This window comes from Megalobrama amblycephala, linkage group LG17 (genome assembly GCF_018812025.1).
Source record: "Megalobrama amblycephala isolate DHTTF-2021 linkage group LG17, ASM1881202v1, whole genome shotgun sequence".
NCBI classification, from domain to species: domain Eukaryota; kingdom Metazoa; phylum Chordata; class Actinopteri; order Cypriniformes; family Xenocyprididae; genus Megalobrama; species Megalobrama amblycephala.
The window spans coordinates 15,532,102-15,820,459 of record NC_063060.1 but is presented as its reverse complement, the minus strand read 5'-3'; the positions used below and the strand labels follow the sequence as shown (position 1 = coordinate 15,820,459).

General features: G+C 39.6%; 5 protein-coding genes, 3 long non-coding RNA genes and 1 pseudogene across 11 annotated transcripts; 5 read left to right on the top strand and 4 right to left on the bottom strand.

Annotated features, from left to right (window-relative positions):
• Positions 1-2,267: 2,267 nt before the first annotated feature.
• Positions 2,268-3,345, bottom strand: LOC125251148. Its single transcript, XR_007180928.1, has 2 exons — positions 3,214-3,345; positions 2,268-3,106 (listed from the first exon to the last, which is right to left on the bottom strand). It is a non-coding gene; the product is annotated as an uncharacterized LOC125251148 (long non-coding RNA).
• An 11,304-nt stretch (positions 3,346-14,649) lies between these two features.
• LOC125251504 (ATP-dependent DNA helicase PIF1-like) lies at positions 14,650-26,402 on the top strand. Of its 3 annotated transcripts, none has more exons than XM_048164531.1 (13): positions 14,650-24,069; positions 24,267-24,388; positions 24,512-24,671; positions 24,743-24,780; positions 24,872-24,970; positions 25,058-25,141; positions 25,250-25,346; positions 25,433-25,518; positions 25,620-25,700; positions 25,788-25,845; positions 25,938-26,034; positions 26,121-26,173; positions 26,311-26,402. In XM_048164531.1, exon 1 carries the CDS (start codon positions 21,657-21,659, stop codon positions 23,586-23,588), a length of 1,932 nt encoding a protein of 643 aa, XP_048020488.1. In that variant the 5' UTR covers positions 14,650-21,656; the 3' UTR covers positions 23,589-24,069; positions 24,267-24,388; positions 24,512-24,671; positions 24,743-24,780; positions 24,872-24,970; positions 25,058-25,141; positions 25,250-25,346; positions 25,433-25,518; positions 25,620-25,700; positions 25,788-25,845; positions 25,938-26,034; positions 26,121-26,173; positions 26,311-26,402. All 3 variants share the same exon structure in this region, with proteins under 3 accessions (XP_048020488.1, XP_048020489.1, XP_048020490.1).
• Positions 26,403-57,374: 30,972 nt separating this feature from the next.
• On the bottom strand, positions 57,375-58,984 carry LOC125251462. Its single transcript, XR_007181009.1, has 3 exons — positions 58,816-58,984; positions 57,853-57,994; positions 57,375-57,503 (listed from the first exon to the last, which is right to left on the bottom strand). It is a non-coding gene; the product is annotated as an uncharacterized LOC125251462 (long non-coding RNA).
• Positions 58,985-85,755: 26,771 nt separating this feature from the next.
• Positions 85,756-89,105, top strand: LOC125251032. Its single transcript, XR_007180911.1, has 4 exons — positions 85,756-86,044; positions 86,888-86,974; positions 87,136-87,261; positions 88,886-89,105. It is a non-coding gene; the product is annotated as an uncharacterized LOC125251032 (long non-coding RNA).
• A 22,416-nt stretch (positions 89,106-111,521) lies between these two features.
• On the top strand, positions 111,522-122,612 carry LOC125251313. The gene is made up of 9 exons (XM_048164301.1): positions 111,522-112,913; positions 113,189-113,265; positions 113,429-113,497; positions 114,140-114,202; positions 114,457-114,556; positions 114,812-114,936; positions 115,790-115,959; positions 116,188-116,281; positions 122,437-122,612. Coding segments are annotated over exons 1-8 (915 nt in total). The 5' UTR covers positions 111,522-112,603; the 3' UTR covers positions 116,189-116,281; positions 122,437-122,612.
• A 2,054-nt stretch (positions 122,613-124,666) lies between these two features.
• LOC125251881 lies at positions 124,667-127,468 on the top strand. Its single transcript, XM_048164980.1, has one exon. It carries the CDS (start codon positions 124,682-124,684, stop codon positions 127,466-127,468), a length of 2,787 nt encoding a protein of 928 aa, XP_048020937.1. The 5' UTR covers positions 124,667-124,681.
• Positions 127,469-140,203: 12,735 nt separating this feature from the next.
• Positions 140,204-264,114, bottom strand: gjc2 (gap junction protein gamma 2). Of its 2 annotated transcripts, none has more exons than XM_048162293.1 (2): positions 263,820-264,114; positions 140,204-142,231 (listed from the first exon to the last, which is right to left on the bottom strand). In XM_048162293.1, the coding sequence occupies exon 2, from the start codon at positions 142,200-142,202 to the stop codon at positions 140,943-140,945; it is 1,260 nt and encodes a 419-aa protein (XP_048018250.1). In that variant the 5' UTR covers positions 142,203-142,231; positions 263,820-264,114; the 3' UTR covers positions 140,204-140,942. The 2 variants fall into 2 exon arrangements, with proteins under 2 accessions (XP_048018250.1, XP_048018251.1); XM_048162294.1 differs by lacking the exon at positions 263,820-264,114 and adding an exon at positions 217,917-218,033.
• LOC125251880 (zinc finger BED domain-containing protein 4-like) lies at positions 198,219-200,259 on the top strand. Its single transcript, XM_048164979.1, has 2 exons — positions 198,219-199,947; positions 200,042-200,259. The coding sequence occupies exons 1-2, from the start codon at positions 198,258-198,260 to the stop codon at positions 200,257-200,259; spliced, it is 1,908 nt and encodes a 635-aa protein (XP_048020936.1). The 5' UTR covers positions 198,219-198,257.
• On the bottom strand, positions 241,765-248,436 carry LOC125251879 (annotated as a pseudogene).
• Positions 264,115-288,358: the final 24,244 nt, after the last annotated feature.

Below are 288,358 nucleotides of genomic sequence, written 5' to 3'. Positions count from 1 at the left end.
TTTGTGAAGATATGTCAAATTGTTTAAAAGATATTGCAATTTATGACAAAATTCAAAATGGCGGACACGTGATTCATCCAATATTGACAGAATCGGTATCCTCAGTTTCTGACAAACTGTTCAAAAGTTATTGGCCAAAATATCAATTTTTCAGATCTCATGAACTGTAGGTGGCGCTGTTCCCAAATTTGGCATTTAACCTCAGATCATGGTCTTGATCAAGTGTACCAATTTTTGTTTTGATTGCTCAAAGATTAGCCGAGATACAGCCTCTTCAAACCCACAGCCTCTGGGTGTTACTCAAGTGTAGAATCATGCAACTGCCAAGGTTCAATAGTTCATGTAAAAATGAACTCAAAATGAATTAATATAAATATGCACTGCATGTTATATTTAATAACTTTACTTTAGATCATTCTGCATCATGCTGTCATCATGCTCTAGCTCAATATGGAACAGGAAAAGCAGAAACTGCAAAAACTGAACGAACATGAAAAACAGCCGTTTCAGAATTATGGGTGAGAATGAACTCAATGTACAGAAGCTTAGATAAAAATGAACAGCATGAATAATAAATATTTCTAACCCCAGAGGCAATAAAGGAATCAAAACACACAATTTCATTAAATCACACCAACCTGGATTCAAACCCACAATTGTAAGGTGCTTTTCAAACATTTGGCTTTATACATTGAGCTACTTGAGGATGCACATCTACCAAGCTACTGAAGAGAAGTTTTAGTGTGAGAAAGAATATACAAAAAATCATTTAGCATGTTAACCAGATTAGCATGCTAAGCTAACTTCATGCTAATGAAGTTAATATGCTAAGCTAACTCACATAAGACAAACCCAAGCAAGGTCACATTAGGAGAGTAATATCTTGGGAATATCAACGAAAATCAAAAATCTGTTCAATCATTTCTGTGCAGGTCAGAGGAGTATAGTAAAAAACTGAAAATTGTACTTTACAAAATGGCAACTACTGTAATGGAGTCTTAATGTAAAATGTTGAATGCAATCAGCACAAAAGGAAGAATCAGGTGAATTCAGTTACATGTTACAGAAAAGGGTTCTAAAGTTATCTTTGGAAAAGTGAATATTTTAACTGGTGGTAGCTTTACTCAGTTACCAACTTGGAATCCACATTGAGAAAGATGTTAAGGGCATCTTTCAGTATCATGTGCAAAAAAAAAAAAAAAAAAAGTTTGAGTGTGACAAGTTCAATATTAACATTGCTTATGGCCAACCTGATAACTGAATAACTACTTTAGACATGCCAGTTGTAAAATGCTTGTAAAAATCTGGTTAGCACATTAGTATAAATACAGGAAAGCTATGCCTGTGACATTTGAGAACTAGTGAATTACAAATCTGTTCAGTCTTTTTTTTTTTTTTGTCAAGTCTAATTGCTTTTGTAAAATTAGTGCCAATTGGAACTTGGATAAACCATGGCTGCGTCCGAAACCGCCTACTCAATGAGTAGGTACTTAATTTCAATAAGTACTTACTTAACGAGCGCTAAAAGAGTAGGTACTTAACAGCCAAATCTCGTTGAGTATGAATGAGATCCGAGAATAATCTGCCATGTTGATGTTATCATGTGACCTACGACGTTATAGCAAGCGCAACAACTGAAAAGATATGAGTGACTAATGTGATTTATTTTTTGTTACAAAAACCCAAATTCACGTGAATATATTGTTAATTTCTTTATTTTATATGCAAAAACGTCCATCCACAAGCAAAGGTGGCATAAATCTCATTTGTTTTCCTCTTTTTCTTGTTGAATTAGCTTAGTTTCATCCCTCAGGCTTATAAATTAAAAATAAATAACTTTTATGCATTATGATGTATTCAAAATATTTAATCTTGTCATCATGCTTTATGTCTGTGTATATAATCTCAAACTACGATGTATACAAACCCATATTTGTTTGTTTTTTTGTCATTGTTAAATATAAAACTATGGTATTTTCCCTGATCTTGTATGTAATTATAGGTCCTGCAATAAAAATAAAGATATGAGTGACAGGTGCACTAACACCTCACAGCACCAGTAACTCATCAACCCTACCTAGAGCGGTTTTCCTCAGTGTTAGCGATGTCTGAAGCCAAAGAAGACATCAGGCAGCTGCTCGAAGATCTCGCCTTTGGAGAAGACTGATTTTATACTCAAAGTAGTAAAAAGTACTTAAAATTAAGATTACACCAGAATGAACTGCTTTTCTAACACACCCCAACACTTACACACAATAATGATGATAAATGCTGACCAAAACTTAATTATATTACTTTTCATTTTACTTCTTTAATAAAACAAGCAAAATGTAATGTTTAGTTATATGACAGCTGTGCATGAACACACACTAGACAAATACAGCTGATGTGAATACATCTCCATTTACAGTCAATTCATGCATTAATTCATTGCTTATTAAAATATATACATTTACTTATAATAGCATAATTAATAAGTAAAGAATTAATAAAAGTAATAATGACAAATAAATGCATATACAAGTCAACAACACACGAAACAAAGCTTTATTCAAATGTATTGATCTAACAATCAGGTATTTACAGTCCTGTTGTCATCTCAACACAGCTGTGCCAATTCTGCAGCTTTATTCTGATCAAGCAGCTGATGAACACCTTCATCATCATGTTCCTCACTGCTGAAGATGATGATGATGATGATGATGATGATGGACCCCTGAACCCCTCAACCTTGGAGCAGGAGTGGGAGAAGATGTGCGGGACAATCTGCTGCTGCAAACATTCATGTGCTCTCCATCAGCAGATTAAAACATTTTACAATTAATTCATGTCAGCATTCTGTTTCTTGCATATTTCATTTCATATTTTTCAATTGCTAATTCTTGTCATGGCTTCATTAGTTTTGTGGTGTGGTGGTCTAAACCACTGAGCTGGTCAGCAGAAGGTTGCTGGTTCGATCTCTGCAGCGTCTCCTCCAGTGTGTCCTTGATCGAGTCACTTGGAAGGAGGAATGATGAAGGATCTCGTCCATGACACTGAACCATTCCCAGGATCTGCTGTGTCTCTCCATCCTCAGTGCTCTCACCAGTCTGAGGACATTCACATCCTACAATAATGCACAAATATAATACAAAAGCAGTCATTTTAACAGCACAGAGTCATTTCATTTCTGTATTAGAAATAACAAAATGATCTTACTTTATATTTTGTTACTTTATATATATTTTTATTTTGTTTCAGGTTTTCCTCTTTTTTTTTTCTAACAAATACTGTCGTCACCTTTTCTTGCAGATCCTGCTCCACCAAAGCTCTGAAGCAAATGCACAGACATCAAGAATCAGAAAAGTGCTGTAATAAGTCTTTTTAAATTCCAATAATTAAAATAAACTAGACTTTAGATTTAAATAGACTCTATATTCATTTCTGTAGTATCCTCACTCAAAGCCTTTGATGGCATCATTCCTCTACCGGATAAACACGGGTGTGCTCATCTGTCCCTGTAACATCAGACAAGATTCACGTTTCCTCTGAGATTTATGTGCTCAAATCTACATTCACATGTTGATGATGTGTTCAACTTGGGTAAAGTTGGTTTTATATTCGCACATTCGGACTTCTGATAAATTCAGACTTTCCAATAAATGTGCAATAAATTAATGTTTGCGAATTTTAAGCAGCGACATGATATTGACAACCAGCGATTGTCAACTTACATTTTTCACAGCCGATCAAAATAGGCAAGTATTGTTTTAATGGCATATTTACTTGTGAATGTCCACTGAATGTCCAATGTAGTGTGATTGACAAGGCTATTGAATACGGCTGTCCGAATGTGCGAATATAAAACCAACTTTACCGAAGTATGTGTTAACTCACTTCTTATCCAATACAAATGTTCCTTAATTTATTAACAATACTAATGGACAAATAAAATAGATTAAACTTGTGTAGTTACTGTAGATTTGTTTATTTACATTATTTTCATTCATGTAGGCTAATGTAAACAGTGTTGACAACAGTGAATAATAGCACACACACATCACTCATAATACATAATCCATCACTCATAAGTCATAATACTTGAAGATGTTCGTGTCAGATGTTAAATAAACATTTAGTAAGCATCTTTAAGATGTATATGGTTTAGAATATGTAAATCCACTTTGGAGAATTAAGGTGTGTTTATCCCATTATCTATACATAATAAATCGTGTTTTTACTGCAAAATCACAACAATAGTGTCTAGCATCTTTACACATTCAGCAGTTTACTCTACAGTAGTTCAGCAAATGTGTTTTTGGTTTTAAATACTCACATTTGACAGCATCCGCGCCGCTTTTCTCCTCCGTGTTCGATTATGACGTATCCTCTCCCGTAGCCTCCTGGGATAGAAAAGTATCCAGCAAGGAATACTTTAGAATCTGGGCGGAAGCAGTAGGCCATCCGGGAACTCCTCGACTACCATTTTATGATTACTTAGGTTTCTGACATACTTAATGGCTCGCCTACTGCTTTTCCCCCATTATAAAGTAGGTGAGTAGGCGGTTTCGGACGCACTTTAAGTAGGCGCACGTCCGAATCTCGTGAGAATTAGTACGTCATGCAGGTAATTTTCGCCTACTCTTTTTGCTTCAGACATACTTATTCGCTCACCTACTGCTTTTCCCCTACTAAATAGTAGAGAAGTAGGCGGTTTCGGACGCAGCCCATGTCTATTTAAAAAAAAAAGAAAAAAAAAGAAAAAAAAAAAAAAAGTCAAAGCTTTCCAAATATCGTTTGCAATTGTAGAATGTTGTGCCCCTTTAAGAATCAACATTCTTGATAAGTTCAATGAAATTGGAGTGGACTTATGAACAAGTTGGTTTTGGTGTAATCATTACCACACTTTAAGCAGCATACATTTTAGATGGTTTTTTGCCATGTACATGCATTTACAAATACCTAAAATTCATCTAGCAAATTAGAGCAACAGTCCTGAAAGATATAGCAATTGTGAATACAAAAATTTAAGTTGAGTACTTTAGTGAACCACAGGTACAAGTAGAAACAAGGGACATGAGTGATGATATTCTCTTTATTTAATTCAGCAAGCAAAATAGCTGGAGCAAGGCTAAATATTCAGTCATTTATAAAATAAATTAGACAAAAAAAAAAAAAAAAAAAAAAAAAAAAAAACCCACATTCAATAATTTCACTTTTGCCATTATGCTCCAGCAACCCCTTCCCCCATGTGGATGCAGATGCATCAGAAAAGTCCTCCAACATAAATTGGTCCAATTCAAGGTCAGTAGGGAACAGTGTGGTGGAGGATTGTGTGGCAGGTGGTGATGGTGCAAGTGTTTTTGAAATGTGTGTGACTCTGCCATTGTGTATGGTCATATTGACTGGGGGTAGTGCTAAAAGTAAATCAATTATGGTGTCTACAGTTGGGTGTTCTGGAAGATTAATTATAGAATTTATGGAGGTGGTTCTCAATTGTTGCTGTTTGAATGTTACTTGCCGTTTTAAATGTAATGTTTCCATATGAGTACATGGTGATGCAGGTGAATTTGTAGTGTATTACATTTGGGGCAGTGAACACGTGACATGGACATGGGCATATTGGTGATTTTGTGTTGTCGTGGGCAGATATGGTGAACATTGATTGTTGCTCTGATGATTTCTGTGGTGATGTTTGTGGAGGTGTGCTGTGCAGTGCAAGTCATGTTAGGCTAAGGGTCTTCTTTTAAAGTGCTGTCTCTGGTACTGGTGATTAGCGGTTTACCTTTAAAATGTCGCACTGACACATTGCTTATGCTATACCAAGAGCCAAATGGTCAAGGTCTTCTCACCCCAATTAGTAAAGTCAATGTGACCAGTGTGGTCAGCAACTCGGTATGTTGCGTTGGGAAGGAGACGTCCATCTTGAATAAAGTTGTATCCTTGACTTTCAATATTGATAATCTGCACCTTTACATTCACCTACAATTGGGAAGTTAAAAAAAAAAAAAAAAAAAAAAAATTTAGTACAGCAGCTGCAAATAGTGGACCTTTGAGGCATCTTGGAAAGTAGATTAAAAAGAATGCAAGTACTTACTCTTTGAAAGTCTTTCAATTTTTAGGACATCACAGAGTGGAAGCACTTTGGGACTTTCTGTGACAGTCAATGTTGTGTTGTAGCTGTAGTCCAGCTCCTTGACAGGTCATTCTTGATCTGAAACTGAAGAGGACTTCTTGAGCTTGATCGGTTCTTGACTGTTGCACAGTGAAGTCATGCAAGTGCACTGGGGTCCTGTTTTTAAAGGTAAGGGGGACAACGATAAAGTTAGTCTCAAGTGCATTAACACAAATTTTAGTAAAAATCAATCTTACTTTTGTGCATTGACGGATTTGAATTCAGAATGCAGCTCTGGTTTAAACACAACCACTCTTCTTATTTTGTGTTTCTCCTGGATTTCTGCCTCAAAATAAGGACGCTTTGCACCCTGTTTCAGGCTTGAAACATTGTGTATATATCCTCTTACAGATTTTTTTTTTTTTGTCATCCATGTCTGTAAAGGAGAATCAAAGTGTTAAAGAGATGAATTTCTCAAGTTTAAAAGTTAAGCATTGGAACCATAAAGACACTGCCTTGCATATACACGTGAGGCTTAAGCTGTGGTTATTGCACCATTAAAAAAAAAAAAAAAAAAAAAAAAGATATCACAACTTTCTATTTTAAGGCAACCAAGTTATACCAGTAACCATTTACAGTGTTTGTATTACCTTTAATTGAAGTTTGGCCATATACCGGGCAAGACCTTGAGTCACTAGGATCTAGAATTTGTGGATTTAGTGATTTAGAAAACAAGACAAATAACACAAAGACTCTTAATATTTTTAGAGTTGAAAATTGAGTGTTACCTTAGCACTGTCTGTAACTCTGGAAGATTTGCCTGGTTTATGAGGCCTCCTTTTTCTGTTAGAGATGTTAAGAGATACATTAAACAAAGGACTGAAAACTAATTTAACATCCACTATTTAAGACTAGATTAACATTTTGAACCTCAGCAATTTGAATAGTCACCTTAAACTTTAGTATTGATTTGGGGCTGGTTTGGATGGTGTAAAATTGGGATAACTTTCTCTGGTGAAGTTGGGTCAAGTTACTGAAGAACAATATAGAAGATAAAGGTGGATATTTAATAAAAACAATACTCGCGTCAAAAAAAAAACGCATGACCTTTCTTAGTCAAGACATGCTTAAGGTTAAACAACATCAAGTTATTGTTTAGAAATACTTTTACTAAATTAATTGAAAGCTAGGTTTGAATATTTTTTTTTTTTTTTTTGCATTTTATGACAAAAAAAGCAAGTACCTGAATATTATAACAATGCAAATTACCTTTCTTCTTCAGTTTTTCAAAAGTACCACAAAACTATGACATGGTATCTAGTTGCGTTTATGTGTACTATTTATATGATATTTAATTTGTTTCACCTGCTTTAATTAAAGTAGGCGAGCGAATAAGTATGTCTGAAGCAAAAAGAGTAGGCGAAAATTACCTGCGTGACGTACTAATTCTCGCGAGATTCGGACGTGCGCCTACTTAAAGTGCGTCCGAAACCGCCTACTTACCTAATATATAATAGGGGAAAGCAATAGGCGAGCAATTAAGTATGTCAGAAACCTCAGTAATCATAAAATAGTAGTCGAGGAGTTCCCGGATGGCCTACTGCTTCCGCCCAGATTCTGAAGTATTCCTTGCTGGATACTTTTCTATCCCAGCAGGCCACGGGAGAGGATACATCATAATCGAACACGGAGGAGAAAAGCGACGCGGATGCTGTCAAATGTGAGTATTGAAAACCAAAAACACATTTGCTGAACTACTGTAGAGTAAACTGCTGAATGTGTAAAGATGCTAGACACTATTGTTGTGATTTTGCAGTAAAAACACGATTTATTATGTATAGATAACGGGATAAACACACCTTAATTCTCCAAAGTGGATTTACATATTCTAAACCATATACATCTTAAAGATGCTTACTAAATGTCTATTTAACATCTGACAGGAACATCTTCTTTAAGTATTATGACTTATGAGTGCTGGATTATGTATTATGAGTGATGTGTGTGTGCTATTATTCACTGTTGTCAACACTGTTTACATTACATGAATGAAAATAATGTAAATAAACAAATCTACAGTAACTACACATAAGTTTAATCTATTTTATTTGTCCATTAGTATTGTTAATAAATTAAGGAACATTTGTATTGGATAAGAAGTGAGTTAACACATCATCAACATGTGAATGTAGATTTGAGCACATAAATCTCAGAGGAAACTTGAATCTTGTCTGATGTCTGGGGAATGATGCCATCAAAGGCTTTGAGTGAGGATACTACAGAAATGAATACAAAGTCTATTTAAATCTAAAGTCTAGTTTATTTTAATTATTGGAATTTAAACAGACTTATTACAGCACTTTTCTGATTCTTGATGTCTGTGCATTTGCTTCAGAGCTTTGGTGGAGCAGGACCTGAAAGAAAAGCTGACGACAGTATTTGTTAGAAAAAAAAGAGGAAAACCTGAAACAAAATAAAAATATATATAAAGTAAGTAACAAAATATAAAGTAAGATCATTTTGTTATTTCTAATACAGAAATGAAATGACACTGTGCTGTTAAAATGACTGCTTTTGTATTATATTTGTGCATTATTGTAGGATGTGAATGTCCTCAGACTGGTGTGAGCAGTGAGGATGGAGAGACACAGCAGATCCTGGAAATGGTTCAGTGCCATGGATGAGATCCTCCATCACTCCTCCTTCCAAGTGACTCGATCAAGGACACACTGGAGGAGACGCTGCAGAGATCGAACCAGCAACCTTCTGCTGACCAGCTCAGTGGTTTAGACCACCACACCACAAAACTAATGAAGCCATGACAAGAATTAGCAATTGAAAAATATGAAATGAAATATGCAAGAAACAGAATGCTGACATGAATTAATTGTAAAATGTTCTAATCTGCTGATGGAGAGCACATGAATGTTTGCAGCAGCCAGATTGTCCTGCACATCTTCTCCCACTACTGCTGCAAGGTTGAGGGGTTCAGGGGTCCATCATCATCATCATCATCATTATCATCATCATCATCATCATCTTCAGCAGTGAGGAACATGATTATGAAGGTGTTCATCAGCTGCTTGATCAGAATAAAGCTACAGAATGGGCACAGCTGTGTTGAGATAACAACAGGACTGTAAATACCTGATTGTTAGATCAATACATTTGAATAAAGCTTTGCTTCATGTGTTGTTGACTTTTATATGCATTTATTTGTCATTATTACTTTTATTAATTCTTTACTTATTAATTATGCTATTATCAGTAAATGTATATATTTTAATAAGCAATGAATTAATGCACGAATTGACTGTAAATGGAGATGTATTCACATCAGCTGTATTTGTCTAGTGTGTGTTCATGCACAGCTGTCATATAACTAAACATTACATTTTGCTTGTTTTATTAAAGAAGTAAAATGAAAAGTAATATAATTAAGTTTTGGTCAGCATTTATCATCATTATTGTATGTAAGTGTTGGGGTGTGTTAGAAAAGCAGTTCATTCTGGTGTAATCTTAATTTTAAGTACTTTTTACTACTTTGAGTATAAAATCAGTCTTCTCCAAAGGCGAGATCTTCGAGCAGCTGCCTGATGTCTTCTTTGGCTTCAGACATTGCTAACACTGAGGAAAACCGCACTAGGTAGGGTTCAGTTACTGGTGCTGTGAGGTGTTGGTGCACCTGTTGCTCATATCTTTATTTTTATTGCAGGATCTACAATTTACATACAAGATCATGGAAAATACCATAGTGTATCTTTAACAATGAACAATAATAATGACAAAAAAACAAAACAAATATGGGTTTGTATACATCATAGTTTGCGATTATATAGGCTACACAGACATAAAGCATGATGACAAGATTAAATATTTTGAATACATTATAATGCATAAAAGTTATTTATTTTTAATTTATAAGCCTGAGGGATGAAACTAAGCTAATTCAACAAGAAAAAGAGGAAAACAAATGAGATTTATGCCACCTTTGCTTGTGGATGGACATTTTTGCATATAAAATAAAGAAATTAACAATATATTCACGCGAATTTGGGTTTTTGTAACAAAAAATAAATCACATTAGTCACTCATATCTTTTCAGTTGTTGCGCTTGCGATAACGTCAACATGGCGGATTATTCTCGGATCTCATTCATACTCAACGAGATTTGGCTGTTAAGTACCTACTCTTTTAGCGCTCGTTAAGTAAGTACTTATTGAAATTAAGTACCTACTCATTGAGTAGGCGGTTTTGGACGCAGCCAGTGTGAGAGAGAGAGAGAGAGAGAGAGAGAGAGAGAGATTTAATTGTAGAATTAACCAGGTGAAAATAATAGAATGTATTTAAGTCATTTAAAAAAAAAAATGTAAAGTTATTTGCAATATATTTTAAAATATTAAATTGGTTCCACGTTAAATATATTTACTACAATTTAAGTGTATTACTTTACAATTACTTTAAAAAAATATATACTTTTTATTACAGTTAGAATATTTGAACATTTCAATAGCATTTAAGCTTATTATTGTTACGTGTAGCTGGTCAAGAGATGAGGCAGATGCGGATTTCCACAATAATATAACACTTTAATCAAACAAGGGCAAGGAACGCTAACATACACATTAAACAACATTCAGAACGGACAAGGAGTGAAGGGAGTGAGTGCCATATAAAGGGAGTGAAGACAATGGAGTCCAGGTGCAGGTGATGAGTGGTGATGAGGAGCTGACGAGGGAAGTGAGTGCAGGTGTAGAAACAGGAGGATCATGGGAAGTGGAGTCCAGGGAAACAAGGGATCTGTAACAGTACTCACTCCCGGGCGCCCTGGAGACCTCATGCAGGTGCAGGGAGAGGAGCGGACAGGAACGGAGGTCTCCAGGGTGGATCCATGAACCATGGCGGGTCTGGAGCCGTGGGCAGCCATGGCGGGTCTGGAGCCGTGGGCAGCCATGGCGGGTCTGGAGCCGTGGGCAGCCATGGAGGGTCAGGTGCAGCGGGCTGCCATGGAGGGTCAGGTGCAGCGGGCTGCCATGGAGGGTCAGGAGCCCTGGTGGGCTCTGGCGCTTCCGAAACCCCGCCCAGGAGTTCCCCACCCACAGGTACCGGAACGGGTACTAGGCCCCCCCCCAAAAAAATACATGGGGAATTTAAGGAAAGTCTTTAAAAGTCTGAGGAAGGGATAGTTTCTGTGGGCAGGAGTGGGCTTTAGGGCGGTGGAGCATGGAGCCGAGGGCTCGGCGGCGGCTGGAGCTGAGACTGGAGATGCTGGCTCGGCGGCTGAGACTGGAGATGCTGGCTCGGCGGCTGAGACTGGAGATGCTGGCTCGGCGGCTGAGACTGGAGAACTTGGCTCGGCGGAGATTGGAGAACTTGGCTCGGCGGAGAAGTCTATCAGCCAGGCCGCATCACTGGGCGGCTTGTGTGAGGCTGGCAGAGGTTTGTAATCCATTCCCTCATACACAATTAGAATCCCCGTAGGGGGAGCGGGCTCTGGAGAGACGGGAGCGGGCTCCGGAGAGACGGGAGCGGGCTCCGGAGACACTGGAGCGGGCTCCGGAGACACTGGAGACACTACAAATGATTTACTTTTAGCACTACCACCAGTCAACATGACTATACACAATGGCAGAGTCGCACACAAACTTACACCATCACCACCTGCCACACTGTTCCCTACTGACCTTGACTTGGACCAATTTATGTTAGACTTTTCTGATGCTTCTGCATCCTCATCCATCCCTCCACCATGCCATACACATCTCAACCTTCCATACCACCCACATCCACCTCTCCACCTACCATGCCATACACATCTAAACCTTCCATACCACCCACATCCACCTCTCCACCTACCATGCCACGCACAAAATTCCAAAAATTCACTGAAAAGACTTGGCTGTCTGCTGAGAGGTGGTGTATGCATGTTCATTTATTGTAAAACTACATGTGCTGTATGCACGTCTGTGTTTAATCGAAGTATGTATATCTATATCATGTTTCAGGGTGTTTAGTTGAAGTGCTGGAGTGTATCTTATGTAAAGGCAAGAGTGTAATATTCTGTGTATGTGTATAAACATATAATTTTTTTATTATTTTTTTTTTTTTTCTAAAATGATTATTGAATATTTGAGTCTTGCTCAAGCTACTTTTTTGTTTCATTAAAGAGATCTGCTTTCTGCTTTTATGTCCCTTATTTCTCTATAACCTTGATCACAACACATTTTAAATCTTATACTGGTAATTATTCCAGTGTTCTTGTTGCTGTTGTCGTCACATTTCCTTGTATCGTTAAAAAAAATGTGAAGACGTGTTAAAATATAGGGAATTTTAATATTATAAAATTGTATACTTTATAAAAATCCTAGAGTACATTAAAGTAAAGCTCTATAAGGAATGTTAACTTCTCGGTTTATTTCAAAGCTTTGACTATCAGTGTCCATTTTTTATCCTCTTGTCTGACACTATACAGTGCTCAGTTTCACAGATAGGACTCTGCATAATGCTAAATCATTGCTTAATCAATTAGGATGTTTAAACAACTTTTTAGAGGTAATGAAAAAAAAAAAACTTTTTCTCTATGCACTGACTTGATTTGTATCATAGTATTAATAGGTTTTGATTTGTCACTTTTTTTACTTAAAATGATGAAGTAATTCCATCTAGGTTAGTATTTGTCAACTTGTCTGTGCATTTAAAACTTCTGCTTCAGGTTGATTGCAACACTTTATATTAAGGTTTAATATATTAGCATTTGCTAAAGCAGTAATAAAAAAACCATGGGTCTCATTCACGCAAGGCATGTATGCAGAAATTTGAATGATTTTAAAGACAAATGATTCATTAATTTTGTAATTAAATATATTCTAAATGAACAAAGAAATATAAGACACATATAACCAATTGTATGCAAAAATCACTGTATGGCCTTATGTTAAGATACATTTCATCCTTACACAACTAATATGTAGCATTAAATGTAATGACCTATAATCCATATATAAAATTATACACCAAATATTAAATATAATTTAATGTAGTCTTGAATACATTTCTTCATATACAGTTAAAAAGTAAGAAAAGCTGCGTCATGTTCAGCTGTGAGGTTTCTCTGAAACAGCTTAAATATATAACCATGTTTAATTTCAGCCCATTAAAATGCAAGCCCCAAAAATACAAGCATGGTTAATGCAATGCACATTTTTTGTACAATTCAACATGCTTTTTGTTTCAAAAACATATGGCATTATATTATGTCCATAAAAATAAAAAGGAAAAAATGTCAATGGTGTAGATGATTATAGTACTCAATGTCTGCATATAGTCTGAAATCTATAAACCATTCTTGTAATAAATATTTCAAATTTGAATTATTTTAATCAAATTAAACACAAAACAGATAAGGATACATCTAACAATAACTCAATAAAGGTGAATGGTAACAAACAGATAAGATTAAACAAAGTACAACAAGTGGCTCTGTAATAGGCTCATTCAATGGCTTTCAATGCGATGCTCTTAAAGCCCTGACTTATCAAGCACTTTGTTTGATGAATGCAATATTTACAGATTCTTGAAATGCAATGAAGTCATTACTTCCTCCATATACCCATCATGAGATTGCTCCACAAACTCTTATAAAGAAATGTAAGACTGATTAAGGTAATGTACATTAAATGTATTCTAAGTTGTTACTGAAAACATTTTCTAATTTTGTGATTTGATAATTTCATTTTACTGCTTTCCCCCCTTCTACTAACAGATAACTGCAACCTTGTCACTACTTTTTTTTTTTTTTTTTTTTTTTGTACCTAGGATGTGCCACACTGGATTCTAACCCATGACCTGAAAAGTCCAGGGTTTGTTTTTCACCACACTACACCACTTACAAGACCTCAGATCAAAGGTGAGAATGTTCACACACAAGGATTAGTTCATATGCTTGCCAATTAATAATAATCAATCAGCACCTGATCTCAATTAGCAGGAACTAAGGGAGAGGAAAGGGTATTGTGTTACTTTTGTCTTCCTACAGCAGGTAAGATTGTGTCAGAACTTGTTTTTAAATTCACTTTATTTATTTGTTTTTCTTAAAATCATTTAATATATAAAACAGTGCTTCAAAATAAAGCAGTTGTATTACAAAAGAGTTTAAAACATCTACATTTTGAGCATTGTTTGCAATGAACATTTAGTGACAATGGCTGCTTTGAAATGTTTGTGTTTTAAACTAATTGAAAGTTTCGTTATGCTCATGTATACTTTGTACCAATTCTGCTATTTTTTTGATAACTAAATGTGTATAGTAAATCCATGTAGTTTAGCATTTGTTAATCTTGTTGGTAAATCACTTTTTTTTTTTCAATGATTGATTCAAATTGATTGTATGTTGTGACAGGAACTGTTCACAAGGTTTAGATTAACATTAATTGATAATGTTTATGTAATGTTAGATAATGTTGATGTTTATTGTGCTTCTTTACAGTTTTACGTTTTGAAAAATATTTAATGCATGTTGAGATTAACATTAGCTAAGTTTAAAAAAAGCTGTAGAGCTATTGTTCATTGTTAGTTCATATTAACTAATTTAATTAACAAATTAAACTTTATTGGGTTAAAGGGTTACCATTAGAACTCTGGATTTTTTTTTTTTTTTTAAATATAAGGCTGACTAGTATGAACATTGTATATGAGTCAAATATGAATAAGGGCTTTCAAGCATCAAAACAATAAGTGTACTACTATTTTGAGTTGTTGTTGTTTTAAATGCATCTGAATTGGTCATGTTTAATGAGTTTGTTTCTTAGCAAAAATTAAATCATACATGTTTACCACGATTTACATAAGGCACCCACTAAAATGTCATTCAATGTAACAATATTTTCAGGGATGTTTAGAACAACAACAACAAAAAGATTTATGCCATATTAAAGACTAATTACATTAACCCCCAAATGCTAATTACTTAATACATAAAGGTTAAAATAGATGTTTCAGTTTGTACATTTTATTCTTCCAGAACATATTTTAAATATTAAAGTAGATGTTTTACTTGCATTTACTGTGCTTTATATGTATATAAAATCACTTTTGTATATTTCTATTAATGTGGCCATCTGAATGTCTTTGACCCATATATAAAATGGTACTGTTCAGTTATATGAAAATGGAAATGGTAATGCATACCTGACTAACTTTTTTTTGAATTATTTCTCCATGTGATGGTGGATTTGGAAGAGTTCAAGTTGAGGCAAGTTAAAATTTTACTTTTACTAAAGCTGAGGGTATACAGACCACATACTTGCAGTCTCATAAGTTAATTTTCAACACCTTTGTCTTGTCAATTACGTAAGTATTTGTTTACATTGCTGCTGGTGAAGTACTGAAATTTAGGCTTCAGAAAGTATATATATATATATTATACTAAATGAAAAGTTAGTGCATATCTAACTATGCTTTATTTCTTTGTGGTGTGGTGTATTGGTAAAAGACTGCAAGTTGAGGTAAGTGAGAAATTTAAGGTTTTTCTTATTAAAAAGTTTTACCATGCATGGCTAACAAGACTTCTGTTTCATGTGTGCTGGTGCATTGGTTAAAAGACTGCACATTGAGGCAAGTAATTTTTATGTATTATTAAAAAGTAGTAAATTAATGTAAAAATTGAGGTTGACAGTCCTATAATTCAGTTATTTCTTGATGTCAGACTTTTATTAAAAAAAAATATATATATATTTGTAGTGTTTGAATGGCAAGCATTACCCACTTGTGTTGTCTTATCTCATATTTATATGTAATTTTTTTGGTTTGTTTTTTACAGATGCCACGGCCAAAGAAGAGGTCTGCAATAGCCAAGAGGCTATATGCAGAACGACGTGTGACAGAGGCTGCACGCTTCCTCTTAAAACAAGTCAAGCAGAGGCTGCACCGCTTCCTCTTAAAAGAAATCAAGCAGAGGCTGCACAGCTCCCTCTTAAAATAAGTAGAGCCGAGGTATCGCCACTTCCTCGTAAAACTAAGGTAGACTTGTCAGGAATTGCTGGCAAGTGCCATTGTGCAAAACCCAAGCAGGTTCCACTCCGTCCTGCATTAAAACGGGTAGAGGCTGCACCGCTCCCTCTTAAAACAAGTGAAGCCGAGGTTTCGCCGCTTCCTCGTAAAAAAATGGTAGGCTTGCCTGATGCAGGCAAGCTGTGGAAAACTGTGAAAAACCAATCGAATACCAAATCAATAACCCAATCAATAACCCATCCAAACCCAATGAACATATATATGAACTCTGAACCAAACTGTGAAATTTCTAGAAATGTACATGAAAATGCTTTGAATACTTTTCCTACATGTGTTGAATATCCACAGAAACCAGTGCTAAAAGGTTCATTCCATCAAGGTGATGTCCGCTTTGGAGATTTCCGCAACAGACAGTGTGGTGCCATCAGTCTGACTGCAGTGTTGACAAGCAAGATGAAGAATGTGCTGACCTGGACAACACAAGATCTTGATAGTGTTTTGGTGGCAGGAACAAACCTTTATAAGTCTCTGAGAAACCAGGGTAACATAAATGACCAGGAAGTCATGGGTAGGCATTACATTGCAGTCCATGAATTACCAACGAGACATGTGCTGGGTAATACTGTATTTTCCATAGAGTATGCAGAGTCTCTCACTGGATTTGTTAATGTTGATGACTATGATGAAACCTTAATCAATGTGGCCATGCCACTTGATGTAGCTCTTCAGCAAGCTCTACTGAGTGCCGATGCTTTCCTTTTAACTATTTGTGCCAACACGTGCAGTTATTAAGGAGGGCTCATGGTATGCCTTTGTTGATTCTCATGCTAACAAAACAGAGACAAGTTGTGTTGCTTATCACAGCACCATAGAATCTTTGTACAACTACATTAATGAGATTGCACAGTTATTTTGGGTACATGGGCCACGATTTGAGATAACTGGAGTTTTGGTTCATACAGATGCTGAAGTTTCTCACTTCCTGGAGGCAGACCGCAGCATTTTTCCATGCTCTTCTGGTAAAGCGCTTTACAGTGAAGTCCTTAAAGGCACTCACAAGGTATGTGACTCTGTAACGACTCTGGTGAGGTCATCAGAATTTGAAGTACCTGAAGCTGCAAATGCAAGCACTAACCTTCCAATGCCACAGCCAGTGTGTAATGTGTCGTCAAGTAAAGGAAAAATGGGGAGAAGAAAAAAGCAGGATGGAGTTTTGGTTCATGCAGGTGATGAAGATTCACACTTGCTGGAAGCAGATGGCAGCAGTTTTCCATGCTCTTCTGGTAAAGCACTTTACAGCGAAGTCTTAAAAAGCACACATAAGGTTTGTAAATCTGTGACAACTGAGGTAAGGTCATCTGAATTTGAAGTACCTGAAGCTGCAAGTGCAAGCACAGACTTTTCGATGCCACAGCCAGTGTGTAATGTGTTGCCTAGTAAAGGAAAAATGGGGAGAAGAGAAAAGCAGGATGGACAGGTCACTGAGAAATGGGTTGAAAATGTTGTAGCAGACGACATAATTATTGACGTTTCTATTCCAGAAGTATATTTTTCTCCTTTAACCCATAAAGATCAGCAAGCTTTATGTGAACTTGTGCTTCTGACAAATGATGGTAACAGTGACTGCGATGGCATAACACACTTTGGTCCCATTGCAGGTCCATGTCAGACAAAGAGTATCAAACCAGATGGCAACTGCTTTTTCAGATCACTGGCATATGCAATATGTGGAAGTGAAGACAAGCATTTGAAGATTCGCCGTGCAGTGGTCAAACACCTGAAAATGAACACTTCAATATTTCAGAGGTATGTGAGAAGTGAGTATACTTCAGTAGAGGACTACTTGACACAATCGAGAATCTTTTATTCTGGGTCATGGGCAACTGAAATTGATATCTTTGCTGCTTCTAATCTGTTTAATACAACCATAATGACTTTTAATGATGACCGATGGAATGCACACAAACCTACTGAAGAGGTAATTACAAATAAAGTAATATATCTGAAACACTGTAATGGTAATCATTATGAAGTTGTGACGTGTGTTAAGCACAGAGATCAAGACGTTTGCGCAGGAACATGTGGGAATGTCACTTTAAATGAGGTGAGAAAGCCATGTCTGCGTAAAAGGAAGGTATGTGATGCTGCAGAATCTTCCACAACTAAGAGTGACCGGGACAGATACTTCAATGACAGTGAGTACAGACAGAAAAAACTGAAGTACTTTAAATCAAAATACGGCATTGATACTGATTACAGGGGGAAAAAACTTAAGAAGCTTTATGAAAAATATCACAGAAGTGGTGAGGTTAAGGTGTCCAAATGTGAAAGTTCTAAGAATAAGTATTCAAGCAACATTGAATTTCAGAAACGTGTTTGCCAGTATTCTCAAATGAAATATAAAAATAATGTCTCATTTCAGGGAAGTGTATGGGAATATTCGAAGAAGAAATATCTTCAAAACCTGGCCTTTAAAAAGAGACTGTGTGAGTATACCAAGATGAAATATCTTCATGACCCAGCCTTTAAAGCAAAGAAGTGAGTATTCTAAGAAGAAATACCATGAAAATTAGGACTTTCGTTTAAGTAAAATACAAAAGGGTTCTGAAATGTATGCAAGAAAGAAAGAACAGAAAGACATTGATGTTACTATTGCCAGATTTCGTAAAGAAGTGAGTAGAGGTCCAGTGTTTGTTTGCTGTGTTTGTCACCGTTTACTTTTCAGAAAGCAGGTTAGACCATGCAGAACAAAATGCTATGAAGACAAAGGAGAACCCATTGCTGCTTTGGTGAGAAGATGCATCACACTGAGGTATGTGCATGTTTGTGGTGGAAAATGTGCTAATTCTTCTTGTTGTTCTCCAGATTGCAAATTGTGGATCGAAAATGTGTCATCGAAAAGTCCTTTGTGGAAAGTTGCCTGAAGAGAGTGTTGCCAACAATATGCATGTGGTGGACATTCCAAATCAACTGAAGTGTCTTAACTCCTTGGAACAACATCTTGTTGCACGCAACATTGCTTTTATGAAGTTACTCTGTCTTCCACGTGGAAAACAAAATGGCTGCCATGGACCTGTAGTATGTGTTCCTGTAAATACAGCAGATGTGTCTAATATTCTTCCACGGAATGAATGTGATGACAATATGATCCGGATCAAACTGAAGAGCAAGTTAACCTACAAAGGGCATTATGAGTACAAGTATGTACACACTGATCATGTTAGAAATGCTCTGAAATGTTTGATCAGATGCAATAAGTGGTACAAAGATGTGGTGATTAATGAACAGTGGATCAACTCTTTGAATGAACTGGAAGAGAATGTTGCTGATGAAATGGAAGAACAAGATGTAGTTGAAAAGAGTAAAGAGGAAAATGACCCTGAAGAACAGCAAGAGGAAGACTTGACTTACATCAAAGAGCAAAGTGGTCTTTTGTCAGACTCATGTTTACAACCTGTGTATCTTGGTTCAGAAATAATTGATCAGCATTTTGAAGATGTGTTTAATGTGGCACCAGCTGAAGGTAACAGTCCAGTTAAATTACTATCTGATAAAAGCAATGAAGCAAAATGTTTCCCTGTTCTCTTCCCAACTGGTGGTCCAACATTCCACGATGAGAGGGAGGAAAAAATTACACTGTCACGTTACCTCAATGCACGGATCCTCAACGCAGATGGACGTTTTGCAAGGAGCACAGACTTCTATGCACAATATATGTCGGAGTTGGATCAAATTGTATCTAATGTTTCCATTGCTTTGCGAAAAGGGTCAGACAAGAGGTTGTTAAAAGAAGTAACATCCGACATGCTCACAAACCCAGAGTCATTGGCTAAAATGTTGAATTATGATGAAGGATACAAGTTTTTGAGACCAGTCCGTGGAACGCCCCCCTATTGGCAAACCACTCAAAAAGACCTTTTTGCACTCATAAGACAACTAGGTATTCCGACTTTCTTTGCATCCTTTAGCTCTGCAGATCTCCGATGGCCTGAAATGATCAACACCATCCTGAAGCAAGAAGGGAAAAATTTCAATGTTGATGAGCTTGACTGGTCTGAGAAATATGGACTGATTAGATGAAATCCAGTCACTGCAGCAAGGATGTTTGATTATAGATGGCATTGTTTTTTGAAAGATGTCATTATGTCGCCCGCTCAACCTATTGGAAAGATAAAATACTACTTTTATTGTGTAGAATTTCAACAGCGTGGCTCTCCTCATGTTCATTGTCTGTTTTGGATTGAAAATGCTCCAAAGTTAAATGAAGACAATGATTCTTTGGTTGCTGCTTTCATAGATTAATACATCACTTGTGAGACACCAAGTGAAGATGACACTGAACTGTATGAGACTGTAAACAGTGTTCAGAAGCACAGCAGCAGACATTCTAAGACCTGCAGGAAGAAAAAAACAGTTTGTAGGTTTAATTTTCCACGACCACCATCTAGCCGTACCTTTGTAACAAGGGCTATTCGAGATGATTTGAAAGGCAATGATGGAAATGAGACTGCAAGTGCAATTTTGAAGAAAATCAAAACTGCGTTGACGGATTCTGAAGTCAATTTTGATTCAACAGATGCATTTTTTCAATCCATTGGAATTAATCAAGCTGTGTTTGAATAAGCATACAAGAAATGTTCCAAGAAGAAAAGTATCGTCTTGAAACGAAATCCAAAAGATGTTTGGGTAAACCAATATAACAAACATTTATTGCGTGCATGGCAGGGCAACATGGATATCCAGTATGTCACAGATGCTTACTCAGTAGTGGTTTATATTATTAGTTACATCACAAAAGCGGAACAAGAAATGGGATTGTTGTTGCAACGTGCACAAAATGAAGGTATGAATGGAAATCTTGAAGCAAGATCAGCATTAAAAATGTTGGGAAGTGTATATCTACACAACAGAGAAATTTCTGCACAAGAGGCAGTGTATCGACTAACGGATATGCACTTGAAAGTATGCTCTCGCAAAATCCAGTTTATTCCAATTGGAATGGACCCTGTAAAGATGAGTTTGCCTTTACGTGTTCTCCAAAACAAAGATGACCAGTCTGGTGAAGAGAGTTGTTTTTGGATGAATAGTCTGGTTGATCGGTACAAGAATAGACCAAAAACGCAACAGTTTGAGATTCTGTGTCTCGCCAGCTTTTGTTCAGAATACAGGATATTGTCAAAATCTGAGCTTACTTCACAAAACAAATCCTCCAAAGAAAAAGTGAACAAGCTTAACAACAACTGTGGTTATATGATACGAAGAACTCGAACCGATCCTGCAGTGGTAAGGTATCCAAGATTTTCATCGTCAAAAGATCCAGAGAAGTACCATCATTCAATGTTACAACTTTTTTTACCACATTACGAAGATTGTCAGCTGAAGCCTGAGAATTTCCACACTTATGAAGATTTCTACAACAATGGTGCTGTGAAATGTGGTAGTAATGTGACAAAAGTAAAATGCATTGTTGATTCTAATCGAGCAATGTTTGAAAAGGAAAGTGACAAAATAGACAGAGCTCAACAGCTCTTGGAACAGGGTGTTGATTTGGAAGATGCTTGGGCCGCATTGTGTCCTGAAACAGCGTCATGAATGTATCGAACTAATGAAGAATAACATCCTTCCTGATGAAGATGAGTCTGACACGCTTATTCCAGATCTTGTAGCAAACCCTCGAACAGCATTCACAATTGAGACCAGCAATGCTACAATGTCTAGAGATGAAGCATTGTGTTTACTAAGATCATTAAACACTAAACAATCTGCAATATTTTACAAAGTTCGCAAATGGTGTCTACAAAAACTGCTTGGAGAAAACCCTGAACCATTTCGCTTGTTTGTTACTGGTGGAGCAGGCACAGGAAAAAGCCATTTAATCAAAGCAATCTACTATGAATCTTCTAGGCTCTTATCCAAGCTGTCTGAAAAGCTTGATGATAGGAGTGTAATTTTTTTTTTTTTATGTGCATCAACTGGAGTAGCAGCATTCAACATTGGCGCTGCCACCATCCACAACACTTTTTCAATTGGTGCTAATGTCAAACTGCCGTACCAACCGCTAAGTGATGACAAAATCAATTCTCTTCGATCCAAAATGGGATGTTTGCAGATTTTGATTATGGATGAAGTATCCATGGTTGACCATCACTTTTTGTCATATGTTCATGGGAGATTGAGACAAATCAAACAAACTGGTGACTACTCCCTCTTTGGTAAAGTAAGTCTCATAGCTGTTGGAGATTTTTATCAGCTGCCACCTGTTAAGGGAACTCCACTCTATGCTGATACAAAAGGAGTGAACCTTTGGGACAATAACTTTGAAATTGCTGAATTAACTCAAGTTGTTAGACAACAAGATGTATCTTTTGCTGAAACCTTAAATCGTCTGAGAGTTCGTAAAAAAAATGAACCTCTAAGCTCAAGTGACATCAACATGTTGAAGCAACGTGAAACAGGAGAAGAATGCAGTGATGTTCATATATTTCCTACAAATGAAGAGGTTGATAAATACAATATTCAGAGACTAAATGAGGTTTGTCCTGACGCAATCAGTATTCAAGCTCAAGATTTTGTGAGAAATCCAAAAACTGGAAGGATTGAAGAAAAAGCTGGATTTCATACAAGAGTTTTCAACTCCTGTTTGGATAAATGTGTTTCCTTGGGTGTTGGAGCAAGAGTTATGTTAAAGAAAAACATTGATGTTTCTGATGGACTTGTCAATGGAGCCTTTGGTACAGTTGTCCACATCAGCAGAAGTCAAAAACAGCCAGATGAGGATGATGATTTTCCATCAGCTATTCATGTGGAATTTGATGATCCAAATGTGGGTAAAATTCAGAGATCCAAACAACGACACACATTTTCCCAAAATTCTACAGTTATTGAAGTGCAAGAAGATCAAGTCACAAATGACGGTGGTTTAAGACGTCAATTTCCACTTAGATTGGCATGGGCATGTAATGTTCACAAAGTGCAAGGACTCACAGTAGATAAAGCTGTCGTATCGCTTGAGAAGATCTTTACTTCAGGACAAGCATATGTTGCATTGAGTCGTGTGAGAACTCTCAATGGACTAATAATTCAAAACTTCAAGGAGTCTGCCATATACTGTAATGATAAAATTGAGTTGGCAATGAAATGTATGCCAAAATTTCCTTTGGAAAATTACAGTTTCACAAAGACACCTGGTATATTTACAATTGCTCTTCATAATGTACAAAGTCTTCAAGCTCATGTTCAAGATATTCAAGCTCACAGACAACTTATGAATGCAGATTGTATTTGTTTAACTGAAACGTGGCTAAAAGTTGAAGACGAAGTGCAGATACCGGGATTTATCTTCAAGCATAATCCAAGAGCTAGGTGCTATGACAACAGCACTCCACTTTTCACTCATTTAAAACAACAGCGAGGAGGTGGAGTTGCACTTTACTCTTGTGAGAACCTGCTTTCTCAAGTCGTCATTCCAGAACCTTGCAATTTGTAATGTCTATACTTCTCAGTTCCACATATCAGTTTGAATGTTGCTCTGCTGTACAGGCCTAATTCATATCAAATTGACATGTTTCGACAAAATATGTTACATGTCATTGCTGAGCTGGAAAAACATCCAGGAAAGAAGGTAATTATGGGAGACTTCAATGAGGACATCTTAACATCATCTTCAATTGCGACGTTAATGGAACTCCATGGATACAGTCAACATGTGCAATATCCTACAACTGAAAAAGGTACGTTAATAGACCATGTCTACATTAAAGATGCAGAGCATGTTACAATTGAAATTGTTTCAACCTATTATAGTTATCATGAAGCAGTACTAGTTTCAGTAAGGTAATATATTGATGTTTCTGATGCATATTGAAGACCATTTAACTGCATTCTTTTCTTTTCTCTGCCCCTACTGTGCTACACTCACTCTGAGATTGAGATCCCCAAAGTCCTGTACAAGTTTGCAAATAGAAAAGGTACGTTATTAGACTATCAAACTGTTCTTTTTTTTTTTTTTTTGAAAATGCAGCTGTTTAATTTCTGAAAGTGTACTAGTGTTACAAAGCTCAAGTAAGGTACTATATCTGAATTATGCAACACACTGAACTGAGAAGTTTGTATCACTACATTGTCTGTTCTCTTTTTGTCCATACCATGTCACACCCATCTCGAGATTCTAAGTTCCACGGAGTCCTGGCCATTCCATACCAAGTTCTATTCAATGATCATCGTGCACGATCCTACATCTCCCATAATTGCTCTTCTTTCTGGAGCTCCAAAGCTCATCCAGCCAAGGTTTGTTAGATTCAATTTATGCTTTCCCCCTTTTTTTTTTTCTTTTTTTTTTCTTTTTTTTTTTTTTATTAGACCGGTTTTCAATTTTTAGCTGAAAGATTTTCAATCTAATTTCTTCTATAGCCAAAGCCATCCAAACAACACTGGATGCTTCCAAACAGCATAGGAAGCATCCACAAAGACTGCCTGCATTCCTCTAGTTGTTTCATAACAACGCAATGAAGTTACTACGACTACATGAAAACAAACATGTAGAAACAAGTAGAAAAGCCCACATAAAAGGGTAAGTTGACATGCTTGTCCTTGTGTACATTAAAAAAAATATATTTTAATCAACTAAAAATATATTTTCAGATTCACTGCATAAGCTTATACATATCCACTGACAAACGGTAAGCTAACACACTCTACATTAGTAGCAAAATGTTGTGTAAACCATTCACTTATGAAACAGTTCATATTCAATGAATGTAATACTTTCAGAGTTCTAAAAGGCACTGAAGTTATAACTTACTCCATATACCCTTCACAAGATTCCCTGTCCCATTAACTCATATAAAGTAGCACACAACTGATAAAAAGGTAAGTTCAATTGTGTAATGTCTGCAATACTTGAAAATTTTCTATTTCAGTTCTGATTAACCTACCAACTGAATAATCTACTAACAGTACACTTTCAGATTTGCACTGCATCAAAATTACTGTTATTGTGATGACAACACCCCTATACAAATCTCCACTACTGGCAAAAAGGTAAGTTAACAGACATTACTGTGTAAGTTTAACTGCAGAAAATGTCTTTGTGTAAACTCTGCACTTTTTAATCAAGCAGTTCATGTTCAGTGAACGTTATCTTTGCAGATTTCTGAAAAGCACTGAAGCTATAACTTCCTCTGTATATCCATGATATTGTTCTCCATAAATTGGTTTTATAAAGCACTGCACAACTGATAAAAAGGTACATTTAATTGTATAATGTCTACAAAACTTGAACTGACACTTTCCTTCAAGCACTGATTAATCTACTAAGGATACACTTTTCAGATTTGTGCAACTCGATAACAAATGATAATATTCTGAGGTCCACAAACACTTTCCACTACTGACAAATTTCCACTACTGACAAAAAGGTAAGTGTCTACATTACTTCCAAAAATGTATCTTTGTTTAAATCCTTTACCTTTACCAAGCATTCCATGTTCAATGAATGCTATTTATTTATTTTTTTCAGATTTCTGAACTGAAGCCATATTTTCCATGAGATTGTTCTCCATGAATTGTTTTTATAAAGCTGCACACAACTGATAAAAAGGTACATTTTAATTTTGTAATGTCTTCAAAATTTAAACTGACACTTTCCTTCAAGCACTGATTAACCTACTGACAATACACTTTTCAGATTTGTGCAACTCGATAACAACTGATGATATTCTGAGGTCTCTACTACTGGCAAAAAGGTAAGCTAACACTGTCTACATTACTTTCAAAGTGTTTTGTATAAACCCTATACCTTCAAGCAGTTCATGTTCAATTAATGTAATCTCTGCAGATTTCTGAAATGCTCTGAAGCCATAACTTCCTCTATATATCCATGTGATTGTTCTCCATGAATTGTTTTTATAAAGCAGTGCACAACTGATAAAAAGGTAACTTTAATTGTATAATGTCTACAAATCTTAAACTGATACTTTACTTTGAACACTGATTAACCTACCAACAATACATTTTTCAGATTTGTTTCTTCTCCATGAACTCCTATAAAGAAGTGTACAACTGATTAAAAAGGTATTGTACATTTAATATATTCCAAGTTGTTACTGAAAACATATATATATTATGTGATAACTCTTTATTTATTGCTTCCCCCTTTTTACAATCAACAACAACCTTGTCAACTTTCAATTCACAAAATGTCCTGAAAGAACTCTACACTGATGCAGGCAGTCAACAGTCAGTGAAGTTATTTCAAAAAATGAATACATAATAGGGCTGCACGATATATCGCATGAGATTGTCATGCGCATTTCGTCAGTAAAGCCGGTTCCCTGATTACTGCTAAATCACCATCACCTGCTTTCAAATGGAGCGGCATTTAATAGACCGAACCGTAGTTCACTGAAAAGCCACGCAATATCGCGTTCATTATCGAAGGCGATTCATCTGCGATATGAACGCAATACATCTGCGATATGAACGCAATACATCTGCGATATGAACGCAATACTGCGTGGCTTTTCAGTGATCTACGGTTCTGTCTATTAAATGCCGCTCCATTTGAAAGCAGGTGATGGAGATTTAGCAGTAATCAGGGAACCGGCTTTACTGACGAAATGCGCGTGACAATCTCATGCGATATATCGTGCAGCCCTAATACATAATCTCCACATTAACAATGTTTAATGGCTAGCATGTACTATATTTGGCCTATGTATACTTGCTGAAATATGTGCCAGCCAAAGGAGGATGGCCTGCCCCTGCTGAGTCTGGTTCCTCCCAAGGTTTCTTCCATTACCACTCTGCTGATTATTCTCCACAACTATGTCCATGATATCTCATTATTTTGCCCATGATGTTCCACCTTACTATCTATGGGAGTTTTTCCTTGCCACTGTCGCCTTTTGGCTTGCTCACTGGGGTTTAAGGCACAATATTTTCAAAGAAAATTGAATAAAGAATGTAAATGTATAAAGAATGTAATAAAAAGATTCAACTTTGTTTCTAGTTATATACTTCTATTTACTCTATCAATTTTCTCTCTGTTGAATGGATATAGACGCTACTTGGTGTATTAATTGCCATTCCAACACATTAACTTGGTGTCTTTAATAAAAAAGTATGTCATAAAAGTGGTCCTTAGTGGGCAGAGCATTTGAATAATTTTCATTTAATTTGTAGTAGGCGATTATTAATTTGTTTTAAAATACTAAAATGAGTAAGTGAATGTCTTTAGTACAGCAGTTAAAATATTGACCCACCTGAATGTATTTCTTGTATGGAATTGAAAGTATACTTTACATTTTGGAATAAAATGTGTAATTGTGTTTAGTCAGTGATGCTGTCCTTGGAACAAAAATTATGTACTTTGCCAAAATGCCCATTGGCAGTGGTTGATCCTTTGAATACACATTGGTATTCTATTTAAAGCTTTATTTAACATGGCATATACAAAATAAAGGGGAACTAACAAAATTGATTTACTTAGTCATATGCCAAAAAGACATATGAAGATAAGAATTAACACACTGAAGAATTAACACAAAGAAGAATATATAACTATATGAACTTAACCTATTTATTTCAAATATGACTTTTATTCTGTTTGCAATGTAAGCATAGACTATTAAAAAATGACCAGAAGCTGAGATGAAAATGAACACAGCTTGAACAAAAATATTTCTAATCAAAAGAAAGACTAGTACAATACTTACTGGGATAATAAAGGAATTGAAATGACATGATACAAACAATTTTAATAGATTCCCTACAACAGACTCAAACTCACAGTCTATGGATCTGGTGACTGACACTCAAGTCATTGCACCACTGAGCAGACACTTACATACACCTGCCAAACTTCAGTAGTCTATGTAAGAATGAACTCAAAATGAAGATTTAAAAAAAAAAAACGCATGTTATACTTTAATTTAGATCATTCTGCAGTTCAACATGCTGTAGCTGCGGAGCAGGAAAAGCAAAAACAGCAGAAATGAAAATAACATGAAAAACAGCTGGTTCAGAATTACAGGTGAGAATAAACTCAGAATGTAGAGAAGTTTAAATAAAAATGAACACAGCGTAAATGGAAAAGAAACATTTCTAATCCAAGAGGAATTAAGATCAATACAATGGTGACCAAGATAAAGGAATCAAAACACAATTTCATGAAACTGCTCCACCATGGATTCAAACCCACAACCTTTCAGTAAGGCTCTCATCAGGCATCTGGCTTTACAAGTTGAGCTACTAGAGGACACACATTCAACAGGCTGTTGAAGAGAACTTTTAGTGTGAGAAAAAAATACAAAAAAGTATTACTTGGCATGATAACCAGATTAGCATGCTAAGCTAACTTCAAGCTAATGAAGCTTATGGTTAACATGATAGATGAAGAGCCATATTACAAAGAATGACAACTGGTTAGCATGCTAACAAATTAGCATGCTAAGCCATTTAATATAAGACAACAAATACAAGCAAGGACACATTCAGAGACAAATATCCTGGGAACGGTAACAAATATCATCTGTTAAGTAATTTCTGTGCAGTTCAGTCCAAAGATCACCTCAGCTGATTTTGGACAAAATTGGACAAAATTTGTGGGAAGAGTAGCGAAAAAATGGAATACTGTACTTTTCAAAATGACCAATACTGTACTGGGTGGAGTCTTAATCTAAGATGTTTAATATGATCAGTATGAAGAGATCAATCAGTTGTACTAAGATTCACTTTTCTAGAACAAGGAGTTCAAAAGTTATAACCTTTACAAAAGTGAACTGATGAACTGGTGGTGGCACTATAGAGTTGGTCCTAGATACTCCAAAGTTGATAAAATTACTTTTAATTACCATCACTAGAAGTGTGCCAAATTTGATAATTTTCCTACTTATGGTTCATTGACTACCATTTGGGGTGAAGAAGAATAACTACGAATTTGGACATAAATGAATTGCATGTGATTGCTTCAGATTACACCAGTTTTAGGCACAATGCCTAGAACAGACACAGAGCATTCAGGATCCGTGGCATAACACATTGAGCTAATCAGCCATGCATGTTCATCAATCTTCTAAGCAGAGGTTTCAGTGTGAGAAAGAGTTCACAAAAAAAAAAAAAAAAAAACACTTCATAGCATCTTAACCATATTAGTATGCACAGTTACTTAATGCCAACTAAGTTTTGGTTAACCTGATGACTGAAGACCACATTAGAAATAATAGCAATAGTTTAACATGCTGATCAATTACTGTGCTAAGCTAACTAGCATAAGACATCAAACACAAGCAAGGTCCCATTCAGAGATGAATATCTTGGGAACGGGAGCGAATATTAAAAATCTGTTCACTCATTTCTATGTGCTCAGTCAAAAGATCATCTGAGCTGCTTAAATTCAAACCAATGACACAGAATTCATACCCATGACCTCCGGGTCCAGAGTCCATTTCTAATCTCATTGCACCACTGTGGAGGTGAATGTTTGCACAACTGCCGAAGTTCAGTAGTTCATGTGAAAATGAACTCAAAATGAAGAATTTTAATAAAACTGCACTGAATGTTATATTTAATAACTTTACTTTAGATCATTCTGCAGCTCATCATGCTGTAGCGCAATACGGAGCAGTAAGAGGAAAAACAGCAGAAAATGAACAAACATGAAACAGCTGGTTCAAAATTATGGGCGAGAATGAACTCAGAATGTACAGAATCTTAGATGAAAATGAACACAGCATGAAACAAAAAGCCTTTATTTCTAATCCAAGAGGCAATAAATGAATCAAAACACACAATTTCATAAAACCGCTCCACCTGGGATTCAAACCCACTATCTTGGGGTACTATGCTCTTCAGGTATCTGGCTTTACACATTCAGCTACTTAAAGATGCACATTCAACAGGCTGTGGAAGAGAACTTTTAGTGTAAGATAGAATTTACAAAAAAAAGCATTACTTAGCATGCTAACCATATTAGCATGCTAAGCTAACTTAATGCTAATGAAGCTCATGGCTAACTTGATAGCTGAAGAGCCACATTAAAAAGAATGACAACTGGTTAGCATGCTAAGCAATTAGCATGCTAAGCTAACTTGCATAAGACAACAAACACAAGCAAGGTCACATTCAGAGATGAATATCTCGGGAACGGTAGCGAATATATTAAAAATCTGTTCAGTCATTTCTATGCGGCTCGGTCCAAAGATCATCTGAGCTGATTTTGAACAAAATTGGACAAAATTTGTGGGAGGAGTAGCGAAAAAAACTGTTTTTCATTTATTTCAATATGGCGGACAGGTACATTTTAGGAAAATGACAAATGACACATCGTTGGAATTAGCACTCGCCAGGGAATAAAATGACATAAAGCATACACATTTTGGAAAATGTTTTCAAAAGTTATAAGCGTTTTTGCAAAAAACATTATATCTGTGGAACAGTAGGTGGCGCTGTGTTGAAACTTCTCAGGTACCTTCAGGACCTTCTGATGGTCATACATACCAATATTTGCGAAGATATGTCAAATTGTTTAAAAGATATTGCAATTTATGACAAAATCCAAAATGGCGGACACATAGTTCATCCGATGTTGACAAATTCAATATCCACGAATTTGGCATGGCCCAAGGAATCCATAGACACTATTTTCTGACAAAGTGTTCAAAAGTTATTGGCCAATATAGCAATTTTCCAGATCTCATGACCTGTAGGTGGCGCTGTTCCCAAATTTGGCATGGAACCTCAGATCATGGTCTTGATCAAGTCTACCAATTTTTGTTTCGATTGCTCAAAGATTAGCCGAGATACAGCCTCTATAGCAATTTCGGGTCCACCTCGTTAACTTCATGACATCATAACTTTTTTTTTTAACAGTAGGTAAAAAATTCTGTTCAGTCATTTCTGTGCAGCTCAGTTCAAAGATCATCTGATCAAAGTTTGGACAAAATTGGACACATTTTGAAGGAGGAGTAGCGAAAAAACGGAATACTGTACTTTTCAAAATGGCTGCTACTGTAATGGGCGGAGACTTAATGTAAAATGTTGAATAGCATCAGCATGACGAGTCAAATCAGATGTACTAAATTACTTTTTTCTAGAGGAAATGGTTCAAATGTTATAACCTTTAGAATAGTGAATTTTTGAACTGGTGGTGGCGCTATAGAGTTTGGTTCTACATACTCCAAATTTGGTCCAATCACTTTTCATGAGCATCTCTACAAGTGTGCCAAATTTCATCATTTTCTCATGTTCTGTTGATAGGGTTGCCATAGACTCCCATTGGGGAAGAATAATAATAATGAATCTAACAGATACAATAGGGGCTAAAGCACCTTCGGTGCTTGGCCCCTAATAAAACTAAGAGATACAATAGGGGCTACAGCACCTTCGGTGCTTGGCCCCTAATAATAAAACTAACAATTACAATAGGGGCTACAGCACCTTCGGTGCTTGGCCCCTAATAATAATAAAACTAACAGATACAATAGGGGCTACAGCACCTTCGGTGCTTGGCCCCTAATAATAATAAAACTAACAGATACAATAGGGGCTACAGCACCTTCGGTGCTTGGCCCCTAATTAAGAATACTAAGAGATACAATAGGGGCTACAGCATCTTCGGTGCTTGGCCCCTAATAATAAAACTAACGGATACAATAGGGGCTACAGCACCTTCAGTGCTTGGCCCCTAATAATAATAAAACTAACAATTACAATAGGGGCTACAGCACCTTCGGTGCTTGGCCCCTAAAAACTAACGGATACAAGAGGGGCTACAGCACCTTCGGTGCTTGTGTAGTGAATTCCAGGGCCCAGTTTACGGCCGGGCCCCTCTCTGTCCATAACAGTGGACAAAGGTTTGCTACATTTTGATTGGATCTTGGTGGACTAACACAAACAAACTGTCCAACGCCATCAGATAAAGATGTAAGGACAACATCCAGACCTCTCTTAGAGGGTAAGAAGAAGACCTCTTGTACCAAGCCTGGGAAGGACAAGACTTCTCATTGGTCCACAGGCAGTTACTGCCCTTCACCCATCTAGATACTACTTCCTAAGGTTGGCCAGAGACTGCCATAAAAATTCCTCGGGACCTTAGCAGCAATGGGTGAAACAAAGAGAGATCACAAAGATCCATCCGAATCCATTCAAAACTATGTTTGAAAACCTTAGAACTGATGCAAACTACACATCCATTTGATACTTATTCACAGAAATAAGTATTCTAAGTGACAGCTATTTGTAGTGCAACATCTGATACAAATCCAGCTGTTAATGTACAATTGAATGACAGTTCAATCTTTTTCCATCATGTTTAGTCTCTATTTGTTTAGAATATTGCCAAAGGTATTCTGGTGGTGGTTTGGAAAGTGAGAAATGCATTGGTAAACTTTAAAGACACTGTAAAGACTTCCAACTTTGTGCTTTATGCAAATGAGTTCCACAGGAGAAAGAAGGGTGGGCCACACTCTGTGTGTCCCCTCTGATGCCAGCAGCCAATCACAGCACTCGAATGGAGAAGCGCCAAAATGCAATCTCCTCCTCATCGGAAAGGGATAAAGGTACCCTTTCAACAGACACTCCTTGTTCTGAGTCTGCCAGTCAAAGGGGAAAGACACAACAGATACACCGTTCTGGTTCCCAACTCTGTAAGGAGTGAGACATTAACAGATATTGTTCTGAGTCTCCCATTGGGTGAGACATAACAGATATACCGTTCTGAGTTCCGGCTTGTGAAGCTGAGACACAACAGATACATCGTTCTGAGTCTGCCCTGCGAAGGGAGAAGACATAACAGATATACCGTTCTGAGCCTCTGGTCCATCCAGAAGAGACAACAACAGATCCCGTGATCTGAGCCTACAGATTGTGAGGCAGCAACAGAGACGACCACGTTCTGAGCCTCTAGCTTGTGAGGAAAGAGACATCAACAAACACTACGTTCAGAGTTTCCGTCCAGCGAGACAGTAACGACATCTGCAACAAGGTTAATGTCAGGAGAGCAAACTTTCACTTCAAGGTACCTTCGTCTGCGTGTTCCAAATTGTTAAGGACCTTCTGCACCTACACCAGGGCCTCATCTGCGTGTTCCAGATTTTAGGACCCTTTGGTGCTCCAGGAGATCAGCATCCCACAGAGCTTCGTGTTCAAGACTGTTGAAACAGATTCTGGCTCCTCTCCCCACTGCACTGTCGCCCAGCACAACCAGTGGAAGACGTCACCATCATCGGACTCGACCAAGTGGAACGTAAATATCACTTAACCAAACCTCTTTCCAGAGACCTTGGCATTGTTGTATATTATCAGTATATCATTTCCTAATTTCCATTAGATGTAATATAGCTGATGTTAGTTAATAACAAATAATCTTTCATTTATTTGTTTGGTGCATAATAAGGTTCTCCACCTTATTATTTTCAGAGAAACAGTTTATCTTTCCATAAGATAACGTAACTCTTCCATCGCCACACCCAACTTAATCACTTGTATTCTATGTAGCTTATGCACTTTATTCCTTTATCATTCATAGTATTCATTTAGTAGTTGTGTTAGTTATTCTTGTTTATCTTTTTGTTAATAAAATTTATTTTATTACACTTGTGTCTTCCTTGTGCTGATAATACAGAAGAGGTTCTACAAGTTAGCAATATCACCAATCTTTCAGATAAATCAGCTGACCACTTTACATTAATTCTAAATGAATGAAAGCCCCTGTTGGGAGTGTTCTCATACTGCAAAGGTAGAAGACCTTGACTGGTACCCTGAACTAGGGAAAAAGGGGGAAGTGGTCATCTGATGTACTCATAATCACACCTTAAGTGACGAGTGATCCTAAAATCACAACGTCAGCGGTGACGTGAGTACCAATCCCTACTTTACTTTGTGTCCTTGGATGGACAAAGTAAAAATCACTACACTTGGCCCCTAATAAAACTAACGGATACAATAGGGGCTACAGCACCTTCGGTGCTTGGCCCCTAATAATAAAACTAACAGATACAATAGGGGCTACAGCACCTTCGGTGCTTGGCCCCTAATAAAACTCACAATTACAATAGGGGCTACAGCACCTTCGGTGCTTGGCCCCTAATAAAACTAACAATTACAATAGGGTCTACAGCACCTTCGGTGCTTGGCCCCTGAATATAGCTGCAAGCAGCAATGCGGGGCCAAGCACCGAAGGCACCATAAACAGAGCAACACAGCAAGCAGAGCAGCACACCAAACAGAGCAGCACACCAAGCAGAGCAGAACATCAAACAGAGCAGCACTGTAAGCAGAACAGCACAGCAAACAGAGCAGCACACCAAGCAGAGCAGAACATCAAACAGAGCAGCACAGCATGCTGAGCAACACTGCAGGCAGAACAGCACAGCAAAAAGAGCAGCTTTTAAAGCAGAGCAACACGGCAAGCATTTCAAGCACTCAAATGTCTGAGTTGTAGCGCAATGCAGAGCAAGAAGAGCAGAAACAGCAGAAATTGAATGTGCACAAAAAACAGCTGGTTCAGAAGTAGAGGTAAGAATGAGCTCAAAATGACCAGAAGCTGAGATAAAAATGAACACAGAATTAACAAAATAGATTTATTTCTAATTAAAAGAAGAAAGACTAGTACAAAACGTATAATTGGGATAATAAAGGAATTGAAATGACAGCATTACAAACAATTTTATAAAGCTGCCCCACATGGGACTCGAACCCACAGTCCCTGAATCACGTGACTGTCACTCGACTATGCGCCACTGGCAGACAGTGTCACGCAGCTGTTGGAGTTCAGTAGTTCATGAGAATAAACTCGCAATGAAGATTTTTTTTATAAAAATGCACCGCATGTTATATTTATTAATTTTAGTTTAGATCATTCTCAGAAACATTCAATATCTTGAACAGAAGCAATTTGTAAAAACTAACCCCTAACCTATAACCGAACAAACACAGGCAAAGTAACATTCAGAGACAAATATCTCGGGAATGGTACCGAATATCAAAAATCCGTTCAGTCATTTCTGTGCGGTTCAGTCCAAAGATCACCTCAACTGATTTTTGACAAAATTGGACAACATTTGTAGGATGAGTAGTAAAAAAATGGAATACTGTACTTTTCAAAATGGCCACTACTGTACTGGGTGGAGTCTTAATGTAATGATGTTGAATGTGATCAGTATGAAGAGAGGAATCAGTTGTTCTAAGATTCATTTTTCTGGAACAAAGTGTTCAAAAGTTATAACCTTTACAAAAGTAAATTGTTGAACTGGTGGTGGCGCTATAGAGTTGGTCCTAGATAATCCAAAGTAGGTCAAATTACTTTTAATTACCTTCACTACAAGTGTGCCAAATTTGATAATTTTCCTATTTATGGTTAATTGACTACCATTCAGGGGGAAGAAGAATAACTATGAATTTGGACATAAATTAATTGCATGTGATAGCTTCAGATTAGACCAGTTTTAGGCACAATGCCTAGAACAGATACAAGTTCTGCATCTTTTCCTGCCACAGTACCTCATACAGTCTGGGCATGTGTCACACTGAGTTTCTGAGCAGGTACTGCCTTTACTGTGATCACTGCAGAGAATGCTTCAAAATTAGACTTGTCATCACAACTTACAAATTGATAATAGTCTCATAGCAGTTCTTTATTTTGTTAACCTACTACACTTTTCTGTTAATAAGCACCAGTCCAACCCTTTATGAAACGGAAGTTAAGTGTTGGCTTGACTCACGTTCAGTTAAACTGGGTTTGGACTTAGTTAGAGAATGTTGTGCAACGAAAAGAGTTTAGACTCGACTCTCAGGACAGACATGTGTGTGTTACATAGTTCTCTTAAATAGAATATGGATGGTAGAGATATGATATTAGTCACTCCATCTTGGCTAATAGATATTTATTCTTTATTATTAAAAAAAATAAATAAACCTGTAAAATCAATATATATATATCACAAATGCTGTCATCAGAGATTATGATTATGGTTAACCATGGATCCAAAATTATGAGATCTCCAGTTTTTATTATTATTAGAACAGCTCATGAGCAACTGTAGAAAGGATACTTTTTTTTCATAGATGAATACTAAAATATATTTAAGAAATTAATTTTCTTAATCGTGGCATGCCTAGGCTTAAAATAATATTTCTTTAAAACTGGTGTTTGTTTTTGCTGTGTTAAAATCAATTCTATTGTGACAAACGTCGTCTGACTAAATAATTTCAATTAAAAAAAAAGAAACCTAGACACTGTTGCACGGGGAATGCCACAGTGCCTATGTTTCATCATTTCCAACATCGTCGAAAGAGTTTTATTCGATTGGACTCGGTGGTATTCCACCCTTAACAATATCTATTCCCCATTCAGTTCACTGTTTGCATATGCAGTGACAAAAACAAAAAAATTATACTCTGGCCAGAGACATAAAAGTGTGAAAGTGTGTGTGTGTGTGTGTGTGTGTGTGTGTGAGTGATGGTGCACTATGGCAAAGAAAAATGCCATAAACAGCTGTATTCAAATTTTCTTCAAATGGGCACATTATATGAATTATGCCTAATGACGTAATGGTCATGGATGAATTTGGCTGATAATCCTGACCTGGGTTATTGTGGCAGAATGAAACAATGCCACACCTGCGCAGGGGAGGAAAATTTCTTGGGAAAGCAGAACAAGCAATCTTGTCCTGTTTACCCCACATCTGACTTTCCTTTTCTTTCCAGCATGTCATGATGAGTTCCACTGAATGAACTGATTCTGTTCTGAATGTATAATGTATTGCTTTGTGATTGTTAACATGTTGAAGTGTTGAGTGTTATCCAGGTAGAGGAATTTATATTACTGGGTAAAAATAAGAAATTATTTACTTATTTAATCAACAAAGGAAAGGAAATAATATAACAATTAAATTAAATTATGTATGATATTGCCAGATAGAGGAATATCATGCCCTGAACAGCCCTGGATAACCCTCACACCAAATGAATTTTCACAGGTTTTGTTACCCCAAGGAGGACTGGACGGGGTGATGTGTAAACATATGTTGTCTCTAACAAAAACATTTCAGGGTCTTCATTCACAGGTCAAAGCCGTGCTGTTGATTGGTGAAATTCATCCTACTAATCCGAGTACTAATGTACTGTTAATCATGTGAAAAACGGCAATGTTGTCTTTTGTTTTGTTCGTTTTTTTTTGTGTGCGTTATATCTTCTCCATGTCTAGGTTCAGTACGAGTAGATGTAATCAGGAGATTATATGTGGTTGTGGTATATTCATCGAACCAGTTCGTTTTCCTGTGTGTGTGACGCCTTATTGTGACCACTGGAAAGGAAGTGTCCATTGTCCCTTAGGAGGGTCAACGAAGAGAATGAGTAAACTCAACTGGTGGCTTAAAAGCCCAATGTTTGCTCCAACTGATCAAGAGTGTCCCAGAACCAAGTAAGGATCGAAGGATCGACGAGCACCTCAGTGCTTAGCAACGCAAGGGGAAGTCCACGGAAAGACTGAAACTGATTACATCATCCTACTGCTGCAGCGAGAGATTGAGACTTTGAAGGATTGTGTTGTTTAGAGTTGTCAAATGATATATATTATTTTTCTTAGTTTTTATTTGGGTCTAGTTGATATTGAATTCACAATTTATTATAGCTAACAATTTAAGACTAATGGAAGAAATTTTATCCGCCTGATAGTTGCGGCAAGTCCTCAACCCAGCAAAAGTCCAGGGGACGTTCGGGGTCGGGTTTTTCTAGTAGCCCTCGTCGGACCAGCCTGGTGAACGCTTCCAGTCAATATTTTATGCAGTTAGCTGGGGTTAGAGAGGTACCCGCAGCTTCATTTAGATGTGATGCTTTTATATTTAATTTATTCGATATCCATTTCGTATCTTTTGACAATTTTGTAATGAGTCTCTCAAGACTCAAGTGGGGGACTGATGGATCCGAAATGGTCAATATTCATATTCATGCACTTTTATTAATATTCATTTCTAATCAGTTATGGCTTATGATTTATCAGTTTTACTTTTGCTTTCATTTATTTATGTACTCATACTTTATAGATTAATTCTTATCATATTTTCAAGTATTTACTTGTTATTGTACCCTTATGGTTATTTTTATTTTATATCTAAGAGTATGTATGTATGTTCAGTTGTGTCACGCTGACACGTTCGTGGTTAGACATTGGAGGCCTGCAGAATTAACCATTTGAATTCTGATCAAAATATGTCTGTTATTTTTCCTGATGACATTTAAAAGGGTAAGATTTGCAAAATTCCCAAAGGGGGTCAAAACAACTTTTATATCTATTTTTGACACTGGGTAAAACCATTTAACCTTTTCTTTTAACAAAAACATCAATTTGAGTGGGATGTAAATTTCCCTATATGCTCATGGTATAAAGCTGACCAAGTCATTGATAATTCAGCTTTTTCCTCCTTTGCTCTCCTTTGCTCCTACTTCTTGTCTCTTATCTGCAAATGTCATAAGTATTGCTATTTTTGATCTTCATCTATTAGATACAATACTCTGGATTATACAATACTCTAAATTTTACAATACTCTAAATTTTACTATTAACTATTGACTAATACTTTATGATGGTTATTTTACCTTTTAGTGTTATTAAGTATTTTCATTATCGATTAAAGTTTGCGTGTGAGGCTAAATTTAATTGTAATGAATAAATAATTTTTCATCAACTTTATCATCTGCCTGGATCTCATTTTCCCAAGTTTTTGCATCAGTTTCGAACCCACGACACAGAGCATTCAGGATCTGTGGTGTAACTCATTGAGCTAATCAGCCATGCATGTTCATGTCTGCTGAGCAGAGGTTTCAATGTAAGAAATTGTTCACAAAAAAAAAAAAAAATCTTCCTAGCATGTTGCCCAAATTACTATGCAAACTTACTCAATTCCAACTAAGTTTTGGTTAACCTGATGACTGAAGGCCACATTAGAAAGAATAGCAATTGTTTAGCATGCTAAGCAATTGCTGTGCTAAGCTAACTAGCATAAGACAACAAACACAAGCAAGGTCATATTCAGAGATGAATATCTTGGACAAGGGAACCGGCCGTTCGTGTCCCGCGTCGCCCATAGTCTTTGATGGCCACAGGACGACTAGGAAGTCGGAGGGAGCGACGCTCGCAGTGGACGCCCGGTCCCCCATCTTCTAGCGCTCGGCGGGGAGGTTTGGTCCGCGGGGCCTCCGCCGAATAGGCCGCGGCTGGGAGGCCGCTTCCCTTACCCGACGGCCTCCCTCCCGCCGCCCCTTCCACGAGGCGGGTCAGGTGGGAGACGGTTAGGGTTAGGGGCAGAGGGGCTGAGGCGGTTAGGGTTAGGGGCAGGGGGGCTGAGACAGTTAGGGTTAGGGGCAGGGGCAGGGGGGCTGAGACGGTTAGGGTTAGGGGCAGGTTAGGTTTAGGGACAGGTCAAGTGGATGGCCTGTACACAAGTTGCATACAGGGGACCCGTGTTCGTGATGTTGGTTTTATGCTTTGAAAAAGGGGTGTGCACTGGTGGCTTACTGGGTCCCTGTCAGATAGACTGCAGCTGGGAGGCCGCTTCCCTTACCCACAAACCTCCCAGTTTACACCTATTCGACACAGACTATTTAGGATGTTTGGGGATGTCGCTCATTTCACAACCACAATGTGTTTTTAATTTTTGGGTTTTATGATTTGAAAAACTTGAAATTATGCATTTATGACTACACAGTTGACTTCCCTTACCTGCAAACTTCCCAGTTTACACCTATTCTACACAGATTATTTAGGATGTTTGGGGATGCCGCTCATTTCACAACCACAATGTGTTTTTAATTTTGGGGTTTTATGATTTGAAAAACTTGAAATTATGCATATTTTTGTACACAGGTGGCTTATTGACTTCCCTTACCTGCAAGTCTACCACTTTATATCTATTCTACACAGACTGTTTAGGCTGTTTGGGGTTTCTGCTCATTTGACAGTGATGGTGAGTTTCATTTTATGGGATTTTTGACTTGAAAAAAATTGAAATTATGCATATTTTTGTACACAGGTGGCTTATTGACTTCCCTTACCTGCAAGTCTACCACTTTATATCTATTCTACACAGACTGTTTAGGCTGTTTGGGGATTCTGCTCATTTGACAGTGAAGGTGAGTTTCATTTTATGGGATTTTTGACTTGAAAAAAATTGAAATTACGCATATTTTTGTACACAGGTGGCTTATTGACTTCCCTTACCTGCAGGTCTACCACTTTATATCTAATTAATGGTATGTTAGAGGAAATCCAACCGCTGTTGGAATTCATGAACCAGCTCATCAATTGGGTGCAACCATACTCACTGTCAGATCTGGATGTCCCCTCATTAGGTGCAGGTCAAGTGGGAGATGGTTAGGGTTAGGTGCAGGGGGGCTGAGACGGTTAGGTTTGGGCACAGGTCAAGTGGATGGCCTGTACACAGATTGCATACAGGGGACCCGTCGGATAAGTTACAGTTGTGATGACCCGCCAAATAGGCTGGAAGGGGACCGAAGCGCATTCCGTGGACAACCACTGGTCACCCTCCCACTCTTAACTTATCCAACAGGGCCCCCCTAGGCCGTCTGTGGATAGTCCGTGGCCCACGGGCCATGGTTTTGCCCCTTTTGCTTTCTACACATCCCACTCCCTGCCTATTCTACATAGGCTGTCAGTGTACAGCCAGGGGCCCAAACTTCACGTGGGGCCCCAGGGACAGCTTGTTGAGAGGAAGGGTCTCCCGCATGCAGGGACCCATTTTTAGGTCACTTTGTTACAATCTCTCTCTCGGGCCTCTTGCTGTCATAGGCAGAAAGACTCTTTTGAATGGGAACCGAAAAGGGAGAAGAATTTTGCACCGCGAAAAAACATGCTTGGGACCCATCCAGAACCCCGTAATCCAGGACCTGGATCCGAGGGCCCCTGGACTACCACGATGTCAAGTTTGGAGTCCCTGCGACCTTTTGACCCCTGGCTTTCCGCGCATCCCACTCCCCGCTTATTCTACGTAGGCTGTTGGTGTACATAAAGGCCCCTGGGGTGCCCGAACTTCGCGGTTCTGCTAGTCCAAGCGGCCCCTGGACCAAGTTTGGGGTCCCTGGGACTTTCTGACCCCTTGCTTGTTCTATCACACAGGCCAAATACAGGGAAACTTGAATATATTTGTACACAGATGGCTTACCGGGTCCCTGTCAAATTGGGCGCAGCTGGGAGGCGGCTTCCCTTACCCGCCAGCCTCCCACCAGCTATCTATCCGACGAGGACCCCGTAGGATGTTTGGGGATGCTGCTTGTGACTTGAAAAATGTGATTATATGCATGTGTTTGTACACCGATGGCAGCTTCCCTTACCCTGCAGCCTCCCACCTGCTATCTATTCTAGGATTTCTGGGGATGCTGCTCCTTTCCCAGCGACAGTGGGTTTTTCATTTATGGGTTTTATGACTTGAAAAACCTATACATATATTGGTATGTACAAGTTTGGAGTCCCTGAGACCTTCTGACTCCTTGCTTTGTTCTTTCACACAGGCCTCTTCCTCCAGATACACTTTCCAGTAAGTCGCGGCCAAATCACTTACTCCTCTTCCACCTAAACCTAACCGTCTCCCACTGGACCTGCACCCTAAACCTAACCATCTCAGCCCGCCTGCACCTAAACCTAACCATCTTCCACTGGTCCTGCACCCTAAACCTAACCATCTCAGCCCGCCTGCACCTAAACCTAACCGTCTCCCACTGGACCTGAACCCTAAACCTAACCGTCTCAGCCCGCCTGCACCTAAACCTAACCATCTCCCACTGGACCTGCACCCTAAACCTAACCGTCTCACCCATCAGGTTTTGACCAGTCCCTGAGACCTTCTGACTTACACTTTCCAGTAAGTCGCAGGCAAAATTACTAGCAAATGGACCGGGACCATCCGGCTGCAATTTCAAGGAACCGTGCTGGAAGCGCATGCGTTCTTACTCGGAAATGCACCGGGGGCGGTGCTGGTGCATTTACCAGTAAGCCTGGTTTCTTCGCCCGCCCGGTGCACAGACTTACTCCGAAATGGACCCCCTCCTTCTTCCCCCCGCCTGCACTTTCCAGTAAGAGCGCAAAATTACTCGGAATTGGCCCGCGCGTACACGTTCAGCCTATCTGGCCAGGATCCGTAGGATGTTCGGGGATGCACGCCAGGCAGGACCCCCGCCCCAGTCCGCCCGCGCCCCAGTCCGCCCGACCGGGGCCGCCCCGGGCACCCCCAGGACCCCCGCCAACCCGGGCCGTTTCCCACCATTTAGGTCGGAAGGGGACAAATATGCCTTCCCTGGACACCCCGACTCAACAACGCCCCCGCTGGTGTACACGCACTGACTATCGCCCCAAAAATTCCTCACACATCCTATTGGTACAGTGGCCACTTAAACCTATGGTGAAATTTACACCAACTGACTAATGTCCCTAACCCTATTTAGGGCATTCCCTTACATCCAGGAACGGCCTATTGCAAAACGCGTTTCCCTTACCGCCCAGGTGCCACCTGCAACCTATTCGACGGGGCCCCGTAGCCCGTCCGTGGACAACGGCCCCACGGCCCGTCCCCAGTGCCAGACGGGCGCCCGAGGCGTCTCCGGAAACGAGCGGGTTCGGGGCTCCGTACACCCGTGGCGGGGGCCCCTCGGCCCGCCCCTCCCGCGCCCCGGGTCCCGAGCTCCGAGTCGGCTCGGTTCCCGAGATATGGCCACTTCCTGTCCGGATTCGGGTGGCCATATCTCGGGAACCGAGCCGAGTTGGGGCTCCGTACGCCCGGTGCTGTGGGGTCTCAGGGGGACCCCTCGACGCCCCGAGTCCCGGGCTCCCAGTCAGCTCGGTTCCCGAGATACGGCCGCCCGAAGCTGGACAGGAAGTGGCCATATCTCGGGAACCGAGCCGAGTTGGGGCTCCGTACACCTGGTGCTGGGGGGTCTCGGGGGGACCCCTCGGAGCCCCAAGTCCTGGGCTCCCACTTGCCTCGGTTCCCGGGCGGTTTAGTGCAAGGTTCTTTGAGACAAAAGCCCCCGTATCTCGGGAACGGAAGGCCCCAGCGGCTCGTCCTTCGGGGTGGTGAGGTGTCCCTAGGGGGGCTCTCCCCAGCCGCGGTCCCGGGCCCCGGGGAGGCTCGGTTCCGAAGCGCCCCCTTATCTTTGGAGGCCTCTAGTTCTGCCCCAGGGGGCGCTAGAACCTCAGGACCGGGCGCGTTGGAAGGGGCCCCTCGAGATCTTACTCCGACCCGAATTTGGCGTCTCGGAGAAAAGCCGTACGCGGACAACCACTGGTCACCCTCCCACCTGTAACTTATTCTACAGGGCCCCTGTACTCAGTCCGTGGACGCGCCCTCGATTCCGAGCCCAAGTGGCGCGGCGCATGCCGCTTTACGCGTCGCGGCCGTTCGGCAAGTCTTCCGTGGGTCTGTCCACGGACTGAGTACAGGGGTCGCGTCGGATAAGTCACAGGTGGGAGGCTGCGGAACAGGCCGAAAGGGGACGGAAAAGCCGCACGCGGACCTCCCACCCGTAACTTATTCGACAGGCCCCCTGTACGCATTCTGTGGACACCCCGTTTTCATCGTGCCCAGGTGGCGCGGCGCACGTCGCTTTATGCGTCGCGGCCGTTCGGCAAGTCTTCCGTGGGTCTGTCCACGGACTGAGTACAGGGGTCGTGTCGGATAAGTCACAGGTGGGAGGTTGCAGAACAGGCCGAAAGGGGACAGGTAGGACGTTCCTGTACGGGGTCGGACCGCTAGGGGGCGATGCGGAGTGTCCATGAACGGCTGTCCACGGGCTGCAAAACAGGCCCCTCCAACACCCGTAAGGGCAGAGAAAGGGCAGCGCCCGTCTCTAACCCCTCTGTCAGATCCATTTGTGAACCCCACGAAAGGAGCCGTCGCTCTGCCTCAGCACAAGCGGGATGCAATCCGCGGGGAACACTGGAACACAGTATTCTGAGAGCGAGTTTTTTTACAGTGCACAGTTTTTTTTACAGTGCACACAGACAGCTCCCTCGAGAGCTGCCTGGGCTTACTCAACTCCCATTCAACTGCTGTTTCTCGCCATAATACGTGTCTTTTTTATATATAAATATATGGATTGGTGTGAGATACTCTTGTCCTCAGACAAAGAGTTCGTGACTTAAAGTTAAAGTTACCATCGTTTCTTACTGTATTCACGGAGATGAGAGTCGTTGCCATTTTCATTTTTAAACACTTGCAGTCTGTATAATTCATAAACACAACTTCATTCTTTATAAATCTCTCCAACAGTGTGTAATGTTAGCTTTAGCCACAGAGCATAGCCTCAAACTCACACAGAATCAAATGTAACCATCTAAATAAATACTTTACTCACATAATTCGAAGCATGCATACAGCATGCATGACGAACATCTTGTAAAGATCCATTTCAGGGTTATATTAGCTGTGTGAACTTTGTAAATGCACTGTATTATAGTCGAGAGTTCGTGGGGCAGAGGAAGCGCATCTCTTAAAGGGGCCGTGCTGAAAAAATCAGTGCATAGTTAATGATGCCCCAAAATAGGCAGTTAAAAAAATTTATTTAAAAAAATCTATGGGGTATTTTGTGCTGAAACTTCACAGACACATTCAGGGGACATCTAGGACTTATATTACATCTTGTAAAAAAACAATCTAGGGCACCTTTAAATCTTTTTTGGCTTTATGAAAAATTTATTAGGGTCCGAGCACCAAAGTGCGAGGATCCTATTGGATTTCCTCCGTTTATTATTATTATTAGGGCCCGAGCACCGATGGTGTGAGGACCCTATTGGAATTGCTCCATTTATTAGGGGCCAAGCACCGAAGGTGCGTAGGCAACTATTGTATCTGTTGGCGTTCTTTTTTTTTTTTTTTTTTCTTCCGCTCGAGTCTATGGCAGCCCATAGAACCGTATGGTAAAAAGTTGTGAAATTTGGCACACAGTTAGAGGACAGTATGATCTATGTCCATAGCAAATTTGGAGTCTCTATCTCAATCTCTCTAGCACCACCAGCTGTCCAAAGTTGAGCTCATGTTTATGTTAATAACTTTTGAACCGTAAGGGCTAGAAACAAAATTATTTTTTTTGTCAAGACGAATTGCACCCTATGACGTCATTTTCCGTCATTAAAATTTTTCCGCCATTTTGAATTTTCTGAAAAAAATACTTTTTCGAACTCCTCCTAGGCTGTTGAAAAAATTGAACCAGATCATCTTCAGATGATGCTGACAAAAAATTATGAAATTCACATTGATTCCTCAAACCGTTTTCGTAAAACACGCGAACGAATTGTACGTAGTGCTTGCGAAAATAGACGCAAGGCTGTATCTCCGCAACACTTTATCGTATTCTGACCAAACTTGGTACATATCATCACAAGCAGCATGCAGTGTTTCGGCGCAGCGCCACCTACTGGTGCGGAGATATGAAAAATGGCTATTTTTGCTTATAACTTCTGATGGGTTTGTCCAAAAATCATAATTTTTTTTGACCGTTTTGAATTTTGTGCTGTATTTTACGAACGCATTAGCGTATCGTTACGAAACTTGGTATGGGTCTTTGACACCATCCCCTGACAATACTCAAAAGTTTTGGTGCAGCGCCACCTTGTGGTCAAAAGTTATAACAAAATTTACAAAAATGCTAATAACTTTTGACTATATTAACCAATTGTAGTGGAACTGATCTCCGTAGATTCCTTGGGTCATGCTGAGAACATAGATATCAAATTTGCTATAGTCCGCTGAACTTCCTGTCCGCCATATTGTTTTTCTTTAAAAACCTACTTTTTCGAACTCCTCCTAGACCGTTGCTCCAATTTTCACCAAAACTGAAACGTATCATCTTCAGACCATGCCGACAAAAAGTTATGGATTTCAAGTCGATACTTCAAACCGTTTTCATATACCGGAGCAACAAATTTGAGGCATGACGCAAAAGCGACTCTTGAAGCTGTATCTCTGCAATGCTTTGACATATTGACACCAAACTTTGCAAATGTCATTGTCACCTCACTCTGACCTACCACATTAATTTGGTCACAGCACCACCTATTGGTCGAAAGTGATAAACCAGTAAATCCTCATTTTTTATCATTTTTTAGTTCTTTTGCCTAAAATGATCTTAATAGGTCTTTAATTGCTCACAGTTGCAGTTGGTCTGATGCTCCCAGCCATGTTGGCTGGCTTCTTGTGCCGTTTTTGTGCTTGGCCCCGTAAATGCTGCATGCAGCTGTATTTAGGGGCCAAGCACCGAAGGTGCGTTGGCACCTATTGTAATCATTGGCGTTCCGTTTACTTATTAGGGGCCAAGCACCAAAGGTGCGTAGGCACGTATTGTAATCGTTGGCGCTCCGTTTACTTATTATTGTTAGGGGCCAAGCACCGAAGGTGCGTAGGCACCTAGTGTAATCATTGGCGTTCCGTTTACTTATTAGGGGCCAAGCACTGAAGGTGTGTAGGCACCTAGTGTAATCATTGGCGTTCCGTTTACTTATTATTAGGGGCCAAGCACCGAAGGTGCATAGGCACCTGTTGTAATCGTTGGCGTTCCATATACTTCTTCTTCTTCTTCTTCTTCTTCTTCCGCTCTTGAAGTCTATGGCAGCCCATAGAACCGCTTGTGGGAAAGTTGTGAAATTTGGCACACAGTTAGAGGACAGTCTGACCTTTGTCCATAGCAAATTTGGAGTCTCTAACTCAATCCCTCTAGCGCCACCAGCTGTCCAAATTTGCACTTATGTTTATGTTAATAACTTTTGAACCCTAGGGGCTAGAAACAAAATTTCCTCTGATTCCTTGGGTCAAGATGAGTCGATCGTGAAAATTTTTCCGCCATTTTGAATTTTCTGAAAAACGTACTTTTTTGAACTCCTCCTAGGCCGTTACTCTGATTTTCACAAAAATTGAACCAGATCATCTTCAGACCATGCCGACAAAAATATTTGGAAGTCAAGTTGATTCGTCAAACCGTTTTCGAAAAACCTGCGAATGAATTTTATGTCGTTCTTACGAAAATAGACGTAAGGCTGTATCTCCGTAACGCTTTATCGTATTCAGACCAAACTTGGTACATGTCATCACAAGCATTGATATTTTTGCTTATAACTTTTTATAGGTTTGTTTAAAAATCACAATTTCATCTATTTTGGACGTCAGCCATTTTGAATTTTGTGCTAAAATGCTGTATTTTATGAACGCATTAGCGTATCATTACGAAACTCGGTATGGGTCATCAGCACAATGCCCTGAAGGAGCCTGAGAAGTTTCGGACCAGCACCACCTAGTGGAGAATTCTTTTTTCATATGCTTATAACTTTTATGTGGTTGGCTTATTTGCATGGGAGTCACATTTTTAGACTCCTGAATCCTTGTCGAGTCCAACGATACCAAACATGTTAGGTTTTGACTTTTTTGTGCGGCGTGTTGATTTAGCGCTTAAAAAACAATTGTGAATATCTTTGAAACCGTTAGTCCAATCAAGACAAAACCAGCATAGTAGGAAACACGTAACCTAAGCTGGTTAACTATATGACTCTGCCCAAATGTCAAAATTTTCATAGGAAGTGGCAAACAAATCAAAACAAAGTCGTTGAGGGGTCGTTTTTTATGATCTCTAACATGTGAATGTCTATAACTCCAAAACGAAATGAGATATTTGCACCAAATTTGATACACACATATATGGGGACACCATGAGGACACATAAAAAAAATGGTTTAATTGTGCCTCTTGATGGCGCTATAATTGAACAAAACATGAAATTTCCATTAATACAATACAGTATTATGATAAAAAAGGCTATATTAATTGAATGTATTGATGTACCATTACAAATCTCTGTGGTCCTTTTCTAATGAGACTGGTCTTAATATATTCCATAGGTTACAATGAGAACAAAGATAACAAATTTGCTATGGTCAGCTGAACTTCCTGTCCTGTCCATTCCATTTCCCTGAAAAACCTACTTTTTTTAAAACTCCTCATAGACCGTTGCTCTGATTTTCTTTCAAATTGAATTGTATCATCTTCAGACCATGCTGACAAAAAGTTATGGATTTCAAGTTGATTTTTTCAACCATTATTTTGTATACCGCAGCAACAATGTAGAGTCTTGATGCCAAAATGTCTCTTGAGGCTGTATCTAAGCAGTGTTTTGACATATTGACTCCAAACTTTGCGAGTGTCATTGTCATCTCACTCTGAACACACCTTATTGATTTGGTTACAGCGCCACTTAAGCATAAAATAGGCTAGGCTATTCCCAGCAAAGGTGAGCCTGACTTTACTATGTAGAATGTGCCCACTGCAGTACTGCCATCATGGAAGACATCTGTAGAGAAACAGCCCAGCAATGGAATAGTCTCTTTGTACTAAGAAACTACTTTTACTTTAGCTGGATTGAGGGTGCATGAAGAAAAATGTTTACAGTAAATGCTCACGGGCAGTATGGATACTGATGAGCCCATGTCAACAATTAACTCTACTAGCTGACAATGTCCATCATTAACGTAGGCTATTTAATGTCAAATAAAAATAACTATTTTAAAAAAAAGCCTTGAACAAGTGAAACGTGTGTTTCTCTGTATAAAAACAAATAGGATATTTAAAAAACATTTCTAAAATAATAGGTTTAAATTATAAGCCCATATCATGGCATTTCTGCAGAAAAGTCTTTTCATCCCTGAAAACGAAATGAATAAGTTTTATTAATTAATATTTATTTAACACGATAAATATCTTTGACAAATACAAAAAAATAAATAAAAATAAAATAAAATAAAATCTTTAATGATAAAATGTGAAAGACATGAACAGATTCAATAGCCTATAGCAGATAAACACTTAATATAAATATATAAAGATAAATTTGTTCACCACATCATGACAGAAATATCATACACTCGCCATATACACCTTCTGTTGTTAAATGTCTCATTGGCTTAAATGCATGTTTCACTTGTTCAAGGATTTGCAATGATTAAATACATGTAGGCCTATATTTTGACATTAATGCCCATACCTCCGTGTATTTATACCATTTGTCACAAGTTCACAACATGATATAGAAATAATATCACATACAGTCAAGGGAGACTTTTACTATATATGGTTACACATTTATTAATATATTTTCAAAATTATATGGTTAAAAGTATTTGTTCACAGTTTATATAAATTAGTTCATGCCTTATGGACTAACAAATCATTTGTATTATCCATTAACATGGTAATTAAAAATCCTCATTGTACATCACGATGTCTTACACATATGAACAGAAAAGTGACTTTATTTAAAAGTATTGTTATTAAATATTGTAGACATCGATCCGATCAAAATCCATGTAAAAACAACTTATATTTAGCAAAAGAAAATGACATGTATGGGTAGCGCAAATATGACTAAACCCCTAACTTCCGTTCTGTGGCTGCGGTCTGAAACTGCTGGTGCTGCGGGTCTGCAGCTGGATATGTCTCTCAGACTTCACGCCTCTGTTTTCAGCTCCTCACCGCCTGCACGCTACTCTCGCGATCTTTGGTCTCATGAATCTATAATTTGTTCCGTGGCAAATCGTTTTGGCTGAGGGCAAAGTGACGTTTCATAACTTTATATATTTAGGCTATTTAACTTTACTGATGTAGCCTACTAAAGCGCTGATTCTGTACGCTTGACTGAATTGTTTGATTTATTTCTTATTGTATATCCCTACACCTTTTTATAATGGCTATTACTGATCATTAAAACTGACATTTAACAAAAAGAGACAGGGTTGTGTTTTGTTATTTTACATTTTATTACAGTGAAGATAAGAGTAGCCTATGCACATTTGTTTAATATTTTTGAAATGTAAACAAAAAGAGGCAGGGTTTAATATTTCGTTTTGTTATAAATAATAGGCTATATGCAGACATTGAAGATAATCAATGATGCCTGAACCATATTTGTGAGGCTATTATGTTTTTGTTTATTTGTTTTTTAAATAAAACGAAAAGACGCAGTGGCGTTTTATGACACATTTCGTTTTATTGTTGCCTAAAATATACACAGATAACCGGAGAAGCCAGAGCGAGCTGAGTGACGTTATCGAGTACGGTGCTGTGCCATTTGCAGAATCGCAAGTCCGAGCTTAGCGAACTAGAAACGCCTCCTGTTTTCCCCATTCGGTTTGATTAGTCATTTCTTTTACCTGTCCCCTGTTAATTACCCGATTTACTCCCTTGTTTGCTTAATGTATTTAGTCCCTGTATTTTCCCCTCAGTCTTCGTCCGTTCTCGTGGTTGTGTTCTCCCTATTATGGATTTTATTAAATGCTTTTTCTTGGATTCCTGTTGTGCGATTCATTCAACACTCACGTTCCGTGACAATAGTTTAAATTTATCATATTTTTTTTTAAATAATGAAAGTACATATTACAATAGTTATGTCTTATTGTTTAATATTTATATTTAGCAATAAAGATGATTGTCAAATTAATATATTAGCACACAATTTTGGGCCAAATTGTGCAGCCCTACAAACAAGCAAAACAAACCTAGTATTGTTTGTCATTTTTTCTTTACATTTGTTTTATAAATTGCATTTGCATTTTAAATCGCAATTAATATATATATATATATATATATATATATTTTTTTTTTTTTTTTCCCCAAATCATGCAGCCCTACTGTGGATTCCTTAGAACAGTGGTTCTCAACCTTTTTTGGGCCAACGCCCCCCTATCCATTATCCAGGTCCTTTACCGCCCCCCAATCACCATTAGCCTACATCATGAATCCATTTTCCAAACCGTGTTTTTGTCTTATCCTGAATCCCTATGACACACCTATAATAAGAGTTTATATTAGGGCTGGGCGATATATCGCATGCGATTGTCACGCGCATTTCGTCAGTAAAGCCGGTTCCCTGATTGCCGCTAAATCGCCATCGAAGGCGATTCATCTGCGATAATGAACGCGATATTGCGTAGCTTATCAGTGAACTACGGCTCTGTCTATTAAATGCCACTCCATTTGAAAGCAGGTGATGGCGATTTAGCGGTAATCAGGGAACCGGCTTTACTGACGAAATGCGCGTGACAATTGCATGCGATATATCGCCCAGCCCTAGTTTATATTTTATATTTATATTGGGACTATTAGACTGGTTCGAGTCGGCACCGCTGCGGAGTACAGTACCTGCAGTACCAAGACGCCTGCAATTTTGGTTATTTACCGCTAGATCTCCAAAAGTTACAGACTGCAGCTTTCATAATTAAAAAGCATGTCATTGAAAGCCAAATAACAGATTTGATTTGACTGAACAGTGGCAGTCAGCCGGGACAAGCTGGAACCGGAACCTCCGAAATCTGATCCGGCACCTCATTTGGGGGATCCCCCTCTCATATAACATCAAAAGTGGTCCATGCCAGGTTTTGTGTTTTCCAACACATAAGCAACATATAAAGCAGTGGCTGTCAAACATTTTTTTTAAAGAACAACCTTTTTTTTTTTAAATTGACGCGACCAAACCAAGTCAAGTCAAGCATAAGAATACTAAAATATATAATATACATATACAGAACAAGAATAAAAATTGTAAGTAGCTATAAACAAGCCCAAACGAAATAATTTGAAGCGAAACTGAAAGTAAAAAACGGTGTTCTCAAGCAGCCTCTCGTTCGGCGCGAATTCAAATGTTTCCATATCAGCAATGTATTTGGATGCTGAACTTTTATTTATTGTGTCAAATAGGATTTGTACTTCACTCCCGTTTCAATATCAACGAAGAAAATCATCCTCTTCAAATCAGAAAAAATGTGTTTGGCAGGACCAGTTTCAGCGGTGGTCACGCTGAACGTCACAGATAGGATACTACAGAGTATGTAAAATGAGCAGTGTAATTTTTTATATGTTTGGCTGACGGTATTTTATTTTGATAATGAACAGGCTGCGATGTCAAGTTTGCAATGAATATGTTGAGTGCGCACGCGAGGCGCCGGCGCGATCACTTCGACTGTTTCCTTATACCAGCAGAAACAACTTAAATACTCCGTAATTTACAGATATGAGTAAGACATTATTCGATACTGCGAAGTTTACTTTTATACACTCACACTAAAAACAGAACATTGTGCTTTTGCAAAATAAAGAAAACAGGATGCGCTTTTTGCCATCTCGGTTTCCTTTCCTTGAACTTGTTTGTGGAGCGCCGCGCCTCACAAAAATGAATCAAACTCAGCAGTATATAGGCTACTATTGGGCACAGTTTTTTCTTTCGCTTTGTTAATCAATTAAGTCAAATTTATTTTGTTTATTTATTCATTTTAGACTATGTTTTTTTTGAAAATGCCAACCCATTTTTTAAGTCTCGTGACACAGGGTTTGAAAACCTGTGATATAAAGAATACAATTATATAACTACATAAATTATAGACATTTAAACTTCGATGACGATGTTTTCTGAAACTTAAGCGTGCAAGTCGCATGTTTTGCATTATGAAGGGAACATGTGACTACAGAGAGAGCTATTTGTGTTGTTGGATATCGTTTTATTGAAATGCTGTGAGGAGACGCAGAAGAACTGATGAAATAGGCTACTGGTTAAACAAGTGTGTGCCCATACACTGGCAGTCTCCACATAAACGCGCTCGCGCACAAAATAACTACGCGTTTAAACATCTGATTTCTATGTCGAGGGCTGTTTGTCAGGCCTAATACATAATGCCATGGTGTTTTACACACAAATGGTCACTACACACCATGAGTATGCCAATGGTTTCCATCACCTTAACACGCATTTGAACTAACGCAAAACTCAAGATAATCTGCGTCTGCCTATTGAATTTCTTTGATAATTCTGGGCAGTAAAAACGACCATAGACTGCTATACGGTCATTTCAGCGCTAATGTGTGCACTTAGGATTTATTACGCATTTAGGAGAGTATTGCAAGAAGCTGCTTACATTATTCTTACTTTGGAAAAAAATAAAATAAATACAATCATGATTTTTCATAAAAAAAATATGTTATAATTATAGGCTTAAATACCTTGGTATCAGCTTAATGTTATCAATTAATTCAATTCAAATTTATTTGGTTTGTCATGATTAATTTGTGTCCATAATAAGTAAAAAATAAATAAATAAATAAAATAAATCTTCTAACAAGAATAAACACATAGGCTATGAACAATTATTAAATTATGAATGTATTATTAATTATTTTTAACTAGCCTATCTTGAAATTATCCAAGCAGCGTTTTGCGCTCAGATGTGACGGCGAAATGACCTAAATGTGATTACAGAATATATTTAAATTAATTATCCATCAAAGTGTCATTTTCTCTTTACAGTCTTGCGAGTTAACAATAATGCCCAGTAAATTACTTTGTGAACAAAGAAAACATTTTGGCATTAGGCATTAAAAATGTAAAAGTTTTACCGTACAAATAGAATTGTTTCATTCATTTTAAAAATTTCGTCACCAGAGTGAATGGGAACATGATTTATTGAAAATATTTGAAAATATAAGTGGTTCTTAAGTCAATACTTTTTTAATGGCTTGTCAACTTTCCATTCCTCTGCTGCGTGGTTCTAGTCAGCGCTGGATTCTAGCCACCACCGGATTGTTGTCAGCGCGAAACACATTTTTGTGCACGTGAATTCATGTCAGCGCTTGAGTGCTGGTCTATGACTGGAAAAATAATCTTTGCAAAAGAAACGATACATAGCCTAGCTTACATGTTGCGTTAAACTGGCAGATTTTAGAATGTTGTAGGCAATTCTTTTGCAAGTAATTACACGTTTAATCTTGTCTTGCCTGGATCTCTGCCCCCCAAGAACACCTGAACGCCCCCCTTTTAAAAATTTTGCTTCCAACGCCCCCCGTTGTTCTCTGAACGCCCCCGTTGAGAAACACTACCTTAGAAGTTTGCTGGGGCCCCCTAGTGGACCTTGTCCCTTGGTTGAGAAGCACTCATTTAAAGGGATAGTTCACCCAAAAATGAAAATTTGATGTTTATCTGCTTACCCCCAGCGCATCCAAGATGTAGGTGTCTTTGTTTCTTCAGTAGAACACAAATGATGATTTTTAACTCCAACCGCTGCCGTCTGTCAGTGGTATAATGCAAGTCAGCGGGAACTTGGACTATAAGAGTAAATAAATACGACAGACAAATCCAAATTAAACCCTGCGGCTCGTGACGACACATTGATGTCTTAAGACACGAAACTGAACAGTATTTATATAATTTTTTACCTCTAATACACCACTATGTCCAACGGCATTCATCACTCGATTCGTTTGGTCTGATCGCGCTCTGACAACGGCAGTGATGTCTCGCGCATATACTTCAATGAGAGCGAGACATCACTGCCGTTGTCAGAGCGCGATCAGACCAAACGAATCGAGTGATGAATGCCGTTGGACATAGTGGTGTATTAGAGGTAAAAAATTATATAAATACTGTTCGGTTTCTCACACAAACCGATCGTTTCTTGTCTTAGGACATCAATGTGTCGTCACGAGCTGCAGAGTTTAATTTGGACTTGTCTATGCAAGTTTTATTTACTCTTATAGTAGAAGTTCCCATCCACTAGCATTATTTGACTGACAGACGGCAGCGGTTGCAGTTAAAAATCATCATTTGTGTTCTACTGAAGAAACAAAGACACCTACATCTTGGATGCTCTGGGGGTAAGCAGATAAACATCACATTTTCATTTTTGGGTGAACTATCCCTTTAAAGGCTTAGTTCAAACAAACATGACCCAAAATAGTGTTGACAAAATTGTCTTTTCTGTCATCATCACCCTCATGTCATTCCTCATATGGTTTCCTTTCTTCTATAAAGCACAAAAGGATTTTTTGCAGAATGGTTCTCTTTTCAATAAAATGAACAGAACATATTTTGTGTTTAACATCAGACAGAAAATTTTACAAGTTTAGGACAATATGAGGGTGAGGAAATAATTTATATACTTTTTATGTAGATAAAAGTGTCAGATGACTACTTGCTAATATACTGTACACATATTCAGTTCTGTTAGAGGGCTTTCGAGTCAAAAAAGTTGAAAACCACTACATCAGATCATGAAATTCCTGTAGATCACATTAAACCTTTTGGTCCAGTTTCACAGACAGGGCTTATCCTAAACAAGGATTAGGCCTTAGTTCAATTAGGACATACATGTAGCTTTTATAAACGTTCACTAGAAAAAAAACATTACTGGTGTACATCTTGAGACAATGGTACTGACATATTTTAAGACATGTCAGTGTGAGTTACATTCAGTTAAAAAAGCTCAAACATGCATTTTAGTCTAGGACTAGCTTAAGCCTTGTCTGTGAAACCAGGGACTAGTGTTAATGTATTTGATTGTGAGACATGAAACCAACACAGTACGGCAATTTACACAGTATTTAAAGACTTAAAATCACTTACATTTATTTTCACAAATAGTTCTATATGTGCAGTAACAGTAGGTGCCACCCATATGAAAAAAACCTGTATGTTTCATATACAGCAACCATATTCTTTACTCAAATCAACCAGAATTTCCTTATGTGTTTCATATAAGTCCAATACATGTCATATACAAAATCAGACCGATTATGGCCACTTTCATACTAAAAAGCACACATAAAACTTATATGGGATTTTTAGGTCATATATGAATACTGCAAAATTCTTATATGAGTTTTACATGACAACAGTATGTAATAGTATATGATATTAGTAGAAAATGTGTATGAATATCAGTAAATTTCCTATACAAATAATTTAAAATTCTTGATTTAATCATATGCAAGTCATATATAGGATTCATTTAAATTTTGCATTATTTGCTCATATGAATTTTATACAGATTATATGCTTTTAATAGGTAAATTGTGTGTCTGTTCTTCAAACTTTATATGTTTCCACCTAATTCCTCATATCTCTACATATAATTATCTTACATGATTTCTGTAAATATTACAATAACTCTGCATATACAAATCATATATGATTTCAGTCAATTACTTGCACAAATTTACATTAGAAATGCTTTTATTTCAACACAATCAACAAGACAATCAAATTATACTCCACAAGAGTAATTTAAAATTTCAACTTGATATCAAACTAAACTTTGCGAAGGCAAAACACACACACACACACACACACACACACACACACACACACACACACACACACACACACACACACACACACACACACACACACCCCACTGCACCCACTTTCTGCAATGTTGCTCCTGTGAGACAAACAAATAAAAGGCAAAACATTGCTGTTGTTAGGAAACAAAGTGGCCCACAGTTCATGACTACATATCAATTTAGACAAATCAGCAACAGCATGTTTGGGGATCTGGACTTCCAAATGGAACCAGAAAGTTGTGAGTTTGACAGGAATTGCTATTGTGGCACGGAGCAAGAAACTTAGAAGGATTATTTCACTTTGAAATGAAAATTATCCCAAGCTTTACTCACCCTCAAGCCATCCTAGGTGTATATGACTTTCTTCTTTCTGATTAACACAATTGGAGAAATATTAATAAATATCCTGACGCATCCAAGCTTTATAATGGCATGGCAGTGATAGTGATCAATGAGTATAAGGCTGAAGAAAGTGCCTCCATCCACATCCATCTATTATAAAAATACTCCACACAGCTCTGGGGGCCTAATAAAGGCCTTCTGAAGCGAAGCAATGCGTTTGTGTAAAAAATATTCATATTTAAACAAGTTATGAAGTAAAATATCTAGCTTCCACCAGACCGCCATCCATATTCAAGTTATGAAGAAAGTGTAAAACTCTTGCAGTTCACAAAGCTTACACTATGTCCTACACCTTCCCTAATAAACTTACGGAAAAAAATGTAACTGACGTGATGCCAATTTACACTTTCTTCGTAACTTGAATATGGATTGTGGTCTGGCGGAAGCTAAATATTTTACTGCATAACTTGTTAAATATGGATTTTTTTTTTTTAACACAAATGCATTGCTTCGATTCAGAAGGCCTTTATTAAGCTCCCTGGAGCCGTGTGGAGTACGTTTATGATGGATAGAGGCACTTTCTTCAACCTTATACTCATTGATCCCGTTCACTGCCATTATAAAGCTTGGATGCATCAGAATATTTATTAATATTTCTCAGATTGTGTTCATCAGAAAAAAGAAAGTCATATACACCTAAACTTACTCCCACTGGATCACATTGAATATAGTAATAACAACAACAGGGTTTCAGTACTTCATTGACTAGATAAACTAGTACACTACCTGTTGTGTTGGAAGGGCTCTGTAATTACTCTGTGGCAAATCCTGTCCCATCTTCCAAGTTATGTGACTGATGCTGACAAACAGAGACTTCAGGGCCATCTTCACTTCATTTAACAGATTTGGTAGCTCTAGCAACAAAAATATAGCAAAATAAAATATGATAAAGCAATCTCTTACACCTATTTACTATGTGTACATATGGTCATCTAAGCATGCCAGATGTTAGAGGTTGGAAAACTTTCAGGTTTCTTGTCATATACTTGATAATGCAATTAATTACCAATAATTATTAAATTCTTTGTCTTAACTTTACATAGCAAGTTGAATAATAATATTGAAACAATAGCAGTTCTACAAAAAATGTGAAAGTTTGAAGTGCAAAGACAGTAAATACATGATGTAATCCACCAAACAGTTTGATAGCTGGCTGCTGATTCAACACAACAGTAAAATAACTATTATGTGCATTTTTCTTACTTTTTTGTCGTCATTTCTCAATTTTTCGTTTTCCTCCATTTTTTTCAGCCTCTTCTGAGTCTCTGTTGAGGTTGTGCTTGATACTCATCAACAGTCATTAATTACTCTGTGGTTTGGGAATCACTGTCCTTTTCCTTTGGGTCTGTCAAGGAACAAGAAACAAGAGATGGAAATGATACGCATTCATTTTCTTAGATATTTGTCTTCTTACCTCAATAAATGTAAACAGATGAACATAAATGACTGTACCTGAAGGGGAGGGAGGCAGATCTCAAAGGAGATGTGTTAATACTTTATTTTAAGGGTCCACAATTATGCATGTTATGCACATACACACTAGTAATTAATGATCAACTTAAATAGGCTAGTAAGGGCATATTAGCCATTATTTAAACCATATTTTTTGTGTAGTAAGGTACTTCAATTAAATAAACTGAACAATAAGAAGCTAATAACTATGTTTAATCAGTGATGGTTTAGTTATAAATTGCTAAAAGTGTGTAACAAAATTTGACCCCCGTTGTAAAGTGAAAGTTATATTTCGGTTTATTGACCAGAATAAACTATAATTATCACGTTCACACCCATGGAAAGAAAGACAGGCCTTGCAAAACACAACAATTAACTTTTGATTAAGACATTTCCATAAATCATATGAATATCTCAAATTGACACAATCAAATTAAACATTAATAGGCAGTTATTAAACACACCGACACTAATATATAACTCTTTATCTCATTTCATGACACAATTATCATGTTTACTCGTGTTAGCTTTAGCCCATGTGCTAATCAGTTCAGCTCGCGCTGTGTGCACGCGGCCTACTCAAAACGGCTCAGAAATTAATCATTTTAGAAACTTCAACATGCCATTTACATTATATTCTTATTAATATCTGGAATTTCACTCACTAAAGCAGAATAAAATCATATCTTTATTCACACAAGGAAGATTACTCACAGTGCTTCAACACTCTGGGATCCGCTCCGTCTCTCTTCTCTGTCTCCGACGACATCACTTCAGACTGACGCGTCGACTTCAAAAGCTCCACTTTCAGTGCACTCATTCACATTTCCAGTTAGATCAATGTAGGGCTGGGCGATATATCGCATGCAATTGTCACGCGCATTTCGTCAGTAAAGCCGGTTCCCTGATTACCGCTAAATCGCCATCACCTGCTTTCAAATGGAGTGGCATTTAATAGACAGAGCCGTAGATCACTGACAAGCCACGCAATATCGCGTTCATTATCGCAGATGAATCGCCTTCGATAATGAACTCGATATTGCGTAGCTTGTCAGTGAACTACGGCTCTGTCTATTAAATGCCGCTCCATTTGAAAGCAGGTGATGGCGATTTAGCGGTAATCAGGGAACCGGCTTTACTGACGAAATGCGCGTGACAATTGCATGCGATATATCGCCCAGCCCTAGATCAATGGTTTTTCTGGAGAAACTGTCTGGTCCATCTGTGCTGATCTGCTCTGACTCGCTCTCATCTGCTCACGCTGAAAGCAGCGCCGGCGCGACCAGTGGGCGGGACTTGTGAATGCGCAGCTACTATTGGCTCTTAGGGGTGTCTCTCACTGCAGCACGAAACAGTGATTGGATGAATCTCTTTTTCTTCTAGAATTTGTTTTCCTTTTTTCTTAGGTTACCCGGGGTTACACATCAATTAATCTGGGCCAGGGCCGGGTCTGGGGGGGGGGCTATGAGGGGCAATGCCCCCCCAGATTTCTCTTGTGCCCCTCCAACATCCCCAGGATACTAATTTTTTTGTGATAGCACACAAAATGTAAAAATTATATAAACACTAAATTAGTTATATACGCGAATTACTAGAAACATTGTGCGGTTGTATTTTTCTCGTGTGCCTTGCGGCGCGTATCCTTTTACAGTTCTCCCTCATAAACATGCGCTCAGCACTTCAGGTGCTCACACCATGCTAGAATTGCCAATAATTACAAGATTTCAACTTGCAAAAAGCATTCATGTCCTCATCCACATCCTTTTTCTAAGCAGTTTTCCAAGACTTTTGCACACCTTATCTGATCACTTCTCAAGACGGCCATTGACGATCACATGAGCAGATGACATGCAGCTCCTTCAAATGCGCTCTAGTCTCTATTTAAACATGCACACACCGTTACTACATTGCTACACGATCATGGAACACTTGGAAATTTAGCTTGGAATTTTAAAAATGTGATTTCCAAGTCATGAAAAATCTTGAAAATGAATAAATTAAAAACTAAAAATTTTTTTAGATGTAACTATTCTAGTAAAATATAAAATAGTTTTGCTCAGTTATGTTCAGCTCTAAAATATTCTATCAGCATATTGCGCTATTTGTTGAATAGTAGCCTATTATTTGATGTGATAACACCTTTCAGAATCTGCAAAATATCAATAATTTAAAAAATAAATAAGTGAGATCAATTTTTTTTTTTTTTTTTGGCACTGCAACAAAAATGTATTATTATGTGATGTTTACATATAGCCCACAATATATAATTGTCACGATCACCTGTGAGAGTGCCTTCAGCCTCTAGAGGGCACTCCTTCCCGGACTCATTGTTTCACTCATTTCATGAACTACATTTCCCATATACACTCCCTGGACTAATTACCATTCATCATTGCACCCAGCTGTTTTGTGTTTGTTAATTAGTGTTTGTCTATTTAATCTCAGTTGTGTCTGTCCCTGGTTGTGGTTCGTTGTATTTGTTACGTGCACTGTTTATATCTCTGGCTTGTTGTTTTGTGGACTGATTACCTGGATTTTGACCTCTTGCCTGCCTTGGATTACGTTTCTGGACTCCCCAATAAATACTTATGCTGCACTTGGATCTGTTACATCTTGTTCTTGTGCACCCGTGACAGAACGAACCAACACTATGCAAGGATCCAGCAGCAGGAGACTCCGGTCATCAGTGGGGGCTGAGGAGGCTCAGGCCCTTTTGGCGACTCTCCGCCAGAGGAGAATGGGAGTGCGGGCATTCGTCCAGAAGTTCTGGTCACGGGCGGAGGGGTATGGTCTCTCTGATACGGTCCTCAAAGACACTATTAATAACTGTCTGGATAGACCTCTGCCGCAGTGGGAGATGGAGCTGGTAAGGGGGTTAAACTTTTGGAATTTCTCCAATTACCTGCATCTGCGTGGGAATGGGCCGCTTCGACTACCTCCAGCACCCGCTCCAGCCCGTGTGCCCGCTCCAGCCCGTGTGTCCTTTCCAAGGCCTGCTCCAGTCCATGAGTGCGTCCCAGCCCGTGAATCCGCTTCAGAGGCCTCAGAGGAGGTTGGCACTGAGTCTCCGCTTCCCACATCTAAAAGGAGGAAGAGGAGGAGGAAGGCTTCCATTCCCCAAAACCCGGAGGCCTTTCCAGAGCCCGCTCCAGCCAGTGAGTCCACTCCAGAGCCCGCTCCAGCCAGTGAGTCCACTCCAGAGCCCGCTCCAGCCAGTGAGTCCACTCCAGAGCCCGCTCCAGCCAGTGAGTCCACTCCAGAGCCCGCTCCAGCCAGTGAGTCCACTCCAGAGCCCGCTCCAGCCAGTGAGTCCACTCCAGAGCCCGCTCCAGCCAGTGAGTCCACTCCAGAGCCCGCTCCAGCCAGTGAGTCCACTCCAGAGCCCGCTCCAGCCAGTGAGTCCACTCCAGAGCCCGCTCCAGCCAGTGAGTCCACTCCAGAGCCCGCTCCAGCCAGTGAGTCCACTCCAGAGCCCGCTCCAGCCAGTGAGTCCACTCCAGAGCCCGCTCCAGCCAGTGAGTCCACTCCAGTCTCGCATGCTCTCCCTGTCAGTCCCGTGATGGCCAGGAGGGCTGTCTTCACTTTTTATATTTTGGCTGTCTTGCGTGCCTGGAGGATGCACTCAGAACAGCCCGAGCCCGCTTCAGCCAGTGAGTCCACTCCAGCCAGTGAGTCCACTCCAGCCAGTGAGTCCACTCCAGCCAGTGAGTCCACTCCAGCCAGTGAGTCCACTCCAGCCAGTGAGTCCACTCCAGCCAGTGAGTCCACTCCAGCCAGTGAGTCCACTCCAGCCAGTGAGTCCACTCCAGCCAGTGAGTCCACTCCAGCCAGTGAGTCCACTCCAGCCAGTGAGTCCACTCCAGCCAGTGAGTCCACTCCAGCCAGTGAGTCCACTCCAGCCAGTGAGTCCACTCCAGAGCCCGCTTCAGTCAGTGAGTCCATTCCAGAGCCCGCTTCAGTCAGTGAGTCCGCTCCAGCCAGTGAGTCCGCTCCAGCCAGTGAGTCCGCTCCAGCCAGTGGCTCTACTACTGAGCCCGCTCCAGCCAGTGGCTCTACTACTGAGCCCGCTCCAGCCAGTGGCTCTACTACTGAGCCCGCTCCAGCCAGTGGCTCTACTACTGAGCCCGCTCCAGCCAGTGAGTCCACTACAGAGCCCGCTCCAGCCAGTGAGTCCACTCCAGAGCCCGCTCCAGCCAGTGAGTCTACTACAGAGCCCGCTCCAGCCAGTGAGTCTACTACAGAGCCCGCTCCAGCCAGTGAGTCTACTACAGAGCCCGCTCCAGCCAGTGAGTCTACTACAGAGCACGCTGCCGTCCCAGAGCAGCCCCAGCCTGGGCACGCTGCCGTCCCAGAGCAGCCCCAGTCTGAGCCCGCTGCCGTCCCTGAGTCCTCCGCTCTCCCTGATACGGCCACGGAGACCGTTACCGAGCTGTCCGCTCCCCTTGATACGGCCACGGAGGCCGTCACCGAGCTGTCCGCTCTCTCTGATACGGCCACGGAGGCCGTCACCGAGCTGTCGCTCTCTCTGATATGGCCATGAAGCACCCTTGGCCTACTGCCCTGCCGCCGTCCAAGCCTTCTGCTCTGCCGCCACCGCCCAGATCTTCTGTCCTGCCGCCGTCAACCAAGCCGTCTGTCCTGCCACCGTCGTCCAGGCTTCCTGCCCTGCTGCCACTGCCCCGGCCGTTGGAACCGTTGGAACCCGCCTGGTCAGTTCCGCCAGCACCGCCCTGGCACTCAGCCAGGATTCCAGAGGCGCTGGCACCAGCCTGGTCAGTTCCTCCAGCACCACCCTGGCACCCAGCCAGGACTCTAGAACCGCTGGAACCAGCCTGGTCAGTTCCTCCAGCACCACCCTGGCTATCAGTTGGGGACCCTGGATCTGGCCCACCATCCCTCCCCCTGATCCTCCTCCTGTCCACCTCCCTCCTGAGTTTTTTTTTTTTGTGTTTTTGTTTTTTGTCTGGTGGAGCGTCTGGTAGCCGCTCCTTTGAGGGGGGGTAATGTCACGATCACCTGTGAGAGTGCCTTCAGCCTCTAGAGGGCACTCCTTCCCGGACTCATTGTTTCACTCATTTCATGAACTACATTTCCCATATACACTCCCTGGACTAATTACCATTCATCATTGCACCCAGCTGTTTTGTGTTTGTTAATTAGTGTTTGTCTATTTAATCTCAGTTGTGTCTGTCCCTGGTTGTGGTTCGTTGTATTTGTTACGTGCACTGTTTATATCTCTGGCTTGTTGTTTTGTGGACTGATTACCTGGATTTTGACCTCTTGCCTGCCTTGGATTACGTTTCTGGACTCCCCAATAAATACTTATGCTGCACTTGGATCTGTTACATCTTGTTCTTGTGCACCCGTGACAATAATATCTGCCTTTACACAAATTAAGCAGTTCAAAAGTTTACATACACTTAATTTATTCTCAGTACTGTGTGTCATTCATTTACAACTATTTTTATGATTTTCTTTATGATAATTCCCATGTTTGGGACTCTTCTCATACCCAACTGTTATAAATGGTGAAAACATTTACTGATACTCCAGAAGGAAACAATGCATTAAAATTCAGGGGGTATAAACATTTGCACAGGATAGTTAGGGGGTAAATTGTTTTTGTTTTATCTTCTGGAAAGTGTTTTATGAAGCTTTTGTAGGACAGAACTAAAAAAAAGTAGATCTTTAAATAAAATAAGAACTTCCAGTATTATTCTAGTCAGAATTTCCAGTCTTCCTGTTCATAGGTTTACAACCCACTGGCTCTCTAGTGACAACAACACACACTATTAAGAATCAAGCATATAAACTTTTGAACTGGATCTTTTGTGTAAATTCAGTTATTATTATGTCTTGTGGATTTTATTTGTATATAGCCAAAATAACTGAGCACAACTCTATAGAAAGAATCATGCAACCAGGTCTTCTAATGGTTTAAATTTCTTCAGTGAACCAAGTTGTCTTCTTCCACTTTTAAATTTTACCATTCTTAAAGATTTTCAGTAAATCCAAAATTCTTTCTGCAAAACAGAAAACAATGGCTTTGTTTTAAGGAACTTACAGTAAAATATAACATGAATATAACATTTTCCCAAAATGAAAATATTGTTCAGTAGAAATTGAATGCGTACATCTTCCATTATTATACCAAAAGTTATGTAATATTTAGAAAATGAAGTAATCAAATTAATTGTAATTTTAAGCCATTCGTATGTTAGACCAAAAGTCTCTAAACAGTCTAATTAAACAGTTGTACTAAACATTCAAAAAACAAATGTACTGTTGTTTCAATTTCAGAATCACAGAAAGTACTTTTGTGATTAATATTAAATTTGAAGCTGTTATTAATCGGAAAAAATCTGAAAAATGGAGGAAACTGTTTTGTAGTTAAAAGGGGGTAGGGGGATCATAAACCTATGAATCATAAATCATATTATGCTGCCCCACCAAGTTTTCGAAATGCCCCCCCAGTAATACATAAATATTATGCAATTTGTATATGCAGTTTTTGCAGCATATATGTCCCTTATAATATTCTGTTGGAACATATAAGAATCACATATGTTTTTAACAAAACTTTTCCATATGGGCAGTGTGGTTGGCATTACATGTAATAAGCAAAAACATGATTTATGTCATACCTTTATGATGAGTTTGACTTTCAAGTGACAGCTACAGTAGGTTGTGATGTAAATCAATCAATAAGATAAACAATATCCCTTCACATCGTAAAGCGATGATTTAATGTTTTCTGCAGGTTCCCTGCCTCGTTGAAGCTTTATATATCTAAACTAATGCTGAACGCAGCTGAAATTATTTGGTGCGCTCATGTTTACACTCCGACGTGCAAAATGATGATTAAAGATTCCGCGCGTATGGCGATGGAGCATCATATATGTCTAGTTAAGAAAATCAACATTTAGTTAGTTAGCGATAATTAACTGATATTTAATTAACTTTTTATTTTGTTACACAGCCCATTCTTTACAAGACTGAGCTTCTCTCTGACATGTCATGGATAGGGAAACCTTTCATAACTGCTGCAGTTTGACCAAAATGCCCAGGCAGATCCATCAACAGCACTGCTCCTCTCACTTCATTGAGTACATAGAGAGAGAAATACCTTACTCTAAATTCTTCAAGAACTACCTGATTACAAATCAACCATGCATGTTTTCCAAAAGATTCACAGAAGATTGGAACTGCAGAAAAAACTGGGTCACGATTGATTGAAAACCAAATTTACAAAGACTTCTGCATGAGTTTGGTGAGTAACGAATGCTTTTTTTTTTTTTTTTATTATATTTTATTATACTTGCATTAACGTCATACATTATAGGTTTGTAATTATAAATAGGCCCTGCTACAGCTCTAAAATGTAAGATAGGCCAATGGACAAGCTTATGATTACAGTAACTGGGCATAATATTATTATTATTATTTATTTATTATTATTATTATTTTTTTTTTTTTTTGCTTCAGTAATTTTAATGTAACATTTTCCTAAGGGTGATTTGAAACATGTATTTTGCATTGCTGTTGAATTAATTGATTATTAAATTGACTTAATGAAAAGACTGTAAGATCATTTTGTTGTATATTAGTGAATAGCATTTTTTGAGCAAATTTATATCCTATGTATTACTATGTCCTGAATATGTTATATCCTTAAATAGCCTCATTTTATTATGCAGATGAGACTCCTGTTCCTGTTGCAAACTGCAGTGCAAAAGAATACAATTCCAACCCGAAGCAGATCATGCCTTTTAAGGAGTTTATCCAGTACTGGAGGGAGTACATACAGAATGGGCATTCTTCACCCAAAGGATGTCTTTACTTAAAGGACTGGCATATGCAGAGGTACAGCTATTTAAAGAATATAACCTAGGTTATTGCACAATACGTGCTAGTTTCGAATGTGATGAATAAGATTAGTTTGGAAATGTTGTAGTAAAATCAAAGAAGTTTATACTTTCCATAATGTCACATATGTTTATGTTAATTCAATGTAAGAATTTGAAATTTCTTACATTTGATAAATTAAAATAGCATAGGGCTGTTACCAAATTAAATAATTTACACTGAAAAAGTAGGCTACAACTGCATTCAATAATGTTATGAGATTCTTTAAATATTTTTGATTATACAAATAAGAAATGTTGGTGAGAAATTTATACTTTTAAACATGAAATTAAACCGCCAGTAGATGGTGGCAAGTGACCGTCTTAATGAGTGAGCCACTGAGTCATTTATCCAAACGATTCATTCAAAACACTGAATCATTCAAAACAGCTGAGCATAGCTGCGAGATGCACTGTTTCTGCTTTGTTTGGAACTATTTTCGCTGCTACAATAGAACAAAAAAGGCAATATTGGACCTAAAACGTAAGTGATTAATATTAACTACTTGTTTATTGAACTGTTGTATGAAATTGGTGTCAATTTCAATCAAGGCGATATAAAGGAATTCAGCAATGACGGTCGTGTGATGCTTAACTTTATCACATGTCGAAAAAATCTAGCTATAAAAAACCCACATATTGAATTTTTATTGCAACATGATAACTGAGTTTCTTTGTGTGAGCAGAGCTCATTTGTTTTTAATTCTCCTCAATAGGTTACGTGCGCCTCAAGAGCGCAATAGGCTATCATCATCGCCGATATATTAGGCTACATTACTATCCACTATCACTATCGCCTCTTAAGCTAAATGAATCATTCTCGCGTGACATTTTAATCAAGCTATTTATCTGGTCAGGCAAGTAAAACTCTTTCACTTCAAAAAATCCACTTGTCCCGTATTCCTGGACAAGCGTCTGTCGAGCCTATGTGCCGGGGCTCAGCCCTGGACGGCCCCGGCCCAATTTAACCCCTGCTCATACTTCAAGACAAAGGTCTGTATGCACAGTTTGAAGAGGCCTGTCAGCCTTTAGAGATCTGGCAGGATTGGCATCATCAAGTTTACAATTTGGTAAGTAATAATGGTTTAATGGTGTCCAAATATAAGATGTACTAGAACAGGGGTGTCCAATCCTGGTCCAGGAGGGTTAGTGCCCTGTACTGTACTCAGAGGTACGTGATTGCTTAGTACGTTGCACAAGGAAGGAGAAATACAAAAACACAACAAAATGATCATAAAAATAATACATTTTATTTGTAATCCAAATCTTCAGAACCCATATTATTGTGAGGAACACACCCAAATTCAAGCCTTTAACCCCTGATCTTCATCTCCATCCTCAGCAGTGACTGGAAACATCAAATCCCACACTTATGTCAAGAAGCAAAACAAATGTTTGCATCAGCAATATCAAATGCTTATTGGCTTATTGGATAAGATTTTCAGTGCTTATCAGCTTAAATTCTGCTCTGCACTTCACACAAAAATATTATAAACAGACTGTGAATGCAACACATCATCATTTGAACATTTTTGCAAGTCATTCCATGTCAAATCAACCAAATTTCAGATACTTCACCAGCTCAAATGTTTGATTGTTAATATTTTTTTTCTTAAGAAAGACAAAGATAAATAGTTATGAAAGCCAAAATATTAAATGTCATGGATGTACATTTACTGAGTAATCCACTATTTTGTAGAGGGGTTCAAAATGACAATTTTCACCTGAGATTTGGAACCAAATTACAGGGGGATAAAAAAGTCTTAAGAAAAAATGATGGCAGCATCATTATTTTATTTTTACGCAGAGATTTGTAGGTCTGTTAGTTAAATCTGTTTACTTTAGCAATCTTTGTTTCATTATTTGCCAACGGTGTGTTTTTACCCCAAGTTTGCATACCTGTTACTCAAGAAGTATTAAAGATACCTTAATGTCCTTTTATATTTTTGTTTTTAATTTTGGTATCTTAATTTTAAAGGCCCCCATATGGTACAGCTGGTGTGTGGTGCCGTTGTACTGTGACTGCCGTTGCATCATCCAAGTGGATGCTGCACACTCGTGGTGGATGAGGAGAGACCCCTGATATGATTGTAAAGTGCTCTGGGTGTACAGTAGTACATATGAAGAGCTATATAAATGCCTCATTCATTCATGGAGCCTCATTAAGATACCCATATCTATGGGATTGAACCATACAGACCTTAAAAATGAAGATTCCAAAAGAAAAGTTTATTAAGAATTGGAATATAGAAAGATGTTAAGATATCCTTAATACTTTTTGTTACAGTCATGCAAACTTTGGAAAAATATTTATGGCACTCAGACAAGGTATGCAATTGAGTTGATAGAAAAAATGAGATACATTTCTAGTTTCAGGGATTTGGTCAAGAGATTTGGTTTTCGACCACTAAAATTGTGTACAACTGACCAATTTACTCATGGAGCCGCATTAAGATCTCCATATCTCTGGAATAGTAACATATGGGGCCTTTAAAATGAAGATACCAAAAGAAAAGTTTGATAAGAACCAGAATCTAAAAGGATATCTATTAAGATATCTTTAATACTTCTTAAAGCTGCTGTCCGTACCTTTTTTTGTGTTCAAAATTTACAAAAATTTTATAATGAGAATGTACAACATGAATCTTTTTTCCAAACCGTGTTTTTGTCTTACCCTGAATCATTATGGTACACTTATAATAAGTGTTTATATTCTGACTATTTCAGACCAGACTTGTATGACCCGCCACAGAGTACAAAACTATTTACTCAAGTAGAAAAACAGGATTGAACAGAAGCCTGGACAAAATGTTACTGTCTTGTTTTCATCTCTTGTAAAGTCTAGAATGTTAATTGATTTTCATTTCTACAAATCTATGGATGATCTTATGTCTTTTGAACTAAAACGGTGTAGCAAAGGAGCATTGTGCTCCGTGTTTGAAGATTAATTGTTTTTTGCACATTTCCTGTAATTTTCTCTTTTCTATGAGATAATTTATATTTTGTAAACTGTGTTTTGATGAATTTGCAATAAAAAAACATTTTAAATTCAAATTCTCTCTCTCTCTCTGTCTCTCTCTCTCTCTTTGTGCACATGCGCGAGTTGTGCGAGTGAGTGGAGTGTGCCTGACAGTGTTTGGTGAGTGTTGCGGTCTTTGCTCTATCTTTTTCTCTCTTGCATATGTTATTATAGTTCAATTTAGCGATAAGGGAAAGCCCAGATAGTAGTGTGGAGGAAGTTACAGCAGCCAGAATTTTTTTGTCTGGCTGCTGTGGCTATTTTTGTTTGAAGCCATGGCGTTTGAACAGTTGACGCGCCGACATGGCATTAAGGTACCGGTCGGAGTGGATTGGTCCGTGGAGGAATGTAGCCTTGCAGTTGGAGAAGTTGTTGGACATAGTTATATTAAGTCGGCATCGAGAATGAATAGTGCAATTGTACTGTTTTTGGAGACGATTGAAAAAGTTAACCAAGTTGTTGAACAAGGAATTGTGATCAAAGATGAACATATTGGAGTTTTTCCGCTGGTCAATCCGACAAAAAAAGTGGTGATTTCAAATGTTCCCCCGCTCATCAGCGATGAGGTTATAGAACGTGAACTAGCGAGACATGGGCAAATTGTTTCAGCAATAAAAAAAGATTCCACTCGGTTGCAAATCCCCTCTTTTGAAACATGTGGTATCATTTCGTAGACAGCTTTTCATGATTTTGAAGGGTGATGTAGAAGAACTAAACATAGCATCAAAGTTCAAGGTAGAGGGTTTTGAATATGTGATTTTTGCCAAAACTGAGACTATGAAGTGTTTTAGGTGTGGGGAGACAGGACATCAATTTCGTTTTTGTTCAAAACAAAATGATGCACCCCAAATTGAGGCAAATAACCAAAAGGTCGCACAGGTACTAAAAGAAGCTGAGCCAAGCACAAGTGCTCAGAAGTCAAGTGAAGATGTAACTGCTGAGAAGGAAAAAGGTACTAAGGTTAATGGGAAGAGTACTGATGCTGATTCAAAAACTCTGAATGTGGAAGTGATGAAAGAAGTGATAGAAGCTACAGTAGATGAGGACAGTGTAATGATGGAGGATGAAGAAATGGTGTTTAAGGTTCCGGTAGTGAAAAGGAAATCGAAACAAAGTGAAAGGGGTCAAAATCAAAAAAACAATTAATGAATAGTCAAGAATCAGAAAAAGATGGGGAAGATTATAATACAGAAGATACCTCTGATGATGACTCTACTGATGCTTCTTTTTTTGGCTAGTTGTGGTGAAAAAGAGTTGTCAGATACTGCAGGGACCTTGAATGAAAGTCAAGAGCAAAGCGGGTATAGCCTTGAAAAAGTTCAGCATTTTTTTGAGTATGACAAAGGGCAAACGTAATGTGGTAATAGATGATTTTTTTCCGGATCGTAAACTCTTTATTGAGTCAGCACGCGTGTTAATGAGAGAACAGAGGTGAAGGAGGTTTATCTAGTCAGGATTTTCATAGACTGAAAAAGACTGTACAAAAGTTACGTGCAGAACAAATGTGAATTTATTTTTTTTCTGGAATGTCAAGTCCAGTTTGTTGTTGTTTTCCTTCTCTTGTAAAATTCATAATTGTTTTTCTTTATATTTTATTTATAATTGATTTGAAGTTTGCAACTTTAAATCTGAGTGGAGCAAGGGATATGTTGTGGACACCAGTCAAGATGGCATTCCAGGGACCAGTTTACGACAGGGCCCCTCTCTAACTGCTGGTGTGTAGGAAGATGTGCCACACCGTGATTGGATCTTTGGTGAATGAACATAAATAAATGTTCAGCAACATCAGATAAGATGTTGGGACAACTACCAGACACCTCTTCCAGAACAGGAAGGGGGACCTTCTGCATCCACCAAAACCAAGGAGAAGACTTCTCATTGGACGACACATTGACTCTAACCACCATTCCTAAGGTTTAGGCAAGGACTGCCATAAAAATTCCTTCAGGACCTCCTGGTTGGAGCAGCAGTGACTGAAATAAAGAAAGGCCACAGATATCTATCTAAATCAATTCATACCTGTGTTTGGAGGCCTTAATTTGATCTAAACTGCATCACATCCACTCCATCTTCATGCAAAAGCACAGTTTATGTTAATGGTTACTGACTGCTAAACCAACAGGTCATGGGACAGACCTGTTAACAAATAAACAGATGCATGGACGATGATTTAACCATTTCATATCGTGTTTGGTGTCTATCTGTTCCCTACGATGCCTTTAATAATTTGAAAGAGGTTTGGTAAAGAAATAATGCATGGGTAAAATGTTAAAGACACTATTTTAACACTGTACTTTATGCTATGCAAATGAGTTCCACACTAGGGTGGGCAACACCGGGGCTGCTTCAGATAACAGTAGCCAATCACACTCCAGGATCGGCAAGGCGCCACATTTCAATCTCCTCCTCATCAAAAAGGGATAAATATGTCCCCCAGGTAGACACACCCTTGTTCTGTGTTTCCAGCTCGACGGGGAAGGAGACATTAACAGACACTCCACGTCCTGAGTTTCTGACCTGTCGAGGAAAGAGACTACATGACGGTTAAGGTGAAGCTTTCGTGAGCAAAACCTTTTACATTGCTTTCATCTGCACTCTAGCTGCTAAAAGAGCCCAGCATTGAGGGACTTCATCTGACCCTTACGGCTCCTACAGCAGCGCAGCCCAGTCCACAAAGGACCTCTGCATCAGCAGACATTGCCTGTACCACATGGCTCCTCAGCGACGCAGCCAGCCTGCAAAGGAAACTGTGAAGATTCATCTGACCCAGCTGCCCAGTCCATCCTAAAGGACCCTCTTGGCGCAACCGAAGTTCAGCATCCTCCAGCCCAGTGTGGCACGACTACTGGATCGCAACTCCGCGCCCTCCCACTGCACGCAGCCTGCATCATCAGTGGAAGACGTCTCTGCTACTGGATTGATCACCCGACTGTGTGGAACGTAAATATAAACTTACCAAACCTCTTTTCTAGAGACCTTCGTGCATGCATAAACTGCATGTTTATACATGCAGCATATGTTTTTCTAACCTGTTTAGATAACAGTTACTTGAGGTCAGTTTGTTACAAATAATAGGGATATTATTTGTTGAATGATAAATAAGCAATTATTTATCACCATTTTACCAGAGCCATTAGGTGGCTCCCATAAGCATTCCCATACGATTCTCTTCCATCCTACATTCAGTTCAACAGCATTGCATTTATCCATTCTGTGTTCACTTCATTTATTTGTTTCTTTGATTTAATTCAGTATTCTCCTTTGATTATTATTTTACTATCTTTTAGAAGTGCATATTTATTATTTCATTATTAATCATTATGGTATTTACTCTTGCATGTTTATTGTTAATAAATTTCATTGATTTTATTATAACTGTGTCTTCCTTGTGTTGATGATCAAAGATTCTACTAGTTGACCAGACTCACCAATCCTTCAGATAAATCAGTTGACCGACTCCCTGCATTTTATATTGATTCTGAATTATTGAACAGCCCTTTTGGAGTGTTCTTAAATTGTTAAGATAGTATTCTTAACTGGTGCCCCGTATTACAAAAAGGGGGGGGGGGTCATCTGATACACTCATAACCACACTTTAAGTGACACATGATCAAAAATCACTACGTCACAGGTGAATGGAGTAAAAATCACTACATTGTGGTGCTAAGATTGAAATGAGTCTTTGATTCATCAACACAACAAATTCACCTAAAAGTTTGCAAGAGTAATTACTTTAACGGGAAGCTAAAATTCTCAGTTTGGTCAGTTACCGTTTGCTTAGCAGGTGGTCCCTAACAAGCCTGATTCATAGTTTCCTCACTTAGCTCTGTGGTGCTATTTATGAATGGGATTTGTTGCAGTTGAATTGTTTGCAGTGAATAGAATTGTTGTTTGAGCTTTGGACCATTGTATAGTGGCATAGTTCTGGTAAAGCGTTTCCTCATTCAGGAAACTATAGTGTTAGCAGAGGTTACCTTGTAAGTCTATCAAAAAGTTCTGTGTGAACTTAGATAAGTGTCAGATAAGGGCAGTTCCCTCTGACCACTCATAGCCAAGGGCTAAAATCCTCACCAATAGTCAGTGTGAGACAGTGTCCTAGTGACACCAATCCCCTTAACACTTTTGTGTTAAGTACTGAGATTAGCTAGTTGCTAGGTGCAGTACAGTATTTGTCAAAAATGGCAGAGTTAACCCTACCTGAACAGCTGGTTGTAGACCTGACCAGTGCTGTGAATCCAGGTTACATAGATACGATTAAGGGTTTAAATTATGATGAAATCAGCCTCAAAACAACACAGCTAACAGCTGAAGCAGCAGGCCAGGCCTTAAAGGGTGCCTCGCTAATCAAACTCCTCTCTAGCTTACCACTAAATTGGGCTGCTCAGTTAACCCAAGCAATAGACAGAGTATCCCTTGCTAATGGACAGATAAAAGATAGGGATGTGACGATCCAACAGCTAAAGAGTGAGCTGAAGGTTGAAGCCAATAGGTTGTTTGCAGAGAAAGAAGACTTGCTGTATATTACAGACAGCCAAGGAGCAGAAATCAATAGGCTAAAAGATGAAAATCTAGACCTAGAAACTGAGCTTAAACAGCTCAGGAAAGAATGCTCAAGTTCAGTCACTGTACCCAGTAGCGAGGATACAGCCGCTCTGCAAACAGAGCTGGCTCAGGCTCAAAATGATTTGTCAGCACAGGCAGACAAATTAAGGATAGTGAGTATCAGTGAGAAGCAGGCCAAAGATGACTTAACCCTCTGGAGTCTGAGGCTGATTTGGGGCCTGGAGAAGTTTTGACATGCCCTGACATTTGTGCTTTTTTCATTTGTTCATAAACACATTAATGACACAAGTGTCATTACACTGTATTCAACACAAACTAGGCTACCATAATATGTGAGGAACATGTATGTACATGTTTGTGTTTTTGAAGGAATAACATTTATGCGTGGTTATTGAAAAAACAAAAAACTTAAGTCACTGAAATAAGGCCAAAAAAAGTATATTAAATCTGTGTTCACAAGACTTCTGGGTATTGGAGGTTGTAGACTAGAGTTTTTGCTTCAGAATTATGTAAAAATTATGCTGCCTACTCCTTCATATAAAACAATATATTGATTTAGTTTTTGTAAGTCACTTTTTGTCAAGAAACACAGTATGCATGGAGGCGTGAATGATCATGAATAATGGGCCATTTACACCTGAGAAGACAAAAGAATCAAATAATAATGACCTGAAATGACTTGCATATTAATGAGGCCTTTGAGTCAGGTAGGGTGTGAAAAAACCCTCTGTAATCATGTCTCAGCTCAATTTAAAATAATGGTATTCTATTATATTCTTTGAAATATAATGTATTTCTGTGATGCAAAGTGTCTGAACAATTATGTTACCTCTATGGCATTTCTTATAGGCTTTTAGCTTAAAGCATGCACATTTGGAGAAATATTGATGGATTCTTATATGTTTATGTCAAATTTCTATACAGAGGAGTAATATTTATTCTATATTTATTCTATATATCATCACTATGAGTGCTGGATACAATTCATACTTGCAGCCGGAGGGCGCTCTGTACACCTTTAGGCCACAAATCCATATAAAGAAGAAGAAGAACCAGGAACTAACTGCATGTCTTCTAGAGTTCGCTAACCGTGGCTTTAACACCCAGATAAACACTTTTCAAGACAATAAATACACGATTGAGACTATGAATGCATGTATTGCCTCTGAATTTGCGTCTGAATAGTGCTGGCTCCGTGGGCGTGGCCGCATTAGCAGATAATGAGCTGAATCACTGACTTCTGACATGGCTCTCTTTTCATACAGATTACATAAACACAAAATGTTTGTTTTCGATTTGACTTGCACGATTTAAAACCTGACATTTCAACGTCGCTTTAGACATAAGTTTAATTTTTTTGTCATTCGTATTCACTAAGTTACAGTTCATTTTCTGAGAACTATCAGATTGGACTTTGTTCAGAGGGAGACGAGAGATCACGCATCATGTTAGCTTTCTTTATTTTACAAAAAGCACAGCATTTTGTTTTTACTCTGAGTGTACACAAATGAAAGAAGATATTCAACAGATTAAAATGGTGTATAACTCTTAATTGTATGTGCAACATTGACGGAGTATTTTGAGTCTCTTTCACACTGGTAAGAAAAAAAACGCGGTGGTATCGCCGGCGATATCCTCAGACCTCAGAGTGTTAAAGTCAGCCTTGTCTAAAATTTCTAGTTTGAAAATGGACTTAGAAAGGGAACATAAACTGTGTATTGATGCCCGCGAGCAGTCAGAGTTGTTTAAACGACAACTTTACGATTCAAAACAAGCTCAGGTCCAACTCAGGGAGGACTTGGCTAGGGCAGACAATAAATTATTGGAACTACAAAACAGTCATGACAAAATTGCTTCCATAGCCCGAGAGTGGGCAGATAAAGCTGATATGGCAGAGCAGAGGCTAGAGGAAATAGGGAAGAGAATGGAGCAGTTAGACATAAATATGGACACACCCCATGAACCTGAACCCCCAAGTGGGCGTTTCAGCTCATTTGGCCCACATGTGAAAGACTCCCTACTTGATAGCCCCTCACAGAGACAGCGCTATCAGACCCATGGTGATGCTGTAGCTGCCAGTGACCCAACCCCCACTGCTAGTCCCAGCCATCCTTATGGAGTAGATTCTGATTCACCTGTGTGGGGAAAAACTAGTCGCTCCATCCCTGATTTCCCTAGTATAGCACAGTCCAGAGACAGTAGGCTGTGTCAGCTTAGGGAATTAGCACGTGACATTGAAGTGTTTAACCCTGACACCCCTGGAAGCAACATAGAGTTGTACCTTAAGGATGTAAACTATGCACTGTCATACATCCCTGAGGCCACTATGGCAGATAAGCTACTCCTTCTGAGGAAAACAACCGTGCGAACTGTCCATGGTTTCATGGAGAGATAAAGTCCTGCCATTGCTGGTAATTACAATGAACTGTGTAGGGCCCTGAGAGCAGAATACACAATATATCAAAACCCATCGGTCTCCAGGCTTTCTGCCTTGCAGACCAGGCAAATCGCTACAAATCACCCAGAGAATATTATGAACGCTTACGCAGAGTGTATTTTGTTGGTGCTGATTCTCCTAGGGCAGAAGAGGATGTGATGTTTAAAAGTCTGTTTGTGAGTCATTTGCATCCAACAATTAGGAAGTCTCTTTCACTGCTGGTAGATGTTGACCACATGACTGCAGCAGAGTTAAGACAGCTGGCAATGCGAGCCTGGGAAAGTGAGAAGTTACACCCAGACAAGAAGGACAGGGACCCAGGCACTCATGTGTTTGAACTCTGACATGACAGGGAACCTCCCCTTGAACTAGAAGGTTCAGAGCTTCCCCAAAGCGGACCAGCTCGTCCTAGTCGCCCCTCACAGCTAAAGTCCAGTGAGTTCCAACAGGACACGCAGGGCCATAAATCCTCAAGAAATGGAGGATATAAGAGTGGCAGACATACACGCAGAGAGGATAGGCACAGGAGGTTCAGAGATAGATCAAATGACAGTCACAAACAGAGCAGTCAGAAGAAAAAGGAGTCCAAAGGGACTGAAGGAAGGGATCGTGATAATTTGAAGCAAATTCAGAAAATACTTGCAAAAGCTCTCAAAGACCTTAAGTCAGAGGAGCACACATCCCCAAAAGAGAAAGACCCTCCTTCAAAGCAATGACTAGGCCGGTACCCCTCCCCTCCCCCACCTAAAGTGTATTTGATAGGGTGGGGGGGGGAGCCGGGGGAAGGGGGAACCATGCAACAGATTGTAAGGCCTAACCAATCAGATGTCAGTAGACCAAATCTCAGTCTCTGTCAGTTCCTTGGTGACTTGACACAGAGAGGTAGAGCCAGAAGGATTTACATTTCTGTGTCCATTGAAGGTGTATTAACATGTGACGTACTGCTAGACACTGGCTCAGAAATCTCTTTGGTGTCACCTGGGTTGTTTAAAAAACTCACCCAAGTAACTAACTCGGTAAGTGGCTCAAGATTGAGAGTTGTCAGATCAAGATAACCAGCTACACACAGGATCAGGCCCCGATTAACCAGCGGGTGTGGGTGGAGTTAACCTTTGGTGAGATGAAGATAGTTCACCCTCTCTATGTTGTTGGTTTTGACACAGAACAACTTCTTATTGGCCAGGATTTGTTGAATAGGCTCACACCATTAATTGACTATCACAGCTGTCAATTGTGGGCACAAGCTAGAATCCCACAACCCATTGAGGAGACTAGTTCTGGTCAGAAGCTATGCAAGGCAGTGGAGGTAGAAAGGACATGTGACTCTAGACAGATGACAGTGAAGGATGCCTACCTGAATGAAGAGGCACCCGCTGTGAGGGAAATGCAAATCATTAGCCCCCAGTCAGCAGATCATGGCTCATGAGAACAAGATCCCCCTAGAGCTGTTAGAGAAGAACCATGCATTTCTGTGTGCCCTGGAACTTCTTAACACCCAGTTGTATAATCCACAGGTGGTGGGGGGCATACATGTTAATGAAGTACTTGTTGAGGATGCTGTAATTGCACTTTGGTCAGAGAAGTCAGCCATAAGTCAGGAACTGTATCAACTGCTACATGAATGATGAATGAGTTTGACACAATGGTACCTGCCCAAACTGCAGAGGTCCCAGTCAGACTAGTCATAAAAAGGGGTCAAGAAATGAACCAGACAGTACTAGCCTTTTTCCAGCCCTCTGCTCAGTTTTGCAGTTTGGGACTTACAATCTGTGGTAACCCACAGCTTGAATTGTACAACCGCTCAACTTACCTACTCGTACGAAATTTCACCAGAGGAAGTATTCGCATTCCTCCACACACTCCTCTAGGATACCTGATTGATAGCTCATTTCATGATTTTGAATTAACTATTCCTGTCATAGGAGAGCTTCCTGACTTGCCTATAGAGAGAGAAAACTGTGAGCAAGTGTATCTTACCTACCCTACCAAGATGATTTCCATCACAACACTCCCAGGTGTGTTTGAGGGAGCCATCTGTAGAATAGACTTTGAAAGTGACAGTGAGATAGTGGTACATACTGTGATGGCCCAAGAGTCGCATGCACCAGTGAACTGTGAGAAAGATGCAGGAAATAGCGCTGAACCATACCCTGGTTTTGAGTCAGAAGTGCAGCAGCAGTTAGACCAAGCAGACGCTCTTGACACAGAGATTCAGCGTCAGGAATTAAGACAGGTGTTTTATGAGCACAAGGAAATCTTTTCTAAGGATTCCTATGATTGTGGAGTTACAGATGTCCATACTGTCCGTATTCCCACAGATCCAAATGCACCGCCTACCTTTGTGCGGCAATACAGAATTCCACTCACTGCTTTTGACTCCATTCAGGAAATTATTGATTCCCTGTTAGATTACGTGAATGCAATTGCACCTACAATTCTCCAGTTTGGCCTGTCTTAAAGCCAAGTGGAAAGTGGCGTTTAACTGTTGATTACCGGCAACTCAACAAACAGGTTCCCCTGTCACGTTGGCCTATGATACATCTTGACCAAGAGTTAGCAAAGGTTACTACAGCTAAATATTTCTCCACAGTTGACATTGCAAATGGATTCTGGACAATGAAGGTAGACCAAGCAGATCAGTATAAGCTAACATTTTCTTTTGGAGGTAGACAGTTCACCTGGAACAGGTGTCCATTTGGCTATTCAAACTCTCCTGCAGAGTTTAATATATTTCTACACAAGGCAATGGGTGATGCAGCTACACGCGGAAACTTGATCTATGTTGATGATATCCTTATGCGTAGTCAGACCTGGTCAGACCATCTAACTGAGATACGACATGTTCTCACCCAGCTCACTGAGGCAGGTGCTAAATTGTCATTATCCAAAGGACAGTGGTGTAGAACAAAAGTGGAGTATGTAGGACTGACTGTTGGTCCTGAAGGTATTCAACCTCAGTCTAGTAGAATAGAAGCAGTAAAGAACATTAAACCTCCCACAAATGTCTCTGAACTGCGTAGCTTCCTGGGGGTATGCAATTATTCCCGTCAGTTTATAGAAGATTATGCAGACATCGCCAGACCACTGCATGAACTGCTACAGAAAGGTAGAGAATTTAGCTGGGAGGAAAGTCAGGCACAGGCTATGAAAGAACTGAAGGACAGGTTGTGCACGGCCCCATGCCTAGCCTACCCTGACAAAGACAAAGACAAAGAGTTTTTCCTTCAGGCTGATTTTTCAGTGCAGCACTCTCCCAAAAACACGACCAGGATAAGCGGGTTGTAGCCTATGCTAGTAGGGCACTAAGTAGTGTAGAGATTAAGTTCTCAGACTGTGAGAAAGCCTTACTTGCTACAGTGTGGGCAATTGAACACTTTCGTAGCTATATTGGGGGTCAGAAAGTCATTGTTGAGACATGTCATCAACCTGTCCAGTTCCTCAATAGCCAAAGACTCAGGGAAGGTAGAGTTTCAAACAGTCGCATTGCCACATGGATGATGGCCTTGCAAGGTTATGAGGTGGAGGTGAGATATGCACAGGACAATAAAATGGCATTAGGCCGTGGACTAGCTATGTGCCAGCATTGCGTTGATGGAGAATACACTCAAGAAGCCAACACAGTAATCACCACACCCTCACTGACATCAAGCCATCACTACTATGATGAAAATGTCTGTGCAAGCCTTCCTAAGCCCTACATTGATAGGTGCTCCTATCACCATGAACAACACATACAGGCTGGAGTAGGATTAGTCTGGGAGGCTGACACCCCCTGTGGTGCACAGCAGTTCTGTTTAGGCCCTAAATCTAGTCAGTATGCAGAAATCGCCACTGCACTCATAACTTTGCAACAAGCAGCAAAGTATGGGATCAGAGATTTGGTAATCTGTTCTGATTCAAACTATGCCAGGCACAGTTTTGTTTCTCACCTCCCTCATTGGAAACAGAATAGCATGAAAAATGCCAGAGGAAAGGAAGTTAAGCATAAGGAACTGTTTCTTGCCTGTGACAAACTTGTATATCAGAATGGTATGACTGTGTACTGGAAGAAGGTAAAAGGGCATTCGCAAGCACCTGGGCCAGACAAAACAGGCAACGATGAAGCTGATAGGTTAGCCAAAGCAGGTGCCATAGCAGGCTCTCCCTGGCAGTTCCAGGAGGAGTGGCTTCCAACAGAGTCAACTCCTGTAAGTGTTAATGTTGTCACACGTAGGCAAGCAAAGGAGGCAGTGACAACCCTTAATGACACCCCTCAGACTGTAGTGATAGGCAGACAGCTATCAGATACTGACCTTATTGCCATGCAAAAACAAGACCCTGTGATCAGCACTATGTACCTATTCATTTCTAACCCAGTAGAACAACCGATAACTCAAGTCAAGTGACCTGAAAACACTGTATCTTATCAAACACCATCTGAAGTTAGAAAAGGGTTTGCTAGTGTACATTGCTGATGATAATTCACCACCTCGATGGGTGGTCCCCACAGCACACAGAGGGGTTATGCTTCTGCATGCCCATGATGAACCTTGTGGAGGCCACCGGGGGGTGAAGGCAACACATGAGACCCTTCGTCAGTTAGCCTACTGGCCACAGATGAAACAAGACATTGCCGCCTACATCCAGGGTTGTCTAGTTTGTTGTCAGTTTCAACCGGCTAACCCCCCTCACAGAGCCCCTCTTCAGAAGGCAGGAATAACATTTGCCTGGTCCAGCATTCAGATGGATTGGATCGGTCCTGTAGTTACATCCTCCAGAGGTAACAAATACCTCCTTAATGTGACCTGTGCATTTACAAAGTGGGTGGAATGTCTCCCAGCCCGAAATGACACAGCAGAGACAGGAAAGCATACTACGATCAAAAGGCTAGCTCTACAGAATATCAGGTGGGAGACAAGGTGATGTATTTTAACTTCACAAAACCAGTGGGTGTTCCAAAAAAGTTTCTCCCAAGCTGGTCTGGTCCTCATGAAATTGTAGGAAAACTATCACCAGTAGCATACCGCATCAAAATCTCAAAAGGGAAAAGATCCCCTGTGTACAAGTGGGTCCACTTCAACCAGATTAAGCCTTACAAACCCCAGATGGGAATAAAGGGGGTAGACACCGCTCAGGAGTAACTCCGGTTAAGGTGTAAGTTCTAAGGCAGTGTAGAGAAGTCTATACTGTGTCAGGCACTGTGGCCAGTGCATCTGTGACTAGTTGTTGTGGCTAGTTGTACTCTGCTTATAAAGTATTGAAGTGACACAGGAAGAATTAAGAGGAGTTAGACGCCCAAAGCGCTTCCGTGGTACACTACTGACAGCAGGGCATATCCACATTGAAAAAACATGTGGAAGGGTTAAAAAGAGAAATGCCTGAGATACAAGAGAAAATGTATGTTCAGCAGAAGCAGCTGCAGCAGTTAGACAGAACTTTGGAGGGCACAATCCTCACTGTAAACCTACACACAGCCACAGTATAGGCAAGATAGTGGATGTTATACAACATGATTATGCCCATGTACAAAAGGTTCAAGTATTAATGCAAGATTTGCTGAGAGAGGTCAGCTCTGTTGTCGACAGTTTGGCATTGAATAAGATCCCTTCATACTTGGTACCAGCTGAGCTAGTGAAGAATATCTTGAATCCGGTGTTGCAGGGAACCACGCAAACACTGCAGGTACATTTAGCTTACAGCCTGGGAAGTGCTATACCAATCCATGTTAACCCAGAGGCTCAAGAAATTGGCTTCCTTTTAAACATCCCGATAATCAACACTAAAAACATATATAGGTTGAAATCAGTGCTAAATGTAGGCTTCTGGTCTCAAGATATACACATAAAAATTGAGACACCCTGACTTATAGCTTACCAAGATGAAAACCCTGACATGTATCTGACACCTAACCTAAATATGTGTACAGTGGTCAAAGACATTCACTGGCTGTGTCCCAGTAAACCTTTTGTATGAGACCCCATTGAAGGCCTATGTGGCATTAAAAGGTTAACCACGGAAGACAAATGCAATGCTGTTGCTACATACAGAGATGATGTGACTACCACCCGAATTGAGAGAGCAGGAAATAAGTGGTTAGTGAATACACCTGTTAGTGAAGCTGTAATGACATATAACAGACATGATACAGCTACTCCAATACACCTCCCTAATGAAACTATGCTAATTTAAATCCCAGTAGGAGCAATTCTCCACATCAAATACTTAGCTCTATACCATCTTGATGCTGATGTGCATAGTGTTGAGTTTGAAATAGCTGATGCCTTTAAAGGACACACTCTGGTAGTAGACAATTCACTCAGGAATCAAGTTCTGTTTGAGGGACCTAAATTAGCAAAGATCAGTCTCCAGTTAGGTAGCCTCCAAGCTACACCTGTGGAGCCAAAACCTAAGAGGGTGCCATTCACTTGGGGTTGGGATATCAGTGACAGCCTAATACTTATCTTCACACTATGTGGGTGGGCTACAATGGGCCTTCTGGGGTGGACACTGTACCAGCAAATCCACAAACTACAGATTAGCCTGTCAGAGCAGGAAAGTGTGAGACCTAGCAATGCTCTTGAGCTCAAATCTAACATGTGTAGACCACTCCCTGAGCTTACTCCCGTTATAACAAGCAATTCGGACTAGACAGAAATAGAGACTACTCTATTCCCTATACTCCTCTCACTGAATAGTCTTTATAGTTCTCTTTTTGATCCATAGTTTTCTTTTATTAACATGTAGATTCGTGTGTAACCTTTTTAGTAGTCCTGAAAGAGGATACTATTATTATACTCACTAACGAAGTTACTTAGTTGTGACTTGTGAATTATAGTTTCCTCAAAATGCCAATGGTCGAAGGATGAGGTGAGGTTTGTGTTTTGTTCCTGCTGTTCCCCTCTTAGTACACCGCCCAGATCAATGACTCCAGGTCCTCGATCAGTCCGTTATTTATCACCATTTTACCAGAGCCATTAGGTGGCTCCCATAAGCATTCCCATACGATTCTCTTCCATCCTACATTCAGTTCAACAGCATTGCATTTATCCATTCTGTGTTCACTTCATTTATTTGTTTCTTTGATTTAATTCAGTATTCTCCTTTTATTATTATTTTACTATCTTTTAGAAGTGCATATTCATTATTTCATTATTAATCGTTGTGGTATTTACTCTTGCATGTTTATTGTTAATAAATTTCATTGATTTTATTATAACTGTGTCTTCCTTGTGTTGATGATCAAAGATTCTACTAGTTGACCAGACTCACCAATCCTTCAGATAAATCAGTTGACCGACTCCCTCTATTTTATATTGATTCTGAATTATTGAACAGCCCTTTTGGAGTGTTCTTAAATTGTTAAGATAGTATTCTTAACTGGTGCCCCGTATTACAAAAGGGGGAGGGGTCATCTGATACACTCATAAGCACACCTTAAGTGACACATGATCAAAAATCACTACGTCATAGGTGAATGGAGTAAAAATCACTACAGATATTAGGAAAAGGAATCAGTTTTTCCAGTTAATGAAACTGAAAGGTATAGATGTAGCTTTTGCTCAAGAAACTCATAGCAATGCTTTAAATGAAGTGGATTGGAAAAGAGAATAGGATGGTTTGGTTATTCTGAGTCACAAGACCAATATAAGTGCTGGCATAGCAGTCCTCTTTGCAAATAAGTTTTTGCCAATTTCATATGTGGTAGAGGAAATTGTAGAGGGAAGATTTTTAAAGATTACTGCAAAATTTGATGTGGCAAATTTTGTTTTAATAAATGTGTATGCTCCAGTTATGGCAACTGAGAGAATGTTGTTTTTAGAGACACTGTCAAATACAATACAAAGTTGTAATTCTGAACATTATCTCCTGGTTGCGGGGGATTTTAATTGTACGACCAATGACTTAGATAGGAATCATCTAGAGCCGCATACAGCTTCTAGGTTGTCCTTGATTTGGTTGATTGAAACCAATGATTTAATGGATGTGTGGAGAAACACAAATGATAATATTAAACAATACACATGGTTACAAATAAGAGAAAGTGGACTTTCAATGGCAAGCCTGGACCATTTGTATTGTTTTAAACATGAATTGCAAATGGTAAAATCATGTTGTATTAATCCTGTGTGTTTTTCTGATCATTCCATGGTGATTGCAAATGTTTTTATACAGTTTTTAAAAATTAAAAGTGCATATTGGATTTTTAATAGTGCTTTGTTACAAGATTTGCATTTTAAGGAGTGTTTTGAGTTTTTTTGGAAGGAATGGAGAAGTAAAAAGATAATGTTTTCAAGTGTGCAGAAATGGTGGGATTTGGGTAAAAAGCAAATACAACAACTATGTGTGCAATACAATTTCAATGTCACCCAGAATATGATTAAAAGAATGAGAGCTCTGGAAAATGAGATTGTAGAGCTTCAAAATATAGGTGATTTGTCGGGGAATCAAGTGAACTCTCTCATTGGAAAGAATGCAGAATTAAGGGATCTGCTAGGTAATAAAGCACAGGGAGCACTGATCAGATCTCGGTTTCAGAATATTTCTGAAATGATTGCTCCATCCAAGTTTTTTTTCAGCCTGGAGAAGAAAAATGGCCAAAGCATAATTATTTACTGTCTTCGGGCAGCCAATGGGCAGGAGCTCACTGAAACTGCTGATGTACGCAGGAGGGCTGCTGAGTTCTATAAAGATTTATTTAAATGTGAGTATGCAGAAGATCATGAGCTTTTGCAAGATTTTCTTTGAGGTCTACCTCAGGTGCAGGAGGAGGCGAAGGAAGAGTTGGTGAGCCAACTATTTCCAGGAGAATTACATGCAGCTTTAATGAGCATGGAGAATGGTCAGGCACCAGGGTTAGATGGTCTAACTGTTGATTTCTATAAAGCTTTCTGGGATCTGCTGGGCAATGACTTGTTGGAAGTTTTCTGTGAAAGCATTGCTAGAGGGCGACTGCCTTTGAGCTGCAGGAGGGCAGTACTGACCCTTTTACCCAAGAAAGGAGATTTAAAAGAAATCAAAAACTGGAGGCCTGTTTCTCTTCTTTGTGTGGATTTTAACCCTCTGGAGTCTGAGGCTGATTTGGGGCTTGGAGAAGTTTTGACATGCCCTGACATTTGTGCTTTTTTCAGTTGTTCATAAACATATAAATGACAAAAGTGTCATTACACTGTATTCAGCACAAACTAGGCAACAATAATATGTGAGGAACATGTATGTACATGTTTGTATTTTTGAAGGAATAATGTTTATGCGTGGTTATTGAAAAAACAAAAAACTTAAGTCACTGAAATAAAGCCAAAAAAAGTATATTAAATATGTGTTCACAAGACTTTTGGGTATTGGAGGTTGTAGACTAGAGTTTTTGCTTCAGAAATATGTAAAAATTATGCTGCCTACTCCTTCATATAAAACAATATATTGATTTAGTTTTTGTAAGACACTTTTTGTCAAGAAACACAGTATGCATGGAGGCGTGAATGATCATGAATAATGGGCCATTTACACATGAGAAGACAAAAGAATCACATAATAATGACCTGAAATAACTTGCATATTAATGAGGCCTTTCAGTCAGGTAGGCTGTGAAAAAAACCCTCTGTAATAATGTCTCAGCTCATCATAAACAGCAATACTGTGAAAAATTATTACAATTTAAAATAATGGTATTCTATTATATTCTTTAAAATATAATGTATTTCTGTGATGCAAAGTGTCTGAACAATTATGTTACCTCTATGGCATTTCATATACACTGTAAAAAATTACTCTTGAGGGTGTTAAATACAACCCATGAAAATCAGTTATAGTTTACTTAAGTATATGAGTTAGCAAATAAAATAAAAAATAATGGGTACATTCTACCTCCACTATCTATTTCTTATTAGTATTAACTGCAAGACTAAAAAATTAAGTAAAATTTACCCCTAAATATTAGCTTTGGCACCGCAAAGTGCGCATGCGTCAACATCCAGGCGGGAATCACGGGAGTCACCATTTTCCATGTCATTGGCGGTGGCGGAACATTGATTGGTGAACCTACAGGTAAGTTTTTATTTAACTTGTTGATATCATCATGAATGCAAATGTTAAGTTGTTTAACGTTAAAATCTACCAGAAGAATAGTCATTTCTCTGTCTCTGTTGTCGCACCACAGTCTGGTGACAGATTGACATGTTATAATTTGTTGTCAGTCAAGTTAACATTGGAAGCGGAATACATTGTCCAGTAACGTTACTTGCCCCTGCGAATGCGAGTAAACATCTACGTTAATGATTTAAATATAGCTTCCATTATTGTAATGTACATGGCTGAAATTCGTGCACAGCGAAGCTGTTACACGTGAGTTGAACTTGAGCAAGTGACGAAAGAGAAATGGACGGTTGATGTAGTTAGCCTACTATACAGACGACAAGGCGTTCGGAGCAGAAAAATAGCAGTAAAGCTGTCGATGTGGTATGCTAGATAACTACTATTAAAGTTTTCTTGCATTTATCTGTTGATATTGAGTTAGAAGAGATCAATTTATAAAAGCCATATTACTATTATCATTTACGGTTAGCATTAATATGCAGCGATTAGCATGTGCTCTGCTAACAACAAAAAGCAAAGGATTGAAAATATGTATTTTTTTTATGCTCCTTATGTGATCTGTAACATAACAGTTGTAATGTTTTTATAATTGATTTATATAAATCAATTGTTTGAGTTAACTTGGATTTTCAAATACATTGCACAAATAACTTCTAGTTGGTGGAATTATTTAGCAAAATATGGAAAATATAAATGGATATGAATATAAATGATGTACAATTCATTTTACAGGAGTGTGATAATCTAATAATTTCAATATCCTGTTTCTGACATATTTTTTTTTTTCTGCCGCAGATGAATCTAGAAGAAGAATTAAAGACTTCATAGCAGTTATCAAGACAAGTTAACTTCAGGTGGCCTGGATTGTTCAGTAAGGCTCAGGTAAGGATGTTTGTTAGTTTAATTTTTTTTTTTTTTTTTTTTTTGTCAAGAACTGTTGTTCGTCTCATTTGTTTAATTAAAATTGGTTTCAAACCTTATAATCTATGACTCAAATTGAGAAAATTATTGTATTTTTGTGTTTCCTTGTACTGATTTACTAGATCAAAGAAGAATTCCGACGTATAACAACAGGCTCCTTGGAGACATTTATGATGAATCTTGATGGGTGCACACCACGTCTTTCTGCAGTTACCAAGATACATCCTCTCCTGAGCACTGTAAATGAGGTATCTTTCTGTTTTTATCTCATTTCACAAAAAATAAAAATTAAAACTCTCAACACACTGAACTTAAAAAATATGTAAATAGACAAAAGCAAAACAAGCAAATTAAATAAATACTTTTGAAAATGCTCTTTTTTTTTTATTTTCGAATCCATTCAGCTGAACTTCGGGTCAGGCGGTACCACTTTTAGCTTAACATAGTTCATAGAATCTGATTAGATCGTTAGCATCTCATTCAAAAAAAGACCAAAGAGTTTCGATATTTTTCCTATTTAAAACTTGACTCTTCTGTAGTTACATCATGTATTAAGTCTGACAAAAAATTAAAAGTTGTGATTTTCAGGTCAAAAATCATGTAAACTTGCTTAACACAGAACTAAAAGTCACATGATTAGCTCAGATCATTAAAAAACAATCACAGTGAAAATACTTGACATTGATTTTTACTCACAGATTTAGATGCACAAATTTAATGTAGACTTTTAATCTCATATACACATTGATCAACAAACCTAGAGAAGTTCAAACTTAATTGCTTGACACAAGAACAAACCTCATTGGTTTTTTACAGAGGCTCAAACATTCTGTGAGACAAGAAAATTAACTTCATTAGGTGTAACGTGTCAAGCAAGCATGCTTCAAGGGATAGTTCACCCAAAAATGAAAATTTGATGTTTATCTGCTTACCCCCAGCACATCCAAGATGTAGGTGACTTTGTTTCTTCAGTAGAACACAAATGATGATTTTTAACTCCAACCGCTGCCGTCTGTCAGTCATATAATGCGAGTGAATGGGAACAACAACAATGAGAGTCAAATAAACGCGCACAGACAAATCCAAATTAAACTCTGCGGCTCGTGATGACACATTGATGTCCTAAGACACGAAATGATCAGTTTGTGCGAGAAAACGAACAGTATTTATATAATTTTTTACCTCGAATACACCACTATGTCCAACTGCGTTCAGCACTTGGTTAGTGAGGTCTGAATGCGCTCTGACAACGGCAGTGATGTCTTGCGCATATACTTCAAAGAGTGCTAGACATTACTGCCGTTGTCAGAGCGCGATCAGACATCACTAACCGAATGCTGAACACAGTTGGACATAGTGGTATTTTAGGGGTAAAAATTATATAAATATAAATTAATTTGGATTTGTATGTGCATGTTTTTTTGACTTTTATTGTTGGTGTTCCCATTCACTCCCATTATTTGACTGACAGACTGCAACAGTTGGAGTTAAAAACCATCAATTGTGTTCTACTGAAGAAACAAAGTCACCTACATCTTGGATGCCCCGGGGGTAAACAGATAAACATAATTTTTGGGTGAACTATCCCTTTCAGCTTCCGTTTGTCTAAATTGGATGCTGCAAACATTGTTTATTTAATTAATTAAACATTGTTAAATTAATAATTGTTTCATTATGGGATACTCAGGTGAAGAATTTGGGTTTTGATTTTTATTTGTTACCCATTTATATTGAAGTGCTGATTAATACAGAAATCCTGCTTGTGATCAAACAATTGGCATCAACCAAGAAAACAACTGTAATCAAACAGCATGCTAATTTGCTTGAACTAACATAAAAACATATTTTTTGTTTGTTTGTTTTTTTCAACAGGAGGATGAACTTGAAGGCCACACAAATGAAATAATGAAGTTGGTGGTTATTCACAATCCCGCAGTTGAGGACCCACCAGATGTGGAATGAGCTGTCTGTACTTTTTTGCACTTAAAGGGTTAGTTCACCCAAAAATGAAAATAATGTCATTTATTACTTACCCTCATGCAGTTCCACACCCGTAAGACCTTCGTTAATCTTCAGAACACTAATTAAGGTATTTTAGTTGAAATCCAATGGCACCGTGAGGCCTACATAGGGAGCAATGACATTTCCTCTCTCAAGATCCATTAATATACTAAAAACACATCTAAATCAGTTCATGTGAGTACAGTGGTTCAATATTAATATTATAAAGCCACAAGAATATTTTTGGTGTGCCGAAAAAACAAAATAACGACTTATATAGTGATGGCCGATTTCAAAACACCTATTCACAATGCTCCAATGCTTTCTGAATCAGTGTGTCGAATCTGCAGTTCAGAGCGCCAAAGTCACGTGATTTCAGCCGTTTGCCGGGTTTGACTCGCGATCCTATTCATGATTCGATACACTGATTCATAATGATCCGATGCTTCCTGAAGCAGTGTTTTGAAATCGGCCATCACTCTATAAGTCGTTATTTTGTTTTTTTGCCGCACCAAAGATATTCTCGTCATTTTATAATATTAATATTGAACCACCGTACTCACATGAACTGATTTAAATATGTTTTTAGTACATTAATGGATCTTGAGAGAGGAAATGTCATTGCTGGCTATGAAGGCCTCACGGAGCCATCGGATTTCAACTAAAATATCTTAATTTGTGTTCCAAAGATCAACGAAGGTCTTACGAGTGTGAAATGGCATGAGGGTAAGTAATAAATAACAGAATTTTCATTTTTGGGTGAACTAACCCTTTAATTAGTTTTAAATGAAGTTTAAATGTTTGTATCAATATAGAATGCTAGACTTTTGAGGTAAATGAGATCAGTTTCTCCTCTAATTTTAGTCTCCTTTTATTTTCCAGAGTTGCAAATATTGTAGCCACACATTAAATCTAAACACATATTGTTTGAAATGATAACATGAAGAAACAGTATTTGAGTCTTGCTTCTAATGTATGTTTTGACATCTATTTTTTGAATGGAATATGTTCAAAATGATTTATGCTACATTATGATGTTGTATATCACTTGAAATTTATTGTAAGGGATATTTTGTACTTACTTTAATTAGTTTTAAATGTTTAAAATACAAAATGTTATTTGATCAATAAAAAAAGCAATTGATGCAATCTCCTGCGTCTGACCATTTTTATATAAATTCAACCTTCCCTGAATAAGTAATGTTTAATTTTTCCTTTTGGCTAATCATTATAAATAATAATTTAGTAGATGAACTGTTGCTTGCTTACAATAGGGTTAATATTACTCAATTTTTATAAGTAATTAGTTATGTGATGTAATGAGAAATATTAGGTAGACCTTACCTATTTTTTTTTTGTTTACCATGGCTGTTAAATTTAGGTATACTTTACTCAAATATATAAGATAGAATCTACCCAAACAAAGTGAGTGCAAATTGTTACCTCAATTTTATTGAGTAGATTCTATAGGTTGTTTTTTACAGTGTAGGCTTTTAGCTTAAAAGCATGCACATTTGGAGAAATATTGATGGATTCTTATATATTTATGTCAATTTTCTCTACTGAGAAGTAATATTTATTGTCATCAATATGAGTGCTGGATACTGTGTTTTCAATTCATACTTGCAGCCGGAGGGCGCTCTCTGTGCACATTTAGTCCACAAATTATTCTAAAGAAGAAGAGGACATTTCAGGAATGGTGTTTTTAATTCATACTTGCAGCCGGAGGGCGCTCTCTGTACACCTTTAGGCCACAAATTCATATAAAGAAGAAAAGGAACTAGGAACTAACGGCATGTCTTCTACAGATCGCTAACCATGGCTTTAACATCCAAATAAACACTTTTCAAGACAATAAATACACGATTGAGAGGATGTATGCATGTATTGCCTCTGAATTTGCGTCTGAATAGCGCTGGCTCCGTGGGCATGGCCGCATTAGCGGGTAATGAGCTGAATCACAGACTTCTGACATGGCTCTCTTTTCATACAGATTACATAAACACAGAATGTTTGTTTTCGATTTGACTTGCACGATTTAAAACCTGACATTTCAACATTTCTTTAGACATAAGTGTCATTTTTTTTGTCTTTAGTATTCATAAGTTACAGTTCATTTTCTGAGAACTATCAGATTGGACTTCGTTCAGAGGGAGACGAGAGATCACGCATCATGTTAGTTTTCTCTATTTTACAAAAAGCACAACATTGTGTTTTTACTCTGAGTGTACACAAATAAAAGAAGACATTCTATAGTTTAAATTGATATATTACTTATGTCTCTATGACAAGAAATGACGGAGTATTTTAAGTCTGTTTTGCTGCAATGTGAAAAAAATCCTGCAAAACGCGCCGGCGCGTTTTCAGACCTCAGGGAGTTAATGAGTAGTCGAGAAGTTCCTGGATGGCCTACTACTTCCGCCCAGATTCTGAAGTGTTCCTCGCTGGATACTTTTCTATCCCAGGAGGCCAATCAAACACTTAGGAGAAAAGCGGCGTGGATGCTGTCAAATGTGAGTATTGAAAACCAAAAACAAATTTGTTGAACTACTGTAGAGTAAACTGCTGAATGTGTGAAGATGCTAGACACTATTGTTGTGATTTTACTGTAAAACACGATTTATTATGTATAGATAACGGAATCTCTAGTAAACACACAAAATTTAAAGGTGCCCTAGATTCAAAAATTGAATTTACCTTGGCATAGTTAAATAACAAGAGTTCAGTACAAGGAAATGACAAACAGTGAGTCTCAAACCCCATTGTTTCCTCCTTCTTATATAAATCTCATTTGTTTAAACGACCTCCGAAGAACAGGCGAATCTCAACATAACACCGACTGTTACGTAACAGTCGGGGTGTACGCCCCAATATTTGCATAATGCCAGCCCATGTTCCCAACATTATGAAAGGGATTACACAAGGGCAGCCAGTTAACGTCTGGAGCTGCACACAGCCGAATCATCAGACTAGGTAAGCAAGAACAACACAGAAAAATGGCAGATGGAGCAATAATAACTGACATAATCCATGATAGCATGATATTTTTACTGATATTTGTAAATTGTCTTTCTAAATGTTTCGTTAGCATGTTGCTAATGTACTGTTAAATGAGGTTAAAGTTACCATCGTTTCTTACTGTATTCACGGAGACAAGAGCCTTCGCTATTTTCATTTTTTAAACACTTGCAGTCTGTATATTGCATAAACACAACTTCATTCTTTATAAATCTCTCCAACAGTGTAGCATTAGCCGTTAGCCACAGAGGACAGCCTCAAAATCACTCAGAATAAAACTTTAACATCCAAATAAATACTTTACTCACATAATTCGAAGCATGCATACAGCATGCATGACGAACATCTTGTAAAGATCCATTTGAGGGTTATATTAGCTGTGTGAACTTTGTAAATGCGCTGTAATATAGTCGACAGCTCATGTGGCAGGGAGCACGAGATTTAAGGGGGCGGCGCCGAGTGTAAATCAGTGCATTGTTAATGATGCCCCAAAATAGGCAGTTAAAAAAATTAATTAAAAAAAATCTATGGGGTGTTTTGAGCTGAAATTTCACAGACACATTCAGGAGACACCTTAGACTTATATTACATCTTGTGAAAAAGCATTCTTGGGCACCTTTAATTCTCAGAAGTGGAATTACATATCCTAAACCATATACATCTTAATGATGCTTATTAGATGTTTATTTAACCTCTGACAGGAACATCATTAAGTATTATGACTTATGTGTGATAGATTATGTATTATGAGTGATGTGTTTGTGCTATTATTCACTGTTGTCAACACTGCTTACATTACATGAATGAAAATAATGTAAATAAACAAATCTACAGTAACTACACATAAGTTTAATCTATTTTATTTGTCCATTAGTACTGTTAATAAATTAAGGAACATTTGTGTTGGATAAGAAGTGAGTTAACACATCATCAACATGTGAATGTAGATTTGAGCACATAAATCTCAGAGGAAACTTGAATCTTGTCTGATGTTACAGGGACAGATGAGCACACGTGTGTTTATCCGGTAAAGGAATGATGCCATCAAAGGCTTTAAGTGAGGATACTACAGAAATGAATACAAAGTCTATTTAAATCTAAAGTCTAGTTTATTTTAATTATTGGAATTTAAACAGACTTATTTCAGCACTTTTCTGGTTCTTGATGTCTGTATGTTTGCTGCAGAGCTTTTGTGGAGCAGGACCTGCAAGGAAAGGTGACAGCGGGATTTGTTAGAAATAAAGAGGAAAGCCTGAAACAAAATATAAAGTAAGATCATTTTGTTATTTCTAATACAGAAATCAAATGACATTGTGCTGTTAAAATGACTGCTTTTGTATTATATTTGTGCATTATTGTAGTATGTGAATGTCCTCAGACTGGTGTGAGCACTGAGGATGGAGAGCCACAGCAGATCCTGGGAATGGTTCAGTGTCATGGATGAGATCCTCCATCACTCCTCCTTCCAAGTGTCTGGATCAAGGACATACTGGAGGAGACGCTGCAGAGATCGAACCAGCAACCTTCTGCTGACCAGCTCAGTGGTTTAGACCACCACACCACAAATGTAATGAAGCTACGACAAAAATTAGCAAGTAATTGTAAAAATATGAAATGAAATATGGCAAGAAACAGAATGCTGACATGAATTAATTGTAAAATGTTTTAATCTGCTGATGGAGAGCACATGAATGTTTGCAGCAGCCAGATTGTCCCGCACATCTTCTCCCACTCCTGCTTCAAGGTTGAGGGGTTCAGGGGTCCATCATCATCATCTTCCTCATCCTCTGGATCAACGATGTCTCCATTGAGAAGAGCAGCAGTGAGGGACATGATGATGAAGGTGTTCATCAGCTGCTTCATCAGAATAAAGCTGCAGAATTGGCACAGCTGTGTTGAGATGACAACAGGACTGTAAATACCTGATTGTTAGATCAATACATTTGAATAAAGCTTTGTTTTGTGTGTTGTTGACTTGTATATGCATTTATTTGTCATTATTACTTTTATTAATCCTTTACTTATTTATTAATTATGCTATTATCAGTCAATTTATATATTTTATTAAGCAATGAATTAATGCATGAATTGACTGTAAATGAAGATGTATTCACATCAGCTGTATTTGTCTAGTGTGTGTTCATGCACAGCTGTGTCATGTGACAAAACATGACATTTTGCTTGTTTTACTAAAGAAGTCAAATGAAAAGTAATATAATTAAGTTTTGGTCAGCATTTATCAATACTATTGTGTGTAAGTGTTGGGATGTGCTAGCAGAGCAATTCACTTTGGAGTAATCTTAATTTTAAGTAGTTTTTTGAGTATAAAATCAGTCTTCTCCAAAGGCGAGATCTTCGAGCAGCTGTCTGATGTCTTCTTTGGCTTCAGACATTGCTAACACTGAGGAAAACCGCTCTAGGTAGGGTTGAGTTACTGGTGCTGTGAGGTGTTAGTGCACCTGTTGCTCATATCTTTATTTTTATTGCAGGACCTATAATTAGATATAAGATCAGGGAAAATACCTTGGTTGTATCTTTAACAATGAACAATAATAATGACAAAAAACAAACAAATATGGGTTTGTATATATCATAGTTAGAGATTATATACACAGACATAAAGCATGATGACAAGATTAAATATTTTGAATACATCATAATGCATAAAAGTTATTTATTTGTTCATAATTTATAAGCCTGAGGGGTGAAACTAGAGCTAATTCAACACGAAAAAGAGGAAAACAAATGAGATTTATGCCACTTTTGCTTGTGGATGGACATTTTTGCATATAAAATAAAGAAATTAACAATATATTCACGCGAATTTGGGTTTTTGTAACAAAAAATAAATCACATTAGTAGTTAAAAATATAAGAACTTTAAATTAACCCAAATATATATTAGTTGTACTACAATTACAAAATTACTGGCAGCTGTGTCTTCAACAAGACCACAAAATAAGCAATTTGATCAATATCAAGATATTTACAGATAGATGAATTAAACCTGTCACTCATATCTTTTAAGTTGTTGCGCTTGCGATAACGTCGTAGGTCACATGATAACGTCAACATGGCGGATTATTCTCGGATCTCATTCATACTCAACGAGATTTGGCTGTTAAGTACCTACTCTTTTAGTTAAGTAAGTACTTAATTCTTGTGTTGAGTGTTCTGAAATATCATATGTGGCCAGAAGGGGGAGCTGTAAAAGGAGGCTAAAATTGAAAATAAAGAGAGTGAAGAGAGGTACGATGGCTGTGTCCACATGTTCTTGACTGATGTAGTAAAGATATAACAAATTGGCGACGAGGATGGCGGCTTCAAAAAGCAAAGTGAGGTACGCCCTATCGCACCGACCTCCTCTGACGAAGATGTTCCATCGGGCGAAGCTTCGCAACGGTCGGCAGATGCTACAGTCCTGGAAGCCATTAACTCGCTACGTTCTGATCTACGCGCTACTAAAGATGAAATCTGCCATACTATTGACACTCGTATTGAAGAGATGGCCACAACTATCAGAGGTGAAATTTCTGCTCTCAAATCTGAAACTCAGGTCGCTATTCTGGCCTTGCAAAATACGACCGCGCAACACAGCTCTACTCTTGCCGACCTAGAACGCTCAGCAACGCATTCTTCGGATGCCATAACCAAGCTTCAGTCGGAGGTGAAACGCTTGTGTGCTGAAGTGAATCTTCTTACTGACAAGTGTATGGATTTAGAGGGGCGATCTAGACGACAAAATGTGCGAATAGCCGGACTGAAAGAAGGATCTGAGAGGGGCAAAGAAATCAGCACATTTGTTTCAGAACTTTTGAAATGCGCGCTGTCACTAGAAGATTGTCCGCTAGTGGATCGTGCCCACAGGGCTCTGCGAAGGCGCCCGGAAGACACCGAACCGCCGCGATCTCTCATAGTACGACTTCATTATTTCCGGGATGTGACAACAGTCCTCAAGAAAGCTGCTGAACGAAAGGATCTTACTTATAATGGTCAGAAGATCCGTGTTTTCCCAGACTTCACTCCTGAGGTGGCAAAGCGCAGAGCTGCGTTCAACAAAGCCAGAACAATGCTTCGAGATAAGCCAGGTGTACGGTATGGGACAATATTTCCAGCGAAGCTGAGAGTGACCTTTAATGGCACTGAGACAGTGTTCACGGATGCAAGGAAAGCCGAAGAGTTTGCAGAGCTTCACTTTGGTACGGGCAGGAAGGATGCTGGGGATCTGTAGACCGCTGACAAATGCTTTGTCGTGCTGGGTAATTAATAACTGCAGAACGGTCTAATGCAGAGCGGTCTAATGTTTAGGTTTACGGACTGTCTTTAGTTATGTTCTCTTTTGAAACTGTCTTCTAGTTCATTTTGCAGCAAATATGGTATGATTAACCTTACAGAATTTTTTTTTATTTTTTTTATCTCTTTTCATAAGTTTTAAATTTTGTCAAGTCTTGTTTTTTTTGAGCACACAATATCTGCCTGTTGCGGGGCTGTTCTAAACTTCTATTATTAGAAGGGTTTAGTGAGGGAAGTTAGTATGGTGAATGTCTATTTCTCAATATCTTGTTATTGCTGTTCTGTGTTCTTTTTTGCTTTTTATTTTGTAACTTCCTTAGTGGGGTCGCGCCTTACTCTGAAGCTTTCTCTCAGTATAGGCAAGAGTATGTTAAAGGGAGGGTTGTTTTGGGACATTTATACTCAGGATTTGACCATGCATTTCGCACTGATGGGGTTTATAAACAAACTGAATGAGCCTACGCCACGCAGGATAATTTAATGCAGCAGGATAAGGGGAGACAATTTACTGTAGTTACTTGGAACGTTAAAGGATTAAATCACCCAGTTAAAAGGGGCAAGGTATTGGCGCATCTAAAGATGTTATCTAGTAATATAATTTTTCTCCAAGAAACGCACCTAAATAAAAATGAATACATAAAGCTAAGATGTAGATGGATTGGTCAAACTTATCATTCTACATGTGCAGTTAGATCAAGAGGGGTGGCCATACTCTTCAGGAAGGGCACTCCATTCACTCATAAGACAACTATCGCAGATAAGGAGGGAAGGTATTTAATAGTTATTGGAGATTTATATTCACTACCCATAACACTGGTTAATATTTATGGCCCTAATTCAGACTCACCTTCATTTTTTAAGCATGTTTTCGCTCAAATCCCTGACATCTCGCAAACAAACCTACTCATTGCAGGTGACTTGAATTTAGTTTTGGATCCATATCTGGATAGATCATCGTCCCGTAGAGCACCTCCTTCTAATTCCAGCATTTTTATGAAGGAATATTGTAATAATTCTAATTTGTTTGATATTTGGAGAATTTTTAACCCTCAAAACAGAGCATACTCTTTTCATTTCAATGTTCATAATGTATATACTAAAATTGATTATTTCTTGGCTGATGCTAAATTGGTGTCACTTGCTAGTAAGGTTGCATATCATGATATAGTGATCTCAGATCATGCTCCTCTTTCATTCTCTTTAAATCTAGCTAATTTGCCTCATTGTGACAGGATATGGAAACTGGACCCACAGCTTTTAAAGGAACCACAGTTTTGTAATTTTATAAGAAAACAAATTTCTTTTTTCTTCGAGATGAATGATCTTCCTGGAACGTCCCCCTCAATATTGTGGGAAACCATGAAAGCTTATATCAGGGGTTGCATAATTTCTTTTCAGGCTGCTAGAAAGAAAAGAAAAAGGGCTGAGTTGGCAGATCTGGAACAACAAATTAATAGATTGGATAAAGAAAATGCGGCATTCCCATCCATGGAGATCTATAAGAAGATCCTTTTATTAAGGTTTAAATACAACCAGATTCTTTCGGATCGCATAACTAGGGGATTTTTATTTACACAACAAACATTTTTTGAATTGGGTGAAAAACCTCATAAATTATTGGCTCGACAAATTAGGAAAATGGAAAGTGATCATACTATAAGCAAAGTTAAGTCAAAAAATGGTGTTATATTAACGTCTCATAAGGACATTAATAGCAGATTCAAACAATTCTATGAGGAATTATATTCCTCTAGGGCCTTAATCGATGACTTGGCTATAAAAAACTTCTTGGATAGTTGTGACCTCCCTACTCTAGTTCAGAAAGATCACGACTTCCTCAATGCTGAACTTTCAGTCTCTGAAATACAAAATACAATTGGGTCAATGAAGTGTGGAAAGGCCCCGGGCCCCGATGGGTACCCTAGTGAATTCTACAAAGAATTCAGTGATCTTTTATCACCTTATTTATTTTGTATGTATACCCATGCAAATACTGTGGGCATTTTGCCTCCTTCTTTAAATGAGGCTACCATAACTGTATTACTTAAAAAGGGTAAAGATTCAGAAGAAGTAGGTAGTTATAGGCCAATTTCACTCCTGACATGTGATCAAAAAATTCTGGCTAAAGCTTTATCCATCGGGCTTGGGTCTGTAATTGATAAACTCATTCACCCTGATCAGACAGGTTTTATACCAAATAGGCACTCCTTCTCCAATCTTAGACGTCTTTTTAATATAATGTACTCCCACAACACACACACAGAGGATCTTGTTATTATTTCTCTTGATGCAGAGAAGGCTTTTGATCAATTAGAGTGGCCTTATCTGTTTGCAGTTTTGAAAAAATTTGATATTGGTGATAGTTTTGAAAAGTGGATAAAAATTCTTTATCGCAAGCCCTGTGCAAGAATTCTTACTAATAAGATGCTCTCTTCAACGTTTCAACTACATAGGGGTTCTAGACAAGGTTGTGCTTTATCTCCCTTACTCTTTGCTTTGGCACTTGAGCCCTTAGCACACGTTATTCGATCCGATCCCAATATCCATGGATATAACACAGTAAGTACAGTACAGTAAGTAAAATTTCATTATATGCTGATGATATTCTGTTATATATTACTAAACCTCAGGTTACTATCGCAAGAATCTTAGAAGTTATCTCTCATTTTGGTACGTTCTCAGGGTACAGGATAAACTGGTCTAAGAGCGAATTAATGCCTATAAAGGTACGAGATCTTTCTGTTGCGCAAAACTTTCCTTTTAAATTAACACATCATAAATTTACTTATTTAGGAATTGAGGTTACGAAAGATTTTCAATCATTATTCAAAGCCAACTTCCCCCCCCTAGTGTCCAAATTGAAAAATAATATTCAGTTTTGGGGATCACTTCCTATCTCCTTAGTAGGAAGGGTTAATATTATTAAAATGATTTTTCTACCTCAAATTCTCTATCTTTTTCAAAACATTCCTGTATTTTTACCTAAGATTTTTTTCAAGCAACTGGATTCAATCATTATTCCTTTTTTGTGGGATTTTAAAGCTCATAGAATAAGCAAAGCTCACCTTTGTAAACCCAAAGCTGTAGGCAGATTGGCACTCCCTAATTTATCTCTGTATTACTATTCTTGTGCTCTTCGTACTATCATAATGTGGTTAGATCACAGCTTTACACACTCCACTTGGATCCAAATGGAAAGAGAAGCATGTAGCCCGTATGATATTGGGGCGGTGATCTTGTCCCCTACAAAAATAGCTAAGATGGCCTATAATAATAATTGTATAATCCATAGTACTATTCGCATTTGGAAGCAGATTAGATCAACATTTGCAATAAAGTCCTTATCTTTCCTCTTACCAATTGGAGGGAACCCCTCATTTACTCCTTCTACCATGGACTCTGCTTTCACAAAGTGGAGAGACTTGGGCATTCAAAATATTGGTGATCTATTTATTGACGGTTCTTTTGCCTCCTTTAGTCAACTACAGGCCAAATACGGTTTGCATAAAAACAATTTTTTCCGATATTTGCAGCTCAGGGATTATGTAAGAAAGCATTTGCCTTGTCTTAGTGAGGCTGTTTCTGCGAAGCTTGATGAGCTCTTAAGGCTTGGAAATGGGGTTCGTCACTTGATTTCTCTACTGTATAACTCACTACTATCCACAACTTCACCTTCTACACAGTATATAAGATCACAGTGGGAGCAGGAAGTAGGGGGGGAGATTAGTGACGAGCTATGGGTTAATGCATTAGAGAATATTCATAAATGCTCTGTTAACTCTCGTCATTGCCTTATTCAGTTTAAGATTATTCATCGACTCCACTACTCTAAAACAAAACTGAATAGATTTTTTTCAGATGTTTCCCAAATATGTGATAAATGTCAGACAGAGGAAGCCACTCTCCTGCATAGTTATGCTCTCTGCTCCAAGTTAATTCCATTTTGGACTAATATTTTTCAAATTCTGTCGGAAATGTTACAAGTTGAATTAGAGCCTGATCCACTTGTGGTGATATTTGGAATCTTAAATAACCTCACATCTTTTCAAAAATCTCAACAACAGTTGTTGTCCTATGGGCTTATTATTGCAAAGAAACTAATACTAAAGTTTTGGAAGAACTCCAAAGCCCCTACTGTTAAATTGTGGTTTGATGAAATGATAAGGTTATTACATCTGGAAAGAATTCGTTTTTCTCTGTTAAACAAGCTGGATCAATTTGATAAAATTTGGTTTCCCCTTCTCCATTACCTTGATAGCATAGCTTGAGCAACTGTATAGCATTGATTGTCCCATTAATGTGATAAAAGTCCCTAGGGTGGTATGGGGATTGTTTTGCTTTGTTGTTTTTTATATATTGTTATTTTGTGTTTGTTTCTTCCTTATGTTTATAATGAGGAATCATAAAAGCTATGTATAATGATTGTTGAATTGTTGGATTCCCTAATAAAAAGATTCTAAACATGAAAATGTTACGCAATACATTGCCGTGCTACGTGATCTGGCCGTTCCATGTGCGTTTGGTGAGATGGAGGATGAAATGATTAGAGTTCAACTGATAGAACATGCATATCTATGTCAAATCAAAGATAGACTCCTGCTTGAAGATGACCTTACCTTGCAACGGGCCGTGACTCTAGCATGCCAGGTGGAGTCAGCGGTACATAACGCATCCATTCTCAATGGGGGTGTTGCTGCAGCCCCTGTTCATGCAATTCATAAGTCCACTTTCCGACGTCAGCAAAGATTCCGCGATGGGAAAAAGCTAAAAAAGCCGCTTTCAGAGCCTGATGGAACAAAAAAGAAAAAGTCCTGCTTTCGGTGTGGCTCATGGTCCCATCTTGCAAATGCAAAAGTTTGCAAATCCACGTCTAAAGAAGTACATGAACTTGAGATTCCTGAGCTTTCTATCTGTTACATGAGTGATGCGTCTGACAAGATTCGTTGTAAAGTCCAGATAGAAGCACCAGTTGGCAATACGAAATGCGTGGATTTAATTGTGGACACTGGTTCATCTGTGTCAATACTGCCGAAACAACTCTACGAGGATTGTTTTGCTGAATGCTCCTTGACGGAACCGAAAGCCCGCCTAGTCACCTATTTGAAGGATAACATCACAGTACTGCCTCGCTGCCTCTGCCTCGCTGCTGGTGTTTGTGTCTCCGTATAGCTTTGTTTTCTCTTACTTTTATTGAATCTCTTACTTTTATTCATTGTTGCTTATATTATTATTATTGCCTACCACATTAATCTGACGTCGCTAGCCTGTAATCTTTGAATCTAAATCGCTGTTACAACGCGTTTGCATCTCGCTTGTTAACTTGTTATCGGTCTCGCGCGCTCCTTTTCAACGCGTTCATCAAACAGCTGTGGTAACTCGGATCAGTCTACAGTGGTAACTCGGATCAGTCTACAAACACGGTGAGTCATGTCATCCTTTCCCACTGTTATCTCGTGTTCAGTTTGTCACATGTTCAGTGTAGCTCTCTCTGTCAGCGACGAGGGATTTACATGTCATAAATGTAGGGAAATAGTCAGGCTGACAGAGAGAATCTCAGAATTAGAGACACGCATCCAAACTTATTATTTTAAATGATTTAAACTCAAGGATAGTAAGAATGCAGGGGCTTCAGATACTGTTTTGGATGCGACTAGCTTAGTGAACTCTGTACATTGTTCGGTTCCGGCTATAGAGCCCGCGCAGCAGGGCACTTGGGTAACGGTGAGGCGGCCTAGCCGCGGAAAACACCACTCTTCCGTTCCATTAAGAACATCAAACAGGTTCTCCCCACTCAGTGACGCACCCACTGAGAATCCTGTTGAAAGTGCCCTAGTTATTGGTGATTCTATTACACGGAACGTGAAAATAGAGACACCAGCCACCATAGTCACATGTTTGCCGGGAGCCAGAGCACCTGACATCAAAGCAAATTTAAAAGTGCTGGCTAATGCTAATCGTAAATATTCTAAAATTATTATTCACGTCGGCACAAATGATGTTCGACTTCGCCAGTCGGAGATCACTAAAATTAACATTAAAGAGGTGTGTGAACTCGCAAATACAATGTCAGGAGAAGTAATTTGCTCTGGTCCCCTTCCTGTTCGTAGGAGTGATGAGATAGTTAGCAGATTATCATCACTCAATGGCTGGCTGTCTAAGTGGTGTCCGCAGAAAAATATAGGTTTCATAGACAATTGGAAAAGCTTTTGGGGCAGACCTGACCTGTTGAAAAGAGACGGTATTCATCCGTCCCGGGATGGTGCTGCTCTTCTCTCTACTAATATGGCACATAGTCTCAGAACTAAAACATGACAAACTGGGGCCCAGGACAGGAAGCAGACAGACTGGCTAAACCGACCGTCTGCTAGCTGCCTCACGTTACAGAAGTCAGATAATTCCCAACACATAGAAACTCTTGCACCTAGATATTATCAAATAGAGACTGTGTCTGTACCCCGAATTAATAAAAACAAAAAACTTCCAAACCCATTTAATGGTAAAAATTTAATTGATGTTCAACAAATAAAAAATAGAGATAATAATGATAAACAAATGATAAAGCTTGGGTTGTTAAATATTAGATCACTTTCTTCAAAAGCACTTATTGTAAACGATATTATCACAGACAATAATCTAGGACGATTACACTACTTTAAATGAGTCTAGTCCTCAAGGTTATGATTATCGACACAATCCTCGACAGAAAGGAAAAGGGGGAGGTGTTGCTGTAATTTATAGTAATATTTACAGTATCAGACAGAAGTCTTTCAAATATAATTCCTTCGAAGTGATGGTGCTTTACGTAACATTATGTAAGTTGACATTTGTGTTGGCTACTGTATACAGGCCACCAGGGCACAATACAGACTTTATCAAAGAGATTGCCGATTTTCTATCAGAATTAGCTGCAGATAAAGTCCTTGTTGTTGGTGATTTTAATATCCATGTAGATAATAAAAAAGACTCATTAGGATTGGCATTTACAGACATTCTAAACTCTATTGGTGTTAGACAACACGTGTCGGGACCCACTCATTGTCGTAATCATACTTTAGATCTAATATTGTCACATGGAATCGATATTGATGCTGTTGAAATTCTGCAGCAGAGTGACGACATCTCAGATCATTATCTAGTCTCGTGTATATTACATTTAGTGAAAGTGGCTAAACTGCCTCCCTGCCATAAATATGGTAGAACCATCACTTCTACCACTAAAGATTGCTTTATAAATAATCTTCCTGATCAGTTTCATCGCCTTAGCATACCAGACAGCTTAGAAGACCTCGATATTGCAACAGAAACTATTGACTCTCTCTTTTCCAGCACATTAGACTCAGTTGCTCCTTTGCGTTTAAAAAAGATTAAGGAAATTAATCCAACACCATGGTACAATGAGCACACTCGGGCCCTAAAAACAGCAGTTAGAAAAATGGAGCGCAGCTGGAAGAAAACAAAACTAGAAGTATTTCGCATTTCGTGGAGAGAGAAAATGACTGAGTACAGAAAGGCCTTAAAAACTGCTAGATCTGCCTATTTTTCAAAACTTTTAGAAGAAGATAAACACAACCCTAGGTATTTATTTGATACAGTGGCTAAATTAACAAGAAATAAAGCTTCAACTTCTGATGTTTCCAAAGAGCACAGCAGTAATGACTTTATGAACTTCTTTACTTGCAAGATTGATAATATTAGAGAAAAAATTATAACCATGCAACCGTCTACTACAGTCTTGTGTCAGACAGTGCATTGTAGTGTCCCTAAAGAAAAATTCAATTCATTTACTGCTTTAGGAGAGGAAGAATTGTCTAAACTTATTAAATCATCAAAATCATCCACATGTATGTTAGACCCTATACCGACTAAGCTATTGAAAGAGATGCTTCCAGAGGTCATAGATCCTCTTCTTAATATTGTTAATTCATCTTTATCACTAGGATACGTACCAAAAATGTTTAAGCTGGCTGTTATTAAACCTCTTATTAAAAAAACACAACTTGATCCTAGAGAATTAGTCAATTACAGGCCGATCTCAAATCTCACTTTTCTGTCAAAAATACTAGAAAAGGCAGTTTCATCACAACTATGTTCCTTTTTAGAAAGAAATAGTATCTGTGAAGATTTCCAGTCAGGATTTAGACCATACCATAGTACTGAGACTGCTCTCATTAGAGTTACTAATGATTTGCTCTTATCATCAGATCGTGGTTGTATCTCTCTATTAGTGTTACTGGATCTTAGTGCTGCATTTGACACTATTGATCACAATATTCTTCTAAACAGACTCGAAAATTATGTTGGCATTAGTGGAATTGCATTGGCATGGTTCAAATCATACTTATCTGACCGTTATCAGTTTGTAGTAGTAAACGATGAGATGTCATATCAATCACAAGTTAAATATGGAGTACCGCAAGGCTCAGTACTAGGACCGTTGCTTTTTACTCTGTACATGCTACCCTTGGGAGATATCATTAGGAAGCATGGCATTAGTTTTCATTGTTACGCTGATGATACTCAGCTCTATATTTCTTCGCGCCCTGACGAAAATCACCAATTCGCTAAATTAACAGAATGTATAGCTGATATAAAAAAAGTGGATGACCAGTAATTTCCTACTACTAGATTCAGGAAAAACAGAGATTCTCATTTTTGGACCGAAAACTTCTTCACGCAATAATCTAGAATACTGTCTAACACTTGATGGCTGCTCTGTTAAGTCTTCGTCGTCAGCTAGGAACCTGGGTGTGCTCTTTGATACCAATCTTTCATTTGAAAGCCATGTTACTAGCATCTGTAAAACTGCATTCTTCCATCTGAAAAATATATCTAAACTACGACATATGCTCTCAATGAAAAATGCAGAACAGTTAGTTCATGCGTTTATGACCTCAAGGCTAGACTACTGTAACGCTCTACTGGGTGGTTGTTCTGCTCGCTTGATAAATAAACTACAGCTCGTACAAAATGCAGCAGCTAGAGTTCTTAGTAGAACTAGGAAGTATGACCATATTAGCCCAGTTCTGTCATCACTGCATTGGCTTCCTGTTAAACATCGTATAGATTTTAAAATCTTGCTAATTACTTACAAAGCACTAAATGGTTTAGCTCCCCAGTACCTAAGTGAGCTCTTAATACATTATAGTCCTTCACGTTTATTGCGATCTCAGAATTCAGACCAGCTGATAATACCTAGAATATCAAAATCAACTGCAGGCGGTAGATCCTTCTCCTATTTGGCACCTAAACTCTGGAACAATCTTCCTAGCATTGTTCGGGATGCAGACACACTCTGTCAGTTTAAATCTAGACTAAAAACACATCTCTTTAACCTGGCATACACATAACACATTATCAATTTATATTTTCAAATCCGTTAAAGGATTATTAGGCTGCATAAATTAGGTCAGCCGGAACCGGGAACACTTCCTATAACACCAGATGTACTCGTTACATCAGAAAAAGAATGGCATCTAAATCGCCGACAAATGCCCGAAATCACAGGCAAATCGGTGCTCGTTCACGCGAGTGACAATCACGCAGTGTGAATGAGCAAAGACGCGATCTGAGAGAATCGCCGACGAGTCGCCGACGCCCAAGAGATATTTGGCATGCTAAATATCTGGACCTGTCGGCGATTCAAAGTCCTGCTGTGTGAAAAGTGTTCTGACTGAAAACTACATCGGCAATGACTGACAGCCAATGAGAGAGCAAGATACAGAGCAGCAGGGAGTTCGGGGAGGAGTTATAGACCACAACATCAGCAAGCATGGCTTCATTCACATAAACATTACAATTCTATCAAATGGAAACAAAACACAAACATTTGCTTGACCATCTGCAACAGTAGCACATTGAAAAGTTATGTATTTACCTCCAACTCTCGTTGCAGAACACACAATCCACAGTCTCCCCAACCATTTCCTCCTCCATATTTTTCTTTTCTTTTTCTTATATTCGCTGCAAATCAGCGCACAGGCAGCTCGTATTGCAAGCTTCTTGCGGGCTACCGTTTTTAATAATAATAATAATAACTCCGGTCATGAACGTGTGATATCGCGTTGTTTCCTTGTCACATCTCGCGTGTGTTTGGTTGTGAAAGGTAGTTTGTGTGCCAGACAGAGTTGTCGGCGATTCTTCCTATTGTAAAGTCACGCAGTGTGAAACCTTCTGTCACCAATCCATCGTGCAGTTTGAACACAGCAGCGACTGAATGCTGGCCAAGATAGTCATGCAGTGTGAAAAGAACAGTGACCCGACTACTTTGAATATCGTGCAGTCTGAACTCGGCTTTAGGTGGAAATTTCCTAAAGTGGTAGGCTATTAGTCTATGAAACAATATATGTTGCATGGTTACTCTTTAATTGTTGTTGTTGATTATTTCTTTGTAAGATCGTTTGAATAACAAGAAGATTACAGATTGGCAGAATCTTATTATGTTATTGATTTGGAGAATATGGGGTTATCCTTGGTTGGCTCTTAAGTCATTATTATACATTGTATTTTTTTATTTCTTTGTGTTGAAGCCATTTCTGTGGATTTAATAATATTTTTAGTTTATTTTGTAAAATCTGAGAAAAACCTGTGTTGCAAATGAAACGTAGAAATTGGAACGTAAGCATAGCCAGTGATTTAGTATAATGTAATTTGATTGGCTGTTAGATTTAGTATAAAAGAAATAGAACCCTGTGAAACAGTCAGAAGCCACTGGACTTTGGAGCAACACAGTCTTTTGACCTACACGGAACGGCACAGTTAATTTGTAAGAAAAGTAATATCCTAAGTTTTTTGTTCTTTTTATGTTTTGAGATTCATAATTAAACAGTCAAACGAAGAACTTTGGATTCAAGACTTTTATTCACTGACGTTTTGTGTTGAGTACAAAAGAACTTTGAAGTCCTAAGCTAGTGAGTAAGCTTGTTGCACTCACATCTAAGTCAAAAGACTGCTCGATATAGTCAAAATATAGAGTAAATTCAGAAGATTGCTCGACGAAGCCGAAAGACGAGCCGCGTGAGAAGATCGCTAAAGAAAAAGACACTCGTGATGACGGCGATCTAATCGACTGGGCGAATGTGAGGGAAACCCACTAGCGGCTGGTAACAACAGACAAGGGACAAATTCGGACGAAAAGTACGTCGCAGCAAAAGAATACAGAAAGAAAGCCAGAGGTAGCCTATCTAGAGAGTGAGTTGTTGGCTGAATTAAACTTTCCCTGGAACAGTTATTCTGATATTTTCTTCATGACTCTATTAGCCATCGTCTAAAAGTGAAAGTAAGTGTTCACTGGATATTTCATTCTGAAAGTCATAGAGCTTGACATAAATAAATCCTGCACATCAGTGACTCTTTTAAACGAGTGTTTATAAGAAGATTAAAAGCTGTGGAAAATATTAAGAATTGTGACAGTTTTGCGTGAAGATTTTTAAAGTGACATGACATGGCAGATGAAAGCGCAGCTGCGTGTCTTGACCAAAAGAGGGCGCCAAAGCCCACAGAAAAGGCTGTGGAGGAGAAACTACACAGGCTGAAAGGAGAACGCAAGGGAAAGTTAGCACAATTAATCAAACAGAAGAATGATTTAGCCAAATTGAAGGAAAATGAACATAATGTTAATTTCATTAAAGATGAAGAATTGCTACGGTTCGAAAGATGCTTAAGACAGTATGAACGGATTAATGAAGAGTTGTTGTGAGTTAATAGATGAAGATGAAAAGAAAGCGGATCAAGATGCTTATGAGAACAGATATTCGGAATTTCTGCGGTTTATAGAAGACACAAACAAATGGATTGCAGATGTCCTAAAAGATGAGGAAGATGATATTAGGCCACATGATAGTGTATCCAAAGTTAACTCCGTGGTAAGCCAGACTTCCAGTACTACTTCTGCAATGCTGAGAATTAAAGCTGAACGCGAAACAATATTGGCAAGATCTGCAGCAATGAAAAAGAGAGAAGCAATAGAACAGGAAGAAATTCGCTTGAGAATTAAAAAAGAGCAATTGGAGCTTGAAACTGAGCTTGCTGCTTCAGACGCCAAACTGAAGGTGTACGAAGAATTTGAAGATGCTCATGAATCTAAATATGATTTATCAGAGCTACCTTCAGGACCCAGATTTGAACCCCTGATGTGTAGACAAGAAAAACACAATGTAGACGATTATGTGTGTCGTGGAGCTGGTAAGATATCCCTTACATTCGATCCAAAGCCAGCCACTCAAGTTGGTGCTTCAGATAGAAGAAAGTCATCGTCAAGGTTTGATGCTGTCAGCAGCACGCCACATCTTAATCATCATGATCACACTGATTTTTCTACAGATAGCCTGCACGAAGTGTTACAGCGTCAAAACGAAGTCACAGAGATGCTAATTAAACAACAGAGTTTGTCTCAACTCCCTCAAAGAGACATACCCACGTTTACAGGAGATCCTCTGACTTACAGATCTTTCATAAGGGCATTCGAGCATGCTATCGACAGTAAAACAGACAGTCATCAGGACCGGCTGTACTACCTCGAACAGTTCACGGGCGGAGAGCCACTTGATCTCATTAGGAGCTGTGAGCACATGAAACCCGACAGATCTTATAAAGAAGCCAGAGAACTGCTTGATCGTCACTATGGAGATGAAATGACCATCGCTACAGCTTATATCAAGAAGGCTATGGAATGGCCTCAGATAAGGCCAGAAGACAGAAAAGGATTGAATGCTTTTGCTTTGTTCTTGGTTGGATGTTGTAACACAGTGAATGATGTGGACTACATGGACGAAATGAACAATCCTACCAACATGAAGTCCATTTTATCCAAACTTCCATTCAAACTGAAAGAAAGATGGAGAATTTATGCTTATGACATTCAAGAAAGAACAAGAAAAAGAGCCAGATTTCCTGATTTAGTGGAATATGTGTACCGACAAGCAAAGGTTGCCAATGACCCGCTGTTTGGAGATATCCTGGATTCCACTTCAAGTAATCAGAACAGCTCAAAAAAGAAACCAAGCATTAGAAAAAGTGAGTCTAAAAGAAGCAGCTTTGCTGTGAATGTGTCTGCTACCAAAAATAATGTCAGTAAAAGCCAACCTGAGAAGAAACCTTTTGCAGTGTAAAAAAAGGGCCTCTTGTCCAGATTGTTCATTCAAGCACCCAGCTATCTTGCATGTTGTTAAAGAAGATGCTTCATCAAAGAACAACAGTGCAGACGACAAGTTACAAAGCACGAGTGAGGTCACAAGTGCTCTCGCTAGAAAAGGTGACCATACTGCCCTTACAGAAAAAACACATGAACTTCACATGTGATCACATGTGAACTTATATGATCACATGTGAGCAACATGTCACCACATGTGAACAACATTTCACCACATGTGAACAACATTTCACCACATGTGACAACATGTCACCACATGTGAACAACATGTCACCACATGTGACAACATGTCACCACATGTGAACCACCACATGTGAACCACCACATGTGAAAAACATGTCACCACATGTGAACAAAGTTTGAACATAATGGAGCAAGTGGCACATATGGAAAACATGTTACTAGCCTATAGGTTATAATGTGGAGCACATGTGGAATATATTTTCACATGTTGTAATGTTTTAATATGTGAATTGTGTTAGCACATCACAAATACTGTACATTTTCAGCTTCAGAAAGTTCAGACAATTTTACTGGATCTTTTAATCTTGTTTAAAATTGATATCTATGTTACAGTTTTTCTCAGTTGCTTTTGTGCATTTCTCACATCACTATTTACATTTGCACAACAGTTAGTTCAACCACCACAACATTTAGTCATTTGTGCACATCACAGTAGCAGTTTCTCATTCCTTCCAACAAATTGCAAATGCTTTTGGACATGCATCAATTGCTTTCATACAACTCTGCTGTTTTATAACATTATCAGTTGCTTATGTCATGTCAGTCAAAATTAACTATACTTGTGAATGCTGAATAGTTATTCCATGTAAAACTAATAGTCCTCATTTCATTGCCTGAGTCATTACATACAAAAATGTTGAACTAGTTGTGATGTAGATGAAATTATGAGGCCAGAGAGGAACGTCTGGAGGAGCATGAATGATTACAGTACTATGTATGTTGTATGTTCAATTCCAATATACTGCAATACTGTTTACAGATGTGCACAGCTCTACCCAAAGGGAGTTTATGCTTGTTGTAAATAAGGGTGCATTTTTAGCCCGCAGTGTGAACAAATTAGAATTGCAAAGAGCATATACAGTAAAAATATGAAACACATATTCAGTGTCTTGTACTCAGTTACCTCATTAAATACAGTAATGTGTAACTTTACTGTATTTTTCGAATGGCTGTGCAAATAGTATATAGTGCTGTCTTGAGCATTTTCAGGTAGTGTCAACAAGATCTTACTTTTTTTTGCATTGGAAAACATTTACAGAGTAGACTGTCATAATGAAAACATGACGAAGCCATTTGACTATCTTGTTATTAAAACAATGATGTCAGGACTTTTCATCATGATGACACTGACACTTTCATTGACATGAGTACTTGCTTTTGAGGAATGAGCTATCCATTTTGAGCAAGTGACATGCTTTTGCAGGTTATCAACTAGGTTTTGCTGTTTTTACTAATTGTTTTGAGAACTGCATTAACTGTTGTGCAAATGTAAATAGTGATATGAGAAATGCACCAAAGCGACTGAGATAAAAAACTGTAATAGCCAAATATCCCAACACAACAGCTTACACAATGTTGATGTTTTGTTCATCTCATAACATCCCCATAAGCTGAGCTATGCAGTCTGTAGTACCAGATACTAAAGTGATAACTAAGTGGTAAGTACTGACACACAATATTCTCACAAAATTGACTAATGATATGAATGCATAATGATTCTATATGAAGGGAATACACCACACATTTGGAATTTTTAATTTTTTATTTTGACAGAATGAGCTATTGACCAAAGTAAGAAACTGACTAGATGCAGATTCTTCTAAGTTATACATAATGTATACAAAATACAATTATAATTACAATTACATCAAAAACAACAGTCATTCAATGGGACTAATATTGAGTTAGATGAAAATGTATATATATATATATATATATATATATATATATATATATATATATATATATATATATATATATATATATATATAAACAATATATACATATATACATGGGGCAAATGTTACCAATAGCTTTAGCTACTTTTGCTCCGTAGGCTGACACTTGTAACCTATGGCAGATGGGAAGGATCAAATTTAAGAGCAAGGATTTGTCTTGAGAAATCATTATACTAAAGCCAGTAGTTACTGATTTACCCACTGATAGGCCGGCGGAGGATCTGTATAAGCACTTTCCTCACATGGCAGACGACTGACTCTCCTCACACAGCCACCGACTCTCCTCACACTGCGGGCGACTGACTCTCCTCACACAGCCACTGACTCTCCTCACACTGCGGACGACTGACTCATGCTCTGGAGTCCCATTTGAATCATCCCCTGTCTGAAAAACAAGTGTATGGAGTGTAAAGGGTCAGTAGTAATGAAAATTGTCCAAAATTGTTTGAAGCTTAAGTGTTAAAGATAAACATATGACCAGTGGCAGCTTGTCGAGGCAAGAAGGGCACAGCCTACCCAAGATTTTGATGTGAACATGGGAGAAGGTGACGCTCTTTACAATTACGCCACTGGCCTTGCCCGTTTTCTATTACCGGCTGTTCATTCAAAAGACTAAGGAGATAAACAACCATCAACAACATATTACAAACAATTTTTTAAACAGTCATAACTTACTAAAGTGGCATAAACGCGTATAATTAATTGAATGCAAATTGCCATGAACGGTTTCTACAGAAAGTGCAACAGCATCCCGTTTTTGTTCTTTGAAACGTTGTGCTCGTATTTATTTAATGAAATTATAGTCTTTTAAATTTTAATAAACATGATCTTTCATTTCATTAAAAAAATCTAAAGACATTTTTTTTTCGGACGCATCTATTTTTAGTGACAAATGCGACTGGATCGCTGTCGAGCATTAGTAGATAACGTTAGTCCACATTACCAATTTTCTCCATATGATATTTTGTCGTCCGGGGTACAGGTTCGTTGTCATCTCGCAAATATCTTCTATATAACCTCCTCCTTTTCTTAAACGGCTCCATTTCAAAGTCCTCTAACGTCACTCTGATCTATTACTATATCAAAAGTACTTCGACCTGAACTCGTCTTCTTCTTCTTCTTCAGAGTGTGTGGGCGGCAAACGAAAGAAATGACGCGAGTGGAGAATTTCGATTTGACGGATCTGATTGGCTACGATTGGCGCTCTTTTTGCTGCCTGTTGCTAAGGCAACTCGAAGTAGATATAGTAAACATTAAAATCAAGAAAGCTGTTGCCATGTACGTGCTAATAAAATGGGTAAAAGAAAACCAAGTAAGTGTGGGCTTGGATAACTTTGTGAAGGACAAAAAAATGTTAAAGGACCCAAAGAGGATTGGCCTGGTGGAACACGGAGCGGTTGGAGTTAAGCCCCCGAAATGCGGCTGGAAAGCGTTTCCGGCCCAAATACTCTGTGTAAACGGTAAGTAAATCTGTACATTTTTAGCGCTAGAATTTTATGATCGATGATGCCCAGCTCATTATTACTTAACCTTAAGTCAGACACCTAATTTGTAGATTCGTTAAGTAATTTTCGTGTTGAATTTAGCTAGCTAACCTAGATGAACGTTACTGTATTAGCCTCGCTATTAAGAAATACTAACATGCTTGATTTATTATTTTCCTCATAATTTTTAACAAATGTTTAAGATTCTGCTCAACACTTTTACAATCACTTGTTACTTTGATTGAATACAGAGAGCCTTGGAGAAATAAAAAAGGTCGAGCGTCAGTGGATAGATGCGCACAAGATGGCGACTCCATTGAAATCCAAGGTACGTTACACAATAATTGACGGCCCCTATAATAGTCAAATCTAAAACTGAATGACCTTAATGCAATTTTTTTTCTAATTTTGCCTCCTTTTCATTTCTTTTGTCTTAATTAAATTATATTCTGTCTTCTCTTACCCGTTGCAATGTACTTGTTTTTTGTCAGACTACAGTTGACACTGAAGAAGATAGGATTTCTCAATCTGATGAAGAGGATGAGACTCCTCAACATCAGGTGCTGATATGTTGTCCAAACACATGTTCATCCAGTCTCTTCCTTTACAATGACCTTTTATTTTAATTGTGTTAAATATACTTTACTGATGATTTGTTGTATGTCATGCAGTGGCGGTTCATGGGTTTTATTTTATTTCTGGGGATCCCCTGTCGAGGATGATAATGGCGATGATTATTATTATTGTTTGCTAAACATTAAATGCTTTAAATGGGGTTTTACTCACTTTTAGACAGAAAAACACACATAATCAGCACAATAATTGAAATATAATTTCACTCACCTATAACTTGAAGCAAACATCCATCCCTGTCTGTGTGAGCATGTTGGACCGTTTAGTGAAGCTGACTGCTGTAGCGGAGTCTTCCTTCATTTTTAATTTGTAGAGACTGTTTGAATGATAGCTTGGTGTGACAAGCAGGGTGGGGTGAGAGCCATGAGAAAACGGGCAAGGCCAGTGGCGTAATTGTAAAGAGCGTCACCTTCTCCCATGTTCACATCAAAATCTTGGGTAGGCTGTGCCCTTCTTGCCTCGACAAGCTGCCACTGGTCATATGTTTATCTTTAACACTTAAGCTTCAAACAATTTTGGACAATTTTCATTACTACTGACCCTTTACACTCCATACACTTGTTTTTCAGACAGGGGATGATTCAAATGGGACTCCAGAGCATGATTCAATCTGTACTCCAAAACGGCCAAAGGTAAATGTAAAAAACAAACAAAAAAAAAAACACTTATTACACTTATTAATGTGGTAAAAGTGTCTTTTTCATCCATATAGGCAGTAAAATGTGAGGGAAAACAAAACACAGTTCATTAGTTTTCTCTACCTGAGCCACAGATAACAGAGATATCTTTTCACATCCGAGACAATTACAAGATTCTAGAAAGTTCTCCAGCACTTCAAGTGTCTTTCTCTATTTTCTTTCTCTTGTACCTCTTTCTACACTGATAGAGAGACTACAACAATGACATAAAAGAGCTTGAGGAGAGGCTAAAAACTAAGGAAAAGGAGATAAGGCGTTTGAGAAGATTAAACTTTCAAATGCAAGAGGGTAAGGGGAGCCTTTAACCCATTTCTATTTTACAGTCCCACCAGTATTTTGCACGTTTTTTTTGTTCCACCTATTACATTCTCTTTAGACTCGACTGGTCTCCAATGACTTTGTTTACATTACATTTACATTAATCGTAAAAAAACTGGAGGGTCTGATTATAATAGTAATATATATAAATATATATATATAGTCACAACTCGATTGCTGTGCGGGGTTTTTTGTTAACTGTTCATTCCTTTTATTTGAATATAGGACTTGCTGGTACAATCACAAAAGCTGTCAAAGATGCCATTCAGGCGGCTCAGTCTGCTCCCAGCCACCCAGTACTCACATCTAACACCCACGTAGCCACTCTTAACCAAACTGGAGACATAATGGTATAATATACATTGTTGGGAGAAGTGATTTCAATTGAGGACCATGCAAGTTTGTTTATCATATGACATAGCCAAGCAATATCACACAAGCAGGAGAGCTGTTTTCCTAGATATCAGCATTATTGTTTGAACTTTACTGATTCCGATTCTGCTCATCAATTCCTACTCTTATTGATTCCAAGTTTCAAGTCCAGTGGGAAAAAAGTCAAACATTTCGATACCAGACATATTTTGTTGCTAAACATTTAGTTGTAGCTGAATACCATTAACAAAAATCAGCAGGCTACATTAAAAAGGAGGAGTCAGTTAAGAGCTGTATGTGTGCAAAATAGATGTGCATGTTCCTTGATCAATTGAAAATCACATTTGCATGTGTGTGTTGGTTTAAATGTCATGGTATTAGCACTAAGCAGTAAACAGAATGCACTCTTGCACAGCTCATATTGTTTTGCAGGGCTGCTAAAAACAAAATTTATTTATTTATTATTTGGTCACAATCAGCTACAAAACTGAAAAGCATCTCGTGTTATAAAAGTAAAAAAAAAAAAAAACATATACAATTTGCTCCCCTTAAACTATATATAGTTTGTGTGAAATAGAGAGGAACGGTAAACATTCAAAGCTTAAGACCAAATTACCTATACTTAATTTTCTGTGTTTCTGTGTTAATTTTCAAAGTGTATCCCTTTGTCCATGAGCTCCCAAGTAAAAGTTGTAGAAAGTTAGTAAGTTAATTATGATTTTATCATTAGAAAATGACAAACACAATGTTGACAAGTCTGTGAATGTATTCTATTTTATTTTTATTTTTATGTATTTTATTTTATTTTTATTTTATAATTTTGCTTTGCAGAACAAGTCTGTGACTGACTTAATGAACCCAGTTGCTTTGGATCATGCTCAAAGGTGTGAGAGTTACAAAAAGCTAACCAGAACTCTTATGGACTCCATCTTCTCTTTGGAAGAGATGACAACATGCTCTGTCACTGGAAAAAAAGGGGTAAAAAGTTCAGCTAGTAATTGGTAAGCATGCCTGAATATTTTTTTTTCGTTAGGCAAAATGCTATTGTATCAGCTCATTAAAGGGGTCAAAACAGATTTAACACATCACCGAAAGCAACAATAGTACTTGTTATGTTTATTATTAAGTGGAAAGCGTTTTTTTTTTTTCTGAGCTATTTTGTTCTTCAAATTTAAAAAGCAAAGTTGAATCAGTGTTACAAAAGTGAGGTATGTGCATTTTTCTTACAGACCATGTCAAAAAGACATACCCAGGCATCGGAGGCACTGAGATCAAAGTCTGCATGGCACAAAAATTAAAAGATCTGAGGAGATGGGCAGAAAGGTGAATATCGTAACTTTTTTATACTAGGGTTGTGCCAATAGACGATAGTATCATGTCAGACAATAGTCAGACATATTGCTGAGGGCAGATGCCCATGACTATTTCAAGATGATAGTGGCTTGTTTTCCCATTCATTTATATTATTATTATTAAATTAACATTAGGACCTAAAATGTATTTGCCGTGCCTAATTTTATAACTACATCACCACATTACCACACATTTTGTGGTTCCATATCATATTCACAAAACATTTAATGACACTAATAACAATACAATTACAAATTAATAATAATAATATCACTGAAATTATATAGGCTTAATAGACAGGGTTCGTACGGGTGCTTGAAATCCTTGAAAATCCTTGAATTTTGATGTTGTGTTTTCAAAGTTTGAAAAGTGCTTGTATTTTACATAAAATGCTTGAAATTCTTTCACAACAAATACCTATCTGTTTATTAAATAAGAAATAAATAAATAAAATAAGAAATAAAATGCCTTGTTTATATTTTCGCCTGGCTCCGCAACGTGAGCCTCCGCAGACTCCGCACGAGGCGTTCATACCATCTGTGGTTTATACTTGATGCGCTCGCCGTTGTAGTATTCTTTGAAACGACAACTATCTCAATCAACGATTCTTATGAAGCGACTCTGAGTAATTGTTGTATAACCCATCAGGAAACAGCACGATAAGTAGGCTACACGCGTGACAATGTTTACTTAGTGAACCTTACCAAAACAACACTAATACAATCATGTAAACCCAGTGTTACTTGTGGCATTAGACATATGGATGGGAGAACATGCATACAACTCGATTTCAATTTCTTAAACATTTTCTACTTTCTCTAAACATTGTCAATACATTTCGTGAACATTTTTATTAAACATGGATCTTTAGTTTCATTAAAAGAGTTTATTTCGGCTATTGTCGGCTCATTTTGTAAATATAAGCGACTGATTTAAGGCTGGAATACACTACACGATTTTTGACCCGATTTTACCCCCGATTTACAGTCTGAACAAGTTGACGCTAGTTGACCAAAGTCCGAGCTAGTCTGCAGATTTGAGCTGACAGATTCCATGGAAAATTGCGTAGTATATCATGGTCATAGACTTCAGATTTTTTCAGATTTTGATTCCATCCAGTCTGAGGATATCAAACATGTTTGATATTTTGAGCCGATTTTAGAACACATGTGCGTATGACGCGTCTCTACTGAAACCGGTAATCACTGACCACTAGCCAAAGAAAATAATATACGAAGAAATGGAGACGTACAAGATCACAAAGTGGAACTCCGCCATACATATTTTGACATTATTGATACTACTTGCAATCGTAATGCAATGGACAGGGCCTATATTAAACATTCAAATAAAAAGTTATTGTGCTGCACTGTCATAGCCTATAGGCTACAGTGATTTGCACAGTGACAGGAAATAAGAATGAACGATTTTTGTTTTAAATATTACGCTCTATACCAGCACACTCCGCTTAATCTAGCTACTAAACTATTTTTGTAGGCATTAAAAATATATTTTGTTTAATATTTTTATTTAAATATTATAATTATATATATTTAATTAATTGAATCTATGTTGCTTATGAAAAGTGAACAGCTTAAGTAAGATAGGTAGCCTAAGTGCAATACGTTAGTGGGTCAGATATAATTTTGACCACTTTAAGTTTATTAAGTTAATTAGAAAGCTTTCTTTAAAGTGAATTTTGTTTGGTATACATTATATCTTAATTTTAATCGATGTTTTATCAACCAATTGCCTGAATTTAATAAATAGTAGCCTATAAATATAGTAGATAGGCGCCTGCAATCACTTGCATTGCGTGCGAAGCAAATGAACATGAACGCGCCTCATTAATGAACCAAAACTCAGCTTCTGGCTACCTTCTTTACATACACGAGAAGTCTATAGAAAGCTGGAAATATCTACTTTCAAACGCAACGGTGTGGAAACGATCGCCGCACTTCTGCAGCCTGCAGATGGCGTTCCTGGAACACATTGACTGACCAAAACCGTGTGCAGTGTGAAAGCTGTAATCCGTTAACATGGGTACGGAAAAAATATGCACCGCGTATTCACCGCAAATGGAGTATGTGTGAAACAGGCACAACACCGACGGTGCACTTGCGCTGAGGATCCCCATAATAGGATGCCAAACTCTGCGTGTATATTTTGAAAACACATTTCAGCAAAACAAATAAATTACTAAATGCTAAAAATAATAATAAATGTAAATGAACTGCATCCAGCACCCCTACTTCCCGTGCCCCTGCTGTTGCAATAAAATGAAATAGCCTACAATAACAATAAACAAACAGAACATGCCAATTACAAATTAGACTCAGTAAAGACCATACTGGCCACGTCTACCAACCCAAAACTTCATCCAAAAGCGTTTGGCTCTTTTTTGCACTTTTTTTCTCTCACTCATCTCCTGCACATCTATGTTGTTATGTCCATAGGTATACATATGGTTATGTCTTTTTTCTGTCTCCTAGCAACCAGGCCCTTGTTTCAGTTTGTGTTCCGAACGATTTTAAAGTCTGGTAGTGTATGATGCCCAGCTTTTCTCTGTAACAGTTTACAAAGTCAGCAAGTGTATGATGCCTAGTGTTTTAAAAATCTGTTCAGATGTTAAAAATCGTGTAGTGTATTCCAGCCTTTAGACGCGCAAACTGGGTGCCGGTTGTGATGAGACGTCATGCTCGGCCAGATTCGCCTCACAGACTGCCATTCTCTTCGCCTTTCTAAAGCCTGCACGTCAAGTATCGTGCACACAGACAGAGTGCCAGCGAGCCAGATTCAAGTTCTCTTTCGCGCTTGAACACACAATTACACCAAAATGATATTTTTGTTGAATATCCTCATAAAATCAGCCTTAAATGAGTTAAATAAAGTCTTAAATGAACTTAAAGAGGTGTGACAAAACAGAGACTTGGGTGATACCCGCTTAATATCCGACAACGGAAGAGCTTAAAGTGACAGTAACCATTTATGAGGACATTAATAAAGGTCCATGTTAAAGCTTTTTCCAGCACCTTACACCACCGTAAATTACATATAAATAAAGTCAAAATTATTATTTAGTCACATTAAATTAGATAAATTAGATGCTATAAACAGCCCAAATTGTGTTTTGTAATAGCAGAAGGATTTTTGAGTAGATATTTGAGCAAATCACAAGTTTTATTTTTCAAAATGTATGTGCTTGAGTTGTCAAACACAAAATTGACGACACAAAATAGTGTAAAAGTATTTTGACACCAAAAGTGCTACATGTGCTTTATAAAGATTAGGCCAAAAGTTGCATTTTATGTATATGGTCTGATAGTAATACAACTATAGCATTGCATTGACACTTCAATGAAATAACACATTAACATTTATTAAGCTTCAAAAATATACCAACTTTTAATTTAAGTGATTTTAAAAACAATCCTCACATAAACCCATAATAAATTTCATATGTAGCCTACCTGTGCCCTTCCTACCTGTATAACAAGTAGAAAATATACAGACATTGAAAAATTATCATTTTGCAATGCACAAATTATATATAAATTAATCCTTATTAAAGCTATAAAAGTTATATTAAGCGGATATCACCCACGTGACACGTCTCTGTTTTCTCACACCTCTTTAAGTTCATAAGACGTTATTTAACTAATTTACAGCTGATTTTATGAGGATACTCAACAAAACTGTCATTTTGGTGTAATTCTGTGTGTTATTGTTTGTTCAAGCGCGAAAGAGAACTCGAATCTGGCGCGCTGGTGCTCTGTCTGTGAGCACGATACTCGCGCAGGCTTTCTAATAGAAAGGCGAAGAGAATGGCAGTCTGAGGCAATTCTGGCCGAGCATGACGTCTCGTCACAACCGGCACCCAGTTTGCACGTCTAAATCAGTCGCTTATATTTACAAAATGAGCCGACAATAGCCGAAATAAACTCTTTTAATGAAACTAAAGATCCATGTTTAATAAAAATGTTCACAAAATGTATAGACAATGTTTAGAGAAAGTTGAAAGTGTTTAAGAGATCATTAATACGATCTCCCATCTGGGTTTACATGATTCTATTAGTGTAGTTTTGGTAAAGTTCACTAAAGTAAACACTGTCACGAGTGTAGCCTGCTTCTTCTCGTGCTGTTTCCTGATGGGTTATACAACAATACTCAGAGTCGCTCCTGTCGTTTCCAAGAATACTACAACGGCGAGCGCGTCGAGTATAAACGCCTCGTGCTGAGTCTGCGGAGGCTCGCAATCTTTTTTACGGTAGTGGTGGGAAGTTCGGATCATTTTACTGACTCGGATCTTTGAATCTCGTTCAGCAAAATGAACGAATCTTTTTTCAAGTCATTTCGTTCATTTCAGTAGAATATAGTTAAAACGTTACATGTTAAAATCGCCAACATATCTAGTACTTGGGCAAACGTTTCATTTGCAAATCACATTTGGAAAAAGAATCTATCTATAGATTTAATCTAAGTATTCCTATAGGCTAAAGCAGCAACGGCCAAATTATAAAAAACATGAATTCATTTCTTATGGGTCTTCAGGATATGTATGCAGTCTGTTAGTTCACCTAACCTCCTGATCCGAGTCGTTCTATGTTTTGTCACTTCATATTTATCACGTCTGCTGTTCCCCGGAATGCTGTTCACCTCTTGCACCTCTTGTTCGAGTTGTTAGTTCCGCAGTCGATACGTCAGTGACTGACTCTGATGTGGTCTGGGCAGTGACAGCCCAAGCAATGCGATGCGGTAACGGAAACAGAAAAGATTAGTTCATTTCTCGAGTCCGTGGGTACGAGTCGTTCGTTCATCAAGTCCAATCAAGTCACAGCTCCATATTAGGGCACGGATATGCAGTCTGTACCGGCGGAAACGGAAAAGATTAGTTCATTTCTCGAGTCCTCGGGTCCGAGTCGTTCGTTCAAGTCCCCATAGGCTGAATACAGAAACAGAAATTATTAGTTCATCTCTCGAGTCTTCGGGTCCGAGTCTCGTTCTTTTGTCACGTGACCGCTTCCCGGTCCAGTGTCTCGCAAAATATACAACATTACATTCGGATTATAGACTGTATATTTTACTATATTTAAGAATTATCATAAAATTATCAAAATAAGTCTGCAATAAACATCTGAACAAAAAGAAAGTTCCATCTTGTTTGTGTAAGAATATTTTTATTGTTAAATGTGGTGTTTTTATTATTTAAATTATTTAAAATAAATATTATTATAAACGAGGACTCGAGAGATGAACTAATCATTTCTGTTTCTGTATTCAGCCTATGGGGACTTGAACGAACGACTCGGACCCGAGGATTCGAGAGATGAACTAATCTTTTCTGTTTCCGCCAGTACAGACTGCATATCCGTGCCCTAATATGGAGCTGTGACTTGATGAACGAACGACTCGGACCCGCGGACTCGAGAAATGAACTAATCTTTTCTGTTTCCCGTAGTATGCTTATGAGATGTTGCGCATGCGCGGTCAACACAAAATGAACGAATCGCTCTCTGAGATGACTCGTTGTCCCGAGTCATATTTAAGACTCGTTCAAAATGAACGAATCGTTCATGAATGACACATCACTATTTTACGGTCTATGCTCGCAATGCGGAGCCAGGCGAAAATATAAACGCGCCATTTTATTTCTCCATTTAATAAACAGATAGGTATTTGTTGTAAAAGAAATACAGTTACAATTTCAAGGATTTTCAAGCACTTTATCCAAAATTCAAGCACTTTTCAAACCTTGAAAACACATCATTAAAATTCAAGCACTTTCAAGGATTTCAAGCACCCGTACGAACCCTGCATATACGTAGACATAAATAGAATACTCTGAGTCAGATACAAATCTTTATATGCTATGTTTTTACCTCACTAGAAATCCTTAGAGTCATTAGAACTCCCATTTTGGATGGCTTCTAGAGGGCATGCTGTAGGTGCGCACAGGATATGATTGGCTACTACCAATATAACATATCATATACGATCCTGAAATCCATAAAGAAAAGAAATAAAACTTTACTTTATCAGGATAGTTTACTTTATTTATTAAGTTTACTTTATCAGGATAGATGTTTGCACTGCCCTAATCTGATTGTTTTACTATCCCAAAACAGGAAACCTGCTGAAGGAGACACAGAGGACTGAAACGACATTCCACACATTCAGAAACTCACAATTCATATTTTTATATTTGGTTTTGCTTTTTTTGTTTTAAAAATTCATATTCACATTTGTATTTCTAATGAAATTAAATAAAATAATTGTTTATAAATAAAGAATTGTAAATAAATTTGAATTGTTTGTTTTAATGTTGGGAAACATGGCTATAGGCCCTACATAAGAACATGCTATCATTTTCTGTTGTTGTTTTGTTAGAAATGATTGTTGATGGGTTTCAAATGTTATTACAAGGATCGCACATGGGAATGTACATGTTTCACATGTGATCTCATGGTTTCACATGGGAATATACATTTCACATGTGATTACATGGGTTTCACATGGGAATTTAAGGGTTTAACACGTGATCACATGGTTTTCACATGGGAATATGCGTTTCACATGTGATTACATGGGTTTCACATGGGAATATAAGGGTTTAACATGTGATCACATGGGAATATACATTTCACATGTGATTACTTGGGGTTCACATGAGACTTTATGGGTTTCACATTCCATCACATGGGTTTCACATGGGAATATACATTTCACGTGTGATTACATGGTTTTCACATGGGAATGTATGCGTTTCACATGGCTATTTTATACATGTTTCACATGTGATTTCATGGGTTTCACATGGGAATATACACATGTTTACATGGGTTTCACATGGGAAAACATGGGTTTCACATGTGTTTCACATGGGAAAACATGTGTTTCACATGTGTAAATGTTCCAAAAGCACACATTTCCCATGTGAAAAACATGTGATCACATGTGAACACATGTGCTTTTCACATGTGATCACATGTTAAATTTCACATGTGCATTTTGTCACATGTGATCACATGTGCTTTTCACATGTTTTCACATGTTAAATTTCACATGTGCAAAAATCACATGTGCATGTGGTCACATGTGACCACATGTGTTTTTGCACATGTGAAGTTCATGTGTTTTTTCTGTAAGGGTGGGGCCGGGAACAGTGAGTGTATTCTTCCCATCGTACCTGTGCAGATAAAACACAAGAAAGACACAAAGATAATCAAGACCGATGCTTTCCTGGATCAAGGAAGTACAGCGACTTTCTGCACTGAAGAATTGGCAAAGAAGTTGAATATGCGGGGCAGAAAGACAGAGTTCCTGCTTTGTACTATAGCACAAGAACAGAAAGTGAATAGCTATGAACTTACCGATCTGGAGGTGTGTGGCTTAGAGGAGCAAGATTACATTCAGCTTCCCAGTGTGTATACTCAGCCAGATATACCTGCAAAAAAGGCCAACATCCCACAAAAGAAAGATTTAGAGAAGTGGTCTTACCTGAGTCGAGTCCATCTCCCAAAACTTGAAGCAGAAGTCGGTCTGCTCATCGGTGTCAATGCATACAAAGCCATGGAGCCATGGGAGATAATTAATAGCCAGAACGACGGACCATACGCTGTGAAGACAGCTCTTGGTTGGGTCGTCAATGGGCCAATCAGCAGATGCCAAGAGAAAGAATCAGATGATGGCAAAAGACAAAGTTTCCTTGTCAACCGTATTTCTGTGATAAGCATTGAAGACATGCTGATAAAGCACTACAATGCAGATTTTCCAGAAAGAAGATGTGACGACAGACGAGAACAGTCGCAACATGACAAACAGTTCATGCATACGGTGTCAACATCAGCTCAGCTTGTGGATGGTCACTTCTGCATCAAGTTACCTTTGAAGGATGACAAGGTGAAGATGCCATGCAACCGTGGTATTGCTGAACAGAGGCTTAACTCTTTGAAGAGGAAGTTCAGTAGGAATACAGACTTCTTTCAAGAGTACAAGGCTTTTATGGACAACATACTGGAAAAAGGCTACGCAGTAAGGATTCCAGAAGAACAGTTGATTCGCAGTGATGGAAGAGTATGGTTCATTCCACACCATGGGATTTACCATCCAAAAAAGAAGAAACTCAGAGTCGTCTTTGACTGTGCGGCAACTTACCAAGGTGTGTCGCTAAATGACCAGTTGTTGCAAGGGCCTGACTTAACTAACACCCTCATCGGAGTATTGTTGAGATTCAGACAGGAGCCTGTGGCCATGATGGCAGATATAGAGTCCATGTTTTACCAGGTGTGGATTCCAGACACAGACGCGGATATGCTGCGCTTTCTCTGGTGGCCAGGTGGCAATCTGAATGTGTAAGCAGAAGAGTACAGAATGTGTGTGCATTTGTTCGGTGCTACATCATCTCCTAGTTGTGCGTCATATGCATTAAGAAGAACAGCGGAAGATGCAGCATCAAAGAGTACCCCAGAAGCCACACAGACAGTCCTCAAGAACTTCTATGTGGACGACTGTTTGAAGTCAGTAGCCTCAGAAGATAAAGCCGTTGCTCTTGCAAGGGAACTGATGACATTGTGCACCAGTGGTGGTTTCCATTTGACCAAGTGGGTCAGTAACAGCAGAGCCCTGCTGGGCTCCATTCCTGACCACGAACGAGCGGCTGAAGTCAAAGATCTTGATTTGGAGCATGATGAGTTACCAGTGGAACGGGCATTAGGCATGCAGTGGTGCACAAGTTCTGACAGCTTCAGGTTCAAAATACATTTGCCGGACAAGCCATGCACAAGACGGGGCATTTTATCTGTAGTCAGTTCGGTGTATGACCCAATGGGTTTTTTGGCACCACTCCTACTACCCATCAAGCTCATTTTAAGAGATCTCTGCCAAGAGAAGAAAGGTTGGGACGAAAAGATCCACGAAAAGGAATGCCGGACATGGATGAAGTGGCTGACAGACTTAGACAAGCTTTCAGAACTCCGTCTGAACAGATGTTTCAAACCCCCTGCATTTGGGCCCACAAAAGCTGCTCAAATTCACAATTTCTCAAACGCTAGTCGAGACGGATATGGCGTTGTGTCGTATCTCTTGCTGACAAATGACCGAGGTGAGAAACACGTATCATTTTTGATGGGAAAGTCCAGAGTCGCTCCGCTCAAACAGATCACGATCCCGAGAATGGAGTTGACAGCAGCAATGGTTGCAGTTAAGATCGATCGGATGTTGAAAGAAGAACTTGAAGTTCCCCTGATGGAGTCGGTCTTCTGGACGGATAGTACAACGGTACTAAAGTACATTGAAAATGATGCCCTTCGTTTCAAGACGTTTGTAGCCAACCGTGTCTCTTTCATTAGAGAAGCGACTACATCTTCTCAGTGGAAGTATGTCAACACCTCACAAAACCCAGCAGATCAGGCTTCCAGAGGTTTGAAGATCCAGAGCTTCATGGAAAGTAAGAGCTGGTTTCAGGGGCCTAGTTTCCTGCGAAAAGAAGTTGAATGGCCGAAACAACCTGAACAGTGTCCTTACCTGACTGAAGATGATGTTGAGGTGAAGACATCCGCTGCAGTGTCATGCACAAACTCAAACGAGTGCACAGATCCACTGAATCAGCTTGTTGAGTATTACTCCAGTTGGCATAAGCTGAAAAAGGCGGCAGCCTGGATGTTGCACTTGAGAAGGGCGTTGCGGCACCTGAGTGAAAAGAGAAAAGAATTTGAGCAGAACATACAGCAGAATGAGAATGATCCAGAGAAATGCAGATCCATAGTTGAACAGCAAATGGTGATGTGCAAGAAAAACCTGGAAAAAAGAATACTTACCATGGAAGATCTATCCAGAGCTGAAATTGAACCGGTTAAATACAGTCAGAGACAAACTTACATGGAGGAGATACAAGCCTTGCAGCCGGCAGGCTCCCGTGTGAAAAAGAACAGTTCTATCTTCAAACTGGATCCATACTTGCAAGAGGATGTTTTGAGAGTTGGAGGACGTTTGAACAGATCGGCGATGCCTGAGGAGGCCAAGCATCCTGCCATTCTGCATAAAAAGCACAGAATAGCTCACCTCATTCTCCACCACATCCATCAAGAGTGTGGACATGGAGGTAGGAACCACATCTTAGCCATATTGCGACAACGGTATTGGATACCAAGAGCCAATGCTGCAGCAAGAAAAGTGATTTCAGAGTGCAACCTCTGCAGAAGACTGCATGCAAAGGCAGGAGAGCAGAAAATGGCAGATCTGCCACAAGACCGCCTGCTCCCCGACAAACCACCCTTCACCAACACGGGTGTAGATTATTTCGGACCTTTCGAGGTCAGAAGAGGACGTGCAAAGGTTAAGCGTTATGGAGTGCTCTTCACATGTTTAACTGTCAGGGCAGTGCATATAGAAGTAGCCCATTCTCTTGACACTGATTCATGCATTAATGCCATACGGCGTTTTCAAGCCAGAAGAGGTCAAGTGTCAATTATTCGTTCCGACAATGGCACCAACTTTGTCGGTGCTGAACGAGAGCTGCGCGAGGCATTGGCAGAGCTGGATCAGTCTCGTATCAATGAAGTCATGATGAGAAAGGGTGTGCAATGGATTTTTAACCCACCTGCTGCGTCTCACCACGAGGGTATCTGGGAGCATCAAATCCGTACGGTGAGAAAAGTGCTGAGCTCTGTCGTGAAACAACAGCTCTTAGAAGATGAAGGACTACACACTCTCTTATGCGAAGTTGAGAGCATCATCAATGGGAGACCTTTAACCACGAACACAGATCACCCCAATGACCTCGAGCCGCTGACGCCGAATCATCTGCTCGCATTGAAAACACAGCCTAGTTTTCCACCTGGTGTGTTCACTAAGGATGATGTCTACGCCCGCCGGCGCTGGAGACAAATACAATATATGGCGGATCTTTTCTGGCGAAGGTGGACTCACGAATACCTACCGCTTCTGCAAGAACGGCAAAAATGGCTCTGCTTAAAGAGAAGTTTTAAGGTTGGAGATGTCGCAGATTCGTTCCTGCCAAGAAACTCCTGGATGTTAGGCAAAATTATGAGGGTGATGCCTGACTCCAAAGGTGTTGTCCGAAGTGCTGAAGTTCGGACAAAGACCAGCATCATTCAAAGACCCATAACTAAACTTTGTTTGTTGCAGGGAGAAGACTGAAGATGGAAGAGAAAGATTTGAATAGAATAGAAATTACCAGTTGAATAGTCTGTAGGAAGTATTTAGTTGTTAATACTTACCAGTTAATGTTTACCTTTAAATACTTTCCTGTGAAGAGAAGAAGATTCTTGCTAAAAGGAATTGAGAAAGTGTTAAATGTAAGTGTAAATGACTTCAGTTTAAATTTAAGTTGATAATTGATATGTTAAGGCCTAGTCAATTAGGGACCGGGATATGTTGAAGCCATTTCTGTGGATTTAATAATATTTTTAGTTTATTTTGTAAAATCTGAGAAAAACCTGTGTTGCAAATGAAACTTAGAAATTGGAACGTAAGCATAGCCAGTGATTTAGTATAATGTAATTTGATTGGCTGTTAGATTTAGTATAAAAGAAATAGAACCCTGTGAAACAGTCAGAAGCCACTGGACTTTGGAGCAACACAGTCTTTTGACCTACACGGAACGGCACAGTTAATTTGTAAGAAAAGTAACATCCTAAGTTTTTTGTTCTTTTTATGTTTTGAGATTCATAATTAAACAGTCAAACGAAGAACTTTGGATTCAAGACTTTTATTCACTGACGTTTTGTGTTGAGTACTGTAGTGAATTCCAGGGCCCAGTTTATGGCCGGGCCCCTCTCTCTCTGTAACAGTGGACAAAGGTTTGCTACATTTTGATTGGATCTTGGTGGACTAACACAAACAAACTGTCCAACGCCATCAGATAAAGATGGAAGAACAACATCCAGACCTCTCTTAGAGGGTAAGAAGAAGACCTCTTGTACCAAGCCTGGGAAGGACAAGGCTTCTCATTGGTCCACAGGCAGTTACTGCCCTTCACCATCTAGACGCTACTTCCTAAGGTTAGCCAGAGACTGCCATAAAAATTCCTCGGGACCTTAGCAGAGGGTGAATGGGTGAAACAGAGAGATCACAAAGATCCATCCGAATCCATTCAAAACTATGTTTGAAAACCTTAGAACTGATGCAAACTACACATCCATTTCATACTTATTCACAGAAATAAGTATTCTCAGTGACAGCTATTTGTAGTGCAACCTCTGATGCAAAGTCAGCTGTTAATGTACAATTGAATGACAGTTCAATCTTTTTCCATCATGTTTAGTCTCTATTTGTTTAGAATATTGCCAAAGGTATTCTGGTGGTAGTTTGGAAAGTGAGAAATGCATTGGTAAACTTTAAAGACACTGTAAAGACTTCCAACTTTGTGCTTTATGCAAATGAGTTCCACAGGGGAGAGAAGGGTGGGCCACACTTTGTGTGTCCCCTCTGATGCCAGCGGCCAATCACAGCACTCAAATGGAGAAGCGCCAAATTGCAATCTCCTCCTCATCGGAAAGGGATAAAGGTACCCTTTCAACAGACACTCCTTGTTCTGAGTCTGCCCGTCAAAGGGGAAAGACACAACAGATACACGGTTCTGGGTCCCAACTCTGTAAGGAGTGAGACATTAACAGATAGATCATTCTGAGTCTCCCATCAGGTGAGACACAACAGATACACGGTTCTGGGTCTCAACTCTGTAAGGAGTGAGACATTAACAGATATTGTTCTGAGTCCCGGCTTGCGAAGCTGAGACACAACAGATACAACACTGTTCTGAGCCTCTGGTCCATCCAGAAGAGACAACAATAGATCCCGTGATCTGAGCCTACAGCTTGTGAGGCAGCAACAGAGACGACCACATTCTGAGCCTCTAGCTTGTGAGGAAAGAGACATCAACAAACACTATGTTCAGAGTTTCCGTCCAGCGAGACAGTAACAACATCTGCAACAAGGTTAAGCTCAGGAGAGCAAACCTTCACTTCAAGGTACCTTCGTCTGCGTGTTCCAGATTTTGTTAAGGACCTTCTGCACCTACACCAGGGCCTCATCTGCGTGTTCCAGATTTTAGGACCCTTTGGTGCTCCAGGAGATCAGCATCCCACAGAGCTTCGTGTTCAAGACTGTTGAAACAGATTCTGGCTCCTCTCCCCACTGCACTGTCGCCCAGCACAACCAGTGGAAGACGTCACCGTCATCGGACTCGACCAAGTGGAACGTAAATATCACTTAACCAATCCTCTTTCCAGAGACCTTGGCATTGTTGTATATTATCAGTATGTCATTTCCTAATTTCCATTAGATGTAATATAACTGATGTTAGTTAATAACAAATAATCTTTCGTTTATTTGTTTGGTGCATAATAAAGTTCTCCACCTTATTATTTTCAGAGTTTATCTTTCCATAAGATAGCGTAACTCTTCCATAGCCACACCCAACTTAATCACTTGTATTCTATGTAGCTTATGCACTTTACTCCTTTATCATTCATGGTATTCATTTAGTAGTTGTGTTAGTTATTCTTGTTTATCTTTTTGTTAATAAAATTTATTTTATTACACTTGTGTCTTCCTTGTGCTGATAATACAGAAAAGGTTCTACAAGTTAGCAATATCACCAATCTTTCAGATAAATCAGCTGACCACTTTACATTAATTCTAAATGAATGAAGGCCCCTTTTGGGAGTGTTCTCATACTGCCAAGGTAACAGACCTTGACTGGTGCCCTGAACTAGGGAATAAGGGGAAAGTGGTCATCTGATGTACTCATAATCACACCTTAAGAGACGTGTGATCCAAAAATCACAACGTCAGCGGTGACGTGAGTACCAATCCCTATTTTACTTTGTGTCCTTTGATGGACAAAGTAAAAATCACTACAGTACAAAAGAACTTTGAAGTCCTAAGCTAGTGAGTAAGCTTGTTGCACTCACACTTTGTTTATCTAAGTATGTACCCCTTATATTATGACTGTTTGAGTTTGGTAAATTCTAACGTAATTGGAAATGCTTTCCAGGAAAAGGGGAATATGTTGTGTTGAGTGTTCTGAAATATCATATATGGCCAGAAGGGGGAGCTGTAAGAGGAGGCTAAGATTGAAAATAAAGAGAGTGAAGAGAAATACGATGGCTGTGTCCACATGTTCTTGACTGATGTAGGAAAGATATAACATTAATGAAATTAAGTACCTACTCCATTGAGTAGGCGGTTTCGGATGCAGCCTATGTCTTTGTGCCCGTGATGTCGACCTGGTCAACTATTGCGGGTGCGAAGGCACGCGTTTATGCGATGCTGCCTCAGATGGGAGAGACTCTCGCATACTATCTCTCCCCTGGGAGTACATCATCAGAGGCGTTTCACAGCGAGTCAGGCTGGTACTGTGCTGTACACAATGGCTGTGTTAATAGGCATTCCAGACTGATCTATGAAAGATTTAAGCACAGCCTTTCATTCAGACCAGGTTTACTTGTCTGGTAATTGGCTGCATTTGATTCTGAGGAATTAATAAGTGAAATGGCCATCTATCTATCTATCTATCTATCTATCTATCTATCTATCTCTCTCTCTCTCTCTCTCTATATATATATATATATATATATATATATATATATATATATATATATTCAAAATAAAATAAGTCCTCCATGATGTTAATTTGTTTATGGGGAAAACTTTTCGTGTGCCTTGGTGCCCTCAATGTCAACTTATTTGACTATCGTCGTGTGATTACACAATGCTAGTTCAAAGAGATGCTTGCAAGCTATCTTTTCTCTGGAGCTCATCGTCACTTGAACAGAGAGCACTCCCCACCAAGCTATGCATAATAACATCCATACTGGTGAGAAGGCGTTTCGATTAGTGTGTCAGACTGGTACTGCTCTGCACACTATGGCAGTGTTGCAGATGGACAAGGCTGACCTGCTGAAGAGAGGCTCAAAAGCAGACTGTGGCGAGTTGTGCTTCCTCTTGTAAAAACTGGTGACCGGCTCTTCACGCTCAGCAACCTCATAATATCTAACACACGATAAACCCTCCTTCCCCGCCACCTCTGGTGCTTTGACTAATTATTTCGTTTTCAGCTAAATGTTAGGTTTTCCATTGATTAATTGAACACATCAGGACGCAGAACATCTAACATTCGATCTCTTCTAACAGCTGCGATCTCTTCTGGAGAAAGGGGCCATAGAGCATGTTTTCCCCCTCTAGAGGGAGAGTCATGTTACTACAGCAGATACTTCCTAGTTCCCAAAAAGGACGAGGGGCTGCATCCAATCTTAGATCTTCGAGGCTTAAACCGTTCAGTCAAAGCTCTCAAGTTCAAGATGTTAACCGTAAAGATGATCGTGTCGCAATCCAACATCACGATCAATCTCAAGGATGTATATTTTCACATAGAAATATTGCCACAACACAGGAGATTCCTGAGGTTCTCTTTCGGGGGCGAAGCTTACCAATATCGAGTTCTTCCATTCGGCCTAGCCCTATCACCCTGCACATATACAAAATGCATGGATGCAGCACTGGCTCCATTGCGACTCCAGGGCATTTGAATTTTGAATTACATAGACGACTGGCTAATACTAGCACAGTCACAAGAGATGGTGTTACAACACAGAGATGTCATACTACCTCATCTAGTTTCTCTAGGGTTGAGACTAAACGAGAAGACAAGTGTTCTCTGTCCTACCCAGAGAACAACATATTTAGGGGTCGTATGGGATTCGACCACAATGCGGGCACAATTGTCTCCCACTCGAGTCGAGACCATTCTAAACACCCTGAACAATGTCAGGCTAAGCCAAGATTGTACTGTTCTGCAGTATCAAGAAAGGTCTCATGGCGTCAGTGTCCTCGGTGATTCCTATGGGCCTCTTGCATATGAGACCGTTTCAGTTGTGGCTCAAAGCTGGGAGATTTTGTCCAAGCAATTACCCCATGGCAAATAAGGGCAAGGACACGCGCTGAGTGCTTCGTGCCCTTTGTAAAATCCATATTTATGGTAAGTCACTCGCTAATGCTTTGTGCACTTTCAAAAATCCATGTTTTTGGTAAGGGTTATGCGCTGCGGCTTCAATCCCTTTCTATGTGGCTCAAGCCCCGGTTCTTCACCTTGGGTCCCACTCTATATTCGTTGATGTTGCAAGATGCCAACAACAGACGCTTCCCGTATGGGTTGGGGAGCAGTCTTAGGTGGCCGTCCAGTCCAAAGGGATACGGTGAGGTCATCATCTCGATTGGCACATCAATTGCCTCGAATTGATGGCTGTACTTCTGGCCCTGAAGTACTTCTTCCAAAAGTTAAGGGGTTACCATGTCCTAGTGCGGGGTGGACATTACTGCGGTAGCCTCTAATACAAATCGCCTGGGTGGACTGCGTTTGTGATGTCTAGACAGGTTAGTGCAGCGCATTCTGCTCTGGGCTCAGGACAAGTTCCTGTCCCTCAGGGCGATTTATATCCCCAGATATCTGTCCAGACAGAGCATATCGATGAGGGAGTAGAAACTCCACCCAAGGTAGTGAAACAAATCTGGTAAAGATTTTATGAAACAGAGATGGACCTCTTAACCTCCAACATGTAATGGATGTGATGCGCATACATGGCCCAGAATGCGTCTGTATGCGTTTCCTCCAGTTTCTATGCTCCCAGGAGTTATGGCCAAAGTTCGCCAACAAGGGACTTACCTCTTACTGATAGCGTCGCGTTGGCCGAACAGAATATGGTTCTCTGAGATAATGTCTCTCCTTGACGGCTCACCTGTCTCAGGCACAGGGGACAATATTTCATCCCCGGCCGGAAATGTGGAACCTTCATGTCTGGCCCCTGAGGGGAACCAACTGAGGGACACAGAGCTTTCACCTGATGTTACCACTTTAAATGCTAGGGCTCCACTAAATCAAGTTATGCCAACAAATGGGGTGTCTTTGAAAGATCAATCAATCAATCAATAAACATTTATTTATACAGCCCTTTACAACACTCAAGGTGAACCAAAGTGCTTTCCAATAAAAACAAAACAAAACAAAACAATGTAAACAAAAAATTAAAAAGCAACAAGAAAATAAATAAAATACACAAAATGCCACCACAACTGCTAGATATTAAAAGCCAGTCTAAATAAATAAGTTTTAAGCTTAGCTTTAAAAAAAAACAGGTCAGTGATAGTGCGCATATCAGCAGGGAGCTTATTCCAGAGTCTGGGCCCAGCAACAGAAAAAGCCTGGTCCACCCCAGTGTTTGTACCGTGACCTTGGGACTACCAGTAAAAGTTGATTTGTTCACCTAAGAGCCCTGGTTGGCTGATGCAGAGCCAGCATCTTGGTTATATAAGGTGGGGCAAGGTCATTGAGAGCTTTAAAAACAAACAATAGAATCTTAAAATCAACTCTAAAAGAAACTGGAAGCCAATGGAGCTAATAAAGAATCGGGGTTATGTGCTCACATTTGCGTGTATTAGTTAAAAGACGTGCTGCGGCATTCTGCACCAGCTGAAGGTGCCTGAGGGATGACTGTGAGACACCAGTATAAAGTGCATTACAATAATCTAATCTTGAGCTGATAAAAGCGTGAATAGCTTTCTCAAGGTCAGAGCGATTCAAAAATGGTTTGACCTTGGCCAAAAGACATAATTGAAAGAAACTAGCTTTAACCACACTGTCAATTTGTTTATCAAATTTCAGGCTACTATTGTCAGGTGACCCTAGATGACCCAGAGGCGAAAGTAGTTCACAAAGTTTATTGTAGTCCCAATATACAAACAAAAACAGACTGCCAGGCGCTAAGTAGCAAACACGCTGCAGCTGGAGAATAAAGGAATAAACAGTAGCTTCCCGAGTCGCAGATCCTCGACCGTTGTCCCACTGTAGTGAAGCGTATTCCGATGAAGATGGTTCAGGCTGGCAGATAGAAGCAACCACGCCAGTAGACAGGTAGCTCTGTACGGCTGAACTGGACAGCAGGAAATAAGGTTGGGCTCTGGGACTGGGACTCAGACTCAGAATAATAGCTGCTAACACACACATAAATTTTTGTCAAGCACAAGAGCTAGGAGCATGTTACACTCACATACAACAATTCCCGGACACAGACAAGAACAAAGAACAGGGAGAAGTAGGCAGCACAATCAGTGCGAAGACACAGAACAGGCGCGTGCACGAGAGTGCGAACGCCAGAGGTAACAGGGAACAGCTGAAATCAATGAAAGATGAACGATAGAGGGGAAAAAAAACATCCAAAAAACATGAGTAATCAAACCTGGCTCATGACAAATATCAAAAGTCACACCGAGATTTCTGATTGATGGTCTAAGCTTTGAAGTCAGCGCATTAAAATCAGAAGTTACAGACTCTCCAAATAAAATATACTCAGTCTTTTCTTCATTGAAATGAAGGAAATTTTGCTCTAACCATAGTTTAATGTCATTAATGCAATCATTTAGTGACCCAACTGCGTCAGCGTTTTTTGGACTCAAAGGCAAATAAATTTGCAAATCATCTGCATAGCAGTGATAGGCTATATTATGCCTGGCTATGATGGACCCGAGAGGCAGCATGTAAAGTGAAAATAAAACAGGCCCGAGAATAGAGCCTTGTGGCACCCCGCAAGAGAGAGAAGTGGTGGAAGAGGACGAGTCCCCAATCACTACAAAAAAAAGTTCTATTGGTCAAATATGATGAAAACCACTGAATTGCAGTACCCTGAATGCCAACATAGTGATTAAGGCGAGACAGAAGGACTTCATGGTCCACTGTATCAAAGCCGCCGTGAGATCAAGTAGTACTAAAATAACAGGGCTCTTAGCATCAACAAACCGAGCAATATCGTTGTGCACCTTTAACAGTGCAGACTCAGTGCTATGTCGCGATCTGAATACAGATTAAAATTTCTCAAAAACTGAGTTGTTTTCTAAAAAAGAATGTAATTGTGTAAAAACAACTTTTTCTAGCACTTTTGAAAGAAAGGGCAGGTGGGAAACTGGTCTAAAATTAGACAAAACTGAGGGATCCAGATTAGGTTTTTTAAGAAAAGGCCTAACCACAGTATGTTTGAAAGCAGCAGGAACAGATCCTAAGCTAAGACATTTATTAATGAAAACCAACAGAAAAGGTCCTACAGTGGTAAAAACCTCTTTTAGCAATTTGGTTGGAACAAGGTCCAAGGGGCAATTTGTAATTTTCATTTGTTGCACTACTTCATTAAAAAACAATAGTGAGATTGGTTCAAACTGTTCAAACATGGCAGAATGTGCTGCAGCGACAGCTAAATCAGTTCCAGAGCTCTTAGTCGTGAGTTGTCTGTCAGACTCCACTTTATTGATAAAAAAGGTAAAGGAAATTCTCACAAGTGGAGACTGAGGCATCTGTCGGAGAACAGGTATGTGGGTTCACAACAGAATTAATTGTGTTAAACATCACCCTAGGACAATGGCCACTTTTGGTGATAATATTTGACAAATATTTAGACTTTGCCTCCTTCACAGCCCTCTGATAATCAGAAAGACAGCTCCTTAATATTTCCAAAGACACATGTAATTTGTCCTCCTTCCATTTCCAGACCCGCCTTGGCCGGCCAAGGCTCGGCCTGAGGTTCGGCCCGAGGTCCTAGATCCGCCCTGGAGACCTCCGTTATCTGCCTGCACCTCCCTCATTCATGTGTAGGTCTCCAACTGACCCTGCATTCCATTCAGAAGAGCTCATCCCTAATGGCTCATCCCTCTACTCTCAACTTAGGAGATCTGTGCTTGTAAGGGGCAATAGAGTCCAAGATTTCAGAACAAGAGGAATAAAAAGATGAAAGAAGGTCATCAGGGCATGCAGGAGAGACAGATTCACTGAGGGCATAAAGTTTAGAGTCAATAAAAGCAGCAGTAAACACTTCAGCTGCTGAGGAGGTGAGAATGCGACGATAACATTGTGAAACAAGAGACCTGTTGGCTGTTGATGACGGAACTGGAAATTCAACAATAATAGGGAAGTGATCTGAGATGGCAGTCTCATATATTTCAGTAAGGAAGATAGAGAGCCCATGAGAAATAATAAGGTCCAAAGTGTGTCCAATAAGATGTGTGGGTCGATCCATTAGTTGAAATAAAACAAAAGATGACAAAAGTCATTTAAAATCAGTGGCCAGCTGATCAAACGGACAGCAAACATGGATGTTAAAATCACCACAAATCAAAAGTTGATCATGTTTAGGGACAACATCAGCTAGGATAAAATTCTTGTTGTATTTAGGTGGACGGTAAACAACAGCACACAACACAAGGCGTGTAAACTCAATTAAAAATAACAGTTGCAGTTCAAAACAAGAATAATTATTTATAGATTAAAGTCAGCATTTAAAATTGTCTTTGAAGACAGTAGCCACGCCTCCTCCGTGCCCAGGTTTAGTCCAGGTTTCCATCAAGAAAATCCAATGAGTGAGAAATAAAAATGTCCTTTAAAATAAAAGTTTTGTTTGTAAGCGATCTGGCGTTGATCAAAGCAACGCGTAATGTGTTGAGGCCAGACTGCTGGGAGATGCGTGCAATCGGGCGATGGTTCTCCTTTACGGGATGCCGTTTGTAAATCCTTACGGGTCGTTGGCAGGCAGGTGTGTACTCAGCATCGGGAACAACGGGTCGAAGCCACCGGAAACAGTATTCTGAGGAACACTTAACGACGTAGCCGTCATATTTTCGAGAGAGCTCCGTGAAGCAACGAGGATCAGATGCTGAGGACAGGGTCAAGTAGGCTCATAATCTGACAAGTCTACCACCTCTTCTGCCATGCCTTCTGCTGCACTTTCTGTAGTGATTAATGGCAGGTAACAGGCAGGGCACACGCCACAGGTACGAAGGTACGGATGACAGGAATGCAGTGGCATCTTAGACTGTCTGCTAAAGCCACAGATTGAAGGTTTAACCACATAATTCCTTATATTCAGAAGAGTCTGGCGATCATATACTAACAATGGTGACGCATTCTGTGCAAAGTGTGACAAAATTGACAATAACAATAAAACACAAACCGGAGGTAGATGGCCAGCCAAACACAGTGGCGCCATCTTAATCATTCTTAATCAAAGATGGTGTACTTCACACAATGCAGATCCTTTTAACTGCCAGATTGCTACAGTTCTGTTTTTTCTGCAGGGAGAATTATCAACAGGCACATGCCCCGCCACTCACAGGGTTGATGTGGCTGCTCTTTCGGCTTGCCATGCTCTGATTGACCGGGTGCCTTTGGGCAAGCATGTCCTGCTCTCTCGCATTGTTCGACGAGCTAGGCGGCTTAGGCCTCCTTCTAGAACCAGGATCCCTTCTTGGGACCTAGCAATAGTCCTGGAGGGCCTGGTTGAGAAAGGTACCTTTCTCGAACTTGCATCCAGTCACTCTCGAAGCCCTCTGCTCTCCGCCATTCACTATGCCGGATAAGGAGAGACTTCACAGACTGTGTCCAGTCTGTGCTCTTCAGACCTGCATCCACCGCACCAGCCAGTGGCGTAAGTCAGAGCAACTATTTGTTTGTTATGGCGGCCATAACAGGGGTGCCAAAAGGAGAAGCTTTTGTACTGACTGCTCTTGTACATGCAATTACAGTAGGTAACATTAAGCTTCACAACAGTTGTAAATGCAGATAAAAGTGGTCCATATGACTCATGCTTTATGGCTTTCAGTAATGGCTGTACACAAGTCAACCTCTGACCTGACATATGACGTAGGATGTAGGAGTAGCGTAAGCTTAGGTAAGAGTAGACGCCTCTCACGGTTCAAACAAATAGGGCTATGCAACAAACTCAAGCTCCTCTTCTCTTATATCCTCTGAGATTTCTTTTTTAAAAATCTAATTTTAGACTTCTAATTCATGATCTGTGTTTTGTTTTTACTCTATCTTCTGCTTCCGCTTCCACATTCATCAGTACGTCATGTGTCAGGTCAGAATTCACTCTTCCGCTGGAACTATACAGTACTCGCGTACGGCCGTTACCAGAAGCCAGTGATTATAGTTTATAAAGTTACAAATATAGATATTTTTCTTACAAAAATGCATTGTTTCGCTTCAGAAGGCATTTATTAACCCACTGAAGTCGTATGGATTACTTGGATGTGCTTCTTTGGGCTTCAAAATCTAGGGTGCCATTCACTCCCATTATAAAGCTTGGAAGAGCCAGGATATTTTTACTATAACTCTGATTGTGTTTGGCTGAAAGATGAAAGTCATATACACCTAGGATAGCTTGAGAGTGGGTAAATTATGGGATAATTTTCATTTTGGGTGAACTAACCCTTTAAGTCATATGTCTCTGAGTCAGTCAAACTCAAGAACTGTTTTGTTAAGGAAGCATTCAGACTTGTGAACTACATTGTTAAAATGAAAACATCTGACACCGAAGAGTGATCTGTTCATGAATTAGACATTGCCAATTCATGAACATGCTATTTCACTCATGAACTCATAAATTTGTATGTCAAGGTTTTCTGTGAAAATAATGATTTAAATTAACAGAGCTGTTGTATGGCTTCAGAAAACTTTTAATATAGCACATAATTCATATGGACCACTACTTTTTGGTCTACTACTCACTCTCATGCCATGACTTTCTTTCTTCTGTAGAACACAGAGATTTTTAGAAAATTGAGGGTAAGTAAATGGTGAGAGCATTTTCATTTTGGGGTGGAGTATCCCTCTAACTTTGAGCTAAAGGCTCTGTTCCAAAACCTTGTCACTGTCTGCTGTCTAAAAAGGCAGCTATCTTTTAAGACAGCATCCTATACAATGTGAAACCACTTTACATAGGTAGCAACAATGTTAAAGGTGCCCTAGAACTTTTTTTTTAAAAGATGTAATATAAGTCTAAGGTGTCCCCTGAATGTGTCTGTGAAGTTTCAGCTCAAAATAGCCCATAGATTTTTTTTTAATTCATTTTTTTTAACTGCCTATTTTGGGGCATAATTAGAAATGAGCCGATTCAGGGTGTGTGGCCCTTTAAATCTGGTGCTCCATGCCCCAAGAGCTCGCGCTTGCCTTAAACAACATAAAAAAAGTTCAAACAGCTAATATAACCCTCAAAATGGATCTTTACAAAGTGTTCGTCATGCAGCATGTCTAATCGCGTAAGTACAGTGTTTATTTTGATGTTTACATTGATTCTGAATGAGTTTGAGGCTATGCTCCGTGGCTAACGGCTAATGCTACACTGTTGGAGAGATTTATAAAGAATGAAGTTGTGTTTATGCATTATACAGACTGCAAGTGTTTAAAAATGAAAATAGCGACGGCTCTTGTCTCTGTGAATACAGTAAGAAACGATGGTAACTTTAACCACATTTAACAGTACATTAGCAACATGCTAACGAAACATTTAGAAAGACAATTTACAAATATCACTAAAAATATCATGATATCATGGATCACGTCAGTTATTATTGCTCCATCTGCCATTTTTTGCTATTGTCCTTGCTTGCTTACCTAGTCTGTTGATTCAGCTCTGCACAGATCCAGACGTTCTGCCCTTGTCTAATGCCTTTCATAATGTTGGGAACATGGGCTGGCATATGCAAATATTGGGGGCGTACACCCCGACTGTTACGTAACAGTCGGTGTTATGTTGAGATTCGCCTGTTCTTCGGAGGTCTTTTAAACAAATGAGATTTATATAAGAAGGAGGAAACAATGGAGTTTGAGACTCACTGTATGTCATTTCCATGTACTGAACTCTTGTTATTTAACTATGCCGAGGTAAATTCAATTTTTGAATCTAGGGCACCTTTAAAGGCCATTCATCAGCACAGCTCTTTTCATGATCACACAAGAAAATTGGCAATTGATTCCAACTGAGTTTGGCATATATTACTAAGCTAAAGATGTGTAAATAAGATAAAAGATGAAAAAAAAAAACCCCATAAAAAACACATAGCACAGACACTTGTGTGAAAGTGCATTTTTAATAAGATAACCATTTTAATTAATACATTTTTTTATTATATGCACAGCAAGTATATTTATAGTGCATTCAGGGATTGCTTTATCCACAAAGTATACATGTGATGCTGTTGCTAATTTAGGAATTTTATAAAGGAGCATAGTCTTGTTGCTTACTGACTGGAACAGCCTTTGCCAGCATGCAAATACCTTAAAACTTAGGGCTAGGAGGGCGGCTCGTTTGGGTTTGGAACAGAGCCAGAGACCAATAACAGTAGGAGAACATAAATAGAAGAACATGTGTCTCACAGCTATGAGTATTACAGCTTACAGCTATGTCTTACAGCTGTGAGTACAGCTAAGAGACTATTTGAATGGAGTAGATACATAGGGGTTCTTATACAGTTTAATTTAATCAATGATCCATTAAAAATTATTAATACACTTGCATGCATTGGAATTTAGAGAAACTTAGCACTTAATATATGTAGCATTAATTAAAAGCACATTAAGAATTACTCACAGAAAGGGGGGACACTACAACATTGTAAAGAAAGAAATGAATAAAAATGAATACTACCCTTCTACAGTATATTTATTTTTATTTATTGTTCAATAGAACCAGGGGACATGATGCTCAATCATCCCCTCACTAACTGTAGTTTGCATTAGCGGGGGCAAAATGTTTTCTGTGGATAATGGTTCAACTAGTCAGGTAAGAGTATGCCATTAAATCCACACAGATGTCTTCCCATTTTTTATTATTGTCCCTGCCCTCTCAGTGCTTGCTTTAGGTCGTGCACCCTGTTTCTCCTGAGCTGTATTGACCCGGTTCTGCTCAGTCATTGTGCCACCAGATATAGGGCTGCTAGTTCTGGAAATATGAGCGTTTTTTGTGTTGTATGTCTGAAACGCCATGTCAAGTTGTTCCTGAGCTACTCGTAAATGGTGGTGCAAGGTAGCCAGGTCAGATGGAATATTCTCATCAGGACTTGTGCAATGCTGTTCTGGAACCACTCTAGCCATGTTCTGGTCATGTAAAATTATGCTGTTGGGAATGCGACCTGGTTTGTCAGATTTAACCACAAGGTTGTACCCTGGTGGAGAACTAGAAATGTTCCTGGAGTAAGGGTAGCAGTAGGAAGGTCGTTGGTCCTGGCTTCGACGTTTACGCAGAATGTCACGGAAGGCACCAATCCCCAAGTGGAACATCTCACAAACATTGAGCAGCAGACAAAGACAGCTCACCACATACATGATGAGTAAAAAGATGGTCTTCTCAGTGGGTCGTGAAACGAAGCAGTCTACTCTGTGCGGACATGGGATCTTGTTGCAGACATATGAAGGGTTAACACGGAAGCCATAAAGAAGATACTGACCCGTGAGGAATCCCACCTCAAAGATGGCACGGGATATAAGCTGAAGCACATACATTCTCATCAAGCCTTCTTGCATTATCCTACGGCGACCATCATGCTTCACTGGATCTTGGCCTTTGCCCTTGTCTGTCTCTGGTTTGACTTCCTGCACATCCAAAGTGTCTTCTTCATAGATCATTGGCTCTGCATCCTCCTCCTCCTCTTCTACATTTCCACAGACCTCCGCTAGGTGGTGTCCATTTCTCCACTGACTGTGGCGGCTCCTCTTTTGATAAATCTGTCTCTTGCACCATTCCTCCTCCGAGGTACGGGCGATCTTATGAATGGCATAACCCAGATACATGACCGAGGGGGTGGATATCATGATTATCTGGAACACCCAGAACCGAACATGTGAGAGTGGAGCAAAGGAATCATAGCATACGTTGTCACAGCCGGGCTGCTTAGTGTTGCAGGTGAACTTTGTCTGCTCATCTGAGTAGATTGATTCACCACCCACTGCAGTCAGAACGATCCGGAAAATGATTAAGACAGTCAGCCAAACTTTCCCCACAAACGTGGAGTGGTTGTGGATTTCCTCCAGTAGTCGAGTGAGAAAGCTCCAACTCATGTTGGTGGGAGAGACTCTTTACTTATGTTCTGCAAATAGGGGAAAATGAGGAAGGTAAGTCAAAGAAAAAAGTATACATTGTTATTATGTACATTTACAGGTAAGATGTACAGCAAGTATATTTATAGTTTCTGAGTTTCTAGTGTTTCTTGCAATTAACCATATTTGATCACACAAGGCATTCAGGGATTGCTTTATCCACAAAGTATAAATGTGATGCTGATGATAAATTAGGAATTTTATAAGGAGCATAAACTTGTTGCTTACTGACTGGAACAGACTTGGCATCGCCATCATGCAAATACCTTAAAACTTAGGGTTAGGTGGGCAGCTCCCTTGGGTTTGGAACAGAGCCAGAGACTAATAACAATAGAAGTATATAAAGAGGAGAACATGTGTCTTACAGCTATGAGGACTTTTATTGACATTCACATACACTTGCGTGCATTGGAATACAGAGAGTGTGAATGTGTTCCAGCAATGTAGATGCTGCTAAGCATATTACTGCCCTCCACAGGTCAAAGTTTGAACTAATTGTTATATACTATTGAACTAGCATATTGCATATAAAAATTAGTTCAAACTTTGACCTGTGGAGGGCAGTAATATGCTTAGCAGCATCTACATTGCTGGAATTCTAATAGAGGAGAAGAAGAGAGATAGTTCAAGATGAGCATTTAAGGTTAAAACTTATATAATTTTCAATTTTTTTCAGAAAATGAGTGATGGTTTCACTAGATAAGACCCTTATTTCTCATCTGGGATCGTGTTGAACAATTTGAAGCTGCAGTGAAACTAATTTTGACTGTTTGGTGCCCATTGAAGTCTACTATAAGGAGAAAAATCCTGGAATGTTTTCATCAAAAACTTTAATTTCTTTTCGACTGAAGAAAGAAAGACATGGACATCTTGGATGACATGGGGGTGAGTAAATTATCAGGAAAAGTTTATTTAAAAGTGGACTAATCCTTTAAGTGCATTCTATTTGTAATTAATTTCAAATATATCACAGATTAAGTTCATGTTAAATGCAATAAGTTGAACTTTTGAGTGTTTTTTTTTTTTTTTTTTGAACAACTTAAGTGGGACTTTAATACAACTTTATGATAACCTTCATAATTACTTCTAGTATCTTTAAAATATAGTTGAAGTGCACTGCCCAATGTACTAACAAGCAATTAATGTGAACTAAAATATATTTTAATATCAGTTATCAATACACTTAAGTGTGAATTAAATGTAATGTTTCAGCCACTTAAGTGCATTCTATTTGTGATTAATTTTAAATATATCACAGATTAAGTTCATATTAAATGCAATAAGTTGAACTTCTGAGTGATTTTTTTTAAAGCACTTAAGTAGGACTTTAATACAATTTTTTATGTACTTTGAAATATGGTAAAAGTGTACTTCCGAATGTACTGACAAGCAATTAATGTGAACTTAAATATACTTTAATGCAATTTGCATGTACACTATTATATAATTTAATACATTTGTAATTACATTATTTGTAATTAAATAAAATAATGAATTTACAATTTAGTATATTTCAAAATATTACAGTCAACACAAATGCAAATTGAAACCCTCTACATTTACTGACAAAATAATCTCTAAAACAAATACACAAAACCTTTTTGTTGATGCACAATAAAAACCCAAGAAACACTATACACAATCACAAACAATTACAACACTTTAACTCTCATTTAGAAAGAGTCTGGAGGACAGTGAGGCTTATATGCACTATAATATTCTCCCTCACATACAAAGGTTCCTAAACCGACCCATCACAAACTTTCTGCAATTTTACATTTTCAGATAAAATCATTCTGCATGATGTATAAGATGATAAATAAGATCATCTTAAGAACACCCATGAATTAATACAAACAAAATGTAAAGAAAAGAAAAGATTCAAAACTTTGGGTAACACTGTACAATAATTTTCTATTAGTTAACTACTTTAGTTAACATGAACTATGAATGAAAAATACGTTAACTACTTTAGTTAACATGAACTATGAATGAAAAATATGTTAAAGCATTTATAAATCCTAGTTAATATTACTTATGCATTATTAAAATCAAAAGTTGCATATGTTAATAGATAATGCACTGTAAACTAACATGAACAATAACTATACATTTTATTAACATGAAAAAAATATTGATAAATACTGTAAAAAAGTTAATGCACATAGTTAGATAATGTTGTCTAATATATTAATTGATGTTAACAAGCGAGATCTTTTGTAAAGTGTTACCTTTTGTAAACCTTGTTACTTGTAACCTTTACTAGCACAAACATTAAACAGGACCAAAAGTTTTCTTCTAAAATCTTACTCCAGCATTACAGTGAATGTAATTTTGAAAAGAAAAAACAAAACAAACAAAAAAACAATGAATTCCAAAGGCACAAAAACAAGAAAACCAAAATTGTCTGTCACCACCTTTTTTAAGTTGTATGAAAAAGTGCTGTTTATGTCAGTGTCCCAGAAGCTCTTCATCGGCAGAAAACCTTAAATGTCCATTAAGCTGCGCACCACCTCTACACAGTATGCGTAAATGGACATGTTCCAAAGAGGCAAGAAAGAAAAAAAATAAAATAAATACCTGGAGGAAGAAAAAAAAAACAGAAGTAAAATGATTGTTTGTAAACAGAGTCAGTCCATTATTATAATTGGCTCAATTGAATGAAAGCAATAGATATAGATATATACTTGAACTCCAAAGTTTATATACACCTTTGTAGGTTTGAAAATAATAAAAAATGAACAAAGACATTTCTGTCCTTTTCCACCACCCTCCTAGACCTATTTGGTATTCCTAAAGGCAAAGAGTTGCTGATAGTGATCGAAGCCTGCGGCCAAGATGTGTACTGTGAACTGATAATTTCCTCCACTTTAATACTAGTTACAGTGTAAAATAAATATGAATAAACATCTAAAGGTATGTTACAAGATACAGTAGAACTGATACATAACATGTCACATTTAATCGCTCAATCAGTGTTTCAACCGCGGAAAGACATCAATAAAATAGCTTGTAAACAATGACATGTAACGTCACATTTACTTCAGAAAAATCATATTCAGCATAAACTCATTACTCAGCTATAGAGAGGAGCATTCTGATAAATATATGCAACATGTTACATGTTCATTATAATTTTATTTTAAATATGTTTTTTATAATTCATTTATGTATTTAATGTTTGAATAAATCATTTATGACAGCTACAATTTAAATATCTATATTTCAAAAAACAAATTAGAGTAGAAATATGATTATATAAATCAAAGTTTAAATAATCATAACTTTATTATAAAAAAAACATAAATGAGTGTAATTTTAGTTATAATTTGAGTTTAGTAATTTTGGATATGTAAATCAGTTAATTTCAACCTTTAATATTATAGTAATATAGGACCAAGTGACTCCCTCTTATAGTTTACAGCATTATTTGAGATATTTTTTTTCCTCAAGAAAATTTGCCATTTACTGTATCTGATATACATCCAAAATAATCGATATTGAATCGAAATCAAATAGTAAGCTTGTGAATAGAAATCGAATCATGAAAATTGTGTCAAAACCCAGCCCTACTGAATACTGTTAGACTTAGCTGAAAAATATAAAGCACTATTTATTTAATTTGTTTCTTTGTTCTATATTTATCTATGCTTATAATTTGTTAATTATTTTCTGTGTGCATGCACTCACCTATAAAATTGACCCAATCCTCCTAGAATGATTAATTCTTTCCAAATAGAGCTTTTTTTCCTTTTTTTTTTCATATCGCAATATATATTGCAGAAAAAAAATCACGTCATTTTTTTCCAATATCGTGCAGCCCTAAACCAAATATTATTAAACTATTTCAATTATAAATGATGTGCTAACTAGTTTTGATTCTATATTAACTTTGATGTGCGATGTATTGCAATATAATATTGTTTCACTATCGTAATGCTCTCCCACATATTTTGCTATTATAACTGCACTTATTTCCGTCGTTGGTATAAGTGGCAGTGGGTGGTAATAGCAAGATGGTAGAAGACTATAAGTTTCTTGTCTGATAATGTTTCTTTAGTCATTCAGCCATCCTGCAGCCACTGTAGGCAAATCACCCTAACACCTTGCAGTATTTGCAAATGTTAAGAATTCTAACAATAAGAGGGATCATAAAAATTAGCATTGTATTTGTTTTTTATTTAGTACTTCCCTGATGAAACAGTTCATTCTGCAAGGTGTAAGTAAACTTTTGACCTCAACTGCATACCTCCAAGATGAATTACCTCAGTCATCAGGACAACACTGTTGTAGAATCCTAAAAGAGAAGCTCCTTCACATTTCCCACAAACACCAGAATTCCAGTGACCACACCATCTTCACCATCTGACACTGGCCTTTAAAAATAGAGAACATTTTTATTCCTAATTTACAGGGAATTAAACATAACTTTATCAATTACACAAATATATATAAATAACCCAAGGCCCAAACAAATTGAGGGGTTTTGCTTTGAAAATAATAATATCATCATATATAAATATATAATGATTAGATGGGGATTTGTAAGTGCACAGGTGAGAATTTATTACTTGCAAATAGAAAAGATTCAAAGCATTTAAAAGCTATAAGGACAGTTGATGGCAGTGTTTTAGCTTGTAGTGTGTGATCAGGGTGGCTGAATTAATGGCAAAACTTGGAACATCACCTCATCAATACAGGTCTTTGATTCCACACAGATTGCACTATATCTCCAATAACAAATCTGTACTGATCCTACAAAATAAATATAGGCCTATATAACTCCAGATAAGCACAAAAATATTACATATTACAAACACAAACAGTAACTGAACAACTCACTTTTCAAATGCAAAAAGAAAAATAGATTATAAGCATTATTTCTAGAGGGGGTGATATATTGAACATTACTGGTGGTTATAATAGCGATTAAATGTATATAAATGTCTTTGAATGTTACAAGATCAGATCTTTGAATTTAGTTCTGCAAATTTAACTTAAAGTCATTTAAAATGATTTAAAAAGTCGGAGTTCAATTAAAATATTATATTTTCAGCAGCCAAATTCTTTGAACACGCCCACACACGCGATCAGATTCATATATAAGAAATTATTATAATGCAGTCATAAATAAATTACAGGAAACATGATGGCAATAAGAACTGCTATGTTACGATGAAAAAATAAAAATAAAGAGAGCATATATCAAGATACTTACTTGCTTCTTTATTTGTAGTACATAACGTCTCATCTGTAGTCATCCAAACGTGCTCTCCTTTGTTTTCTTCTTTGATCAGCAAAGTTGCCTCACGCATCGCGATTACAGAAAGATGGCTGAAAGTGCATTTTCCAAACTCTGGTGAAGTAATGCGCCGTCATGACGTAGTATTTTGGCGCATGCGCATTAAACAAAAAGTTTATAGGCTATAATACGTGCATGATTAAATTTCTGTTCAAGTTGAAGTTTTTCTAATTCATTGTTGTAGTTAGACTGTAAGTTTACAGAACTTGACTCATTCACCTAACTAAAAGTAAATTATTTTATAGTTTAGTCTGATTAAAATTAAATGTATTTTAACTGAATATGAATTCAAATTAATTTTTAGATCTGTTAATTTTTTGCTTGCAATTAATGCAATTAAATATGATTAATCAACTTAGAACAACATAATGATATTAAAAGTATTATACACATATGTAAAGTACAGCACTATTGCATTAAGTATCACAAATACAGCACTCCGTAAAAAAACATTTTATGTCAAATATTATGTAGAAAACTGACACTAGTCGAGTTTAGAGCAGGATCTGGTGATAAAAATTTCAACAATAAATTGTACTGGATTATACTGTATAAGCAAGTGTATTGTAATTCAAAAGAAAAATAAATTTCAAGTGTATTAATGCACACAGTATATATTAAAGACTAAGCACATTTAAAATACATTAACAAATGTCATTTTGGACAACACACTTAAGTTGAAATTAAAATAAATTATTTTCATGTGCTTTAGTATATAAGTCAATATATCAGAATAAGTTCATTTATTTAAAACACTATAAAGTCATAAGTAAAAATTAAGTGCATTTTTAAAAAGTGCTCTTAAGCATGTTTAGAAATATTGTCATGAAAGTGTACTTTAAATAAAGTTTAGACATTATTACAAAGTGCATTTTTAAAAAAGTGATTAAAGTGTACTTTTTTTAAGTACAACTTAATAAGACATTATTACAAAGTGCATTTTTAAAAAGTGCACTTAAGCGTGTTAGTAAATATTGTCATTTAAGTGTACTTTCTTTAAGTACAACTTAATTTGACATTATTACAAGGTGCATTTTTAAAAAGTGCACTTAAGCGTGTTAATAAATATTGTCATTAAAGTGTACTTTCTTTAAGTACAACTTAATAAGACATTATTACAAAGTGCATTTTTAAAAAGTGCACTTAACGGTGTTAGTAAATATTGTCATCTAAGTGTACTTTCTTTAAGTACAACTTAATTAGACATTATTACAAAGTGCATTTTTAAAAAGTGCACTCAAGCGTGTTAATAAATATTGTCATTAAAGTGTACTTTCTTTAAGTAGAACTTAATTAGACATTATTACAAAGTGCATGTTTTAATTATATTTATATTTACAGTAAAAAAGTACTGATTGATGAATGTTTATTTTGTAATTTTATATAGGCCACTTATATAATGTAATTTTATATTATATATTTTATATAATCCTATTGCTCAAAATAATTATGAATGATTATGAATTGTCAAAAAGCCAGCACTAGTCAGTATGGATGGAATATTAGTGGATGCAGATATAATATGTAATGTGTGTTTAAAAACAATATAAAAACTTACGAAACATATAGGGCTAAATACATAACATTTTAAAAAATTGCTGCAGCAGCGGGGAAGATGAACGTGCATACGTGTTATTTTAATTTGTGTTAGAGTTGCACGATTGTGGATAAAATGAGAATCAAGATTTTTATTTGTTTCTTTCAAATAGAAATCATGATTCTCCCATGATTCTGAATAGACAACTAAACAAAACTGCATATAATTATTTACTAGAGGACAAAATATTAATTACTGCAGTCTGTTTAAAAAATGGGTTTGAATGAATGATTTAATGACTCACTCATAACTATTTCACTTGTTTCATTACTGGGTGAATCAGTGTTTTTAAACAAATCTTTTCAATGAATCATTCAATGTCAAATACAACGTGCTCTCCTTTGTTTTCTTCTTTGATCAGCAAAGTTGCCTCACGCATCGCGATTACAGAAAGATGGCTGAAAGTGCATTTTCCAAACTCTGGTGAAGTAGTGCGCCGTCATGACGTAGTATTTTGGCGCATGCGCATTAAACAAAAAGTTTATAGGCTATAATACGTGCATGATTAAAATGACCTAAATATGATTTTCAGTTACAATAATTCATCCTAAAATTCAACGTTAGTAGGCTAACTTACTTTTCACCATCAGTCGCGCGCACTCAGAGGATCCCCAGTTCTTGGCTAATTTTCAGTCAGACTTGTAAATTCATTCACTAGAGAGTCGCTCTGAACGGATCATTGAATCAGTCATTTGTTGACTCGAGAACAGCTGCAATACGATCAGTCCAATTCGTGAATGAATTGTTGATGTGAGTTGTGAAACGATTTAACAGGATGATTGAAAAGAATCAGTTCGTGCACGAAGCGGACATCACTTTTGCGTCTCTGAGCATGAGACGATTTCTTCATTTTAAAATAATGAGTAACGATATGTATTATGAAATGTAGTGGAGTAAAAAGTACGATCTTATGCTTTGGAATGTAGTGAAGTAAAAGTAAGTTGCTCAAAATATTTGCTCAAAATATTTGAGTAAAGTACAGATACGTGAACAGATCAGATCAGAGATCTGTCAGAAGGTGCATTCATGTAACTCTGAACAGATCACAGTTAGTTCTACTTGGTTCTTTTTCTTTTGTTCCAGTTAACACTACGGATTGCGTCACGTGAGATCCCACCTGGCTTCTGAGCCGGGCTGGCAGGCCTCACTTCCTTTCAAGCCATGAACAACTACCTCAACCACAAAAGAGTCAAATTAACAGCGCATGTTTGTATCAGAGGTGTAAAAAGTACTCAAAAATGTTACTCAAGTGAAAGTACAAGTACTGAGTGAAAATTTTACTCAATTAAAAGTAAAAGTATCTGGCCAGAATCATACTTGAGTAAAAGTAAAAAGTACTACATTAAAATTGTACTTGAGTATTAAAAAAGTAAAAGTAACAGCAAGAATGAAAACTAGAGATTCTTGTTTAAGCTTTTAATCTCTAAAAACATGAAGTGAATGAACCACATACAAAGTTTTATCCTCCTTTAGAACTGTTTGTGTTTAATTGTATTTAATTATCAAACTATAAGACTACTACCTAATGCCAGTATGCAACATGCTACTCAAAGTTGCAAAACCTCGGATTTAACTTAACCCTCTATGGTACGGTGTTGCCTCCAGGCAACATGGTCTATTTTAGTTTGTTTTTCAAAAAATAAGCCACCAATTGATTGATCAAACATATCTCAGGACGGAATAACTCAAATACTAATCAATAAAAGTGCAAAAAAGACCAAAACATGACCAACAGGGGTCCATTTTGTGTCCTGTTTCAGCACATGTGCACATGTCACATGACTCCATATTTTCTCCATTGAAAAGTGCTTTTTCACTTGTTTGTATCCATTTAATCACCCACAAAAAATATGAGTCACCTTCACTGGCAAATAAAGAAGTATTTTTAAGAACTTTACATTATATATCATCAAATGTTTTAGAGAAAATAACAAAAAACTGTATGTTGCCTCAAGGCAACATTGTACCATAATGGAATTGCATAAGGCCATATAGCCGTAATAGGTTTGAATACAAATGTATCATATTTGTAAGGAAAAGAGTTAGAATTATCTAAATATGTTGGCATTTTCACATGATTTTGTAATGCACTTATAAGAATACTAATTCACATACCATATCTGCATATATTATTATCCGCACATTTTCTATAGCACTTCAGAAACGTATAAAACATAGGTAACACTGGCAGTTGATGAGGGTGAGTATGAGGAGTTAATGAGGGGTCATACTGTGATGAGGAAGATGAAATCATAGTGACAATCCATCAGGGAGATACTGAGGGTGAGAGAGAAGATGGAGATGAGGATGAAGATGGATATGATAATTTAATATAATAACATAAAAATATGATGGTTTGGTAATACTTGTGTTCCACTATGGTACAATGTTGCCTGAGGGCAACAGCTGGATATAAAATTTTATTTTTATTAAATATGAAACTTTTAATACATTAAAAACTATATAAATTTGTTTGTTTAAAGTGTCTAGTTAAAGAAATTAATGTTTTCAATAAATATATTTCTTTTTTCTACATGAAAATGCCAAATGTTTATTTTTTTCCATTGTGGTACAATGTTGCCTCGAGGCAACAAACGTATAAAAATTAAATAAATTAAAAAATTATGAAAATGTTTATTGATTTTGTTAAATTGTCCAATTTTAAGCAGGAAAAACAACACAAATAATTTTTTCCTCATTTATATCATATTGCGTACCATAGAGGGTTAAGCAGAAGCTGATTTTCAAAATTGTGAGTATCAAGCCTAGCACTTTTGGTGCTAAAAATCAATCCTGCAGTGCCTGAAACACTGGTGTCTGAAACACAGGCCAGATATCCAACTCTTTGCTGGCTTCATGTGTTGTCTGTTTCAAAGAAGCGAAAAAATCTTCATCATCAGATGAACTGTTGGCCACAGGTGCTCTTGATTCTGTGGCTGATTTTTGACTTCCTCCATTTTCTTCTACTGACAGTTATACAGTGGGTATGGAAAGTATTCAGACCCCCTTACATTTTTCACTCTTTGTTATATTGCAGCCATTTGCTAAAATCATTTAAGTTCATTTTTTTTTAGAAATATCACATGGTCATAAGTATTCAGACCCTTTGCTCAGTATTTACTAGAAGCACCCGTTTGATCTAATTCAGCCATGAGTATTTTTGGGAAAGATGCAACAAATTTTTCACACCTGGATTTGGGGATCCTCTGCCATTCCTCCTTGCAGATTGTCTACAGTTCTGTCAGGTTGGATGTAAACGTTGGTGGACAGCCATTTTTAGGTCTCTCCAGAGATGCTCAATTTGGTTTAAGTCAGGGCTCTGGCTGGACCATTCAAGAACAGTCACGGAGCCACTCCTTCATTATTTTAGCTGTGTGCTTAGGGTCATTGTCTTGTTGGAAGGTAAACCTTCGGCCCAGTCTGATGTCCTGAGCACTCTGGAGAAGGTTTTCACTGTGCTCTTAGGAACCTTAAGTGCAGCAGAAATTTTTTTGTAACCTTGGCCAGATCTGTGCCTTGCCACAATTCTGTCTCTGAGCTCTTCAGGCAGTTCCATTGACCTCATGATTCTCATTTGCTCTGACATGCACTGTGAGCTGTAAGGTCTTATATAGACAGGTGTGTGGCTTTCCTAATCAAGTCCAATCAGTATAATCAAACACAGCTGGACTCAAATGAAGGTGTAGAACCATCTCAAGGATGATCAGAAGAAATGGACAGCACCTGAGTTAAATATATGAGTGTCACAGCAAAGTGTCTGAATACTTAGGACCATGTGATATTTCAGTTTTTCTTTTTTAATAAATCTGCAAAAATGTCAACAATTCTGTGTTTTTCTGTCAATATGGGGTGCTGTGTGTACATTAATGAGGAAAAAATGAACTTAAATGATTTTAGCAAATGGCTGCAATATAACAAAGAGTGAAAAATTTAAGGGGGTCTGAATACTTTCCATACCCACTGTAATTTCCAGGTCAACAAAGAGTATAGAACCCAAGAGGCGACACTCTGATACTTTTTAGGCAACAGTCACTAGATGGCGCTCTGGTAGTGCGGCCGCCATTATGGGGTGAAAATACTAACTGGACCATTGAATCCTTCACATCTTACGCACCCAAAATCGGTGAATTTCACTGCCAAATCAGAAGTTAATAAAAGTTTTTTAAATTAAGTCACCAGTAAATTGTATGGCTCCTACAGTAAATGTTGTATACGTTTTATTTTACCAGTTGTGGAATACAACCATTCATCCATCTGAGGTAACGTAGTTAGCCTACTTTATTGAGCATTTACATTTTATGAAACTTTACACATTTATTAATAGTAAATTAATAATTAATTAATTTAATATCATCATGTTTGCAGCAAACAATATATTTCAGACCTAGTGGAGTAATAATAATAATAATATCTAGATTTGAATTGAAATAAGCTATATTGTACGTTTCAATGGATCACGCTACAAACATAATGATCTTATGATCTGCTGTGTCCATTATCGCATAATTCCTACTTTTGGACACTTTTGCTTCAATGGACATTAGACAACACTGCAAAATCAAGCTGTTATATTCATATATTTATTGTCCAACATTCCAATTTTTCTGATGCATGTCATAATTTAATTTCATATGTCGGTATTAATTCAGTGTTTATAAGTCTAATACTAATACTAGATCTTTTAAAGAGTTTTAACCCAAACTGACTGAGAGCAAAAAGGTTTTGTGAAAAAGTTTTTTTTCACAAAAAAAATTATTTTTTTTTTTTTAACAAAGCAGCTGATATTGCCATAGAAACTAGTGGACTGCCAAGTCGCCTTCACCCCAAAATGGCGGAAATGCAAGGCCGCTGCTGGCGCAGGTGTTGCAATGGAACATTCTGTTGAGTGTCGCTTCTTGTTAGTGTATATTCTTTGAGGTCAAGGTGCTGTGCATTGTGGTAATTGATGCAACATGACGTCACTTCCAAAGGACCAATGAACATGTCTGACCAATTTCATGGAATGTGAAAATGAATCTAATTGAATAAATAATCTTTAAATTAAACTGGTCATCAGCGCAATTCAATTGGTTTGGTAATAGCAAAAGGAAATAGAATGAAGTGATCTCCAAAAAATAAGTACTTTTTTACTGTAAATAAAATTGTAAGGAGTAAAAAGTACTCTTTTTTTCTCAAAAAATGTAATCAAGTAAAAGTAAAAGTATTGATTTTTAAATGTACTCAAGTAAAGTAAAAATCCCCAAAAATAATACTTAAGTACAGTAATCAAGTAAAATTACTCAAGTACTTTACACCTCTGGTTTGTATGAATTTTTTCATTCAACGCAGAAAATATTGATTACAACTTCCACACCATCGGACCGAATCCTCAAGGATTTCTCCTGAACCTGCAGATCTGGACGCTCAACAGCCAAGACATTTGCAAGTATCGTTTGACCACTAAACGGCGATTTAGTATTAAAATTAGTATTATTATATAATTATAATATTATTATATAATAGTATTATTTTGAACCCCTTTATTAACAAAGGTGCTTTATAGTATTGAAATTGATGGTTCGTCCAGCGATTGTTAATATCTAGCGTTAGCGTCAGTTCTGGCAGGTCACGTCAGTCAAGCTTGCATCAGCTGACTCCCAGGTGACTTATGTCTACCTAAAGGAATACGACGCCTATTACGGCATCTATATAGTCTGGCTATCACCAGACCAAGCTCACTCTGCATCTAACTCCGAACTATTGCTGCGGGTGTATGCTTCCCCGACCTGACTACCACTAGTTTAATACTAGTCTGTGATTTACAACATGCTTGTTGTATCAGATTGCTGCTGCTAGGGGTATAAGCTTCCCCCAATAGGAGAAGAAAAAAAAAAAAAAGAATAAGAAGAATAATTTTGTATTAGGCAATGGGTGTATGCTTCCCCGACTAGATTGCTGCTAATGGTTTAAGCATATATAATATACACAAAATGGCTAACTAAATGCGCTACAACATGCTTGTTGTATCAGATTTGCTGCCGCTATAGGTTTAAGCTTCCCCCATTTATTAAAAAAAAAAAAAAAAAAAAAAAAAAACTAAGCTAGGCTCATTCCTCATTCAGGTAACTGCATTTTAAGGAAACATGGCATTCAGACTTTCACACTCAGTTTGTGTTGGGGGATATCAGCATATGGTTTGTTTTGGGGGTTTATTGCTGCTCTCCCTGCTCTTTACACCCACTTGAGCAATTTGTTTGCTAACTAAAGAAGTCATTCAGCATCGTTGAGAGTTTAAAAGGCGACTCTGATACTGTTCTGGTTCAGTGTAAATGAACGCGGAATATAGTCGCCCTAAACTATGTCATTGTCATGACAACCAAAAAGAATTCCAGTCAGCTCAGGCGGCGCGAGATTCAAGAAGCAGGGAGACGAAACATATACAGCAAATAATAAAAATATTGTCTACCATCAAGGGGCAGTGAAGTAAAAGAGTCCTGTACTCACATCATGAAGCAAACCACCAAAATAACAGCAGAGAATCATTGTGTGTCATTAATCGCTGTTTGTAATCTTCCTATGAAGAGACTGTTGGATCAACGCTCTGCTACATTTCTCTCAGATAAGGTAAATGCTTAACACAATCGGCGTCACTGTGATTGTGCATTGTTATTTTGGAGTGACGGTCCAGCGAGAGACGGGTAGATCAGACAGAGTTTGAAAGCTGCTTGCCGTCGCTTCTCTATCGTCATCGTGTTATACCCGCCAATAGCGAGCAAGGTGGATAAGCCAGTCTGTGATTGGTTCCCGCAAAAGTGTAACAGCGCAGCAGAAATGAATGCACAGGTTTCCAGACTGAGTTGCAGAGCGAAATCAAATTGCCGGCAGATCAGGCTGGGTTTACCCAGACTAGCATCTATATATAAGCTCCTCAGTATTATCAGCAGCTTTTGCATTTCTCAGGAGCAATTTAAATGGCGAATTCGACAGGCAGACAGCATCACCTCACTAGGAATTGACTACTACCTGACTACCACTAGTTTAATACTAGTCTGTGATTTACAACATGCTTGTTGTATCAGATTGCTGCCGCTAGGGGTGTAAGCTTCCCCCAATAGGAGAAGAAAAAAATAAATAATAAGAATAATTTTGTATTAGGCAATGGGTGTATGCTTCCCCGACTAGATTGCTGCTAATGGTGTAAGCATATATAATATATAAAAATCGCTAACTAAATGCGCTACAACATGCTTGTTGTATCAGATTTGCTGCCGCTACGGGTTTAAGCTTCCCTCATTTATTAAAAAAAAAAAAAAAAAAACTAAGCTAGGCTCATTCCTCATTCAGGTAACTGCATTTTAAGGAAACATGGCATTCAGACTTTCACACTCAGTTTGTGTTGGGGGATATCAGCATATGGTTTGTTTTGGGGGTTTATTGCTGCTCTCCCTGCTCTTATCCATGCTAGGCTGCATGGATGAGCAGGGAGTTCTTGCCCAGAATGCAAACTCAATGCATTATCTATCATATTTGACGATAGTGATCCTGACAGAATTACGTTTTCCATTGTTTCATTCCCCTGTTATTATACAGTTCAAATTCATTTTTAACTCTCTCATTGCGTGAATGGTATGTTTGTGTTTGTTAGTTTAGTTATGTGTTTGTGATTTTAGTTAAATAAAACTTGTGTGCACACTCTTGTGAGTTGAGTTTTGAGTTTTTTTTGTGTGTGTGTGTGTGTGTGTGTGTGACTGAAACATGGTTAAAGAATGGTGAACTGTCGTCTCTTGGTGAACTATCCCCTTCTGACTGTTCTTTCTACAGCACTTCTAGGCCAAGTGGACATTGTGGTGGCTTAGCCACGATTTTTAGAAACTCATTCAAATGCAGAATTCTGCCTGTAGATGCCTTCTCTAGCTTTGAGGCACAGCTCTTAAAAATGTATCTAAATGGCTCTATACTCTGTGTTTTGGTGTATAGGCCTCCTAAAGTCAATACAACCTTTATTCATGAGTTTTCTGAGTTTCTGTCCAATCAAGTGTCTCGCTATGACAAGCTATTGGTCTTGGGGGATTTCAACATTCATGTCTGCTGCCCATCAAACACTATGGTTAAAAATTGTATTAGCCTTATGGACACACTCGGTTTTGTACAGTCTCTAGCCCTGCACACTCTTTAGGCCATACACTGGATCTTGTTTTGACTCATGGTTTTTCTGTGCACGTCTGTGAAGTATTTGATGCTGGAATTTCTGATCATTTCCCTGTAGTGTTTGAGCCTGTTATTCCATATGAACAGCCCCTAAGTTCTTTGCTACCACTTCTTTTGAATTCTGTGAGTCTTATTCCAAGTTCTTTCAAAGTGTACTCTCTTTATCTCTTTGTCTCTTTATCAACCTGTATGGATACTGAACAATTGGTTGAAATCTTCAACCCCGCCTGTTGTACTGCTCTGAATACTGTTGCTCCACTTAAACGTAAAAAGAGTAAAGCTAGATCTAGTCCTCAGCCCTGGTTGAACACATCTACTTGCACTCTCAGACAAGAGTGCAGAAGGGCTGAGCGCAGGTGGAAAAAGGATGGGTTCCAAGTCTCCTACCAAATTTTAAAAGACTGCTTATTTGCTTTTCAAAAATCTGTTTATGAAGCAAAATCAAAATATTTCTCAAACATGATTGCAAAAAATGCAAATATGCCAAAAGTTCTCTTTAAAACCATAAATTCGGTTCTTAACCCTGTTGCTTTTTCAGTTCCTGTTGTCAATCTTGAGATGTGCACACAATTTTCAGAATTTTCTGTTCAGAAAATACAGGATATTAGATCACACCTCCCTCTACCTGACATAGACCACTCTCAATTGGTCCTTCCATCCAGTAGCTTTACGAACTTTAAACCAGTCTTTTCATCTCAAGTACTCAAAATAATTTCTCAGATGAAACTTACATTCTATCAATCAGATGTTTTGCCTGGTCATCTGTTTAGAGAGGTGTTACGGATAAGGGTAACATCTGTTCCCGAAACGGAACCTAGTCGCCTTTGGGTGGAGTTCTAGATTCTGTTGTGTCTGTGTTTGTCTTTGTGTTTTGCAGGGTGGAGTAAAGCGACAGGTGTAACAGGTTGCCTATAATGAGTGGACTGATAAAAGGATCTGTCTTTCCAGAGAGCGTGAGATCTGCGCTTGGGTTCCTGATTTCATTTGGGCTTGATCTCTCTCCAGCACCAGTTTTTGTGTTATTGTTATTTTTTGTTTGTTAGTTTATTATGTGTTTCTTCCTTAAATAAATATATTTTTGAGTCAACTTGAATTGAGCGTGGCCTCCCCGTTTTGTTGCGCTGCCATGAGCCAGGTAGCATGTAACAGAGGTTTTAGATACAATCAGCCCCATCCTCTTAACTATAATAAACAGCTCCTTAATAAATGGGGTATTTCCAGACAGTTTTAAACATGCTATCGTACAGCCTCTATTGAAAGGACCTCATCATGACCCTACAGTGCATAACAGCTACAGGCCTATCTCTAAACTTTGTTTCATTTCAAAGGTTTTGGAAAAAGTTGCACTTTTACAGTTTACTTCGTACCTGGATACTTTTAATATTCTAGAACCATTTCAATCTGGTTTTAGAGCGTTGCATAGCACAGAATCAGCATTGCTGAAGGTCACGAATGACATTTTGCTGTCTATCAATTCTGGGTCTTCTGCTCCCCTGATTCTTTTAGATTTGAGTGCCGCATTTGACACTATTGATCATGACATTCTTTTGAAACGTCTTCAGTTTATTGTTGGAGTCCAGGGCCTAGCTTTACAGTGGTTCGCATCATACTTAAAGGGGAGGACTTTCTCTGTAAATATTGGGTCATTCACTTCACCCTCCGTGCCTATTCATTGCGGTGTTCCACAGGGATCCAATTTCAGCCCTCTTTTATTCTCCCTCTACATGCTCCCTTTAGGCTCAATATTCCAGAAATATAACATAAATTATCATTGTTATGCTGACGACCTCCAACTATATCTTCCAATCAAACAAGGAAATTACTTTTCATTAGATCATCTCTTCTCATGCCTCAATGAAGTCAAGTCCTGGATGACAAATAACTCACTGCAACTAAATGAAAATAAAACCGAAGTGCTTCTACTGGGTCCTGCTGCTACCAACAACTCAGTTAACAACCTTAAGTATTTTAAACCTTTTTTCTAATTTGACAAGCACATAAATGCAGTTGTAAAAAGTAGCTTTTTTCAACTTAGATCCATAGCAAAAGTGAAACACTTTCTTTCTAGTAAAGGTCCATGCACTCATTTCTTCTCGATTGGACTACTGCAACTCTCTTTATGTTGGCCTACCTCAATCTACACTGTCTCTGTTACAGATGGTTCAGAACTCGGCAGCCAGATTGCTGACAGGAATTAGGAAAAGGGATCATATCTCCCCTGTCCTTGCCTCATTGCATTGGCTCCCCATAAAATTTAGAGTCGACTTTAAGATCCTTCTTTTCGCATACAAAGCATTGCACAACTTGGCCCTGCATTATATTTCTGATCTTATTAAGCCATACACAGCTGTTAGGTCAATAAGATCTTGTGATCAGTTACTTTTATCTGTCCTTCATTCTCGATGCAAATCAAAAGGTGATCAAGCTTTCTCAGTAGCTGCCCCAAAGCTCTGGAACAGTCTACCTTTGTGTATCAGGGCTTCTGCATCACTGGATGTTTTTAAAACCAGTTTAAAGACTTATTTTTACTCTTTAGCATTCGAGTGATGCTGTGCATGTATGTATATAATATATATATACATTTATATAGTGGTGTTCCATGTTGTGTATGTTTATACAATTTGTTTGATTGACTTTGATATTTGACTTATCTCCATTTTTTTTTTTTTTCTATTTTAATTTCTAATTTACTGTAAAGCACTTTGGATCAACTACAGTTGTGTTAAATTTGTGCTATATAAATAAAATTTGACTTGATTCTGGTCTTCTTATAAAACCAATGTCCCTGATAATGATTCGATCACAGCTACGTGCAAAGAAAGCGATATTTTTCTGTGGCCATGGACAGTACTGAGTGTTTGCTGGCCGAACAGATTAATTGATTTGTAATATTAATTCAGCTACATTTAAGTTAATTTGATTAACTGATTCAAATATTTATAATTAATCATAACGAGTTATGATTCATTATTCATATTTCTTTTGAGCTAATTTGCTTACATGTGGTATTTGTACATCTGTAAAGTTGTTCATACATAATTCATGTTTAAGTGCTGTCAATACGTCAACTTGGTATGTTTTAGTGTCTAGTAAAACATAAGTAAATGTACATGTAGTAGAAGCATACTTTACGTAAAATACATAAAAATATTCAGCATGAAAATTCACACACTAGATGTATCTTAGGGTGTTCCAAATAGGTACATAAGTCAGTTACGCCACTGCACCCTGAATGCTCACTCCACCTCATCTTTTTGGAGTATGCACAGTAGAACATAGCAATGATCCATTTTGACATATAATAGGTCATTGTACTATAAAAAAGAACTTAAAGGTGCTGAACAACAATGTGTGTTCGCAGCATGTGTAAACAACCAGCCTATAATTGTAAAAATCCACTCAATCCTTTTTTAAAAATAATTTCCATAAATCAGAAGCAGTCTCTTCAAACGAGCTGATTCAGATTCTCCCCTACAATGATGTCATCATAGGGAGAAGCCTCGCCCACAACCGGTGACAGTCTGCCCTATTAGCATAGACACAGGATTATCGTAAACGAGTTTCCTAGTTAAAAATTGCACATGAATGCCCTTTCTGACATTTTTGGTATGTGAGGTTATCCCATTTTGTTGTTGCCAGAAATCTGGAGCATGAGTTCTTGAAACTCCACCCTCTTCTGGAAAGGGGGATGGCAACAGCTAATTTGCATTTAACACTCATGGGTCTGTAAAGTGTCGGCGAATCTGCTTGCTTTTTTTCTTATCAGTGCAAAAGAGACTCAAAATACTCCAATTTTGGTCATACAAACAAGAGTTATACATTATTAAAAACTGTGGAATGTCTTTTATTTGTGCACACTCACAGTAAAAACAATGTTGTACTTTTTTCAAAATAAAGAAAAATAACATGATGCGCGAGCTGCAGTCTCTTTCTCAATGAAGTCCATTCTGATAGTCCTCAGAAAATGACCTGTAACTTAGTGAATACTAATCACACAAACATGAGACATATGTCTAAAGAAACATTGGAATGTCAGGTTTTAAATCATGTAAGTTAAATTGAAAACAAATAGCCTCTGTTTGTGTAATCTGTTTGAAAAGAGAGAGATGTCAGTTTTGTGAGATTATCCACTAATAAGGCCACGCCCACGGAGAGTGCGCAGCATTTCAAACGCAAATTCTGAGGCGATCCATGCAACAGTCAACAACACCCGCATCAGCTCGAAAAAATGCATCAAGCTTGGTCAGATATTTTTACATTGCTTTGAGATGCAGTGGGGTAGCCCGGTAATACCAGACTCTGCTACTTCACTTTGCTTCGTAGACAGAGTCTGGAATGGCATAATAGAGAAGTGTTTTCTCTCTCGCTAGGGGGCGCTTGTCTGAAGTTTAAAATCATTGGTTACCCGTAAGCAAATCAGATACGTTTAGTTATGACGTATGTTATGCGCCTGTACAGCCGCATCGAAGCACAGACATCATGCATCGAACTCAAATCTGTTTAAAGATTTAAAGACTTAAAATGTTTATCAAACACTCTTCTTGTTCTGGCTTCAGTTTGAAAAAGAGTTGAATGTTCTCCATAACAGAGCGAATTGCATCCCGTGTCTCGTTTCCCATTTCCGCGGTCGTTTCGGTTTTCGATTTCTCTAACCTACAATGTAAAACTCGGCGCTTAGCATCTACGTCACGGCTCTCAGCCCGCCCTCTGTTCGTTGATTGGCCCGGCTGTTTCCAGACCGGTGGCAAACAGAAAGCTCTGACGCTGTATCAGACTGAGTACAGAAGCGAAATGAAATTGAGCGGAAGTAGGAAGTCTGACGTAGTCAGGCTAGCAGTGGGGAATAATTCTGGAAGAATTTATCTCGGAGGAAGAGCACATCTTTCATTTTGAGGATCAACTAGATCAAGCCGATGATTGTGAACGTTTTTTTTTTTATTCTTAAGTTCTTTATTCTAATCGTGATATAGTGTCTGAATATTAAACCATGAAAAGACTGTTTAAATATGAATCCTGCAAGTTTTGTGTCTCAGTGTGAATTAATGGGGCAGATCACGTGGTTTCATTTACTACACATAACTTACATTAGTAAATTGCCATATTGGCTATTCCCAAACTATATTGCTATACTGAGATTGAAATACGTAATAAATACTGAAATAAAATGTGTTAGCAACGTATATTAAACAGCACATTAACATTTATAATATATAAAATATAATATAACAAATATAATATATAAAATGCCATAGAGGTAATATGAATGTTTAGACGCTTTGCATCACAGAAATAAATTATATTTTAAAGTATATTAAAATAGAAAACCATTCTTTTAAATTGTAATAATATTTCACAGTATTGCTGGGTTTTTTTTTTTCTGTATTTTTGATCAAATAAATGCAGGCTTCATGAGCATGAGACTTTCAAAAACATTAAAAATAGTAATGTGTCCAATCTTTTGACCGGTACTGTAATTTAAAATATAATAGGCCTATACAAATTTTTCTTCACATGATGTGCAACAATACGTGCATGCATGAGATCACAAAAAATCATGTTTTCTGATAAGAGTGGACATTATTAATGTTAATACAAAAGCTGATATGATCCTGTTTTCAGCAAGAGGGTTTTTTTCCCTTTTATCTCAAAGATTTGAGAATCATAGTGACCAGATATTGGCCCACATTGGACTGCATGCATATGATACTGAGATCACTGACTGGAAGCAGAAAAGATTTTTTTTTCTTCTTTTTTTTTTTCTTCTTTTTATCTCCAGTGCAGAAACACCAAATGCCAGGTATGTGATGTTCACTTATATCTTTGAATAGCATTTATTTCCAGGTATAACTGTGTACTCAAAATGTCTCTTGAATTCTCATTTATACAGTTAACTATATTCTAAATAAACCACAAACAAAAAATTATTTTTTTGTCATTGCATTCTTTCTTAGTTCACTCAGTCACATTCTTCAGTGAATGGCTCCTTATGTGGCTCATTAGGGGCAGGGTCTTAATCTCCTCAGGTGTGAATCACAGCATTATTCATGAATAGTCATGCCTCCTCGCATATGGCCTTTCTTTAAAATGAATACATTGTTTTATGTGACTGAGTAAGCAGGATGCTTTTCACAGCATTTTGAAGCAAACTGTGCTCTGAGGCCTTATTTCAGTTATTTTTTTTAAACATGCATATATGTGATTCTCTTAAAAATACAAACATGTACATACTTGTTGCTCACATATTATTGTAGCCTAGTTTGTGCTGAATACAGTGTAATGAGACTTTTGCCATTAATATGTTTATAAGCAACTGAAAAAAGCACAAATGTCAGGGCATGTCAAAACTACTACAGGACCCCAAATCAGCCTCAGACCCCACAGGGTTAAAGGGTAACACTCAATAATGGCACATTTTTGCTCACACCCAAAAAGTGGCAGTTTTAACATGCTATAATAAATGATTGGTGGGGTATTTTGAGCTAAAACTTTGCATACACACTGGGGACACCAGAGACTTATTTTACATCTTGTAAAAAGGGGCATAATAGGTCCCATTTAAAAGTTCCTTGTTACATAATAGAGATGAATACATCAGTGGCGAGGCCAGAAATTTTAAAATGAGTGGACCATTGTGAAATAGGGTGGACCTCAATGTTATTGCCTACTTTCAAAATACATCATTTTACAATACATGGGATGAAAATATTTTGACAGTTAAGATTAGTTAAATGTAGTTTATTGTCAGACAACAGTTTCATGAAAACAACAATCCATTCATAAATAAAACAACCTATGAACAATAGCAAACAATAATCGAAGGGAAATAATCATAGGAGGTACATAATACAGGCAATATAATTATTCAATTCAGAACTTGAATAAATCTTTTATTTTTGTCCTGTGTGCTCCTGTCTGCCTCACTGCTCAAAGTGGTTTGCATCTGTAGCCCCGTATAGCTTTGTTTTTAAATCTCTTACTATGATTTCTTGTTTATATTATCATTACCATATATCTAATATTCTAATATTGCCTATCGCATTAATCTGACGTCGCTTGCTTTTAATCTAAATCGCTATCACAACGTGTTAGCGTTTCGCTAACTTGTTAACTTGTCATCAGTAAACACAGCTCTTCTGTTCTGATTAGAACATCAAACAGGTTCTCCCCACTTAGTGACGCACCCACTGAGAATCCTGTTGAAAGTGCCCTAGTTATTGTCAATTCTATTACACAGAACGTGAAAATAGAGACACCAGCCACCATAGTCACATGTTTGCCAGGAGCCAGAGCACCTGACATCAAAGCAAATTTAAAAGTTCTGGCTAATGCTAATCGTAAATACTCTAAGATTATTATTCACTTTGGCACTAATGATGTTCGACTTCGCCAGTTGGAGATCATTAAAATTAACATTAAAGAGGTGTGTGAACTTGCAAGTTCAATGTCAGACACTGTAATTTGCTCTGGCCCTCTTCCTGTTCGTTGGAGTGTTGAGATACTTAGCAGACCATCATCACTCAATGGCTGGCTGTCAGAATAATATAGGGTTCATAGACAATTGGAAAAGTTTTTGGGGCAGACCTGACCTGTAAAAAAGATAGTATTCATCCCTCCTGGGATGGTGCCGCTGTTCACTCTAGTAATATGGCACATAGTCTTAGAGCTGAAACATGACAAACTGGGGCCCAGGTCAGGAAGCAGATATACTGGCTAAACCGACCGTCTGCTAGCTGTCTCATGTCACAGAAGTCAGATAAATCCGAACACATAGAAACTCTTTCACCTACCTGCTGGGTTATTTTTTTTCAACCCAAACGCTGGGTTGAGACTGCTGGGTAAGGACGCTGGGTTAATTCAACCCAATGTTGGGTTGAAGATTCTTCTTAATCTTAACCCAACAGTGCTGGGTTGGGAACACGGACGTGATGGAGAGCATGCACATCACGTTAACAGCACTGAGCACCCAGCCAATCACATTGCACTCCCTCACCAGAGTACTGATCACACGCACCTGACACTCATCACCAGTCCAATCAACAGCACCATAAAAGACACTCACAGTCACTCAGTCATTGTCCGGTCTCATTAATGCATACTAACCTGGGGTGCGTTTCCCAAAGCGAACTATGGTCGTAAGTTCCGTCGTTACCAATAGAGTTCAATGGGACTTACGACCATAGTTCACCAACGATGCTTTCGGGAAACGCACCCCTGAATGCTTACCTTACGGACTCCTTACCTGTCTCCAGTGTATCTCCTAGATCCTCTGTGTTCTCCAGTCCTCCGTGAGTGTCTCTGTGCAGTCTCTGTTCCAAGTCTCCTGGTCATCGTTGAATCTGGTGTGAAGATCAAGTTCAGTAATCCTGTCTTGATATATCCTCTGTCAGGTAACCTCCTCTGTTCCACGTCTCTCTGCCTTCATCGAACCTGGTGTGAAGATCAAGTCAAGTATCACTGACTTGATATATACTCTGTCTGGAAACTTCATCTGAATTACTCACCTGTTCATTGCTCTGGTTGTCTCAATAAACATCGTAAACTTTACCTGTGTCTCCGACCTCCTGTGTAACGTAACAGAAGACCGGACCAACACTGCTGAGCAACCATAATGAGCAATTCAGATCCATTCCAGGATTTGGCTAACGCGATCCATCGCACTCTCACCAGCACACCCACGCCAGCACCACCAGCGAGCACTTCCGCATTCCGCACCACCGCTTCTTCTCTGTCTGTTCTCGCCAGTCCCATGGCCCGACCGGCGCCCTGCACTTGTACCCTGAAGATAAAGTGAAAGTCGCTTTTATGATTCAGCAACTAGACGGTAAAGCACTCCGCTGGGCAGAACCCCTTTGGACACAAAATCGTCCCGTCGTGTAATCCCTCTCGAACTTCATCAGTCACTTCAAGGAGGCTTTTGGGAAACCGTCATGGGATTCATCCGTAGGTGAGAGACTGTGCAATCTGAAACAAGGTGTTTTATCTGTCTCTGATTATGCTTTACAGTTCAGAACCCTAGCGGCAGCAAGCCGGTGGAAAGAACAAGCCCTCATCTCCAGATATAGTCAGGGTTTGGATCCACGTGTGCAGTTGCATCTCGCTGCATACGAGGATACCATCGGCCTCGAGAAGTTCATCCAACTTTCCATCAGATTTGCCACCCGTATGCAGCTGTGCATAGAAGAGCACCAAAGCCAGCGACTTTTCCCATCTTTCCTCCGCCAGCCCGAATCTGTCAGCTCCCCAGAACCAGCCAGCCAGCTACAGAATAAACAAAAAACTACTATAAAGTTATCTTGATTGTATAATGCTTGTACTGGTTGAATCAGCATTCTTGTATCTTTCACACAACTTGATACATTTCACTCAACTTGATCATTTTACTTGATAAAATGTATTGTAAACAAGCGATCAATGTAAACAATGTCACACGTGAGGCCGTCGCCGATCCTTGAACGTAAAGGGGTTAAAAGTTACAGTACCATCACGTCTCCACTCACCAACCTGCTCCGTGGTAAGCCCAAGTCTCTGTCCTGGTCTCCAGCAGTGGAAAAAGCCTTTGAGGATCTCAAGATCGCCTTTACAACTGCTCCCCTCCTTGTGCATCCCGATCCAGAACTTCCTTTCGTGGTTGAAGTCGATGCGTCCACCACAGGAGTGGGAGCAGTCTTGTCCCAGCAGCAAGGGAAACCAAGTAGACTCCATCCATGTGCCTTCTCTCGTAAACTCAACCCGGCGGTGAGAAATTATGACATTGGTAACCAAGAGCTACTTGCCATCAAGCTCGCTCTGGAAGAGTGGAGGCATTGGCTCGAAGGAGCCCAACATCCCTTTCTGGTTTTAACTGATCATAAGAATCTGGAGTACCTTGTGTGAGGCAAAAAGATTGAATCCGTGTCAAGCAAGATGGGCATTGTTCTTTACACGCTTCAACTTCACCATTTCCTATTGTCCAGGTCCCAAGAATGTCAAAGCCGATGCTCTATCATGTATCTACAGTCCCGAGGAAAGCTCTGAAGAACCTGAGTCCATTATCCCAGAAAAGCTCACTGTCAGTCCCATAACCTGGTCAGAAGAAACATTACCCGAGTCCAATGCCTCCACCAACACTCCGCCGGGTTGTCCACCAGGTTTACAGTATATTCCACGGACACGACGCATTCCACTCATCCACTCCTCTCACGCGTCGTTGGGCACTGGTGCTTCTGGTGGCCCAACATGGCAACGGATGTCAGGAGGTACGTTAAGGGGTGCAGGGAATGTGCCATGTCCAAGAGCCCTCATCATCTTCCCTCCAGGAAACTACAACCTCTGCCCGTTCCAACTCACCCGTGGTCACATCTAGGAGTTGACTTTGTTACTGATCTCCCAGCTTCTGATGGACATACCTGCATAATGGTTGTAGTAGACAGATTCTCCAAGTCTTGTCGTCTGATTCCACTACCAGGACTCCCCACAGCTCTGACCACTGCCGAACTCCTGTTCAACCATGTATTCAGATACTTCGGATCACCTGAAGACATAGTATCTGACCGTGGCCCACAATTCACCTCTCATGTCTGGAAGGCCTTCTTTAAACTCCTAGATGTGACCATTCGTCTGTGACCAGACGAACGGGCAGATGGAGAGGAAGATACAGGAGATTGGCTGTTTCCTGCGTACCTTCTGTCATGGCCACCAGAACTCCTGGAACCAGTTCCTGGGCTGGGCCGAGTACGCCCAGAACTCCCTCCGTCAATCCACCACTGGACTTACCCCTTTCCAGTGCGTGCTTGGCTATCAGCCCCCACTGTTCCCCTGGGATCAGGAACCATCAGATGTCCCAGCAGTGGATTGCTGGTTCCGGGAGATCAAGAGGGTCTGGGACTCAGTGCACCTTCAACTCCAGCGAGCCCTCTGGAGACGCAGGCTTACAGAAGATCTTTGCCAGTCTCAAGCGCCTGTATATCAGCCTGGAGATAAGGTCTGGTTATCCACTAGAGACATACGGATGTGCCTTTCCTGCAAGAAACTGAGTCCCAGATTCATTGGCCCCTACACCATCCTCAGGCAAATTAATCCTGTCACTTACCAGCTACAACTCCCTCCTGAGGTCAGAATTCACCCCACATTCCATGTATCTCTGCTAAAACATTACCACCCATCTGTTCTTCCCTCCACAGAGTCTGGTGATGCAGAAGAACCCCCCCTTCCGATCATTGTGGAGGACGGAGCATCATATCTGGTCAAGGAAATCCTGGACTCCCGTCGTCATGGTGGCCATCTAGAATACCTTGTCGACTGGGAAGGATACAGTCCCGAAGAGAGATCATGGGTACCTAGAGTTGACATCCTGGATCCGAGTCTTTTGGAAGACTTCCATGTCAGACATCCCAACAGACCAGCTCCAAGAGGCAGAGGCCGACCACCACGACGGCGGGGTCCTCAGTCCTCAGGAGCGGACCGTGGGGGGTGGGTAATGTCACAGACACACCAGGCTCTGCACCCAGCCAATCATGTCGTACTCCCACACCAGAGTACTGATCACACGCACCTGACACTCATCACCAGTCCAATCAATAGCACCATAAAAGACACTCACAGTCACTCAGTCATTGTCCGGTCTCATTAATGCATACTAACCTGAATGCTTACCTTACGGACTCCTTACCTGTCTCCAGTGTATCTCCTAGATCCTCTGTGTTCTCCAGTCCTCCGTGAGTGTCTCTGTGCAGTCTCTGTTCCAAGTCTCCTGGTCATCGTTGAATCTGGTGTGAAGATCAAGTTCAGTAATCCTGTCTTGATATATCCTCTGTCTGGTAACCTCCTCTGTTCCACATCTCTCTGCCTTCATCGAACCTGGTGTGAAGATCAAGTCAAGTATCACTGTCTTGATATATACTCTGTCTGGAAACTTCATCTGAAATACTCACCTGTTCATTGCTCTGGTTGTCTCAATAAACACTTTACCTGTGTCTCCGACCTCCTGTGTAACATAACAGGTGCGAGAAGCCACCATTTTCTCAGAGTCTTCAGATGGAATAGAACGAAAGACGGTTTATGGTAAGTTAAGATAAATAATAAAAGATATTCTCACTTATTTCTGTCCAAGAGTATTTTGAGATGTATTTGAAGGCGAAAAAGTCAGAAAAGACTTAGAATGGAAAGAACTTAGATGGAAATGTTCACGTTTTTTGCCTCATTAGTCTCATGTCTCAACGGCCTCTTTTATTGAATCAAAGAGACATTTTTAAATATAGTGGGTTTATTGTGTCATATTTACAAGTTTCTGTTTACTGTTAATGGAAGGTTATCAACAGATTCAAATTTTAATTCTTTTTCTTTTTTTTTAATCTTCGTGATTAACCCGAATGTAATGACCTAGTTTTCCTTAAGGAAATGAAACTGCAATATGTAATAAAGGTTGATATATTTTGATGGTGTTGAAGCGATAATTGTTAAAATTGATGTTTTGCATGTAATATTTCAGACTTGTTGCGCTTTGTGTGTTCATTTGGCCTGCGCCGGGAGTAACGTTAAACAACAGGCAACTGCTGTGCGAGGATGCACAATCTTCTCCGCTAACGTTACAGAAGAAGAGAGCGAAAGACGAATTATGGTAAGTTTAAAATTCCACATCGTTATCAGTTGTTTTTTGATTAAAAAAACAAAAAAATTGTTTTTGTAGATCAAGCCAGAGACCTAAGGAGTGCTTCATTCTTTTGAGTTTATGTGAGTTTATTTTTAGAAAATTAATGTTTCTGTTGTCTTCTGCCTGTTTAACGTTACTTAAAATGTTTATGCAACAACAGTATGACTTCTTGACATTTTTTTTTTTTTTTAATAATTGATGTCCATGTTATTCATTGCAGAACTCAAACCAACTGTGGAGATGAGCCCTTCTCCTTGGTCTTCCTTTCTTAAAGGAATAGTTCACACAAAAATAAAGATTGTCACCATTTACCCAAAACTCATGTCTTTCCAAACCCATAAGACTTTTGTCCATCTATGGAACACTGTTCAGAAAATTAAAATATGTTGGACTCCAAAACTTGCAATGGATAGACAAAAAATTGAGAGAATATTAAAAATATCTTCATTTGTGTTTCAAAAATTAGCAAACATCTTATGGTTTTGGAACGACATGAGGGAGAGTAAATTATGACTTTTTTTTTTTTTTTTTGGGTGAACTAATACTTTAAAGGACAGCCCTCTAAGTTCATCAGAATGTGTGAGGTATGTCATGTCGGTTTTAATACTTAAACAAAAAAAGTAGGTTATTTTTATTTAAATAATTTTTTGGCATGTTAACTGTTAAGCTTCATAATGACAGAAAAACATCTCACTGGACTGGACTCACTGGACACACTACATGCTGTGTAGGGAGCCACTGGCCCCTAAATGAAGCCATTGTGGCAAAAACATGGTTTTTGATTAGGGCTGGGCAGTAAACAATATCATGTCGAGATCACAATAAAATGTATGGCTAAAAATAAGCTCTGGACATTTTTTACTGTATATGGATTAATCTAATCCACCTGCAGTCTCAATGTACTAGGACAATCCACATGAACTTCATCTCCAGAGCTGCTCTTGAGTCACTTCACAAGCTTTTCCCTGTTTCATTTGAGAAAAACTACCATCTGTTACAATAGGACCAGCCAGGAGACAGAAGATAGGTTAACAGGTAGTTTATTGAACACAAGCAGAGTATATGGATGACAACAGGTGAGTAAACAGATGCAAGTTCGTGACTGATGAATGATATGAAGAATGACACTGTCCTTTTGTGGTTGCAGAGTGACAATGGAGAATGATACTTGCTGAATGGAGTAGATGACTTCAAACAACACTTCACACCAGATAGAAGACAAGGAGAGGAGCTTGGGTACACGGAGTACAGGTAAGTAGCAAGAGGAGTCCTTGAGGTAAGCATTCAGGTAAGTCCTTTGATGCAAACGAGACCGGACAATGTGACTGTGAGTGTAAGTGTCTTGAGTAGTGCTGGTGATTAGAGTGCTGATGAGGTGCAGGTGACGGTGATTAGTATTCTGGGGATGGTGTGCACTGTGATTGGAGGGCGTTGGAGCCTGGCGTGTCTGTGACAGTACCCCCCCCCCCCCCCACGGCCCGCTCTTGAGGGCCATGGACCCCGACATCGTGGCGGTCTACCTCTTCCACGAGGTGCAGGTCTGTTGGGATGTGTCGAGTGGAAGGTGTCTAGCAGGTTGGGATCTAAGATGTCATTGCGTGGTATCCAGGAACGTTCCTCAGGACCATAGCCTTCCCAGTCCACGAGGTACTCAAGTTGTCCGCCACAACGCCGGGAGTCCAAGATGTCTCGCACCTCGTATGCTGCTCCGTCCTCCAGGATGAGAGGAAGGGGGGGTTCGGCTTCGGTCATGCCAGGCTCTGTGGGAAGAGGAACAGAAGGGTGGTGAGGTTTTAGAAGTGATACATGGAAGGTTGGGTGAATACGATACTCAGGAGGTAGTTGTAGCTTGTAGGTGACTGGGTTGACCTGCTCCGTGATGGTGAATGGGCCAATGAATCTGGGACTCAGCTTACGGCAGGGTAGACGCATGCGGATATCTCTGGTGGATAACCATACCTTCTGTCCGGGTTGGTAAGCAGGGCCTCGGAGCGTCGTAGATCAGTGGTAGCCGAGCACGCACTGGAAAGGTTTCAGGCTGGTGGTAGACTGGCGGAGGGAGTTTTGGGCGTACTCGGCCCAACCCAGATACTGGTTCCAAGAGTCCTGGTGGCCATGGCAGAAGGTACGGAGGAATCGCCCGACTTCTCGGATCTCGGTTGATGTATTGCAAGCCCTGGGGGCAACCCGGCGGAGTGTTGGTGGAGACATTGGAAGGAGGGAGAGTTTCTTGAGACCAGGTGATGGGACTGACGATCATTTGTTCAGGTAGGATAGACTCAGGTTCTTCAGTGATTTCATCTGGAGCATGGATACGTGACAGAGCATTAGCTTTGATATTTCTGGAGCCAGGACGGTAGGAAATGGTGAAGTTAAAACGTGTGAAGAAGAGAGCCCATCGGGCTTGTCTAGGGTTGAGCCTCTTGGCGGCTCTGAGGTACTCCAGGTTTTTGTGATCCTTTAGGACTAGGAATCGCTCTAACCAATGCCTCCACTCCTCGAGAGCCAGCTTGACGGCTAGAAGTTCTCTGTTGCCGATGTCGTAATTCACCTCCGCCGGGTTGAGCTTGCGGGAGAAGAAGGCACATGGATGGAGTCGGCTCGGGTTCCCCTGCTGCTGCGACAATACCACTCCAACTCCGGTGATTGAAGCGTCGACTTCCACGACAAAGGGTCTGTCAGGGTCGGGATGCACCAGGAGTGGAGCGGTCGTGAAGGCTTGTTTCAAGGTGTTAAATGCTTCTGTGGCAGATGGAGTCCAGGACAGAGACTTGGGCTTGTTGCGGAGGAGGCTTATAAGTGGGCTGGTAATGGAACTGTAATTCTGGATGAATCTTCTGTAAAAGTTGGCAAAGCCGAGGAAACGCTGGAGCTCTTTGACGGTAGTGGGAGTTGGCCAGTTCTTGATTTGGCCAGTTCTTGATAGCTGCCACCTTCCCCTCGTCCATCCGGATGCCACTGTGATCGATGTTGTATCCAAGGAACTGCACTGAGGACTGGTGGAATGAGCATTTTTCAGCCTTGAGGAAGAACTGGAAGTCTCTCAGGCGTTGCAGAACCTCCGCAATGTGGCGTTGATGGTCGGCCATACTCCGGGAGTATATCAGAATATCGTCTATGTACACCAGCACAAACTTGTGGAGGAACTCCCGGAGCACCTCGTGGATGAAATCTTGGAAGACGGAGGGGGCGTTGACCAGGCCGTACGGCATGACCAAATATTCGTAATGGCCGGTGGGCGTGACGAAGGCAGTCTTCCACTCGTCCCCCTCACATATCCGGATCAGGTTGTAGGCGCTGCGGAGGTCCAACTTGGTGAACACAGTGGCTCCGCGGAGGTGTTCCAGGGCTGCTGGGACGAGAGGAAGGGGATACCGGAATTTGACTGTGATGGCGTTGAGAGCTCGATAGTCGATACATGGCCGCAAGCCTCCATCCTTTTTCGCCACGAAGAAGAAGCTGGATGCAGCAGGGGAAGTAAATGGTCAGATGTATCCCTGAGCCAATGTCTCCTCGATGTAATCCACCATGGCCTTCTCCTCCGGGATGGATAAGGGGTAAATTTTACCCCTTGGCACTGACTCACCCAGAAGCAGGTCGATGGCGCAGTCCCATGGCCGGTGTGGAGGCAGCTTGGAGGCTCTCTTGGGGCAGAATACGCCGCTGAAGGTGGCGTAGCAGGACGGGATGTCCACAGATCGTTTCTCGAGGGGACTCTCAACGGATGTGGCACAGACCTGAAGGACGTTGGAGCAAGGAGACTTGGGAACAGGCAGGACAGAGAAACACTTGGGAAAGCAGGTTTCGCCCCACTTCAGGACTTCTCCAGTTTTCCAAGAGAGGAGGAGATCATGTTGCTGCAACCACGAACGCCCTAGTATCACGTCAGCGGTGGAACCCTCCAGAACCAGCAGTTGAATGTGTTCGATATGCAGCACTCCGACTTGTAGTTGAACTGGTTCCGTGATGCGGCTGACTCGTCTATTACTCACAGGTCTTCCTGTTATTGAGTGGATCTGGTAGGTGGTCGGCGTGTTCGTGGTCTTGATGTTGAGCTGATGACAGAGGGCACCAGAGATGAAATTTCCTGCTGACCCAGAATCGAGGAGGGCGGATACTGGAAGAGAAACATCGGCAGCAGTAAGAGTTATAGTCGTGGTGAGTGGCTTTTGCGTCTGGAGAGTAGAGATAATGGCACTCACCATGGGACGTGGATGGCGTGTAGGGCATGAGGAGAGTACATGCCCTGGTAATCCGCAGTATAAACACAAATTCTGGGTCAGCCTTCTCTGTCTTTCTGTCGGAGTCAGCCGTGAAGATTCCACTTGCATGGGTTCTTGTGCTGGTTCTGGAGTGCTGACGGATTCTGGCTGGCAGAGGAAGGTGTTGTGGAGGTTCTGACCCTGGTGCTCTTCGAGACACGACTGCATACGAGTGGCGAAGCGTATTGACAGCTGGATGAAGCGTTCAAGCCTGATGGTATCCTCGTATGCAGCGAGATGCAACCGCACTCCAGTCCTTGACGGTATGACGTCAGCAGCGCTTGTTCGTTCCATCCGCTCCGGGCAGCGAGAGTTCTGAACTGCAGAGCATATTCATTAACAGACAACTTTCCTTGTTTCAAATTATACAGTTTCTCACCGATAGATGAATCCCAAGATGGTTTTCCAAACACTTCCCGGAAGTGTTCGACGAAGCCTGAATATGTCTGCGTCACTGGATTGTTTTGCGACCAGATGGAATCGGCCCACTGTAAAGCTCTGCCAGAAAGCTGTGAAATGATGAACGCTACCTTAGAGTAGTCAGTGGGGAACAGGTGCGGTTGCATCTCCAGGGTCAGAGAAACTTGCAGGAGGAAACCATTGCAGTCCTCCGCCGAACCAGAGTAGGGCGCCGGTTTGGCCATGGGACTGGCGTACGCAGGTGGTGAGGAAGAGGTGACGGTGGATGCGGAAGTGATGGCGGGAGCTGGAGCTGGCAGTGGCGTTTGAGATGGTGGTTGCACATTGAAAGTGCGACAAAACGCATACACCAAATCATGGAAGGGATCCGATTGACTCATGCTTGTGTTCCACTGTTAAGGTCCGGTCTTTTGTTACAATAGGACCAGTCGGGAGACAGAAGATAGGTTAACAGGTAGTTTATTGAACACAAGCAGAGTATATGGATGACAACAGGTGAGTAAACAGATGCAAGTTCGTGAAGAATGACACTGTCCTTTTGTGGTTGCAGAGTGACAATGGAGAATGATACTTGCTGAATGGAGTAGATGACTTCAAACAACACTTCACACCAGATAGAAGACGAGGAGAGGAGCTTGGGTACACGGAGTACAGGTAAGTAGCAAGAGGAGTCCTTGAGGTAAGCATTCAGGTAAGTCCTTTGATGCAAACGAGACGGGACAATGTGACTGTGAGTGTAAGTGTCTTAAGTAGTGCTGGTGATGAGCGTGCTGATGAGGTGCAGGTGACGGTGATTAGTATTCTGGGGATGGTGTGCGCTGTGATTGGACGGTGCTGAAGCCTGGCGTGTCTGTGACACCATCAAATACACACTGAAACTCAAATTGAAACTTTGAAAATTTGATTACATTTTAAAAAGACTGATTAAATTGTTCAAGTTTTATTAATTAATTTAGCAACCATTTTTAGTCACAATTTTTGATGATAAATTTGTATTAAATCATAAAACACAGAATCCAGAAAAATATAATGGAAAACAGAATTTAGGGAAAAATAAAGTGGATTTCATGGGGCCCTAAATTAAAAGGCAGCTTACACTGTGGAGTTTAAATGTGAACAAATTGTTGGCATTTGTTCTCAAGTTCTAATAAATATGTAGAATTTCCTTACCCATTAATGGTATTTGAATATCATGATATCATGACAATATTTTTGGCCATATCGCCCAGCTCAATCATTGAATCATGAATCATTTGTGTTAGTCAATAATAATTGAATTAAATGCACTCACTGGTGCTGACATTGTAGCATGTGGTAGAAAATACATTAAAAAAAACTACACAAAGTGTAGTTTATTTTAAACAGCCACTTTTATAATCATGTGAAATTTTATTTTAATAAATTTGAATTATATCAATAAATAATTAATTAAAAAATAATTTTAGAAAATTATTTAGAAAACTATTCCTGTACCAATAGGGATATAGTGTTATAGTTCAATTTCAAATGAGTGTGAAGTTATCATTTGCAGTGTGTTCTTATGTTTTAATTAACCTAATTATAAAACTAATAATGTAATACTATGTTGTCAGTGGCCTACAAATGCACTGGCTTGATTAGCTGCTTCAGGTGTATTTGAGTCTGAGAATAAAATGAGTCTCCAAAAAAAGGTTAAATAACTTATCAGCAGTGTTGGGGGTAACGCATTACAAGTAACTTGAGTTACGTAATCAGATTACTTTTTCAAGTAACTAGGAAAGTAACGCATTACTTTTTCAATTTACAACAAAATATCTAAGTTACTTTTTCAAATAAGTAACGCAAGTTACTTTTTTCACATTTATTGACTGACAGCTCTCGTGTCCCCATGCTGAGAGAAATAAAGTGCAGAGGGTGTTGTGTGCGCTGTGTGAACATGAGGGTTATTGTAGTTTTAGACTAAATGTGAACATGCATTTACTTATATCACTTGCACAAAAACATTCAGTATTCCTCAAAATGAATAAAAACAGTGAAATGCAATCTCAGAATTTTTGCAAACCTGTAATAATTAACTATATCCTCCTGAGACCCCCAAATGTTTTTTTTTTTTTTAAATTTAGTATTTTTTCACGTCATTATATTGTTTAGAGCATAAGAAACAAATGAAAAAATAACATTTTTAAAAAATTATATTTTATTCATATGTTATGATATGTCCTCTGTAGTGGACACCAGGACTAAGTTGTTTAAAAAATAAAATGACATGAAATGACATGACATGTATAGGCAAAAACAATGGGATTTTTTTTTTAATCACCAATCAATTTTTAGGCTTCAGTATTGTTTTTAACCAAACTTTGTATAAAGATGATTCTCAACTATGTTATGAAACATATAATGGAATTAATTGATATACCATTTTACTTTATGCAGTATATGAGGGTAAAATGGCCATACATGGGTTTTCCCATTCAATACAATGTATCTATACACTGTATCTAATTTGCATATTAATGTGTTCTTGGAGCAACATGCAATGAAAAAAGAAGTGTAATAATGGGAGCAATAATTGGCAACATTTTCATAATAATATCTAATAATTAATAGGAATATTGATATATAATTTCTTTCCCTATTCACTTGTTGTGTCTCCTGAAATGCCTGATAAACATGATTTAAGTCCCGGTGTCCTCTACAGTGGACATGTATGAAATCAATGTTCTGTTTCATAACAGAAAGTCATATTTTGATTTGAAACCCCATAACATTTTCCTGAGATGTTGATTTATAATAAACAATTTGAAAATTAATCCGATTTAAATAATCACAAAATATTATCATATTTCCATAACAGTGCTAATTTTCATTTTTTTAGTCATATTTAAAGACCAAGAAGTTGTTGTTGTAATGGGGAAAACTCTAAAAATCTGGTATCTCTGCAAAGCCCTGAATGTGCTCTTTACAGGACATCCAGACTTAAAACTGTGACATGTATGATGTCAGAAAAAACCACTAAAATATAATGTCCACTACAGAGGACAGAAGTCTATTCCTGGGTCCCAGGAGGATATTAAATTACACAAATATACTTTATGTATTTAATCTCAATTATTAACCAATGTCTTTGCTGCTGATCTTCAATATACCTAATTCAACCATACTAATAAGCAAAAAATACTTTAGATTAGAAAGGTTTGTTTGAGCTGCGCCCTCTACTGTACAGGTGTAAATATGCTTTTCCTTCAGCTTGAGGCTTATTCATTTCACTTTTGGTGTGAAAGGGCCTTTTTGCCAAAAATAGAACTTTTTTGTTGTTATTAAAAAATAAACAAGCCCAGCCCCAGTGAGAAAAAGTAACGCAAAAGTAATGTAACGCATTACTTTTCATAAAAAGTAATGAAGTAACGCAATTAGGTACTTTTTTAGGGAGTAACGCAATATTGTAATGCATTACTTTTAAAAGTAACTTTCCCCAACACTGCTTATCAGGGATGTAAATCTCTCTCTCTCTCTCTCTCTCTCATTCAAACACACACACACTGGTGTGAGGTGTCAGGGGGAGAGGAGGGGGGAATGTGAGTTGCACATAGAGAGAGTGCCTATGCCTATGTGTGTGCGTGAAAAATCCACATTCAAACAAAAATATCTGACTTCCTGTTGGTCTGAGCTAATGACTGTAAATTAGAAAGTTATCCGTCTTGATGAGATCAATATGTATGCCGAGTTTTGTGACTGTAGGTTAAACTAACCCCCCGACTTTTGTCAAAAGGTGGCGCTATATAGGCCCTGCTCTATGAATGGGGCGCCATTCTTGAATGGGGTCCGAAAACATGGTCCATATATCAAACACGCTTGCACATACAAATATAAAACTCGGTACACATATAGACCTCATCGGGCCAAACAACTTTCGTACTCTAAGTTAAATGCCACCTCAACAGGAAGTCAGTTATTACGGGTTGTTTGAAAAACGCATGCTCTGGAATTTGATATACTCTTCCTAGGAGATTATTCCGATCACCACCAAACTTGGTCAGCATGAAGTCAAGACATTGATGATGAAAAATTGCCAGCGGATTTTTGATATCTCGAACGGTTTGGCCGTGGCGAAGCAACGAATTTATGGCGAGAAAAGGGAAACACGAAATGTGTTATAACGTCTACATACATTAATTGAAGTTTATGAAACTTCAGCGGTGTGTTCGTTATAGGAGTCTGATCACATGGATGTGACTATTGTGAATCAAACTTATAGCGCCACCAACTGGCAGCAGGAAGTGTGTCACTTTCAAAATGCTTTGAGATCACCCTCTTATTTTCACCCGATTTGCTTCAAACTTCATCACAATAATGTCAAAACATGGCAGATGTAGACCTGTTACTGCATTTGTCATATCTTAAATATTGTTGCCATGGCAACATGTCAAACTTTCATAATATTCTTGGTATTTTTTGAGGCTCTTAACATGCTTCAATTTGGATGAAACTCGACACACACATCAATATTGTCATATAGTAGACATGGGCAAAGCCTTAGAAACGGGCAGAGAGCAGGGCCTATATAGCGCCACCTTTTGACAAAAGTCAGGGGGTTAGTTTAGCCTACAGTCACAAAACGTACTCGGTTACTAACGTAACCTCGGTTCCCTGAGATACGGAACGAGTACTGCGTATGGGGAAAGGTCTCCCTTTTTCCCCGCTGCTGAAGCCTTTTTCAATAACGCAGTGTAACTGCATCGTCATTGGTTCACTCATAGACAAGTTGTTGAACCAATGGCGGCGCGGCATAGCTGCGCGGCCTTTGGCGACAAAGCGCGCGAATATTCCCGCCGAAATGGGCGGGGTTAGGGGATATATAAGCAGGCGTTTCGCCATAGGATTTCAGTGTAATCGACTGAAGCGACGACTCTGAAGCCGAGCCTCGTGGCACGGCAAGTGACGCAGTACTCGTTCCGTATCTCAGGGAACCGAGGTTACATTAGTAACCAAGTACGTTCCCTTTCGATACTTCACTCGTACTGCGTATGGGGAACGAATTCAACCACGCCGTGCCACAGCTGGGAACGATATAGCCTGAAATTGGACACATGGGAGTGGGTCCAAAAGACAAGCGAGAAGGCAAAGCCTTAATCGAACCCTAGTTACACTTAAGGAAATAATTCCTGGGGTTGTGTGAGGCGGAACTCGCCAGAGGCCGTTTAATCACACTGAAAGAACCCGAGCTTGCAAGGTCGGGACATCAAGATGATAGAATCTGACAAAAGTGGACGGCGAAGACCAGCCGGCCGCCTCACAGATGTCTTGAATGGAAACTCCGTTGGACCAAGCCCACGAGGAAGCCATTCCTCTGGTGGAGTGGGCCCTGACTCCTATGGGGCAGTCTGCACCCAGTGAGGAGTAGCACAGGTTAATAGCGTCCACTATCCAACGGGAAAGGCGCTGTTTTGAGACCGAAGACCCTTTGGTGCGGCCACCAAAACAAACAAAGAGCTGATCCGACTGCCTGAAAGGCTGCGATCGCTCCACATAGGTCCTCAATGCCCTGACTGGGCAGAGTAGCTCTAGCTCTCGTTCATCCGCCGAGGGAGGAAGAGCAGAAAGCGAGATGACCTGAGCTCTAAACGGGGTTGAGAGCACCTTAGGAACGTAGCCATGCCTAGGTTTTAGAACGACCTTCGCGTCTCCAGGCCCAAATTCAAGGCATGCAGGGCTCACAGAGAGGGCCTGCAAATCGCCAACGCGCTTAACCGATGCCAGTGCTAACAGCAGAGTGGTCTTTAGCGTTAGGGGCCTGAGATCGGCTGAACCCATTGGCTCAAAGGGGGCTCCCTTTAAGGCCCTGAGGACCAGTGAGAGGTCCCAAGTGGGAACGGTGAGGGGGCGAGGAGGATTCAATCGCCTAGCACCCCTCAGGAAACGGATTATAAGGCCGTTACGTCCCACTGATTGGCCAGCAATGGGAGCATGGAACGCCGCAATGGCTGCTACGTAAACCTTAAGAGTAGAAGGGGTGCGCCCCATTTCCAAGCCTTCTTGGAGGAAAGACAGTATGAAGGATACGTCACTCTCCACAGGGTCTATGTTGCGTGAGGAACACCAATCAACAAAGACAGACCATTTCTGGTCATAGAGGCGTCTCGTGGACGGGGCTCTAGCCTGAGAAATGGTATTTAGGACGTCCCCGGGGAGGCTGGTCGGCTCCCATCGAGGGACCAGAGGTGCAGAGCCCAAAGCTCCGGCTGTGGGTGCCAGATCGTTCTGTTTGCCTGAGAGAGGAGGTCCCGTCTCAGGGGAATCGGCCACGGGGCTCTCAGGGAGAGCTTGAACAGCTCCGAGGACCAAACCTGGTTCCTCCAGAGCGGGGCCACCAGAAGGACTCTGTGTTGGTCTTCTCTGATGCGCCTGATGACCTGAGGGATCAGTGCGATCGGAGGGAAGGCGTAAAGGAGCGTGCTGGGCCATGTATGGGCCAGAGCATCGACTTCCTTCGAGAAAAATGTTGGGCAATGAGAGTTGTCTTCTGAGGCGAAGAGGTCTATCTCTGCCCTCCCGAAGAACTCCCAAATCTTGAGGACCACTTGGGGGTGGAGCATCCACTCGTCGGAGGGGATGTTGCTCCGTGACAACATGTCTGCGCCCAGATTGTTCCTGCCAGGAACATGAGTCGCTCTGAGCGACTGAAGCCTCGGAAGAGCCCATTCCAGAAGACGTTTCGCCAGAGCGCATAAGCGGCTGGATGAGAGACCGCCTGGTGGTTTAAATATGACACCACTGTCATACTGTCCGATCGGACTAGAACATGACGTCCTGTCAAGTGAGCCTGAAAAGACTGAAGGGCCTTCATCACTGCTAGCATCTCTAGACAGTTGATGTGTAGACAGCTTTCCTTGTGACTCCACGAGCCGAAGGCCGGTCTGCCCTCGCACACAGCGCCCCAACCCGAGTTGGAAGCGTCCGTTGAGAGCACCGTCCTTCGTGAGACCGCCTGTAAGGGTACTCCGCGCTTGAACCACATAGGGTCCATCCAAGGTTTCAGGGCTAGAAGACAGGCCTGATTGACTTTGAGACATAAGCGGCCGTGCCGCCAGGCGCTGGGAGGAACCCGGAACTTCAACCAGTACTGAAGAGGCCACATCCGAAGAAGGCCGAGCTGCAGCACCGGGGAGGCGGAAGCCATCAGCCCTAGTAGCCTCTGGAAAAACTTCAGAGGGAGACAGGCTTTGTTCTTGATTGAGGCCGTGAGCTGCTGAATCACTAGAGCACGCTCCGGCGAGACTACTGCCGTCATGCGGACTGAGTCGAAAACTGCCCCCAGAAACGAGATTCGCTGGGTGGGTCACAGCGAGCTCTTGGCTAAGTTGACCCTGAGACCCAGACATTGTAAATGGCTGAGGAGCACGGATCTGTGGTGTTCCAGCTCGGTTCGCGAACGGGCTAGAATGAGCCAGTCGCCGAGATAATTTAGGACCCGGATTCCCATTTGCCTCAGAGGGGAAAGCGCCGCGTTCATGCACTTGGTGAAAGTGCGAGGAGCCAGAGACAGCCCGAAGGGCAGGACCGTATATTGGTACGCCACTCCCTCGTATGCGAATCTCAAGAATCGTCTGTGACGGGGGGCTATCTGGATGTGAAAATACGCATCCTTCAGGTCCAGCGAGCAGAACCAGTCCTCGGGGCAAATGTGCGCGAGGATTTGTTTCAGCGTCAGCATTTTGAACTTCCGTCTCATGAGGGAGTGATTCAAAAGTCTGAGGTCTAGAATGGGTCTGAGACCACCATCTTTCTTGGGGACCAGAAAATAGCGGCTGTAAAAGCCTGACTCGCTCTCTGTCGGGGAAAATATTTCCACAGCTCCCTTTCTTAGCAACGTCATGACTTCGGTTCGGAGGACATGCGCTTTGTCCGGATTGACCGAGGTTTGAAGCACCCCGCCGAAGCGAGGGGGGCGTCGTGCAAACTGGAGCGAGTAGCCCTGGGTTACGATCCCCATAACCCATTCTGACACATCGGGGATGGCCTGCCAGGCCTCGGCCCGAGTGGCAAAGGGTTGAATGATATCGGGCGACAGACCGCCGTTGAGGGGGTCGTACACCGAGAGAGGTGGAAGAGGAAATTTGCTCTCTCTTTGATGAGGTAAAATATTGTTCGCCGTGAAAACGGCGTTTAGGGTGGGCGCAACAGGTGTGGGCCCAGCTGTCACTTGGAGCATGTTTCCCACGCCCAGAATTAAACGAGGCGGAGGGGAAATTACTCGTGGGAGCTTTTGGGGCTGTCCGGTCGCAACGGGATGATCCCCCATCCTCTTCCTTCCTGACGAATCAGGACGACTTCGGAGGCACCGGGTCCAGCACAATCTTGGGCCGGGGTCCCTGGCGTCTCGGGAAGGGAGGGCGCTTCGCATGGCGCGAGCGCTGGCGATGCTCCTTGGGTGGCGCTGCCTGTGTTGCGGGTGGAGCTGGCTTGTTCTGCTGAGCCGGCACAGTCCTGGGGCGGCTGGACGCAGAAGCAGAGCTGGAGCACTTAGGCAAGAAATGCCTCATAGCCTGAGACGATTTCTGCGCAGCAGTAAAGCGCTCGGTGAAGCCGTCCACTGCAGGCCCGAAGAGACCGGGGCGTCTAGGAAGGCCGTCTTGTCCAGGTCCTTGATCTCCGTAAGGTTGAGCCACAGGTGGCGCTCCAAAACTACCAGGCTGGCCATGGAACGCCCGATGGCCTGGGCCGTGGCCTTCGTGGCTCGCAGGGCAAGGTCGGTGGCGCTGCGAAGATCCTTGAAAGCCGGCGCGTCAATTCCAGACTCGTCCAGCAAGCGGAGGAGTTTGGCCTGGAAGACCTGAAATATGGCCATTGTATGAAGCGCGGAGGCAGCCTGGCCCGCCGAGGTGTAAGCCCGTCCAGCCAAAGTAGAGGTGGTCCGACAGGGCTTGGAAGGAAGGGCCCTCTTGGTCTTCCATCCCACAGCCGCGGGAGGGCAGAGGTGAGCAGCCACCCTTCGTCTAGGGGTGGCAGGTGCTCGTATCCCTTCTCTTCGGCGTCATCGACGGCGGTGAGGGCGGAGCGGTGCGTTGTGTGAAGGCGGGCGGAATACGGAGTGCGCCACGACTTCGTGAGCTCCTCGTGGACCTCGGGGAAAAAGGGCGCTGAGCGCTGGCGAGGTGCTTGGCGGCGGCCTGGCAGGAACCACTCGTCCAGGCGGCTGCGAGACGGCTCCTCTGGAGGGGCCCACTCGAGGTCCAGCTCTTCCACGGCTCTGGACAGGATGCGGAATAGTTCGGCATCCATGCCGTGGCCGTGCTCAATGGGCTCCAAGGGAGGCGGGGGAGCGGGGTCATCCGGCTCACCAACCCATGCTTCCGCTTCGGAAGCCGCAAGTGACATGGAGTCATCCTGCTCGTCGTCTGTTCCTCCGAATGAGACGAGGTCACTTGCTTCGGCAGAGGGACGCTGCTCAGGGCGAGAGAACAGAACGGGAGAGAGTTCCCTCGGAGGAGAGGGCGAGGCACGCGGGGGCTGGGCCGGCGTGAGCTCGCCTAACTCCGGGCGCTGAGTCGCTCTACCCCGCTGTCTCTTCCTGGCCGGTTCGCGGGAGGAAGGAGACGGGAGGGCGTGAGCGGCGAGATCGCCCTCCGTGAAGAAGGCGACCCGCGAGCGCAGGGAACTGAGACTCGTGCACTCACAGTGCGGGCATGAGTCTCCAGCAAGCGCGCCGTCCGCATGGGGCTTGCCCAGACAGGCGACGCACTCGCTGTGTCCGTCGCTATCGTGCAGGGGGGCCCTGCACGTAGCACATGAGTGACGGGGCATCGGGAGATGCCGGTGCCGTGAAAACAGCAGTTGGGTGGCTCTTTGTAGAGCGGCGAGGGCCGCGGAAGCTCTTAGAAGCGGTGAAAACCGCTGAGGAAACGCTCTTTTAGAGCGGCGTTAAGCCGCGGGTGAAGCTCTCAGGCGGCGCGCCGGATGGCGGCAGGGGACGCACAGGAAGCGGCCGGGAGAGGGAAGCGGGAGGCGGCGGCTAGACGGCTAGACGCTTGTGACTGCAGCTGCAGCTTCTTCGGCTTCAACCGGAGATCAGCGAAGAGAAGTAGAGTCGTCGCTGAAGGAGAAAACACTGAAATCCTATGGCGAAACGCCTGCTTATATAGCCCCTAACCCCGCCCATTTCGGCGGGAATATTCGCGCGCTTTGTCGCCATAGGCCGCGCAGCTATGCCGCGCCGCCATTGGTTCAACAACTTGTCTATGAGTGAACCAATGACGATGCAGTTACACTGTGTTATTGAAAAAGGCTTCAGCAGCGGGGAAAAAGGGAGACCTTTCCCCATACGCAGTACGAGTGAAGTATCGAAAGGGAACTCCGCATACATATTGATCTCATCAAGACGGATAACTTTCTAATTTACAGTCATTAGCTCAGACCAACAGGAAGTCAGATATTTTGGTTTGAATGTGAATTTTTCACGCACACACATAGGCATAGGCACTCTCTCTATGTGCAACTCACATTCCCCCCTCCTCTCCCCCTGACACCTCACACCAGTGTGTGTGTGTTTGAATGAGAGAGAGAGAGAGAGAGAGAGAGAGAGAGAGAGAGAGAGTTTTACATCCCTGATCAGTTATTTAACCTTTTTTTGCAGACTCATTTTATTCTCAGACTCAAACACACCTGAAGCAGCTAATCAAGCCAGTGCATTTGTAGGCCACTGACAACATAGTATTACATTATTAGTTTCATAATTAGGTTAATTAAAACATAAGAACACACTGCAAATGTTAACTTCACACTCATTTGAAATTGAACTATAACACTATATCCCTATTGGTACAAGAATAGTTTTCTAAATAATTTTCTAAAATAATTTTTTAATTAATTATTTATTGATAATTCAAATTTATTAAAATAAAATTTCACATGATTATAAAAGTGGCTGTTTAAAATAAACTTGCATAAGTGAGCAGGAAAATCTAGACATGTAGCTTAACTATTTCCTGAGACTGACATTAAAATTGTCTTTGCAGGTTCTGTGATTTGGTTCCATTTATTTTTATTTTTTATTTTTTTTTCATTGTATACCACATATATTAAAAATTAAATGAAAACATGCTTTTGGTGCATAAGATTGGTGCACAAATAACAGCTCAGGGAGGACAAAAAACACATGAAGAGAAGTGTGAGGATTATACAACTGGTTTGTAAATAATGTAATACTTAATTTTAGAAATGATAAATTGATCATTAATAAAGTATGAAAATACAATTATTAAACACATTATAGATATATTTATAAATCAAGAATAAAGTATGTATAGCTGTATTTATAAACTGCTTACTAATGTCTATCAATGCTTTATAAATGATGAATTGACTATTTACTAATACTTAACTAATGCTTCACAGTGTGCAGTTATTATAAAGTGTTACCAAATTTTTAAATTCAATATTTATTGACATGATTCAAATTGATTAAAAACTCCTGTTTCAGTAAAATTTCACATGATTATAAAAGTTTCTGTTTAAAATAAAACTTGCATAAAATTAAATCAAAGCATGCTTTTGGTGCATAAGATAAGTGCACAAACAACAGCTCAGGGAGGACAAAAAACACATGAAGAGAAGAGTGAGGATTATACAACATCAGCAACCACAGACATTCACATTAAGGCTGGATTTTTTTCAGACTGCACGATTTTCAAAGTAGTCGGGTCATTGTTCTTTTCACACTGCATGACTATCTTGGCCAGCATTCAGTCGCTGCTGTGTTCAAACTGCACGATGGATCGGAGACAGAAGGTTTCACACTGCATGACTTTACAATAGGAAGAATCGCAGACAACTCTGTCTGGCATGCAAACTACGTTTCACAACCAAACACGGGAGATGTGACAAGGAAACAACGTGATATCATGCGTGCAAGACCGGAGTTCTCACGTGAGACTGGGTTTATTATTAAAAATGGTAGCCCGCAAGAAGCTTGCAATACGAACTGCCTGTGCGCTGATTTGCAGCGAAAACAAGAAAAAGAAAAGAAGAATATGGGGGAGGAAATTGTTGGGGAGACTGTGGATTGTGTGTTCTGCATCGTGAGTTGGAGGTAAATACATAACTTTTCAATGTGCTGCTGTTGCAGATGATCAAGCTAATGTTTGTGCTTTGATTCTGTTTGATAGAATTGTAATGTTTATGTGTACAAAGCTATGGTTGATGATATTGTGGTCTATAACTCCCCGCTGCACTGTATCTTGCTCTCTCATTGGCTGTCAGTCATTGCAGATGTAGTTTTCAGTCAGAACACTTTTCACACAGCAGGATTTTGAATCGCTGACAGGTCCAGATATTTAGCGTGCCAAATATCTCACGGGCGTCAGCGACTCGTTGCCGATTCTCTCAGATCGCGTCTTTGCTCATTAACACTGCGTGATTGTCACTTGCGTGAACAGGCACCAATTTGCCTGTGATTTCACAAAACCTTTAAACGATCTCATGCATGTGATTTGTCATCATAGGAGCATCAGCCGCTGCAGTAAATGTGGTGTGAAATTGACATAGTCCTTTTATGTTTAACCGTTTTAATTGGCCATTGCCTGTCGTGCACAGCTGACCTGAAGCCACCGTGGTGGTGGTGCCACCGGCTTTGGCCCGTCATCGCTGCTCGCAGCTATATTTATTATTTTTTTTTTTCTAAGTTTTTGGGGTTTTTGGGGCCCTTAACATACTCAAAAACTCTTGAAATTTTGCACACGGGTCAGAATCCGCGGCCATCAGGGCCGGGCAGAAGATGGTACCCGGGCGTGGCAGGGGGGCTCCACAGCGCCCCCTTGAACAGGGTCCGAAAACGAGGTCTATATATCAAACACGCTTGCACATACAAATATAAAACTTGGTACACATATAGACCTCATCGGGCTGAAAAACTTTCATACTCTAAAATATATGTCACCTCAACAGGAAGTCAGTTATTATGGGTTGTTTGAAAAACGCATGCTCTGGCATTTGATATACTCCTCCTAGGCAATTAATCTGATCACCACCAAACTCGGTCAGCATGAAGTCAAGACATTGATGATGAAAAATTGCCAGCAGATTTTTGATATCTCGTACGGTTTGGCCGTGGCGAGGCAACGAATTTATGACGAGAAAAGGGAAACAGGAAGTGTGTTATAACTTCTGCATACATTGATTGATCTTTATGAAACTTCACCAGTGTGTTGGTTTTAGTAGTCCGATCACATGGATGTGACTATTGTGAGTCAAAGTTATAGCGCCACCAACTGGCAGCAGGAAGTATATCACTTTTAAAATGCTTTGAGATCACCCTCTTATTTTTACCCGATTTGCTACAAACTTCATCACAATAATGTCAAAACATGGCAGATGTAGTCCTGTTAATGTATTTGTGGTATGTAAAATATTGTTGCCATGGCAACATGTCAAACTTTTAAAATATTCTTGGGCATTTTTGAGGCTCTTAACATGCTTCAAATTGGATGAAACTCGACACACATCAATATTGTCATACAGTAGACATGGACAAAGCCATTGAAATGGGCATGGTGGAGGGGCTCAGTAGCGCCACCTTTTGACAAAAGTGGGGGGGGGGTTAGTTTTTCCTACAGTCACCAAACTCGGTACACATATTGATCGCATCAATCCGGACAATTTTCTAATTTACATTCTTTAGCTCCGACCAACAGGAAGTCAGCTATTTTGGTTTGAATGTTGTTATTTTTTTTTTTAAAAACAGGCTATGAATTTTATACTACTACTCCTACAGGCTTTATACAATTTACACCAAACTTTTTTAACTCGGTGCTAACACATTGAAGATGTTTAATTGCAAACAGATGTTGGATATCTCAAACGGTTTGGTCGTGACGAGGCAACAAATTTATGGCAAGAAAAGGGAAACAAAGTGTTATTACTTCTGCATACATTAATTGATTTTGATTAATCTTCGGCTGCATGTTCGTTGTACAAGGCTGATCACATGGATGAACTTTCTAATTTACAGTCATTAGCTCTGACCAACAGGAAGTCAGATATTTTGGTTTGAATGTGAATTTTTCAAACACACTTTCTCCCTCTCTGCCCCTGTCCCTCCCTCAGTCTGTCATTCTGTGTCTGTTTGTGTGTGAGGGGGAGGGGAGGGGTCTGTGTGTGGGTCTCTCTCTGTATATGTCTCTCTCTCTCTCTCTCTCTCTCTCTCTCTCACTCACTCTTTATCTCTCCCAGTGTGTGGGTCACTGTGTATGTGTTTGTGTATATTGTAGTCTTGATTAGTGGTCTTTAACCCTTTTACTGATTACCCATTTACTTGTGAACTTATAAAAATTTTGAACTGCAAATGATAACTTTACACTCATTTGAAATTGAACCATGACACTATATCACTATTCGGACAGGACTAGTTTTCTAAATGATGTTTGAGTTAAAATTATATATTTTTTTACAATTACAGTTAGATTTTTTAAATGAATTATTTATTGATATAATTCAAATTTATTAAAAACCCGTTTCAGTAAAATTTCACATGATTATGAAGTGGCTGTTTAAAATAAACTTGCATAAGTGAGCAGAAAACTCTAGACATGTACCTTGCTATTACCTGAGACTGACATTAAAATTGTATTTGCAGGTTCTGAGATTTGGCTCTATTATTTTTTTTATTTTCATTTTTTTTTGTTTTCATCTTATACCACACATATTAAAATTAAATGAAAGCATGCTTTTGGTGCATAAGATTGGTACACAAACAACAGCTCAGGGAGGTCAAAAAACACATGAAGAGAAGTGTTAAGATTATACAACATCAGCAATCACAGACATTCACATTAAGGCTGGATTAGATTTCTCAGAGTACTGTGGAGATTGCACAAATAACAGTATGTAATTTTCTCTAGAATTTTTATAGGGGTTGTCTGAGAAAAAAAAACACATACATGGCAGATTAGGATGATATTCTGCACTCATTTGAAATTGACTTAACATCATAACATAACATTCTGTGACATGAAAGTCATCTCAATTTAAACAATCTCATGGATGTGGCTGTTGTGGTTTGTGATCATAGGAGCATCATCTGCTGCAGTAAATGTGGTGTGAAATTGACATAGTCCTTTTATGTTTAACGGTTTTAAATGCCCATTGCCCGTCGTGCACAGTTGCCCTGAAGCCACTGGGGTGGCGGTGCCACCGGGCTTTGGCCCGTCATCGCTCCTTGCAGCTATATTTAGGGCCCAAGCTAATGAAATGGTGAAGGGCCCTCTTGATCCCCTAAGGATTATTATTATTATTTTTTATTTTTTTCCCCGTCTTCCGGGGCTTTTGGGGGGCCTTAACATGCTCAAAAATTATTGAAAATTGGCACACACATTGGAATCCGTGGCCATCAGGGCCGGGCTGAAGCTGGTACCCGGGCATGGCAGGGGGGCTCGACAGCGCCCCCTTGAAAAAAGTCTGAAAACTTGGTCCATATATCAAACATGCTTGCACATATTAGTATGAAACTTGGTACACATATAGACCTCATCGGGCCGAAAAACTTTCATGCTCTAAGTTAAACGCCACCACAACAGGAAGTCAGCTATTATTGGTTGTTTGAAAAACGCATGCTCTGGAATTTGATATACTCCTCCTAGGCGATTAATCCAATCACCACCAAACTCGGTCATGAAGTCAAGACATTGATGATGAAAATTTGCCAGCAGATTTTTGATATCTCAAACGGTTTGGCCATGGCGACGGAACGAATTTATGGTGAGAAAAGGGAAACAGGAAATGTGTTATAATGTCTGCATACATTGATTGATGTTTATGAAACTTCAGCTGTGTGTTCGTTATAGGAGTCCGATCACATGGATGTGACTATTGTGAGTCATAGTTATAGCGCCACCAACTGGCAACAAGAAGTGTGTCACTTTTGAAATGCATTGAGTTTACGCTGTTATTTTTACCTGATTTGCTTCAAACTTCATCAATGTTTTGTCAATACACAGCAGATGTAGACCTGTGACAGGATTTTTGATATTTTAAATATTGTTGCCATGGAAACGCATCAAACTTTGGTAATATTCTTGAGTCTTTTTGAGGCTCTTAACATGCTTCAAATTGCATGAAACTCGACACACACATCAATATTGTCAACCAGTAGACATGGACAAAGCCATAGAAATGGGCGTGGTGGAGGGGCTCAGTATTGCCACCTTTTGACAAAAGTGGGGAGGTTAGTTTTTCCTACAGTCACCAAACTCGGTATACGTATTGTTCTCATCAAGCCGGACAATTTTCTAATTTACACTCATCAGCTCCAACCAACAAGAAGTCAGCTATTTTGGTTTGAATATAATTTTTTTGAAAAAAAACAGGCTATGAATTTTATACTACTACTCCTACAGGGTTTATACAATTTACACCAAACTTTTTTAACTTGGTGCTAACACATTGAAGTTGTTTAATTGCAAACAGATTTTGAATATCTCAAACGGTTTGGCCGTGGCGAGGCAACGAATTTATGGCAAGAATAGGGAAACAAAGTGTTATAACTTCTGCATACATTAATTGATTTTGATGAATCTTCGGCTGTGTGTTCGTTGTAAAGGCTGATCACATAGATGTGACTATTGTGAGTCAAAGTTATAGCACCACCAACTGGCAGCAGGAAGTGTGTCACTTTCAGCATGCTTTTGAGATCACCATCTTATTTTTACCCGATTTGCTTCAAACTTCATTTGAATAATGTCAAAACATGGCAGATGTAGTCCTTTGAAAAGAATTGTGATATCTCAAGCACTGTTGCCTTAGCAACGCATCAAACTTTAATATTCATTTTGGATGCTTTTGAGATTCTTAGCATGCTTCAAATTGTATTAAACTCGACACACGTCAGAATTGCTATCCAGTAGACATGGGCAAAGCCTTAGAAACAGGCAGGGAGTAGGGGATCTATAGCGCCACCTTATAGTGCAGTAAATGTGGAGTGAATTTGACATAGTCCTTTGATGTTCAACCGTTTTAAATGCCTATTGCCCGCTGTGCACAGTTGCCCTGAAGCCACCGGGGTGGCAGTGCCACCAGGCTTGGGCCCACCATTGCTGCTCGCAGCTATATTTTATTTTATATTTTTTCTCATTAAAACCAAAAATGTACATTAGTGATTGTATATCAAAAGCAGGGACATGTTTATGTGCATCTTGTTTTGTGTCTCTTTTGAGTCTCCGCAACAATGTTAAGAGATTGAAGTGCTCGTCGATGTGAAGACTGTGCAGTGTGCACTAGTGAGAGGACACTGTTGTGCCACCGATAACAGGGCCAGATCGCCTACTATTTAACACAAATGAACGAATTGATAATCAACTAGTTTCTTTTGTATTAGATGCATCTGTACTGTGAGATATTTCAAAAAGTGGTGGGTACCCTGGCATGAATTATAGGCCTACAATTAAAATTATTAACTAATGTGTCCGAACACTGATAATCAGTTAATGAAAAGCAGCTTCATTTCAGAAAAAACTTGTTTAACACAAAATTCTCATTTTTTTCACTACATACAGTATATGGGCCACATGAGAAATATTAAGAAAATGAATTAAGACATAGCCTACTGTTATCAGCATGTTGAAGTAGGATTTATATTTATTGGGTATTCTAAATTGCGACGTGACATTTTTCTTTATCACCAATTGCCAAATGGACAACAGTTCACATTTTCCATGATAAGAAAATTAAGTAAATATTAAATAGCCTAAATGAGTAAAAGTGAAAACTGAAACAAGTAAATTAATGATCAAATTAATACAAGAGGCGCCGTGTATACAGTAGGCCTATAGGTACACGCAGGTGGCTTGGAAGACATGGGTAATAGCCTATGGTTTATTCATAATGCAACACAAACTGGAGTTAAGCAACAGTTTGCTAAATTGCAGCTAGTTTGATAGCTACAGAACTTAAAGATATCCCTCTTTTCGTTTTTTTTTTTTTTTTTTTTTTTTTTTTTTTTCACGCAGGCTCAGTGAGGGGAAAAAACACAGAGTTTAGGGCAATCAGTTCGTAGCTCTGCTTCAACTGTGTGATATACTCACAAGGGGTGACCAAAATTTCTGACATGCCAGAAAATTGTCCGACCATCCAATTGCCAGTCGGGAGAGGTTTGTCGCCTCTCGTTTCCCGGTGTACACTGCATGAACACTGCACGACGAACGACAAAGATGAAAATCGGCCTTACTCAAAAAAGGGTCGCACGAGTCGGAATTCGGCTCAAAATCAGACAAAAATCACACAGTGTATTGCCCAGCTTTAAAGAACAATTTCTCTGTGATTGCCCCCCTGTCGTTTCAAAGAATAGAACAATGACAAGCGCGCAAAGTATAAACGGCTCGTCCGTTTTGTGTGCAGTCAGCAGAGGCTCGCGGTGTGGAGCCAGGCTAAAGTATAAATCCAGCTTAACACACAGACTGCAAATACATTACCAACCAAACAAAAACACATTCCATTCATGAGTGTTGTAGGGAGTCGTGCTCATGCTGATATCTGATGATCAGTATTGGTTCACTAAATAAATGAATTCTTCAAATACCTATTTACAATAAGCAAAAATAACTATTAAATAATAAAATAACTAGAGAACAGAATGACTAAAATAGCTTGAAAATGCTATCTAATGAAATGGTGGCAAATTTAAAGGTAGGCTATACTGTGTTATTGCATCAGTCAATCGTGAAAGTCTGGTGGTTGAAAGCTTTTTCAATTCTAGTGAGCATGGCCATAAGACTTATGTATATTTGCGAGCGCGAGTCAAGTTTTGTGCTAGAGTGAAAGAAATCTGCCTGCGATAACGCTGTTATGCGGTATCGTATTTTAATAATGTACTCTCGACAATTGTAATTGAAATAACGCCATAGAAATGGCCTCAAATGAACTAAAACAGAAGAAAGTTGTGTCTGAAAGCTGCAATAAATTTTCATTATTACTGGTTAAAATTAATGGAGAATGTCTCGTTTTTTCCGTGGGTGCGCCTATGCTCTCATTGGCTGTAGCTCGTCGCGACACGTGACACCACAGGATGTCGAGTCGGCCGACAGCTCCAGATATTTGGGATGCTAGATATTTGTCTGGTGTTGGTGAGCGTCTTTGATGCATTGCTGAGTAGTTTACACAAAGATTGGCAAGCGCTGATCACTTACTTACTGGTTTGCCCCCAATCACAGCCTTTATCTAGGCATTATCTAGAGACTCTGGATCACTCTAATTTGTCTACTCTAACGATTCAGAAGAGATCTCAACAACATCAAACATTGTGCTCAGACTTTTCTCCTAAACTAAAGACTCTCTCTCACATTTGTCCCCTTAAAGGCCTGTACACACCGGGACGAATATTGTGCACGATTATCGCTGGCGTTTAATGCCTCATGACTAAACAAAGGGCACCAATGTGAATGTGCACACCGATGCGAAAAACGTGAGGCGTAAAAGTGTCATTTTTAAAAAAAATGCGGTTTTTTTTTTGGTTTGACGCACCGCGTTAAAAACTGGCAGACCAATGAGAGTGGCACTTTTGTTCACGTGCCTGGAGATGCTGAAGTTACAGTAAAACATGACTTGGTGGCGCTCAAGCACAAAACGGTCTTGCTGAGCACACATTGATACCAAGACGACGAAGAGAAAGTAAGTAGACGAGGAAGACCCCTACAAACTGTTCTGCCAGTTCTTGGCCACACCAATAGATGTGTATTATTTCTGTATTTTTACTGTTTGTTTTTTTCTTTTACATTCAAGAAATATAGTTGAGAATGTCTATTTCATAAATATGTTTATTTGCACTACCGTTCACTTGCACTACTGTCATTGTGACTTATTTGCACTACCGTTTCTGACTACCATCTCTCATATGTCATTTGCCATTTTATATCTGCATTTTTATCTTCTTTAACTTTTTATTAATATCATAAATATGTTTATTTGCACTACCGTTAAGCACAAGCGCCACATACTGTCAGGGAGTGAATTTGCACGTCCACTCTACGCATCGCCAGTGAAAATCACTTGGGTATAAACACAAAAAATGTCTCGAAAAACGGTGGCGAAAAACGCGTGCGATATTCGGCCCGGTGTGTACAGGCCTTAAAAGTTTAGAAGAGATCTCAACAGCTCTGCACATTGTGCTCAGATTTTTCTCCTCGGCTAAAGTCTCTGGTACTCTCACTCTTGTCTCCTCTAAAGTTTAAAAGAGATCTCAATAACATCACACACTGCTCAGACTTTTCTCCTAAACCAAAGACTCTGAAGCTCTCAAATTTTTTTTTTTCTCTAAAGTTTAGAAGAGATCTCAACAACATCACACATTGTGCTCAGATGTTTCTCATCAGCTAAAGACACTGGATCGCTCACACTTGTCTTTTCTGAAGTTTCATAAGAGATCTCAGTAACACCACACATTGTGCTCAGACTTTTCTCCTTAGCTAAAGACTTTGGCGCTCTCACATTTGTCTCCTCTAATGTTTAGAAGAGATCTATGGAGCCAGATTAGTCTCAAAAATAATACATTTACAAAACAAAATTCATAAATGCACAGCAAAATTCACATTTACAAAATCAGATTTGTAAATTCAAAACACAATTCATAAATACACAAGTAAAATTCACATTTACAAAATCCGATTCGTAAATTCAAAACACAATTCATAAATACACAAGTAAAAGCATATTTACCCAAATGCTCACAAAAATACATCTTACCTAAATACATTTAAAATGTTTACACAAATATGTATATATCAAGTTCTTGAATTAATTTCTATCACACATTTATGAATGATGTTACATGTATTTATGAATCATTGAATCTACATTTGCAAATCGTCACACGTGTGTGTACTGTTTTGAATATGTGTAAGTATTTTTGAGACCTTCCTGGCACGTTCTGTTTAGCCAATCGCAGTGAGCTAATAATCCACCAATCAAAATGCTCCTTACTGAACAGACTCAAGAAACTCAACTCTGCGCTTGTACTGTGCATTGGTCCATGATCCGTTTCTTTCTGTAAAGACATTTTAATGAGTACTCTTTTTTTAGCACCTGATTACAATTTCTACAAAATCACATTATGATTTATATCGTTTATACACAATACAGCTATCCGTTAAAACAAACAGTTTAATGTTGTTATTAGTATATATATATATATATATATATATATATATATATATATATATATATATATATATATATATATATATATATATATATATATGATACCAATTTCTTATGATTAAAGGTTGTTTAGTTAATGAAGTGTGCAGTTTGCAGTGTTACAAAGTTGTTAGTCCATGCCAGCTTTCTTATATTATAACCAGTGTTGTAGTCGAGACCAGCTAATTTGAGTCAGAGTCAAGACCGAGTCCAGAGAGGGTCGAGTCCGAGTCGAGACCGAGACCAAAGAGGGTCAAGTCCGAGTCGAGACCGAGACCAAAGAGGGTCAAGTCCGTGTCGAGACCGAGTTCACATAAGGTTGGGTCTGACACAAGACCTAAAGAAATCTAAAGACCTAAAAGAATATATAAATATTTGGTGGAAACAATAAAATTGCCACCATTCTCATCAAATATACTATGGCATGTACACTGTATTTTATTTACTTAGAGTGATATTGGTTTAAAAAATATCAGTTAAGGGTAAAAAGGCCACATAGTAGGTGGTGTAAAGGTAATTTGTTAGAAAAGATTTCTATTTTGAGTAGGGCTGCACAACGATTAAGCGCGATTAATCGTTGTGCAGCCCTAATTTTGAATAAATGCTGTTATTTTTAAAAATTTTAAATCAAAGATTTTAAATCAATTGACTGAAGGATCATATCATGTTATAAAAATATTAAAGGGGTGGTTAAATGCGATTTCACTTTTTTTTTTTAAATTTAGTTAGTTTGTAATGTTGCTGCTTTAGCATAAACAATATCTGCAAAGTTACAGCACTGAAAGTTCAATGCAAACGGAGATATTGTCTTTTAAAGTTTAATGCCTACAAACACGACTGGTTTTGGACTACAGCAGGTTGGTGACATCATAAACCCTGCAAAACACACCCCCGGGAACACGCAACAAAGTGGGCGAGGCCATGTGGTGCAGCATAATGGAAGCAGAAGAGTTGTGTACACCGGACGCGAGCGGCGCGATGCGATGCGTCAAAAGATAATAGAACCCATTATAATCTGTGATATTTTCTATACTGGATGCGGTGCTGAAGACCAGAATTCAAGTTCAATGCTGGATGGCTATTACTGAATGCACAAAGGCTAATACTGATAGATGAAGCAGTTCCCACTTTAAAAGCAGAAGCTGCTGTTTATTGGCTTCAAACTGTAAGTATATTTATTGTTTGTACATGTCTTTTAAACCTATAGTTCTGTTGCTATTTTTGGTTGCATCAAGGACATATACAAAGAGCAACTCGTTTTTGCTTTGCTAGCCAGTTAGCTAAATTCTACAAACAGCAACAAACTTCTATGTTCATAGACCATCAGTTGTTCATTCTGTAAATTAAAAGCTACCTTTACAAAAATGCTACTACTCAGGCATGTATTCAGCTACTGTAAAGCTTTAATCAGGATAAAACTGTATATTGAAAGCTAACAAACAGCAATGACAGCATCTAAACACTTTGACACAAATACAAAATTAAATACCATTCATAAACGTCCTTTAAAAGCCGCGATTGCGATTGACCCTCTTCATCTGGGTCTAATTCGGGCTCAATTTGATACAGCAATATAGACGCTATTTACATTTTGATAGATTTTATGTTGGTCTCAGCATTGAAGGAAAGTGGACAGAGGGTCCTTTGTCCTCTGTTGAAGCTATCCTATGTTTTAACATATGGTTTTCTTTAGAGCCCGACCGATATATCGGCCGGCCGATATTATCGGCCGATATGAGCTAATTGCATTTAAATCGGCATCGGCGTTTATAACGGCCGATGAAACATGAGAAACAGAGTCTCATGCTTCACTCATGTTATGAGTGTTGCATAGTTTGCCCACCAGAGGGAGCTCTGCAACTCCCCAGTTGACAACAGCACCAGAAATCCACTACAGAAGAAAGCCGAGCCACGGAGATGTACTCTTTTGACGGTGAGTCTGTCGTTCGTCATGTGAAATGATTGTAGATTTAGTTCATACACTGTATATAAAAACAGTGTGGTAGTTCTAACTAACGGTCCTATCATTATCACTTCTAAATATTCTGTAACATCACTTACAGCCGCTAATGCATTGCTATATTAGATTAGCCACAAAGCTAATACCATGTTTATCAGTGGAAGAGCGTGAACGTTATTAAGAGGTCAAACTATAATGTTAGCGTTTAACTTATTCTAAATATATCTGCAGTCATAAGTAGGTAATAGGTAATACCTATTGCTTGACAAATAAAAAAAAAAAAAAAAAAAAAAAAAAAAAAAATAATAATAATAATAATAATAATAATAATAATAATAATAATATATATATATATATATATATATATATATATATATATATATATATATATATATATATATATATATATATATATATATATATATATATATATATATTTCTCATTTTTGCCTATGTAGGAGATCCCTGTTTATTATTATTATGATTCTAATGATGACATGAGTAATGATACATGGTGATATTATTAATACACATGCTTATTCTTTCTCTGTCTCTCTGTCTGCCCTACAGATGGCTGAAAAAGGTGAACGCTGTAGCAGCAAAGTGTGGGACTACTTCAGCAAAGATTCCTCTAATGCAGTGTTCTGCAATATATGTGCAGCTAATGTAAGCCAGGGGTCTATCAAAGCGAAGCAGAAAAACACTTCCAATTTGTGGACTCATCTGAAAACCAAACACAGTGAGCAATATAAAGAGGCACAGCAGGAGAGTGAGGTACAAAAAACTCTTTCTGTTAGAACACAGCAGCCTACCCTGTCACAAGCATTTGATAAGGTACTCAAATGGGGTCCATCAGATCCAAGGGCAAAAAACCTGGACAAAAAAGTAATGGAGATGATAGCGACAGACATCCAAGCTTTTTCTGTGGTGGAAGGTGTGGGGTTTAGAAGGCTGCTGGCTGCTGCAGAGCCTAGGTACACTCTGAAGACAGAAAAGTTTTATCGCACAGATAAATTGCATCATGTGCATGCAAAAGTGGTGATCAAGATAAAGGAGCTTTTGGCTGTTGAAAATGCAAAGCATATTGCATTTACAACAGATTGTTGGTCAGGGTCCACTGAGTCGCTAATGAGCTTGACTGCTCACTTCATCGATGAAGAATGGAACAGGGTGCAAGTTGTCCTAAATGTGAAAGCCATGAGTGGATCTCACACTGGTGAGTACATTGGACAGTTGTTTTTAGACATGCTTACCGAGTGGGATATAGACAGTGAACGTGTGCTGCTGGTGCTCAGGGACAGTGGAGCCAATGTTGTTAAGGGGATGAGGTTGGTGGAGATGCCTGACCTCAGCTGCAGTGCTCACACCCTCCAGCTTGTTGTGAATGATGGCCTCCAGGCACAGAGAGCTGTAGGTGACATCCTGGCCAAACTGAAGAGGTGTGCAACCCATTTTGGTCATTCAGTCCCTGCCAAGCAGAGGCTTGAACAAATTCAGAAGGATGTTGGTCTAACTGAACACCGCATTCTCCAGGCATGCCCAACCAGATGGAATTCTACATTGCATATGCTCCAAAGGATGCAGGAGCAAAAGAGAGCACTGACAGTCTACTCTGGGGACTTTGGACATTTTACATGTCCAAGTGTGGAGGAGTGGGACCTGGTTGAAAAGCTGATCAACACACTGGAACCAATTGAGGAAATTACTCTAGAAGTGAGTAAGTCTGATGCATCTGCATCATGCATCATCCCCACCATTGAGGTTTTGAAAAGATTTCTGGAGACTCAGGGTCCTGAAACTAGAGGAATTCAGACTTTGAGGAAGGTCATGCTCGACAGCTTAACCAGAAGGTTTTCCAAGATTGCAGAGTCCAAAGAAGCAGTGCTGGCCTGTGTGCTGGATCCTCGCTACAAACAGCGTCCCCTCTCTGACAGCACAACCAAGAAGGCCAAAACCTGGCTTGAAAAAGAGGCAGACAAACAACATCAAGCAAGCTCAGCAGCCACTCCTAAGGATGCCGAGGGATATTCAAAGAAACCTAGGATGGAGAAGTCCCTAGACCAGAAGCAGAGTGTGCTTGACCATCTCTACGAGGACATGTTGCAGAGCCAGCAAACAGTGACAGGGGTGTCTGAGAGTCTGAACGAAGAGCTGGATCGGTATCTTCAAGAGCCCGTTCTTGATCGCAAAACAGGTTTCACTATTTATTTTTCAGTGATATCAAATTAAGTTATGCTTTTGTATATTAAGTATATAACATTTGTATTTGTCATCATCATCATCATCAGGTGACCCCCTGCAGTGGTGGAGGCAAAACGCTGGCCGCTTCCAGACTCTGGCTCCATTGGCCAGGAGGTTTCTCACTCCTTCATCTGTCCCTAGTGAGAGGGTATTCAGCACTGTGGGGGCCATCTATCAAGATAGGAGGAGCTCTCTAACAGGTTCCAAGGCAGAGATGTTGTGCTTCCTGTACTACAACCTGCCACTTCTCAACTGGCAGTACTAAGGAGCACCCTGTTCAAGACATTTTTCAAAACACTGTTCAAATATTAAAGTTCAGAGCAAGACAGAGTAAAATTCTAAAAGTATAATTTGTAAAAAGTAGTGAAGGAGGAAAACCTCTTGCCTGTGTGTTGTATATATATTGAGAACATTCTACATTGTTTAAATTATATTTTGGTATTATTTATTTATTTTATATTTTATATTTATTTATTTTATATGTAGCTATACATTTAACTTATTTTAATTTTATTTTCAATTCATTGACATGGTTTTGTGGAATATTGAATTTGTTTGGTATAGCTCTTTTACTTTAACTTTAGTATTATAATTTATTTACAGTACACACACAGACTGTTAAAACCAGCTTCAACTGGAAGACTGTTTTTTGATCATTAAAAAATATATACTTTTGATGTGCAATTGTTTAGTCATTGAGACTGTAATCTAAGGCTTTTTTTTAACATAATCCCTTCTGGAAAATGGTTTATACAGCCCACATACATAGAACAGGCAGATATTTTGCTATTGAATGTTGTGTAAGTGTAGTTTATAGGAAATGGGTCTAATATCCAGTTTATTTTCAAAATCAAAATATCGGCTTATAAATCGGCTCTTTTCGAGTTAATATCGGCATCGGCATCGGCCCCCAAAAATCCATATCGGTCGGGCTCTAGTTTTCTTTATGTACCGGAACCATTTCCATATAAGGAACAAGGCTCTACTAGGATAGAATGGGAGACAGGGAACGGTCCCTGCTTTTTGCATTACAAGCATAGGAGAAGGTCTTTGGGATAGCAAGGAACTCCTGGATAGCTGATCGGGAGATGACCATATTTAGACTGGTTTTTCTATATGTAATCACATTCCTATACCATGAGCTATATGATGTATTCTCTCTCTCATTGGCTGAACCTATACTACACCCCTTGTACTCTTTCTATATATTCTCTCTTTTCTTATCAATAAAATGAGACTATATTCTCCCTCAGCACTGAGTGATTGCTCATTCAATTGCCAATTAAGAGGTCTGGGATGAGGCATGAATTAGGAGCAAAAACCTAACACATTTTGACTGAAGCAACGGATGGTAAGGGGCGTGTCGTTTCTGGACGCTTCAGCGAATCACGATAAACTGGGCCAGCTACCAACCTGCTAACCAATCTGAGCACATTGCGTAATTTGGAGGGCGTGGCTTCATAGAAGCAGGAAGTCAAACGAGCCGTTCATATGACAGTGGAAACAGTGGTGTAGAATAAAGTTAAAATATATGAGAAATATAGCGTTTTCAAAAAACGAAGCATTAAGACATGTTAAACTGTGCCCCAAGAACACAATCAAGCCTAGAAAAACACCACTTAACCACCCCTTTAAGCAGCACAACTGTTTCCACTTTCCAACTGTTCCACTGTTTCCAGGGGAGGGGAGGAGGAGGAGGAGGAGGAGGAGGAGGAGGAGGAGGAGGCGGCGGCGGAGGCGGAGGGAGGGTCTAGCTAGCCTCTGTTTTGTTTGACAACACTTCGAACGTCAACAGGAAGTTACTCCGCTCAGGATCGTTTAGAGAACCTTTAATCATCATATTAGAATCAGAGCCATATAGAGAGAGAGTTGCGACAACTCCATAGACTCCAATGGAACGTTTTTTTTACAGCAATAGCGGCTTGTGGAGCCTCCCAGTAGTTCCCGGAAGTAGCAGCCGTGTCGGAGAGTTACAGCAGAACAGACCGTTTGTGATGTACTTTTAAAAGGTAAGCCATTCAAATTATAAGATTTTATATTATCAGTACATCTGAATCAAATTAACTTGTGTACTAAAGCATGCTAGCTCATATTGCTCACAAAATAAATAGTTTCAGGGGATGTTATCAGATAGTAGATTAGACAATAGTTTAAAACAGCTTTATTCATCGTTGTGTAATTATTGTTACAGATCCCTTGTTCCCCTGGACTCCATTTCCCAGTATCCTCCTGTTTCGTCACCTGCACTCACTTCCCTCGTCATCTCCCCATCATCACGGATCACCTGCACCTGGACTCTCTCATCAGCACACCCTTTATATTGCACTCACTCCCTTCACTCCTTGTCCGTCTTAAATGTTACTCTAAATGGTATGTACAGTGTATGTTTGGTGCCTCCTGCCTTGTTTAAGTAAAGAAGTATATGTATTGTGGAAATCCGTGTCGGCCTCATCCCTTCACACCAGCATACCGTAACAATTATATGCTTCTAAACGGGGTTAAATATAACTTTGGGGCTTGTGGTGGGTCAAAGTGGTAAAATGAGAATATCCTTATTCCTTATTAAATTTCCAAAACAATTATAGTAAATTGTAGAGTACTGTATATATTATAGTATTTACAACTTGTTGTTAATGAATGTTACAGCATACTGCAGTATAGTGAACTGATACTGTAATAAATACTGTAGTATACTTTAGTTTTTTACTACATTGTGATTCTGTTTACTGTCTATTATGTGTCAGCTCAGCTGATTTTTGGATTGATGGGGAAAGGGAAGTTTATAAGTGAGATAAAAAACAACGCTTAAAAGCAGCAATAAATAAATAAATAAATAAATAAATAAATAAATCATACTAAATACCAAAACTGTATATTATATACAACTGTTTTTAATTTCTCCCGCTTTTGTCTCATTTTATCTTGCTTTCAATACAAGCACAAGGGGATTCAGATCCTGAAGACTCCATGCAATGATGCTGTATCCTCAACGTCTCTGCTCCTTGGATTTTGCATTTTCCTTGCACCTTATTTTTAATAAACCTTTAATAAACATAAAAGTTCCCAGTGTTGTTTTTTTGTTAAAAAAGGGCAGATACACCTGTATATGATTAACACACAACTTAGCACACAATCTTTAGCTCTATTTAAATTGCTCCTGCTGACTTGAACATAACCTTCTCCTTTCCGTGTCATTGGGGAAACCATGCATTCATACTGCTTTCTCTGAGTGACTGGATCATCCTCATGCAACACTGCAAACCATAGTGTAGACTAAAAGAACATGTAGGAAAGGACAGATGAAATGCTTGACATATGTATGTGTATAATCATGTTTTGTTTTAGAATTAAATATATTGTGTATGAATGTATATAGTAATGCGTGAATGGGGTGCATAAGAATTGTTAACATTAGGATTAATTCAATTTCACTTAATTAAATTTTACATTTCACTTGTTTGCAATGGGTTTTTAAGGCAAACACCTGTCACCTGCAGGTCTCCTGTCCCTGTGAAACCATAGTGAACATGACATGATTGCCCTTAACTAACATACAAGTTTAAAAACATGAAAATACTTCAAAACAACAGCAACACGGTCTTTAACCAAGGTAATGTTACCCAGAAATATGTTAACAAGGCAGGCAACGCTGGTTGAAAACACTAATCCTCAAGTATTAGCAGGTTTTTTATCTTTTAAAAACAACATTGCTGTAACTACATACACATACTACATTCACATGTCAGTATATTACAAACATATTGTAAACCGATGCATTTATTGACTACAAATTACCAAAAATCACGGTTCTGTCTCTCTAACCCTATCATCTGAATTGCCGCCGAAGCACTTCCTGGAACTATCTGAAGTCTACACGAATCACGTGACGATCAAGCGTTTTGAACTTCCGTTGTCGCAACTCTCACTCTCTATTGCTCTGATTAGAATGATTGCTGAAGGATCATGTGACACTGAAGACTGGAGTAACGATGCTGAAAATTCAGCTTTGCATCAGAAATAAATTCTATTTTAAAGTACATTCAAATAGAAAACCATTATTTTAAATTGTAATAATATTTTTAAAATATATATTGCTGTTTTTGATTAGATAAATGCAGGCTTGATGAGCATAAGAGACTTATTTCATAATGCCACATGAGCTAATAATTATCAAAAATGGTAATATTCACGTCACCATTTCGCCAGCCTACACATAATAGGCCTATAGATGGCACTTTGACTTCATTAACTATGATAGTTTCATCAAATAATAAACGGTGTGAATTGAACCATTAATGTAACTTTTCGCTTTGTAGTCCGTTAACATCCATTTTGTCAGCGATGTAATTTAATTTGTAAAATGAGACAAACAGAAATCACTTGTCTGTCCATGTAATTTCCACTTCACGTTGTCTAATTTTAACTTCTTGTGCCAGATCATGATTGGTTGGGGTGTTATGACAAACCGGCATTGGTGAATTATGGAATATTTTAAAATATATAATAAATAGATTTTTAATTAAATCGATACACTAGCTTTGATTATTGATGGGGGAAAAAAAGTTTAAAAAAATGTTTGGTTTATTTTTTCTTCCATCGAGCCATAGGCACTCAGTGAAAGAACCATGTATGACTCAAGAGAAGTTTCGAACAGACTGTGGAAAATCAGTCAGTCACACACGCACGCAACCCATAGCAACGTGTTATGGCAACGCCTCACACTGATGAATTTTCCAACTTTTGAGGTATTCGTTACTATTGTACATATTGTCATGTTAATTATAATTTAGGGTGACCAGACGTCCCCGTTTTTTGGTGCTCTGTCCCCAACTGGAGCTGTCCCCAGAAATGTCCCCGTTTTATATCTCGTTCAAAATAATCCGCAAATACATTGCAAAAAAGTCTGGCCAGCATACAGCGTAGAGGTTTCTTAATAGTGCTGTTAAAATATATATTTTTTTCTAAACATATCTCTATACTAAAATATGTTAAACAGTTCAATACCGCTTTTCTACAGTATCCATATACACCGGCAGCGAGTTCACGCACACCGCAGTTGTACAGAGCCACGCCTCCTGTCACTCACTCAGAGCAGCGGTAGGCCTCAAGACCGAGACTCTCGTTCGGTCCGGTTGAAGATTTTTTGTTATGATATAACAGCTGATATGACAACTTTAGCACCAGTGTCAGCTAAACATTCATTCAGTGTTTCCCATTAATGACCCTGTGCCGCCACCGCCGTTTCATAATGAATCGAAAATTTAAAACATAAATGGTCTCTACGTTGTATTTTGCCAACGAACTAAAATCGAAACTGTGATATGGCTTTGTGCCTTTATAAAACAGCAAAATACAGTGATTAAGTATACAGTCTGTGCTGCGTGTTTTAAAGAGAAGTGCACACTTTGCTCACGCGATCAGCTGGCGATTGGTGATCAAAATGAAAGCTCAAGGATTTATCTTAGAAATTGGCTACAAACTAGTATTTTAATTTCCCTATACATTGTGTAAAGTAGCCTAACCAAAAAAAAAAAAAAAAAAATTTAAAGTGCATTTGTTACAATAGCCTATATGGATACTATTGTCATATGAATAATTATATAACTAGGCCTAAATGTCACAGTCATGCCTTTCCGGACTCCAGTTCCCAGCATCCTCGTGTTCTCCACACCTGTCTGCACTTCCCTCATCGGTCTTCCCGCCATCTCTCCGGATTCCCAGCACCTGTTTGTCCTTGTCAGCACTCCCTTTAAGTTGGACTCACTCCCTGCACTCCTTGTCTGTTATATTGTTTGATATACGTGTTTGAAGCTGTCTATCTGTTTCTAGTTTGTAAATAAAGCCCGTATGATTGTGGATTTCCGTATTCGCCTTGTCAATACAGCACAGCACGTAACAGAATAACAGACCCAACTGAAGAAAATCTGCACACAAAGGATGGGCTTATTTCTTGTCTTCGAGCTCTCTGTACCTCCCAAGCCAACTTCAGCGGCGGATCGCCTTTGCACTGCTGCAGAGGATCAGCGTCTCCCATTGTGGTGGTGGGTCTTTTGCCTGAATGCAGTGTTCACAGTGAGGTGTGGCGTGCTGTGGTGTGAGTGTACACGTGATCGCTGGGTTTCCTGGACTAGTGTGGCCAACCCCAATTCTGGATTGGTAAACTGTGTGTGAGAGTGATTGGTTTTATTGAATTAGTGTGGTATTTTCTATCATTTCAAATAAAGATTGTTGTTGAAATTGACACCACCTCATCTGGTATCTGCCTTAACGAACCTGTGAGCCTGGTGTATTTTACTGTGAAGGGCGATTGCCCCAGGAATGTGAAAGCAATCTTGCATCCTGACTCATCTTGAGGCCTTCTGTCCTCTGCCGTTCACAACGCCGGATCAGGAGAGACTTCACAGGCTGTGTCCAGTCCGTTCTCTTCAGACCTACGTCCACCGCACTAGCCATTGGTGTAAGTCAGAGAAACTATTCGTTTGTCATAAGGGCAGTAACAGAGAGGCGGCCGCCACTAAACAGACAATTTCACATTGGGTGAGAAATGCTATTGCTCTTGCCTATGAGGCACACGGTCAAGTTTCGCCAGTAGGCATCAGGACTCATTCTACTAGGGGGGGGGGGGGGTCGCCTCATCTAGAGCTTTGGTGGGGGTGCCCCCCTGCAGCATGTTTGTGATGCGGCAGGTTGGTCCTCTCCACACATTTATAAGATTTTATAGTTTGGATGTCATGCCACTCCGGTCTCTCATGTCCTTGAGTTGACATCGCAAGCTCATGTCTGATACCTTTTTGCGTTCTTGTGAGCACACTCTACACAACTGTAAGGGGTCCAAACATCTCCAGTGTGGAGATGTCTGCGCTTCATTGCCGCACTGAAGATGTCCCAGGACTGCTCTTCAGACAAAATATCCTTTCGATGCACCTGTGGCACATCTAATTATAGCCTCGGATGCGTGCGCATTCTACTGTCGAACTACAGCCAATTAAATACACAATTATGTCTATGGAAGCAGCAATAACAATCCATTTAAATATAATTTGCTGACTTTTATTCATATCAGATACACATTGTGTAAGTAACTATAAAGCTCACTCTATTCTTCTCCCAGTTCACCAGCCACATGTATTTTGGGACAAATGGATGAATTCTCATGCTGTAGCCTGTAAATCTGACTGACAGGACTCTGAACTGAGGCGCAAACAAACATGGTGACACCCATCTTGCGTAATAGATTAAGATCAAGGTCATTATATAGGTTTTTAAATGACAAAACACTCACTTGCACATATTGAGAATTGGAATATCTGATAGTTGATGACATGGTGAGCAAAGCGATACAACTGTTATACAGTGTGGCTGCAGTGTGTCACGTGACAAGCATGACGATGGATACAACAAAGGGAAATGTTCTAAAACAACGGTCGCCTTAACTCTGGGAGGTCAGCCAGAATATTTTAAATTTATGTGTAAATTAATTTAATTTTAATTAAATTTAATTCAAAATGTAATCTAATTTCTTCCAATGTCCATTTTAAAATAAAGTCACTGGGTGACAGAGTTGTTTGTCAGCTTGTGTAGTGTGTGACCGCCTGTTGTGGATCATTTACGTAGTGTCATGTAGTCTGAAGACCACAACAACTTCAAGACTCCACAGCAAGTCATGTAGTCTGAACAGCACAGCGATCTGCCAACATTTTAAAGTCCTTAAAGTAGTGTGAACTTGGCATTACAGTCAAGTAACCCGAGACATTTTCCTTATACTCCTTATTTCATATTTATCTCCCCTGACTCTGTTTTGTGCCTATTCATGCCATCTTTCCCCTGGTGCAGTGTTGTTGCCAATTTCGCATTTTCTTTTGTTTGTTTTCTCAATCAAATGACTTCTCAGACCCCTTTTAGGTTTTGTTTTTGTTTTTGTTTCCTTACCGGCATGATGAATCTGATCTTCATTTATCTTCTGTATAGATAGCTAATTACTAACGTAACCTCTGTTCCCTTAGATATGGAACGAGTACTCGTCGTTCATCTTATTAATTAATATAGATTATTAATAAGACAAGACGCTATGGGGAAAACCACCGAAACAGAAAAAAAGCTGTTCCGCCTGATGAAAGGAGGCAGAACGGTCAATGTAAGACCTCAGGGCTCTGACAAGACAGAGTAGGTTCAGCTCCTGTTCATCCTGAGGAGGAGGAAGAGCGGAGAGAGAACGACCATCTGCACCCTAAAGGGGATAGATAGGACTTTCGGGACATATCCTTGTCTCGGTTTCAGGATGACCTTGGAGTCGTTAGGCGCCTGTAAATCTCCTACACGCTTAACTGATGCTAAAGCTAGCAGCAAAGCATTTTTAAGCGAGAGGGGCAGTCTGGATTGGTTCAAAGGGAGGGCCTTTAAGGCCTCTAAGAACCACAGAAAGATCCCAGGTAGGAACCGTGAGGGGACGAGGAAATGTAACCGGGCTAATAAGGAGGCCTTAATGGGGCCTACAACCCTAGCAGAACACGGCCACAGTCCCGGGGCTAATGCAAAGGCTCAAAGGGAGCGTAGTCAACCAGTAAGAAAGGGAGTATCTAATGCACTCAACCTGAGCAGCACTGGTGTAAGGCATATTGGGGCAAAGAGCTAGGAGCAAAGCAAATAAAACCGAGCTAAGGCTCAAGGAAAGAAAAAAAAAAGCTGAAAACAGACAAGGAAGCATCTGAAATGAGCTCTGGAGAAATAGAGGCCTAAGTATTCAATATAGAGGTTTACTGTTCTAACCCCACAGTTTGATATAAATCAAAGAGCCCAACATTGCTGTAGAAAGAAAGAGTGGCAATATCAGCATAATGACTCTTCAAAAAAAAGGACGCCTGCACACTCTCACAGGAAGTAATTCAAGGTGGCCTAAACTCAGGCCAATGCTAGAAAAACATCACAACCTGAACCTCATAGAGCAGAGGCCTCAAAAAATACTGTTAGAAAAATGAAGCCAGCATGCTACTTAGGGCTGGGCGATATATCGCATGCGTTTCTCACGCGCATTTCGTCAGTAAAGCCGGTTCCCTGATTACCGCTAAATCGCCATCACCTGAAGTCGATTCATCTTCGATACTGAACGCGATTTTGCGTGGCTTGTCCGTGAACTACGGCTCTGTCTATTAAAAGGCGCTCCATTTGAAAGCAGGTGATGCCGATTTAGCGGTAATCAGGGAACCGGCTTTACTGACGAAATGCGCGTGAGAATCGCATGCGATATATCGCCCAGCCCTAATGCTACTATAAGAATCAAGGCAGCCTGAGGAAAGGCCAACGTTAGATCAAGTCAAACTAGAGCTCGATAGAGTGGAGGCTAAAATAAAAAAGCCACATGCATCACAAGGTGATGTAAGGGTGGTCAAAAAGCCACACCTAAAGTCATGACATATCTGGAGCTCAGGGGAGCGGAAGGTTTCGACATATCGCCTCATACTCTCAAAACCACTTCACTTCAACCTTAGGGAAGGTCAATCAAGGAGGGCAAAGTTAAATGAGGCCAACTACTTGAAATCGTGAGCTTTGCTGAAGTACAGACCCTCAAAAAGGGAAGAAACAATTCACTGGCGTTCATCACGCCTGCGTAGAATAATTTCCATTAAATTCTGCTTCTTTCTAGCATTTTGTCTTCTCTGTGACCTGCTCCTCGAAAGAGGAGGGGCCCTAGAGGCGACGCTAGATTTCTGGCCCTGTCTATGGCCCTCGGACCAGGTGTAGGTGTTTTTTGGGTGTAGACTCAGATCGGCGCGGTATACATGATTTAAAAGCCGCTGAGCGCGCCCTCACCTCTTTGAACTTCCCAACCAACACCTCAATGGAGTTACCGAAAAGTTCAGAAGAGGATGACATGTTCTCTGGGCGTTCTAGGATGCAGTGTGTGCTCCCTTTCAAACACTATCATGTTGGAATACTGCCCTGCGGCCCAGTGTCCAAAGGGAGGGGATCATGCTCTGCTCATTCATGGTTCCATCAATGAACTGTAGCTCCCCAGTGCCGGCAGCACTCATGCAGCCCCAGAACATGACACTCCCACCACCATGCTTGACTGTAGACAAGACACACTTGTCTTTGTACTCCTCACCTGGTTGCCGCCACACACGCTTGACACCATCTGAACCAAATACGTTTATCTTGGTCTCATCAGGCCACAAGACATGGTTCTAGTAATCCATGTCCTTAGTCTGCTTGTCTTCAGCAAACTGTTTGCAGGCTTACTTGTGCATCATCTTTAGAAAAGACTTCCTTCTGGGACGACAGCCATGCAGACCAATTTGATGCAGTGTGCGGCGTATGGTCTGAGCACTGACAGGCTGACCCCCACCCCTTCAACCTCTGCAGCAATGCTGGCAGCATTCATATGTCTATTTCCTAAACACAACCTCAGGATATGATGCTGAGCACGTGCACTCAACTTCTTTGGTCGACCATGGCGAGGCCTGTTATGAGTGAAACCTGTCCTGTTAAACCGCTGTATGGTCTTGGCCACCGTGCTGCAGCTCAGTTTCAGGGTCTTGGCAATCTTCTAATAGCCTACGCCATCTTTATGTACAGCAACAATTCTTTTTTTTCAGATCCTCAGAGAGTTCTTTGACATGAGGTGCCATGTTGAACTTCCAGTGACCAGTATAAGAGAGAGAGAGAGCGATAACACCAAATTTAACTTAATTTAATTTCTTCAGTGTTGTCACATGAAAAGATATAATAAGATATTTACAAAAATGTGAGGGGTGTACTTACTTCTGTGAGATACTGTATATTTGGATTATGTTGTGTTGTAAATAAAATACAATCAATCAAAAAGCCATTCTTTTACATCCTCCTCACATTCTTTGTTCTAGTTCCCTCACAGTCCCATTCTGCTGATATGGCCATTAGGGTAGGGTCTTTGTCTTCCCAGGTGTGAAACACATCATTATTCATGATCATTCACGCCCTCCCCACATACAGCCTTCTGACAAAAAACATGTCTTAATATATTATTTTATGTAAATGAGTGGGCATGATGATTTTCACATCATTTTTAAGCAAAAATTCTAGGCTACAACATACATTTTTCAAAAGTCTTGTGAACAAATATTCAGTATGGGTTTTATGACCTTATTTCAGTGACTTCACAATTCATGCATAAAAGTCATATCAAAACTACAAACTTTTACATACATGCTGCTTACATTATTGTAGCAGAGTTTGTGCTGAATATAGTGTAATCAGACTTTAGCCATGAAAATGTTAAAAGTAACAGAAATAAGCACAAATGTCAGGGCATTTCAAAACACCTCCAGGGCCCAGAAAACACCCCAGACCCAAGAGGGTTAATCATTCTCTGGTGAGATATTGATTTTATTCACTGTTGATTTCATCTAAGGCTATGTGGCTGCTCTTTTTTTCTGTATGTTGTTCCTCTTATCTTAAGTGATTCTGCTTGTTAACTGCAGGAGTCATCACTAATGCTCAATCATTACTTGTAGAGTGAATCTACTTTATTTCTGCAACATTGCTTCAGTGTAACTTTTACTCTTTATAGATGGGACCATATTCAAACTGAGCAGTAGGGTACAACAGGCTACAGGCACCGCGGGGCAAAAGGTGCCTTTGATTTTATTTTCCTCTAAACCACTAGATGGCACAAAAACTTGCCCCAGCACTTTCCTAAACATCCGCTTTTCAAGATGCACATGCAAATTTGTCTGATCCTTGAAGTGATCATAGGCAGCAGCGCAAAGTTGATTCTGTGGTAGATTGATCTAATATTTGATGTTTTTTTTTAAATGTTGTTGATTTAAATGGCAAATGTGAATCATTTAAATTAATGTTTGTATTTTTAGACAAAGGTCTTCTTAATGATTGTCAATTTTTTTTTTTTTTTTTTTTTTTTTTCAAGATAATTCAAGCAACATTTTTTCAATTACGGAAAAATATGTAAAAGTATGGTATTTGGGGTAAAAAAGTGCACCTGCTGTTGGGGCAAAAGGCAAAATTATTAATATGATGATAAACAGGTGGCTGACTTTGTTGACAATGGCATGGTTCAGATGGTAAATATCATATATCATATTGGGTATCCACCTCATAGATAATACCCATATATATGATAAAACAATCATATTTAAAAATATGATATTAATCATATCATATAAATTAATATTTATTGTTACTACTGTAAATCTATATTAAATATTATGGGATCTCCAATGCTTTCAGAATCTTTACTTAAAATAATTTTCTGTATTTTTAAAATCTATTTTTATATTACCATATTTAATGACAGTATAATTATTTTGAGATATTAAATCATTATTTCGACATAAGTCATTATTAGGACATAATAAGTTGTTATTATGACATAATATCTTGTTATTTCGAAATATTAAGTTGTTATTTCGACATAATATCTTATTTCGACATAACTCATTGTTATATATCAAGTGTAATAAAAGACACGCACAATTCAACACCTTCAGTGGTGCAACAGTTTTACTCCAATCACCGCGGTTTCGAATCCGCCTTTTGCCTAGCTCTCTCTTCTCTATTTTTCCATCAATAAAAATAAAATAGAGAAGAAGAAGAAGAAGAAGAAGAAGAAGAAGAAGAGAGCTAGTTCAAGACGAGCATCTATGGTTAAAAGTATATAATATTTAAATTTTTTTAGAAAATGACCGATTGTTTTACTAGATAAGACCCTTATTCCTCATCTAGTATAGTTTAAAGCCCTTTGAAGCTACACTGAAACTGTAATTTTGACCTTCAACTGTTTGGGGCTAATTGAAGTCCATTATAAGGAGAGTAATCCCGGAATGTTTTCATCAAAAACCTTAATTTCTTTTTGACTGAAGAAAGAAGGACATGGACATCTTTGATGACATGGGGGTGAGTAAATTATCAGGAATTTTTTATTTGAAAGTGGACTAATCCTTTGAAGGCACTGTTTTTTTTTTTTTTTTTTTGCCGCTAGGGGTCGCTAAACTCTTAAAAACAATAACAAAGGCATAGATTGATGATGCAGTGAATGAGCATGGACTCATGTCATTCCGATGGATCTTATAATGTTTATGGCGAAATAATGTTTATGGATGAGTGAATGCATTCATGTTTTTAGCATGACTGTGGGATAAACAGGGTTGGGGAGTAACGAAATACATGTAACGACGTTACGTATTTAAAATACAAAATTTGAGTAACTGTATTTCGTTACAGTTACATTTTAAATAGGTGGTAATCAAATTAAAGTTACATTCAAAAAGTATTTTAGATTACCAAAGGGATTATTTTGAATTTTTATGTCATTTATTTCATTTAATAGGCTATTAATGTAAGCTGTTTGAGGATGACCAACGAGCCAATGTTGATGATTATCCGACTCTGTCTGTTTAAAAAAAACTCGCGCTGCTGCCTGTTCAGTTATTAGCAACCTGCAGAGTGCAGACATGAGATCGCACACAAAAATGGACGGGAAAACAGGGCAAAATGCATTTCTCTAGTGGAAATTCAAAGACAGTTTACTTATATAAACAAGAAGGAGGACGTACAGTAACATCATAGTGCAATGCAAGCTATGTCTACCTGCAACAAAACTTCTATCGGCTTCAAAGGATTCAACATCCAATCTGAAAAAGCATCTTGAGGTAGGCCTAAGCTGTTCTTGGTCTTTGAAAATGTGATTTTCCTTATTTACTCCTTATTTTCCTATTTACTCGTACGTTGAGCTTAATATGGTTACCATTAGCCTACGTATAATATTTATAAGAATTTATTAGGTCTTTGAAAAATAACACGAAATCCTCATAGAATTAATGCGTTAAATAATGTTTTATAAAGCCAATTTCTTGGTGTACTTTACAGACAAACTTTAAATCTTAATAATTCATTCCAAATGTTTAGGTAATATGGCGCGTGCGCAAGTTCATGATCAAAAATAGAGATGCAGTAGTCCACAGGTCGTAAATCCAAAAGTTTTTTAGTTTTATTTTGATCTTTATTCCGTGATTGCAAACAAACTGCTTTGTAATAATTTCCCAAAATTTCAGGAAATATTTACTAAGCCTGTCAACTGGACATTAACACAGGCACACGCTGAATATGGACACAGAGGAAAACAGAGGCGCTAACAGAGAAAATACTGTACCATACACAAGCTCACTGTCCGCGAAATATAAGAAGAATAATCTAATGAATGAATGTATCTCTAAAGGGAACTGTCTTCAGACAATTTTTGATGGCTTTTCCTCTTATCTCCAGCGAAACTGCTTTGTATATAGTGGTAACCATGGAAACGCTATATCACCGCTGTTCCATAAGCACCACCTGCTGTCAGAGAGTGAATTTACATGTCATGCAGGTGTCTTATGTAGCATAATTTCACAAAGCTTAAGTCAGACCATGCTGTTTTTGCTGTTAATCTTGAAATTATACAATAATTTAAATGAAAAACAACTGATCATGCTCATGTTCATAACATCTTTGTTGGGATTGTGATACAAATCCAGTGTTTGCCTCTAATATCAAAGAGCTACACATTTTTTGAACAAATAAATTTGCTTTAAAAAAATCTGCAACCAGTATCAGAATCAGCCAATTTGCTTCTGTTGGCCATTAAAAATCAAAATAGGTGCATCACTAATAATATTTAAAAAAAATTAAATACAGGATTATTAAAAAAAAAAAAAAAATTAATAGTTTTTTTCTTTGCTGTTTGTTGTTTATATGGTTAATATTAATGCAGCTATCAGTGCACTAAGGTGAAATATTAGTATAAACGTATTTATACTAGGGATAGTAAAATTAGTATAAAAGAGAGTTCAGAGTTCAGAGAATCTTTATTGTCTATCAACAATGATAGAAATTTTTCTTAGGTTAAGAGGCTCTCATACAATACAACATAACAATACATACATACAATCCACAACTAGGGCTGGGCGATATATCGCATGCGATTCTCACGCGCATTTCGTCAGTAAAGCTGGTTCCCTGATTACCGCTAAATCGCCATCACCTGCTTTCAAATGGTGCGCCATTTAACAGACAGAGCCGTAGTTCACTGATAAGCCACGCAAATATCGCGTTCATTATCGAAGGCGATTCATCTGCGATATGAACGTGGCTTTTCAGTGAACTACGGCTCTGGCTATTAAATGGCGCTCCATTTGAAAGCAGGTGATGGCGATTTAGCGGTAATCAGGGAACCGGCTTTACTGACGAAATGCGCGTGAGAATCGCATGCGATATATCGCCCAGCCCTATCCACAACACAGTTCATTGTAAAACAAAACACCCTAGAATTAAAAACACAAAATCACTTAACCTTATTTAAAATAGTTACTGCATTGGACACAAAAGAATTCCTGTAAGCCTTCTTCCTAGCCAAAGGAATTCTAAACCGGCATCCTGATGGAAGTAACTGAAAAGCATTGTAAAGAGGATGTGTACAATCTGAGATAATATAAACTGCTTTCCTCTTAACTGCCGCATAATAAAGATTTGAAAGCTGAAGCTGTGAGACCCCAATAATCTTTGATGCCTGCTTAATAATTCTTGATAATTTTTCCTTATTTCCAGCTGAGAGTAGACTATACCAAGAAACGATATTAAACGTCATGACAGATTCCACAAGTGACCGATACACTGTAGTCATGATATCCTGTCTAACATTAAATCTTTTCAGCTGTCTCAGAAGAAATAAACGCTGATTAGCTTTCTTACAGACACCATTCACATGTTGTGTAAAAGATAATTTGCTGTCAATCATAGTGCCCAAATATGTAAAGGATTCAACCTGCTCCACTTCCTGCCCCCCTAACCTAAGTGGTTCACAAAGTGAAGAATAAGTTTTGGATGGATGAACCCCCCACAGCACAGCTCTTTAGTCTTATTTATGTTCAGTTTTAAGGAACTGTCATGGAACCAACCAACCATGGATTCAACAAATTGCCTATATATGACCAGGGACTGCTTGTCTGTCATACAAGCCACCAACGCCATGTCATCTGCATATTTCAAGAGTGATATGCCCTTAATTCCACACATGATTTCATTTGTGTATATGGAAAATAAAATAGGTGATAAGACACAACCTTGTGGAACTCCCGTATTTATAATAATACTACTAGATTTGTGGTCATCCATTCTAACATATTGGGGTCTATTCGTTAAAAAATCCTTAATCCATTGCACAAGAGTCAAGTTAACTTGCAATTTTTGAAGACGGTCCAACAATAAATTAATATTAACTGTGTTGAAGGCAGATGTAAAATCCATAAATAAAATCCTAACAAGCGAGTTGGGAGCATCCAAATGTCTAGTAACAGTATCTAGAAGAGTAAGACAAGCATCTTCAACACCCCGTTTTGACTTGTAAGCAAACTGAAGCGGGTCTAAACACTGACCTACACTGGCAGAGAGCTCTCCTACTACCACCCTCTCCATACATTTACCGAGAACCGAGGTGAGTGCCACAGGTCTAAAATTCTCCATCTCTTTAGCATTAGATTTTTTAGGAACAGGAATTATCATCGTCTCTTTCCATGCTTTTGGAACATGTCCAGTGTTCAATGACCAATGGAAGAGCTGAGTCACCATTCCACCTAATTGAGCTGAGCACTCCTTCAATATACGGCTACCAAGACCATCTGGGCCTGGAGCTTTCCCAGGCTTTAGTCTAGAAAGAATGGAAATATCCCTTTGCTCATCCTCACTGACAGGAGTGAGAACATTGATATCTTTAATCAGGTCCCAGACCTTCACAGAGCTAATCACATTGAACCTTGCATAAAAATTGTTCAACTGTTCAACAAAGGTAGGATCTGAACACTGCACACGAGCTGAAACCTGCTTTCCCATCATCATATTAAGATTCTGCCATGCAGTTTTTGTATTCCCTCTTGAAAATGTCTCCTCCATTCTATCTTTATATCGGAGCTTGGCTACCCTTGTTTTAATCTTCAGTTCCTTCCTCAATTCATTTACACGCCTTTTGTCACCTTCAACAAATGCCTTTTTTTTTAAGATTGATACAGTGTTTCATTTCTTTATCAACCCATGGCTTATTGTTTGGATAAAGTTTCACCTCTTTAGTTGGAATAACATTACCAGCACAAAAAGACATATATGAACAAACTGAATCATTAAGTAAGTCCAAAATCCCCTTGCTGCTCCGGAAAAACATCTCCCAGTCAGTTGCTTCAAAACACCCCCTCAGAGTTTCCACAGAGTCATTATTCCAAACCTGAATGGTCCTTGTTTGAATCTTATGTGATTTCAGTCGCTGTCTGTATTTTGGCAACAGTAATATTACATTATGATCTGAGAAGCCCAGAGCAGGAAGGGATTTAGAAACGTATGCACCAGGAATATTACCAAAACACAAATCCAGCATTCTGTTCAAACGTGTTGCAACTGTAACATATTGTTCTAGCTGTGGAAGAAATGATCCAACATCACAGCTATTAAAATCTCCAAGCAAAAAGATGGACACAGCGTTGTTATAACTGTCCACAATACGTTCAGCTGCAAGGGCATTATCAGGGCCAGGAACATAAGCAAGAATCACAGTCACTTGAGTGAACTCACGAGGTAAATAATGAGGTCGAAACGACACAGTCATAATCTCATAGTGTCGTGAGCAATCAGTCTCTCGCACCGTGAAATTAGTTGCCCATTTATCATTTACGGCCATGCAAAGACCTCCTCCGATAGCCTTCCCTGTTTTCACAGTGTCCCGGTCATATCGTATAAAAGTAAATCCATCCAAACTCAATGAAACATCTTCAGACAACCACGATTCAGTGAAGCAAAGCAAACTTGTGTTTCTAAAGTCCGAATCAGTCTTCATCAAGACAGACAGTTCATCTACCTTGTTCCGTAATGAACGCACATTTGATAAAATAAAAGCAGGTAAAGGTAGCTTACTTCCACGTCTTCTCACCCGGTTTCTAATACCTCCTCTTGATCCTCTTTTCCGTCGAATTCTTTTCCTTAGCAAATGCTTGGGTATTAAATCCAGAAGTGGCGAAATAGGTATTTTTGACGGAATATGTCGCAGGCTTAGAAGTTCAAGTCGAGTGTATGTCATTAAGCCACAGATCGTTGAATGTGAGTCAGCTGGTAGGCTCCCACATGCACAAACAGGTTGAGCGCACAAAAAAGTCCACAATAGCAGTATCCATAATTTAAAAACGGCATGCATCATACAAGAAGAAACTGCACGCTAAGTGCACGCAAATTTAAAACAAAACAAAACAAAACAAAACAAAACATATAAAACAATAAATACACACAAACAGAGTCTTAACCGCGAGTCGCTCAATCATAGGAGCGCCCCGGAAGTCAGCAGCACAAAGTCAGTTAACACAAAATGATCATATTTTTTTCCAAACCTGTAAAATGTGGTGGTAGAGAGATGCAAAAAACTGTTGAGAAACCAGCTTTGAATATAGGCCTTCTCTCGAGATTATTGGGTAGATCATTTCACTTCATTTTCTTTATAAATATTCTAAATGTTACAAACAAACTTTGTTAATAAAACAATTTAAACCACTGTGTCATCTCGACTCTATACTCTAAAACAACCTATATTATTAACAATATTTTATTGTTATGTAATATTTTGTAATCCCTCTGATGCACATCTTTACAAATATAAAAATATAATTTAGGAATGATATATCAATAGTAATTATATATGGGTGTGATGTTAAAAGAAACAAATATTTTCTTAATTTGTTTATCAAGATATTGAAATTCTTTACCAACACATAGGTTATGTCTACTAAATTGCAGATATACATTTTGTAACTGATGTTAAAAATACAATTTAGTGGAAAACCAAATCCTGGTGGTTAGAGGTCATTTTTAATTACAGGTTGTAAACTTAAAACAGAACATCAAGTTAATATGGTCCTTTGTGTTAAGTATTTCAAAGTATTCCAAAGTATTTAGATTAAGTTACTAAACTTGAGTAATGTAACGAAATATGTTAAAGATTACTTTTTAAAGCATGTATTTTGTAATCTGTAGTGAAATACTCTAAAAATTCTAAAAGTAACCTTCCCAACCCTGGGGATAAAGCAGGGCATGACCGAGAATCATGGGTGAGATTGCTAATGAGAGACAGATATCAGTGCCACACACGAGTCCCAGGGGATATAAAGGAATGAGGAGATTTCCTTCTACCGAACTACTCCCAAAAATACTACTCATACAGGTCAGTTTATTTGACGAATTAAAATTATGAGGTAACACAGCACTGTTTCATTTGGTCTCACGTTACACTATCACACTAAAATGCATCTGAGTGTGTTGAAAGTTGTAATGTTATTTTATGTATTAGTTTGTTGGCTGTATGAGACTAACAGTAAGCTAGGTCAACATTAGAATATCATACTGATGATATTCTAACATTTCATCGTGTTGAGCTATATAACATTGATTAGTCTTATGTAGCCTACATTTGCTTACCTTGTCTAATAACATGCATGAGCGGCGTCTCTGTCAAGTCAAAGTTGTCACGAAGTTCTCACCATGGTCTACGAGTCCGTAGGCCGTCCCATTCAGCATTTTAACGCTCTGAAGTGTGCTCAGCAGCGCCCCCTTTGTACCCTTAAAGCGGTCTTCCGCGAAACCCGCATAGATGCAGGCTCCGCACACTTTAACTACCCAAGAATCCTTGCGAAATGCCAATCAGACAACGGATGGGAGGAGATTTTGCTCAAGAACAAAAGATGACATGGCTGAGAAGAAAATATTTAAGTGTAGGTATCATTACGGTTTTTATGACCTAGGTGTACATTTTACCAGTTGTTACCTACAGTTTATACAAACATTATGGTCATTGACCAGTGGTTGATATCTCAAACATAATAATAGTGCGTTGAATAATACGATTGCATTATGATTCATTAAATAAATAGAACCGAAAGTCAGGGCTTTACTGAGTCATATGTAAACCTAGTATTTATATTTAAACTTGTAAATTCCTCTGAAACTCATGCACATGTTTATAATGTGTTAAAACTGTAATCTTAGTTCAAATGGAACATTATGTATTATTACAACTGTATACATTATTTAAATAAGCATGTATATATTGTCTAATGCCCAGGTGGCATACGCAAAAGCAGGCTGTGTAGTTGACATGGAGATAATATTTTGCAAAAGAAAAGAAATCTGTTCTTGATGCTAAATATTATCCCCGAACCTGCAGCTCCTGTCAAAAAACAACCAGACCGTTATTTCCGGCGTGATGATCGAGTCTGTCCCAGAAATACCTCTCAATGCACCCTCGTGAACTCGCGCCAAGGGCCCTATAGGTCTGCACTACATGACGTCACCAAAGTGTGGACTCTGAGGAAGTCCACAAGTCCGGAGTGTGCCATTTGGGACAGGGCCCATCTCGGAAATTCCACGCCGATATTGATCCTCATTTTATTTCTCCTTTTTTCCCAAAGTTTGCTTGCCATGGTCCATATGTTTAAACGAAACAAGAACAGCGTGCCGCTTGACATTGCACAGCTGTCCGCGTCTGTTGCCATGGTTACTATGCAGTACAAGCAGAAACCACGGATAACACAGATATTACGTCACTGACAGGCGACAAGTGACAAGGGAGGGACGGGCACTATTTAAAATTGTGAATTTCTCTGAATTTACAATTCTTGGAAACATTTAGGAAAATGTAAGTATGCAGCTGAACGAAATATATAACACTGTGCAAGTGGTTTTTGGATATTTAATTATAAAAATCTTACATATTATGTATTTAATCTCCAAGGGAAAGTGAGTGATTTTTTTTAAAATAATGTTTTTTTTTTTTTTTTAATTATTATTATACTTGTGAACAGTGTGTATACTATACACAATATGTAATTAGAATATATTCAGTGTCATCACATAGGAAAGTAAAAGAAAAAGTTAAGAATTAATAAAAAAGACAACAAAGGAAGATAAGAAAATCTAGAAAAAACACATGAGGGTAAGATATTAATTTATTGTGGTGGCGACATACTTCTCAGATGTTAGTGTGATGCAACGCACGAAGTTGGTGTCACGAGTCTGTGGTGGCGATGTACCCCTTCTCTCACGTAAAAATACACGACTGTCTCTTTGTGGTAGGTTATCCGTGGCACGATTTGCTCGCCATATTAGCAGAGACGAAAACTGACAGTGTTGTCATCTTGCGTTGGCTGCGTCTGAACCAAAAAGCTGCGCTTGAACACACAGCACAGACTACAGCTGACTGCAAATGTGTAAGGAATTGACTGTCTATATCAGCAGGTATCAATAGTCTAAATTCGTCATTCAAAATGAGAGGCTAACTTTCTTCATTTAAGCGGCTCATGCTGTGAAAATATTCACGTTTTGGAATGCTTGGGTAGGATAACATAAAATAAGACCGCAATATCTGTGCTGTCTTGACTTACTCTCTTTAATCACTTATGTCTCCTTGTTTAAATGTGAGGTAAGGTGTCATTTTCCTTACTTTACCCGAGGTGTTGACTTTGAAACAGAGTAGACATTAAATTATGCATCTGGTGAAATTACTAGATTTTTATCATTTTAATGCATACAATGCGCTGTCACTTTAATTCAGCGCGGCGCAGCACAGCAAAAATAGAATAGACTCGGAGCGGAAACGATCGTTACACTGCTGCAGATGCACCGCTCCTGGAACGCATTGCCGGACCGCATTCGTTTGCAGTGTGAAAGCTCTAACCTGTTAAAATGGGTGCGGAAAAAAAAAAAAACGCACTACATACGCAGTGCAAATGCCAAACGGAAACAGGCGAGATCCAGCATCCCATGATGGGAACCAGCATCCAGCATCTCATGCTTATCCCAGTGTGCAAAACACCTTATGCTGGTGACCAGCAATGCTAGATTTTTCAGTAGGGCTTGTAATTAATTTATATTATGTTTTAAAATACTAATGTTTTAAAATGTTTTAAAAATTACTTTTTTTTATTGATTATGTGATTACATGTTATTTTCATAATGGCAATGAAAGCTTATCATTTACGTGCATTTTTAAGCTTTGCTTTTTAAAACAAGGGATATTAAACCGTTGAAGCGCAATATGCAGTGAAAGATAACTTTTTGGTTTATACATTTTGGTATATGCTGCGCTGCCTGAGAGATGTGCTGTGTCCGAAATCACACCCTATGCCCTTAAATAGGGCAGTATTCGAGGGAACAGCCATTTGTGGTGTCCAAAACCATAGTGGACGTTACCGAGTGCGTTCATTCAATCCCACAGTGCACTGCAATAACGGGTGTACAACCGATGGACACTTAACGGCTAGAGAATACCCATAATGCACTCTGAGAGTCGCGCCATGCACCGAATGAATTCCTGCAACTGACCAGAAGATGGTGCCCACAATTGAATCTTCCAGCCATCCACTTTCCAATGTGGCTACAGCGTAATATTCTTTTCAAGTGTCGTAAACATGAACACATTACTCCTATTCTTAGATCCCTTCACTGGTTGCCGATTTGTCAGAGAATAGACTTTAAAATTCTTCTCTTCGTTTATAAATCCCTACATAACAAAGCTCCTGTCTATCTGTCTGAACTCCTTCATCCCTATACTCCACCCAGAAGCCTCCGTTCTTGTGATCAGGCTTTGTTGGTCATTCCACGCGCTAGACTAAAGAGTAGAGGGGAGCGTGCATTTGCGGTGGCAGGGCCACGACTCTGGAATACCCTGCCTTTAGAGATTAGGCTGGCCCCTTCCTTGTCTATTTTTAAGTCCTTGCTAAAAACTTTTTTTATTTTCCTTAGTGTATTGAATACTGTGATATGTTAAACTTTTAATGGGTGGTTCTTCTGGTTTATTTTTGTGTATGTATGTTATTCGTGCTTTTCTGTAAAGCACTTTGGTCAGCCTGGGGGCTGTTGGAAATGTGCTATACAAATAAAATTGAACTTGAACTTGAACTAATATCATACAGGTATAATTTTACTTGATTATTAAATTGTTTAATTGAGGTTTATACATGCTAGTTTTCATGACAGAGCTCAAGATATTTTTTTTTTCACTGCTACTGGAGCTGCCAGTTTGCTAAGATTCAAATGATTATTAAACAGCAAGCACAAACTATGCAAAAGTGCACTTCCGGCACACTGTCCGAATTCACTCATTTTCATTCACTCTTTCAAGTGGAATATATTAGTGGACTAGTGTAGGGAATAGTGAATGAGGATATAGGAGGCGATTCTGAACAAAGCAATCGTTTCTGAGTGCTGTCTGACAGATCAATGCACATGAAGCCGCTGCTCATAAAGCACATGAGTACTGAACTGATTTTTTTTTGCACCTAAATCGAGCACAGCGTTAGTTCAATCAGGCCACGTAGGCATAGTGCTGCGACCAGCTGATGCAGTCAGCTTTCATTAAAGATCATGAACTGGATTTAAACACCCACGTGATCTTACTCAGTGCTCGAAGTGGGCTGGTACGCACTGGCACTTCTATATTTTAATCTGTAGTGTACCCTCGCTTTTTCCTTTATTAGAATTTATCACGTTCTATTGTATTTACTGTGCTACATTTTAACTAACTTGTTGAAGAATTAATAATATATTATCTGTTAAGGGAGTAGATTTAAAAAAGAAAGAAAAAAGTTAACATTGCCCTAAGCATGCAATGAGGAGCCATCAGTGGTCTACCGGTAATTATATCCTTATTGTAACAAATGCTATGGTTAAACAATAACCTACCAAAAGAGACAAGAACTACTTTTTCATAAGGCCAAGTACAAGTTTGAATCAAGAGCTTTAAAGTATGGACCGTCTTTAATTACTGACTAAACATTTGGTTTTCCTCATGTGTAAAATGTGTTCTTCTTATATGACAGATATGCCCATTAGGAAAAAAAACTGGCTGTATAACAAGAAATTACAGGAAATTAACATGTTCAGTATAAGAAAATTTTAAGTAAAGATAGTTTGACTTCCCATGGCACTTTGTAAACAAGTGATTGTTAACTATAGGCTGTTATTTTATTGCAGTTATGTTATCAACCAACTTTGCATGTGTGGACCATTTTGCAAAAATAAAGCAACAAACAAATAAATAAACCTCAAGAGGGACAAACTCAAACTACGTCCTTGCACCCGAGGGAGACAACCAGTCCCCCCATCCCAAACGGAAGTGATCAAAATAGAGTAAAACACCTTTTGAAAGTAACTTAATGCTTCAAATAAAGATTGCATCAATTACATTGTTACACCAGTAGGTGGCGACAAGTGACTGTTAAAGATGTCATTGAATCATTCATTAAAAAGATTTGTTCAAAAACGTTGATTCGTCCAGTAATGAAACAATCGACATCTTTATAATTGGTTCACTGAATCATTTATTCAAACCGATAAAAAAAAAAAAAAAAAAAAAAAAAAAATTCATTTAAATTAATTAAATATGTTTTTGTAAATAAACTGCAGCAACTAACATTATGTCAGAACCTCTAGTTAATTACATGTTATTTTTTTAGTTGTCTATTCAGAATCATGGGAGAATTGTGAACACTATTTAAAAAAAAAATGTTATTCTCAATTTCAAAAATCTTGCAGCTCAATGAATAAAAAAAGCATCATAACCTCATGTTATGAAACGGGTTGTGAGAGGGAGAACAACTCATTAGTATGCTACTCTTTAAATTCTGAGGAAAAAATATAATATTAGAATAGAACTACATGTTTACGTAGCAATGTTTTAAAAATATCCATGTCTATGGTAACATCCTCAAAACAAAAAGTTTTATAAAATGATAACCCATTTTGATAACCCATTTTTTTTTAATGATATCAGTTTTATAAAATTATATCATTTCATAAAATGATAAGACTGGTATCTGAAGCAATTGTTAATTTAGCCCTCAAGGTTATGATTATCGACACAATCCTCGTCAGAAAGGCAAAGGGGGAGGTGTTGCTGTAATTTATAGTAAAATTTACAGTATTAGTCAAAAGTCTTCCAAATATCATTCCTTCGAAGTGATGGTACTTTATGTAACATTATGTAAGTTGACATTTGTGCTGGCTACTGTATACAGGCCACCAGGACACCATACAGACTTTATCAAAGAATTTGTTGATTTTCTATCAGAGTTAGTACTAGCTGCAGATAAAGTCCTTGTTGTTGGTGATTTTTATTATCTACATGGATATTAAAAAGACAGATTGGGATTGGCATTTACAGACATTCTAAACTCTATTGGTGTTAGACAACACATGTGAGGACCCACTCATTGTCGTAATCATACTTTAGATCTAATATTGTCACATGGAATCGATATTGATGCTGTCGAAATTCTGCAGCAGAGTGACGACATCTCAGATCATTATCTAGTCTTGTGTATACTACATGTAGTCTAGGTGGCTAAACTGCCTCCCTGTCATAAATATGGTAGAACCATCACTTTTACCACTAAAGATCACTTTATAAATAATCTTCCTGATCAGTTTCATCGCCTTAGCATAACCAGATAGCTTAGAAGACCTATCTGGTATGCTGTTGCAACAGAAACTATTGCCTCTGTCTTTTTCAGCACATTAGACTCAGTTGCTCCTTTGCGTCTAAAAAAGATTAAGGAAATTAATCCAACGCCATGTTACAATTAGCATACTCGGGCCCTAAAAGTAGCAGCCAGAAAAATGGAGCACAGCTGGAAGAAAACTAGAAGTATTTTGCATTTCATGGAGAGAGAAAATGATTGAGTACAGAAAGGCCTTAAAACTACTAGATCTGCCTATTTTTCAAAACATTTAGAAGAAAATAAGAACAACCCTAGGTATTTATTTGATACAGTGGCTAAATTAACAAGAAATAAAGCTTCAACTTCTGATGTTTCCAAAGAACACAGCAGTAATGACTTTACGAACTTCTTTACTTGCAAGATCGATAATATTAGAGAGAAAATTATAACCATGCAACCATCTACTACAGTATCGTGTCAGACAGTGCATTGTAGTGTCCCTGAGGAAAAATTCAATTCATTTACTGCTTTAGGAGAGGAAGAATTGTCTAAACTTGTTAAATCATCAAAATCAACAACATGTATGTTAGACCCTATACCGACTAAGCTATTGAAAGAGATGCTTCCGGAGGTCATAGATCCTCTTCTTAATATTGTTAATTCATCTTTATCACTAGGATACGTACCAAAAAGTTTTAAGCTGGCTGTTATTAAACCTCTTATTAAAAAAACACAACTTGATCCTAGAGAATTAGTCAATTACAGGCCGATTTCAAATCTCACTTTTCTATCAAAAATACTAGAAAAGGCAGTTTCATCACAACTATGTTCCTTTTTAGAAAGAAATAGTATCTGTGAGGATTTCCAGTCAGGATTTAGACCGTACTATAGTACTGAGACTGCTCTCATTAGAGTTACTAATGATTTGCTCTTAACATCAGATCGTGATTGTATCTCTCTATTAGTGTTACTGGATCTTAGTGCTGCATTTGACACTATTGATCACAATATTCTTCTAAATAGACTCGAAAACTATGTTGGCATTAGTGGAATTGCATTGGCATGGTTCAAATCATACTTATCTGACCGTTATCAGTTTGTAGTAGTAAACGATGAGATGTCATATCAATCACAAGTTCAATATGGAGTACCGCAAAGGCTCAGTACTAGGACCGTTGCTTTTCACTCTGTACATGCTACCCTTGGGAGATATCATTAGGAAGCATGGCGTTAGTTTTCATTGTTACGCTGATGATACTCAACTCTATATTTCTTCACGCCCTGATGAAACTTACCAATTCGCTAAATTAACAGAATGTATAGCTGATATAAAAAACTGGATGACCAGTAATTTCCTACTACTAAATTCAGAAAAAACAGAGATTCTAATTTTTGGACCAAAAACTACTTCACGCAGTAACCTAGAATACTGTCTAACACTTGATGGCTGCTCTGTTAAGTCTTCGTCGTCAGTTAGGAACCTGGGTGTGCTCTTTGATACCAATCTTTCATTTGAAGGCCATGTTACTAGCATCTGCAAAACCGCATTCTTCCATCTTAAAAATATATCTAAACTACGACATATGCTCTCAATGAAAAATGCAGAACAGTTAGTTCATGTGTTCATGACCTCAAGGCTAGATTAATGTAACGCTCTACTGGGTGGTTGTTCCTCCCGCTTGATAAATAAACTACAGCTCGTACAAAATGCAGTAGCTAGAGTTCTTACTAGAACTAAGAAGTATGACCATATTAGCCCAGTTCTGTCATCACTGCATTGGCTTCCTGTTAAACATCGTATAGATTTTAAAATCTTGCTAATTACTTACAAAGCACTAAATGGTTTAGCTCCCCAGTACCTGAGCAAGCTCTTAACGCATTATAGTCCTTCACGTTTATTGCGATCTCAGAATTCAGGCCAGCTGATAATACCTAGAATATCAAAATCAACTGCAGGCGGTAGATCCTTCTCCTATTTGGCACCCAAACTCTGGAACAATCTTCCTAGCATTGTTCGGGATGCAGACACACTCTGTCAGTTTAAATCTAGACTAAAAACACATCTCTTTAACCTGGCATACACATAACACATTATCAGTTTATATTTTCAAATCCGTTAAAGGATTATTAGGCTGCATAAATTAGGTCAGCCGGAACCGGGAACACTTCCTATAACACCAGATGTACTCGTTACATCAGAAAAAGTATTCTAAAATATTATCTACGCTAATATTAGTCTTTTTGTTTATCCCGAGGTTTACCGTAGTCAACCGGATCCGGGCCGTATCCAGCTGAGACCAAGGACCTGCGCCTTGACACGACCACAACGCAGCCCTGAAGTATCAGCAGAGATCGAGTCAACTAGATCATCCATTGTGAAAGACATCATCAACACGACAGTCAGTAGCACAGTTCCTCAACAAACCGTCCATACCAGCGTGATGAATACGATCCTCAACTGGATGGAACTGAAATAAATACTTTGAATGTTGCGATCCTATCAGATTTATGATAGCAACCTGATTCGTAACAAAGCACTGTTTGCCAGAGGAGAACTGGCCCCCCGACTAAGCCTGGTTTCTCCCAAGGTTTTTTTTTCTCTCCATTTTAACACCTATTTGCCACTTGTTTGCCACCTGATGTCACCTGTTGGAGTTTGGGTTCCTTGCCGCTGTCACCTTTGGCTTGCTTAGTTGGGGACACTTGACATTTGACTTGACATTTGATATTCAACAGTATTCTTGACATTTATTCAACAGTGCTTTGATCTGCCTGCATTGACACCATTCTTGAAGAGCTGCTGTGCAGCAAAAATTATGTACCAGTTATCAATGTAAAGCTGCTTTTTACAATCTGCATTGTAAAAAGTGCTATATAAATAAAGGTGACTTGACTTGACTTGACATTCGTTGTAGATGATTTGCATTATCGATTATTATCGATTTTTTTGATTAGTTGTTGCAGCCCTACAAACATTGTCACTTGTTAACCTTACTTTTTTTCACCGCTGATGGTTTAGAGGACAATTATTCCTAGTCGCCTTCTGTAATTTCAAAGAATTGTAAAACAGCGAGCACGTCAAGTATAAACACCTGACAGTCAGCAGAGGCTTGTGGTGTGGAGCCAGGCAAAAGTATAAACAAGGCTTAATAAACCTACTGCTGTCTGTGTCATTAATGTTAATTAAACAACAAAAGACAAAGAGAAAATCACTCACTGCTCTTGACTTACAGTTTTTTACGACTGCTTGCACACTAAAATTAAAAATAACACACAGTTACTGAAACTCAACACTCAAGGAGCAAAACCTTAGCCAAGATCTGCAGAACTATAAGCACATTCTCAGCCTCACACTTTTTGCAAAACACTACACACATTGTTTTGCACAACACTAAACACACTTCTCTACATTAGACACAGAAATTTAACATAATGTCACTTCTTTGCCATTTCAAGGCACTGCTTTCTAAAATACCACCCCTATCAACCAATTGATCAAACATGGCCATCAGGTGTGCAGACACTTAGGTGCTTAACTGTAAACTCAACAATCAGGTGCAAGTACTATAAAAAGGCAAAAGGTGAGTTTATGTGTCTTTAAAAAAAATGGAAAGCAATGTTGCAGTAAGAGGGAGAGGGAGAAACATCATTTTGAATGTCCTAGGCCAACGTGGTGTTAACATCACAATATATGTTGCAATCATACAGAATGGGGTCCTCCACCAGCATGCCAACTTAGGCCCTTACAACACGGCCCACATATTCACATTTTTGACAGACTGCACAAAATCATCACAGCAGAAGACCAAATGGATGCAGAGCAGATGAGATACATTGTCATATGGGACAATGTAAATTTCCACCTATCTGCTGTGGTCCAAAACTGGTTTCATTAGCGTCCACAATTTTCACCATACTGTTTTTGTTCATGTACTATGTTGTATTTAGAATATGTTCTGATTTTCAGTGCAAAATGTAACCTTTGGAAAGGCATGGATGTATTGAATGGTCTTACAATGTGATGAGAAATAAATATGTTCATCAATGTTCAGTACTGGGGCCCGTTTCAATAAGGTGGTTCAACCAACTCTGAGTTAAAACTTGAACTCTAAGTTGACTTACCCTGAAATGGGAAACTCTGAGTTCACTTTCGAAGGGAACTCAACTCTGCGTTCATGACGCATTGGGGAACATGACACGTGACCCGGTGCCTGAAAGCAAACTATCCAACAACTCCAATCTCTATTGGCCGGCGACAGCCTATGAAGTAATATGGTGCGACCCGGAAGTATAAAAGTAGCGCCTGGAGAAGCAGTCAGTATATTTTCGTCTTTTGTGTTTGTTTTGTCTGATTGCGACTATGTCGACTCTGGTAAGGGATTCTATAATATGCCTTACAAAAGTTCAAGAGAGTGTGTTCATCTGTGTCCCAGGTTTTGACACTTGATATACACGTTTTTGGGCGTTTTCTGTCTGGGAGAGGAGCGCACATAGTGTTTGTCTGTTGTTTACTGTGAACGTCTCCCTATTGGGACACTCCGTTCTCTGAGAGAAGGTGTCCGCATCTGTGCTTGGTGATTCTGGCCCCGTTTGTGCTGAGGCAAAACAGCGGCTGCGATCATAGGGCTCGCAGGTGAGCTCATTGGGAAGTTTGAGAGAGTTGTATTCTCTCTCAGCTTCCCCGGGGCTGACGAGGATGAGTTGTTGGATGACAATGACGAATTGAATTGAATTGAAATTGAATTGATTCGATGAGCGGTTCCTTTCTGTCCATAAATGCTGCAGCTCCCATAAACTTTCCATTCCTTCCTGATCTCCGCAATTGAGATCGGGAGGGCATGGAAAAACCCCTAGCCGTTCACATTTGTATCTGAGCCCAGAGAGATGGGAGGAGGAGTTATTTGTGTGCAGGTCGGCTTTAATCAGCCTCCTGGCACTATTGGCTTGTAGTGCTTCACTTTCCCCTCATTTCTGAGAGGATTTAAAGTGAAGCCCAGGCTTTGCTTGGCCCAGTAGGCCATAGCTAGCGGCTAGGCTAGAGCTAGGTTAGGTGTTTGTCTATTACATCACCCTTATTATTACTATCCCTTGTAAGGTTGTATAGTTTCTAGTTCTGGCCTCCTCCTAATGGAGTTGTTAGGCCATATGCCCATTTCTCCTCCGTTATTATGTAGGTGCTATGGCTAAGGTTAACAGCTATGGTTGTAAGCTGTTATTAGCCTTCCTGGTGCTGTTTTTCCCAGGTGGTAGGCCCTTATCTTTGAGGAGATAAATTATGCAGTGTTGCTAGGCCCCACTTTCTAGAACTTTGTCATGCTTCATAATGTCTTCCCGTGAGCCCCTTGAATTATATTCAAGTTTGAGCTACGGTGCTAGTTTTTTAGCCTCCGTTCTCAAGGGTTCAGCTCAGATCTACAGATCTGTCTGGTGAAAGCATTTATCTTGTTTAGATGGCATGTATTACAAAGCATTTATTTTTGCTTTGGGTTCTAAGCCTACATGCATTAATATATGTGAGCTTACTCTAGTGCTGCCACAGGTTAGCACCTGTTTCTATGATAGCAGGCTGTGATTAGCCTCTATTTAAGAACGTGGTGTTCTGTTGTACTCCCCGGATAGGGTTGTGTTTTACTGAATTGATCACCTGTTGGACTGCACACTCAGGTTGAGTGTACAGAGTCTTATTTCTGGTTAGAATTAAACATGATCTCTGTTAGCTCCCAGTTGATCATGACCATAGCAGCTGTTTTAGATATACTGTAAAGATTGTTGGCTCTTTATTGTTTAAGTACAGCTTGTATCTCGGGCGCTGTATATGATCACGAGTTTGCTCACGTATCTTAGCACTGGCTCGGGCTTATGCTCATGTTTGTTTGAGGTGGTAAGCCTTGGAGGCCTCCCTTAGACCATGTTAGCAAATTTATTGTACCATGTAATTTTGGTACATTGCCTGTTGGAATGTGTAGGCTTAGCTCAGGTTGTTGTAGCTAGTTACCCACAATTATTTTGTTGGGTCTAGAGCTGGTCCCCTTTGAGCTTGGTCCCCATTTATGACCACTGGCTGGCGCCACATGTTGCTAAAAGTAGTAGGCCTTGCCAGGCCTCCTTTTCAGTTTTCATGTTGGCAGAGTTGGATTGGTTTCTATATGACTAGCATCACCATGTTGTATCATGTTGGAGTTTGGCTAAGTACTTCTCTCAATTTGACAGTAAAAGGTACTTTTACTGAGTACATTTCTGAGTGGCTGGTGCTACGTGTTGCTAAAAGTAGTAGGCCCCACCAGGCCTCCTTTTTCAGATTACATGTTGGCACAGTTTGTAGTTGGTCTTGTATGACTCGGACTGCCATCGGCCACGCCCACCTCTGTAAGAGTAGGCCTTAGGTCAGGCCTCTCGTAGAGTATTGTGGTGGAGTGTGTACTCCTCTTGCTTTAAGAGTAAAAGGTGTTTTACAGGGTACAGGGCCTGCTGGGTGGTTTGGTCATGATGTCCACTAGCTGACGCCATGTGTTGAAGTTGAAGGCCCCGCTAAGGCCTCCTTTCAAATAACATGTTGGCACAGTTCTGTGTGGTTACTGTAACTCTGTGAATATTTGTACACCTTTATTTATTTATTTATTTATTATTTTTTTATTATTTATTTCAATATTGTGTGTACATACATTGGACTTTGTATATCATGTACAGTGTATTCTGAAGTATTTAAAATGCTAGCCAATAAGATATTTCATTGGGTTATTGATGTGTTCACATGCAACCAATCGTAATGGATCGGGGGAGGAGTGACGAATGAGAGATGGCAAAACGGAAGAGACAGAGTTGGCAGAGGGTTTGACAGAGAGAGATTGGAAAATCTGTAAAGTTTATTTAGCGACAGTATTTGTGTCCTATATGACATACAGATAACCTATATGTATATATTTTGACAACGGGAAGGTTTTCCGTGTGTTCAAAAACTAAAGTCATTAGGTCTGCTCTGTCCATCGAAGTAGCCGCCATATATTGGAATGGACTGTCATTGTTTCTTTTGGAACTGCATCGGAGTGTTTTCCTGCAGGGATATGCCGAACGTGAACTGTTTGTGCTGAAGGAGATCGCAGGCCTTGGTGCTTCAGACTCGTCGGCCATTTTCGGGTGTGATGCATCAGTTATTTCAGTGTTGGACCATTTTCCCCATGCATCTGAAGGAGAAGAGGATCAAAGGATCACAAAATTGCTTCTCGGTGCGATGTGTTTCGCTGTAACACAACTGAGTGAGTAGCTAACCAGTTTGACCAGTTTGTGAAGTCTACTTTAAAACGGCATCATCTGTTTGAGACTGCCATTAAGTGCACCACCGAATAAGGGCCCCAATGAAATCCAAGCGCTTGGTTTACGAAGCAGTCAACATAATTTAAGTTACAGTTTAAATTCATAGAGGTTTACAGCTGTAATTTATAACTGATATCATCCACCTGTCTCTGCAGTTTATTTTGCTCTGTGTCTATCCTATATAATTTACATTATATAAACGAGGGGGTTTCATTTGATTTCTTCTAAAAAGAAAGTGACTATTTTATTTCTGTTTTAAGTTTTAGAGTGTTTGTTTGGGCTTATGCTCATGTTTGTTTGAGGTGGTAAGCCTTGTAGGCCTCCCTTAGACCATGTTAGCATATTTATTGTACCATGTAATTTTGGTACATTGCCTGTTGGAATGTGTAGGCTTAGCTCAGGTTGTTGTAGCTAGTTACCCACAATTATTTTGTTGGGTCTAGAGCTGGTCCCCTTTGAGCTTGGTCCCCATTTATGACCACTGGCTGGCGCCACATGTTGCTAAAAGTAGTAGGCCTTGCCAGGCCTCCTTTTCAGTTTTCATGTTGGCAGAGTTGGGTTGGTTTCTATAAGACTAGCATCACCATGTACCATATACTTACGGAACGAACGCGGCGCCAGTTTCGTTTTTTTCCCGTAAGTTGAATAGGGAAGGCGTAGGACATTCAGCGTAAGCGTTTTGAAGAATGCGGAAGCGGAAAGTACGTTCAAGGTGATATTTTGTTTATAAAGCATAAACGGGTATATTTTTTTTAAAAATGACCGATCAATTCGCTAGATAAGACCCTTATTACTCATCTGGTATCGTTTAAAGATCTTTGAAGCTGCACTGAAACTGTAATTTTGACCTTCAACCGTTTGGGCTCCAGTGAAGTCCACTATATGGAGAAAAATCCTGGAATGTTTTCCTCAAAAACCTTCATTTCTTTTCGACTGAAGAGAGAAAGACATGAACATCTTGAATGACATGAGGGTGAGTAAATTTATCAGGAAAAGTGTATTTAAAAGAGGACTAATCCTTTAAAGGTGCCCTAGAATCAGAATTTGAATTTATCTCGGCATAGTTGAATAACAAGAGTTCAGTACATGGAAAAGACATACATTGAGTTTCAAACCCCATTGTTTCCTCCTCCTTATGTAAATCTCATTTGTTTAAAAGACTTCCGGAAAACACTCGGATCTCAACATAACACCGACTGTTACGTAACAGTCGGGACCATTAATATGTATGACCCCAATATTTGCATAATGCCAGCCCATTCGACGCATTAGACAAGGAAAGGCAGTATTAACGGATGGATCTGTGCACAGACAAGGTAAGCAAGCAAGAACAATAGCGAAAAATGGCAGATGGAGCAATAATAACTGACATGATCCATGATATCATGATATTTTTAGTGATATTTGTAAATTGTCTTTTTAAATGTTTCATTAGCATGTTGCTAATATACTGTTAAATGTGGTTAAAGTTACCATCGTTTCTTACTGTATTCACGGAGACGAGAGTCGTTGCTATTTTCATTTTTAAACACTTGCAGTCTGTATAATTCATAAACACAACTTCATTCTTTATAAATCTCTCCTACAGTGTGTAATGTTAGCTTTAGCCACAGAGCATAGCCTCAAACTCACACAGAATCAAACGTAACCATCTAAATAAATACTATACTCACATAATTCGAAGCATGCATACAGCATGCATGACGAACATCTTGTAAAGATCCATTTGAGGGTTATATTAGCTGTGTGAACTTTGTTTATGCACTGTATTATAGTCGAGAGCTCGTGGGGGCCGTGCTGAAAAAATCAGTGCATAGTTAATTATGCCCCAAAATAGGCAGTTAAAAAAATTAATTAAAAAAAAATCTATGGGGTATTTTGAGCTGAAACTTCACAGACACATTCAGGGGACATCTAGGACTTATACTACATCTTGTAAAAAAACAATCTAGAGCACCTTTAAGTAAAATGCACTTAATTTAGTTCCCCTTGGAAACATGACTAAATATCTTATATCATTTTCTTAAAATTCTTGATTTAAGAATTTTTAGATATTTGTACTTGAAATAGGACAAAAAAAATAGTAAGAAAAGCATTTTTGCAGCGTGAACGAATGAATTAACTATTTGAACATCACTTGCACTTTAAAAAGGGGGAGGAGACTGAAACAAACTCTGGGTTTACAGAAGAAAACCTGCTCCTGACCATGTTAGGTTCACAGAATAAGTTATCATGGTAACTGACTCTGAGTATAATTTACCTCTCTTTCAGAAACGGGCTTGACTTACCCTGCTTTCTCGGGTTTGACATATCTCCCATTCTAAAACGGATAACCCAGAGTTTCACTAATTTCAGGGTTAACATACTCAGAGTTCTCACTTAACCTCCTTTCTGAAATGGGCCCCAACTCTGAATTAAAACTTGAACTCTGAGTTGACTTACTCTGAGATGAGAAACTCTGAGTTCCGTTTCGAAAGGGAACTTCAACTCTGCGTTCAATCGCATTGGGGAACCATCACTCGTGATAGGTGTTCGAAATGCCAAGAATCACAACACTCCAATCCTATTGGCCGGCGACAGCCTATGACGTCATACGGCGCAAACCGTGACGTATAAAGGGAGCACCCGAGGAAGCAGTCAACATCTTCTCGTCTTTTCAGGACTGTCTAGTGTTAGTGCCATTGTTTCACAAATTCCGGTAGGACATTACTCCATTTATGTCTGCAAACGTTCAGGAGAATGTGTTTATCCGTGTCCCAGGGGTTTGACACTTGATTTACATGTTTCTGGCGTTTTTCTGTCTGGAGAGGGGTGAACTGGTGCTTGAGGGCGCCATCTATGTGGGTTTGTCTATTGTTCACTGTGAGCGTCTCTCCTGTCGGGACACTCCGTTCTCGTTTGACACTCTTCCCGAAGGAGGAGGTGTCTGCATCTGTGCCTGGTGTTTGTAGCCCCATGTGTGCTGAAGCAGTACGCCGGCTGCAATCATAGGGCTCGCAGGTGAGCTCGTTGGGAAGTCTGAGAGAATTGTATTCTCTCTCGGCTTCCCCGGGGCTACGAGGATGAGTAGATGACGGTGACGTCCGTGTTTGATGTCACCGCGTCCGATAGCTGGAGCTGCTGTGTTTTTGGGATGCGCTTTTCGGCGGGCTGCAGCTGCCGTGAGAGCGTGTTAAGAAAGGGGCCGCGTGCGGACGGCTCGACGAACGGTTCCTTTCTGTCCATGAATGTTGCAGTTCCCATAGACTTTCCATGATCTCCGCGTTTGAGATTGGGAGAGCATGGAAAACCCCCTGGCCGTTCAGATTTGGATCTGAGCCAGAGAGACGGGAGGAGTAAGAAATGAGAGTAATGGATGATCGATTGTAAACACAGTTGCGTTTGTAATCAATCCTCCAGCTAGTTTAAGGGCGATTTATATCTACCCTCTCCTCTTCTTCTTTCACCTCCCATATATATATATATATATATATATTTACTTTCTACTTGCTCAGGTGCTTCTTTTACAGTTAGGCTGTCGGCTGGCCTTTTTCTAAAGGCCGCCTTCTGGCTTGATAGTGAAAGTGCTTTTAGGCTTAAAAGAACTTTTGATTTCTTCCTTCTTCATGCTTTAAATAAGGAGGGAAAATCTTTGTTCTACGAGCCGCAGGAAGATAAGCTGGGTCTATATTTTTATGTTTATAAAAAGTGTAGACCTTGTTTTTCCTGTATAGCTTTCCTTTTCCATGTAGTCAGTAAGGTTAGAAGGGTTTCTTTTGGGCAAAATAACTGCAGCATTAGGTTGGCTAGTTTTCAAAATATGCAGGCCGCTTTATGGCCGCTATTTTGTAGCCTCCTATGTTAGAGTAGCTTCTCAGCTAATACTTTAGTTTGGTTTGAGTTAGCACTTGTCACTTCAGTTATTTGTGTGCAGGACAGCTTTTCAGCCGCCTGACACTGTTTGCTTGCAGTGTTTCATTTTCACCTCATATTTGAAGGTTTCAGAATGAAGCCCAAGCTTTGCTTGGCCCAGTAGGCCTTAGCTTGCGGCTAGGCTAGAGCTAGGTTTAGGTGTTTGTTACATCACCCTTATTATTACTATCCCTGTGAGGTTGTATAGTTCCTAGTTCTGGCCTCCTCCTGAGGGAGTTGAGGGCCGTATGCCCATTTCTCCTTCAATGTGAAAATGTAGGTGCTATGGCTGAGGTTAACAGCTAAGGTTATAGGCTGTTATTAGCCTTCCTGGTGCTGTTTTTCCCAGGTGGTAGGCCCTTATCTTCGAGAAGATGAGTTATGCAGTGCTGTTAAGCCCCACTTTTTAGAACTTTGTCATGCTTATAATGTCTTCACATGAGCCCCTTGAATTATATTCAAGTCTGAGATTACGATGCTAAATATTTTAGTTTTCATTCTCTAGGGTTCATTACAGATCTCAGATCTGTTCTGTGAAACATTTATCCTGTTTGGATGGCAGGTATTACAAAGCATTTGCGTTTGCTTTGGGGTTCTGAGCTTACTCTAGTGCTGACACAGGTTAACGCCTGTTTCTGTGATAGCAGGCTGTGATAAGCCTCTATCTATGAACGTGTTTTGATGTACTCCCCGGTTAGGGTTTGCTTAAGCCACGGTTGTGTAGCTAGTTACCCACAGTTATCGTGTAGGGTCTAGAGCTGGTCCCCTTTGAGCTTGGGCCCTGTTATGACCACGGGCTGGCGCCACATGGTGCTAAAAGTAGCAGGCCTTGCCAGGTCTCCTTTGTAGCCTCTGTGTTGGCCCAGCTGGGTTGGTTATATCTAGACTCATTCCATGGTTGAGTCGTGTCTTATGACTCACGCCGCCATCGGCCACGCCCACCTCCATATGAATAGGCCCTAGGTCAGGCCTCTCGTTGAGTTTGGTGGCGTGGTGTGTACTTCTCGAGTACTTGGCCTGCTGGCTGGCTTTAGTCATGAAGTTGATGCCGTGTGTTCATGGAGGTCGTAGACCCCCATCAGGGCCTCCTTTCAGTCTGCATGTTGGCACAGCTTTGTGTGGGTTTCTCTGTGACCTCATCACCATGGATGAGTTGTGATTGCCACTAGCTGACGCCGCGTGTTTTTACGAGTTGTAGGCTTTTGCAGGCCTCCTAGGTATCATGCTGGAGTTTGGCTTCGTACTCCTCTCGCTTAGAGAGTAAAAGGTGCTTTTACTGAGTACATCTCTGAAGTGGCTTGCCTCTTGAGGTGAGCTCTTGTACTAAAACCAACTGTTTGTCTGGTTTCATGCATTTGCTTCCTTGAGCTTGGTTTCCTTTAGCTCTAGTCAAGCTAAATAGCTACCCTGTCTGTTACTCAGTTCTATTTTACTCCTAGAACTTTAGTGGTCGCTAGCTGACGCCGCGTTGTGACGGGTAGGCTTTAAGGGCCTCCTTTGGGTGCATGCTGGCTTTTTCCCTTTGAGTTTTATTTTACTGTAACAGTAAAAGGGTCTTGTGTCGCTGGCTGGCCGGGGCTCGGGCTGGCTAATGACCTCCCTTTGTAGTCGGTCTGTCTAGCCTGAACCTCGATAACACTGCCACGAGCTGATGCCACGTGTCTGCTGAGGTTATAGGCCCATGGGGCCTTCTTTAGCACGTGATGGCGTACGTTGTACTCCTCTTGCTTAAAGAGTAGAAGGGTGCTTTTACCGAGTACACTGCTCATCTGTGTTGGATGGGCTGTTTTGTGGGCACTCACAGCTACCTAATTACTTGGTTGGTCATGCGCTCAGCATGCTATGTTTTCAGTCGAATGGCCTTATGGGCCATCGTGAATATCACCATGTGTGTTGGGTTCATGTTGTGATATTAGTTCATTGTAAGAACTCTTAGTTATGTTGTAGGCCCCTTCTGGTTGGCCTCCATGGCTATGTGCCTGCAGTATGGTCTGTCCGTTAGGATGAGCATCGTGCTTCCCTTTGGGTTGACTGTGTAATGGTGCTTAGCTCCCTAAGCTGGTCATTGGTTGTAGACTTCTATGAAGTCTCCCGTTCAGACTGGCCCCAGGCTGGTTTGTGCTCCCCTGTACCAGGGTTTTTCTAGCACACAGCCTCCTCGGCGCTTTAATCAGAAGCTGAGTAGATCCTAGGATAAGTGGTCATACTCCCCTCAATACGAGGATTTATAGCGCTCAGCTGAGTTCTGCTCTCCAGGATGCCCATCTCTGCATGACTGCGAAAAGGAGTTTCTTACTGCCTTTTCGCAGTCACTCTTACCTGCTCTCCTCTTTTGGAGTTTGCACCTTGGAGATTCTGTATGTCAGACAGGGTTGTCCCAGACTATGTTTGGCTTTCGCTAGATTAGTACGGCCTCCTTGGTGGCGTCGAGGGTGATTTTATCCCCCCTAGTGACTGGCTAGGATTCCTTCTGGCCTCCTGGCCACATTCCCTTTAAGGGACCACTTTCTATGGGTTGTTGGTCCCAGATGCCTTGAGCAGCCTTGGCAGGCCTTTCACGGAAGGCCTCTTTTAGGCTCAGCTTGGGCTGTTGGCCATAGGGAATGCTGTCACTGACAGCCTTGGAGAGTTGCTCCGAGTTTTTCCCTAGAACTGGTATATCGTTCCCCAATGCGATTGAACACAGAGTTGAAGTTCCCTTTCAAAAGGGAACATCTCAGGTTACGCATGTAACCATGGTTCCCTGAGAACAGGGAACGAGACTCTGCGTTTCCCTGCCATGCTTCGGGATGCCTGCTGAACAGTCCCTCAAAGACGAGAAGGTGTTCGCTATCTCCGGCCAATAGGATTGGAGTGTTGTGATTCTTGGCATTTCGAACACCTGTCACGAGTGACGGTTCCCCAATGCGATTGAACGCAGAGTCTCATTCCCTGTTCTCAGGGAACCATGGTTACATGCGTAACCTGAGACGTTTTCTGTTTCAGAACAGCTGAATTGAGTTAGTTCAATTGACTTTGAGTAGGTTGACTCTGAGTTAAGTGCGTGAACCACGACTATGAAAAGCCATCATCAATGGAGCTCCGATATTACGATTCACCATGGCAACAGCACGTGACAAAAGGACATCCGCATACTTCTGAGTCAATGCAAGTTTAATTCTTATCACTGTTATAATATCAAAGGTGAAAACTGGTAGAATTGTAACCCTAGTGAAAAAAAGTATACTTTATTGTATTTTAAATATATTCCCTTTTTCTATAGTACACTGCAAATATACTAACAAAAAATGTACTATCATTAAATATATAAAAAGTATATTAGTATCATATTTTCACAATGCAACTTTTAACACACTTTAAAATAATTGTACTTTAGTATATTTTCTAAAAAATATATTTTAGAAAAATATACTTGAAGTGTAAATTCAGTTTATTTTTTTAAAAATGTATTTATTTGCACTTTATAAAAATATATTTGAGGTATATTTTAACAGTGTGCTGAAAATGATCATTGTAACAATGCACTGAAAGTATATTTAAAAAATACATTATTTAATATCCTGAAGTTGTAGTGTATCTAATGTTAAATTTGAGTATATTTTTTAAGTTTACTTCTTCATCCTTGGAATTCATTATATTACTTGTGCTATTTATTTCAGTATGAATGCATTACAAGCCCATTTAGTATATGCAGTGTAGCCTATACAATTTCCAAATATGTGTAAATGTTTATTAAGTTTACACTGGCAGAATCATTTTACAATCATAAATCTATATTAAACAACACACCAGCAGCACAAGTAATGCGAAAAAATATGTTGAGTGGTTAAACTTATCGGAATTCAAATGTCTCTTCAACTTGGTCTGTGACCAATCAGATTTTGTTGCTCACTGCCTTCAGCCAATCAGAGATGCTGATGTCACGGTCCTCGTCTGAATCCCCTCGCTCAGTCACTCAGGTGAAGTATAATGTCGCAATGTATAATTTATTTAATAAAACACTGAAAGCCAATACATCGCTCAATCTTGGGGATTCTGACCAGTTCAATCAAGTGACATCGCAGCCTGACCGTGATGGCGACGACAACCGGCTAATCTAATGGCCTACGCGATCCTGAAAGAACCGGAGAAAAGTGCTGCTATTGGGAGGTAAGTTGTAGTCTACCAGTTAACAAACTTTATTTTATTTTCTTTAACAAACGGAGAGCGATATTTCGGCTTGATATCTCCTTTTTGAGTTTTTGTGTGGTGGTTTATGGCGCATGTTTGTATGCAGCACCAAAACATTCATATGATTGGTCAAATCGACCCGTATTCTGTACGATATTAATTCATAAAGTGTTGAATGCTTGACTATGTACCAAAAACAACATCGACATGCCATTCTGATACAGTTCCCTGCTGCTAATCCTCATTTGCTGTTCAAAAATAGTATTGGTTCAATGTAGGATTTAGACAGACTATTGTAAACGTGAATAAAGAGTTGAACATGCTGTCTTATATCTCTGGTATATTCTGTCAACAGATGCTGTTCTTCACGAGTCTCTGCGGTCATCATTGTGCCATCAGACACAATGAGAAGCTCATCAGAAAATGGAATATAATGTGTAATTTGTATTTGTGTATAGAGGGTCACCATGGTCCAATATTTTTTTCTTTCTTTAATGAAAAACGTGGTAAGTTTTGCTGAATCTAAGTTTAAATAAAAACTATTGGATTTGTCAATGAAATATGTCTCTTCATTAGTGATGTCGTTACATTTTATTTATTTTAATGGCCTTGAAAACAAATGCATTCAACTTTGTATTTAAATAGTAGAACAACTGTATTGTGTGAGATTATGTAATTCAAAGTACAGTAGTCAACATTTGAAGTGGATCAAAAAAGTTAGGACAACTTTGATTAAAGGTTTTGATCCGCTTCAAATGTTGACTATATTATACAAAGTATAAGTAATAACAAAGTGTATTGTTATTGACTGAAAAGTGTGTAATGTTTAATACGCCAAAGGTACTGAGCATACAGTATATACTATTACCTGTAAAATAATATATTCAGTGTATATTGCTTGTGTTTTCTGAAGACACGCGTAATTATTTTGTAATGTACTTAAATCACAAATAAAGTGTACTTATAACACAAAGTGTACTCATAACAGAAATAAAGTATACTTCTAATATAACATATATTATAACTGTAATATCTTCTATAATGATTGAACTGAATCACACTAGATAACTGCACTGGTGGTTTATTAACATTATTGTTAGAACAGAGCATACATACGCCATAGCAGTTCTCTGACACTTCTTCTCTGGCTCACTGTAACAGCACCCACGTGATCCCGAAGGACAACAGCACCTCCTGTGGCACGGAGCGGAACAACTACAACATCAGGATACCACATCCCTCCCCCCTTAAGAGAAAAAATTACTCCAGAGGTAAGTCACATACGTTCCTTCCCACTACTCACACATGTACAGTAAAGGTGTCATTGCACTTAATACTTTAAACCTAGAGAAACAAACAAAACAAAAAAAAAAACAAATCAACAAGAACTGTTTTAGCCATTCTGATCACTTATTGAACAGTTAACACAGACATCTCTTATAACTCTCACATGTTTCTTTTTCTTTTTTTTTTTTTCCACCAAAAAAAACTAACTAGGAAGGTGGGTAGACTACCATCCTTCCAGTGAGTCCCAGAGCTCATTCTTGCTCTGACTTGAGGGATCTCACTACTATGTCACAAAGTCTTTCAGGTAAGTAGGAGTCTGTTTTGTGCGTTCGGACCTGCGCAGTACAGGTAGCGGATCAGCTCCTCTTGGTTTCTTTTCACCAACTGAAGGGTGTGCTTGAACTGTCTCTGAAGCACTCACTTCCTCTCTGACGGAAGTGGGGACATTTGAGTCTGCAGGCAGGGCCTCCAATGCTGTCCCTGAGACTGGAAAACTGGTAGGCTCCTCCGTCCAATCTGACATGCGCGTCTCGCTGCCCCCAATGGTATGCCGTTTTCTCATTTGATCGACATGACGCCTAATGACTCGGCCATCTCCTGTCTGAACTGTATAGGATACAGGTCCGGTGTTATCAACAACGACCGCTGGTATCCAACGAGGTCCATGACTGTAGTTGCGAGTGTACACCTCATCCCCAGGAGAAAAACTCCTCCACTTACTGTGAGTGTCATGTTGACCCTTCTGCTTGAGTTGTTTCTGACGTATCTTTGACTTCACATCAGGCAGCAGAAGATCCAGTGTTGAGCGCAACCTTCTGGACATAAGCATTTCAGCGGGTGACAATCCAGTTGTGGTCTGTGGTGTGATTCTGTAATTGAACAGAAATCTAGCTAACCTGGTGTCTATGGTGTCCCCCGTTATCTTCTTCATTCCTTGCTTGAACGACTGTACAGCTCTTTCCGCTAGACCGTTCGACGCCGGATGGAATGGTGCGGATGTTATGTGCTGTATGCCATTCTGTTTTAGGAATGCCTGAAACTCTTGGCTTGTGAAACAAGTTCCATTGTCCGATACTAGGGTCTGGGGCAAACCATGTATGCTAAAGCACTGTCTGAGCTTTTCAATGGTAACTTGACTTGTAGCTGTATTTCCTGGGTACACATCAATCCATTTGGAGTGTGCATCTACAATGACAAGGAACATTTTTCCTAGAAAAGGGCCAGCGTAATCCACATGCAGTCTGCTCCACGGTGACTCTGGCCACTCCCATGGATGTAGCGGGGCTCCAGCTGGAGAATTCCTGTTTTCCTGACATGTAGAGCAGGACATCACTTCCTTTTCAATTTCGGAGTCCATTCCTGGCCACCAGACATATGAACGAGCTAAGCCCTTCATTCTAGATATTCCTGGATGTGTGTGGTGTAACTGTTTTAAAATGGCTTTCCTACACCTCTGTGGAACGACAACCCTGGCTCCCCAGAGCACGCACCCATCCTTTACACTCAACTCCAGTTTTCTCTGACTGTAGGGCTTGTACTTTGCATCCACCTCCCGTGGCCATCCCTTCAAGCACCAGACTAGCACTTGGGAGAGTGTTTCATCCTTAGCTATCCACTGTCTCAGCTGCTTTGTTGTGATTGGTGGATCCTCCAGGACATCCAACATGAGAACCTGGTCTTCCACGTCCTCTTCCTCTATTTGTGGCAGTGGCAACCTGCTCAGCGCGTCTGCATTGGCATGTTCTTGCCCAGGTTTATAGATGATCTTGTACTCATAAGCTCTGAGTAGTGTTGCCCACCTCTGCACTCTCGGTGACCCCATCTGTGGCACTGGCTTTTTTTCGTGAAACAGGGATATCAGTGGTTTGTGGTCAGTACTAATGGTGAACGTTCGACCGTAGATGTATTTGTGAAACCTTTTGATTCCGAAAATGATCGCTAACCCCTCCTTATCGAGCTGTGAGTACCGCTTCTCGGCTGGTGTTAGTGTGCGTGACATGAACCCCAAAGGCTTTTCACTACCATCTTCCATGACGTGTGACAATACCGCACCTAATCCATAAGGCGAGGCATCACAGGCGAGCACTAGGTCCTTGTCCGCTGAGTAATGACCCAGGACCTTAGCTGACTTCAGTAACTGTTTTGAGTTCTGAAAAGCTTCTTCCTGCTCAGGGTTCCACGTCCACTGAACATCTTTTCTCAACAGTTTGTGTAGTGGCGCTAAGCGTGTAGCTAAGCTAGGTAGGAACTTATTATAGTAGTTCAAGAGACCTAAGTAGGCCTTTAATTCAGTCACGGTGGTTGGCGATGGAGCTTCCTCTATGGCTCTCACTTTGCTCTGCACAGGATGCAAGCCTTCAGCATTAACCACATGCCCGAGGTATTCCACCTCCTTTTTTTAGAAACACACATTTGCTTCTGTGGAGACGCAGGCCAGCGTCCTTCAGACGTCTGAGGACCTCCTCTAGGGTCCTCAGATGTTCAGCTTCGTCTCTTCCTGTCAGAATAATGTCATCTAAATACACAGCTACTCTTGGAAGGCCTTGTAACAGATTTTCCATTGTTCGCTGGAAAATGGCAGGAGCTGAAGAAACTCCAAAAGGTAACCTATTATAGGTGAACAGGCCTCGGTGTGTGTTTATTGTGAGGTATTTCTTTGAAGCCTCATCCATCACAATCTGTTGGTAAGCATGGCTTAAATCAAGCTTGGAGAACTGTTTCCCTCCTGACAGTGCATTAAACAGATCTTCAACACGAGGAATGGGGTATTGCTCGAGTGAGGAGGCACGGTTAACCGTTAGTTTATAATCTCCACATATTCTGACTGACCCATTTGGCTTCAGAACAGGAACAATAGGCGCGGCCCATTCGGCGTACTTGACAGGAGCTATAATGTCCTCTTTCAGCAGAGATCTAACTCCTCTTCTACTTTAGCTCTCATGGCATAAGGAACTGATCGGGCCTATAAAATTTAGGCTGCGCGAGTTTCCACCCGAATGGTTGCTGTCATGCCTTTTAACATGCCTACTCCTGCTTGAACACATCCTCATTTCTCATGAGACTTCTGGTGACTCTGTGCCTCTGTTCTCACATTTTTTATTTCCTCCCACCTCAGCTTCAGGGCTTCCAACCATCCTCTTGTAACGAATGTAGCGGTTCGTACAGTTATTAATCAATTTATGGATGAAATATGAATATAATAATTCATAAGGTTATGAATAAATTATGATTCATATATCGACCCAACGGGGAATTAAACATATTCGTGAATCAATTACAACGAATTATAATCAATTACATATATGATTAGTTCTGGTTTAATAATTATTTAGAGAAACTGTTAGTTTGTCCAGCAAACTAAGTCCCTCACAGAATATTATAAACAAAGTTATCTGGCCATGAAAATAACCTGCTATTATAACATAAAGCATAAAACGATCGAAAAACGTTAAAGTGACTTGGGTTTTCAGCTGAAAGAACAAACAGAACAATCGAGCATGAATAACGTTTTACTATATGCAAACTACGAATACAGAGGTTATACATCTAAATATACAAGAAAATACACACCTATGTACAAGAATAGAAGTAGAGAAGGAAAGAGAGAAGGCAAGTAGCAAACTCACAACCAGTCCTAAGCCAGCACGGAAATCAGTTTCATCATCTAAGATTGAGAAACGGCAGTATACTTGCATTGGTTGCGTGTGTCGAATTTCAGGTTAGCGCTGGTGCAGTTCGTTGGCTTCCTCCGTTCAGCGGGAAGGTTTGAACTGAGGACGAGAGTGAGTTTCGCTGGAAGATGGCGATCCCGAAGCTGAGCGCGGTGGCAGCGCGTGGTCACCGGAGAGGTCCGGGAAAAACGTGCACGAGATGCTCGTGAGACAATCGGGAGAGAACACAAGAGATTGTGCGTCTTTGCTTTTATGACAGATAAGCCGACACACCTCCTTGAGGTGGGGTAGCCAATAACATGGGTGCAAAGTTGGCGGGAAAGCTTTCCCTTTGTTTTTGTCTTGCAAACTCATTTGCATGATTTACAAGGTTGGATTAGTGTTCATTTTCCTTCGAAGTACTATTAAAAATAGTACCAATGCATTTGTCAGCAGTGTGACATACATTATGGAATAAATCAGATGAACAGCTTTCAAAAGAATCTAGACTTGACATATAAACGAAACATGTAGAAGAAGTTATGGTTTACAGACAAAATTACATTAATAGGAATGAAACTAGAATGGCTACAGTCATTTAAACTCTAAAATCTAAACACTAGGAAGCATATATGCACTTAAAATATAGCGGGTACACTTTGGCACAGTCATATCTTGAGAATAACTGTACATACCATCTCTAGGCATGTTTGTATATGTGTGTGTGTCTGTGTGTGTGTGTGGGGTGTGTGTGTGGAATTTGTCTGGTCAGTCTCTGGCGCTGAGTTTCTTGCCCACAACCGGGGGTTGATCCTTTGATGTTCCAAAAGCTAGGAAATTGGGTCCACTGTCTTACCTCGCCCAGGCCACAAAGATGTCAAATGGGCTCATCTTTGCAGACTGGTCGGAGCCGACTTAGTGATTAACGAACACAGTTCATCAGGTTAAAAGCATTCTGAAAACTCCAAAGTTTATTGATTGTCCTGATACATGTGCATATGCTACACTCTTCCCAACAAACTAGGTCCAGTGCCTTCCACCACCACTAGGGGCAATGTCTTTACTTGCTGCTCGTAGTGAACTTCCACTTTTGCTACCCCCACTACTTTGATTTTCTCCCCGGTGTATGACTTAAGTGAAAGTTTAGTTTGTTTTAGTTTCGGACGTTGCTTCTCGCTCCACAGCTCCTTAAATTTCCTCTCATTCATTATGCTTACGCTACACCCTGTGTCAATCTCAAAATTCACTGTTTTTTCATTCACTTCCAACGTCACCTCAAACGGTTTTATCCGCTGAATTGAAGTCTCCGTTTCCATGCAGTTTAATGTGAAAGCATCCTCTTCAGATCTATCACCATCCTGCTTTTCCCATTCTACATTATGTGATCGATGTGGACGTGAACACCGCTCTGCCCTGTATGTTTTCTCTGCTCGGTATGCTTTCTTTTCACTGGGGTATGCGCTTTCTTTCTTTTTATTTCGGCAAGCCTTAGCTATGTGTCCTATTTTCCCGCAACAGTGACACTTTGCCTCTTTAAATTTACACTCGGCTGCGCTATGCTGCTTCCCATGACATCGGTAGCATTCTCTTCCTGCCTTTTTCCATTCACCCTCTTTTTTCCGTGCCCCCTCTGTCTTCATGCTGTTACACGCTAACGGTGTTTTATGGAGGTCTTGAACATTTTTACTAGCAGCTTCCGCCGCTACTGCAATTTTGAACGCTTTTTCAAAAGTCAAATCTGTTTCGGACAGCAAGCGTCTTTGGATCCTGTCATCATTAATACCGCATACCAATCGGTCTCTCAACATCTGTTCCAATGTAGTACCATAGTTGCAATCATGCGCTAACTGTCTCAATTCTGCTACGTATGTACTGACGGTCTCCATTGGCTGGCGGGTGCGTGAGTCGAATTTGTATCGCTGTACTATTTCGCTCGGTTTTGGGTTGAAGTGCTCTTTCATTAAAGTTTTCACTTGACCATATGTTTTCGAGCTGGGTTTATCTGGACTCACCAAGTTCCTTATGAGCTTGTAGGTGGCTGGTCCCACCACGCTGATGAGGATAGCTCTTTGCTTCTCTCCATCATCAATCCCGTTAGCTTCAAAAAACTGCTCTAGTATCTAACAATACTCTTCCCACGTCTGCTCCTTCAAGTCAAAAGCCGACAGAGTGCCTATCATCGTTGTCATCTTTGCGTTTTTTTCTGTGAATCCTCCGATCCAATGCTAACGTTAGCTTTTCGCTCTCTCACCATCAGCTCACTGAACACATTCAGTATCCTCCACCTTTTAGATCGACACTTCTCTCCTCCTTCCAGTATCCTCGTCGCCAATATGTAATATCTTCTATAATGATTGAACTGAATCACACTAGATAACTGCACTGGTGGTTTATTAACATTATTGTTAGAACAGAGCATACATACGCCATAGCGGTTCTCTGACACTTCTTCTCTGGCTCACTGTAACAGCACCCACGTGATCCCGAAGGACAACAGCACCTCCTGTGGCACGGAGCGGAACAACTACAACATCAGGATACCACATCAACAAAAAATATACTTTAACACAAATAAAGTATACTTATAACACAAATTAAGTACACTTTAATATCACTAATCAAGCATGTAATTAGTCCCTACACAGACATATACTTAAAGTGTACTAAGTATACTTGAAGTTGTTCCAATTTAGCACACATAAGTATACTAAATATACTTAAAGTTGTATTTTAATACTACTTAATTTCAACTTAAATATACTTAGTACAAAATTAGTTGTTTCAAAATAGCACGCTTTAAATGAACTAATCATTAACACACTTGAAATATACTAATAATTAGTCTTCCTGCAAGTATACTTAGTATACTTTTTTTTCACTAGGGAAGTTATTGAACTAATATTTATTTTCATGGTATCCCACATGCAAAAAAAGAAGAAAAAATAGAGCAGGATGCAATAATAAGAGTGTAAATGATTTTATCGTTATTAAACACTCGTTACGCAATTTACTTCCACTTTTAGAAAATTTTCTTCATTTTCATTAAAAATAAATGCCTTTCTGATATGATATGTGATGGGAAAAGGGAGAATAGCGAGCTAGGCAAAAGGCGGATTTGAACCCAGTCAATCACATCACAAGTTAATTCTCCGCACCCAACACACTATTGCCTACACTACTGCAGCCACAATAACGTATGTCAATTTTAACCTGGTCTGACATTGGTGTGCGGAGCTACTGTAAATTTGCACTTAGTAATACCCAGGTGAAAAAAAGTATACTTGAGTGCATTAAAAAAAATACTTAAATACAAGCAAGTACATTTGTAGTACTTTATTTTGGTGCTAAATAAAAGTGTCAAGGTTATACACTATAAATACACTAATTCAATGTATATTTGTACTTCAGTAGTACTTCACTGCACTTGCAAAATGTATACTAAATACCACTACTACTTAAATTGATTTTTAGTGGAATGAAATAAAGTATACTACCACAAAAATATACAGAGGAGTTTTATTAGTGTATTTGTTAAAAGTTTGTTTTAAATGCTTTAAAATTAGTTCAATCTTAGTAGATTTTTTTATAGTAATCCTAAATTTAAATGACATTGATTTTCTTACAAATATATTACTAATGTACTAGTTATAAGTACATTTTCCCCCAGGTGAAAAAAGTGCAGTAGAATACACTTTATTTTAGTACACAGTACACTTCCATAATGTACTTAAAGTGCTCTATTTTCGTGCACTTATTTTGTACTTAATATACTAAAAGCTGTACTTTAGTACTTCTTAATATAATCTTAAAAACATCTACATTTACTCAACTTTTTGAGGCACCATGAATTTGAACTAAAATGTGCTTTTAACATACTATCTCTGTATTTAAAAAAAATGTATTTAGTTACCACTTGTAGTACACTTGAACCCATCTTTCATACACCTTTAAATGTACTCATCAGACATAGGAAATACACTTATGAATTATTTAAAATATAAGAATAATGTATATGATAAATATATACAAAATGTATTCATAATGCTGTAGGCAATAAATTATAAATACATTTGTATATATTAATTATATTATAATCTTATATTTGAAATACATCATAAGTCTATTTTAAAAGTGTTTGAAAGATGGGTTCAAGAGTACTACAAGTGGTAACTAATTTTTTTTTTAATAACAGATATAGTATGTTAAAAGCATATTAGTTCAAATTCATGGTGTCTTAAAATAGCACAGCTGAGTACACTTAGATGTTCTTAAGATTATCTTAAGAAGTACAAAAGAAAGGTTTTTAGTATATTAAGTACAAAATAAGTGCATGGAAATAGAGCACTTTAAGTACATTATGGAAGTGTACTAAGTGTACTAAAATAAAGTGTATTTTACTGCACTTTTTTTTAATCTGGTTAGACACTCTGACACTTTCCGTTTGCATTAAGTTTATTTTTATTACCACACTGGCAGATGTTGAGAATTTTAAGTAAAATGCACTTAATTTAGATCCCCCCAGGAAACAAGACTGAATATCTTATATCATTTTCTTATATAGAAAATCCATCTTGATTTAAATTTTTTTAGATATTTGTACTTGAAATAGGATGAAAAATACTCAGTACGAAAAGCATTTTTGCAGTGTAAATGAATGAGTTAACTATTTAAACATCACTTGTACTTTAAAAAGGGGGAGGAGACCAAAGGAAACTCTGGATTTACCAAAGAAAACCTGCTCCTGACCAGGTTAGGTTCACAGAGTAAGTTACCATCGTAATTGACGCTGAGTATAAGTTACCTCTCTTTCAGAAACAGACTTGACTTAACCTGCTTTCTCAGGTTTGACATACCTCCCATTCTGAAATGGAAATCCCAGAGTTTCCCTCATTTCAGGGTTAACATACTCAGAGTTCTCACTTAACCTCCTTTTTGAAACGGGCCCCTGGGGCTTGTACCATGATGGTAGTTGAACAAACTCAGGATTAAAGGATTAGTTTTGAGTTGACAAAACCAAACCACTCCAATCCACCTTTCTTGGTACCATCATCAACTTTCTCTGTCAACTCAGGCTTTGATCCTGAGTTTGTGGAGCGCATGCACATGAATGCGTGACATCAGTGGCAAACAACCAATCACATGACTTGCAACAGAGAGAAACTGTGATTCACTTCTCGTGAGAGAGCCAGCGCAATTCAAAACTCTTTTGCTGAAGGTTAAGAGATTGAAGAAAATTAAGAATTTAAATGCATTTACACTAATGGAAAATACTTGTCCATGAAAGAGGACAAATAAAAGAAATGATCTTTCTCTATCAGTGCAAGTGAAACTTGTGGAGTTATTTTATATAGCTGCTTAATAATATATAGCGATATAGACTCAAACATACAAGGTCACATGTAGTTATTTTTAAAGAGCTATCTTTTGATTCTACAGCGTATTTATATTACATATGATCTGCATATATTAATATTAATTTAAACTAAATGCTTAATAATAACTGTTAAACTAAAATTGCTTGTGTGTAATGGATGAATAATAATAATATAGATCATATAATAATTATATAAATCATAAAATAAGTCAAATTATCATTAAAGCCAGACAATTTCATCTTGAAATATTTGTTTTAACTATATAGTGACCTTTAATTTGGAGGAAGTGAAACTGGAGGTGTGACTTTACTGCACTGTCACTATCACTTTTCTCACATCTGTTTGGTCCAGTTTCGGTTTGAGATCTCTTATCCAGAACATAACCTGTCCCGCAGCAGGTTAGCTGTGGAGCTTAAGTTACTATGGTGATGAACACCGCTAAAAGCCAAGTCACTGTCATGGTACCTAAAACCCAGGATTGGCGCAAACTAATCTGAAACTTATTTGGCTAGCCAGCGAATCTGGCTTCATGGTACAGGCCCCTTTTCTTGTGTTGTTTATTTTTTTGTTTTGTTTTTTTGTCATTATATTCATGTGCATTACTCTAACAATATCTCTGAAAAAAATCAAACCCAGACTATATCATTAGAAAAGTATAAAAGTTACAGGTGTTTAAGATTGAGCACAGCAGTGTGTAAATGAATCAAACAGAAACCTTTATTCGAAAAACAACTTATTTCAAAACAGATTTAAAGTTACAACACTTCTTATTCGTTTCTCTTGCTTCACTTCCTCCTCCTCTTGTTCCTCTTCTTCTTTTTCTTTCTTTCCACTGATGAATCTTAAAGGGATCTTAAAATGCTATTTCATGCATTCTGACTTCTGACACTGCATTCTGACACTGTTAAAGAGTTGGATTATCATGCTAACATGGCCAAAGTTTCAAAACGGAGTATTTCTGTGCCAAAAATACTCTTCCAAACCGTCACAAACTTCGGGATTTTTTTTCGAGTATCGGCCTGAGTGACATAAATGGGGCGGAATTCCTTGTACGGGCACTTCTCCCAGAAGAGTGTGCTTGCACATGTTGATCAGAGAGAGAGCAAGAGCATGCCTATCAATGCGTGTTTGGCTTTACGGAAGTCCTTGGCAGCGCTGCACAAGTCACAGGACTTCACAAAATCAACAATGTCACCAAAGAAGTGTGTTTTTGGTTGTGAGTGAAAGATAACCTTGCTTCCCAAAGAACCCAGCATTAAGTGGAGCTGAGAGTTTTGTTTTCGCGCATTACATTGATGTACTCTTGATTTGTCATTTAAATAACCTTAGAAACCGATAGTTGCAATCGCGTTTTTATTGGTTAAAATGAATGGAGAATATCTGTTTTTTTTTTGCTCGAGCCCTCAGGATCACCGCTTATGGTTTCATAAACAAGGCCCAATTCCACGCTGGATTTACAGATCACTGAAAGATGGAGCGGTCACAGCTATAATGATCCCGGTCATGAGTCAGGTGGTGAGTAAAACTGCATCAAATATCTGTTTTGTTGGCAATAGGCACCTTGTAAACAATAGGAACGTAGTGAATTTATAAATTCATTATTCATCATTCACTATACACTATATTCATTATAGTGATTAAAAAGTTATCCATGGATTATGCAATGGTGTATTGCGTGTGTTCAAATATATTTGTTTAGCTGACCATTGATAGCTTGCAGCCGATCTCTGCACAAAAGCTGCGCGTGCTTTTGAAAGCTTGTCACTTTATCTCCGCTCACAACGACATGCCTCCAGGCACTCGGCTGTTTTCGGAAAGACTCGGTACAGCGTATGTATCTTTTATAAATATGATCAAACTAATGACTTTATGGCGATATGAACGATGCTATATTACTCTATAGGTACTTAAAATTAACATGAGATTGGCAGAAACTGTGTGTGATACCCCCCCTTTTAAGAAGGAATCCCATGTCATTTGCTATTCTGTATTAAAAGAAAATACAGTACACCCGGAAATGTCCTCACCATGTACTCATGTTTTACCCTCATGCCATCTGAGATGTATACGACTTTCCTTCTTAAGATGAACACAAACAAAGTTTTTTAGAAAAATAAATAATCTCTGGGAATGCTTTATGATGCAAGCACATGTGTTCCTAAAAGTCAGAGCATCAAACAGCACATACAGCAATAACTACAGTAATCCATACGACCCCAATGTATGAATCAATGTCTTTTGAAGTGAAATGATACATATTTGTAAGAAAAATACCAAATATTTTAAAATTTTAAATTTTCGACCAACTGTCACCTGGGCGTGCATGAGAGGGTTGAGAGTTCATGCTTGACGTACTTGAAGCATGACGTAAGCGTGCCGAGATGTCGGATGCCATCGTTTTTTTTTTTTTTTTTTTTTTTTTTTTAATGCTCACAACAAAATACACAGAACAACAGATAATGATAATGAGAAACAAACAAGACAGAATAGCAGAGACGGCATTTCTCGCGTGAATATCACCTGAATTTCCCGCGAGAACGTCATGAAAGCTTCACGTTGCTCATTACGATATGCTTCGTCGAACGCAAAGTCGACTCTCATGTAGGCGCTGGTGACAGTTGGTCAGAAGTGAAAAGATGAATAGCCTAAATAGCAATGGGATTCCTTCTTAAGATTCATCAGTTGAGAAACAAGAGGAGGAGGAAGCCAAGCAAGAGAAACAACAACAACAACAACAACAAAAGGGACAAAATGTGTTACTTTCTGTCAGGACTTTAGAATTTGAAATGAAAAGTTGATTTTAAAATTGAATAAATTAATAATAAGGGTTGTAGACAAGTTGTTTTTCAAATAAAGGTTTCCAAGTGATATCAAATTGTTTGCGTTTTTTTTTTTTTTTTTTTTTATTACTTACCCTGTAACTATATGAAACAAGAGTGTAACAAGCAACACTTTAATTTACGGCCCTTAAAGGGTTAGTTCACCCAAAAATGAAAATTATGTCATTAATGACTTACCCTCATGTCGCTCCAAACCCATAAGACCTCCGTTCATCTTCAGAACACAGTTTAAGATATTTTAGATTTAGTCCGAGAGCTTTCTGTCCCTCCATTGAAAATGTATGTACAGTATACTGTCCATGTCCAGAAAGGTAATAAAAACATCATCAAAGTAGTCCATGTGACATCAGAGGGTCAGTTAGAATTTGCTGAAGCATCAAAAAAAAATTTGGTCCAAAAATAACAAAAACTACGACTTTATTCAGCATTGTCTTCTCTTCTGGAATCATTTCCATTGAATTGATTCCATTGAATCCTTTCATCTGTCGGCGTTGGTAATGCACTTTTACGTTGCTGTGGTTGGTTTTAGTACCACGTGGCTGTCACCCGGCCCGAACTCTAGGCACGATTCGTCGACTGAAAATGACTGCAGGTCCCCTACCCTCTTGATGGAGGCCAATGCAACCAGCAGCAAAGTCTTCAGAGACAGAATCTTTAAGTCTGCTGATTGCAAGGGCTCAAAGGGAGCAATCTGAAGTGCTCGAAGCACCAGAGCAAGGTCCCAAGAGGGTATGGAGGGAGGTCGAGGAGGATTTAACTGTCTCGCCCCCCTAAGGAACCTGACGACCAGGTCGTGCTGACCAACAGTTTTGCCATCCTTGTGGTCGTGGTAAGCGGAGATAGCAGCAGTGTGGACTTTGAGGGTGGAGGGGGACAGCCTACGCTCCAACCCTTGCTGCAAGAAGGACAGCACGACTCTGATCGAGCATCTTCGGGGGTCTTCTCGGCGAGAAGAACACCACTCGACGAACAGGTTCCACTTCGAGGCGTAAGCACGTCTTGTAGACGTTGCACGTGCCGAAGTGATGGTGTTAAGTACCTCAGGGGGTAAGTCACCTAGAACCTCCGCATCCCGTCCAGGGACCAGACATGGAGTTTCCAGAGGTCTGGACGCAGGTGCCAAAGAGTGCCCCGTCTCTGAGAAAGAAGGTCCTTCCTCAGAGGAATGGGCCAGGGAGGGGCTGTCGCGAGGAGTGAGAGTTCTGGGAACCAGGTCCGGTTGGGCCAATAGGGCGCAACTAGCAGGACCTGCTCCTCGTCCTCCCTGACTTTGCACAGTGTCTGTGCAAGTAGGCTCACTGGAGGAAACGCATATTTGCGCAGGCCCGAGTGTTCCCTCGGTCAGAGAGTAAAACAACTGGCAGTGAGAGGTTTCTGGTGAGGCAAACAGGTCTACCTGAGCCTCTCCAAACTCTCTCCAGATCAGCTGGACCACCTGGGGGTGGAGTCGCCACTCTCCCGGCAGCGCAGCTCGTGAGAGCTCGTCGGCCGCACGGTTGAGCACACCGGGAACATGAATGGCGTGAAGCGACCTCAGATGCTTCCGACTCCACAGGAGGAGATGGCGGGCGAGTTGCGACATGCGACGGGAGCGTAGACCACCTTGACAGTTGATGTACGCAACGGTCGTAGTGTTGTCCGTGCGGACCAGTACATGCTTGTCCCGTAGCGGCCCTTTGAGGCGGCTCAGAGCAAGGCGTACTGCAAGCAACTCGAGGCAGTTGATGTGCCACTGCAGATGGGGTCCCGTCCAAACCCCTGAAACTGCAAGCCCGTTGTACGTGGCACCCCAGCTGGTGGCCGAGGCATCTGTGAATACCACAGCATGCCGGGACACCTGTTCTAGGGGCACTCCTGCCCGAAGAAACAAGGGGTCCGACCACGGGCTGAAGGCTTGACACTCCTGAGTGATTGCCACCCGGAACGTGCTGCATTTCCACGCCCATCTCGGGACTCGGCTGTGAAGCCAGTGCTGAAGCGGTCTCATATGAAGCAGACCGAGCGGTATTACAGCCGCTGCGGCCGCCATATGCCCCAGGAGCCTCTGAAAATATTTCAGTGGGACCGCTGTCCTGCCGTTGAACGTATTCAGGCAGTTCAACACCGACTGAGCACGTTCCTCTGTGAGGTGTGCTATCTGTTCGACCGAATCCAACTCCATACCGAGAAAAGAGATCCTCTGCACTGGGGCAAGTTTGCTCTTTTCCCAGTTGACCTGAAGCCCCAACTGACTGAGGTGTCTGAGCACCAAATCTCTGTGTTCGCACAACTGATCCCGAGACTGTGCTAGAATGAGCCAGTCGTCGAGATAGTTGAGAATGCGAACACCCTGTTCTCTCATGGGAACAAGGGCTCCCTCCACGACTTTCGTGAAGACGCGGGGAGACAGGGCCAGCCCGAAGGGTAGGACTCTGTACTGATATGCTCATCCTTCGAACGTGAACCGCAGGAATGGCCTGTGTCGCGGAAGAATCGAGACATGAATGTATGCGTCCTTCAGGTCGATCGCTGCAAACCAATCCCGGGGACGGATGCATTCGAAAATGCGTCTCTGCATGAGCATCTTGAACGGTAGCTTGTGAAGGCTCCAATTCAAAACTCGCAGATCCAGGATAGGTCGTAACCCACCGCTCTTCTTGGGTACAATGAACCCTGACTTCATATCGGCTGGAGGGACCGGCTCTATCGCGTCCTTCGCCAGTAGGACTGCGATCTCCACACGCAAGACAGGGGCATTGACATCTTTCACTGTAGTGAAGAGGACGCCCCTGAACTTGGGGGGACGCCGGGCAAACTGAATCGCATAGCCGAGCCTGATGGTCCCAATGAGCCAGTGAGATGGACTGGGGAACGCTAGCCAGGCTCGCAGAGACCGTACAAGTGGGACCAAAGGGACCACCGGCGTACCTGCAGTGGGGCAGCGAGGTGGAACACAGGGATGCGGGTCGGGGGGCTCTCTTTGCGAGGCGGCCCGAAGCGGCGTCACAGTGTGCTGGGCAACACTTACCTGGTTCCACGGCTGGACAGAGGGAACAGTCAAGGCTTTGGCTACCCAGAGGGGGATGAGAGTGGTGAGGTGCTTGCCCTCCCACTGCTCTCTGAGCCCTCTTCGGACCCAGAGATGAAGGAAACTGCTCTTTCATTGAAAATTTGGGTACCAAACAGACATGAACAAAGGTTTCTCCACCCGGCCCTCCTCCGGGGGAGGGAGCGGTGCAGTCACCACCTCCCAAAGAGCAGTCCTCTCCATCTCCGGGTCGCCTGTCCTAGGGCCTCTTGCTCTTGGCTTTGCCGCCCTTCTTGGCGGGGGCCTGGACGGGCTGGGCACCCCGACCACGACCGGCTCCACGGCGCTGCTTGGGTGGAGGCTGCTGCTGAGGCGCGGGAGCGGGGGCGGCCGCGGGGGGGCGCCCTCGGCGACGAGCAGCCTGAGGTGCTGCGGGCAGTGGAGGTGCAGCAGCTGACCGCCTCGGCAGGATCTGAGATATGGCCTCAGACTGCTTCTGGACGGCCGAGAATTGCTGGGTAAAGTTCGCGACCGCGTCGCCGAAGAGGCCGGTCTGGGACACGGGGGAATTAAGGAACCTGACTTTGTCGGTATCCCTCATGTCCGTGAGACACAGCCAGAGATGGCTTTCCTGGACCACTAACGTGGACATCGCACGACCCACTGACCGCGGCGTGACCTTCGTCGCACGAAGCGCGAGGTCCGTCGCAGCACGAAGTTCCTGAAGAACTTGTGGATCATGACCACCCTCGTGCAGGTCCTTCAGTGCCTTGGCCTGATGAACCTGCAGCAACGCCATAGCGTGCAGGGCAGAAGCGGTTTCCCCACAGGCCTGGTAAGCCTTGCCGGTAAGATCCGACGAGTACTTACAGGCCCGGGAAGGGAGAGACGGCTCCCCCCGCCAGGTGGAGTTAGGGCACAGTTGCAAAGCAACGGCCGGTTCCACAGGGGGTATGCGCGTTGTGAGGGAGGAGGACCCACCGACTCGGTTTCTGTCAGTAAAAGGTGCCGTCCACGAGCCAGTGAGCTCTTCATGCACCTCCGGGAAGAAAGGCACTGGGGTGGGGGGCTGAGAACCAGCCCTGGCCACCCCGAGATACCAATCGTCCAACCTCGAGGGTTCGGGACACGGTGGAGGATTCCACACGAGCCCGACCCTGTTGGCGGCCCGGGCAAGCATAGCCATCATTTCTGGGTCCGTGTCGGGCACAGATGTCACTCCAGAAGGAGGCAACTGCGCCGACTCATCATCCCCCGAAGTTTCAGGCTCACCCTCCGATGCAGCGATCGACAGATGGTACACACCTCTGGGGTGGTCCACTGCGTTTCCCCGGCAGCTCTACTGGCTGCGGAGTGCAGGAGGGATGAGGGTTCCTAGGGGATTGGTTCCCCGAAGGAAGTGCGCTCACCGTGATCCTCAGATCACCAGAACCGCTGCCCGAAGCAACCCTCTGAGGAGGATTGGATCGAGGCAACGGAACTGGGACTCCGCCCCTTTGCAGGAACTGGAGTCTAGATCGCAACTCCGCGATAGTCATCTTCCCACAATGGGTACATGACTCATCCACAAACGCCACCTCAGCGTGCTTTAAGCCCAGACAGGCGATACAGCATTGGTGACCATCCCGCAGTGATAGATAACGACCGCATCCAGAAACACACAAGTAGAACGACATCTTTAAAAAGACGCGAATCTACTTGTGTAAGCTCTTTTAGGACTACTCTTTCAGGTGCTGAAGCACGCAGGGGAATGACCACTGCAAAACACAGACAGGGAATAGTGCAGCCTGTCGTGTGCACTCTCTCTCTTTGTAGCCGCCCTCTTACCAGCTGTGAAAACAGCCTTTGAGCGCTCAAAAGCGCACCGCCCACCAGCTGTGAGAACGGCTTTTGTATTGTGTTGCTCTCTCGAAAAGGCAATCAAAAGAAAACGAAAGTAAAAGAAGAGAGATCGGTCCCGCCGCTGTGCTGTCATGCCTGCACCAAAACGAAAGGGAATTTTCAAAGAAGCTGTTTTGACTCGTAGTAACACACACTTCGTAGACACCACTGAAGGTTCGGCTCCGAAGCGAAAAGCTGAAGATGCAACGCACCTGCTGCTCATTATATACCCGCGCTGCGAGGCGAGCAGCTGATGCATATGATTGCATGCCAATGTGCATTGGCTCATTGTAGTTACACTCGAAGTAGATTGGCCTCTCTAGCGAGATTCCTATTCATTAGTCTGTCCGACGTACGTCGAACATGACTGACTGAATGGGAACTTGTTATTTTCCTGGTTGTTACCCCTTTATTCCCCAGACTTTACATATTGTTCCCCTATACTTACTTTATAGGTACACTATGATTATCAAAAGTTACGCTGTAAATTCATTAAAATTATTCAGTACTTTCCGGGCTGTAATCTTAAAGCGTTACCGTTTTTTTTTTTTTTTTTTTTTTTTGAGATATTGAAATTGGTGAAAAGAATTATGAAATATCAATGATATAAAACATTTTGATATCATAAAAACCTTATTTAAAGTCCCTCTGTTGAAAATCAGGTTTTTAATGTTTTTTATATGTCTTTGTGGTGTTTTTAATATGCTTTATGACAAACCATTTGCAAATTCATAAGTCAACATATTTGCTGAGTATTCAAAAAATCGCTGAAATCGCTGGTGTTTCTGACATCACAAACTACCTTGTATCCAATCATTTTCTTTCCTCGTGTAACCAATTATGTCAGCATTATTAGCTGTTTGATAGCATAATCAAGCAAATGGCTAATCATATTAATTACCGTTATGTGTCAGACGCTGTAAAGAGCAATACCATTGTGCTGCGCTTACCTAGGTAGGTAAAACGCTTTAGTAAGTTGACCGAGTGGATCTCTGAACTAGTGCGAGTGAGTAGAGGTGGGACTAAGTTGCATATTCATAGATCTGCATATACTTAATGAGGCAAGGGTGTAAGGTTACATTTAAGTTATGGCATGATTTTTTTTTTTTTTTCACAAAACAAAATGTTTAAATGTGTCATTTTGGTGATCAAAGATGAATTATTTACTACATGGGGACTTTAAAGCAAAAATAACTATATCTTATATATATATATATATATATATATATATATATATATATATATATATATATATATATATATATTAAAAAGTAATCAAAAAGTAATCAAAAGTAGTCAGATTATATTAGGGGAGTTTTATTGAACCTTTTGTTTGAGAATAGGTAACTCAGTGGTTGTTTGTGCTAGATCTCTCAAAATTTGATACATGGTAGTCAGATTTGTCTACTACAAAAATAATTTACTTGGACGTGTACTACATAATCATAGATTATGTGACCTAATATCAAACACAAATAGTTCCGTTGTTAAAACCCCCACTATGGGTTGAGCTGTAACACTAGCTGAGGATAGATGGAACAATGAGAGGTAATTTGCTGAAATTATGCAAGAATGTTATTGTAGGACAAATAATAATCAGTTTTGAGTAAAGTGAACAATTTAAAGTGTCAACAAACATTGTATTGTATTACTTTTATTACTTTAAATTTAGCACAAAACAATTGTGACTGTGTGTGTTTGTGGGCCTGTTTACATCTGGTCACATCATACGTTTTCTCTGATTGGATAGATATCTGATTTATAAAAACAAATCTATTCACACTTGGCCACATAAATGTATCTCCGCAAAACGGACATAAATCCAATTCAATTCCCGAAAGCAAATATGAGCTGCATTAATTGATCATCAGCTCATACTCAGACAAATAATCAAATAATATTACATATTATTTACTTAAAACACTTATTTATATCTCAATTTGCACACATAATTGTACATACAATTGTCTATAATATATATTGTCTTTTGCATTTTTTGCACTTTGTCTATCTTGTAAATTTGTATATTATTATTTTATTCTTTTTATTATGTGTCTTGTCTTGTCGCTGTTACTCTGTTGCACTGTGGAGCTTCTGTCACTAAAACAAATTCCTAGTATGTGTAAACAACATACCTGGCAATAAAGCTCTTTCTGATTCTGATTCTGATTCTGATACTCAAAATCAAAGACCGCAATCGGAGAGAGTGCGGTATCAGCACTGGTAAGATAATTTCGTACAATTACTTTTAATGAAGATAGTTGTGTGTTGAGCATTTGCGACTTACTTTCAGTTTCATATGTGACAGACTGCTGAAGAGATACTCAGCTGCGGCAATGCGTGATGCAGTAGTGCTGTCAAATCTGGCTATAACATGTTATTTAGCCTATAACACGCTCTTACACATTTATTTTTTAGCATTTTTGGGAGGAGTAAAATTTACATAAGTGATTTCAACAACCAAAGGCATTTAGACTTATTCAGTTTTGACTGGAATGCAATAACATGTAATAACATTTTTGTCATTTCTGTGACAACTTATTTACATTATGTGATGTTTTTGGTAATGTTGAGTACATTTAGGTACTTTTTATTTAGAAAACAAAAAGGTTATATCTACAAAGTCCAATGGAATGCAAAAACTTTGAAGCTTAATATCTCAGAACTGCTCAGAATGCAGATAGAACCTTATAATTCCAAGGGGACGAAATGCCAAGATGCACATACATTTTAAAAATGTGCACAAAAAAATGCATACGCATAAACTACAACAGAAACACGTTTACTACATAAATGCCTCAATGCACAACAAAAAACTCGTGACTTTGCCTTAACAGCGGATGTGATTGATAACTTGATTTGTTGGAATCATCATAAGGGGTTGGTGGTAACATTTTTAATGAACTGTTACAGCTATCCCCACCTCAAACAGCCATAACATATACAGTAGGTAACTGTTATGGCATGTGGGTTTGAAGTTAGCATGAATGCAAAGCATCAAATTAAACTAGAGAAACAGCTACTTTAGATCATTTAAGTCAAATAACTGTAATGCAATGATTGCTAGGCAAAAAATAATCTTAACAAAAATGGTCATAAAATGCCACTTGTCCTGTGAGCTCAAAAAGGTGATGGGAGTGCATGATATTGATGACATCACCATAGCTCTTTTCTGACTTATTAAACTGACAGTGTTACAACTGACCCCATGTTACAACGGTCTCTCCTTACCTTAAATGTGTAATGTAATGGATTACATTACTAACTACAAATTGTGTCATGTAATTTGGAATCAGTAACCGACTACAGTTTGTAAGTAATCTACCCAGCACTGTATATTATAGCCTATTAAATATAGTATGTAAGCACAGATTAGGAGAGAAACAGATGTAAAGTGGCAACAATTGTCTCAGGGCATCATCTAGCGACATTTAGTGACTTTTTTGAGCAGGCTTTAGCTACTTTTCATTTACAGTTTTTCTCAATTGCTTACACACAATTCATGAAACAATTCACCATTTTCTCACAACTATAAAAACAATCTCGTAACTACACACCAACTTGTACAAACATCATACTTTCACGTCAAAATAAAATATTTTAGTCAAAAACTTATTCACTTCTGTCAAAATCAAAATTTGGCCTCAGATGACACACAAAACCTGCAAATACACAGACTACTTTCCTGCCCAGTGAACACTAGTGAGATCAATTCATAACACTGTAACAAAAATACCTCTTATTGCTATTCAAGAATAATTTGGCAGCTCAGTGTCTATTGCAGTACACAACATAAATGGAAGAGTGCAGTTAGAGTAAAATGCAACAATGAGCTTTAGGAAAAATTATTTTCATTTCACTACTGCAAAGTGATTTTACGGGAGATGAAAGTAGATGAAGCAGTTGATCTTACAAGAAGAAGAAAAGTTAAAAACCAAAGAACTAAATATGAAATGTGTATGCAACACAGTAATTACAGTTATACATAAATAAAGAAATAAATTCGCCATCCTTTACACCTTCAGCCAAATTTCATTACAGTATACAATACTATAGCAGTTTCTTGGTCTTCTGACAAAGACTTTCTCTACCTTCCTTAGGCAGTCATCTCTCAGTTCTGCAAAAATACAGCTCATGAAAAAGAAAAAAAATGGCTACAAATAAATCTGACAATCACAAATTTGAGGGTGTACATGTGCTACAGTTTACTGGACACAGAATAATGAAATTTATCTCATATAAAGTACTGTTACTGTGTACTGTAATTATACTGTATGTGTAAGTAGTATAAAACCCCGTCGATGATTCTATGATGCAATTTCTAAAGCACAATCACCTGTCTTTACATTATCCCGATATCCCGAGATTCTGGCTGTGTCATCATTTTTGCTACTGAATGTTTACTGGTGGATAAATGTGTGCTATTTGAGTTGAGTGACACTTTAGTTAATTATACTATGTGTTTGTGTTAGTAAATCGTAAATCGTGCCCACGATTTAGTAAATTATTTTTTTTCTTGCATGTCATGTGCAGAGTGCGGGGCTCAACAATGCCTTGGTGTGAATGTCCTGTTGCAGGAGTCAATAGAATTTAGTTAAATTTAAATTATATTTAACAGTATGTCTATGGTAACGGATTATAATGACGTTCATTCACAAGTCATTATGATATTATACTAGGTTTCAGGCTACGTTTCACACATTTGTTCATGTACCTTCAAATATGTATTGTAATTAAGTCACTTAAAACACATCTTCTACGTGAATATTTACAAAATGTAACAAAACATGAAAAATACCAATTACTGGGAAACAATGCAACCATCCCTATTACAAAAGTAAGTCAAATCATTTTAGTGGGATGCTCATTGTAACTCACTTATATCGTTCACCTCTCACACGTGTTACGAGGAAACTACATACAGACCTTAGGAAGTTGCGCCAAGGAAGCACCTCCAGAAGACGCGCACTCCATCCGGTCATAATTTTTCGCGAAACTGCGGTGGCCTCTCAGCATTCTACTTGGGGTCGCCTGTTCACAGTCAAATGGAATTGTGATCCATTATTTTCTAAAAGTAGCAGCGCACGAGAGATAGAAAGCTCCGCATCACACGTGCCCACGGTGGACACCGCATGAGAGACGGTCTGTCTTACTCAAGCTTCAGAGTCTCCGAGTTTCTGCATCTCTGAATCTAGCTTGTTTTGCACCTCCCCATTGTCGAGAGAGGAAGTATAAAGAGAGAGAGAAAAAAAAAAACCCCGAGAGAAATAGTTCCTCTGGCTAATGGGCTTGGATCAAAGGTTTAAACTCCAAGACTGATTGCTGGTCTGTTCTAGAACAACTATTGTTGTAAATGATCACTGTACAGTGATCTTGTAGAACATAGCAGGCGGGTACTATCAGAATATGTACTGCATTTTATGAAGAACTTACTTTGTTAAAAAAAGTGCATTCTATAAAGGTATGCATTTGTGTATTATGAAGACAATTTGGGGTCCCACTTTATATTAAGTGGCCTTAACTACTATGTACTTACATCAAAAAATAAGTACAATGTACTTATTGGGTTCATATTGAATTGCAAAACACTTTTGCTGCTATTGAGGTGGGATACAGGTAAGGTTAGGGAAAGCTTTGGTGGTATGGGTAGGTTTAAGGGTAGGGGTAAGGGTTAAGGGATGGGTCAACAGTGTAATTATAAATGTAATTACAGAAATTAATTACAGATGTAATTACATGCAGGTGTTTTTAAAATATAAGTACAATATAAAAACTTGTATGTACACAATAAGTGCATTGTATCAAATGATTAATTTAAATGTAAGTACATAGTAGTTAAGGCCACTTAATATAAAGTGGGTCCCAATTTGGACATAATACATTTGCCGTTTAGGCATTGTCATGTGAAGTACTACTTCAGCCAGTGTATATTATTTATTAGATATGCCCAAACAGGGAATTTATCAGATATTTCAAACTGGGAATAAAGTGAGCAAAGAACATTCCCCATCTCTGAAGCACCCAGTTTTTTTTTTTTTTTGCTTTGGTGCTATTTTTACAGGTAAGGTGTATATTTTCAAAACTCTTAGTACACAACTCCAAACTGATCTCACTTGTAACACAGCTAGTCATTTTTTCAAAACCTGATCTCATGCTTTCATTCTAGTTGTACAGATTTTCATTCTATATAATCATTGTTTCAAAACACAAGATCGTTGTAATATGTAATGAGAACATTTGGTTTAATCACCGAAACACAACACTATGCTCTTCTTTCAGTTTAGTACTATCCATTCAATAGCAAACAATGCAAGATACATGTTTCAAATCACCCTTGTTGCTGAAATAATTACACAGGCTACAGATGCCACTTTACACTAAAAAAAAAATAACTCTTTGAACGAACATAAAAAAAATCATGGAAAGGATTTCCACATGATTAAGTTTCTTTATTTCAGCATTATGCAATTCTGTTATTCCAATTTAATGTACTTATGTTGGGTCAACACAACCAACTTAGTTTTTATTAACATTAAAGGTTTATTTTTACTCTATGCAAAATCCTTGAGTTGTGACAAAACAACTGACTAAGGAAGAATCTATGTAAAATAGTTATGTCCAACTTATTCAATTCAATCATGGACAGTGATTCCACATGATTGAGACAAGTAAAATCCAATAGAATCAACCATGTTAAATTAACTAGAATCAATTGTGTTCATTTAAAATAAAATAAATAAATAAATAAATAAATAAAAAATAAATTGTTTTCATATACATTGATTTTTACAATTAATTCTTCTTGTTTAATTTTGTGATTTACATAACTTTTGTGATGTTCTGTGTTAGAAATCTAGATGTGATACTGGATTCATCCTAAATTGCCTTAACCAAAAACATTGTAAAGTCTAAATTGATCGTAAGTCCATTGGTGGCAATGGTTTTACAATCAACATAGGCTTACAATGCTTTTGGGAAATGCAACCCGCACTACCACAGAGATTACTTTCTTATTAAAGTAATTTGAAAGTTTGTTAGCAGGTCCTCAACCCAAGCACAAGTGCAACAATTCACCACAATGGTAACCCTAAAACTATTAATTAACAGAAACTTTTAAATACCAACATAATATAACAGTAAACATTAAAAAGTCTTTCCATTTTCTCATCTTCCTAAAAACTGCTTAAAATAACACTTTATTTCAACATTTACACTCCTAGTTCAGCCCCTTTGCAAAGTATGATGGGAAGTGAAAATCCTGTTTGATTGAGTCCTGGTTGGGTTTACTTGATTGAAACATGTTATTTCAATATGGAAACATCAAGTTAAGTCAAAGAGTAATCGTTTCAAGTCAATTTAACATGAATCAATCACACTTGAACCAGAAACCTGATACAATGGTGTTGAATCAAAATAAATTGTTTACAGTTTTTTTCAATTGCTAACATACTTTTGTCCATTCTGTAGTCACATTTTCAAAACTCTAAACACATTTAGCAGAACATTCGTCTGTTGTGACCATACCATTAACACAATTCATGTCGTTTTCACACAAAATGCAGTCAGTTACCACATTTCTTAAATGCTTGAATTTTATTTTCATGTAAGCTTACCCCATACCAAAATCATGGATCTTTCTCATCTTATTTGCAAATGCTTAAACACAGCAAGTCAGAAATGAAGACCCAGTGTTCCAATCTTTAAATATAGGATAAAACCTCTAATTCTGCAACAACAGCAGCTCAAAAGTATTGAAAAAATAAAAATAAAACAAATACTGAAACAATTGATAAGCATTTTTAATTAGCAGATCACTGAAATATTGAGAAGCAGCAGATTCCAATCTCAGTTGGAGGCATAGTCAGGGGTTGAATTTATTTCCATTACATGGACACATGCAGTGAAATAGGACTCTTTGAATTGGATTTGTTCAGTGTGGATGAAGAACAACACAGATGAGCAGAGAGGAAATAATATCTGTGTAAGAGAGAAGAATAGATGAAGGAGGAATGGAGAAGTTGGATCAGGACAAGGGAGAAGAAGAGATAGAGGAGAGGAGGAAGAATGCTGGACTGTGCTTCTCTGTTTTTTTCACTTACACGTGGAACCTGTGAAAGCTTATTTCTGCCATGAATAATAAAAAAGGTAATTATGTCTTTTATCTCACAATTCTGACTTTTTAAACTCAATTCCTATAGTTTATATATCACAATTCTGAGGAAAAAAAGTCAGAATTGTGAGATGTAAACTCACAATTACTAAATAAATAAACAAATAAATAAATAAATAAATAGAATTGTGAGATAAAAAGTCACAATTACGTTTTATACTTTTTTTTTAATTCTGTGGCAGAAAAAAAGCTTCAACAGTAACCAAAGGCCATGTATGTCGGATTTGTTGTTGATCAATGGCAGTAATTTCATGTTTTCATTTCAGTAAAAGCTTCATGTAAAGCTTTTACTACAACGATTCCGCTACCACTGTTCCATATATGCAGAATATGTGGTCTGCGTAGGGCACTAACTACCAAGGGGACACCATGAGGGCACCATCAACACCACATTCCCTCAGAAAGAGATTTCAACCAAAGGGCCAACTGAAGTTCTGCATAGGGGACACATCTGACCAGTGGCTGCCCTGAGCAATTCTGTTACTTTCTTCTTCTTCTCTTTTTCTACTGCACATTCTATAAAGTAATGACTCACTTCTGTTGCCAAGAATGCACACATTCAACACTCAACCAAAAATGTAGAATGGCTTACATGCATTATACTATTACTGCAGTAAAAGGAAACTGAATTATAAAACAATGGATTTCATATTTTCTGCAGTTAGATCTGAAACATGACAGTAATGCAGTTTTCATAATGCCATCAACTGTTAGTATTTTGACAGTCAGTGCACTTTGATTGACCATATGTTCATGTTGGATAGAAAACTAGTGCTATGTTTTGACAGAACGACTCGATTTTGAATCAGGTTTGCTGTGTTTTGGTAGCGTTAGTATGTGTTGAAAAAGGTTTTTAGCATTTTGAAATGTAGAGTTTGTGTTTATATAACAAAATATGGTTTGGGGCAGAAAATGAACTATTTGGCTAACTGTGTGATGAAGGTGTGTTACTGTGTTAAGAGTTTAGAAAAAGTACTGCTAAACGCTTGTTAGCAATTGAAAAAAACTGTAAATAAAGTGAACAGCATCAAAAATCATTTTTTTGAGTGTAGAAAATACACTTACATTACCTAAATTACATAACTGACATAAAATCCATAATGTTTGTACACACTGAATAGTATCTATTCAGTGTATTATCAAGGTGTAAAGTATGACACAGTCATGAGGTTTTGAGTAGAACAGAGTTTGCTGCCAATACAGTAAATGTTCTCACTGTGCCATATGACTGAATCTATTTGATCTTTACAGATGAAGGGTGAGTTACAGGAATGTGGCAGTCTCTACCATGGTAATGCCTCTGTTTACAGTATCACATGGCATATTATAATGTAAAATGATGCCATCTGTCTCCCTTCTTCTGATGCATCTCCGAATCTGCGGTTTTGAACGAATTGTTCATCAAAGTCATTGATTCAATAATTCATTCATAAATACAGCCACTTGCTTCGTTACTGAATGAACAAATGACTTGATGACTCACGCATTAAGACAGCGACTTATCGCCACCTACTGGTGATTTTAGTATTTAAAATAATCACTTTTCACATTTTTATCATCATTGCTTATTTTTCTATTGAACATTTTTTTTAATTTGAAACATTCTTAATGTTGTAAAGATATTTACAGTACAGTCCAAAAGTTTGGAACCACTAAGATTTTTAATGTTTTTAAAAGAAGTTTCGTCTGCTCATCAAGGCTGCATTTATTTAATTAAAAATACAGTAAAAAAACAGTAATATTGTGAAATATTATTACAATTTAAAATAACTGTTTTCTATTTGAATATATTTCACAAAGTAATTTATTCCTGTGATGGCAAAGCTTAATTTTCAGCATCATTACTCCAGTCTTCAGTGTCACATGATCCTTCAGAAATCATTCTAATATGCTGATCTGCTGCTCAAGAAACATTTAATGTGTACAATTGTACAAAATATTTGTGTACAATATTTTTTTTCAGGATTATTTGATGAATAGAAAGTTCAATTTAAGTTCAAATTTAAGTTTATCTGAAATCTAATCTTTTGTAACATTATAAATGTCTTTACTGCCACTTTTGATTGATTTAATGCATCCTTGCTGAATAAAAGTATTCATTTCTTTAATTTCTTTTCAAAAAAATAAAAATAAAAATTCTTACTGACCCCAAACTTTTGAACGGTAGTGTATAATGCTACAGAAGCTTTGTATTTCAGATAAATGCTGTTCTTTTGAACTTTCTATTCATCAAGGAATCCTGAAAAAAAAGTACACAACTGTTTTCAACATTGAAAATAATCATAAATGTTTATTGAGCAGCAAATCAGCATATTAGAATGATTTCTGAAGGATCATGTGACACTGAAGACTGGAGTAACGATGCTGAAAATTCAGCTTTGCATCACAGGAATAAATTACTTTGTCAAATATATTTAAATAGTACACAGTTATTTTAAATTGTAATAATATTTCACAATATTACTGTTTTTTACTGTATTTTTAATTAAATAAATGTAGCCTTGGTGAGCAGACGAAACTTCTTTTAAAAACATTAAAAATCTTAGTGGTTCCAAACTTTTGGACTGTACTGTATAAAGATAAAAATTGCAATGGAAAATCAATTTAGGGTGCAAATATTGTCCCTTAATGGAAAAGGTACAGAGAGGGGGTACGCAAAATGATGGTAAATGCCTTAGGGGGTGCTCCACTCTAAAAAGTTTGGGAACCACTGTTATAAATCATATGAAATGATATTTTTATAAAATGTAAAAATGCAGAAAGTTTTCTGTGATGGGTAGGTTTAGGGTTAGTGTAGGGGGAAGAATATACAGTTTGTAAAGTATACAAACCATTATGGAGAGTCCCCATAAACCACATATACCAACGTGTGTGTTTTGTGTGTGTGTGTGTGAATATTTGATCTCTACATGTGGACAGGAATGAAACACCCCTTTCTGCTGATTGGTCAACCAAATATTAACCCTCTGGAGTCTGAGGCTGATTTGGGGCCTGGATAAGTTTTGACATGCCCTGACATTTGTGCTTTTTTCATTTGTTCATAAACACATTAATGACACAAGTGTCATTACACTGTATTCAACACAAACTAGGCTACCATAATATGTGAGGAACATGTATGTACATGTTTGTGTTTTTGAAGGAATAACGTTTATGCGTGGTTATTGAAAAAACAAAAAACTTAAGTCACTGAAATAAGGCCAAAAAAAGTATATTAAATCTGTGTTCATAAGACTTCTGGGTATTGGAGGTTCTAGACTAGAGTTTTTGCTTCAGAATTATGTAAAAATTATGCTGCCTACTCCTTCATATAAAACAATATATTGATTTAGTTTTTGTAAGTCACTTTTTGTCAAGAAACACAGTATGCGTAGAGGCGTGAATCATCATGAATAATGGACCATTTACACCTGAGAAGACAAAAGAATCACATAATAATGACCTGAAATGACTTGCATATTGAGGCCTTTCAGTCAGGTAGGGTGTGAAAAAACTCTCTCATGTCTCAGCTCAATTTAAAATAATGGTATTCTATTATATTCTTTAAAATATAATGTATTTCTGTGATGCAAAGTGTCTGAACAATTATGTTACCTCTATGGCATTTCATATAGGCTTTTAGCTTAAAAACATGCACATTTGGAGAAATATTGATGGATTCTTATATTTTTATTTCAAATTTCTATACAGAGGAGTAATATTTATTCTATATTCTATATATCATCACTATGAGTGCTGGATACTGTGTTTTCAATTCATACTTGCAGCCGGAGGGCGCTCTGTGCACCTTTCCACAAATCATATAAAGAAGAAGAAGAACCAGGAACTAACTGCATGTCTTCTAGAGCTCGCAAACCATGGCTTTAACATCCAGATAAACACTTTTCAAGATAATAAATACACGATTGAGACGATGTATGCATGTATTGCTTCTGAATTTGCCTCTGAATAGCACTCGGATTCTTAACGCGTTTATTGCAACTACATTCAATCTCTTTCTTGTCAAACAGCCAGACTAACGAATGGCTTGACACATACCATACCGAGGCAGAGCCTAGACAAGGCTTTCTTCTGTGTGTCCATAAATTCGCCAACTTACGCGTGTTTATCTCAGAAAAAATTATCGTTATACTAGTTTATAACAATTAAATAACAATTGACTTCGCGCCTGCACTCACAACTTGGCACACTGCCTGTTTTATTATTGCTGACGACCTATCAAAATCTGTGTGGCAATGCTGCGTGACTCACAGGACAGCACAGAGATATAGTGAAGCCCAGATTAGTATCAATTTAAGTCATCATACACAGATGTCATAACTCTTTTTAGGCAATACACTGAGATTTGGACAATGGAGGAACTTGAAATACAGTTTTTTTTCAATTGCTAACAAGCGTTTACAAATACATAAAGTACTGAAGGACGATGCCTCTGTGGCGAGTCACTAATTCCCTGGAGTGGGCTAAAATGAGCCAATCGTCCAGGTAATTGAGTATACGAATGCCCTGGAGCCTCAATGGGGCCAGAGCAGTATCCATACTAGGGGTGTGATGAGATCTCGTATCACGAGATCTCGCGAGACTAATATGTGATGAGATTTCTCGTCGAGGCAAAAATTGTTGTTGCCATGACAGAGTGTTAGGATGATTAGGAAAGAATATGCCACCGCTACGTTTACATTACACCTCCACTATGGTTTTGCTTTGTATTTAAATAAAAAAACATTTAATTCAGTTGGATAACGGTTGCCGCCACTCCATATTTACAGAGTTACGCACGATCGTGAAAGTGAAAGTAAACGCGAGCACGCGTTCAAATGCGATTTCAATACCCCGCATTTTGAAAGCAGCTCCCTGATGAATGCAAATATCTCTCAATATGAAAGCTATTTTAGGCTGGGCAGTGTAGTTGTAACCATCTCTTAGCTCTGTATCAAAGAAAAATTTGGTCTTATTTGCACTTTGAATATTGAGAGAGTGCGATGGTTGCACTTATTGTAAAGTGTTACCATAAAAATGAATAACAGTTTTCTCTTAATCTTAATAAGCACAAACAGTAAGGTTTCATTTGTTAACATTACTTAATACACTGTGAACTATCATGAACTAACAATGAATTATTATTTTTATTAACTAACATAAACAAAGATTAATAAATACTGTAGCAAATATATTGCTCATTGTTAGTTGATGTTGGTTAATACATTCATGTTAATAAATGAGACCTTATTGTAAAGCGTTACCATTTTTATTTATACTGTTTTATTTCTATGATCAGTTTGTGGAAAGGAGTTTTGTTAGGAGGTCTAAAGTTTACAGTGCTTGAGTATTGTTGTCTTTTACTGCATATGATAATTTATACTCAGAAAGTAGAACTGAAATGACATTCATTACAAGATGATTAGTTAAAACATTTCAAACACACCTGCAGAATATTTTTTCTAGTCATGTATTTCGCCATTGAGGATTTCTGAAAAATAGTGTGTAAAAATCTCATCTTGTCTCGTCTCGTGAACTCAATCTCGAGTCTCGTCTTGTGAGATACCTGTCTCCTCGCACCCCTAATCCATACACTTCGTGAATGTCCTGGGTGCCAAGGCCAGGCCAAAAAGAAGAACCTTGTACTGATAAACTTTTCCTCCAAAGGCGAATGTGAGGAACTTCCTGTGCCATCGGACAACCTGAATATGAAAATATGCATCCTTCAGGTCTATAGTGACAAACCAATCCTCCTCATGAATTTGAGACATGATAGTCTTCAGCGTCAACATTCTGAACTTCCCTTTGTAAAGAGAGAAGATCAGACAATGGAGGTCCAGTATAGGGAGCAGACCGTCGTCCTTCTTCAGAACCAGAAAGTAACGGCTGAAAAAGCCGTGTTCCATTTCCGCTGGAGGAACTTCAACTTCTTCTATTGCCCCCTTGAGGAGGAGGGACGATAGCTCCTGCTGTAGCACAGAAGCCTCTGAGGCGCTGTTCACTACAGTCAGAAGAACCCTGTTGAAACGGGGGGGATTGCGACAGAACTGGAGTGTGTAACCGAACTGCACTGTTTTTAGAATCCAAGGCGATACCCCTGGCAGACGCCTCTATGCGTGAAAGAAATGAGATAGAGGAAGCAGTGTGTCGCAATGTAGAGGACATACCTGCATTAAAGTGTCGAACTGGTCCTTGCAGGGTAGCATGGTTGACCACGAAGGAGAACACCCGGCGTCCTGACGCGGGAACAAGAGGCCCCACAGCCTATGTGACCGATATGGGGTCTGCCGGCTCCTGGAGAAAACTGCACATGTCTCCGATTACGCGTGCAGCAGGCGACACACAAATCGACGGTGAGGGGAGAAAGCTTAGTCCGTCTCCTATCTCCCGTGACGAAAAGGGGGGAGGCTGATCGAACACTGCACACCTAAACGCGCTGGGCGGCGGATGTGACAGAGCTGGATGAGGAGAGCGAGTGAGAGGTGGGCAGAAATGCTTGCACGGTCTGACCCAACCTCGGAAGTCAGGGGAAGCTCTCCTCTTTCTGACGTGATGGTCAGGAGTGACTCGAAGGAGCTGGAGCTTGCTGGGCCGCTTCAGCTCAAGACGCCTATGGGGTCACTGGCGGGGCAATGGGCGACCACGGGCTCCCCAAACCATAGTTGGTGGGGGATGAGTCGGGTCACTTCTCCTACTAGCGGACTCCTTCCTATGCGAGGAGTGCTCTCTGGGTAGAGAAGAGTGTGACACTGTCACATAAGACACGTGTTTTTTTTTTCGCTCAATATATATAACATGATGGTTTTATGTATATTTGAGTTTTAATTGGGTTACATGTTGTCTTACTCCTTACATAGGAGGGGGCGGGACTTCCAAGAAGGAGCCGAAGATGGAGGGAGGTGTGTAGCCAGCGTGTCTTCAATCGTTGGAATGGCAGTATAGCCCTGCTCCACAGAACCAATAAGGTTAGTGGAGTCAGCAGCTGCTGCATTAGTCAAGCGGGCAGAAAATGGCTGCTTCCAGGATCTGGAAATCTCACTATGCAGATCACTGAAAAAGGGCAGCTTTCTCCGCACTGGCTTAGAATTGGGGCCGCTTAAAAAACTGCCATCTAGATTAAACGACTGAGATTCGCGGGGCTCGTTGGGCCAGTCAATAACGCGCTTCTCTGTAGCGCGCGAAAGCACGTCGATAAGCTCTGAGTAGGCTGCGGAAGGCCATGCTTCCTGGCCGCCAGGTGGGAAATCGTCAGCTGAAGCAGGCCCGAAATCCTCAGAGTCGGACGCTGCGGTGTAAATAACATTGTCTAGCCTGAAGGAAACCATCTCGTGTACCTCCGGGCTAGGACACAGATAATTATGCGAGAATTCGACCGGCAGATATAGTATAGGATGGCGAAGTAAGAGCGCCGGGGCGGCGCCCGCGCCATCAGCCAATGAATTGGCGTTATTCTATATGGGCTTCAGACAATCGGCATTCCCATTCCATCATAGCTACGCAGCATCGAGTGAACCTATGAAAGAGAACTCTACAGGGGCGCCGTTGGCACAGGGGACAGGGGGGTCAGGACCCCCGCAGTTTTGAAAAGATAGAAATCGACCCCCGCACTTTTGATAAGGGCTGCTTCAATTAGTCACACTATATCATCTTTTAGCTTAGGATATTTTATTTGAAATGAGACCATTTTCACGTTTCTGTGAACTTCAGTTCGTAAATAATCAGCTGTTTTGTCGCGGATGTAAACAGGAAATGCGCTCTCGAACGGAGAAACGCGTGATCTCCAAACCATCGATCAAAGCATGCTAATGTTTTAGGACAGGTCGATGGTATATAAATCATGCCCGAACGTTAGCGTTTGTCAATCAAGCCAAACCGTCCATTCAGAAACCGAGAAATTTGACACTTTAAGGTAGGAGGCTGATCTCTCAGGTCGACGCGCGAGCTGGCTTGACTGAAGATTTCGTGAGGATTTATAGTTTATGGACCGTTTTGATTTCGGTAATTACATCTTGAAAGGAAAAAGCATTGATGGCATCTATAAAAGAGATATCTGGAATAGAAACAAAAGTGATATTGCCTCATCCAGTGGAGGACGCACGAGAGGAGATCTGTGCGTTTAATTGGTATGTGTATACTGTAATACTTAATTTGCAATGCTTATCAGTGGCGTGCACTTTGATCGTGAAAGTGAAAGTGCCTTTTGCGGTCACATCGCGGTGCTCCCGTGTTCCCGATGTGAACGTGAGCTCCAGTCCATTACAATTTAGAGGTGTTAAGGCCCGGGTATACTTCATTTCCCGCGTTCCGTTCAGTCCCGCGTGAGCCTTTCAGAGAAACTCCTTTGCCCATGAGCGCAGAAAGACCATGGGAAAGACGCGTTCAGCGCATGCATATGTGCACCGCCCGTTGTCATAACAACACCCCCCCCCCCCCGAACACAGTTTGGTCCCCCTCACTTTGAAAATGTCTCCTGCACCCCTGGAACTCTACATTTCAAAATTTCAACATATACTAACTATCAAAACAAAGCAAACCTGATTCAAAATCAAGTCGTTCTGTCAAAACACTAGCACTAGTTTTCTTTCCAACATATGGTCAATCAAAGTGCAATGACTGTCAAAATACTAACAGTTGATGGCATTACAAAAACTGCATTACTTGTCATGTTTCAGTTCTACCTGCAGAAAATATGAAATCCATTGTTTTTATAATTCAGTTTCCTTTTACTGCAGTAATAGTAGAATGCTTACATGTAAGCCAATCTACATTTTTGGTTGAGTGTTGAATGTGTGCATTCTTGGCAACATAAGTGAATGAGTCATTACTTTATAGAATGTGCAGTATAAAATAGAAGAAGAAAGTAACATAATTGCTCAGGGCAGCTACTGGTCAAATGGGTCCCCTATGCAGAACTTCAGTTGACCCCTTGGTTGAAATCTCTTTCTGGGGTGGGTGTGTGGTGTTGATGGTGCCTTCATAGAGGGTGGGATGGTGTCCCCTTGGTAGTTAGTGCCCTACGCAGACCACATATTCTGCATATATGGAACAGTGGTAGTGGAATCGTTGTAAAAAGCTTTACATGAAGCTTTTACTGAAATGAAAACATGAAATTGCTGCCATTGATCAACAACAAATCCAACATACATGGCCTTTGGTTACTGTTTTGTTACTGCTTTTTTTTCTGCCACAGAATAAAAAAGTATAAAATGTAATTGTGACTTTTATCTCACAATTCTATTTTTATTTTTATTTTTTTTCAATTGTGAGTTTACATCTCACAATTCTGACTTTTTTCCCCTCAGAATTGTGATATATAAACTATTGTAATTGAGAGAAAAAAGTCAGAATTGTGAGATAAAAAGACATAATTCTTTTTTATTTTCTATTCATATCAAAAATAAGCTTTCATAGGTTCCACATGTGTAAGTGAAAGAAAAAAAGAGATGCACAGTCCAGCACAAATTCTTCCTCTTCTCCTATACCTCTTCTTCTCCCTTGTCCTGATCCAACTTCTCATCTCCTCCTTCATCTATTCCTCTCCCTTACCCAGACATCTGTGTTGTTCTTCATCCACACTGAACAACAAATCCAATTCAAAGAGTCCTATTTACTGTGTGTCCATGTAATGGAAAGAAATTCAACACCTGACTATGCTTCCAACTGAGATTGGAATCTGCTATTTCTCAATATTTCAGTGATCTGCTATTTAAAAATGCTTATCAATTGTTTCAGTATTTGTTCTATATATTCAATACTTTTGAACTGCTGTTGTTGCAAAAATGTAGGTTTTATACTATATAATGATTGGAACACTGGGTCTTCATTTCTGACTTGCTGTGTTTAAGCATTTGCAAATAAGATGTGAAAGAGCCATGATTTTGGTATGGGGTAAGCTTATATGAAAATAAAGTTTAAGCATTTTATAAATGTGTTAATTGACTGCATTTTGTGTGAAAACGACATGAATTGTGTTAATGGTATGGTAACAGCAGACGAATGTTCTGCTAAATGTGCTTAGAGTTTTGAAAATGTTACTATAGATTGGACAAAAGTATGTTAGCAATTTAAAAAAACTGTAATATGACAGATAAGAAAAGAAATGACATGGTATCATGGTATAGTTATATTATGGTTTTTATTTATACAGCACTTTACACAGATGTATATCATAATGCCGTTATCCCACAGAATGGTTATTTCAGTGATTGACTTTAGTGAAATATGAATTGTGAAGTTTGAGTTATATGAATGGAACCCTGAAATAGCACTTTGAACAATACACCAGAGATGAAGGGTTTTCATATTTAGTGCCATCTACCAGTGTCAGAAATTAACTTTCCCATATGGGACAAATGATTTTCAGGGGTATTTTCTTTTACCTTTATATAGAATTTCTTTCCTAATCTTATTAAATATGAATGCTACCTATAATGTTAAGTTCCTAAATTTAGTCAAAGAAATTAGAATAATATGACACTATAGGCTGTTAGCAATTAAATCAATATCAACCAACTGCATGAATTTGCTTTCAGATGTAACTACTTACAGTAAGTACATTTACACAGCAATTACAACTGTATAATACAATGAGATTAATATTTTAAACAACATTTTTATTCAGAAATATGAAATGACAAAATGAAACAATACTTGGATTATGAAAGTAATATCGCAACTAGGTGGAGGTAAGTCATTGTGTTAATGGAGTCATTTATTCATTCGTCGATTCGTTCAAAACACTGACTCATTCTGGAATAAAATCAAGTGGCTGTCTATATTAATTGGTCATTGAATCATCATCTATATTAATGGGTTGTTCAAAGACTCTTATTCATTCAGGAATGAAACAACTTGCCTACTGCAAATCAGTCACACAACTGTTCTGTGACTTTATTTGCTTTGGAAGTTTAGTTGGCAGAGAAAATAACCATTCTGTATGCCATCAGTTAGCCGGACAATACATAATATAAATTAAATAATCTCAGCGTATTGCCTAAAAAAAGTTATGACATCTGTTGTAGCAAATTAGCTCAAATGAAATATGAATAATTAACTATAACGAAGTATAATTCATTATAAATATTTTTCAGTTTCAGACTGTAGCAGAACTCATTTTACGATTATTTAATCAGCTCATCCAAGCAAACAGACAGCATAATCAGTTATCAATTCTAGGAAACAAATTATCTTCCTAGCCAAAAAAGAATAACTTTTTCCAACAATATAAAGTACTAGCAGGGTAATAGCATGTAGATCAAAACGTTTAAGAGACTTTGATTTGTGAGCATCAACACAGAGACAATAAGCGTGGATATAATGTCTTAATAAACAAAATTACGTTAGGCTACACACACAACTAAACTAAGCAAAGATTATATACAGAATAAAGAAAGTGAAGGAAAGTAAAGAAAGAGAGAGAGAAGAGAATGGCAAGATTACAACAGTTAACCACAACCTGCGAGAAACATCAAAGAATCAGTGTCACCTCAAAAGGGGCACAAACCATCTTACCAGTTGCACCAGAAGTATTTACATTGATGTCACTTAAAACAACTAAGATAGTAGTTTTGTGAGGTTTGCATGGCCTGAGGGGAGGGAGAGGGTGTGAGGAGTCAGGAACTCAGCATGGGGGAGAAGAGAGGAGGTCGAGCCAAGTGTTGTCCTGTGCTCTTTCTCGTGGATCCTCTCTTCAGATTAGAGAGTTGTATTGTTTTATCACAGGATAGTAATCTTGAATTCAGTCTTGGTGAAATCCATCCTTCACCATTTAGAGTGATGCTCATCTTGTCTCTTCATAATTCCCCATAGGTGTTCGATTGAGTTCAGATCAGGAGCAATCAGTTCCAAAACATGTATCTTGGTCTCATTACTCCAGAGTATAGAGTCCCAGTAGTCTTCATCTTTGACAGCATGGGCCCTGGCAAACTCTAGGCTTTTTTGTGCCTGGGCTTTAGGAAAGGCTTCTTTCGTGGATGGCACCCATGCATGCCATTCCTCTGCGGTGTACGCCGTATTGTGTCACGGGAAATAGTCACCCCAGTTTGGCTTTCTACTTCTTTAGATAACTGCAGGGAACTTGCATGCCGATTTTCTTCAACCCTTCTCATCAAAAGATGCTCCTGTGAAGGTGTTAACTTCCGTGGACGAGCTGGACGTCTCTGTGAGATGGTTGCAGTTCCATTTTTAAATGTTTGTACCACTTTTACTACAGTATTCTGACTGATAAGTAAAGCTTTGCTGATCTTCTTGTAGCCTTCACCTTTCTGGTGTAAAGAAATTATTTTCTTTCTCAGGTCTTGTGACATTTCTCTTCCATGTGGTGCCATTGCTGAGAGCATGAAATGGGAAGGGGTTTTAACACCCTTTTATAGTCAACTGTCTGCTAGACACCTGTGTAATGAATAATTAGCCTCACCTGTGGTTGAATTCTTGTTAAATTTGTAGTCTAAAATTTAGCTTAATTTTAGCTTTGGTCCAGAGATTTTCATTTTTGCATCACCCTAATTTGAGTGAAACTGAAAATTTAGTTCTCTTGTTTAGTTATATTATTAACCTTACTTTCATGTTATAAGTTAAACTAAGTTAAGATGTTATATAAAACTTAGTCTTGTCAACATTTTAGAAATTGTTTTTGTGTACACTGAGTTCTTGTTTAAAATGTTACTTTTCAGAGGGCGTGTACTCATTTACGCTAAGCACTGTAACTAAAGAATTATAATTATGTCAATATAACATAAGGCTATGCATGAAACACAGAGAAAATACTATATACAGTTAGGACAGTTTGATTGTGGGTAAAAATGGAGTCAATATCCTTCTTCCAAAGCGTCTTGGAAGTTTATCTGTAGTCTGTGGACCAAATGGCTGGCACTATCTGTTGATGGGGGATGCAGAGAGGGGATCACCTCCTGTCTTTGAAGCTTGCAAAGAGCTCCAGACACCGTCTCTACTAGGGTCATTCATGGGAGCTGAGGTGATAACGAACCTTTGAAGAGAACTGGTTTTGCGGCTCTTCGGAGCCGCTGACTTAGTTTGAACAACAGGAGAGAAAATCAAGAATTTTATGATACCTAAATCATTTTGATCACATCCATTCGTTACATATTTCCCCCCTTTCGACCGGCGAGGTTCAGGTGGAGACATCGTCAGACGATGGTCAGTTCTATCGTGATGGGAAAGTGAATCATGAATCAGGACAGAAGTGAGGGAGATGATTTTTCGATCCTTGTTTGCTGGCTGGCAACATTTGGGCTCTCACCCCCCTTTCGGACTAGAAGCTATTGGAAGGGAGACCTGGGCTCACCAGTTGGGGGGAATTCGGTGGTGTGTGTTTCCCTTTTCTGGTCACCTTGCAGTCTGAATGTTTCAGTTCCCTGTGAACTGTCTCAAGTTCATCTTTTAAGCAGTCCCTTTGCTGAATCAAAGCTTGGACTTCAGCAAGGGTGGTTTGCAGGTGGTCTTCACAGGCTCTAGCCCTGGAATCTCTTTATTTCACTTCAGTCCTTGCTCTCCCAAGGAGAGCTTCAGCATGTTGGAGTTTTTCGCTCAGTTCCTCTCTGACATCATTTTCCAACTGCTCTCTGTGCGCTGCATCTGCATGGAGGTCTGTCAAGGCATCTTGGAGTCTTTTCACTTCCTCCTGTAGCTCTGGGTCCTTCTCATCCGTTGTCCCGTGCTGGTCCAGGGCCTCCAGGGTCAGCTGGTCTAGGTGACTTAAAGCATGTGCCTGGTTCCTCCGAGCCTCCTCAGCCTAGAGCTTTAACGCTGCTGCTTCTTGTTCCAGGTGAATGACGCTCTTCTCACTTAGCCGTGCCTGAAAGAGGAGGTTGTGAGCTAGTGCCCCGATGATCTTGGCCAGCTCTTTGTGGTTGTAGCTCTTGGTCAGATCGTGGGCCATCAGCCTGTTCACGTCATCGTCCAGCTACTCCTGGCTCAGATTCTGTAGGTCACTGGCAGCTTTAGTCAGGAGGGCATCAGTCATGGCAGTCAGCCAGGTCTCTAGGTAGTCCCAGTGGGTGGCAGAGTTGGATGATCAGGGCATACTGGTGGCAAGAGAAAAACAACACAAGAAGGCCGCTGCATGTCTGCGCAGAGTTAATGATCGATGCTAGCATATATTTGTACGCTGTGTGCAGTTTGGCTAACTAGTGCAGACAGTTAGTGTAGTGTAGGCCAGACACCTATTATCTCGGCTGTGAATGTCAAGGTGTGGCTAATCTGTGTGGGGGTGCACCGGAATTAAAAGGGTGGTTGCCTGATAAGTCATCTAATGACTTGGGTCGTCAGTTTATTATTCAGCATTCCATGATGTTTCTCATAGGTTTGTTCTCTACATGAAATGAAAACAAACAAAACAGAGTAAAGCAAAATAAAAAAATAAAAAAAATAAACAAAACCAACAAATCAACAGAAAGGGATATAGGAAGAAAAGGGTCTAAGCTTATTACCACTGCTAGGGGTTAGGACAGGGCCTACAGAGTGGGGGTGCTGTTGGGTCATAACACCTAGGGAGATGGTATGGCTAAGAGAGGGAAGATGGGCCAAACACTTAAAAGACCAGGGAATGTCTAATCCTCTTTAGGCCTAGAATAAGTGAGGGGGCCCGTGTCTAATTCAACAGGCCAGGTGGTGAATGGAGGTCACTCAGGTGAGACCCAGTGGTGAGGTCAACTGTTCACCACCCAAGCACTAGGGGGAGTGCTACCTATAAATTAAACACAAATTACTGAACAAAAGGGAACTTAACTCCCTCGGGTCGGCGGTCAGGCCGGCGAGACAACCACGTTTTTTTTCTAACCAGTGTGAAAGAGACTCAAAATACTCCGTCAATGTTGCACATACAATTAAGAGCTATACACCATTTTAATCTGTGGAATATCTTATTTTATTTGTGTACACTCAGAGTAAAAACAAAATGTTGTGCTTTTTGCAAAATAAAGAAAACTAACATGATGCGTGATCTCTCGTCTCCCTCTGAATGAAGTCTAATCTGATAGTTTTTAAAAAATGAACTGTAACTTGAATGAGACTTCTGTCTAAAAAAACGTTGAAATGTCAGGTTTTAAATCGTGTAAGTCAAATCGAAAACAAAAATTCTGTGTTTATGTAATCTGTATGAAAAGAGAGCCATGTCAGAAGTCCGTGATTCAGCTCATTATCCGCTAATGTGGCCACGCCCACGGAACCAGCGCTATTCAGAAGCAAATACTGAGGCAATGCATGCATTCATCGTCTCAATCGTGTATTTATTGTCTTGAAAAGTGTTTATCTGGATGTTAAAGCCATGGTTAGCGGCCTCTAGAAGACATGCAGTTAGTTCCTGGTTCCTGTTCTTCTTTAGATGAATTTGTGGACTAAAGGTGCACAGAGCACCCTTCGGCTGCAAGTATGAATTGAAAACAGTATCCAGCGTTCATAGTGATGACAATAATTATTGAATAAATATTACTCCTCTGTATAGAAAATTGACATAAACATATGAGAATCCATCAATATTTCTCCAAATGTGCATGCTTTTCAGCTAAAAGCCTATATGAAATGCCATAGAGGTAACATAACTGTTCAGACACTTTGCATCACAGAAATGCATTATATTTTAAAGAATATAATAGAATACCATTATTTTAAATTGTAATAATATTTAACAGTATTGCTATTTTTTTGTATGTTTGATTTACACCATGAGGAGCTTGAGACATGATCAACAGAGGGTTTTTTCACAGCCTACCTGACTGAAAGGCCTCATTATTTATGCAGGTCATTAGAGCTCTTTATGCGATTCTTTTGTCTTCTCAGGTGAGAATCACCCATTATTCATGATGATTCATGCCTCCACGCATACTGTGTTTCTTGACCAAAGATGTTTTAGAAAATTTAAATCTCTCTATTGTTTTATATGAACAAGCAGGCAGCATAATTTTACCTCATTTTGAAGCAGAAACTCTAGTCTACAGCCTCCAATACCCAGAAGTCTTGTGAATACAGATTTAATATATATTTTTTGGCTTTATTTCAGTGACTTAAGTTTTTCGTTTTTTCAATAACAACGCATAAACGTTATTCCTTCAAAAATACAAAAATGTACATACATGTTCCGCACATATTATTGTAGCCTAGTTTGTGCTGAATACAGTGTAATGACACTTTTTCCATTAATATGTTTATGAACAACTGGAAAAAAGCACAAATGTCAGGGCATGTCAAAACTTCTCCAGGGCCCCAAAAATCATCAGACCCCTGAGGGTTAACTTAAATTTACATTTAAACTTTGTTTAAACTTAATTTTAATTAAGTGTATAAAGAAAGAGAGGAAAAGGCCTGAATAATGTCAAGATAATAATGAGTAAGCAGATGGAAAATATTGATAATAAAAAACGAAATAAAATAACCAAAGAATAAATTAAAATCAAACAAATTAAAGATTTAAAACAAAGAGGTAGAGAGAGGAAAGCCAACCTAGCTGAGAGTGGCCACAATGTGGCATGGGTGAGCCCACACAACAGAAGTCAAGAGGTCAAGAGAAGTGTTAGACACTTAAACAGACTGCCCTCTAGGGTTAGTCAGAGGTATTATGACCTAGACTTACTTAAAAAGTGATTAAATCTGAACTTGTTTAGTGCGAGATGACTCTCTTCGTCACAGCCGATTTACTGCAACTATAACAAGTAAAAATTTTAGATCTTAACGGAACAGAGAAGGCTCGGAGGCAGATGTAAAAGCAAGTACAATGTTTTATTGATATCAGCAGAGATAACGGTGAGTATATGGCAATGATAGAAGCTTGGTATGTTGATAGAAGAAGTGATACTATCCTTTTGTTGATTGTAGATGGAATATGGAGAAGCACGCTGGAGACTGGAGACTGGGAACACTCACACACAGTTTGAGAAGCACACGGGGAAGACTGGAGACACTGGAGATGTTGGAAGCAGGTAAGTAGCAGATTGGAGTCCTTAAGGTAAGTACACATGGAGCTGTGGTACGAACAAGACCGGACAGTGACTGTGTGTGAGTATGGGGTTTTTAAGGTGGTGGTGATGCAGAGTTAATGACGTGCAGGTGGCGGTGATTAGTACTCTGGTGATTGTGTGCATGGGTATTGGACAGAGGTGGAACCTGACGTGTCTGTGACAGTACCCCCCCTCCCACGGCCTGCTCCTGAGGGCCGAGGACCCCGACGTCGTGGTGGTCGTTCTCTTGGCCGTGGGGCAGGTCTGTCAGGGTGGCTGGCGTGGAATGCTTGTAGAAGATTGGGATCGAGGATATCGTTTCTAGGCACCCATGAGCGCTCCTCGGGGCCGTAGCCCTCCCAGTCGACAAGGTATTCAAGTAGACCACCACGGCACCGGGAGTCCAGTATCTCGCGAACCTTGTAAGCAGCACCGTCATCCAGGATGAGTGAAAGGGGAGGCTCAGCGGCTGCCACGTCAGGTTCTGTGGAGGGAGAAACAGAAGGGTGGTGAGGTTTTAATAGGGAGACATGAAAGGTTGGATGAATCTTGTATTGAGGTGGAAGTTGCAAACGATATGTGACGGGGTTGATCTGTCTGGTGATGGTGAATGGGCCAATGAAGCGAGGACTCAGCTTCTTGCAGGGCAGATGCAGCCTGATGTCCTTGGTTGACAGTCAGACCTTCTGCCCCAGTTGGTAGGATGGAGCATTGGAGCGCCGAAGGTCTGCTGTCATCCTGCGTCTGCGCAGGGCTCTCTGCAGTTGATGGTGGGCTGAGTCCCATACCCTCTCGCTCTCCCGGAACCAGTAGTCGACCACGGGGACATTGGAGGGTTCCCCGTCCCAGGGGAACAGCAGGGGTTGGAAACCGAGTAGGTGTTAGACCGGTGGAAGGTTGGCGGAGAGAGTTCTGGGCGTACTCGGCCCAGCCCAGATACTGATTCCAGGAGTTCTGGTGGTCATGACAGAAGGTACGCAGGAAGCGGCCAATCTCCTGGATCTTCCATTCCGTCTGCCCGTTCGTCTGAGGATGGTAGCCGGATGACAGACTGACGGTCACACCCAGGAGCGACAGGAAGGCCTTCCAGACACGGGAGATGAATTGGGGCTCTCGGTCTGATACGATGTCTTCGGGGATTCCATAATATCGGAAGATGTGGTTAAACATGAGCTCTGCTGTAGTTAAGGCGGTAGGTAGACCTCTCAGGGGGATGAGACGGCAGGCCTTGGAGAATCGGTCTACTACCACGAGCACACAGGTGTGACCATCCGATGCCGGGAGATCCGTGATAAAGTCAACCCCCAGGTGTGACCAAGGTCGCTCAGGAACGGGCAGCGGAGAGAGCTTGCCGGCTGGCAGGTGACGAGGGCTCTTGGCGATGGCGCACTCCCTGCAGCCCTGCACATACCTTCTGACATCCCTGGCCATGTTGGGCCACCAGAAGCGCTCCTTAAGCAGCGAGAGGGTCTCATTGACTCCCGGGTGACCAGTGCCAAGTGATGAGTGAGCAGAGTGTACAAGTGGAGTGCGACGTGTCCAGGTGACGTACTGAAGGTCCTGGGGACAACCCGGCGGAGTGTAGGAGGAGGCATTGGAGGAGGGTAAAGTTTCTTCGGACCATTGGATGGGATTCACGAAGATGGATTCTGGAAGGATGGTTTCAGGGGATTCATTCTTTTCCTCAGGAGCGTGGAGACGGGATAATGCATCAGCTTTAATGTTCTTGGAGCTGGGGTGATAGGAGATAGTGAAATCAAATCTGGAGAAGAACATGGCCCAGCGGGCTTGTCGAGGGTTGAGTCTTTTGGCAGCTTTGAGGTATTCCAAGTTTTTATGATCGGTGAGTACTTGAAAGGGATGATTGGCTCCCTCCAACCAATGCCTCCATTCCTCCAGCGCAAGCTTAACGGCCAGGAGCTCACGGTCACCGATGTCGTAGTTGACCTCCGCCGGGTTGAGTTTGCGGGAGAAGAAGGCGCATGGGTGGAGTCTACTTGGATTCCCCTGCTGCTGTGAGAGTACCGCTCCCACTCCTGTGGTGGAGGCGTCCACCTCGATGACAAAGGGCAGGTCAGGGTCCGGGTGGACGAGGAGGGGAGCGGTGGTGAAGGCTTCCTTGAGGGCTTCGAAGGCGTTGGTGGCATCTTCGGACCAGGACAGAGACTTGGGCTGATGACGGAGGAGGTTGGTTAGTGGGTGGACGATGGAACTGTAGTTTTTGATGAAGCGACGGTAGAAATTGGCGAAGCCGAGGAAGCGTTGGAGTTCTTTGATGGTTGTGGGAGCAGGCCAGGACTTGATGGCTTCTACCTTCCCCTCGTCCATCCGGATGCCACTGTGATCAATGAAATATCCCAGGAAGTGGACTGAGGGCTGGTGAAAGGAACACTTTTCTGCCTTGAGGAATAGATGGTACTGCCGTAAGCGTTGGAGGACCTCCGCAACGTGGTGGCAATGTTCGACCAGGCTCCGGGAGTAAATCAAGATGTCATCAATATACACGAGTACAAACTTGTGGAGGAACTCCTGGAGCACCTCATGCATAAAATCCTGGAATACGGAGGGGGCGTTGACAAGTCCATAGGGCATGACCAGATATTCATAATGGCCGGTGGGCGTGACGAAGGCGGTCTTCCACTCGTCCCCCTCGCGTATCCGGATGAGGTTGTGTGCGCTGCGGAGGTCCAACTTAGTGAACACAGTGGCACCACAGAGATGTTTCAGGGCCGCTGGGATGAGGGGAAGTGGGTACCGGAATTTTACTGTTATCTTGTTTAATGAACGATAGTCTATGCAGGGCCGCAAGCCTCCGTCCTTTTTAGCCACAAAGAAGAAACTTGAGGCAGCAGGGGAAGTAGACAGGCGTATATATCCTTGGTTAAGGGCCTCTTTGATGTATTCTTCCATGGCCTTCTCCTCCGGCACTGACAGGGGGTAGATCCTTCCCCTAGGCACTGGTTCATCCGGTAACAGATCTATGGCACAGTCCCATGGCCGGTGTGGAGGAAGCTTGGAGGCGCGTTGCGGGCCGAAGACGTCACTGAAGGGGACGTAACAGGATGGAATGTCTGTGGAGCGTTTCTCTATGGGGCTTTCAATGGAAATAGTACAGATGGAGATCTTCTTGGAGCATGGAGACTTGGGAACTGGAAGCTCGGAGAAGCAACTGGAGAAACAGTGTACACCCCACTTCAGGATCTCGCCCATGCGCCAGGAGATGGTGGGGCTGTGCTGTTCGAGCCACGGACGCCCTAGAACCACGTCAGCGGTGGAATCCTCCAGATCCAGCAAATGGATGTCTTCCACGTGTAGAATACCTACACGGAGCTGAAGGGGTCCCACACAGCGGCTGATCCTCTTCCTGCTCAGGGGTTTGCCCGTGATGGAGTGGACTTGGTAGATGGTCGGAGAGGGCGAAGTTTTGAGCTTGAGTTGTCGGCAGAGGGAGCCTGAGATGAAGTTTCCTGCTGACCCTGAGTCGAGGAGCGCCACCACTGGAACAGATACATTAACAGCAGTAAGGTTTACAATAGTAGTGAGTGGTTTCATCTTCTTAATGGAGGGAATGATGGCACTCACCAAAGGTCGAGGAGGACGAATTGGGCATGCGGAGATTGCATGCCCCGGAGATCCACAGTATAAACATAAGTTCAGGGTCAGCCTTCTTTGACGTTCTGAGGGAATTATCCACTTGCATGGGTTCGCTGGCTGGTTCTGGGGAGCTGACGGGTTCGGATCGGCGGGAAAAGATGGTAGAAAGTGGCTGGCCCTGGTGCTCATCGAGACACAACTGCATACGAGTGCCTACGTGGATGGCGAGTTGCATGAAGTGTTCGAGGCTGATGGAATCCTCGTATGCAGCGAGATGCAATCGCACTCTGGGTTCCAACCCCTGACGAAATGAGGTGATGAGGGCTTGTTCGTTCCATCCACTGCTAGTGGCTAGCGTCTGGAACTGCAAAGCATAATCAGTCACAGAATTTGATCCTTGTTTTAAGTTGTAGAGTTTCTCACCAATAGAAGTGTCAGCCGAGGGGGTTCCAAAGACTTCGCGGAAGTGGGTGACGAATGAAGAGTAAGATTTTACCACAGAGTCCAGAGTGAGTCGGCCCACTGGAGCGCCTTGCCTTGCAGTTGGGAGATTATGAACGCTATTTTAGCCATGTCGGTGGGGTAGAGATGCGGTTGCATCTCCAGGACCAACTCACATTGCAGGAGGAATCCGCTGCAATCTTCCACCGATCCAGAGTAGGGCGCCGGTCGGGCCATGGGACTGGCATGCATCATCGGTGGAGGAGTGGAAGAAGTGGAAGCGGAAGCGGCAGCAGGTGATGGTGACGGTGACGGTGGTTGTGGAGTGAGTA

Coding starts and splice junctions, on each gene's coding strand:
- LOC125251313 (XM_048164301.1), top strand. CDS start 112,604: ATGACGCGAGTGGAGAATTTCGATTTGACGGATCTGATTGGCTACGAT. Junction 113,498..114,139: donor ATGAGACTCCTCAACATCAG/GTGCTGATATGT, acceptor CTTGTTTTTCAG/ACAGGGGATGATTCAAATGG. Junction 114,937..115,789: donor ACCAAACTGGAGACATAATG/GTATAATATACA, acceptor TTTGCTTTGCAG/AACAAGTCTGTGACTGACTT.
- gjc2 (XM_048162293.1), bottom strand. CDS start 142,202: ATGAGTTGGAGCTTTCTCACTCGACTACTGGAGGAAATCCACAACCAC.
- LOC125251881 (XM_048164980.1), top strand. CDS start 124,682: ATGTGTGTGCATTTGTTCGGTGCTACATCATCTCCTAGTTGTGCGTCA.
- LOC125251880 (XM_048164979.1), top strand. CDS start 198,258: ATGATACATGGTGATATTATTAATACACATGCTTATTCTTTCTCTGTC. Junction 199,948..200,041: donor CGTTCTTGATCGCAAAACAG/GTTTCACTATTT, acceptor CATCATCATCAG/GTGACCCCCTGCAGTGGTGG.
- LOC125251504 (XM_048164531.1), top strand. CDS start 21,657: ATGCTTGGGCCGCATTGTGTCCTGAAACAGCGTCATGAATGTATCGAA.